The sequence below is a fragment of the Orbicella franksi genome, chromosome 4 (assembly GCF_964199315.1).
Source record: "Orbicella franksi chromosome 4, jaOrbFran1.1, whole genome shotgun sequence".
Classification (NCBI taxonomy): Eukaryota; Metazoa; Cnidaria; class Anthozoa; order Scleractinia; family Merulinidae; genus Orbicella; species Orbicella franksi.
In genome coordinates, this window is record NC_138148.1 from 24,994,801 (window position 1) to 25,274,800 (window position 280,000).

General features: G+C 38.8%; 24 protein-coding genes and 4 long non-coding RNA genes across 40 annotated transcripts in view; 15 read left to right on the forward strand and 13 right to left on the reverse strand.

Annotated features, from left to right (window-relative positions):
* The window catches only part of LOC145485024 (carbonic anhydrase 2-like), a 19,124-nt gene extending 15,255 nt beyond the window's left edge, over nucleotides 1–3,869 (forward strand). Inside the window, exons 5-7 of the mRNA XM_081463671.1 lie at nucleotides 1,783–1,869; nucleotides 3,247–3,402; nucleotides 3,762–3,869. Of these exons, the coding sequence (XP_081319797.1) occupies nucleotides 1,783–1,869; nucleotides 3,247–3,402; nucleotides 3,762–3,869 (351 nt within the window). The remainder of the gene's footprint in view (nucleotides 1–1,782; nucleotides 1,870–3,246; nucleotides 3,403–3,761) is intronic.
* Nucleotides 3,870–10,751: 6,882 nt separating this feature from the next.
* LOC145485013 (carbonic anhydrase 2-like) lies at nucleotides 10,752–18,230 on the forward strand. The gene is made up of 7 exons (XM_081463649.1): nucleotides 10,752–11,034; nucleotides 11,822–11,857; nucleotides 12,612–12,946; nucleotides 14,062–14,154; nucleotides 14,799–14,877; nucleotides 15,288–15,454; nucleotides 17,938–18,230. The coding sequence occupies exons 1-7, from the start codon at nucleotides 10,980–10,982 to the stop codon at nucleotides 18,043–18,045; spliced, it is 873 nt and encodes a 290-aa protein (XP_081319775.1). The 5' UTR covers nucleotides 10,752–10,979; the 3' UTR covers nucleotides 18,046–18,230.
* A 6,583-nt stretch (nucleotides 18,231–24,813) lies between these two features.
* LOC145485648 (carbonic anhydrase-like) lies at nucleotides 24,814–27,066 on the reverse strand (the record flags this gene model as incomplete). Its single annotated transcript, XM_081464285.1, has 3 exons — nucleotides 24,814–25,604; nucleotides 26,087–26,181; nucleotides 26,719–27,066. Coding segments are annotated over 3 exons (936 nt in total), but the record flags the coding sequence as incomplete, so codon positions are not given.
* An 11,888-nt stretch (nucleotides 27,067–38,954) lies between these two features.
* On the forward strand, nucleotides 38,955–44,418 carry LOC145484967 (uncharacterized). Its single transcript, XM_081463596.1, has 2 exons — nucleotides 38,955–39,963; nucleotides 42,004–44,418. The coding sequence occupies exon 2, from the start codon at nucleotides 42,048–42,050 to the stop codon at nucleotides 43,743–43,745; it is 1,698 nt and encodes a 565-aa protein (XP_081319722.1). The 5' UTR covers nucleotides 38,955–39,963; nucleotides 42,004–42,047; the 3' UTR covers nucleotides 43,746–44,418.
* A 151-nt stretch (nucleotides 44,419–44,569) lies between these two features.
* LOC145485058 (uncharacterized) lies at nucleotides 44,570–52,659 on the reverse strand. 2 transcript variants are annotated; one of them, XM_081463709.1, is made up of 4 exons: nucleotides 52,482–52,659; nucleotides 49,150–49,219; nucleotides 47,849–48,064; nucleotides 44,570–47,764 (listed from the first exon to the last, which is right to left on the reverse strand). In XM_081463709.1, the coding sequence occupies exons 2-4, from the start codon at nucleotides 49,217–49,219 to the stop codon at nucleotides 47,619–47,621; spliced, it is 432 nt and encodes a 143-aa protein (XP_081319835.1). In that variant the 5' UTR covers nucleotides 52,482–52,659; the 3' UTR covers nucleotides 44,570–47,618. The 2 variants fall into 2 exon arrangements, with proteins under 2 accessions (XP_081319835.1, XP_081319837.1); XM_081463711.1 differs by having other exon boundaries at nucleotides 51,889–52,659.
* Nucleotides 52,660–52,887: 228 nt separating this feature from the next.
* LOC145485027 (ras-related protein Rab-38-like) lies at nucleotides 52,888–61,620 on the forward strand. The gene is made up of 10 exons (XM_081463673.1): nucleotides 52,888–53,384; nucleotides 53,607–53,638; nucleotides 54,750–54,846; nucleotides 56,482–56,538; nucleotides 57,670–57,702; nucleotides 57,919–57,946; nucleotides 58,409–58,483; nucleotides 58,732–58,805; nucleotides 59,690–59,724; nucleotides 60,286–61,620. The coding sequence occupies exons 1-10, from the start codon at nucleotides 53,329–53,331 to the stop codon at nucleotides 60,510–60,512; spliced, it is 714 nt and encodes a 237-aa protein (XP_081319799.1). The 5' UTR covers nucleotides 52,888–53,328; the 3' UTR covers nucleotides 60,513–61,620.
* A 730-nt stretch (nucleotides 61,621–62,350) lies between these two features.
* LOC145485069 (mitochondrial import inner membrane translocase subunit Tim9-like) lies at nucleotides 62,351–70,163 on the reverse strand. Its single transcript, XM_081463721.1, has 3 exons — nucleotides 69,600–70,163; nucleotides 66,043–66,138; nucleotides 62,351–64,075 (listed from the first exon to the last, which is right to left on the reverse strand). The coding sequence occupies exons 1-3, from the start codon at nucleotides 69,648–69,650 to the stop codon at nucleotides 63,950–63,952; spliced, it is 273 nt and encodes a 90-aa protein (XP_081319847.1). The 5' UTR covers nucleotides 69,651–70,163; the 3' UTR covers nucleotides 62,351–63,949.
* A 286-nt stretch (nucleotides 70,164–70,449) lies between these two features.
* LOC145484953 (UV-stimulated scaffold protein A-like) lies at nucleotides 70,450–74,943 on the reverse strand. Of its 2 annotated transcripts, XM_081463574.1 has the most exons (3): nucleotides 73,525–74,943; nucleotides 71,932–72,357; nucleotides 70,450–71,089 (listed from the first exon to the last, which is right to left on the reverse strand). In XM_081463574.1, exons 1-3 carry the CDS (start codon nucleotides 74,840–74,842, stop codon nucleotides 71,007–71,009), a joined length of 1,827 nt encoding a protein of 608 aa, XP_081319700.1. In that variant the 5' UTR covers nucleotides 74,843–74,943; the 3' UTR covers nucleotides 70,450–71,006. The 2 variants fall into 2 exon arrangements, with proteins under 2 accessions (XP_081319700.1, XP_081319699.1); XM_081463573.1 differs by having other exon boundaries at nucleotides 71,007–72,357.
* Nucleotides 74,944–74,958: 15 nt separating this feature from the next.
* On the forward strand, nucleotides 74,959–112,489 carry LOC145484943 (uncharacterized). 2 transcript variants are annotated; one of them, XM_081463562.1, is made up of 30 exons: nucleotides 74,959–75,610; nucleotides 78,747–79,021; nucleotides 79,485–79,563; nucleotides 80,279–80,348; nucleotides 82,333–82,501; nucleotides 83,146–83,325; nucleotides 84,060–84,348; nucleotides 84,512–84,769; nucleotides 85,560–85,647; nucleotides 96,459–96,552; nucleotides 97,139–97,186; nucleotides 97,509–97,574; nucleotides 97,944–97,995; nucleotides 98,215–98,380; nucleotides 98,971–99,043; nucleotides 100,261–100,482; nucleotides 102,539–103,064; nucleotides 104,195–104,412; nucleotides 104,670–104,741; nucleotides 105,461–105,565; nucleotides 106,242–106,450; nucleotides 106,852–106,991; nucleotides 107,235–107,392; nucleotides 107,468–107,731; nucleotides 107,923–108,113; nucleotides 108,358–108,526; nucleotides 109,454–109,583; nucleotides 110,329–110,477; nucleotides 111,063–111,261; nucleotides 111,796–112,489. In XM_081463562.1, exons 1-30 carry the CDS (start codon nucleotides 75,046–75,048, stop codon nucleotides 112,407–112,409), a joined length of 5,838 nt encoding a protein of 1,945 aa, XP_081319688.1. In that variant the 5' UTR covers nucleotides 74,959–75,045; the 3' UTR covers nucleotides 112,410–112,489. The 2 variants fall into 2 exon arrangements, with proteins under 2 accessions (XP_081319688.1, XP_081319689.1); XM_081463563.1 differs by having other exon boundaries at nucleotides 107,471–107,731.
* On the forward strand, nucleotides 85,658–95,267 carry LOC145484958 (interferon regulatory factor 2-binding protein-like B). Its single transcript, XM_081463583.1, has one exon. The coding sequence runs from the start codon at nucleotides 91,379–91,381 to the stop codon at nucleotides 93,179–93,181; it is 1,803 nt and encodes a 600-aa protein (XP_081319709.1). The 5' UTR covers nucleotides 85,658–91,378; the 3' UTR covers nucleotides 93,182–95,267.
* A 78-nt stretch (nucleotides 112,490–112,567) lies between the features above and the next one.
* LOC145485062 (microtubule-associated protein 1 light chain 3 gamma-like) lies at nucleotides 112,568–123,854 on the forward strand. Its single transcript, XM_081463715.1, has 4 exons — nucleotides 112,568–114,247; nucleotides 114,356–114,411; nucleotides 114,543–114,649; nucleotides 120,768–123,854. The coding sequence occupies exons 1-4, from the start codon at nucleotides 114,193–114,195 to the stop codon at nucleotides 120,928–120,930; spliced, it is 381 nt and encodes a 126-aa protein (XP_081319841.1). The 5' UTR covers nucleotides 112,568–114,192; the 3' UTR covers nucleotides 120,931–123,854.
* A 92-nt stretch (nucleotides 123,855–123,946) lies between these two features.
* Nucleotides 123,947–130,796, forward strand: LOC145485016 (uncharacterized). The gene is made up of 8 exons (XM_081463663.1): nucleotides 123,947–125,259; nucleotides 126,022–126,201; nucleotides 126,473–126,601; nucleotides 127,108–127,174; nucleotides 127,632–127,684; nucleotides 128,005–128,077; nucleotides 128,460–128,509; nucleotides 130,114–130,796. Exons 1-8 carry the CDS (start codon nucleotides 125,094–125,096, stop codon nucleotides 130,224–130,226), a joined length of 831 nt encoding a protein of 276 aa, XP_081319789.1. The 5' UTR covers nucleotides 123,947–125,093; the 3' UTR covers nucleotides 130,227–130,796.
* A 127-nt stretch (nucleotides 130,797–130,923) lies between these two features.
* Nucleotides 130,924–144,516, reverse strand: LOC145484998 (annexin A13-like). 4 transcript variants are annotated; one of them, XM_081463637.1, is made up of 6 exons: nucleotides 144,457–144,516; nucleotides 135,204–135,380; nucleotides 134,907–135,105; nucleotides 132,888–133,202; nucleotides 132,504–132,598; nucleotides 130,924–132,077 (listed from the first exon to the last, which is right to left on the reverse strand). In XM_081463637.1, the coding sequence occupies exons 1-6, from the start codon at nucleotides 144,496–144,498 to the stop codon at nucleotides 131,922–131,924; spliced, it is 984 nt and encodes a 327-aa protein (XP_081319763.1). In that variant the 5' UTR covers nucleotides 144,499–144,516; the 3' UTR covers nucleotides 130,924–131,921. The 4 variants fall into 4 exon arrangements, with proteins under 4 accessions (XP_081319763.1, XP_081319762.1, XP_081319764.1 ...); XM_081463636.1 differs by lacking the exon at nucleotides 144,457–144,516 and adding an exon at nucleotides 143,095–143,288; XM_081463638.1 differs by lacking the exon at nucleotides 144,457–144,516 and adding an exon at nucleotides 136,512–136,603.
* A 2,349-nt stretch (nucleotides 144,517–146,865) lies between these two features.
* LOC145485061 (acidic phospholipase A2 E-like) lies at nucleotides 146,866–149,835 on the forward strand. The gene is made up of 3 exons (XM_081463714.1): nucleotides 146,866–146,937; nucleotides 148,080–148,231; nucleotides 149,242–149,835. The coding sequence occupies exons 1-3, from the start codon at nucleotides 146,866–146,868 to the stop codon at nucleotides 149,408–149,410; spliced, it is 393 nt and encodes a 130-aa protein (XP_081319840.1). The 3' UTR covers nucleotides 149,411–149,835.
* A 330-nt stretch (nucleotides 149,836–150,165) lies between these two features.
* On the forward strand, nucleotides 150,166–158,947 carry LOC145484959 (uncharacterized). Of its 2 annotated transcripts, none has more exons than XM_081463584.1 (2): nucleotides 150,166–151,504; nucleotides 151,537–158,947. In XM_081463584.1, exon 2 carries the CDS (start codon nucleotides 155,552–155,554, stop codon nucleotides 157,346–157,348), a length of 1,797 nt encoding a protein of 598 aa, XP_081319710.1. In that variant the 5' UTR covers nucleotides 150,166–151,504; nucleotides 151,537–155,551; the 3' UTR covers nucleotides 157,349–158,947. The 2 variants fall into 2 exon arrangements, with proteins under 2 accessions (XP_081319710.1, XP_081319711.1); XM_081463585.1 differs by having other exon boundaries at nucleotides 150,166–150,539; nucleotides 155,521–158,947.
* An 86-nt stretch (nucleotides 158,948–159,033) lies between these two features.
* LOC145484955 (XK-related protein 8-like) lies at nucleotides 159,034–163,549 on the reverse strand. Its single transcript, XM_081463575.1, has 2 exons — nucleotides 162,386–163,549; nucleotides 159,034–161,446 (listed from the first exon to the last, which is right to left on the reverse strand). Exons 1-2 carry the CDS (start codon nucleotides 163,402–163,404, stop codon nucleotides 160,564–160,566), a joined length of 1,902 nt encoding a protein of 633 aa, XP_081319701.1. The 5' UTR covers nucleotides 163,405–163,549; the 3' UTR covers nucleotides 159,034–160,563.
* Nucleotides 163,550–176,293: 12,744 nt separating this feature from the next.
* Nucleotides 176,294–178,626, forward strand: LOC145483769 (uncharacterized). Its single transcript, XM_081462308.1, has 2 exons — nucleotides 176,294–177,821; nucleotides 177,959–178,626. The coding sequence occupies exons 1-2, from the start codon at nucleotides 176,294–176,296 to the stop codon at nucleotides 178,609–178,611; spliced, it is 2,181 nt and encodes a 726-aa protein (XP_081318434.1). The 3' UTR covers nucleotides 178,612–178,626.
* Nucleotides 178,627–187,568: 8,942 nt separating this feature from the next.
* On the forward strand, nucleotides 187,569–204,023 carry LOC145484964 (meprin A subunit alpha-like). Of its 2 annotated transcripts, none has more exons than XM_081463589.1 (12): nucleotides 187,569–188,664; nucleotides 193,172–193,278; nucleotides 193,575–193,652; nucleotides 194,833–194,982; nucleotides 196,059–196,173; nucleotides 196,815–196,999; nucleotides 197,334–197,552; nucleotides 197,934–198,101; nucleotides 199,303–199,482; nucleotides 199,700–199,843; nucleotides 200,729–200,988; nucleotides 201,720–204,023. In XM_081463589.1, exons 2-12 carry the CDS (start codon nucleotides 193,179–193,181, stop codon nucleotides 201,825–201,827), a joined length of 1,707 nt encoding a protein of 568 aa, XP_081319715.1. In that variant the 5' UTR covers nucleotides 187,569–188,664; nucleotides 193,172–193,178; the 3' UTR covers nucleotides 201,828–204,023. The 2 variants fall into 2 exon arrangements, with proteins under 2 accessions (XP_081319715.1, XP_081319714.1); XM_081463588.1 differs by lacking the exon at nucleotides 187,569–188,664 and adding an exon at nucleotides 192,127–193,068.
* A 145-nt stretch (nucleotides 204,024–204,168) lies between these two features.
* Nucleotides 204,169–206,064, reverse strand: LOC145485073 (uncharacterized). Its single transcript, XR_014049137.1, has 2 exons — nucleotides 205,814–206,064; nucleotides 204,169–204,956 (listed from the first exon to the last, which is right to left on the reverse strand). It is a non-coding gene; the product is annotated as an uncharacterized LOC145485073 (long non-coding RNA).
* Nucleotides 206,065–211,197: 5,133 nt separating this feature from the next.
* On the reverse strand, nucleotides 211,198–221,342 carry LOC145485351 (uncharacterized). Its single transcript, XR_014049191.1, has 2 exons — nucleotides 220,694–221,342; nucleotides 211,198–211,922 (listed from the first exon to the last, which is right to left on the reverse strand). It is a non-coding gene; the product is annotated as an uncharacterized LOC145485351 (long non-coding RNA).
* A 1,834-nt stretch (nucleotides 221,343–223,176) lies between these two features.
* LOC145483771 (uncharacterized) lies at nucleotides 223,177–225,413 on the reverse strand. Its single transcript, XR_014048959.1, has 2 exons — nucleotides 225,037–225,413; nucleotides 223,177–223,828 (listed from the first exon to the last, which is right to left on the reverse strand). It is a non-coding gene; the product is annotated as an uncharacterized LOC145483771 (long non-coding RNA).
* An 843-nt stretch (nucleotides 225,414–226,256) lies between these two features.
* On the reverse strand, nucleotides 226,257–231,115 carry LOC145483770 (uncharacterized). Of its 2 annotated transcripts, XR_014048957.1 has the most exons (3): nucleotides 230,476–231,115; nucleotides 228,139–228,165; nucleotides 226,257–226,875 (listed from the first exon to the last, which is right to left on the reverse strand). It is a non-coding gene; the product is annotated as an uncharacterized LOC145483770 (long non-coding RNA). The 2 variants fall into 2 exon arrangements; XR_014048958.1 differs by lacking the exon at nucleotides 228,139–228,165.
* A 2,248-nt stretch (nucleotides 231,116–233,363) lies between these two features.
* On the reverse strand, nucleotides 233,364–237,019 carry LOC145484982 (XK-related protein 6-like). Of its 2 annotated transcripts, XM_081463614.1 has the most exons (4): nucleotides 236,667–237,019; nucleotides 235,303–235,774; nucleotides 234,858–235,008; nucleotides 233,364–234,643 (listed from the first exon to the last, which is right to left on the reverse strand). In XM_081463614.1, exons 2-4 carry the CDS (start codon nucleotides 235,764–235,766, stop codon nucleotides 233,924–233,926), a joined length of 1,335 nt encoding a protein of 444 aa, XP_081319740.1. In that variant the 5' UTR covers nucleotides 235,767–235,774; nucleotides 236,667–237,019; the 3' UTR covers nucleotides 233,364–233,923. The 2 variants fall into 2 exon arrangements, with proteins under 2 accessions (XP_081319740.1, XP_081319741.1); XM_081463615.1 differs by lacking the exon at nucleotides 236,667–237,019 and having other exon boundaries at nucleotides 235,303–236,560.
* A 4,857-nt stretch (nucleotides 237,020–241,876) lies between these two features.
* LOC145485054 (uncharacterized) lies at nucleotides 241,877–245,655 on the reverse strand. Its single transcript, XM_081463706.1, has 3 exons — nucleotides 245,082–245,655; nucleotides 243,306–243,623; nucleotides 241,877–242,826 (listed from the first exon to the last, which is right to left on the reverse strand). The coding sequence occupies exons 1-3, from the start codon at nucleotides 245,140–245,142 to the stop codon at nucleotides 242,747–242,749; spliced, it is 459 nt and encodes a 152-aa protein (XP_081319832.1). The 5' UTR covers nucleotides 245,143–245,655; the 3' UTR covers nucleotides 241,877–242,746.
* Nucleotides 245,656–246,074: 419 nt separating this feature from the next.
* Nucleotides 246,075–249,398, forward strand: LOC145484979 (XK-related protein 6-like). Its single transcript, XM_081463609.1, has 3 exons — nucleotides 246,075–246,735; nucleotides 247,372–247,522; nucleotides 248,048–249,398. Exons 1-3 carry the CDS (start codon nucleotides 246,287–246,289, stop codon nucleotides 248,840–248,842), a joined length of 1,395 nt encoding a protein of 464 aa, XP_081319735.1. The 5' UTR covers nucleotides 246,075–246,286; the 3' UTR covers nucleotides 248,843–249,398.
* A 1,445-nt stretch (nucleotides 249,399–250,843) lies between these two features.
* Nucleotides 250,844–257,058, forward strand: LOC145484980 (XK-related protein 6-like). Of its 2 annotated transcripts, none has more exons than XM_081463611.1 (4): nucleotides 250,844–252,897; nucleotides 253,491–253,995; nucleotides 254,154–254,304; nucleotides 254,450–257,058. In XM_081463611.1, exons 2-4 carry the CDS (start codon nucleotides 253,499–253,501, stop codon nucleotides 255,149–255,151), a joined length of 1,350 nt encoding a protein of 449 aa, XP_081319737.1. In that variant the 5' UTR covers nucleotides 250,844–252,897; nucleotides 253,491–253,498; the 3' UTR covers nucleotides 255,152–257,058. The 2 variants fall into 2 exon arrangements, with proteins under 2 accessions (XP_081319737.1, XP_081319736.1); XM_081463610.1 differs by having other exon boundaries at nucleotides 250,844–251,845.
* A 141-nt stretch (nucleotides 257,059–257,199) lies between these two features.
* Nucleotides 257,200–267,650, forward strand: LOC145484995 (malate dehydrogenase, cytoplasmic-like). The gene is made up of 8 exons (XM_081463632.1): nucleotides 257,200–257,276; nucleotides 260,800–260,898; nucleotides 263,432–263,528; nucleotides 264,652–264,827; nucleotides 265,272–265,394; nucleotides 265,995–266,174; nucleotides 266,999–267,112; nucleotides 267,249–267,650. The coding sequence occupies exons 1-8, from the start codon at nucleotides 257,274–257,276 to the stop codon at nucleotides 267,453–267,455; spliced, it is 999 nt and encodes a 332-aa protein (XP_081319758.1). The 5' UTR covers nucleotides 257,200–257,273; the 3' UTR covers nucleotides 267,456–267,650.
* Nucleotides 267,651–267,739: 89 nt separating this feature from the next.
* Nucleotides 267,740–278,744, reverse strand: LOC145485029 (small ribosomal subunit protein uS10m-like). Of its 2 annotated transcripts, XM_081463677.1 has the most exons (9): nucleotides 278,604–278,631; nucleotides 277,920–277,954; nucleotides 277,756–277,823; nucleotides 277,086–277,135; nucleotides 276,185–276,258; nucleotides 274,598–274,728; nucleotides 272,634–272,742; nucleotides 271,764–271,853; nucleotides 267,740–270,103 (listed from the first exon to the last, which is right to left on the reverse strand). In XM_081463677.1, the coding sequence occupies exons 2-9, from the start codon at nucleotides 277,920–277,922 to the stop codon at nucleotides 269,993–269,995; spliced, it is 636 nt and encodes a 211-aa protein (XP_081319803.1). In that variant the 5' UTR covers nucleotides 277,923–277,954; nucleotides 278,604–278,631; the 3' UTR covers nucleotides 267,740–269,992. The 2 variants fall into 2 exon arrangements, with proteins under 2 accessions (XP_081319803.1, XP_081319801.1); XM_081463675.1 differs by lacking the exon at nucleotides 277,920–277,954 and having other exon boundaries at nucleotides 278,604–278,744.
* Between the last annotated feature and the right edge of the window lie 1,256 nt (nucleotides 278,745–280,000).

The following is a 280,000-nucleotide window of genomic DNA, read 5'->3' on the forward strand; positions in this document are numbered from 1 at the left end:
TTCCTTTGAAAGATACTGCAGCAAAGTGATAGGAAACTCTTGTTCTCTCACAAAATTAACATATGCTTGAAGGCTAATCTTGACTGTACCGGTTTGTGCAGTTGTGGTGGAAATTACAACTAAAAGAACCTCTATTCAGCTAGTGTTTCTAAAAGCATGCTTAGGAAGGTTATAGCCAATGAAAGCTGTTTTTCAAAACGTTTCCTTCAGACCAAAAAGTTCAGCTAGTGTTGTGACATACCTGATCTATTTCGGCATATTTGAAAGTTTCAAACGCGAAATAGAAAAGGTGTTTCAAACACAGTAAGCAAGTAACTCAAGAAAATCATGTCAATCAAACCTATATAAATTGACTCTGTATCTCAGCTTCGATTTGATGCATAGTTCTCATGTTACGTTTTTGGCACATCCAAAACATACATTCAAGGTTTGAATTTCCTAGTCTAGATAATAGAATATACATTGCAAATGATAACGTTGGTACATAAAAAATCATCAAAATTTATCATCATCATTTCATTTCTTAATAAAACCTACATTTTACAGTTGGACTGGCCCGCGGATAGCTATGCTAGCCTAGGCGGGCCAGTCTATCGATAGTTACAAATGATTTATTATTATTATTATTATTATTATTACTTTTATTACTATTATTATTACTATGACAAATAGAGAAAACTGAAATAGAAAGTTAGAAAAAAGTAAATAAAATAAAAAGAAATAGTGGGAAAAGAATGTGATTTAATAGATAACATTTTGTTTGTTTGTTTGTTTGTTTGATTGTTGGTTGGTTGTTTCCTTTTTTACTACTGCTACTGGCATTTTAATTTGGAAATGATCCTGCGAACCTCAATGAAAGAATCTTCATCTTCGAGAACACTTGGTAGTTTGTTTTTAATTCTGAGTTTGAATGATTTCTTGGGTAATTTTAAAAATGGTGATGATTTCATCAGTGCGTATTGCTTTGCTGGTAATTAAACATAATGGTCACGTGACTATCACGTGACATAATTTAAGACTCAAAGGCAATGGTTAATTTGTTGTTGTATTAGAAAAGCAAGACACTAGGCATAGTAGTCCCAGAAGGCAAAAAAAATTGGTATTTTGCATCAGCCTCGTTTACATGTAAGGCCCTTGCATGCCATATTTTTGACATGCGCATTCCATGGTTCTGGAAGAAAATTTGGCATGGGTCCATATCAGGAAATATTTGTCTTATAGAGGTTAGTAACCCTACCAAGTTTGATGCTTTTATCAAAAAACGAACAATTTTGTCCCTTAACAGCTGGACTACAACTAAAGAACACCCTTACAATAAATTACTACTTAGAGTACATTTATCTTATTACTTACAGTAAGTTAACAGTATCCGACGACACATTTTTCATAAGGTGAAGAATGAGAGACACTGAGACGTTTAGCGGTTTCTTGTCTCTTTTTTGTAAGAGTTTCCAAATTCTGGGTATTTTTAAACTGTTTTTTGTATTCTGGTTATCGATTTCTGTCGCTTTGCATCAAAGAGGACGTGCGATGTAATCGTGACATGGGATAGTATATACATTGGCGACGGTCGTGATTACATAATCTAAAATGAATCTCTTTACTGGAGATTTGTAGGAGAATATTCAACGACCCGGAAAAACTAACGGCGTGTCTGATCTTGAACTGTACCATATACTACACGCCGAGGCGAGGCTAACCAGCTGCAATGAAAATTCTATAGATGTTAAGTGTTGAAATTCTCAGAAGCGAAATGATGCTTTATTTATCTCTTGAATAAAGGAGGAAAATGATGATGACAACAACTATTCGTTACGCAGACTGGCTAAGGCAATGCGGAGGATAAGGGACAAGGGTAAGGACAACATCGTTAATTATTATAGTTTAAAAGTATAAAGCCTGGTCCACAATAGCGACATAACGACGTAACGACAAAATGGAGCAGGAGGCACGTCTTTTTTAAAATCCCCTCATACTTTTGTCATACAATATAAGATAGCAGCAAACCGCTTCGGCAGGTGTTTGTTCATCTATCCGAGCCGTCAATATTTTGTACTCGGCAACAGTCAATTCTTGCTCAGTCGAAGCTATTCTGAAAATAGTGCTGGTGGTGAACTGGGTTCTACAATTTTTGCGCCGCTCTGACTGGTTCTTTGTTATGTTGTTACGTCGATGATGTTCACACTTGTTTCAACAGAAACATAGCGACATAAGGAAAAGATCAGCTTTTTCCCTATGTCGTTATGTCAGGATGTTCACATTGCCAACATAACGACATAAACCCCTTCTTATGTCGTTATGTCGTAATGTCGCTAGTGTGAACCAGGCCTAACAAAAGCCCTCATCCAAAGAGTAATCAAACTTTTGCATAATTAGAACTTTTAAAATATCGGATTCCTTGACGTGTATTAAACGACTATTTGCATGTAATACTGTTAACTACGAGTGACTATCTGTAGCATATGATCTGTAAAGACAAATCACATAGAACGCTAGGTTGGAGAAGGTGCGAGGAACTGCCATGAGTGTTTTTTCTTTGCTTGTGTCTCTCATAAAGGTTCCCATTTTCTCTTTTTCTGATTGTTTCATATTGGAGGAATGCACCCTCTCTTCTATCGACGTTAGCGAAAAAGTCTCTGAACTGCGAAAAGAACCAAAGCTGACCAAAATTCGAACCTCACAGGGGTCAGTCCCGACGATTTACGTCCTCAGATATATGTCGCAGCATAAATTAAAATCTCTCTAATAAATTTGATTTCTATCTGGCATTAGCACATTCCGAAAGAAAGCAAAATGAAAACCAAACTGGTTTAAAAAGAAAATGTACATCCAAAGGGTACATGTATCTGCTCTTTGAGTAACTGGGGTCGAAGGGCAGTGATGTATTTTTTGTTTTTTTCTTTCGTTTGCATTGCTAAACTGTAGGTCTGAAACGAAACGAGAATTCAATTCGAGTATTTATTTATCCCTTCCCATAACAGGGTTTCAGGAAAAAAAACTACTGTAAAGAGGATGTAGAACATTACGAATATGTCAGAGGGGGTCAGCATGGTATTTAAATCTATGGCCGTGGAGTTGAACTCGGGTCTGCCATGAAAACAACACTTGGTTGTGAAAACAACGTCGGTTTCATTGTTTCAAATAACAATTGTATAGTAAGCAGTTTTAGGTCCTTGGCAACGGACTCTACGACTTGGTGAGTACAGTTATATCCCAAAATACTGTCTTCCAGATCAACAATTTCAGGTGAATGGTTTGTCCTTGTTCGACTTGGTGGCTCAACTGAAAGATCTGTCAGGGAGTTCCTTTTACTCATACAAGGGATCTCTGACCACCCCTCCCTGTTACCAGTCGGTCAGTTGGATTGTGCTTGAGGAGGCAATTTCTGCTCATAAAAAAGAGGTGAACGATGTTTTATTTCAAAACAGTACTTCAAATATGAGTGCTAACATACAATAGGAAACGTTTTTGCCTGGTCTTAATGACATGCGCCTGTAAAAGGTGAACGTGGGCTGAATAAATCCATATTCCCAAATGGTTTAGAAAAGACTGGCCCTTTTGCAATATAAAAACTTTCCTTAGGCAAAAAGTTAAGGATTGTAAGTTTATGACATTGCAAAGTGCAGGGTGTAATCTACAGTCTGTGACTGAGTGAGGTATTAATTCTAAGTGTAATTTCAATTCCCCTTACAACCTCGTGGTATCCTATTGAGTCACTGCAGCTTGTGCTGTAGTGTTAACAGATTCCTGTTTTCTTTTAGTTGGACGCTATGAGAGGTCTCCGCAATCACGAGAAGCAACCCATGTGTGGCAACTTCAGGCCACCTAAGCCAATAAACGGACGTACAGTGTCAGAATTCTCTGGATAGGCTCGGCTGATCACAACCACTCGGGACTACATCGAAGTTGCTATAAATGTTATATAGTGGTAAACTGTTAGGGTATCATCGTGTAAAGCATGTAAAAGTTTAATTTAACACAGTGTGTAGTGAAATAAAAAACTAAAATGAGGTTGTTCATGACAAATTTACCAAGTAGATAGATAGATTACTAGTTTAATTCTTATAATTATCGTGCATAGTCAGCAAGTGCGGCAAAAAGAAGTTGAAACCTGGAAAAAGTTGCTTGCTGTTATCCTTTATTAACTGAAAAAAAGTGAACCCTGTCCATCACTACGGATCTGTGGATCACTGTGGGGAGCAGGGTTGGCGCAGTGGTGAGAGCGTTCGCCTTCCACCAATGTGGCCCGATGTGCGAATCCTGAACCCGGCAACATAAGTGGGTTGAGTTTGTCGTTGGTTCTCGCCTTGCTCCGAAGGATTTGCTCCGGGTTCTCCGGTTTTCCTTCCTCCACAAAAAAACAACTCTTCTAAACTCCAATTCGATCTGGAAACAGTGGACGAAGAGCGTCTATTCCTATTATTTGTTTATTTATTTATTTATTTATTGTATTCATTGACCTACTTGACATGCCTTGAATTTGTTTCGTGTAAAAAATAATCCAAGCTGTTAACACGATACTGTTGCTACAAGGGAAAAGACTTTCTAAAACTTTCGAAATTAATGATAAGTGAATTAATAATCGGGCTTTTACAGCGCAGTTTCAGTGTTTTCAAGAGAAGGAACATTAGACAGGAGTCATACTGAAGAAACATCGATTAATATTGAAACTAAAAAGCGGGAGAACAAATAGGTCGTTACGAAATCATATCAGTTAAATTTAATCAGAAATCTTTACACTTGCATTTACTTTTTGCTCTTTTTGACAATGATACATGAAAGGCAACCTGGGCAAAGAAATCAAGCAAAGACAAAACTACAGAATTAACAAATAGAGACCGAACTACCTTCCATAAAATAGTGAGGCCGCCGCCGTTCGCATTCTGGATAGCGTCGCTTCTGTTGTTCTTCTTGTTGAGGAACCTCCACGTGGTTATCGTCGTCATCATCGAATTCGCTTTACTGATCTTGTTGTTCTGAGGGAATCAGGCCATCATAGGAATTGAAATTGGAGATGTGGCGAATGGGTATCACTCCTCCCTCCTCTGCAGAGACTTGGGTTCCCTTTATGGAAATCTCGTGATAGGGGCTGGGTTTAAGCAAATGGAGAGCTTGTTACCCTTTTTTTGTTTCGCTTACACCATCCGGCCAACTACAAGAGTGGGTGTTTGTGAGCGACAGGTGCGATTAGCATACTCTTTATTCTTAGAATTCCTGGGTTGATCTAAATAGGCAGCTTTATTTCACGAGCTGAAGTTTTGACTTCCATATCAACATCACTGAATTCGCGGCTTTTTGCTAGGTGACATAAACGGATGTGAAAGTGACCCAGAGTCTCGTCTCGTTGTTTGGCTTGTCTAAACAGTTATGTTTCGAACATTACATAGTTTTTAGTCAGTTTGTTAACGGCGAGGTGTAAAATTCTTTGTATACCCTTGTGCCAGGTAGCGTGTCGAAAGCTTACAAAAATTGAAAGATTAAAATCTGGAGACTTGGGCTCGTGTATCAAACAAGACAATTGGAGTAAGAGAGCTCGATGGCGTGTGGGGTCTTCCATATTCATAGGTACGTTAAGAAGGCGAAGCTGTTTTATTCAGTCGTACCATCCATCTCTGGCTGAGCGAGGAGACACCTGTATGCGGATCAAAACGAGAGATTGCAACAAAATTGATGCCTCTAGCCATCCTCGTCGTCATTGTTGCATCTTTAGAGCTTTACTATAAGCTGATGTATCTTGTTTTTTATTCAACCGATATTTTCAAACGATTTTTACGTAAGTCCCTTCTCGAAGAGTGTCTATGGATGCCCCCTAGACCCATCTTCAAAATAAATTAAAAATAACAAAATTAAAATGTTTAGAGAAAGCTACATCAACCGTAATTGGTTTTCATGGAGGTCATCTTGCCAGATCAAGTGGGTCGAAAGGCAAAACAACATGGGTAAAATGTAGATGCGATAGTCCACAGAATCAGCAAACAACAACACCGGAATCACCAAACCTGGAGCTATACCGGGTTGTCCCCTGATATGAAGATAGAGAAAGTGCACGGGTTCTTAGAATCGTTCAAAATCCCTTGACAAAGCTCGTAGTTGAAACCACAACCTCACCAGCGAATCATCAACATTTTTGAGAAGGTTTCGTTGAAGCTCATAATTAGCTCTGCATTCGGGATGACCATGGAAACCATATGGAAACGAATTGAAGCTGATACGCTCTCCCAAGAGAGACAAACCGCGACTTGTCAGAGCAAGTCAGCCATTCGCAAGTCAGATAACATTTGACAACGACTTCGTTATCTTTCATATGCATAAGACTTACCTAGTACTGAATTACCCAGAATTTTTACACCTTTGCATGTTTGAACTCAGCAAGCTCTCGTGAATGACCTTTACAGCGAGATAAAGGCCCAACACTTCCCCAAGGGACAGTCGCTTCATAAAATGCCCCATAACGTTTTGTTTTATAGAACCTAAAATGTGCGACAACACGATCCCAAATGCGTTCTTTACCTATATAGATAGTTACATATATTCTTGTTATGTCGAAGGAAAAATAAGTGGCAGTACACCTGCTTATCGTTTTGTTGGATGCTACCAAACTTACGCACATTCGCTTTAATAGAAGTGCACCGACTACGATAAATAAATGGACAAACAAGAAAGTAGGTTGCAGTCGAACATAATTCTTGTCACAGTCTCTGTGAACATGCGTCATTTTCATGCATTACTTGATGAGCCGAAATATCCATGTCTAAAATAGAATAAAAACAACTCAATACTTTATTTAACGTGGAACATACACTTAGTTATATGGTTTAGTTAAAACAACTGCACCAGCTTCTTTACAGATATGTCACGAAATATTAAAAAAATGAACAAATAATAGAAAAATATTTAAACCTATTTACAGTTTGAAATAAAGGTATCACACAAATAAAATCAAAAAATCTCTCCTAACAATGCATTTCTTATACACTGCTTATAAATGTTTAACAGAATGCTAAGTAAAAATTATCTTCGGAGGTCTTTTGAAGAAATAAAACGTAGAATGTTAAAGAATGTTACTGAAATGACCTTTTTCAGTGTAATTTCTTATTCTTAACGAGAACGTCTTCAATCGGAAAAAACATTGCCTAGGGATGAACGTCTACACTTATATACTTCCTTCATGTCTCTTTACTTTTGCTGAACATCGACTTCAAACTAATAACCTCGCAAACTGATACAAGTTAAGTAGGTCATGTCAAGAGATTCAAACGAGTTTCTTATCGACACTTTATGCAGTCCTATGCAAGCACGGCTATTGCTCTGATATCTGTTTTCGATAAAGAAACCGAATTGAAACAGCTTGCTTTCAAGATTTACACAAAGGTTTTGTAATTTTAAAACAGGAATATCAACTCATTGAAAGTGTCATTTTCTTGCGGTATTTTCTAAGACACGAAGAAGAGTGTCAGTAAACATGATCCCTGAACGTCAGCCAATCAAATTATTCCGTACTGCTAAAGTTTGAACTAATCGAGTTTAAAACAAACAAATGGTGGTTATAAGCAAATGTTACCTGATTTTCAATCATTTTCAAGGGTAAGAGTTTCATAGGTAAGTGTCCCTTTATGATTGTTTTACGCGCTGAATATCGGACAATGTTTTCCACTGTAGTAGAGTACTTATAAGGTAGTGGCAAAATTATGTTGCACGTTACGAATCTGATGGCATTTGTTTATTCATTTATGTGATGGGTAACGAACAAGATAAATTGATGGACTGAAAGACGTCTTATTGCAACATTAATTTTGAACATTTAGAACTAAGCAAGAAAATCAGGCTTGACCCAAAATATACAAATTTTTGAAAGATGGATGCTTCAATTTTGCGCACAAAAATATTGACATGGGAGGGGTGTCCTAGAGCCATTACAACTCCAGTCCAGTATCTTGAAAATTCTTGTGGAATATTGGGTTAAGTGTGGTAGTGTCTAAGTAGAAGGGTTCTTTAACTGCATGATATCAGAGTTGTAGCTCGGGAAACCCTACATATTATTTGGGATAACGCTTAACAAAGATATAGTAGCCTCGTGCTCCACTCACAGGAGTGAAGAGGATGAGTGAGTGAGTTTACAAAGATAACATATCTATGAAAAAGCAAAGTTAGATAAGGCTTTTAGCAAGTTGAAAGGACAGAAAATTAGAACAGTAAGGGGAGCTGCACTTAATATCGGGCGTTCAGACACCTAGAGTGGTCTTGTACACCTTCCCTGTAGTTGGCACTTGGTGACAAGTACAGGAAAAGGCAAAAATAATGAAATAATATGCCGGCCGGGTTTATTGAGAAACTTTAAGTTAAGTTTCATCCTTTGTCATAATCAGATTTGGAGCAGCTGGTAGTAGTCAATGTAAAGAGACAAAGTCCTAAACGACTGATTTTTCTTCTTGGACAGTGAAAGGCCTTGGTCTACTTAACTTAAAAAAAACAGAACGAGATGGGAAAGAAACGTTTAGATGATTTACATCTTGGTTGGAGGGTTTGGAACTCCAACCTAGATACATTACTTAAAAATATCTCTGCTACATTATATTATCTCAGTTCTATGAACTTTACATTTCATTCTTTCACTATATAATCACTTCAGTTACAAAAAGAAAATAAAGGTTTGGAAAGCGTGAAATGATGTTTCGCACCTAAATATAGTAAACTCCAACGAGTAAAAAAATCCCCTCCACCGCTGGTTAAACATTCAAAATGAACTCACGGGAGATTGCCAATCACTTAATTGTTTCGTGACGAACATTTGTTTTCTTGGGATGTTTCACCTGGTAACGCAGACCTACCCTGAAATAACAAAGGATATGTGTGCAATAACTGTAAAGTCTTGCATATAACATCTGTCCAAACGAGGTCTTGTCTTTTAGAGCTGTTTCATTTAGAATCAAAACGATCTCACAGTTTAGATCTTCTATTGAACAACGGACCACTATTTCGCTCTTGTCAAACCTTACAAAAAGACAAACCCGTTGAAAAGGCTACTAAAGTTCTAAAAATACTATCAAATCAATGTAGTAAGTACTTGGTTTAAGTGGAAAAGAACACCGCAAAACACCAATGACCTCATGAAACCTAGACAAGGTGGAAAGTACTGAAAAAAAAATGTCGGAAGTAGTTAAAAATACTGCGATGAACAAAAAGAAAATGCATAAAGGACATGTGTCGGTTCTCGAGGAACTAAACTGATTGCTCAAATGATGAATACATTAGTTTTTGAACTGCAAGCGCTTTTTGTGTCAAGACTTTCATAGGACCATGTTTATGTTTTACGTGTGGGCGCATCAACTTGGTTTACTGCTTGCAACCTCTGTCAATAGTTGAATTTCGCAACTCTGGTCAACCTTCACATTTTACGACAGAGTTCAAAGTTCTTCTTCTATTCATCCCAAAAGGTTTTAATGCTCTCGTGTTAGTGTCACCACTTTTATCATATCGGTCTTTTCTTCAGCTCAGCCCTAACATAAATGGTCTGCACAGGTTGTACATCATTCGTTCATTCCACTGATGGAAGAATCTTCTGCTTCTTCCAATTAAGCGCCAAGGATGTTAATCGTCACTCATACGTTAGATGCATTGAGAGGTATGCTTTGGTGATAACATTTCATTGGCAAAGACCAATGCGATTCGGTGCCCTTTAACACCGGTATAAATTCTTTTTAACTAGTCTGAAGCATATTCTTTTATTTGAACAAAGGGTTTTTAAAGTTAACTACCAGTACGAGTGATCAGCCCGAAAACATCTCATAAATGGAACAGTTATGATTAGGTGAATGCGTAGGGAAGTAGTTCTTCCTGAAAAAAAGAAAAAACAAAACACAAGAACAAGAAAACAAAAACAAAAAACAAAACAAAACAAAAAAAAACAAAACAAAACAAAACAAAAGACCCAGTTTATCATACTCGAAGTAGGTTATTTCTTTGTTCAGTCGTTTGAGGAACGTTTTTTGTCTTCAGTCTTTCATCATATGGATATCCTTGATGGATATTCCTGCGATGCGATAGCAGTTTTAAAGGGGTGATTTTCTTCTCATGGACTAACATACAAGTAACCTTTAATCTAATTGATCCAGAAAGGTCGAGAAAGCAGCAGAATCACTAATAACTTCTGAAACAAGACAGCATTTTTAAATTTTATGACGGACACCCGTCATCTTCAGTGTAACAATAACTACACCTGTTTTAGATCCGTGTACCATACATTTACAGTCTTGTCTCCAGTCTTTTACCATATGGATATCCTTGATGGATATTCCTGCCGTGCGATAGCAGTTTTAAAGGGATGAATTTCCTCTCATGGACTAACATACAAGCAATCCTTTAATCTAATTGATCCCGAAAGGTCGAGAAAGCACCAGAATCACTAAGACAGCATTCTTAAATTTTATGACGGACACCTGTATCTTCAGTGTCGCAATAGTTACACCTGTTTTAGATCCGTGTAGCATACATTTCCAAAGATACGTTATATTTGCAATGCTGTATTGCGTAAAGTAAGTTGTAATAGTGACGGTCGTTTCGTTCGGCTAGATTTTGCTTCCCAGAATCTGAGGGAGTTTTGGTTGCATGGTACTTACTTGAAAAATTCGAAAATTCTCGAATTTTTCGGAAACTTGTCCCCGTTTTGAATGTTCTCTGCACAATGGTTAGCCCCCTTACAGGAAATGAAATACAACACAACTAAATGCTTACTTTTGTTCTAATAAGTTCATCATGAATAATTAAGTCTCGAGAGGTGAGGTAGCGTTTTATGAACGAGAGGGAGTTTCTTATCGTGGCCGCCTTCGCAGCGTGGCGTTTTTTTTCGGTAAGTCCGGGTAGAGGAGCCTTTTTTGTTGAAGGACCCATGGGTAAGGTATCTATGACTAATATTTTAAAATATTTATACACTTTTCTTATTGTAAAGATTATTTCGTTCTCCTTGTTTCATAGCGGAAAGTATGGTTCGAGTTGTAGTATTATTCGTCTTCGTCGTTGTGGCTTTTGCTTCTGAAGGTAGGATCCATTTAACCACGATTGTTCAATGGCATAATAAAAATACTAAGGCTGTTGGAATTACAATGTGAACAATTGAACAATTTTGAAGGAAAATCCAGCAGGTGCCACGGCTTTGAAACATTCTAAAGCGCACACTGATATATATGCAAAAAAATGACTACGCTTCAATCATTACCTCAACGGTGATTGAAACTATCGATTTTCTTTTCAAGCAGTGCTTTTCTGACCTGTTCTTCACTCGGACCCTCAGGGTCGTTGTATGCAGATTCGATTGTACAAATTCTGGTCAGAAGTAGTATGAATTCACATCTTTCGTTCCAGAGGACATCACTGAAAATTTTCCCACCAAAAGCCCGTTTCATACTTCCAGGGGTCTGTTATTAATTTGATCGAACGGTTCAAGTTAGAGGTCAAAAAGTACATATTTTCGAGCAGGAAAGCCCCGTTGAATTAGTTGACGAATCTAACCAATGAACTCATGTTTCTCCAAAGCCTCTTTTCCTTCGTGACAAGGCTCCAGTGACAGGTGGCTCATAGGTCACAGGATTATTCGTTAACTAGTGCCAGAAAATGCAAAATGCAATTTTTGGAATTTTGTCAAGAAAATAACGATGAGACCATTTAACGAAACTAGGTCGTTATCTTTTTCTTTTAACGGAAGCTGCTTACAGTACTGCTTACAGTGCTGACATCTCCATCTATTGTTATGCAATAAAACATTCCGTTCATTATGATCACAGAGAAGAGGCATTAACTGTGTTTCCCTTTCTCTCCCTCTTCTCAGGAACAAAGTGGAAATACGGAGAAACTGGAGCTACAGGTATTTGAATGTGTTCATAATATCAGTTTGCTTTGAGTTTGTAACTAATTTTTACAAGGCTGAAATGTTTGAAAGAGTCAAAAAAGTAAAAAAAAATTGATATCTCACTGAAGATGTATTTTAAAGCTTCTGCTACCATTGTTCAAAAATGGCCATATCAGGGTGATTTTGGATCGTATAACAAAGCCTTTTATAAGAGAAAATGCACCCGCTTTTCTTGATACGATCGAAATCGTTTTGTTTTTACTTTTTTACCTTTTTAAACACTTTCCTGTAAAAATGTGTATTTGAACGAATATATCAGTGTTGGGAAGGTTTGATTTACGCCCGTGATCTTTTGTAATCAATACATGCTTTAGGAATGAACAATAATTGCATCCCCCCCCCAGTACGGTTAAATTTTAATGTATTCCTCCCCTTTCTGTTTTTGTCTGCGTTCTGTTGGTGTTGATATTCTGTCGAAGTCTGAGTAACGAAATGTGAGCCATCGGGTGGGTTCGAACCCAGGCTTACGCGTCCATCAGACTGAATGGCAATTCCCCTCATCTCTTCTCCAGGGGCGACCGTATGACATCAACCTTGGGGATAAACGCCATCAGCGTAGATAAATATCTAAACTAAACGCAGAGATACTTTTAATAGTTTGAGTCTGTCAGTAGGCTGCACATACTCTTTCACCAACTGCTTATAAAAGCTATATAGTAATAATGAGGAGGACTGAAAGATTTGAACAACAAGGTTGGTGATTTTTCAGGCTACGGTCCAAAGGACTGGTACAAGGTATCAAAACACTGTAAAGGAAAAGCCCAGTCTCCCATAAATATTGATAGCAGCTCGGCAAAGAAGGATTCAAATCTCAAAGGACTGAGCTTTACTTGCGATAACAGATACGGATATGTCAGTGGAAAGATCGTCAACAATGGACACGCTCCAACACTGAATATCGACAAGACCAAAGGAACATGTCGACTTACTGGGGGTCCCTTGGGAAATAGCAAGTACAAGCTGCAACAGCTTCATTTTCATTTTGGTTGTAAAGACGGCGAGGGATCTGAACACACTGTGAACGGCAAAGCATCTTCCGGAGAGGTAACAATTGTACTGTAACACTTAAATGTTATTTCCAAGAGTCAGTCAGATATTACGGAAAATTTATGCATCAGTCAATTCCAGCAGTGCCCATCCCCCCCGGGCAACCGCGGGGCATTTGCTCACGTTGTCAGTCCCGGGGGTGGGGCATCTGCAATTTTATCGCGGCCCGGGGGCTGGGCATTTGCGTACCCCGGGGCGACCCCCGGGCATTTGACACACGTGTTTTCGAAAGTGCCATGGATGAGTTCATCGGGAAAGACGAGGCGTTTGTCGAACGATGACTTGTCCGTCAGGGACTAGAGAAACTTGTAGATGTTTTAAAGGTGTGTTTTCTCAATTTTAGATATTTCTTCATTACTTGTAAGGATATAAATATAAGCGACAAGGTGAACTATATTTTATTTATCACAAAACAATCACTGACCTGAACACGACTATTTTGCATTTCGCATTTAAAACCAGCCTAGCATTTTTTAAATTCATGAAAGTGGAGTTGAAATACTTAAGGTTTGCAAATTCAAATGATGCGATCCTCAAGACAGATCTTGCGAGCTTAAAATGCAATGCATGGTCATTTAAAATGTCTTGATTCTTCGCAGAAAAAGTAGCCTGCGAAAACAGGCACCTATCATCGCTCGCGGCTGGTGGCACGTCCGCCGCGATCCCAGCTATCCTTTAGCAAACTGTTTAAAACAAATATAAAGAAATAAATATAATCAGAATCAACTAACACGTACTGTTGTCCTTGAAGTCTTACAGTTGCATTAAAATACTGAACAATTGAACGTTTTATTCCCTGATTAATAAAAAAACTGCAGAGGTGTTGGAAGGCGACGATCCCGGGGGCGGGGCCTTTGCCCTCTTTCTTCGTCCCCATCCCGCGAAGAGATTAATACTGAATATTGAATCTGCTATCAATACACGTGAAAGAACGAGACAAAAAGAGTAGAAGATTTCTATCCGAGCTGTGTTTAGCAAATTTTGGCATCCTCCCTTGATTCTCTCAGCGCATTTTGGTGTCTAATATTCAGCCAGTCCATTTACTAACTTTATTTTTCCTTCACCTATCATACACTCTGACTTTTCTTGGTCTATATCTTTTTCTCTTGTAGCTTCATTTGGTGACCTATAACACAAAGTACCGCGATTTTGCTACTGCTGCTGATAAAACCGATGGCTTGTCTGTTATTGGTGTATTCCTTCAGGTATGAAAAACTAATCTGGTCCCAAAATTAGTTCATTATGATCAGTTTAGCACAACTAAGAAACTGAAAACAGATGGCAGCATAAAAACATCACCATTTCAAATTTGTGTGAAATACCCGACTAGCTTTGATTGAATAATTAAAAGTTATTTACTAAAGAAGGTATAACCAAGATAAGTTAACACTCACGGAACTAACATAAATTTACAGAGCGTAATATCTATAATTATCATATACACACGAGTGTTTTACTGGAAAATACATCACTCGTAAATTCATGCGAGACTACATCCATAATCTTACAAGTGAGAATATTGATGACGTCATTTCCCGCTTTCTAATGGTTGTTTCGTCAGAGTCAATTCGTCTACCATTTAATCAGAAGAAAATTACATGGTGGCTTGAGGATATGAACTTTATTTTCCCGAGTTAAAAACAATATTTTACTTACTCGCTGTTGGCTTCGTAAAGTATTGTTTTTACCACTTGAAAATAAAATTGATTTCTTCGCGCCACCATGTAATATACTCTCTATATACTTTGTTACTGCTAAGTGTATTAATCATGCGTCGATGCAGCACAACAGTTCCTCTCAGTACAAGACTTCTCGAGCGTAATAATGTTGTAATTATTTTTAAATGAAGGGGGGTGATGATGACGATGATGACAGCAGTTATTCGTTACGCATGTTGGCCATGTCAATGTGGAGGATAAGGAAGCCTGGTAAGAGTAAGATTTATCTGTTGTTTCTGATTGAGACAAACCCTCGGTCTTGAGAGCTTAAGACTTTGTGAGCACATTTATCCCTGTATAGAGATGCGTGAGATCTGCTCGAGTCTACGTTAAGCACAATCTTGTGAAAATTAATTGGATGGTTCAAACTTTAAAAGAGTGCATGGGCTCGTTAGCGCTTTGGTTATCCGGAAATTGTGCGGTTTTTGAAAGCCAGTATCTCCTTGAATATTACACCCAATGAGCTAAACTTTCACCATGTTCTAAATTCCCAAGCTCCCCAACTGTTTACAGTCAATTCGTGCAACCATCTTTACGCAAAGTCATATGCTAATGAGGGAAAATGTGAACAATGACGTTATTAAAGATCGCCGTTTACAGTCTGAGCTATTCTTTCACAGATGCTGACTTTCCGGCTATGGCGTATTTGTACAACTTGGTACCCAAACTGAAAGATCTGTCAGGAACATCCTTTTACTCGTACAAGGGATCTCTGACCACCCCTCCCTGCTACCAGTCAGTCAATTGGATTGTGCTCAAAAAGGCAATTTCTGCTGGTGAACGAGAGGTGATTTTTTTAATTATTGCAACACCATACTGGAGGGAAATGTATTTAATATAGGAGAATCTTTGTTTACAATATTTGCCTCATTACCATAAGCGATACAGTTTCTGATGGAGCTGCAAAGAGATTAATACTGAATATTGAAAGGGCACAGCACGATTAACTGTCCCAAGGAATTTGAGCGCGATGTATTGAATACTTTTTGTGCGACGCGGATTTAAAAGCTCAAAATTTTACAAAGAATGTATGAGCTCATTAGCGCTTTTGCCACACAGAAATTTTGATGTTTTCGAAAGCCAATTTCTCCTCGAATATTACACCCAAAGAGCCAGAAATTTCACCACTTACTACTAAGTTTCACAAGCTCTTTAAGTTTTTCTAGTAAAATCGTGTCTAGCGTAATACCTTCTATGCGCAAAGTCGTATGTTAATGGCGAAAAATGTAAACAATGACGTCAGCAAAGATTCGCCTATAGAAGAAATCTTTTAAGGTTATATCTGTTTCATCTCCATTTCGGTTGACTTGAAAAACATTTAAGCGTTTGCTTTAGCTCTTGAATAAACAAAAACAAAAGCAAGCCAAATAACCCTGTTCAAGCTACAGTTCCCAAAAAGATATCTTAATCGTGTTACCCTAACTAGGTCTTCACAGTAACCAAGTCACGAAACGTCTGAAAACCTGTGTGTACAACTTCTAATCTTTTCTCAATCTCAAGATCATATTCCAAAACACACGCCGCATCAAATCTTACCTTCCATGCAAAGATCGCTTGAACCGCTCACAGAGGTCCAAAGTCATCTATAAATCTGGTTAAGAGGACTGTGACGAATTTTACGTTGGCAAAACAAAACGAAGACTCCATGACAGAAAAACAGAACATTTCAAGGCCCTCGCTAAAAGTGACCATTCATCAGCTGATTATGAGAAAACCGCTGGTCACAACATCAAATGGGATCATTTTGACATTTTAGCGTCCGGCAAAACTGACTTTCATTGCAAAATTGAAGAGACTCTGTTCATTCAAGAGCTAGAGCCTTCCCTTAATGTCAATGTCAGTAGTGAGAAGTTGTTGCTTTATTAGCTGTTAATCCTCGTGATGTCTAGACAAGTTAACGTACTGCTGCAGATCGTTGTTCTCAGTCTAGGTTCCAGACCTCTCACTTTTACGATATAGATAGTTTTCACAAAATTGTAACGGTCACTTTTGGAAATGTATGTAGACTAGCATACGAAACGTTAAGTCCCGTATTAAAATGCGATGGAATATGAATGTTTATCACCACTGTTTGCGTTATATTCTTAAATATGAGTTGTATTGTACTGTGTCTCAACCATGCTAAAATGTAACCACTCTTATTATATGGCTAGCTCCGCGAGCAGGCAAGATGAATCAAATCCTGCGCTGTGATTGGCTACCCGAGCGGGCAAGATGGAGCTATCTTGCCCGCTCAGGACTACCTGCCGTGTCCCGCAAGAAAAATTTCCCCAAAAGCCATATAATAAATCCTTTATTGACCAAGCTTGTTCGTTCAAGATGGCTGGATATTGGCCTCGTTCTTTTTTTGCGAGTTTATGGACCTCGACTCCGTCTCGGTCCATAAACTCGCAAAAAATGAACTTGGCCAATATCCAGCCATCTTGACCTCACACTTGGTCAATAACCCATATTTATTATATGGCTAGCTCCGTGAGCGGGCAAGATGAAAGAAATCCTGCGCTGTGATTGGCTACCCGAGCGGGCAAGATGGTGCTATCTTGCCCGCTCGAGTCTACCCGCCGCTTCCCGCAGGAGAAATTTCCCCGAAGGCCATATAATAAATCCTTTATTGACCAAGCTTGTTCGTTCAAGATGGCTGGATATTGGCCTCGTTCTTTTTTTGCGAGTTTATGGACCTCGACTCCGTTTCGGTCCATAAACACGCAAAAAAAAAAAAAAGAACTTGACCAATATCCAGTCATGTTGACCTCACACTTGGTCAATAACCCATACTTATAAACCTAATACCCTTTGGTCATCATATAGGCGAATCTTTGCTGACGTCATTGTTTACATTTTTCCCATTAACATTCGACTTTGCGCATAGAAGGTATTACGCTAGACACGATTTTACTAGAAAAACTTAAAGAGCTTGTGAAACTTAGTAGTAAGTGGTGAAATTTCTGGCTCTTTGGGTGTAATATTCGAGGAGAAATTGGCTTTCGAAAACATCAAAATTTCTGTGTGGCAAAAGCGCTAATGAGCTCATACATTCTTTGTAAAATTTTGAGCTTTAAAAACCGCGTCGCACAAAAAGTATTCAATACATCGCGCTCAAATTCCTTGGGACAGTTAATCGTGCTGTGCCCTTTCAATATTCAATATTAATCTCTTTGTAGCTCCATCAGAAACTGTATCGCTTATGGTAATGAGGCAAATATTGTAAACAAAGATTCTCCTATTGAGCCACTGGAGCTTGTATGTTATTGCTATTCTTTCTCCTTTCAGCTGGGCGTTATGAGATATCTGCACAATCACGAGGAGCAGTCCATGTGTGACAACTTCAGGCCACCTCAGCCGCTAAATGGCCGTAAAGTCTCAAAATACTCTGGATAGCCGCACGTCTAGTCCGCACAGCTAATTGAGATTACATCAAAGGTGCTATAATTGCGATGTAGCGGTGAAATATAGGGGGATCATCGTGTGAAAAAGGTTTAAAAAGGGTTTAATTTAACGAGTTGTGTGGGAAATAAAATGACTTTGCTCCATGCCTTCGTCATTGTGTTCTGAATATAGTCTAACTGCAGCACACTGGGTCATTGATATAACGTGTCCGTTTACCTGCAACAAGGTTGCTGTTATCACTCCCACGGTGTACATTTGTTTCGAAATTAGAAGGAGGTAAGTTATGAGAGACAAATATTAGTTTTAAAATTCCCTTTGCACTGCTCAATATGTGATAATTTCTTCAAGTTTCGGATTTCGTTTTCTCCTTTCCTCGTTGAAAAAACGTTTTCTGCTTGAACCTACCATGGTTTAAGCAATTAAGAAAACTTAAAAGTGAAAAATATATTCTCAGTCAATTTATGCTATTAATTGCATTAAAAGCGATTAAAAAATAAAATTGATCTTATCAAACACTTTGTCCAAAAAACTGAATGTTCGGGAAGCTTCTGTTGCCTTCGTCAGAGATTAAAACACTGTTACTTTACATAATTTACAGTTCCTATTCCAGGGAAGCCGCTGAGGGTAAATAAACCTGTGGGAAATGGATATGTTCGTTAACGGAGTTATAGTCTTAGATAGAGTGTGGAGCCTCCGAGAAAAGGCGTTCTTAACTCTTAAAGAGCCAAATTTACTAAAAAAAATGCTGTTTTTTTGCCGTTAACTCGGTCATTTGGTTGCCACGACCCTGCATTGGCCTCAACTTTGATGAAAAAGCGATTTCTTACCGAGGAGCAAGGTTTTCCTGAGGATTAGGTACCAAAATTTACGATGTCTTACTTTTGAGGATGCGCATAAACCAAAAATTGTATTTTTTTTTTACTGGCCTGATCTAATGTTTTTCTCTTGGCCTTTTCCTTTCCTTTTTCTCGCCTCTTTTACTCTTGCTAACTTTTGCTCTTCATATCCTTAAGCTTTCTGCCAGCCGTAAAAAGTTCTGTGTTGATTATGGAAATGGAACCTTGATCGATTTAGGTGTAATGGGCTATTTTACCACCAATTATGCGCCAAAAACTGCTCACGTTTTTTTCAATTAGCTACGTCAGAATGCGATTGATATCCAAAACGGCCAGCTGTGCGGATAGATCTGTCTTAGGTCTATTATCTGCTAATCAAGAATAAGCACTTAATCACGATGACTTTCCCTCAGACCTTCAATGGTCGAGGGGAATGTTTCCCACGGGACCAGCCATTAAGTGTTTTGGTATACATCCCAACTCAAAAATAGAAAAAATGCGAAGAAATATCTCCACCTGTAAAAAGCTCATGGGGTCTTGCAATCCACTGGGAGAAAAATTTCAGTTCGTGAAGTACTAGCTAGTTTTCCTCGCTACTGTTTCGCGGGACTCGTCTTCCAATGCAATTTATGTCAGTCTGTCGTCAAGACTGAGCAGGATTTTCTCACAATGGATTGCACGACCGCCGTTAAAACTCATAACAGAATAGGAAAAACCCCTCTTATTCCAAAGAAGAATAAAGATGAAACGCTACTGGACAACTGGAGACCTATCTCGCTTTTGAATACTGACTATAAAATTGCTACTAGAGCAATAACCTCTAGAATGTTTAAAATACTACCGGGCATTATTCACAGTGACCAAACGGGTTATGTTAAAAAGTATTTTATCGGGCAGAATATTCGCTTGATTTTTAGCTCTTATTAACCGAGCAGGAGGTCTGTATGGGAGAATCTTGACCGAGGTCGTGAGTACAGACCGAACGCAGTGAGGTCTGTACACACGACCGAGGTCAAGATTCTCCCATACAGACCGACTTAGCTCGGTTAATAAGATGTTTATTATATGGCAAAGAAGAAAACTTTAATTCGTTTAATGTAACTGGTTTGCCAACATTTTGCTAGCGAACGGTGACGAGGTTAACTTAAACCTGCCGAAATTTGCTTGTCCTCTTTACTTCTTTTTTTGTCATCAGGCTTTTTGGCACTTCCATAAATGATTGAGAAGAAAATAAAAGAAAATGTTAAACATTTTAGTATTTTAGTTTGCTACTTTTTCAACGCAAAATGAAACCGGTCTACAGATGCCGGTCTAGATGGGAAAATCTAGAACGCGGTCAATATCGATTTCAGCCAATCAAATTCGTGAATTCGGTAGTTCCCAGTCCTTGTGAGACACAGCCATATAATAACAGATGTTATTGAACGTTGTTAAGACACGCAAGCGCTATTAGAAGCGACACATCGATAAAAGGTCTATCGCTTAACTCTAAAGAATTTAAATTATCGCAGTATGTTGATGACACTACTTGCCTGGTTGAAGATACTTCACCGGCCAGCAATCTATTTAGAAAGCTGGATTTGTTTAGACTGTGTTCGGGGCTCGAGCTGAATAGGTCCAAAACAGAGGCATTATGGTTACGTTCAAACAAGAACAGAACCGATACTCCCTTTGGTATTCGCTGGCCCAAGGATTATGTCAATGGACTTGGCATATGCTTTACAACAGACCAGAATATCTCTTACAGCAAAAACTTAGAATCAAGATTGCTTTCCTTAGAAAAATGTCTTAACGTGTGGTCTTCTAGAGACTTGACTCTGTATGGGAAAATCAACATAGTAAAATCTCTAGCACTCTCTAAATTGACCTTTGTCGCAGCCGTTCTTCCAATTCCCGAAGATTTTATAAAATTGTGGATTTTCTTTGGAGCCACAAAATTTCGAAGATTAAAAAGACAAGGATGACTAGTGAAAAAAAGGAGGGGGGATTAGGTATGCCGATTTTGATATAATTAACAAATCGCTTAAAGCAGCTTGGGTTAAACGACTATCCGCTCCTGAATGGGCTATGTGGAAATCACTGCCACTTGAGTATCTCAGAGACGGAGGAGAACTTATTTTCAACCGCAATTTCTCACTTAAAACTCTCCCGCATCTATCTGGTTTACCATTATTTTATAAATACGTGCTCAATGCGTGGCAGAGGATAGTAGCTCACACCCCCTTAAGCAAGAATGAGGTGGAAAATGAGGTTATTTGGAACAGTAAATTTGTTACAATTGCGGGAAAGTCAGTATTCTATCGATCGTGGTATGAGGCCGGAGCTAAATACGTAAGAGAGTTGTTAACTGAGGATAGAAATTTTATGACACCAACATACCTTCGGCATTAAAACACACTTTTCGCAGTATTTAGGGCTTTTAAACGCTATTTCCACGAGCTGGAAAAAGAAACTCAAGAATAGCTACGAGGAAAATAAAACTAACGACTGCGAAAATAAGATTATTGAAAAAGACGCTTAGACAAATACTGACAAAAACGGTTTTTGAGAAGCCCACCTCAGTGGGAAAGCTTGAAAAAGCAGGTTTTTCTGCGGATGAAATTTCACGTATTTACGAGCTTCCTTTCAAACTAACTCTCGACGTCAGAATGTCGGTTTTTCAATTTAAGATTAACCACAACATTCTGTACACAAAAAGTAACAGAGAACAACAAATGTTACCTTTGTAGTGGCAGTCAAACACTGACTCATCTTTTTGTTGAATGTGATTTTAGTAAAGTGTTTTGGATCGATTTTACTTCTTGGTGGAATTATAATTATAATTCGATATGTAGAGACGATTGCCTCTGGTCAATGTTTTCTAAACCTCAATTTCGGAGCGGATATTTACAATAGCAGCTTCTAGCAACTTCACCTCTGTCATCTAAACCGTTCCCAATACGTATTTTCCATTTATACAACTTTTTCATTTATACAATTTTCCATTTATACAACTTTTCCATTTGTAGCGCAACAATTGCAGCTAGACCTGGTAATGAAAAACGATACACGTGCCTAGAATATTGACTATACAGTGATTTGAGAGCTTTATCTACTGGTCAGCGGAATTACTCCAGAATGATTACAGATGATAGAAGGACATCATTTGCACATCTTTTGCATAATCTGCACCACCATTTAAACCCTCTAGATTGCAAAACATTGAAATTTTGCTGAATAAGATGAAAGTTGTCTTTTCTTAAGATTGGCTAGATTTCACTTAAGACGTGTATATATTAATTGACTTGTAACTTCCCCCTGAAAATAAAACTGTCTCGGAAGCGTTGCAAAAGGTATAATTTTATCCTGCTATAAAATGCATCTCATGGTGCAACGAAACCGCTACGCGCTTGAAGCCAAGATCAAGGGTGTTACTAACGGGTTATACTGTTGCTAAGGTAACCTATTATGCCGTAAAGAGTATCATTATCAGTTTTATTAATGGCCGGGCGTTTGTGTGATACCAATATTGTAGCATCACTTGATAAAGACTGGTAGTATTTATTCCTTCCCTTTGCCTTTACCAGACTTGTTATTGGCTGATTTCAAATAATTAACAATGACTGGACGGGGTTGAGCCAAATATCGTGATTTGTCAGTGGCGAGCAGATCCATTATTTGCCGAAGCCGATCTGTGAGACACTGACAAATCACGATATTTTGCGATAGCAAAGTTGAATAACTTTTTTATCATTCGATCACCAAGTTTGATATCATATTTAAATCACTCTCTGACGGGTTAGCGAAGCCATTTGCCATTTTTCATTCGAGCGTGGTGACAATTATGTATTAGCAGAATATTATTTGCATTTAGACGTTATTACAAATGTGCAGACCATTATTTGTAGGCATTTATTTGCAGCTCACGTTTTGGGCTCTTGGCCAATGAATAGGAAGGAAAAATGCATGGAATAATAATTTGAATTATCTAGTCACAAGAATTGATAAAATGGTCTCGCAAATTTATGGCCAGCCTCATACGGTACTCGCAAAGTATAACAGTCTTTTTTTCGGAAAGACTCATTCAAACCTCCTAAGAGTACTTACTCTATGTTTATTTAACAAATAAAGAAGCCTAAGCCGTGTATTACATCGTGATAAAAGACGACGGGTATTTGAGAACACGAGGGAAATGTAGAAAACGCGAGGCATGTAGCACTTTAGAGGTATTAAATTGCGTCAGTTTGTCGATCTGTGTGCTTTGTTGTTTTTACTCATGGCGTGTGAAATCTATATCACAAAGCAAATGACGGAGCCTAAGCCGTGTATTACACTGTGATAAAACACTCCGGACCGCAGGCGAGTGTTTCCTACATTTCTCGAGTGTTCTCAAATGGCCGGGGAGTTTTATCACAGTGTAATACACATTTTAGGCGTCTTCATTTGCTTTATAACACAGATTTTACAAGCCGCGAGTAGAAACAACAAAGCACACAGATCGACAAACTGACGCAATTTAATACCACTAAAGTGCTACATGCCTCGTCTTCAAAACTTTCTGCTGTTTCGTAGAGAACTCCATCAGGAATTTCTTGAAAGAAAATGTTTTTCGCCGTCTCTAACAAAAATGTTGACTAGAGGTAATGTGGAGAAAAACAATAAAACACGCTTTTTCTATGTTTTATACTCTGATAAAACATCGATTTTTGACCAATCAGAGCGCGCGCAGGGTCCCATCTATATTATATTAGTATAAATCTACTAGCGTTGTATCTGGAATGCCGTTCACTGATGGCTACGCTACTCACTATCTATTCTGTGATAGATAGTGAGTAGCGTAACAGTCTACCCTTGTTAACAAAATGAGGGCCGCTTTTGGCGTTTTCGAAGTGTCTGTAAAGAGGATTTAGATAAAGTTTGAACGACTAGTAGATTTATACTAAAACAATTAGATTATTCGCTCTCGATTTCTATGCTTGATAGTTGACTCGAGCTGCGTCCTCGTCAACTATCACGGTTTCGGTTTTGCAGTGGACGAATCTCCTGAACGTGGACGCACTAATAGACACTCAGCATGAGAGCATAGTGATTTTTTATAGTATGCTCAAGCTCGGGGAATTCGTCAACTAGAAAACCAATATGATTTTTGGAATCACTTGACATTTACTAAGAAACATCGAAAGGTTTCAATAAGAGTTTCCGTAGAAAATCTGTGAAAGTGTATGAGTGTGGGGCATTAATAAAAAATCTTTTGTTTCAGAGCTGTCTTGAGAACCGCCCAGGCGGATTTTGATGGAATTCACACAGGGCAATGTAAGAATGCTTCACTGGTAATGTTTGAAGCAAATCTGAGTACTGACACATATCAAAAATCTTGAGGGACATTAGACCGTAAGCAAATGATTTGCCAACCACCAGAGTGAATTTAGACAATGTTTATTAACAAGGTACATCTTTATTGTACAGTATTAAACAGTCGAACAGTCGAGATCTACAATTCAGGTGATTATATCGTGAAACAACAACAACAACAACAAAAAAACCCCAACAATTTACTTTATTATTGTTCCCAGTTACAAGATGAACGATAACCTACTCTTTCACAACAACTTGATACCATAACCCCCGTGAGTAAAATAATAACATTTCATTCCTTTTACATAATAGTTTTTTCTTAATTTTCCAGTACATTAAAACTCAGCAACTACAGTTATCCGGAGTATTCTGACACTGTACGACCGTTCAGGTCCTGAGTGGGCCTGAAGTTGTCACACATGGAGTGCTTCTCTGGGTTGTGAAGTTTTCTAAAAGCATCAAACTGAAAGCAGAATATGTCTTTTGTTAAAAGTAACCCTAATGATTTTGTGGTTTATTGATACTTAGTTATGAACATAGAACAAAATGAATTATAGAAAAGCGAGTGATAACAAAGTACGGGAACGAACTGACGAAAACAACAACAAAAGGTAATTTCAAAATGGGGTGAGCAGAAGCGTGAGGTCGGTTTGAAATTACGAGCACGATTACTCCCTGAATTGTACGACACGAGGTCCAATTACTAATTAATCATATCTATAACAAATTTCGGAGTTAAAAATGTCTTTTGGGAAATTTTTTAGAGAGAAAATGTCTGTAGCTCTTTTCATAAGTTTTGAAAACTGGAGGAATCATTGCAAAGGAAGCCATTAAAGCGCGCGTAATTAACGTGCGAATCACGTAGGTATCCAATAACAGATAGTCAGTTATAAACAGTTCAAATTGGATACCTGTAATTGGATACCCACCCGCGTGATCGCGCGCAGACTACGTAACAAATAGGCGCGCGGAGAACCAATCATGATAGAGAAGTTTGTTATAGATACGATTAAATGAGAAATCGGCTGCAATTGAACCGTTAGTAGAGAAATCGCGGAGAATTTGACTGATAATTTAGATCCAGACCCTCGTAATACATTACCATAAATAAAAGAATCCCTTACATCGTTTTGACAAGCAGGAATTGGGTCTTTTAGGACAATCCAATTGACTGACTGGTAACAGAAAGGGGTGGTAAGAGATCCCTTGTACGAGTAGAAAGATGTTCGTGACAGATCTTTCAGCTGAGGAACCAAGTCGAGCAAAGACAATCCCCGCACTGGAGTGTGTTTACCTGTAAGACAATATTTTTGGAAAATAACTGTATTCACTAAGAACATTTCCATTCTGCATGTTGATTCGTGATAACTGTTACTTGCTCTTAATTAATTGTCAGATAATGTCTATAAATAATAAGAAGATCACGGCATTGGGAGCAGTTCCATTCAGCTACACCAGAGGAATACACAGTTAATAAGTCATATACGTTTGTTTTGTTTTGTTTGTTTGTCAGGCAGAGTAGGCGGTAAGTCATGTAACACCCCATGTAACCAAGTCTCGTGTTCAAACCTTACCAGTCTGCTTTATATTATTCAGTTTGTGCCTGGGAAAGCCAAGATTTTCTTTTTGATTTTTCTGTTAAATGAAAACAAAACTTGATCATTAACGTTTTTGAAACAACTTTCTGATCAAGAGCAAGTGGTCAAAAAACAACTGGATTTGAATGAATGGAAATTAAAACTAACACATATCCTTGAACTGTGTTGGTATAAAAGAGATCAGGTTGAGGTAATCTTTCTTTTGTCCTTACGACTAATAAAAATAACAAGAAATATCATTTGAAAACAAACCTCATTCTACACACCTGGATGAATACGCCAATCACAGCGAGTCCATCATCTTCGCTTGCAGCAGCACCAAAATTGGGGTACTTCGTGTTATAAGTCACCAAATGAAGCTAAAAGGATTCAAACAGATATAAACAGCGTGGCGTCCAAACAGCAGATGAATAGTAGTCAAGGAAAAAGTTAAAAACTAAGCTATTATTCGTTATATTGGACATTTACGCTTTCTTCGAGACTATATGTGACAAATTATCCATAAGAACACAACATGAAAGCTAACAAGTTACTGTAAAAATAGGGTTCCAGCAAAATTTGAGATCCTTGCCACTTCGACAATGACACGTCATGATTTTGATTACTGTGCTACATAAAGGTTTGGTTTGGCTGAGGCAAGGTGGAATCCAAAAACCACACCTTGCAGTTTAACTGTTTCAGCATATTGAAGCTGTGATGTCACGTCACATTTCTGAGATAAACAGTTAATACAGTCACCCCTCATCGCTCTCGAGCGGTTAACTTCTCACAAAAGCCAAATAAGCTGAGAGAAATGAGGGCCGGCTAACCTCGCAGGCTACACTGATCGAAGTTCGAAAATAATAAATTCTTGGGTTGAATTCAGTGAATTAAAATTGCGATGAAAAATCTGATACCTCTCCTGAAGCTGGTTTGCCGTTCACAGTATGTTCAGATCCTCTGCTGTCTACGCAACCAAAATGAAAATGAAGCTGCTCTAGCCTATACACACTACTTCCCAAGGGTCCCCCGGTGAGTGTAGCAGTTCCTCCAGGTTTGTTGATTTTTAAGGTGGGAGCATGGCCATTGTTGCTTAGATCACCGCTGACCTTTCCGTCTGCTCTACCACAGGTAAACTGGAGTCCTTTCAGATCTGAGTTCTTCTTTACCGTGCTTGTTCGAATATTTATTGGAGACTGAGCGGTCTCGGCACAGTGTGGATAAACCTCTTTCCAGTCTTCTGGGCCATAAACTAACACGAAAAACGATCAACGTTAACAGGTTGACCTGTTATAAGTGCCCTTAATTAAATCTTGCCTAATGAGTCTCTTTGTTCTACCCATGCGATCTAAGCCATACCGATAACTAAATCGATAGCACGACCTCGCTTTTATTAGTAATACCACGACTTTACGAAAGCGCAAAATTAAGATCCAATAATGTTATCACAGCTAAAAAGAACTCTTTTCGATCTCTCAGAGCGATTCATTTATCTTCACTGAATCTTTGTTCTTGGCTACCACCTTGTTGTATACTGTCGCTTTAACTCCTTAATTTTTTACTAAGAAGGACATAAAATCAGAGGTACCGTACCAGTTTCCCCGTAATACCACGGCGGTCCTATAAAGATGGAGAGACAACACATGTTACTAAGGGACATTTCCTTTGTTGTACAAGCCTAAGTCCGGTTAAGGACTGATCAACAGCTTTTAACAAGAGCTTATCAAGGTACCTTGATAATCTCTTGCTTTTAATCAATTCTAGCCGTTATTTTATTTTTCTCTGTTGCTTGAAACGACATGGCAGTGACATTACGAAGGTTTAAATCCGACTACAGGCCTTGGGGGTCAATCACCCCAGTTTTTATCTCCAGTTTTCATCGCTGTCAAACCCTCAGTTGTTTTTTCGGCTTGTTCAGTCAATTCACAGTTACCAATTTGCACACCTGGTTGGAGAGAGGCAATGTGTAGAGTCAAGTGTCTTGCCTAACAACATAACATGATGACCCTGGTCAGGGCCGCCTGTCGATTCGAACTCAAACACACTAACCGCAAAACCATCGCCTCTCACGCATCCAAATGAGAACATTCAAAACAGCGGATTCTTGAATGGCGGGGTGTTAATCTGCCATTGCAGGTTACTCCCCACTTTTCCAGGTTGTTTTTACAAGTTCTACTGGTGCTCATTTTTACGCCTGGGCAGAGAAAAGTACTCAAGGGAAAAATTTGTTTGGCGTAAAAAAAACATATTGCAGACTTTGGCGATCAGGAATCAGACTTAGGAGTACTAGTCCTGAACCATGTCGGGTATGCATTATAAGCGCATGCTGAAGGACCGTCACGTAAAGAGCTCGTTTTTTCTATGTTATTCTCGAAGTTCTCTGACTTCTATGGCATAACTGTGGAGTTATAAGTTTCTCGTGACAGCACGACGAGCCAAATGTAAGACCCTGTGAATTAGATGGCTTGTTTCATTTGTGTCCTAAAACTCTTGTTAACAAACAAAAGCTGAAGGCATTGTGGCATTCGGTGGCATTGCAAATATTCCACAAAAACATAAATTACTGATCTCCTCTGTCTGGAGGTTGGCCTGTTCAAAGACTGAAAGACTTGAGAAAGTAAACATAACTGAACCAAAGAATACATAAAGCCGCAACGTCTTACCTTCAGAGGCCGATGCCACAACGATGACAGCAAACAATTTCACAACTCGAAACATCTTATTTCTAAGAAAAAACAAAATACAATAATAATAAAAAGAAAAAATGAAACACGAGGTAAAAAGAACAATTAACCAACCCGAAATAATCAAACCAAAATTAGTTTCAAACTGGTATTATCGTCGACTCGCCCATCAACAAAGTGAATAAGTAAAGTTCGCTGCTGATACCCACTGAGAAGTTCAAAACCAGTCTTAACGCTGGTAGTTAGACAGATAAGGCCGAGGGAACAGTGAGGCTTCCGCGAGAAGACAAGATCCTGGCATTAGGTTTCTTGCTTTAGTTTATTATGAATATTTAATCGCCAGTTGTGCTTTGATGCTGCTGAGACTAGTCAAAGTTCGAAGAGCGTAACGGCTTAAAGAAAATATGGACGAACGAAATTTTTTCGTCCCGGTGCGGCGTTGTCGGATGTTATCAAAAGTGTTCAGTGTACAACTTGTTGTCCAATTCCAATCTTTATTTCCTATTGGTAGGTTTCTTGCCCATTTCTTACCTTTTTAGGTTTAAAATAGCAAAAGTTGTCAGAGATTCACGTTAGCTGTTCGATAGATCATGTTTTCGGCCAGCATGTTTACTATTGAATCAAGAAAAAAAATAAACTTAAGGTGCCCTATAGTTTTATCCGAGATCGATAACTACCAATGCGTTGAAGAAATAGGTACCTGCACATGTGTCTAACCGTTACAACTGATAGCTAACTAACTCGAAATTAAAAATAAAAGTGGGAAAGGAATCTTTCCATGTAGACTGATATTTCATCAATTCCCCCTACTCCCTCCGCTGGGCCGAAAATGCTGTCATATCTTTGTAATCAAAGCGGTGAATGTTGAATGTGAATGTCAATAGCCTTGGTTGGATGATTAACAACAATGCGTGCATTCAGAAGTGATTCTAGATTTTCGTCGCTGTAGGTACGCTCTTCGCACTCGGGTTTTGAAGTCGCGGACATTTTCTCGCTTCGGCCTCAGCAGCTTGACTTGTAAACAAGTCTATATTCAATCAAAATGTAAAGCACATTTTGGTCACTAACTATTTTTGTGTCTCAAGTTCAATCATCAATTTCCTCTAGTCCCTTTCCTGCGGAATAGCCATCAGATCTTTACAGTCCTCGCCAGGAATTTTGAATGTGAATGTTACAAGCCTTGGCTGGTTGATTAATAAAAACTCGTGCATTGGGAATTTTTTTGACTGATATGATTCCAAGAAGACTATTTTTCAAGTTCTTCGTTGTTGTACGTAGGTACGCTCTTCGTCCTCAGATTTTGAACGTCGTTCCGATCTCGACCTTTTGAGCTCGACTTTTGGGAAAGCCTTCATTTCAGCTAATCGGAAATGTAAGGCATATTTTGGCCTCTAAATATTTCTGTCTCAAAGTACACTTTTTAAGGCACGAATCATAAATACACTTCCGCAAAAAAGAGGAAAAATATATAAACGAGGTAACTTGCATTTCCATTTTTTTCAGTTTATACATAAGGACGAAAACGACATATCTTAATCCACTTAATTTTTCAAATGGACTTTATCGAGCAGGGGAAGATGATGGATTCGCCTCTCCCTGGAAGTGTTCGTTCCTGTTATATGTGTGGTTCAGCGATATTAATCAAGAGAAAGACTGAGACTTTGAGTGTGGTTACGTAAACACAGAAACTGAACAGCAATGGTCTTGGAGTGGTTGTTTGTTTTCCGTACATTTTAACTGTTACCTAAGAAATGGCGCGCTTTTAAACTGATAGCTGAAAAATGGGCTGAAATCTTCACTGATAGCTGAGAAATAGGCAAAAATTTAAGAGCTTCAAACACCCCCATGCACGCCCATTGGTTGGCTAACAGCGCGTGGGTGGATGTTTTAATTCAATGAACTTTGTGGTTCGTGTAAACTTGCACTTCAACATGATAAAGACGAAATACAGCAAAATGTTTTGAGTTTTCCATAACCTTCTAAAGATGTTAATATATGGAAACAGTGTTAACTTGGTAGAAGATAAGCAAGATTGCAATCAGTAAAGGAAAAAGTACTATTAAGTAAGACGAATATAACGTAGAAACTTGAAATGACAACGATACGATATAGTTCAAACTGAAATCCAAGATGCATATGGTGGTCAGCCGTGTGGACCTGGTTGGGTCTCGTCAGCATGGTGTAGCAGGAAACAGTAAAGTACTTAGCACGGGCGCCACATGCACATGGTAATTAGCATTCAAAAGCTATCTTTATGTTAAAACTTATATTATAGTTATGTACCATTTGCACTGACGTAGACACAAGTGTTTGCTGAAACATCATTGTCGCGTTATGCAATATATCAAACACGAGAGACAGTGTTTCATCGGGATATCCAAACACCGAGAAGAGAGTTGAAAATACGATGCGGAGCGGAGTATTTTGGACGAAATTCGAAGTGTTTAGATAGCCGATGAAACACTGTCTCGAGTGTTTGATATGTCTTCTCAATCGCAACAAAAACTAAGCAGTAAACGGAGAAGTAAAATCGTCAAACTCGTCAAAACCTCCTTCACGGTTGTGATTTTCTCTGTTTTAGCTTGACGAATTATTAATGAATTTGAGAAGTTTAAAACGAAACGTTTTCGTATATTTTTTCATAACGAATCTATTAGATTCATTCATGACTACCAAGGAACTCCATTTGTTTTCAGAAAATGTCAAGGCCTTCGAAAAAAGTGTGAATATTTTTATTCTTATTTGGTGGCCGTGATTAAGGCGTCATCTAAAACTAGAGGAGAATGGAGCGAGCACAACAAATGCAGAATCAACGTTTATTTTCTTCTTGGAAAAGGACACTGCGAGCATAAGCTTCTGATGTGTCCCCCACGAAGATGAAATTAAAACTCTCCCGAACTTCGAAGTTGCTTGGATACTTCAGAAAAGATTTTGAACTCTCTCCTTCCGTTTTCGTGAACTTATCCTGCAAATAACGTTAGGAAATTGATGTCGCTCCTCCTAATACATCATGTTAGTCATCTCATTTATTTACTGATTTAGAAAAGAAAATCTTACACAGCACAATTAAACGTACCTGCATTTGGATAATTTTAAAATGAAACGCTAACATACACACATAAATACATATTGCGTAAAGCGTTGCGTCATACGTGAATGTCAGGACATTCCTTTAATTTGCACTTGTAGAAAATCATTGAAAACAAGCCAGATCGCGGTCATCGTAAACTCCAACATTTTCAAAACGGAGTGAGAGATGAAACTAATTTTTTTTTAGCAGACAGACTGTGCTTAATAATTTTGGTTATTTTTTATAAATTTTACCACGCAAGACAGATGATGAATCCACCCTCTTTCATATCCTTACTTCTTCAGTTACAGTGGCTATGATCGGCGAAGGAAGCTTCTAAAATATCCCTCAAGATTATATTAACACAATGGAATAACAACAGAGAATTCAGCGCATTTCAAGTCAGATATTCTTGACAATGAAAACGCCTACTGGTTAGCTTAATGATATAACAAGACAATTTTACGTGTGGTATTTAATTTAACAAGCCTTTTGTTTTGTCGACATTTGCATCTCAAGAAAGCGAGCGGTAAAGGCTGTAATGCCGAGGAGAAAAATTGAATGATCACTCCGTAGAGACGTGTCACTTTCAAAATATTGGAACATTTCCAGTGGTTAAACTGTGTTTTCTTTTTGTTCGTTTGTTCTGAATAAGATGTCACTGATGAGAATATTTATCATCGTCAATTAGTTAGTTTTCTGTTTGCTCTTGGTTTTTGTTCTACTTTTATAAACGTTTGATCCCCTCGGGGATGGGCGGGGGGGGGGTGGGGGGTGGGTAACTCCATATAAAAGGGTAGGGATTTCACAAGTTGAGGAATATGAAAGGGTCGGGAAATCTGTCATTTAGTTAAAAGGGCCTTTAATTAAAATATTTCGAATAGACGCACTTTATGGCTGTTTCATTCATTTATTAAGCGCTATATGGAAATGACAAGAAGATTTCCTTTTTGGCGATTTAAACATAATAGGATGTGAAAGGAGTGCCATTTTTCATTTAAAGGTATATCGGAAAGGGGTTCCTTTTTCTGTCAAAATGGTATACAAAATGGTAAGGGGTTGGACCTCGGAGCGGAGCCTCCCCGTATAAAACTTTGCAGAGTACCCCCCGGATTTTATCCGACAACGTAATTATCAAATCGTGCGCTAAGCTCCGGTACCTGGAGTTAGAAGGAAATTCCAAGTCATATGCTGAGTTCAAAGACCACTCGGGTGTAAAAGCTAATCAAGGTATAGAATCAAGGTTACTAAGCAACTCTACTTCTTTGAAGACGCCATAATGGGAATTTAATTTAATTATTTTACATTTGAATAATAAATGATCGAAAGACGGTGGACTTGTCCAGTAATTGTGAATAGTCGCACGCAAGAAAACGAATGTTGTCAATGTTGTTTTCAAAATTATTTGCGGGAATAAAGATCATCTTTTTTTTCACAGACCGCGTGAACTCCCGTTTTAAATAGCTCTGTATCTAAAAAACACACTCGAAAGGGTTTTATTTCGCAAGTGCTTCAGTTGCTAAGGTGCATTAAATTGCACCCTTTGTGTTAATCTATGTAGCCACCGGTTGGGTTTAGTGGGATCTCTCGCTGGGAGTCTGTTCGCAGGCTATAACCTATCACTCTAACAAATGGTTAACATACATTCAGCGGTCCCTTTTGCGGAGAAGACTTCCAAAAGGCGAGCGACAAGAACTTGTTTCCTACCTACGAATCACCAAAACTGTTTTGGGTCCTTCGAAAGTTTTGGGGTGTAAATATAACAACAGAATCTCACAGAGGGTGAATGAGTATGAGTGTCTCCCACAACGACCAAACGTGAAACATTGATTTTGTGTTTCAACAAAGTACAGTAAAACCCTACCTTACGGTCACCTCATTAATACGGACACCTCGCTATAACGGCTGTCTTTTTTGTCTCGGCGAAACGCCCATACGTTTTCTTCTATGAAAACCCCGTTAATACGGTACCCCGTTAACACGACCAGCGGTCACATTCTGAAATCCTAACATGTATTTATTCAACCTGCGTTTCCTAACTTTATTATTGCCTTTTCTGTCCGACTAGTTGGGTGATACTAAAACAATTAGACCCTTCGCTCTCAAGGGCCTTGGGTCAATAGCCCATTCGGCTTCGCCTCATGGGTCTAATTTGGCTACGGGTCTAATTGTTAAATATATACTGAACAGACGCACGGCAACATGGAAGCTGTTTGTTATCTCGATAGAAACACGGTACATGTTTTCTGTTTCTTAAATATACTGAATATACTGATTCAAGTTTCAAGTTTTTTTTTAAATTTATATCTACATTCCGGTGCTTATTAAAGAACAATTGTTTTAGAAGTGCAATTGTGATGTATCTGTTAAGAGGAGCTCAGATTTAGACAAGTCATGAAATTTAACATTTTCACGGCCTGTTGACTCCCGGAGATTTTTGTCAAAAACGCATATTTTGGACCGGAGATTTTGGACATTTTCAGCCTGGATATGAGCCAAATGAATTCGAGCCCCAATCTACTCAAAAAGGCATTTGGAACAGGACAACATGTATTTCCTTCCACTAGCATCGCGTTTTATGACATTTTTGCTCGGGCAGGCGTAGAAATCAGAATTTCGAGATTTTTGGGTGAGAAAGTGTCCTACTTCTTTAGGCTTTTCTTTTTTTTGGCCTTTCCTTTTTCTCCTTTCTTATCTTTTCGCTGCAGTGATTAACTTTTTACTGGGCTTGCTTCAAGTCCAAGAATTCCCGAAGCTTCCCGAGAAAACATCATCGAGAACATTTTTGTACATATTTCAGACTCCATTGACCCAATCATTCTGATCTGGGTATCATTGGAAAGATCTTTTCCTCCTGCAGAACTTGATAATACGTGATGCCAATTTTGGTCAAAGGCGATGACGTCAGAAGTGGAACAAAGACTCCTCACGGCCGTTTACTGCCGGCACAGGCGTCAGTGGGATAACGGGGTTCCACTGTACTGCAATTCACACCAAAAAGCAACGGCAAAAAAGAAGAATATTTTCAAATATCGCTTGTCAAACGAGAAAGCCTGGGCAGAATACTAACATTGAAGACCCGCATTGAGCATAAGTAAATTAGTTGAGCAAGCGATCCTTTGCTTTGTTCATCCATGCATTCCTTTTACTTGATTTTGAAATAATGTTTTCCTTCAAACTTAATCGTTTTCTAGTGTATATGAAGTTATCTAAACTCAAATGTTAAAGAAAAGCAGTAACCAGAAAAACAGAGCTTTAAAGAGTGAGTCATATGTCTTGAGTGACTTTGAATACAAACCAGCGGTAAATCGCATGAGTGTCCACCTATTGTCAAGTCTCACGCACTTCTTTTTTTACGGGAAAATGAAAGCATGAACAAAGGTAAATATTTAACGTTTTTAAAATGCTCCACACCTGAAAAATGGCTTTGACATAAAGTGCCAAGAAGTCTGCATTCCCCCGGCGTTTCCAAACACTCAGAACTTGATTTTGTTATTAAGTTTCAAAAAGTAAGTAGGATATGGGGAAAGTATTGAACTTAGGATAGTGGAAAACATAACGTTAGCCTTGATGTAGTTTTCTTTTAAGGTTTTTTTTTTTCTGCAACTTTTTTTTACAAATTTTTGTCGTTTGTCCGGGGCCAAGTGAGCTCCCTCTTTGAACAAACGTGCAAAGTTGTAAACGCATACGTCTATGCCTGTACCAATGAATTTAGCCACTCTGTCAACTGTGCGTACGAGAAATACATCCACAGAAAAAGCAAACGTGTGAAATAATATGCGTTAAAAAAAAACCTAAGAAATAATTATGTTTTTATGTCTACGAAAATATAGATATGAATTCCAGTGGCGAAGTTACCACTCGCGAGAATCGGGGGCACTGATGACCTTATAGCCTTGACATGAAAATCGAAATTTTTTCTCATTTTTCAATGCACTACATTTTAGGTTCAACGAAAACTCACGCAAACACAATCACCAACGTCATCTTCACTTTTTACTTCACTTGAGCAACAAATTTACTTTTACATTATTTTTGTTCAGTTTTCATTATCAAAAGCAAAATTTACATTAGCCTCCATCTTGAACTTGGCTGTTAAAGTGAGTACGTAATACAGCAGTCAGGCTCACTACAATGATAATCACTCCTGCGCATGCTCCACATATCAGCGCCACTTGTCTCTTTTTTGATTCGTCCTCATTTTGGTCAGCTTCTACACAAGAGCAACAAAACAAGACAAAAGCAAACGGAATGTTGGTTTGAGAGAGAGAGAAATATGACAAATGATGGCCAACAAAGTTAAACAGTCCTCTTTTTTTAGTGGCCTCGTTAATCTTTCCTAAAACAATTACTAACTGAAGGCTAATGAAATAAGAAAAAGTCGAGGTACATACAGAATTCCCCAGTTTTCACTGATATTGGCGCGAAAAATTGTCTTGTCTAATTGTAAATTCCAGAAATAAATATCAAGAATTGGAAAATCAGAGGCTACTTTTTTGGTTCGTCTTGCCGAGTGCAATTTACTTTGAAGGGGGGTACTGGAGGTGGGGGCGCAATTTATGGTTAGGTCACACTGAATGATATAAATTTTCCAATTTTACGCTTGTAAGGGCCTATTGCAGAGCATATAAGGAAGTGATGGATGACAAGTGGGTGGAAAAGAAAACGGCAACGACATCTAAAATTGTCAATAAGTATCACTATTTGAAAAGAAAAATAAAAACAGCACCGGAAAACAAACACTTGGTCGTGGTGACCGGATGACTTATGTTTTGGATGGTTTTACCAGTTTTTGGTTGTCTGTGTTTAGTTGTTGGGATACATTTGACAGGTATTTGTACAGTAAACCAATGGCATTGCCCAGGATGGCATAATTTTCTTTGTTTAAAAATATCCCGTTTAGGAGGTTTTTTTCATTGAAACCAACTACGGTCTACGGAGCAAAAAGCAAGCAGTCCCTGATGTATCTTGTCACGTGTTATGTCTAAGGTTTCGTTACATGTAGACAGTTACAGTGATGAACGGGAATCCATAGGGGATTCTTGTTGTAAAACTCAGTTGTAGTGTTCACAAGCAACACTGACCTTGTGTCGTGGTATTTGTAGTTGGTAGTACTTTGTTCGATGTGGAATGAATTACTGAGCTTGTTCCTGTGGGTTGAATTGTGTCGCTCGAATTGGTGTCATTCACACGTGACCATGATACAAAACTGTTTGCTGATTGCGAGAACTGAGAACTCACTGTCGGCGTTATGGTTGTTCCTTTAGACGACCCAAAGAGATGAAGTAAGTTTTGTTGTTAATTCATTGTGTCCTTACAAGAGTTCATTGAAATTTCCACTTCTAATAGCTATTACATGCACTCTAAAACACCCTTTTAGCGTTTCCTGGTCACACTGGCCAAGAGAAACTGACGAATGCCTTCACTGATCGTCCATGTGTGGCTACGGACTCGGCGCCAACTTCAGCTCTTTGGGCAGTAAGTCCTTTTTTAGGCTGAAAAATTTTACACAGCCGGTCGAAATGCCTGAAGCGTTCAGGAACATTTCTGTCGTCTTTGCCATAGGACTTTGTATAAGGTACTTTGTGAAAAAGGGGTAAGTTAACGTCGGTATCGGTGGTAACCATTTATATTAAGTGTCTTTCCCAAGTACACAACGCGCTGACCTCTGCGAAGGCTCGAATCCAGACCACCCGATCCAGAGTCCAGCTCGCTAAACCTTAGGCCACCTTGGTAAACTCGGCAAAACGTTTGTATTACAGGGTAAACAACACACAACAACATCTTTTGTTTTACTTTTCATGTTACAACTTGATTCAAATTAATTAAGAGTTATAATTATGTAAGAGTACTGGCAACGTGAAATAACCAGTGGGTTAAAACTGCCAGATTGCTAGTTTACAAGTTGATTATGCATAAAATGGTCGGACACACACCACACAACACACACAGACACACACCTATCTATAATCGTTGGATGTTGTCCTTCAGAAGCATTTTAAATGAAAATGGTAAAAATTCAACTGAGGCCTTCCACTACTGTAAAATGATATTAAAATCGTTTAAAAAAAATCCAAGCTTTCGCCGATCTACGGCATCATCGCGAATTCGGGGACCTTTTCTTCTAATAATTATTTTAACATATCTAGAGACTCTTTGTACTTTGACACTCGCTCATTAGATCATATCATTCATTTTTATTCATATTTGTATCTTATTATTTAGCTCATGCATTTTAGCCCCCCACATTCTTTCGCTTTTCACACGGTTTTACTTAACATCTGTATATAAGCCTTACGCGGAATATTTTTTCTTATCCCTGATGATGCCGTAGATCGGCGAAAGCTTGGATTCTTTTTAAACGATTTTAATGTCATTTTACAGAAGTGTAAGGCCTCAATTGAACTTTTACCATTTACACCTATCTATATTTAGATTACGCCTAAATCACCTATCACCTATATTTATACTTATAAATGTTGAGTTTTGCTATGTACCTGAAATCATTTTCCACCTTGTAAAAAATTGGGAAATTAAGATGACTGCATAAAAACTGCGTGTCTGGATTGAAAACGCCATTATCATCTAAACCAGGAGCTGCCCGGGTAGTTCGAACTTTGGACCTTGATTTCAGGACAAAAACAGCGAAGTTCGTTAGCAAATTAGTTGGATTATCGTTTCCCAAGTTTTCACTTATATTTATATTGATTCATTTTTTGAACATATTTTTCTAATTCATGCTTATTGCACGAGGTAATTGAAACGGTGTGCTCTCTTGTTGACTTTACAATTTCACAAAACAGCCCCTTACATCAGCTGTTGCTGCGATGTACAATTTATACAGTGAGTTCTGCGGATTTCGATCTTTCGATAATTGGAATGAAAAAGAGCTAGAGAAATATTTCAGTCCTCAAGCAGTTTACTTGTATATCGTAAGATTTCGTAATTTAAGTTGTTGTCCGTTGTTACAGCGTTTCTGATTAATTCAAAATGAAAATCGTAAGAAATTATATTCTTGATTTAATTTCAATTTATTGTAATTTAGCCAAACGCCTGCCAGCACTTTTCATGTAAATTGCCAATATTGTAAAGGAACCACCATGCTAAATATATTGCTCACCTTTCAAAACGACCGAGTTAAGTTTCCGCTGAACTAATTTTGCCTAGGCTTCTTCAGTATTTCATGGATTGTGTCTGTTTTAAATTTGCATTTGCGTTTCAGATAAGCTTTGGTAATTTTGTTGCATTATATAAAATTCTTTTCCATCAGTATAATTGTTTTGTGAATTTGCATATGTTACCACCTGGGTAAAAGACGAGTGACGTGTGCGGACGACGTTCACAAAATAATTTGTAATTCTCTATAATCAAAAGTTTATACGGTAATCAAAGGCCTACACAGAGTACGAGCAAAGACGCGAAAATAACGTGCCACGCTCAATATAACTTTCAAGAGTTGTCTTGTGAAAATGCCTCCTAACTGCTTGATTCAGAAGAAATCCAAAAGCACATTGGCACTCCCTGATTCTAAGTCCACACTTATTTTAAATTTAACTCTCGCAAAATTTTTATGCTACCCCCATTTAGCTCAATTTCTAGCCGCTGGTCGGAAAACAGGCTACTCTCATCAAGAGATGTAATTTGTGATAATTCCGAATCAGCATAAATTACTATTTTGCCGGCATGGAGCAGAGGTTTCGGGGCAGCTTCGGGGTGTGTAGTGGAATCAAAAAGACAAGTTACCGTTAGCAGGGTGAGACATTCCACGGTCAGCTTTCGCCGTGTACAGTTGTAAAGTTCATTTTCCATTTTCTCGGTTTTTCTTCGTTATGCACGAATGATACTTTCCGATTTTTTCATGATTCTTTAGTTCTGTCATTTAATTACTATATTTGTGTACACAATAATACAATTTGTATTGTATTACACTGCGTTTAATTAGGATACCCAAAACCCCAAGGGTGGCAACACTGCCTTGGTTGGAGGCATACGTCCCCCTATTTTTTTCCACCTGGTGGTTTTTAGGGATTTTCGTGTCCGGCTTTGGTGCACTTTGTTTTCACACTTCAGTCATAGTTTTCGAATCTTTGTAACATCTGCTGACATTGAATAAATGGCACGGTGGCTTGGCTGTCTAACGCGACCAATCTAATCACCATTTGTGTCCGGATTTATGTCCGGATGAGTAGTGGAGGCAAGATGGTTTTGTTTTATATACAATTTGCAATTGAGCCTGGGTGCCCTGTGGGTTGAAGAAAGCAAGTGAACGGTCGCTCAGCTAGGTACCAATCTCTCGCGACAAGATGGCGACGAGAGGTGCTTCTGATGAGGGCTATAGTTGAGGGCTACGATGCTATGTAGGCTTCACTTTCATTCTACCGTACTGGTTTTCATTGGAATCTTTTAAGGTATGGTGTCATGCAAGTTAAATTTTGTAGAAGAAGTATGTACAGAGTCGGAACTTGTTCACTTAGAGTTAGTATTATAAACTACTCCTATAAAGCTACCTATTCCAAATTTAAGCTTAACTTAAGCTAAAACTTATTTCTTAACAGGTGTTCCCTTTTTGAAATGAAAAGTTTTAGATACGTTTATCGCTGAAAAAATTAATATATTGTTGACAAATATGACCCTATCTTTGTACATCACATTTCAGAACGATGCCCTAAAATCAGAATTCTTTAAACCCTCCTCATGAGACGTAAAGGTGGTAAAGTGGACATTCTACCAACTATGTGAAAGGTCACGAAAAGAGTTACACTTTCTCGACGTCCTTTCCACTTAAAGTTAATCCCAGCACATAACACTTTTATCACCTACAACATGCCAAATTTTCAAGAGGAAATTTGCTCCTGAGCTGTTTATCCAATCAGAAACAATAATGTCAATTTTCATGTCAGTCAAAAAGACAAACAAACGTGCAATCGCAAATGAATTATTGCCAGGCCAACTGTGACTTAGCTTTCCAGGCTTTCATTTGACCTTGATTGGTAATTTAGAAACAAAAATTCATGGAAATGACCAAGCAGACTAAACGAGAGAACAAGTGTAAGACATTTTTCAAGGAAAATGTTCCCTAGTTTTTGGAAGCCTGAATCTACCTCATGCTGAGCTGTGACTATGTAATATACGAGGAGTGAAGGAATGAGTTACTATTAAAGAATTGAAATCGTGCTTAGCATGCTCATGTAGAGTTATGGATGCATGTGGGAAGTTTGGAGAGCGTGAGAGTTGCCTGAGGCACAGCTGAGAGCAACTCTAGCTTCTTGAGCTTGATATATGCACAGCTATAAGCATGAAGAAATTCTTTTATAACCTAGTGAAAACAACTTGGGGGCTAAGACATGTTTTGTTTGTGGTTGACTGCAGAGTTTTCACAATGCATGGTGAAGGAAAACAAAGGATCCTATTGCCTGGTGAAAAAACACACTACAATGAGTTGAGCAACAATTGAATGAAAACGTTTCATCTGGTTTCTAAAATTGTGGATGAAAAATTTGCTTCTTCAAATTAATTATAATGAAGATGTAGGCAAACAAAGTCAAAAATAGTCAATGAAAATAAAGACAAACAAAGTCAAAATACTCAAGTTTTAGTAAACATCTTAGCTAAGGCTTGAAGTAGTGTTTGAATTGTTCAGAATGAAATTCTCATCGCCAAAATTTTAACAAAAGGAACTCGCAGCTAAACTCCATGGAAATTTTGCAGCTAAAATGAAACTGCACACATCATGTTACTTACGCGTGGTCGTCGGTAAATAGAGATTTTTACCGTGATGTCTCAGTAGGAATTTGGTAGGACCAGCATGTGCGCTGTGTTATAACATTATTTTTCTCTCATAGCCTAGTGCAGTCCACTGTGAGAAAACATTTCCCCCCCCCCCCAGGGGATACATCTCTGCAGCGATACTGCAGGCCTACACTTCCATTAGCCTGAATGGCACTGTGGTTGGCCTGTATAATACTCAGGTTACTCTTGTTTTGGCCTTTCCAAGGATTTTGTTTGCATTGTTGTGGTGGTTTTCGCTCATTTATGGTGGTTTTGTCTCATTGTTCTGGGTGTTAGCACATGCTCAGATGCCATACAATAGACTACTTTGGTGTACTGGTCTTGCCCTTGCCTACAGAGGATTTTATTGAGAAATTGTCCTGATCTGTCTGCATTGCTACAACCTTTCTTCGGCTAATATAATTTCACCATTATAGTTTGCATGCTCAGTTGTTAGAGGTCATTTATTGTTTTCATCCGATAGGATTTATTTTAGAGGATATTAAACTATGTTAAACTCCTTTCCCCCAACAATTTTGGTATTCAGTGCTTTTGTAGGGTTTCTTTTAGCACTGTGCATGAGCGACTTGTCATAGAATTTCTCAGATTCTGAACTCACAGAAATATAAATTAACTGGCTTTCACTGATAACAATATTTAAGTTTTCCGTTTCTTTGCAGACTTTGCAGACATTCTGGCTAGTTTACAAGAGTGAACAATTAAAATGTTTACAGCCTATGGAATGAGGACTTTAACTTTGTCTACAAGCGCACGGTTTCTGCGAGTTTGTCCCTTCCTGTGTCAAAATTTTCCATCATATACTTTTAAAGAATTCAGCAAGTCATACAGCAACTCATGGCCAGGAGATGTGATTGCTAAACCAACAAAGAGAAGTAACAGCCTGCCTTATGTCAACGTTCCAGACTCCTTCTTGTCTACTAACTTAAAGTCATCACGCCCAACTAAAGTTAAAATGATAATTGAGAGGAAAATAATGTCCCTGAAAACAGTGAAAGAGCAACTGAAATTTTTTACGGAGGCTAAGTATGTGGCAGAGACTGTAAACAAGATTGCTATACTCTATAGCATCGCGAAGATCATAGAGGGAGATGAGGAACAGAAGGAAGTACTAAGACAACATAAAAGCACATACATGGAATTGCTGGACTCTATTTCAAAAGAAGTGTCCAAGTGTCTGCCTCAGAATGTGGCCACATTAATGTGGGCACTAGGAATAAATCAAGTGAAACATCCAAAGCTGTTTCACCTTTGCGAGAAGAAGATTCTGTCTCGGGGTACTTCAGTATTTGACAATAAAAATATCTGTCAGATTTTGAGTGGATGTGCAAGCTTTAACATGGCAAGAAGTGAAATATTTCCCAAGTTTCAAGAAGCTATTTTAAATGGAGAGGTGAAGATCTGTCATTTTGAAAATCACCAACTGTCTGGAATAATATTTTCATTTGCTAAAACAGAGAATGGTTCCATTAAACTGTTTGAGGCTTTCTTGGAAGAAATTCTGTCAAGAGACTTCACAATGATTAACAGTAATGCTTTAGCTGAATTTGTGTGGTCATTTGCAAAGAAAGCAGTGGAAGCAGACAAGTTGTTTGACAGAGTAGAAGAAGAGATTCCAAGACGAGCAACAGCTGACTTGAACAAAACTAGTTTTATTACTAAGGTACTTTGGGCATTTGGCAAGGCTGGAAAAGGAAGCAAGCAATTTTTTGACTATGTGGACAATGGTCTTGTCTCACTTGGTGTGGAGAGGTTTAACAATGTTGAGCTCTTAGACATCATTTGGTCTTTTGGAAAGAGGAGTTTTACAAAAGCCATGGTATTTGATGTTGTTAAGGAAGAGTTACTCAAACGTGGTGCCCATATGCTTCACACCCATGAACTTGTGATGATCCTACTTTCATTTTTTGCTGCCCAAAGGCATGACAACAAGTTAGTTACAGAAATTGAAACTGAGTTGTGTCTGAGGAATGGCAAGCAGATTGCGACTACTCAGTTATGTCAAGTTGCCTGGTCTCTTGGAAGGATGGGAAAAGCAAGCAGTCAACTGTTCGATGTAATTGAAGCAGAGGTATTTCAGCGTGGGTTACATAAATTTTCTAAGGAGGAAAAATTCTTACTTATGCGAGGATTTATTGAGGCCAGCAGAGGAAGTAAAAAGTTCTATGAATTTTTATTTTCTTCCATTTCAGAAAAAGATTTTTCTAGTTTTACTGCAAAAGACCTACTTGAATTTGCTTGGTGTTTCTCTGAGGCTGGTGTTCAACCAGGAACACTGTTTGACACCTTAGAAAAGGAAATCCTAAATAAGGAGAAAGAGTATTTCAGTCAGATACAGGTAATGTCCATTAAGAAAAGTTTTCTAAAAGTTGGAAAGGGAAGCAAGGAACTGTTTGAGCTGTAGGTACAGTGTGTAATCAAATGATCAAATTGGTGACCAAATGAAGCCTAGAGACTAGTTTAAAGTTAATTCCAGATCATTTAGTTTTTATCTGTAGGTTGAAGAGCTGTTATTACAGTTGAGTCTTGCGGTTAAATATTCTTTTGTTCAAAAAGTTATACAAACGAGGTGAAAGGGTCAATACGTATGATTTATTGACCAAGATGGCTGGATATTGGCCAAGTTCTTTTTTTGCGTGTTTATGGACCGAGATGGAGTCGAGGTCCATAAACTCGCAAAAAAAGAATGAGGCCAATATCCAGCCATCTTGACTGAACAATCTTGGTCAATAAAGGATGCATTATAGGGCTTTTGGGGAAATTTTTCTTGCGGGACACGGCGGGTAGTCCCAAGCGGGCAAGATAGCTCCATCTTGCCTGCTCGGGTAGCCAATCACAGCACAGGATTTGATTCATCTTGCCTGCTCATGGAGCTAGCCATATATAAATAAAAAGAAAAACTGACCCTTTTGCCTTGTTTGAATGTCAAACTGCTGATAACTGTAAAACCAACTAGTATCTTGTTCTTTGTAATTATTGTAGGTGAATTACAAATCTAAGCTCTTCTAGGAAACTGACGCGTGATTTAAGTCAACAATTTATTACCAAATATACATGGAACAGTTTTTGAAAAGTTTTTAAGATATCCAAGAAAGTTTTTTGATTGTATGGAGACTTATTTACTTAGTTTCTTTCCATTTCTGGGCTTTTAAATTTTGTTTCAATGATAACTTACATTAGATAATGTTTATTGACGTTTTACATAAGAGATTAAATACTAGCTAATATAACATTGTAGCACAGGGACAGTCACAGTCCACAACCCAATACAAAAGTGTTGAGAGGGTTGAGAGTTTTGGTCTGTCTGTCCCCTCCCCTATTCTCCTGTGTATTGTGTTCAAAGCTTACGGTAATCAGGTGAACTACCAAGAACTACTTTTCCCTTGGGTTTGGCTATAAAGGACATTGCTGCCCACACTTGTGGCAGTATTTTCTGCATGCTGAATATTTTAAGTTAAAACGAGCAGTACAAATATCGAGCCATAGTTAATAGAGGGAAATGGTTAGGAAACCTGGCAAAGTTCTTTGTTGTATGTTTTTGTTGGCTATTTTGGGGGTTGACCCTGCACAAAACCTGACAAAATTCAAAAGGTGGTTGTGTTTGCTCATACAACTAACCATTGTGATTACGTAATTCATGTATAGTCTGTGAGCATAAAACAAAAGCTGCGCAGTGTCAAGAACCTTCTAACATAAATCTCAACCGCTTTATTTGCTTCTTTGATGTTTACCAGGCTTCTTAACTATTTCCCTCTATTAACTATGATCGAGCCTTTCACATGTGGTTCAGAATGCAACCTTCCATTTACACGATATTAATGTGTGACCTTTATATGAAAGCTCTTCAGCACAGCATTTGCATGGCTGTGCTAATACGCCATTTTACATTTGAGTGCTCAGTTACCTTGCCTATGAATGTAAGCGAGGTAGGAGGTGATTTTGCTTTGATACAGACTTCTCTGCTTTTCTCATTGAAATACCAACTTAAAACAATTTGATTTACACAACAAAAGCAGTGAGGTCTGTATCAAAACTGGTCACCTGCAGCCTTGCTGCCATTCAAAGGCCAGGTCACTGAGCAGGAAACTGTAAAATGGTCAATTGTGCTGGACACCTATCAAACATTAGAGCAGTTTTCACTTCAGTGCACAGGGTAATAGAGTCCTAAAGTGTGATGTCACAAAAAAATAAATTTGAGAAATTATGGGATTTGGCACCATTTTCGAATAGAGCGTCCTTAAAAAAGGGTCTTTGCCAAAAATTACCTCTTAATTGTAATTCCCAACTGAAATATAAAGGACGAAAATTTGGTACTGCCCCATATAAATCTCTCTAATTTTGAGTCAGTTCTAAACTGAAGGAACTGAAACAAATTTTGAAGGGTTTGTATGGGATGCTATCAAACTTTGATCCCTTATATCTCTATCAGGAATTGCAATTCAGAGCTAATTTTTGGGATGAGGGCATCTTTTAGGATCCTCTATAAGAATATTATATCAAATCCCATAATTTCAAAAATTTTATTTTTGTGACGTCATCACTTTAGGACTTTATTGGCTTCTGCTTTCGTTTTATAATACTGCACTAAGCGATTGGTTTAAAACTTGCCCCACTTTGTCGTCCAATCAGAAGTAAATCCAAAACCAATCGTGACTCACTTGCACACGCTTTCCCGTGTTTTGCGTGGGATACATATATTTGCTTTGAGATTTGACTGGTTCACTGGATTGTCTGTGTAATTTGTGATTGCCTTGAGTTGAAAGCCTCTCCACTTCCACGTGGTGCTGTTTATTATGTTGTACAAGGAGGTTCTAACCTCCACTGAACTAATAAAAAAATGTTATTCCTTCTGTGACTCACGAGTTCTTCACTGACTGACTCGAGCAAGTGAGAAATTTGGTTTTGGTAAAACCCTGCTTGTAAGATGATGGTCTGACTCTCACTATTCTTTTATGTTTCGTTCAAGACGTTTCGGCTGGCGCTTGAGCCTTCATCAGTTGAAATATTAATGTTATAGTACCCGGGATTCAAAAAGCAGCACGTCGAATGCACGCTTAGAAACTCGTGCCATAGGAGATCTGTAGTCAGTACCTTGCTGCGCAGGGCACAGAACATCCCATCAACACAGAAAGGGAAACGCGAAGAAATGAAACGAGTCAAGGCTGTACTGCGAAATTATCCCTCATCCTTCATCAGTAGCTGCGAAGGATCGCTGTCGAAACTCCCTACCGATCTACCATCCAATGGTTTCGTGGTGCTAGCCTATTTGCAGGACATTTCGGAAAGGGTTAGTCGAATCTTGAGGCAACAACAAATCAAAGTCGCCTTCAAACCATTGAGAACAGTGAACAGAGTTTTTTTGTTCAAAAGAAGTTCTTAATAACCTTAATTGGTAATTGGAGCTCGAGTTGTACAATTCAGGGAGTAATAACTGGTTTTCAAACGCCTCGCGAAAACAGTCTCCTTTCAGGCATGAAACTGCACTAGTTCATTTTTGTTTCATTATGTAATCAAACATATTAGTTAGTAGTAGTACTTGTTTATATATTTACAATGTTTATTTTTCTCGAAGATATTAGTTCCTTAGCTACACTACAGGCCTAGTTACACTATAAATTCGAGACAAAATAAAGTCATTTACGTATGTATGTAATCAAGCGCGATTTTGAAATTACTCGCCTGATTGGTCCAAATACTATTGCACAGTTGGGTTCGCCCTGGGTATTTTGGCTCGACTGCTCAGTCTCGCCAAAATACGAACCCGGGCTTGACCAGTCTCGCCTGATATGCTGTCGAAGCGTACCTAATACATGCTATTGGGAATAATTGGTTAATAGCTATATTTCATCATAATTCTAATACATGCATACGGTGGGCTGTTGCAGCCTCTACTTGGGTTAGCAAACAAGCTGAACCTGTCGGTTTTTAAGGGAATATAACGTCTTGTTTCATGCTGTCGGCGTAAAATAAACTTCTTGGTAGCTTTCAGGGTAGGCTTGATTACCAGCCGCTGTAGGAACGTAAACAAGACTCGAGAGAGCAGTGGAAATCGAGCCTACCTTCAGGGCAGGACGATTGTCCTAGAGGATTTTTTTTGACAACAGAGCGCGCATGTGTGGCGCTTTGCGATTAACCGCGTACCGCGTGCGAAAATAGTTTAATAATGATTCGTTATAGCTCCGTCAGTTAGACGTGTCATCCTTCATTTTCTTCTGTCGTGTGTGTAACAAGTGGTAGGGCAATTAATGTATATTCTTATCAGCTTGTTTATTGTCCGTTATGTGTTTTTACTTCTTATGTGAGTCCATATGATGAGAGTTAGTCCCACGAGTAACACAAATCCACCCGTGCAACTTGCAGCGATGAGTGCAATCTTTTTCTTTTCTTCTGAGTCATCTTCAATATCGTCATCTTCATCATCTTCTGTTGTAATGGTGGAGAAGAAGCAAACGGTAAATAAACAAACTGCTGCTATTGCTAGAAAGTACCATGACGTATTTGACTTACTTGTTGTAGTTGGGGAGGTAGTTGGGGAGGTACTCGTTACGCTGCTGTGGAAACTGACAGTCACTGCTGATGAAGGATTTACAGAGGATGTTTGTTGTTGAATTAGTGAATAATTGGACGATACTGTCATAGACATATTGACGGTCGCTGTCTGATTGGGAACACTGGTTATCGTTTGTTGAATACTGGGGGATGGCGTCAATGAAATGGATTGTCCTGTTGAACAAACAAGTAAAAAGGAAAATAGTCAATTGGGAACTATCACTGTTATCTAACAGCTGTTTCGCTGAACTTCGAATCGAGAGGCCCAGGTTCGTGCACTGCCGGGGTCATCGCGTTGTGTTCTTGGGCAAGACAGTTTAATCTCACAGTGCCTGTATCAGCAGTGCTGCCGGTGTGTAAAGTGTCTTGCCCAAGACTGGGTGACCCAGGTTTATAAACCCGGCGATGGACAAGCATCCAGGGGGGAGTAGGAACACTCATAATCACTACATGTTCAGGAAACCGTACCGGAGATAAGGACCAGCCTGATGGGCCGCTAAGTTCAAACACAGACTCTGCCGACATAAGCGACTGAGATGTATGTGTATGTGAGAGGAAAGAAAGATAAATGAACACATGCAACCCAAATAAGAATAACAACTGGCAGGAGGTTAATAGTTCTGTCAATGTCTATGTCAATTTCAAGCCCACTCATTCTCCGGAACATTTGACGGACATAATTGACATTTGCCCCATGGGGCAGCTGGCGCATACAAAATCTCCGTGGGGAGGGGGGGGGGGGGTTCGTGAGAGAAAGCTAATTCCTGGAAACAAAAATACCATCCGTTTTTATTATGAAATTGTCAGGCAATAACGTACCTTGGAAGCCGGGATTTTTTATTAAACTGACCTTCTTGGCCCTTTTGTCTCAACCAAACACCAACACCATACTCGCTTTTTGCCTCGTTTTTCTCGTACATGGAAGACCAAAATGAATTTTTGGGGGAGGTGATGGGGCATAAGCTAGTTTTCAATGGGTTAAATTTCAGAAATAGAATTTACATCTGCGTTCTTTACGTAGGGTTAATCCTTTCGATGTTTAATACAGCAAGATTTCGTTCTTTTAAAAGTACCGATTTATAATTCTTTGCATTTGACTAAATTGTCAAATGCCCCGCCCCCGGGCAGCCTATTGCGAGCAAATGTCGGTTGGTAGGGATACCAGTTAATTAAATGCTGGGAAAAGAAGGTCATAAAAACATCATAAAATCAAAGTTGAACAATAAATCAACAAGCAAGAAACTTTGTGATTTACGAACCTGCTAGAAAACTAATACAAGCTGCTAGAATAATCTCAGTTGGATAAATGACCATTTTTAGTTGCATCATCTGTTAAACTAGAATAACATATGGCGTTAATAATGGCTTGAATATCTGCTTGGAACAAAATATGAGCTGCTGTCAGGCAGATTCACTGATTATCTAACCTCGTTTACCTTAACCACGACAAAATATCCATAAACAATGGTAAATCAACAAACAAACAAACAAGAAGCAATGCCGGCGATCTTTCCGACATAAGGAACTATCGCCGGATGTGACTCAGGGTAAGTTATGACTGTAGTGTGTACAAAAAGGAAGTCGGTCCCTTCCTCTTGAGGAGGCCTTACGTTCATTCAAGTAAATAAATATCTAGCATTAAGTAAAATTAAAGTTCTCTTGTGAGGTTCAAGCTCGACAACGTACTCATTAAAATAGTCTGTAAGAATATGAAATTTGAATAACATGTAGAAAGATTTCAGTTTCTGAAGAAGAAGACAAATGTGAAATAGATAAATAACAAATGAATTTAGGTGTCGATGTGTTAAGCACTGCTGTGCTAATTGGGAACAATGAAATAAGCGAACAATTATTGAAAATTGAACAGAAACTTGTTAAAAACCCGAACTGGTGGGAGACTGAGCAGTTGGCTAATCACTAATCAAATTGTGAGTGACAATTTCTATTCTAAGAGATGGATTTTATAGAAAGGTAGAAAATATCGTTCCGACTTTGAAACACAATTATCTTCATTACAAGATATCGGTGAACCTATGACTTCTACAAATAATTACCTTAAAATACTCAATTAGCAAAATTCATTTGTTCTCTAATCACTCTGTAGTGAAACGGGAACAAATCTTTTTCACGCTAGATATAATGAACGCAGACAACAATCAGGAATAGGCATCTCGTTCATTGATAGCTACACGGGCAAAGGACAGGAATAATCGCTTCACAAATCAGCGAGGACGCAAAGCTACTTACAAGCTCTCAAATATCTACAATAATAACTTATCTGAATATTACAGCAATATGCAGAGATAAAGGATAACAGTGACAGGAAAATTAACAGAATGATAGAGAGAGATACCGCAAGTAACCTTGAAACTGCAAAAAAACCTTATTCATGTATACCTGACAACAAATAATCACGCGCACTTCCGAAATAACTCACACGACAAATACCAGTGGAACACATCCGCGCTAATGAAGTGTGCATTCCTATTAAACGCGAGAAAATGCATTTCATCTTGCTTTGATCTACGCAATATTCCTCCTCCAAATCAAACCGATGTAACTTGATTTCCCTATCATAACCTCATTATATGTTCACGATAGTCATTACTGTTTTAGTTTTAGTTTACAAAAGCTTTTGCAACACTTTATGTCATGCAAATTAAGCTAGTTGTTGGTGTACAAAGAGTGAAGGAGTTAACACCAAACACAAATCCGTCATCCAGTGGCAGGGACGGGGGATTTGAAACCGGGACCTCCGGATTGCAAATCCAGCGCTCTAACTACTGGGCACGCCGCGTCCGCAGTAATAGAAAATGTAAGAGCTTTTTATCGGAACAGAACAGACAAAATCCCCGCAATAAGCGGTTGTCCATAGCGCGGGGTTCCCCTGTATTGCTCAGCAATAATGAACATGACGGAAACTGTCACGATTAAGCGCTAATTATATCCACTGAGGGGAATTGGTGAAACATCATCGGCATTTGATTGTTTTATGATGACTATATATTCCTTGTCAATTATATCCCGGAAGATTGAACGAGCTTTTTGGAGTAAAAGGACCATTCTACAAGTAGTTTATGCTTGCAAACATTAAAAATGTGCTATGTTCTCTTGGTATGATACGTAAGGGACAAAAGTCCACAAAACATTGGTAATAGATATGCGGTGGTGCCTCTCTAAGTTTTCAAGCTGGATGCCAACGGGCTGGTAAACAGTGATTAATACATACATCGTATCAATATTCCGTAAACTGATAATGCTTCAAAACTTGTAACAGTTCTCATTAACGGTTACGTAATCAGAACATCGATTCAATATTCATTTTACACGGTGTGACTTATCGCGTATTCAGCCGGTTTACGTTTTTTTGGCTCGAATTAAGATGAATATATAGTCATTCAGTTGTTAGATTTTTGTTGTTTTCAGTGACTGCGTGTTGCAAAGTGACACTCATGGCGGTCATCAATGCTTTGTTTTCATTGTCTTCAAAATCCACAAACTCTTGTGATAATCAGAGTTGCTGATATAAAAAAAACACAATATTGTTGGAGGATTACGCGTTGCCAGTGGACCGGACATTCTGTTAGATATTTGATTTAACTTCACCTTTAAGGAGAGGAACTCGCGGTTTGTATCATCTCTTCCCTGCTTATCTAGACCCATCTACAAGTTCTTGTCATTACCAGTTGCAAATTGCTGACTGAATCTTTCGTATAGTTTATTCCTGATTTAAAGTGACAATTTTCGCTGCAAATTTTCATGAGAAATGCAGTTCTGAAATTGTCCCAGCCTTAGCTTTTTGGCTCGGCACAAAATTCAGAACAAAAACGAGAATCGAATCTAGTGAAGGAGAATTAGCACATACGACGAATGACATTTAAAATATTTGTTCACAGTCCGCTTTTAGAACGACACCCACTTATAACACTTAAAGCATTAAGGTATAAAATGTCATCATTGTGGTGTGTTTGTTTGTCTAACAATTGAAGTGCACTTACCAATCTGTCTTCACGAAAAGCGATTGATTTGAGGAGCAAACGATGCGAGTTTGTTCCTGCAAACATACGACTCGATTATTCGTATTAAGAAGGCATAACAACTGGATTAATTTGCATAAAAGCCCAGCATCTGAATATTAATGTAATTTCTCAAAGACAAAAGTCTCTCAATCATGAAGGTTGAGACCCAGTCCTCACAACGCGGGGGAATTTAAAAACACAGCAATCACCGGTCATTTTGGATTTGTGTTTGAGGAAAACTCGATCAGGGCAATCACATGATTATCGTGACGCCTTCGTGTTCGAAAAGCTCCGTTTTCAAAAACGTTTCCCCCAGTTTGAAGAGCATTTTCGAAAAGCCTTGTTTTCGTGTCAGATTAGTGCGGACGGTAGGCCTAACCGCAGAAAAAAAGCTGCCTTTTCAAATTTCTCCGGCGTATTGTAGAGCTGCCTCAGCAAGAGAAGATGAGGTGAGATGTACTTGTACTGTTTTCAGCAGCTGTCAAAATAACTTGAGTGAATTTTCACCAGGGCCCCTATGGATACCAGCCTCGTTGCTGAATGGGCTACCCTGGGCAAATTAAGTTACTTACTTACTTCATACCCTAAGACAGGCCTCTTAGACTCAATCTTGACTTTAAAAATGCTCAAAGTGTCATATTGGAGATAAATTTAACAAACTGACGTCAGTTTTTTATTCGTCTGTCCTCTTATTGATGATAAATTGTGTCATAACATTGTCAAAGTGGCTGTGGAACCACGAGCCGCAGGCGAGTGGTTCCGCAGTAAACTTTGATTTTTGATTGGCTATTTAAAAAAGTCCATAAAATCTCATTGGTTAAAAAGTTGACAGTTTGACAGCTGAAAGTTGAACTTGAAAGCTTGCATAAATTAAAATTTTATCCGTCTGTACTCTTATTGATGATAAAAATGAGCCAATCAGCGCGCAAAAAATTAGACAGTTATTGTAAAAAACATTACGGAAAGGAGTATAGATTTGGGCTTAGTCCTCTTTCATGTTCGCGGGAAAATGGACAGGTCAGGGACTTGATTGATTGGGCAACCACGTTGTAAACGGTTGTATATGGGTCAAGTTCTGTTACTAGATCATTGACGTAGTTTACTGGTGTTTAGTTTATGTATTAAAAACGGAAAATAAACACAATTACTTTAGACAATGCAAGTCGTTGAACTATAAACATATGTGAATAACTCACACGAGAAGAACTTTTAATCAGTCCACTGTTTAATGGCAGTAAAGTAACCCACGAATATGCCGCTAATATGGGCATGATATGTGTCGTACCCTGCATACCCCTGTAATACCACTCCGGTCCACTCCGTTTCACTGACACTTACCATTGGGGGAGGGTTGGGTGGTCCATTTTTTTTTAACTAGAGACCAGACCCACCTCGTCCTAACCCGAAATAAAATATAGTATGGATGCCAGAGAACATCTGTACAAAGTGCTTGTTATTGGAGAATATGGTGTTGGTAAGTCTTTTTACGATCCTTTGTACTTTTATTGATCCCTCCTGATTGGTTGTGTACTTTTCTTTTGCCAGGGAAGGTAAGCAGGAAGAGTGGTCATTGAGTAACTTCCGTATGAGGTTTTATTCCTCCTTCACTTTCGGTATATTGGTCTTCAATGTTGGTTGTTTATATTTTGAGTGCAAACTCTTTTTTCTTTTTTTTTTGCCCTCGATATTTTATCGTCGAAGACGTCGATTATTCGGAGATACACTGAAGGTAAGTTGAGAAGAGGGCAAGTTTAATTGAACTGTTTGAGGCGATCACAAGTCTTAACTAAAACTCGTGACTTGAAAATACTTGATGTCACTTGATCGATGCTTGCTAGCCGGTTGACCTATATTGCTCACTTGATGCAAAGGAACAAACTTTTCATTGACACTGTTTTCATGAATCCAGTCATATGTATGTATTAAATTAATGAAGGAGACTAATTTTTTTTATAAATGTACAATTCACTAAATGCTTCTTTAATATTATTGTAGTTCAAAAAAGTGGGGCCTCGAAATGAAAAGTTACCTGCGGACAAAGATCTGATGCCTTTCTTCAGGCTCCAAATAAACAGGGTTGATTTTAGGCCAAGGGAAACAAAAATTCATTTCAAAATCAGAGAATTCAAAATAACCTTGTTCAAAGAAGCAGACAGTAAATGTCTAAACAGAAAAAAAAAGAGCAAATTATAGGGGAACCGAGGTTTGATTTCAAAATGAGCGGGAGGTCAACATAGCTGAGTTTGAATTAGTGGGGTCCATCTTCTTATCTTTTTGCGGTAAGCTTATATGTTGTGGCTCAATTTTTTTCCTGGTGTATGGTATTTTTTTATAATGTATATGAAACAAAGGAAAATACCTAATAATGATTTTAATACAATTTGCACTAACGATAATGCTTAATCTCAACATGTGTATGTACCGGTATGAGCTCATATGCTCCCTTTCATTAAGTCTAGTTCCCTTTCCCCACTCCCCTATGAACAGGTCACAAGGTACTATCTAGATGGCTTGAGGGCTTAAGTTTCTGCACATCTGCAGCCTTAATCTGAACATTGTGGACTTTAGGCAGATATGTGTTGCATATATTTGTCTTTACTGTTATTATTATTATTATTATTATTTATTATTATTATTATTATTATTATTATTATTATTATTTGTTAATACTTCACTAGCAGCCACACAGGCAGCTGTGGTCTTCCCTCTGTTTAGTCTCCTTCTGTTTCCTTGCTATCTTTCTTGTCTGTTCTAATGGTATATGATTCACTGCTAATTGGTCTCTGGTTACAGTATTTGTTTTATGGAGATTGGTTGTAAAAGTATGGCTTATATTGCAGGCTTCTTCTCACCGAATTACAAGCTCACTATAGGAGTTGATTTTGCTTTGAAAGTCATATACTGGGATGAAATGACAAAGATTAATCTACAGCTTTGGTATGTTGTTTTGATTTTCAGTGGGAATTAAGTAATCAGCATTGAACTAATGATCCTGGATACAAACAAACCAAACACTTTAAATACTCTAAATATCTTTTTATTCAGTTTAGAAAAATCTCTATAATTTTCTCCATTTGTGTGCATTGAATTTCCAAAATTTATCTACCAGTAGCTTTTATCAGTCGTTCATGACTGTGTCCCATTCAAAACTAAACTTAGCACTGAGGAAGGGCTAGGCCTGAAATGTCTGCTACAAACATCGTTTTTAATGAGTGTAACTAATGTACGAGCCTGTGAGCCAGAGCCGCGAGCTGGGAGCCTACTTTTGCGAGCCATTGTGTTTTTGTCTCTGATTTTTTTTTAAGTTTTTAATTTATTGTTCACGTTTTACTCACTAAATGCTACACTTGGCTGAAGAATTCTTTCTTGCGTGAAATTCCACTTAAGTAGTTTTTCTGTCTGTATCAAATTTAATTTCATTGACTAGATTTTGAAAGTCAGTTTATATTTTTCGTAAATTTTCGTATCAAAATGTTGATTATGTAAAATAGACTAATATCCAAATATAAACAGGGAAATGTTCAAGTGGGGTAAATTTTAGGTAATTATTGAGACGTAAGCTGTCAGCTTTTGTTCTGGTGCTGAGGTAGGAAGCAAAATCTTAAATTAAGATTTTAGTTTTTACGGAGTTTTTGCCCTCCAGTTGTCCGTTGTTTTGTCTCTCGGGAAAGCAGGCTTTTAATTGTTTTTTTTTTCAAAGTTTCCCGCTAAAATCAAAGGACTGGACGACCGTTTATTTGAAGCAATTTAAAAGTTTGGGGATAAACCCCTCCGCCCGGCCCAGTGAAAGCCAGTACAATTTACTGCACTGAAAAAAATCACAACTCCTTGCAAACTATTTAAAGATTAGCAAAAGTTTACATCATTTGCAGCTACTAAAATCTAGTAATTCAAAAGCAAGATAGGAAAAATGTCTGTCCTAAAAGATCTGCTTAATTGGTAGAAATTAAAAAAAAGAGAGAAAAACTCTCCGTCACCTCACTTGCCATGCTACAGTGCACCGACACATGAAGACCGCGGGTGTTTTCTTTTATGGCAAAGATTTCTGAAATTTCAGTCGGAAGTCAAATGGAAAGGTCCATTTCGGTGTCTTCCAACCGGAATATTTGGGATGACCTCTGGAGGTGGTCGACTTGTTGTGGTTGGACCAGTCCAATGGAATTTGCCGTTCCATTTTTGACAAACCTGTTCACTGCCCTGCTTCTCTTCACTTATGTAGGGAATTCGGAAAAGGAATAAAAAATGGTAAGATTGGGATTCCTCTTGGTTGGCCTGGTTTGATAAATTTTGATAAATTTTTCGATCTGATGTTTGGCGTTTGAAAGTGTACTGTAGGCTTGTATGTCATACCAACTTAGTACTTACTTAGAATATCAAGTGAAGGACTGGTGTAACTCTGTAGTGATAAGAAAAGAATATTGTGGTTAAAAATGGTATTGTAAATGTTCAATTTTGTTATCATTTTTCTGTGCTTACCACAACTTAATCAATTCTAGTTCTGACAAAAATTGATTAAATTAAGGAAACAAATTCTGCACCACTTAGTGCCTTGAATGTTGTTTATTTTTACAGGGATGTTGCTGGTCACGAGAGATTTGGTCACATGACAAGAGTTTATTACAAATATGCGTAAGGTTTTTTTCTTTGTTTGTTATAGATTTAAGGAGGAATTTAGTGCTGAAAAATGTTACTTATGAAAATTCCCTTTTAGGGGTGTAAAGCTGTATAGTTTACAGGTGAATGTTTCATAAGTGGAACATTGTAAATTAACATGATTATCTTTATTTTTTACATAATGTGTGGTTCCAGAAACTATGATCCATACCTCAGTTCTGCACTAGGAAAAATGTCACATAGAAACCCACTTTCTCCCTGAAAATCCCACTACACAATTATACAATGCAATGCAATGCATATATTAATTAACACTCCCCAGGCAGGGCTTTTCAAAGTATGGGCTGATCCCCTTTCCAACCATCAAAGTTTCCGAAACCCCAGAGTCTATATCTCAGATTTGACTGATAGAGTACAGCCTATATACAGCACTTTTTTTTTGATGATTTAATCTTTTTTAAGAATACCAAAAAATTCTAATATTTAGATTCCCTGGAGGGGGTTCTTGTTTATTTCAAGCACGTGTAAGACTTGGTCTTTCTTCCTTGATCAATTAAGTGTCTTATTCAACTGGGGCTTTAAAAGGCCTGGGGTGTTAAAAAGATTGGGAACCTTCAAAAAGTGGAGGGTGTCACTAGGGATGGGGACTCATAATTTGAGAGAGGGGGCTTAATGGAATTTACGGCCCAGTTCAGACGCCAAACTTTTCATGAGCCAAACTTAATTCAAATTTGGACCGACCCAAATTATCAATAGTACACCTGTTGATTCAGACGTTGAACTTAATTTGTCAAACTTTATTTAGTTTAAACCAAATCACATCGAAGTGTCAGCGATTTTCAGGCAAAGTGAAAACTACTCTTACAATAAGTTACAATAATTTATGCATTAGGTTCGGCACATGAGATGTTTGATGTCTGAATCAAAGCCGTTCCAAAGCCGAAATTCCCGGCTGAGCTAGAGCCTGGGCTGTTCCAAATTCAAATAGGTGTTCTTAACTGATTCAGACGCCGAACTTTTCATGTACTTAATTCAATGTATTTGGTTCGGCTCATGAAAAGCTCAGCATCTGAACTGGGCCTAACTCGCATTGTTATTAAAACCATTGTTATTTAAAAAAACACTCAAAATATTTACTTTTTGTAGAATTGCTGCTATCATTGTTTTTGATTTATCAAGGTAAGCAACATTTTTCTGTTCAGTTATTTAGTAATTATGTCATAATTTTCTTATCCAAGTATATTTCTTACTCAGTAGTCCAGTTTGTTCTAATAAAATAAACTTGATAATACAAAGTCTTTTTTTAAATTTCCAGAAGTTGTTGGGGGAATGTTTTGGGTGACAGGCAAAAATGGCAGCTGGTTGCAATGAATAACACTTTTTTCTTTTCAACAGACCAGCTACTTTTGAAGCAGTTTTAAAGGTATAAGTTTTCAACAAGTGTTGTTTTTTCTTTGTTATACAAGACATGCAAATTGATTCCTTGAGGTATAATAGGCCGTGAAAAAAATACAAATTTATTCTTGCACGTCCATGTGTATTCGAAGAAAACTTCCATTGTAAGAGAGCTCAGCAAAAAAGGCGAAAAGTTTGTAACTTCTCACATACAGGTTTTTTCTGTTTTTTTTTTTTTTGTTAAAATGCAGAAAATCAGGAAATTCAGTGCTCTATGAAAAGAAAAGAGGGGCGGTCACCAACCATTTAAGAGAGTAACAAAACTACAGGACTGTTGAAGTTTTAAACACAACCTGTACTTGATCCTTAACTTTAACTTTCTGTGTGCAGTAAGAATGCACAGAAACAATGGGCATGAAAAACTTTGAAACTTTGTTATGAGCAAGTGAAAATTTAATTGTTTTTTTTTTCCTCTTAAATTAACCACCAGTGGCATTGGGATGTGAATCAAAAAGTGATGCTTACCAATGAGAAGCCAATTCCTGTGCTTTTGCTGGCAAACAAAGTGAGGCATATATAGTGACAATCATTTTGTAATTTAATTGAATAGTACAGTACATTTTTGCATAACATATTAGTAGTCTTCTATTGTTGACTCAGATTGAATGTTGTCTAGATTTTGAAGTTGACCATTGTATTTATGATATGCTACCATCCAAAATGTATTAGTGGGGTTCCATGCACTTTTTCTTTTAGTTTATATGTTCAAGTCTCTGATAAATTGGCTTAATAAATTTGTGGCAATGTTTGCAGTGTGATCTGGAAGAGTATACATATGATGAGAACCAATTGAATCAGTTTTGCCAAGAACATGGATTTATAGGCTGGTAAGAATGTGAACCATATAATTATATAATTAGATTATTTGTTGCAATCACTGACACTGCAGATATCTCGTTAGTGCTGTATAACCAGTTATTTTCCTATAACCTTGTTAGATGTTTCTTTTAGAGAAGGGGAACATAGGGTGGGCGTAAAAAGGCATCTTGATATAGTTAAGTTATAATCCCCCTTGATAAACCTGGGTGCTTTTGGGGAAAACAATAACGAATATGTTTAAATAAATTTAAAAAAAAAGTTATAAAGATGGGCCAATTCTCTGTGCTGTGTCTTGTTCCTAAGTTATTTATGCCGAGATTTCATTTTGCAATTAAATTGTTACATAATAAAGTTTGAACAGGATGAAAAGTATCAGCTGTTCAAGAAATAATATTTGAAGAAGGCTACACTTAAGTATTTATTATTTACAGTTACAGGAGAGTAGCACAGCTCCCAGTGAGTTCAGTTGGTAGGGCACTTCACTGGTATCACAGGGTTTAAATTCCTTTCAAACCTGGTTGTTTTAAGGCTTTATTTTTGCAATGCACCAGTATTGCAGAAGTCATCGGTTTGATTCCTGTTGAAGCCTGATTTTGTCTTTCAGGCTTTTGTTTTGCAAAGTACTTAAGTTGCAAACATAACTGCAATGATTTTTCATCCAGCAAAATTTTACTGCTTCTTGCTGCAGAATACTGGACCTTAAACGCTGACCACACAAACCGCAAGGCTAAAGAGCAGACTTTTTTGTTACTTTTAAATTTTAAATAGTTCTCCAGCTGAAAGGTGAATACTTGGTTTAATTACTTCTAACCTGTGGGCAAATATCCCCTAAAGATTTCCCTTGCACTAGAATATCAGCCTTATCTTCTTCTGTTTAAATTGCACTATTTAGGTTCCCAACATCAGCTAAAGAAGACAAAAATATAGGCAAGTCATCTGAATTTATTGATACTAGACTATATAAACAATAGCCTACATTTGGTGTGAAAATATGTCGGGATATTTGACCCCGGGCATTATCTGGTCCGAGAAGTGAACATCTTCCCGAGGGAGAAGTTTAAGAAAACTGTGAGCTTGAAGGAGTGTAAAGGTTATGTCTAAGGACCATCATTTTTTTTAAAGTCAAATGGAGGCTGTTGTGTTTATTATCCTTCCAATTTTTTTGCCTCATGTAGGATCTTTTGAAATTGGGCAACATAACTCAGATATTCTTTAGTTTTAGCTGGGGAATATTCAGTCATGTGACACACTCAGACCAATCGCATGCAAGATAAAATATTTGATGGATTGTAATTACAAAATAATATAAATTAGTTGTCAGACTTGACAGATTTAATTGTCAGTCATCATTGTTTACTCTTAATGGTATCAGTGCCCAGCAGTATAAAAGGTCTTCGAGATCATCCATTTGGTAGACAATAATATCTGGAATTCCTGCCAACCTCTGGAAGAGTAGGCAATATTGTTGTTGTTGATATCTTGTTTCAGATGAATCAATGCGTCTGCTTGTGCAAGCCATCCTCAGTTTATCTGGTGAAAGTAAAAAGCCAGACCTGGACGACTGTATTGCTCTACAAGGTAGAGCGTTACAACCTTCACCTTTGACTTCATCTGCATCGGGTTATATGGTGGACTTTTCAAGCAAGTTTCAGACTGATGAAACTTATTCTCAAGCTGTACCTCAATCTAAACAAAACAAGTGTTGTCCTGGCTAGCTTATTTCATTGCAAGGCACCAGATGGAGGGCTACCATGTAAGTAATGGAGTGCATGGCAAGTACAAAGTACATGAGAGCTGAACTGTTGCTGACCCTTACCAATGTAAAATATTATTCAGCATGTTATGATAAATCCTCTGACATTCCCTGTCACCCACCTAAGCCCTCCCGTTTAGAGCAAATAATTTATTATCAAGCTTCCCCCCACTTCTCTTCTTTTTGTTCACAACCAAGACATGACTGCAGTACCAATGCATTTCTTTACTATATCATGCTCAGGCACAAATCCATATACAGTGCTTGCCAGCTTGGGAAATGTTACTTGTCTGCTAAAGGAGAACCCTTAGTTGCACTGAATATACCAGTACCACCTCCATGATCAAAGTGCTCTATAAAACAGATAGTGTTATAAAACTGTTAACTTCACCTACCTGCTTGAAGATATTAGAGAGCTTAAGCAAACCATGACAGCAACAGCAATGAGAACACCACCAAACAAAAGGTCTAATGAGTAGAACAATGGCTGTACACATACGTTATAAAACTTTGTACATTTCTTGGCCATCCTCTGCACAACAACGACATGAAAGTTCTGTTTTGGTGAATGCAAATGATGGTGGCTAAGTTTTGGTATTTTCATTTGCAATGGAACACTGGCATTATGTAATAGTTAGCCTGAGCAAGTTCTGAGACCAGTATGCATGCTGAACAGATCTAGACAATTATCAAACCCAGAGTAAACTATACATTCATTTTTTATTAGGCATTGTCCTTGGGGTCGCTGTTGTCATTGCTTCAGCTCTCTATTGTCATGTAAGGTGACACTGTTGTAAATTAAGGGCTTAGAGGAGAAGAATGTAGAGCATTGGTTCTGGTTATTCTATTGTCAAAAATTTAAATCTGATTCATAAGCAAAGAATTTTTATGATGTGAGGGAGGATTACTGCTGCTCCCCACTACTCCTGTAATCTAAATGATGTTATTGCCCTCTAGCCAGGCAAATTTGTTTCTCGAAGGGTGAACAATCAGCTTCTTATTATGGGTCATATTTTAGTTTCTAGTTAGAACAATACAATAACTATTTATGAACCATAAAGCATTTTTTTTATATAAAATCTGAGAATATGACATACATTTTCCACCTAAGATCTTTGTTTTTTTCCACGTAAGATCTTGAGGAAATTGTCTGTTTTGAATTGAACACGAGTTGACAAAAACAGGGGGGTTTCTAATCCTGCAAGCATCATGCTTTTTATTATAAAATGTGGTTCAACTTTTCCCACAGACAACCATCTATACATTTTCTTTATTCTATTTCATGGAAGTCATAAGTCATTCATACCTGTTAATGTCCATTAAAAATCACAACAGTGGAAACCACTTCACAGAGTTATTTCTGTACCTGGTATTAGGCTCCACAATGGTGATATACTTAGCCATTTTTGTTGTCGTCTTATTCTGCTTTAAGCCTGCTCTCACTGCCATACCCATCAGTGCCTAATCCTTACTGCTGTATGTTAGGTAGAAATTTTAATTTTTTCTAAATGTATTTGTGCAGGTGTTAAATTATGATTATTTTTATAGTTTTTATTACGTCAGTGTTTAGTCAGAAAAAATTGCTTTTTAATATATTTTATCCCTAGAATATTTTCAAAAATAACCTATACACAAAAATTAAGTTAAGCAGTAAAAATGTATAGTTTGTGTCTACATTCAATGATGAATAACAAATAAATTCATGACATTTTTAGACTATTCTGTTGTTCAACATGTCTCACAATGTAATTAAATAAAAACGTCCAGTGTGTAATATATCACAATGAAATGGACAAAATCTTTTCAAAAGTTGCCACTGGCAACAGCACTAACTTTATTTGATAGTAACTGATTATGGTGCTGCAGACTGTGTTATTACTTCAGTTCTAAACTTAGTCATTCCATATTTATATGATTCCTGGCCATCTGCATACTTGGGGACCCAGGGGCACTTAGAGAAGGCAAGCAAAAGTCACAGTGGTAGGGGAAAAAATCGGTGAAGGAATGTTGGAGAGAAAGCAAGGAACCCTTGGGAACAGTGTCTTACCACACCCATTTCAAACAGCTCTGTGAATGCTGGCTCCTGATTGGACAGAAAAAATATTGTTTTATTCTACCCAGTCGGTGGGCAGCAGGTCCACAGTCCATTTTGTGTGTACACCTGCAGTGTGTGCAGTGTGTGCGCTTTACCATCCTTCGGGCATCCAATTATTTTCACACAAAAACCAGTAAAGGTTTGTTTGATTGAAAACATGTGGTTCTTCTGACTAAGCAAGTTGAAAGACAACTGAGATGAAACTTTAGTTTGTTTCCTAATACAACACAGCTGGAAGACGTGATATTGATGATTCAACTGTTTTTCTTTTTTTCTTTTGGCTGCCATGATCATTGCTCTTTCATTTTGGGCATTAGATGAAAACAAAACTTGCAAAAGAAGCAAGACAAATATAAACAAAGTATATTTTGTATAGGCCTCGTATTAGAACACACAAAATTTACTGTAAACCTGCTGCATGCCAATAAGCAGAATTATTATACATTGTAGTCACCATCTGTCTTCTCATTGGCTAAAAGCCTACAGTTATTTCTGGGGAACAGCGCAACCTACAGATTATTCACTAGTCTGCTAGCAGATTAGTGAATAATCTGTAGGTTGTGTGTGCAATGCATGATTTCCAAGAGCAATGTCAAGTTCATGTAAGAACATGGCTTGTCAAAAATAAACTGTGTTCAGTGGGATAATGCATTGGTTGTTATTTTCTTTAAAACAATGTATAACAAAACAATTATGAGATTCACTTTTTGTGATAACCAAAATAATCAAGGTCTTGGTTAGTGTTATCAGCCTCAGCCTTCGGCTTCGGCTGATAACACTTACCTCAACCTTGATTATTCTGGATATCACAAAAACCTTATCCAATAATAATATTGTCTATAATACAGTGGATTATTTTCTGCCCCATCAGAAGCCAGTATTCTCAGAGCTGTTTGGAAGTGGTGCAGTTAGACTCCATCCCCAGGGGCTCCTTGTTTTCTCGCTTTCCTTTGCTAATTTTTCTCTACCGTTTCAACTTGTTCCCACTAACTGCCCCTGGGCTGGACCAGAGATTTAGATTAATGCACTTTCTGAGTGGCCCAGTATTCTGAAGTTGCCCCCAAATGTTTATGAAATAGCCAGGTCACAAACTGGCGTACTATCCTGGGCAGTGCATGCTACTGAGTTGTACAAAGTTTATCTGTTAAAAATCCAGTGGACCTTTCAGTGTCAATCAAAGTCCTACGATCAATCTCAACTGTATAAATCTTGACGTTCTTTGCAATGATTGTTCCAACTCATATAGCTTTAAAACATACATTGTACATATTTTTTGACAGTCTTGCTCATAGGATTTTTGAACATTATTTGGGAGGGTCTGGGGCACCAAGAATTCCCTCATTTTGCATAACTTGTACTTCTTGTATTCTTACTCCAACTCTCTGCATGACTTTTAAAAATTTCTCAGTACAATGGACAGCACAGTTATTCTGAAAAACAAAAAGGAGTAAATCTGAAATGGGCTACCATTTGACAAAATTAATTGCATTGATCATACACTGCAACCTCCTGGAATTAATCTCCCAATCTGCTGTCAATTTAGTGAAGACTTACAGCTGCTGTAGCATTTGGCAGACAGTTTGAACCAACTGTTTAGCCCAGTTGACATCAGCATAAGAGACAAAAAGAATTTTACTCCTAAACACAAACTTTAACAATTTGGTAGCAATTCCTTGCTCATCTATTCCTAAATCTGGGTAGAGAGAGGTACAGATGTACTATGAGAGTAGAGTATCCTGTTCAAAAATATGACACTATGATCTTGGCCAATGGTTAAACCCAGACCCCTGGATCTAGAGTCTAACAGATCAACCCTTAAAGGACCCTAGTTAGTCAATGCCATCAAAATTATATTGTTATTGCATGGTGAAGTGAAATCTTATTGTTTTACTGTAAGTTTTGTTCCTGAAAGTATGTTCAATTATCTTTAGTACTTTCACAGTGATTTTTGTTTTCGCATGTTTCAAATAAAATATAATAGCCAAACTCTTGACTGTAAACAAAAACAAACTTAGGTGTGGTTGACTAGGGCCCTCTAAGTTCTGGAATACAATATCACACTGAATAACAACAAACATTTTGTCACAAGAATTCCTATCCTCCCCATTGTTTTCTCTTAAATATCTGCTACTCCTCCAAGGACACCACAGCACTTCTCGGAGAGTAACAAAAGTGAGACTGCAAGTACTACATTAAAGGTTACTGGAAACACAACTTCTCAGCACATACACTTTCATCTTTTAATATCTCCATTCCTAATAAGCTGATGTTTAATACAAGAAACCTGTTAATGCCCAATCATTGGTGAACAAAGTGTTGTTATTGCTTCACTAATGATAGCAATAGTATAACCTGTTATAACCTGGACATGCAAAGTATGAGTGCTGAGACTCTTTGCATTGGTAATATATGAAGTATACTTAAAATTAAATTTTTAATCATTTATTTATTTTATTTATTTATTTTAAATCAATTAAGGTGGCTGAACACAGTTTTTGTGTGTGCTTTTGCTGATGCAATTCAGCACGTGCACAAGGATTAGAAAAAACAAATATGCTGTCAGTAGAGTGATCTAGCAATCATTTTATTTACTCAACACCCACACTATCTGTGCTATTTTTCTCTATATTTGAACGCAGTGTATTGATGGCTTTAGTCTTTTATTACAAAGATATATTAGAAAAGGTAATGATTCAAAGAACCCAGCAATTCTCAGCTTTTTCTTTGTTACCGAAAGAACCCAGTTAAATGCAGTGCATGTGCAGTTGCTCGAAAAATTGAGACCGATTGCTTTTGCAGAAACTTGCCAATTTCTAATGATCCAGTCGTTAGAATTTCAAGAAATTTGGCAAAAAAACAGTTCAGAAACCACGTGAATGATCTATCACAAAAAATCTGAATTTTGACATAGAGAATTTTTAATAAAGCAGAACATGCAGTTAACACGATTTACAGCGAATTACTGAAATCGTCTATGTCAAAATTTTATTAGAACAGTGTTGACAGAAGGGATTTAATGTCAATTCGTAGAGGGCAAATGATGAAAAAAATCTAACGACTGGATCTTTTTTAAATAAACAAAAACCATTTTTTAAGCCTTGTTTTTAACCAGCTCCATTGCCATGGCAACAGAACACACCCTAGCCAAAATGCGAGAATAAACCCTTCCGTGGTTAAACTTGACTCTTGCAAAAAATGGGCGCCAAAGCATAAATAGTTTAAAAGTAATGGTGAATTAGGCATAGGCACTTGAAAACTGTGTTCAGCCACCTCAAATGACTGCCTTCAGCAGGAGCCTAACAGGGCACTTTGCTATGAGTGTGCTTAATTTGGCCTTTCATTTCTGGTCTCAGTTGGCAAGGAATTAACAGAGCAGATAGTGTATAATAGATCTTACCTCATTAGTGGAAATCTTTCTGTTGGTAAAATCATGAATGCAGTCACTGAAGCATGTCTCTGTCAGCTTGTTATAATATTGTAGGAAGTTTTGAAACTACAGGTATGAAAAGCATATTGCAGGTTAGTAATCAAATTAACCCGGTGTTCCACTTAATGGAAGACATGGCAGCTTATTGGTTGTAAAACAAACTAAAAAAAACTGTGGTCTTGTACTGATTAAACTTTCCATAGACTGACCAGCAGCACACCTTTAGGCATGTAACATCATGGAGATACTTATTCAGATTTTTACAGTTGGTGTGATATCTCACGATTTTTACTGACTTAATTAAGTGTAGAATAGATACACTGACTTATGAAACTGCCTCCTAGCAGTGACTAAATACAGGAATGGACCCACATTTCAAATGTACTGGGAATCAGATGTAAATACAGTCACTGTGGAACCCCGTTAATACGGACACCAAGGGGACATGCCAAAATGTCCGTATTAACGGGGTGTCTGTATTAACCGGGGTCCTCGGAAAAAAGTCAGGGACACGTGTTTTATCGATACAAACACTAAGGCCGACACTTGTACGGCAACAGAACGTTTTAATTGTACTGTAAATTACAAATCATTAACTGTATCACTCTCAGTGAAATTTTGCCTTTGCAACCAGAGCTGGGAAATGGTGAGGACAAAAATACAGTCGCCATGCTAAAGGAAAGTCGAGTTATTGGCCACATTCCATATCACCTAGCAAACACCAAAAACCTCACTGGTATAGCCACCCATTTTATTTCGAAGCCTACTAATCGAGGATCAGTTGAAGTATGTGGAAAAGCAGTTAATCGGGGTGGAGGCCTTGGTATGGAAATGCCGTGTGTTTATAGTTTTGATGGTCCTAGGAAGCACGTGGATTTACTTGAACAGTTAATAGACGTTGGCAACAACCCAGCAATACGAACGGAGGCTGATGCTGTTAGTGGCAAGCATAAGACGTCAAAGAGGAAGAAGGCTACAAGCAAGGAGTGTAGCAAAAGACCAAGAAAGTGAAACTTTTGTGTAAGCATATCAGGCAGAAAACTTTATATGAGGACTGCAGACTGGGTAATGCACCGGAAGAAAGAACTGGTCAAATGCGTCATGCTATTTTGCCACTGTTTCATTTAGTAATAAAATTGTATTAACCCGCCGAAATCTGTCATCATTTGACCAGGGTACAAAATCTCTAATTAGCACATAATCATGACAATGACAATAGACAACGCACAGATACAAACAGTGTCCGTAAAGCGGGGTTGACGATGTATAAGAGTTTGTCGCTCGGGACACAGAAAAGTGTCCGTTGTCCGTATTAACGGGTGTCCGTAATAAGCGGATTAATTTTAGAAAAAATATACGAACTTTTCGTTGGGGAAAACGAAACTGTCCGTAATATCGGGGTGTCCATATTAGGCGGGTGTCCGTAGAGTGGGATTCCACTGTATTTACTAGGCTCTGTTTTGGTAGAGTCCAAAAGGCAACATAAGGTTGAAACATTGAAAAACAGCAATGTGGAGGCTGACAAAAAGAAAATGACATGACTTGTGTTGAAATTCTATCAGTGAGGTGAGGACTTCTAAAACTACAACATCTTTTGCTTGGAAATCTGTGGGGAAAAACGCAAAACAAGTGAGCGTGTGAGTATGACTGCGAGCACGGTCACCCCAAAACTCAGACCATGCAGACCATGCAGACTGAGTACTTTTTTTTCTAACACTTGACTCACTTTTTTTGCTTCTAGTGACAAAATAATGTTCAATATGTCCTAATGTTTGTTATTTATCCACAGGCGCCACAAACTCAACGTCTGACTGTTGATTCACACGTTTAATAGACTTTGTTTGGGAAATTCCCTTTATTGGTCCTACATATACTAAAATCAAGCATAAAAATAAACTTCCATACATTCTGGGCGCAAATTGCGGCAATTTTCGACGAGTTTGTGGTTTTATTTATTTTGTCCAATTTGTTGTTGTGTTGTTTTTTTTTGATTTTCTTAGTCTTCGTTCTCCTCTCAACTGGTTCATAAAACAAAGCAAGGATGGTGACTCTAAGTGACCTCGTCCCACAAATCGCTATTGCTTCACAAAGCACAGAATCGCCATTAGACTAGGAGTATTTTATTCCCTCTTTCACTTAGTTGAACGTGACTGTAAGTAAACCTTGCGGAAAAAAAATGCTCGCATGAAATTTGTTCCTCGAGGTTATGTGTCACGCATGATGGACTAAGCGAAAGAGGGACCACTCATAGTCTAAATCGCCATAAAAACACAACTGCCATAAGGACAGATAAATTAACCATAGCATCAACTCATCACGGCAACCATACTGCACTGAGAATTTCAAATGCTATTCGGTTTTCTGTGATCGATCTTTCCATGTGCTAGGCTTTTTTGGCATGATTGCAGTCACACTCCAACAGCCATTTGGAATTACACTTTGTACACCAAGAGTAGAAAATGCACATGTTACGTGTGACATTACATTACAAGTGAAGTTTATTTCTACATTTTAAAATAGCTTTACTTAAGCATATTTAGGACTAAAGGGAGTTTCCCTTGCAAAATCTATAACACATCAACAGTCACATACCACCGAGTTTGCACGGCCTGTGGATAACAAACACTCCGATATATGATTGAACAGAACCAAAAAAATATGTGTGTCAAAAGTAAATGCAAAAACAAGAATAAGAAAAAAAAAAGTACTCAGTCTGCACAGTCTGCATGGTCTGCATTTTGGGGTGACCACTGTGAGCGTGACATGTGAGTTGCCAGCTGTGAGTAGGGCTGACGTCGGAAGGCGAATGAAAAGAGCTCATTTTGCCTGTCTTCTAACGTCTGCACTACTTGTGGCTTGCGGCTTTGCATGTCATGCGCGCATGCTCATGACAGCTCACTTGTGTTGCGTTCTTCCCAATGAAATTTTGAGCAAAAGAGAGATTGCCCACAATCTACTGAATCCTTACAGGGACATGTATAACTAATTCAATAGGGCCTCATCAACTGCACTCCAGCGTGGCTTAATCTGGTTCGCTTAAAAAGCACTCCTAGTCTACACAGAACTCAGGTTGACCCTGGGGGTTGACCTAAGTTAACTAGTATAACTAGCACACTGGCTACTAGCCTAAATAGCAATGATTTTGTAATGGTAACACAAAGTATTCCTTAAATGCCCCTCCCTCTAAGCTGGCCCTGCACTGGTTTTGTGGTCTTAAGATTTGCTAACAACACAATCGACACAGGTTTGACTTAACCTATACGCTTATTACATCAGATTTTCCGTTTTTCTCTTTGATACAAATATTTTAAACGACCAGGTCCATTCCCACGTGTGTTTTCAGTCACATGTGATTGTGTTTTGTACCAAGAGAAGGTCCCTTAGCTTGGTTGTGGTCAGAAGGCAACCTGGATGCCCAGTTGATGATATTGTTAAGAAACGGAGAGCCTTTAAAATCCAGGAGAAAGTTACAATTATTGACGGGTTAAATACGTTTAACTTGTCGATAGAGGAAGACTGCAGTTTACCTGTTTCACTTCCATTTCTTGCTGTTGACTTGGAGATATTCCAGACTGCATGGTGAACAAATTCCTTGTGATTTACACCCTTAAGCTTCTTCTGTTCTCTCAACAATTCCAACAGTTACAGGTTACTCACCACGCTAAGAAAGGGTCTCAAAAATTCGCGAAGAAAAACTCGATCTCGCCTCACAGTTTCCACACATGCTGATCCGCCATATTGATTTGAGCGCGATATGGTTGATGGGGAATATGGTTTTTCTCGTTCACAGGCCCTGCCAGTTCAGACATGATCGTCAAGCCAAGGAAGAGTAGGCTTGCGTCAGGGTGAGGGTCCACCCCAGATCCAAATTGCCATCCAGCAGACAAAGTAAGAGAGGGGCCATCCCCTTTTTAATGCAACCCCTTTTAGCAACTGGAAATATTCAATACCCCCTCCTCTGTGAGCACCTCCAGTCCAGTTGCCTCCAGCACTACCTTTTAACTGTAGCAATGTCCCAGAGTATGACTGGGACATTTGATTTCTTTTCAGCCGAGAGATGGAAAAGGACAATACTTATTTTAGATAACTCAGAGAAGGTTAAGAAATTGTATTTCGTGGTCTGCTTACAACCCATACCCCAAACCTACTACACTGAGGGGTGAAAACAAACTTTCATTGCCACAACCTAGAACTGAAATTTTAACAAGATTGCTCGCCTACGGGGGCAGTAGACTATGGAACCTGTTAGATGACTCATTAATATGCAAGGAGTTTAACGAATTTAAAACATCAGTCAAAACTGTTTTAAATGAAATATCATTTGATTCCAAGCGACAACAACTTTTTCTTTTATTGTTAGCTTTTTAGAGTGTAATATTACACATTGTAAATAGGTTTTGTTGCTTTATTACTTTACTATCTTTGATGTCTTTGATGGAAATAGCATCTTTTCTATAGACACGGCCACATCAGCTGCTCTTACACACCATGTACGACAAAGTCATTTTAACATTAATTAATCTTTGTTAGATCTGTATTCAGTTGAACAGTCTTTATGTATTCATGTTTAGGACATGTATGGTAAAGCCTGTAAGGTCTGACACATAATTTTCTTAATATACATAGTCAAGCCTCCACTAGCAGCTACCTCTCTACAATGACCTCATATTTCATCCCAACAGACGGTCCATACATCCTCTTATTTTAACCTCTTTACAACAGCTATCTCTTCACAACAGCAATGGCCACTGAAACATGTCTCAACAGCAGAATAACCTCTTGACAATGGCCAGTAAATCAATGACTGTGTCTTTGGTCTCTGTTTCTGTCTTGTTGATATATTTTGATTGTGTTATGTATTTCTATGCCACAATAAGCATTTTTAAAACTAAAATGGTCGCAGCCCCTGAAAAAGCAGGTGTCATATTACACCCCTACCTCGCCATAATGGTCACCTCTCTACAACAGCTACTTTCCTCTGTCCCCAAGGTGGCTATTCTTGAGAGGTTCACTATAACTAACCGTAAAAAAAAACATTTACACTGAGTGATTGGGAAAAACAGTCTATATTTTACCTACAATCCCTAAAATTCTACCAGTGCTACCGGTAAGCCTGTGCAGGCATTCCACGGTATCAAGGTCACAAGAAGTATTGACATTTATTTCAAATTTGGTTGAGGTAAAACTCATCTTTGAATTTCTGATTAATCAAAGATAGTCTTCAAGTATGGTCTTACAAAAATAAAAAAAACCCTGCTAGTACCATGGATCACGTTACAATGCTTCTAACTTTCTTACTCAATAATAAATTATTTCTATCTACATAATACAGATATGTCCTTTGACAATACAAAAGTTATAAAATTGATCTGTATACCATGATCTTTTACTTCACATAGCTCTCTTAAAGTGCCTACTGTTTCAAGGAATAATTGAATTGATTTGCAAACTTTTCCCGACAACGCTTTGTAGCAATTTCATCCATTTGATCTGCAACACGTCGCATTGCTTTTTTATTCAATACAATTTTTCCTAGCCGATTTCTTGCTGTGTTTTTTTCCTTTTTAAGATCTGTCAGACCAGAGCTTTTGAACTCTTTGTTAACACTAGCTTTAGAGTGGCCTTTGCGCTTTCGTTTACTTTTCCCCCCCAAGTCCAAGCCAGTGGCTGCCTCAACCTCCAGCTGAATTTCCTTCCAGTCTGTTGAAGAGGAAGCTTGATTTTGTTCATCACTTGTCACTGTACTTGTGCTGCTTCCTTCTACCGCAACATTATTTAGAGGGGTGCCTGTTTCATCCCGTGGCACAATCTTCCCATGAAATGGACATTTTGCTCTATCCCGTCTTGGGCAAAGCTTACCACTTGGCAATGGTGCACTACATGACCATTTTACTGGCTGAAAACTACCAGCAAAAGTCACCATTCTTGTGGGTCTGGCGGCTTTCTCATCTCCTATGAGATATTCTCCTTCATGTTCTTTTGATGCCCAGTTGTTATCAAGATACATCTTCACCATCTTATGCACTTCAGCATTGGGATCTCCCCAGAAATACAGGTCCATATCAAATGGTACAACTGGTGCTTGCTCCAGTAGTTTCTGTCTCTTTTCATCTGTCATTGAATTGGTCTTTTCATTGGGAATGGAAGAACCGTCAGCATTTGACAGCTGGTCTTTCACATGAGAGAGGGCAGTTGCACGAGAAGTGGGGTCTCCCAGTTCTCGAGGGTCAGCACCAAACTGTTTCAGGAAGCTTTCTTCTTTATTGGGTACTTTGCAACTTGATTCTGTTTAAAGAGAAAAAATTGATTGTTTGGTACATGTATGTAAATCCAGGCAAAAACCTTTCACCGTGTACGAGAAGGACAACCCAGGGATTTTGCAAAAAGGGCGTATATCGCTTTTTGGGCTGATTTTCATTTTTGCAGGATTGAGCAAATTTTTGGCAGACTGACTTGTTTTGACATGAAAAGCATCATTGCATAATTGTTTTTGTTGATTTGTGCTTCATTTTCGAGAAATAACGTATGCAAAAAACTCAGTTTTTCAAGTGGCATCTTTTGGAGCAAATCCTTTAAAGGTGGATTTCCTCGTGACAGGAACTTAAACGATTACTTCTAGCAGCATCGACAGCATGGTTTTTTTAAATAGATGGTTTGATTTTTGAAAGAAGTAAAGAAATAGACCGCAAAAAAAAATTGGCCGACCTCGTATCGAACCAGTGTCATGACAAAAGAAACTTGAATTCGGTCCATTCAGTGCCTTATTCGCTTGCACTAACAAAGCAACAGTAAGAGATTAGTGTAATTACATGAATAATAAAACTTGTATCGGTTCGAACAACTAGCGGCAAATGCCATGCTTTGGTGACTTCATCGTTTAGCAAAACAAAAGGTCTCTTTTGTTTTTCGTTCAACAAAAGATCTCTAAAAGATGCCCTTGGAAAACTGAATTTTTGCATATGTTATTTCTCCAAAACGAAGCCCATCAACAAAAATAATTATTATGGAATGATGCTTTTCATGTCAAAACAAGTCAGTCTGCTAAAAATTAGCTTGATCCTGAAAAAATGAAAATTGGCCCAAAAAGTGATATACGCCCTTTTTGCATGAAACCCTTCAATTAAAAGCCTAACAAAACATCAAATATATGAACACAACAAAGATCCAGCCATTTGCTTATTGTGCTTGAAAATGAGAAGTTCTGTATTTGGTACTAAATTTTTCTCAACGTACTAACACAGTTTTGGGATCAGTGGTGTTTCAACTGGATCACTTGCATTCATGTTGAATCTTGCATGTAAACAAAGAAGATTGCTCACAGGCTTAAGGAATGCAACTTTTGGAACAGATGCCTTATGGGTCAAATATCTGATTATCAGGCTGCACATTGCTGGTGACTGGCCACTATTTTCAACCCTGCCAGTTGCAAGATCCATTTTTTTTTCTGTTTACCTGTGGATGACTGTTGGGCTCTTGGCAATGGTTCAAGACCATATTCTTCTTTGTCACTTGGAGGAATGACCAACTGAATCCCTTCTTTCTCTGGCACATCTTCAAAATCTTCAGTGTCATCATCTTCATCACTGCTGCTGTCTGCTTTTCCTTGCATGGAAACACTTTCCACTTTATCAACCAGTGGAGTTATTTTAAGCTCAAGGAATTTACTTTTCGATGCCTCTAAAGTTCTTTTGAGATCAATGAGTTGTTGAATTTTAAGTTGCATTCCTTCACCTTTACTTAACACTGAGAGCCACTTGTTTATCATAGGTAAATGTTTGTGAGTCAATTCTTTGTAAAACTCACGAACTGTCTTCAAGACAATGTTGTTGTCAATAGTTTCTTTAATTTCTGGCCCACTCTTGTCTAACCTGATAGTCAATTTGTATGACCTTGTTGCCAGGCCATGATTTGACAGGAGCTGCTCATTACCTTCATCTTTGACCTTTTCACAATCAACATCAGTCATCTGGCTGTCCATTTTATTCTCAACTACTTGTTTTTCACCAACATCTTCCGAGACTTCTCTTTTATCTTGACTTTTGGTCACATCTTCATGATTGGGCACTTGCTTAAGCTCTGAAGAGGAGCAGGCAGATTTCTCTCCACAGTGCACCTCATAATCATCAGGGTGAGGCAACAACAGCTTGAAACAATTCTCTATCTCAGTTGCACACAATTCCATTTCACTTATCATGTCGGACATGTCATTCTCCACCCGAATTATCTGTCCATTTATGATATTCCTCTTTCTTCTTTCCCTTTCCTCAGATTGGCGTCTTTCAGCTTGAGATCGAGCTGTATGTGAATTAAATTCAACATTTTTCACCCTTTTCAAATAATTGTACCCTAAATCTAGTTTCTTGTAGTGTGGCCCAAATTTACGATGCCAACTGTCAATAGCCTCTATGGCTTTTTCTTTGAGAACTTTCGCTGCAGATTTCGGTGGTGGCAGTGGCTGTTTATAATCAGTTTCCACTGTAAGCTCCAAGAAGATCTGAAAGTCGATTAGCAACATTTCTCTGAAGGTATGGGAACGAAGGAAGAGTTCATTGATGATCTGGAATGAAGAAAGCCTTATTTCTGCGTGATTCTTCTTGAGCTGTGTCAGAACCAAGTGGTATGCATGTTTGACGTACACATCTGATTTCTTACACATGGCCTTAAGTTTCTTCATAAGATCATTATTTAACGATGCATCACCGGAAGTAGTCAGGTTACCAACAATTTCGCCTAGTTGTTCAAGAAGCGATAGATCGGCAGCCGACTCCATCTTCGATCTTGAAGAGTGTTTACATTCAGCTGATGTCAGCAGTTTTAAGTCAGTGACCAAACTTGGTGACCACTCCTTCCTGTGCTGACCGCTGTGCTAGGAATTTCTTACTGCAGGCACAGAGGTTTCAAAAGTTTAAAAATGGCGGGGATTTGTGGTTTGTTTTCTCCTGGTGAAAACAAATATTTTGCGAGTTTTAGTGAATGAAGACCACGAGAAAATGGATATTTTTCCCTGGTGTGTTTAACGTTTTAAAGAGGCATTGGATGAAACAATTGGATGTGAACTGCAAGAAAGAGGCAGACTCAAGAGAAGAAGAAGATCAGTTCAATTCGTTTGTGTCAGACTTCGTGAACATGAAGCATTCGAAACAAATACTTTCAATAACTAGTGCTGCCGTCGATGCGCTATCTTGTGCAAGAGAAGTCCATAAGGATAAGAGAGCTGAATTTAGAGAAGGACTAGAACAAGCAATGCCGTCAGTTCCAAGAACACGAAAGGATGTCACGCAGCCAGTTTCATCACGCCACCAAAATCCTCTTTCGCCCTTGAATCAATCGTTGTCTTCTCCCACTGCAGATGACCGACTTTCTGACCAAGTAAAGAGAGAAGTGAAAGATGAATCATCTTCATCCCTTTTGGAACTTCCTTTCAATGGTACTCAGAGAGTAAGAGTACCTTCAAGACTGCTTCGTGAAATCAAGTCACCCCTGGAAAGGAGTTCTTCCTCAAGTGATTCCAACGAAGCCCCTGGAGTAATTAGGATAGGTAAGGTTAACCCTGAAAAAAGATTAATACCTGGATGTGGGTGGGTGGTACTACTTGAAATGTTCCGGCAAGTGACGGACAGAATCCACCAGCCAAGGGATGGTTGACCGGACTTTCTTAATGCACACTGACTTGCTGCCTGTTTTGACAGTTGGTGTCCAGGGTGCTTAATTAAAAAAACCCCAGCAAAATATGATAATTAAAATTTCCAAAAGCAGTGTTGCGAAAAGCACAATCGAAGGTGAGAAAGTCAATGGTGGTCTTAAGATGATCGATTTTGGCATAATGGAAATTGCCCTTAAAATCTCATGGATTCAAAGGATTCAACAAAACTCTGATGCAGGCTGGAAAGCTATGCCAGAACGCCTGCTTGGCGACCTTGGTAGCCTTGCCTTTTTATCTCACTGCCGTTATGATACAAATTTAATTCAGTTACACAACCTACCTCCTTTTTATCATTCTGTGCTGAAATACTGGCAAGACTTCACAGATTCAGAATGAAATAATTTGGAATGACAGTGACATATCAATAAACAGGAACACAATTTTCTTCAAACAGTGGTACCAAACTGGAATCATACACTTGCAAGACCTGCTTGATGTTGACTGCACCTTTCTATCCCTCCAAAACTTCCAACAAAAATTGCGGCTACATGTTCCCTTTACCACATATTATGGACTGATAAATTCTATCCCTGCTAGTTGGAGACGAAAACTCAAATTCACAGATTCCCCCAACCTTAATCAGATCAGTTTGTTAGATTCCCCAAACATGAAATAATTTCACTACTCGTTCTGCTTATGTGACCATCCTTGATCATTTCTTTCAACCACCCACATCTGAAACTAAAATCTTATGTTATGGCTTTTCTAAAGAAAGCTTCACAAATGTCTATGTGATGCCTTTCCTCATAATGCAGGAGGTTAAATTACAAAATAAATGCTCCAGCTCAAAATCATACACAACATACTCCCAACAAGACGTTCCTTGTTTCGAGCATGGTTGTCTGATTCCGATAGTTGTCGGGCATGTCAGACCGAACCTGAAACCCTTCCACACATGCTCTTTCAATGTAATATAATCTCTGCGTTTTGGATTGCTTTTCAACAGTGGTGGTGTGAAAGAACCCTACGAGTTTTCGAACTAAATGAGTGCAATGTAATTTATGGTTGGTACAATGATACTCAGTTCAAAGACGTTTTAAATTATGTCACACTCGTTGCCAAATACTTAATCTTTTGCTGTTTTCAAGACAATACCGCTGTAACTTTTGACAGATTCCCCCCTTTCTTAAATAATAAGATTGATACCCTTAGGCAAATTGCTCTTAAAAACAAACAGCTGGAAGAATTTAATAAGAAGTGGAAGAATTTCACCTAACCCGTTTTCTGTTTTGTTTTACTTGTTTCCGTTTGACGTCTACACTTTCATGTTGAATTTATATTTCTCTCATTCTCTTTTTCTTGTAATCGATACAATGTAAATTCAACACATATTATCCACGTAATTGTAACACACTTTTGTATCTTAGCTTTACACTTTGCTATTATATTGCTTTGCTGTATGTATAGGTGTGATCCTTTTTTTTTTCTTGTAAAACTGTTGTAACTATTTTGTGTGTTAATAAAGCATTTAAAAAAAAACAACAAAAAACAATATTGACAGTAGCTTGAAAAATGGCTGTTAAATTTTGTTGACAACAGCCACCAGAGATAAACCAGGACAATTTTACAAAATCGCTCATTTGAATTGGTTACTACAGTGATTGTAATCAATGTTATGATTGGTGGATTTAGCTGAGAGGATTTAAAATGATTGGCTTGTGTGACTGTCCAATTACAGAGGTTGGATTACAGCTAAATGTCCAATTGCAACTTTGCAGATTAGTAAATATATAGGGCAAAATACAGCAGTTAATCCACCAATCACATTTGAGGAAATTGGAATTGTTATGATAAATGAAAGGATGATCTGAAAGTGGATTTACCTTGACAGCCTTTGAATGAGAAAGTAATGAAGAATGGATCAATAATATTGGTTTCTGAATAGAGGGGAAGTCACCATCCAAGGGGTACTGGGTATTGCTTTTGTTAGATCCTGATTTAGGGTAATGGATGTCCTGTCAAGAAGTGAGGAAGAGGCAATCAAGATGATTCCTCACATTTGGATTGCGCATCCTTACTGTGCATAATTTATGGTGTCACCAGTGTGCGCTCGTGCATGTGCACATTGAAAACATGGTGGATTTGCCTTGATATTGAGTTCTGTCGATTGAAAAATGGCTACAGCTCACTAACGAGCTCAGGCACCCCAATATTTTTCCAGTCGTTTTAATCAACTAATCATTAGCTTTGCGTGAAAAAAGACTGATCTGATTTCTATGGCTGAAAATTGAAGAAATAAGGAAAATAGCAGCTGCGCTGTAGTCTTTTCTATTTTGCAGTTTGATAGCTGTGGCAAGCAATTTGGTTCCAATATTTTAACAAGGATTCAGCTGTCTGTCAAAATCAAACTTAAAAAGTTTACTTGTGTCCGACGCAAGTATTGACTGTAGTTTGAGGTGTGTTTTCATGAGTCTGGGCTCACAAAGATTTTACAATAACTTGGAATGTGTTCTTGTAATAAACATTAAATAGTGCCAAAATAGGACATTTTCAATGCCTCACTGCTCCTTAATGAGCATGGGCACCTTCCCTTTTTATTTTATAATTAAAGTTCTCATATGATGAATATTTAGTGGACAAAGTTTGAACTAAAATCTATGGACAGTTTTATTTCAGGGGAATTACCTTAATTAGCATTGCTTGTTTTATTACAAACTTTCAGCTATACTGTGATTCAACAATCTCACTGAACATGGTAAAGATAGGGGTGAGGTGACCAGAAAGAGACAAGTGGGGTGTTACCTAAAATGATACAGAGATCAGTTTTGATTTAAATATTGTTTTGGGACCAATCAACCTTGATTGCCAAACTAGTTTCTTATAACCCATTAAGAGTTCTGAGTGGAGACGGGACCAGTGAGAGTTTCAATTCTCATCATGATTACCCTTGCTAGTACTTGAGCCCAGATCATTTTTTATTGTTTTGATCTGTTACATTTGGTACAATTACTTGATGCTTGTTTTCATCCAGTTGATGAGCAAATGAGACCCACTCCAGTGAAAGTAATCAGGCATGTTAATGGTCCATCAGCATGGATGTTATCTCAGGCAGACGATCTAGTCCATAATGTTAAGCCTCCAGATCCTGTGAAGACTGTGGGAGAGCCTTCTGTAGGTGACACAGCAAGTGGAATGACATTACAAAGAACTGAAAAAAGTAGCTTAACTGGAAAACAAGTAACTGAAGACATAGGGTGGCATCTTGAAGATGATGCTCATGAAACAGAGCTTTATGAAAGAACTAAGGTACTTAGTTAGCTTTAGTTTGGTGGTTGTGTCTCTTACTGAGAAATGTACTTTTCATTTGTTTCAATTAAAACACAGCTGACCTGCTCTATGGTGACTATCCTTGGCACAAAATAAATTAGGTGATTAAATCGGATTCCTTGGACATCACCCAATAATTGCGAAAGTACATGGAATTGAATATTGTGCTGTACATCATTAAGGATTTGTCATCGGATGATACCCTAAAAAATTCTATTGCCAATTAAAGAGTACAGTGAGCTCAGTTTTTTACCACACTTTTGTAATATTCATAACATGATTACCAAGCTAAGTTTTAGAAAAATTCCATTACTTTTTCTTTTTTGATTAACAATGTCTGAACCAAAATATTCCCTCCATGTTGTGTAATGAAACGTTTCATTGCTGTCATGATACATTGCACTAAATTTTTGGAAAATGGGCTGTTTTTATTTCATTAAAGAATGCACCTATCAAGGGCTTGTACCAGGGACAGCCAAAGTATGGAGTCCCAGTTTTCAACCCAACAGGAGAAAACGGTGGTAGGCATGAATATTTAATGTGAAGTATGAATTGTAAAGTTGTTGGAATTATTGTGTGTGTAGAGTGTTAGAAAGCCATTTAATTCCCTCTCTCATAGGTAGAGTTTCAAAATTAATACATGTATAACTACTGTAAACACAATAGCCCTGAGAACCTTTTGGTTCTTGGTTATTGTTACTTCCAAGTGATTTGTCTTTTTTTTTTTACGATTGTTAGTTTGTAAGTTTTGTGTTCTTGTTTTATGGCTGAGTTTAAGGGTTGAGTTATCATTTTTAACTTGGAAAATAGTATTTTCCAAGTTGTAGGTATGAAGGGGCCTGTAGGTTTGAATACATTATTTTGTGGTGTTAGTTTAACTTTCAATTTGAAAAAAAAAAGATTTATCTCATATTAAGATTTTAATATGAGATAATTGTAACCAATTGTCATAACTTACTTACTTAGGCCCATTGCTCCAGGTGGAGCATAGGCCATCAACAACCCCTCACCAGTGAAGTCGAACTTGGGTTTTTCGTTCAGCTTCTTTCCAGTTGTATCCTATCAACTTCAGTTCCCCATCAGTGTCCCATCTCCAGCTGTTTCTGGGGCATCCCCTGTTTCTTGCTGGGAACCAGTTGTTACTGGTTACAAGTAAATAATTGCTGTTTGTAGCTGTTATACACTGAGTTGCAAAGAGCTATTTTGTACTCGTAATAAGATGGATTTTTTCCGTAGGTGATGTTAAAGTAAAACGTTTTGTTCTGAATGACAAAGAAAGGGCTTTAAAAGAACAGTTTTTGAAAAGGTACAAATTTGATACCACAGAGTCATCAAGAGTTGTTATACTCTAAATAAACTACCTGCCTATTATATTTACCGTTCCCAAATTCACAATTAGCCAAAGAGAAGCCGTGTCTACTGTATTGATATCCTGGGATATCAAGCCCCTGACCTGACATGGCTACAATATCACCCTCACTGGGCTAAATTTGGGCATGGTAAATGCCTAATCGTACCTTTTTGGTACACTTCAGGGGCACATCAGGCTCATTTGGTCTTGCAATGGGTATTATCAATCAAATACATCTTGCCAAAATGTGAACCATGGCTTGAACAAATTTGCCTAATATGCCGCTGAAGCGTACCAAAAAGGTACGATTAGGTATAAATTAAAAACTTAATGAGGATATGATATTTATTTATTGAGTATACTTCAATCAAAACTGTGGTGATTATACCTTGAACAGTCTGTTAAAGCTTCTGCCACATGGATGATTGTCTTTACATGACAAGCCCTGACCAGAATAAAATTGCATGTAAATTTTATTTACAGGACGAACACTTACACTACTTACAGTACTAATGTTATATTTACATTTACACTTACACTGTACTTGCTACTTACACTACTTATACTTACACTATTTATACATGCACTAGTTACAATACATATATTACATTGTGTTCTTTGGCAAGACAAATGGGTACAGATGAACTTAATGTTGGGGGTAACCCTGTGATGGACCAGCATCTCATCCAGGGGGAGTAGAAATACAGTACTCCTAGTTGCTTCATGCTACAGAAACTTGGATAAGCTTTCGCCTGATGGGCCACTTGCTTTGTATGCAGACTTAACCTACCTTTACCTTTATATGAAAAGAGGCAGACCTGTCAAAAAAATTCACTCCCTGAATGGCTGACTTGTAAAAGTTTGTTAAAGTTAGATTAAGTGGCTATGGTAAGGCATGTCATGTTATGAAAACCATTTCTGTCAGCAGAGCTTTCCTGCTTATGTAAGGTCTAATTTTGAACAGCCAGGAAGGAACAATGTTACCACAAATACAACAGATTAGACATATATTGATTGATGATTCTGGGGCAAGATTTGTAACTCTTGCAGTGTTTCTCTTTGCCCTGGTTTGTTTAATGTGTACCTGAGAAATTTGTTGGATAAATGTGGATAAATTTATTGGGTGGTAATCTGTTGATGATGTAACATCTCATCCAGAGAAGAGAAGAAACATGCCAACGCCATAATTTGCTGTAAGCTGGGACTGAGCATTGGCTATGTTATCCCTGCCGTCATGAGATCCCTTTGAGTGTTATATAGATAATAACCTCCAATGGTGCAAAAATATGCATGATTGGATATTTGTCCACGGACAATATCTGTTCCAAGAAGCAAACAGTTTTCCAAGAGCATAGCTCAAAGAAAACTGTGAGCTTTGAGGAACAGATAATGTCCAAGGACAAAACTTAATATCCGATTGTACTTTTTACAGTCCAATGGGGGCTATTGTATTTATCATCCTTCAATTATTTTTCACAACATGCGCAGTTTTGAAAATTGGGGAATATCACTTGGATGCGTTTAGACCAATGGTGCACAATCACAAATATTTGATGGATTACAAAAATTGGATATTCCCCAGTTTTAGTTGGGGCATATTCAGTCACGTGATGCATTTAGAGCAATTGTACACAAGCAAAAATATTTGTCATGATGGATTATAAGTAATGTTATAGTGGAAATTTTGATTAGAGTGGTTTTTATTTGAGTGTCGAAAGTAATTAGACAATTACTTTGGTTTTGGTTTTGTTTTACTTCGGTTTGAGATTGGCTGAGTAGTCTAATTGGTAAGTAATTGGTTTGATTTTGGTTTTACGACACTCACTTGAAAACCGCTCTATTGTTCAATTATTACTATTCCACTTAAATTTCAAGGGATTGTTTAAATAATAAGAATAAGAGAAAATAGACATGAGTGTTTTGTACATTTCACCAATAGACAAGATCAAAAAAGGCCAATAAAAAAACTGGTTCAGCCAACAGTAGTTTCTCCTATGGCTGAGGAAGAAAGAAAAATGCCAGGTGGAATAGATAGTGACAATCCTGTAGCCACCGCAGCAGCCATTGCTGCTGCAGCCGCATCAGCAGCAACTGGACCTTTCCTTCAGGTAAAAGGTCACAGTTCATAAAATTCTCGTATAATTTTGCAATTAATAGTTGTAATAAAGACAGTGAACCAATAACCAAGTAGGGAATCAGGTGTTGTAATAGTCTAGATCTCCATTCTTCTCAAATTAGTTCGTTAATACTCCATCAAGTAACCACTCAAAGGAAATCATAACCGTGACAATGTTTGAATTTCTGATCTTAGGAAGCACATATTTTTGACAAATTTCCCTGTTTCACCTTAGTTTTAGTTTTGATTGGGAAGATATAACAAACAATCAAGACAGTGCTTTACCACTTTACCAAACCCTACAGGGTTTGTCAAAAATACTCTGCTGTCTATCAAGTTACAGTCTCATCTTTTTAATGGATTTCTCTTCTTTTTGTAACTATTATTGTACATTTAATTTGTTTGACTGTATGATCATCTCATTTTGGGTTTTACTTGTTGTGGGTTAAAAATACAATGTTAAACTTTTTAGTGCACATTGTTGTGACCTGAATAAATTTGTACAATAATTGTTTCTAGTTTCAATTTCCAAATAATTTTGACGAGGAGTTTAATGTTTTATTTGTATATTGAAAATCTCAAAGTCAAGTTGTAGTGCAGTGAGTTGATAAAACTAATATCTGATATTTTTTGCAGCTGCAGCATTCCTTGGAGGCTCAGATTGCTGCCCTTGTCAGTAATCTGCAAGCTCTTCAACAGAATCATGACAGGCAACAGAAGATGCAGGACCAGGAGAAGGAGAGTAAACTACAACAACAGATTGAAGAAAGGTTGAAGAGGTTGGAAGATCTACAAACCAAGATGCTGGAAGCACAAGTATGTAAATTCATGTTGAGCTTGCCATTAAGAAGAGCTAGAAGATTAAAATGAGTTTAGATGGATGGGGTAGGGGGTTGACTGTAAGGTGTCTGTTGAGGTCTTGCTCAGTATTTTACCTTTTGGTAGCAGCAATATATTGTCTGAACAAGCTGCAACATGTCAGTTGTCTGGGGGGAAGTTGTCAGTCCCAGTTTATCAGTTTGTATGAGCCAGACTGATATCAGTACTGTCTACACAAGACTGAGACTCAAAATGCTTGAGTGACTCAGTACGTGAGACTTGCTGATGTGAAGGGGCACATGACAACTGAGTACTAGTTATTCCCAGAAAATAACTATTTAAGAGACTACATGAGAATTTTATGTCATCACTTTTGTGCACACATTTATGTCTGAGTATCGCTGTGATTACATACAAAACTTACCTCACTGAGTCTCCCTGAGGCTTAGCTCCTAGAATGAGCTGAGTTGATTTTTTGTGCTAGTGTGCTGTAAATGGGGCCAGCCCTATTTAGACCCTAAATGCCCTTGGCTGTGTTCTAATGGTGGCCATTCTTGGACTTTGTTTTGTTGAGTACAACAATACCACCTGCCTTTTGGGGGGGGGGGGGGGGGAATGGGTATTGAATGAAGTTTACAACAGCTGAAGTAAAACAAAATACACCCTTTATTTACTCTGGAGAATGTGTGCTGTTCTCTTCTAATAACAAGTTTTATTGTTTGTCCATTCAGTCGGCACCAGTCTCATTTCCCACTGGTTCCTACCAACCTTCGATAATGACACATCCAACCAACAGAGTGGATCCTGCTGGCATGCTGCCACACGGTGACATGAAAGGTGCTGCCTACCATCCTGTGCCTGCAGTGTCTTCTCACAATAACGCACCAGGGACAGTGTTGCGGGATGATTTAACTCAAGCAAAGTATACTGTACCTGGACACTATCAACCCCACACCACTCATGAAAGTCCACATGATCACAAAGATCTATTCTCTCATCCAGGAAGCATACCGGTCTTTGGTAAGTTAAGCATTTCTACCCAAGTTTCTTGGTGTTTTTAGTCTTGAAATTGATTTCTCTCCTTCTAATAATCACCCTGTTTCAGTGGTTGTATACTGCTGGTTCAAATACATCATGGCAGCTTTGTTTCGATTTTGTTTGTATTGTTTTTGATTTATTACAGAAAAACACAAAATGGTCAGAAACACTAGAACTCAAACTTCTCCTCAAGAATCTATTTCTTCAGAAGAGTCTCCGCTCCAGACTCCTCTCCCTCGCAAACGACCGCCCATTCCTATGTCCCGTTACGACTTGCCAAGGTCTCGTGCTAGGGGGCCTCGTTCTGATGCTGACCGGAGGGCGGAGAAGAAAGCCCGGGTACGATTTGAATCAGATATTGGTCCCAGATTGCCGTCTTACATGAAGGAAATGACACACAAAGGTAAGCTAGTTTCCTTAAACTGGACGCGATTAATAGCATGAAAAATGCGAAAAGCAAAATTCTAACCTAAAAGGGCAAGGTTCGGAAGTTTTCGGAAAAATGTTGTTGCTTCACATTTTAGCCACGTCACTTTGATAAAGTATTAATTAAAATAAATATTGTTTGATAGAACTGCTCTGTTTTATTTTAAAAATTAACGTTATAAAGGATTAAAAAAAGGAAAACCCAAAAGCAGTTTCGTTATGATACCAGATACATAAGACCCTGAGTTCACTTGTATTTCAGTTTCTAGTTCTAATCGATAAAGTCGATAAGTAACAATCTCTTAGGATAGTATGACCTACATTACCCTTGCACTTCAATGACACACAGAAACCTGAAGTTGTATATTTGTCAATAATATTATATGACTGATTTCGCAGTATTTACAAATGTGTCACGTAAAAGTACTATACACCGGCGGTGGCGGATCCAGACCTCTTTATGAGGTGGAGTCCCCTCAATTTTTTTCGGCCCACTGCGGCCCACCCCCTGCTCCTTGGGTCCCTCTCCTAAATCCTCCTCTAACTAGTAGAGGTTTCACATACTGATTAATGGTGATGTCCATAGCAACGCCTGGTTTCCATGGTTACAGTCAAAGAGGTGCTCGCAAAATGTAGTTAACGAACACTCTGGTTACTGGTAACCATGTAACCTTGACATCAGTGTTTTTTTGCTCCGTGACGTTTCGTGCCATTTTGATTGAACCAAAAATTAACCTTTTACTTAGACGTGTCTTTGTTTTCTCCAGGCCGAGGACTTGTGAAAGAGCTTGCGTCCCAGGACTCTGCGTTCAGACATGATGAGAAGGAGACGGAGCATCGTACACCTCCTGACAGGTAAATATTTTTCTGTGACGCCTGACTTGCAGGTGGGTACATGCAGTGAACAAGACCTGGTCGAGCAAGTCATTGTTAAAGAGCTTGGCTAGACTTGTTCGCGTATATAACGTACTCCATTATAACGTACTCCGTTATAACGTACTCCGTTATAACGTACTCCGTTATAACGTAGAAATAAGGCACATAACGATAATGTTCTTTGCTCTGTTTTGCTGTGTTTGTTCCAAATTTACGTGGATGTAATAAACAAATGCAGCCATTTCTTTACAAGAAAACTACGCAGACAGTCTTGGTTATCAGTATGAATGGTCCTTTTTGGTCAGTTCGTGTACTGTTAAACTTTGGGCAAAAGGTAAATGCTATGTAAGTTATAACATATCAAACATGAGAGACCGGTTAGGTCAAAAGTGTTTTGTTGTATAATCGGCCAGAGAGCCGATCTAGTCGTTTTTATCAGGGTTTCGTTGCACTCCACCAGGCCTGACAGGTGGATATATTAGCGTGTGATAGTCGACAGGTAGATAAATTAAAGTATAGTGCTTGAAATCGATATATTTTCGATTACAATCCATCACATACTTTCGCTCTCGATTGGTCCTAACGCGTCATGTGACTGGATATGCCCCAGTTGGGGAATTCTGTCTTCGAGTGATGCCCCCCAATTTTAGCTGTTGTTGAGAAGAATCTTTGAAGGATAATAAACACAACAGCATCCATTTGATTTTAATAATATGCTCGGATATTTGTCCTTGTCACAGTTTCTTGAGCTTCGTTCTCGGAAAACTGCTCACTGCAGATTATGTCTGCGTACAGATATCCGAGCATTTTTTCGCGCTAAATGGAAGCTAATGGAGGCTATCGTTTTTTTATAGAACAGTTCGGATTCTGCGTACGCCCTGATTTTCGAAAAGCTATGTTTAATCGGGGTATAAAGCAGAAAAAACATAGAAAAGGTCATCATTAAGCATATAAAGAAGTCATCTATAGTACTGTCTTAAAATGTTCTGTTTGTTTGAGGGCACTTTGAGAAATGTAGAAATTCATTTCTAGCGTGTTGTCAAACTGCTGTCGGTGTATGTGGGCCAGGGCTTGTCTATTTATAAATCAATACGTGATATGTAGATCGTTTGACGTGAAGATGGATAGTATTCAACTGAATATGGCAGACAGGGATTTATTTAACAATTATTCCACCAGCGCGCGTTGGATATGAGATGGTAGATAACCAATGAGTTGGCCATAATCATCTCATATCTGACAAACGCGAGTGGAATAATTGTTTTATTAGAAACGCTCCCAAAATATAGAAAACTAAACTAAACTAGGAATAAACACGCCCCAAAAAATCATGTGTACACTCAAGATATTTGTAGGGCGTGGTATAATGGCTCATAACCCATGATGGCTAAGCCAATGAAAACTCGAATTGCATGATCCAGTGATTCAGGTTTTGAAAATTAAGTCTATCGCATGATTCGTAGACATTTGATATCACTTTTAATAAAGGACGCATAAATTTATTTCCGTTTGTCGCTAGACTTGTAGATATTTTCAAACAATTTACCAAGATGGATTTTTGTGTAACACCTGACATCTGGATGGAATAGATTTTAAAAATTTACAACGACTTATTTCTGTAAAACACCTTTGGCAATTGGGTTCATTGAAAATAGAAATCATAAAGTGTTTTGGTTTTCTTCCTTGATGGAAACAATAAGATGTTAATGAGAGGACTGATTGTTTTTTGTTTTGACAAATCGGAATTCGTAAGCGGGAAACAAGTCTAAAGTGGCCAAAATCTCTCACGTATTCTTCCGAATCCCCATCCGCCCGTAACATAGTATTATTTTTGAAACCATCTATCACGTTTTATGTACGTCCGTCCACTCCTTTGTTTTAGTATTATTTCGCCTTGATAATATCTACTGAAATAGCGAAAATCTATTACGTCTGCATGTTCACGAGCCCCCTTGTTTTTATTATTTGTCTGAAATTACCATATCCGTCATCTGGTTTTATTAACGAAGACATGTAATCAAGGTATGTCAAGTTCGCATGCGTGGGATTTGATCGCTTTGTGTCCAGTTCCCGTTTCATATTTTTGTCAAACTTCCTTATTGCTGAAAGCAGAAGAACACGACCCGGAAACATTTAGTCATGTTTAACTTTATCAAACCACGTACAAAGCAAACGTGATCACTTAACTCGTGCGGAAGTTTTGCCGTTGCCGTGACTAAGCGAGGTGAAACGGCCAAATGTATACGGTGTTAGTTTTCATGCCATCCTGTTTTTTTATTCGGGGCACATTTCTCCTCGCGTTCTTTTTCTACTTTACTATACAGCACTTTAGGCTGAGCCTTTAGAACAATGAAATGGAATACAGCATATCTGTCTTCCGCTCGCCGTCTTTGCGTAATTGAGTTGTTTTGCCGTGAAGTCCACTCGGTGTTTGCATACCGTGTTTCCTCGAATAATAGCCGAGGGGGCGATTATTCTATTTTTCGCCTAAAAGAGTGGCGATTACTCTAGGGGCGGTAATCATTCAGCGATTATTCAGCGATTATTCAAGGAAACACGGTACTTGTATTCAGTATCGCACCGAATGCAGTTTTTCTTGTCGTTTTGTTAATCTTTGTACATAGCTCACAGTTGATACTACAGTTTGATCAAGGTAGCAGTTTACCCACAAATCTCGCCTACCTAGCGCTGATTCGTAAATTCCACGCATGGGCAATGTGCAATATCCGTCCAGACTCCCCCGGCTGGCGGCACTTGAGTGCGGCGCTCATGATAGATAGGAAGCGGTTAGACACTTGTGCCAAGTAAAATAAAACCGCACTGAAAAGATAAACGCCGTTAGAGTCATGATGGGCATGGCATCTTTTTCGGTGACGAATGATGCATGGAATCTTGTTTTTCGACGCAAGGCCAATTAAAGGTCAAAGCTGCGGTAAGAGCATTGCGTTGAAATCGATACAATCAGATATCTTTGTGTGTGTCATGTGTGTGTGTACGTGTTTGTGCGAGGCAGTTTGGAGGGGGGCAAAATACTTTATCATCGTATATAGTAACACGTTTTCGCCTTAAACGTGTTTGTCGCCGTTTGATGGTCTGGGATAAATTTTTTATACAAACGATTTTCCAACTCCGTTTGAGCTATGTGCGTGGCAATAAATCTACTGATACTTGATAACCGAGTTTTTTAGACGAGTAGAAAAGGGCCAGAAGACACGCCCCTTCCCTTATTATCTAGCACGCTCCGCCTTTAGGACAGATTGATAGTTGATATCGATTGTCGAACAGCACGTCCCCCCCGTCTTCATTCTCAAGAACGAAATAAATGACTGTGTATTAGCTATTGCCGCAGATAAAACCTGAGATCGACTGTTTAAAATGAAGAGACATGAGCGTTAGCTCTCGAAATGTCTCTAAAATTTGATTCCAAGACCGCCAGAAGCAAGCTTCAGAGCACGAGCCGCGAGGGGCCTGGTGTTTAACAGGATTATTTCCAGGCCATTGACGTTGAGTGATGTTCTCATGGTTACAACCTCGAGTTTTTGCTAAGTTTCATAAGAAGACACGTGATTATCGCAACAAAAGAGCTTGTATTATTTCCATAATAAACCTGGCGGCTTCCTTTCGGAGAGGGGATATTTACAGGTGGTTTGTGGTTTACCATCAAGGACGTATTGTTTTTAAAAACAAGTGATGTATTTCTTGAGATCCGTTTGTATGCTTTGCGCCACTTTGTGTGACTATTTTTTTTGTATCGGAAGTACAATGTCCGCTCATGTGGGAAACATAGCACATCATTGCATGCAACTTAAGTAATATTACGTTTCATGATAAAATACACGTCTCACGCCAACAGGGCGCGTTTGTGCGTAGCCTGCCACGGTTGTATAAAGACAGCCTGGGGGAACTTTTCGCTATATTTTGTGGGAAATTAGTTTTAAAACTGCTGTGTGTCAAAAAAGTAAATTATACTTTGTACTCTTTCCTAATTCCTTGTTGTTTACAGACTTTTGTCTGAAAACAGACAACCGGAATCTGCAAGGATTTCACGCATGCAAATAAAGGACAAACAACGTGGCTTGATTCAGCATTTTTTGATTTGCGCATGCCCACATTGTGTATTTGCTTGTTCAGTTGGGGCTGGGTTCAAACAAAGATCAGCGATAATACTGCTGATGACATGTTGTGCAATACTGTGAAGGATACAGTATTTTAATTTACTGTGACCGGCAAAGCTTTCGTAATTATCTTGAGTTTATACAAGTGAAAAAATCGTGGCAGACAATTGCGTTGGCGTTGTCAGCCTTGTTGACAAGAAACTCATTTGCGCCGTTGTTTCAGAGCTGAAACGCTTCCTTTTGAGAATTTGATCCGAATTTGCATATTCAAATTTCCTAAAATAAAGCGTAAACACGCCACAGATGATTCAAATTCTTCCCTGTGTTAGTGGATATTGGGCAATGTCTGCACTGGGATCAAATGACGCCATTTGACAATAGCATATTCATTACGAATGGGATTTGTTTCAAATGCAATTTACTGTATCCGGTACTGAGGCACTGAAGCATGGACGTCCGCATATTAATTTTGTGTTATTTTCCGGAAAGAAAGCTTATGTAAACTTACGCAAGGGCGGTGCGGTTTTGTTTTGTGTTCGTTCGTTTGCCTGGGGTTGGTAACCGTGGAAATGTTGACGTCACCAAACGACATTCTATACATTATTTACGTGCGTAAGTCCTTTTGTTTCGCGGAACACGTTGCAATAATACTTTCCTTGTTTCTTTTCTGCGTTGCTTGTCATTACGCTAGGTGTTCAGTGTTCAGAATAGTTAGTAAATTTAGGATTTTGCCCTTTTTCGGCTGAGTTAGCTTCCCTGCCAAGCCTATCCTGTGTGTAGGGTGATATTTTCCTCGTGAAATCGCGAAGGAAGTGGTGTGTTGATCATGTGATCATCATGCTAAGTGAGTAGACACGAAAATGAATATTCAATTTGTTGGCTACGTTTCTTAATAGAGATTGCATCATCGTTTTTGGTAGAAATATTCCAAGTCCTTCGATGGAATGACGTTTCAGAACGCTAAAATAAAGTATGGTCAGTTCTTTCCTCCACAAAGATTAGTTCTGGTGTGCTGCGTTGCGTAATTTATCAAACTTTATCCGCCCCGCCCTGTCAATTTATGTACTTCGTGATTCATCGACTGTTGTGACGTCACAGGAAGTGTGTGTGAGTTCACTCATTGTTTTGACGTATTGCCTTGGAGCGCGGTTCGGTCACTGATATGATAATTTCTCAACGAGCCTAAATTTAGACTTTTAGAGAGCTCATGGGGTGATCGAATTTCGCGTCACATATTTATTTGATGGCAATTGTTTGAACTCGTTCTTCGTTCCGTGGATTAGCGTTCTGGGCCTTTCTATTGGGAATTTTCCGATACGGTTCCCCGATTTCCTAGTAATCAAGGACGAGAGATTTTTATGAGCACACGTGCCTTGAATAACGTAATACGGCCACATCGATCGACCAAAGCCAACAGCGGTGACAGTATCAACATTTTACAGTGGTGTTGGTGATGAAGAAGGAACTGGAGATAATCAGACCAGAGAATTCATATTCCATGCTTGGGGAACAATAGCTTCAGATACTACTGAATAGCAATTTAACAAAACGCCTGCGAAATTTCAATTCCTCTGAACTCGAGCTGTTCGTCGAAAATGTCGACTCCTCGCTTCCATCGTCAGCACTGCTTCTTATGCGATCTTCCTCACTCTCCTTGGGCAATTTTGCAGGATTTTTCGGAACCTGTTTGCCGTGGTTGTTGTAACTACGAAGGCCCTGACCGAATTGAAGATGTTATACATTATTCTAGGATTTTAAGGCGAACATGGGAAAATAACGAGGCCAACAGGAGTCGAGGAGTAAAAACAGAGCGACTTAATTCGGCGGGATCGTCTGTATCTTCAACTCCTAGTCCGCCACCCGCTAACGGTACTAACTACCCGCCGCAATTTTCAGAGCAAAGAAAAGCCGCTGGTAAACTTCAGAATCCTCACAGAATTGGGGAGGAAGGAATGGAAAATTCACACGGGCACGGGAACGGCGAGGCTGTAAATGGACCGGGCTCGAAAGTAACTCGACCTCCAGGAAATATTGGTTCTCGCGAAATGGAAAGACGAGGCTCTGGTTTCAACATCGAAGACGCGAGGCATGCAAACGGAAATGCGTTACAAAGACTCCATCCACCCTTGACCCCGAATGGACCTCAACAAAATTTTGTAGTTGATGGCCCCCGGCCAGAACTTATACGGGAAACTCTGACCACCTTGAACAGGTCTTGTCCGTTTGATATCAGGTTCAAGAAAGATTATGCTTTCGTTGGCCGTGTGTTTGCTTTCGATGTCAGCTGTAAGCCTGGGATTGACTACGAACTTAAGATTTTCATCGAGTACCCCCGAGGATCTGGTTGTGTTTTTCAAAGTGCATCTGGAGTGGCGAAACAGATGTACACGGAGTCTTTGAAGGAAATGGCAAAGCCTCTTTCCTCTGGGTTCAAATACTTGGAATACGAAAAAGATCGTTCGAAAGGAGAGTGGCGATTGCTGGGAGATTTTCTTCCTGAACCCGTGCGTTTGTTCAAGGAAGCTGTTAATCCTGAATTTCTGGCCAAACCTCAACTAGATGCTGAATTTCCAGTCTTACCCAATGTGAATCTCAGCTTTAATCGGTCAGGCCCTGCTTATGGTCGAAAGCGTAAAGGTGCAATTGATTTGGAAGAATTTGAAGTTGCTGCTGGGAAGCGTGCAGGGGCCATGCATGGGCGCATGACACGCGATGACACCTTGCATAGTGTGTGGATGCCAAACCAATCAGCTGATGCTGTCAAATTAGCAGTTCATGTCCCAGGAGCACCACTGCCTCCAGGAACACCTGTCAGTTCCATACCATCTGCGTCAGTTCCACCAATGGTCTCACTTGCAGTATCCAAGGGTGCCTCTAGCTTGTCAGTCTCTGAACACGCCCGTGCTCAAGTTAAATCACCCATGGGCACCATGATGAACCGGTTTGAATTACCTCCCAGTTCAGTGCTTCGTGAAGACTCCAGAAATGGCCCAAATGCTCTTGTGGCTGGTTCACCTGGCGCCGAGCGACTATCACCACGACCACATCAATCACCACGACCCTTACCAAACTCTGGTGGAGCGAAAGGTGTGGATGCTCCAGGTGAAGGAGAAGTCAAAGGACGGGGCACCACTGTGAATATTTTAACATGCAGCCTTTGTCGTGACAAGTTGGAAGACACTCACTTTGTACAGTGCCCGTCAGTAGGTCACCACAAGTTCTGTTTCCCCTGTTCACGGGAGAGTATTAAAAAGCAGGGAGCAGGTTCAGAAGTCTTCTGTCCCAGTGGTGAGAGGTGCCCCTTACAAGGAAGCGATTTACCCTGGGCATTTATGCAAGGAGAAATTGCAACTATTCTTGGAACTGAGTATGCTGTAAAAAAGGAGAAAGAAACATAATTGAATGTTTTCATCAGACTGTAATAAAATATATATATTACAGGAAGCAAATTTAGTTTTGGTAAAAACAATGTCGTGGTGTGTATATGTTTTGGTACTTTCATTGCACATATTGTTCCAAATAGAAATTCCATCTGCATTCGTGACAATCTCCGTGTAGGAACATTAGGAACATTTTTTTGTGTTTGTTATTTTGTGCATCTTATGCTGTAGTAAATCGGTGTCAAGATTTAGAGCAAGGTGCTAGTGCAGCTGAAGGTAGGTAGTTTTTGACAACTAAGCTTCTATGAAATCACTCTACTATTGTATGTCTAAAAGAATGGTTTTGCCAAGTTCTTGAGAAGTTTTTTATGAGGCAACACATTTACTGTTGTCAGGGTGACATGAATTGATGCTACTTTAGTTTGGAATTGTGTGACTTGTGTAGTTCCATGTGCACTTCATCTTTCATTGTTACGTGCCAATTGTCAAGGCAATGGTGGCAAAATCTAGGGTTTTATAGTGTGTTTATTAGTAGCAAATTAAAAGTAAACAGTGCTGTAAATTACTGCAAAGCTAAACATTTTATTTTTACAAGATCAACTTTCAGTTGATTCTCTTGTACACTGTGTAGCTCCTCTGCAGTGAGTTATTGTGTAAATGTGGAAAATAGCTTTTGTTTATAAATATATGAAAGCTAAGAACTAGCTGTGGAACTTTCTTTTGAAAACTGAGGAACTTCATATTCTTTCCAGGAAATGAATACTAATTGTGAAAAAATTTCATGTCAATCTTGAAAATTAATGACTGAAAACTGTATATAACTAACATGTTAGTCTTGTCATTTACCATAGTTCAGTCATCTTTCTTAGTAAAGGGATGCTCAACATACTTTTCTTTTAAATGGATTGAAATCTTACAAATACAGTTGTATGATTAAGTGCTTTTTAATCCTTGTGTTAAGGTAGTGATGTGACATCAGATGTCATTAGGGATGCTGCCAAGTGCTGGCTACTGTATTTCACTGGCTGAAAGAAAAGCTAAATCTGTCCGAAATTTCACACAAAAACAAAGACTTGGTCAACTGTGGAACTGCGAAGGCCTGAATAGCCTGTTTGTTAATGAGCCGGCTGAGTGTTTCCTTTGCTACATCCCTGTGTCATTTTGGTGTGAAAATGATTTTGAATGTCAGATTGTGTTAACTGTTTGTCGTGAATTAAAGATGTGTCTGTCAGATGATGTTAGAGTTGGGTCGTTACTGAAATAATCTAAACTTAGTGTTAGACTGTCTTAATGGGCCAATTTTGATATTATATTAAACTTCTAGCTTGACTCCAAGGCTTGCAGAAATAAAACAAAAGAAAATAGTTATTCATCTCTTGGCCTCAATGAGATTTGTTTTGTTTATTTCCTCAAGCCTTGAAGCCAAGTTAGAATTTTAATACAGTATATTAAAAATGGCCTATTGTTCAATGTCAGTGTTGTTGTCCAACCAGTGATGCAGCAACAGCCATTTTACTTTTAGTGGCACTTCAGGCATGCACTGTGGAAGTCAAGTGTCTTGTTCAGACACACAACAACCCTGGCCAGGGTGATCTGAGTTCAGGGAGCTAACCATAGGGCCCTTGAAATTTGTGAGCAATATAGAGCTTTTGTCCAGCAGACCTGATGTTACATAAATAGTGAATTTGGAAAGCTGAATTTCCACTTCAAAATAGATTCAGATTTGGCATTTCACTTGTTTGAGACAACAATGGTGTTACATGTGAAATCCCAGGAGCAATGTTCCCAAATATTGTGTGGGTCCAAAAAATATTAATAGCCATTCCCATGGATGGTTCTTGGCTTGAATGTCCTCCCCTATTCCTATGGAAATTCCAGCTGAAACCAGCATTCACCTGAGAATTCCCATTAGTCTTCTTTCTGGTGGGTGCACAAAGAAGCATGTAAAACTGCACATTGCAAAGAAGTATTGACTTCATAATCACTTTGCACTGGTACTATGGAGCATGCCGCTTCGATTACAGTTGACCCTCTCCACAAATGCCACCTAGTGGGCAAATTACCAAAGTGGCTGTTATGGGGAGGTAATGTGACACCTGTTTTTTTTTTTTTTTTTCAAAAGAATGCTTATTTTAGCATGTATAAATCAAAATTTATCAATAAAACAAACACTTAACAGAAACGGAGACCAGTGACACACAGCATGGATCGAGTTGGGTGACCCTTAACAATAAAAGATGGGGTTTTGTATACACCATCTGTTTTGATCTTTTTCAAATGATCATGGAATGATCCCAACCAATACAGAAATCTGCAATCAATCAGGCTGCAAATTGGACACATTTCCTACTTTGTGGATTCCCTGACTATGACTGATCTGATTTACAACTTGTCAAACACTTACATTGACATATGGAACAGACTGGCTAAATTGCTTTGCTTGTTGTCATATAATTGGCAGGCATTTAGTAATTGTTTAGGTAAGAGTTAACTAAAAATCAATAGTCAATTAAAATGCATTTTAAATGCTCTCAAACAGCTGAGAAACAACACCATATTGACAGCATGTGGTGATAAATGCAGACCTGATGGGTCTTTGTTATCATTTTCTTTGATATCTATTTCAGCGATAATGTTCCTTAGTTATCCTTTGACAGTGCCGCTACCATTTTGACCAAGTGATCCGTGTCTAGACCACCAAGCTCTTATAACAAGGATTATAATTTGATAAATGGTTATAAGGAAGGATTGTGGGAGGCATTGTGGCGTTGTAGTTAGTGCACTGGATTCTGCATGGAGTGGTATGGGGTCATGTTCTAGTCGGGGTAATGATATTGTGCTGTGTTCTTGAACAAGACACTTTACCCTCACAGTGCCTCTCTCTACACTGGTGTGTAAATGCTTACTAAGGAATTTAATACCTGGGAATAACCCTGTGATGGACTAGCATTACATCCAGGAGGGATCCTATTTGCCTCATGCTTCTGAAATTGGAGATAAAAGCAGTTCTGAGGCTTAAATGCAGAGTTGTTTAACCTGAAAACTCCCAGTATGAAATGGAAAAGGGCTTTAAATACTGAGACAGTTACTGAAGAGTTACTATTAAGACTCGAGAGGATTGTCTAAATATTCATCAATAATGCCTGGGCTGTCATCATCTGCCTCATTACAATAGCGATTGACTTTCACAATGCCCACAAATTTGTGTGATCTTATTTGACTCTCCCAGGATTGAAGTTGCAAGCTATGATGTACAATGATTGAAAAGAATAATTTAGTGTTTTCTTTTTTCCAGTTTTAGCAATCCAGTTCTTCCATTGAGGTCAGAAACTGTAGCGCTATCAAATGATGTTGGAAAAATCAAAACTGAGTTAAGGGATATTCTTACTGTAAGTACCAAATAGTTGCTGTTCTTAGTAACGTAATACCATAATTTTTATAGCAAGATGTCAGCAAATTAAAGAAAGGTTTGCTAATTATTTTAACAGGCCTGCCAATTGCAGGGAACTTCCTGGATTGATCAACCATCCCCTGTTGATTGTGGTATTCTCATGTCATATTGGCTCAATTTGATGACTTCTCTTTTTTGGATGTGTTGCAATATTGATGTTTGTAGTTTTCCATCTCATTTTGAAAAATCTCCTGATTGCCATTTCCCTAAATGGGGATAATTCTAGGGAAAAAAAAACAAGCTAGCTTAAGAAGTGAAGGAAACATAACTGAAGGATATTGGTTCAACTATTAGTGTTAGTTCAGTGTCTAAAGTGTTTAGTAGTTTTTGTAATGAACCACCTCTCAAAACTACAATGAAAGGACTCTGACCGAACTGACTCAACATCCCAATAAATGTACTGCTCTTGAAAATGTGTGCTTATGGGCTGTTTTATTTAACATTTTAATAATAGACTTTAAGGTGTATCTGTTGCAAACTAAGTGTACAATGTTGTCAAAAATTTGTATCACTGATTGACATAGGAGACAGAGAGGCTTAAACAAGAGTTAGTTCAACATCAACTAGCAAAGGTAAGTAATTGTAACAATTGAGTGTTGACTATTGACTGATACCGTATGTCAACTGATGAGATGAGTTTACATATTTGTGGTTGTGTTGGGTTGGTATTGACTAAGCATCTGTTGGCCATTGTTTTGTAACCTATATAATTATACTTCTAAAATTTCAAGGACACTATAAACTGGGACTGAAGCACGTCTAGGCACCATGCATGGAGGATTCTTAAAAATAACATCTTGTCTAAATAATGCTCCACTTGTTGAAACCAAAATATGCTGTTAAGGGATCATTTTTTCCCTCTTGTTTTTTTTTTTTTTTTTCGTATTTTTATAGGATGATGTTCCTTCTCATTTGTTACCAACTAGACACACTGGCCCATCACCTCTAGATGAATATTTGGTATGTGTGTTAAGTAACTCATTACAATCAACAATTATTTCATTACTTATAATTTACACCATCGAAAAGCTGGGATTTAAGAAAAAACTTTGTTTAAAGATACAGTAGTGCCAATAGGTGTTACGTTAAACAAAATTATTATTATTGTGTTTAGATACTTACCTTTGTTCTGCAGTGCCTTTTATTTTAGTTATCTGGGTCTGCTCTTAACAAAAAATGGGCATCTTTACCTCAAAGAAGGCTGATTACACCAGGATGATGAATTTGTGAACTTGACACTTGTGAACTTGTCTATGGCTTGGGATAAACTTACTCTCTCAGGCCCTGCAGATAAATTCCACTAATCACTGAATCCTTTCTGTATCTTAGGAAACTACACGTGTATCACAACCAAGAAATCCAATGACACCAAGACCATCAGGTTTTTGGTTCTTTACTCTTTATGTACCTCCTAAGATGTGGCCTGCACATAATTTTTGTCACTAAATATTGCCATTTTTTTGAAGATTGTTTAGTATCGGAAAAAAGTTCATCCATCTTCCTGAATTATACTAGAGGGGCAGATGGAGTTAATCATTTTAATATTTCTTGTCCACCTGTTGCCAATATTATATTTAACTTTCTCATACTTTTTTCTCAGGTTTTTTGTCAACAAACTCAACACGTCACTTTGCTGATGCAGAGCGCATCCTTGAAGATGTTCAGCATCGGAGGCAAAATTTGGATAACAACTTGGATGCTGTGATAAGGCAAAGAGAAGAACAAGACTTATACAATCTGGTGGATAACATTCCAGTAACTAACAGGTAATAAGGAATTTGTCAAATGCTTGGCCTTGTTAAGTGCTCTGAGATGCATAACTGGCCCAAGAGAAACAACGTAAGGACAACTAGCTGAAACACAATTAAATTTCTAATGTACCATTTTTGTTTGGTAAATATTCATAGAGTTTGTCAATGTCGATGGCATAAATGGAATCAAGTGTAATCAAATTGAATAATGCAAATTATTTTAACACACGATAAAATCGGGACAATGCTATAAAGCTTAAGAGCTACACTGTATATACCTCAACAGTTAAAATGTGTAGTTTCAGAAAATATCATATTTCCCCCACAGAAGGGATTTTTTTCTAAAGGCCCCCCCCACCCAACTCCTCTAGAAATTCAATTTGAGCTTCATACATTTCTTTAAATTGTTTGGTCTTATAGATCTAGAACCCCACCCCCATGAAATTCGAATCCCTTCTATGGGAGGAGTATGAATATTTTCTGGGACTGTACAATTAAAGAAATTTTTATTCAATTGTGTTGTGCAGAAAACAACATACTCAATAAAATTATGTATATGATTATGCTAACCAGAGATGTTAACATATTTTGTGGCATCCTTACAGTGAGTTTGATGAAATGTTGAGAATAAAGAGGGAAGTGGACAAGAAAATAGGAGAGATCACTTCTACAGTGCAGGTGCGTTCATCTTTGTCGTGAGTATATACCTCTTACTAACAGAGTTTGAGGTCCGTACTGTAAGCTATGGACTGAGTTTTTTCCCCTTCGATTTATGGCCCAAGCGCGAGGATCCGTAACTTACAGTAGGGACCGAGAAGACGAGGTTGGTAAGATATTTATTATATCTCTACTGTGTCCCTGACGGGTTCAGAAATGTTTTGCATTCACACGGACTCGGAAATGCTTCAAATTTCTGATGCACCTCGAAAGCAAAACGAGTCAGTTTGAAACTGTTTTTAAGTCATTAGCACGCTTTATTACATAATTTAGAGTATAAGAAAGTTTTAAACTTTCACTTGCTGTAGACGTTAAGAACACTGAGCGATAAATCACGAAACACTTTGGCACGACAAAACCAACTTTAAACTTTAAATTGACCAATCACAGCACGCGTACAAACTGAGAGATATAATAAACATATATTACTCTCTTAAAATAAAATTATAGTTTTCTGTGTGGTTAGGTACAGTCATTTGCATTTTTTTTGTGATTTGTTTTCAGTCTGGAGCAAACAAACCAACAACTTATGTTACTTAAGACTTAAGACTTGCATCGAATATAATGTGATGTATTTTGCTGTCTCTCAATATCTGCAAATAAATACATCCATAACAGCATTGTGGTCCCTAGAAAATAAAAACTGGCTGGTTTTTTTTTTTCAATTGACTAGACTTATTGAACTACACAATTCCCAACAAAGAGTTAGGAACTTCTCGCATCTTAAGAGTGAAAAAAAAAAAAACCCCATAGGTCTTTATCAGTTAAAACCTTTTTATGGGCATGAATTTAAACCATTGTTTAAACTTTGTAATTGACTGTATCTAAATCATGTGCAGGAATTAGATTTAGCTGGGGCAGCAGAAACCCTTGGGCTGTTTGAGCTCATCAGGCAGAGTCTAAGACATTAAAAAATTATTGTCTTGAAAATTTCAAAGTGGTTTTTTTTTTAAGTTTTAGAATTTTTATAATGTCTTTAAAGTTTTAATGTCCTAGACATTGATGTGTGAATGAAGGTCAGCACAGAAAACAAATCAAATCCAAAATTGTTCTTGACTATTGGGTATGGTGCAGTATGTCCTTCTTTAATAATTTACATTTTGTGGTTGCAAAAATTGGCTAAATTACATCAGTGCCAGTTGTACGTAGAGGGAATGATTGTTATATTTTCTTATCAGAGGGAAATTGACCAGGAAGCCAAAGGTATTTCCCAACAAAATGAAGATACTAATGCTTTGAAGAAGCAAAAGTCTCAGCCAGTCAAGGCTACACCATATGCAGCCAGAAGAATTGAACCAAAAGGTACAACAAGACCTGGCTCTATTACGGGAAAGAAGGCTGTTAGCAAAACCACTGGCAAGGAAAATGTGCCAGAGAAGATGGCTGCTAAGAAAGGCAAGGTAAGCAAAAGATAAATTTACTTACTACCCATCATGCCAAGGGGCAAGAATTTTAGAAGAGACTGTATGCAAGATTTTTGGGTAAAGGTTAAGAACAGCTCCCTTAACATACAGTGTCAATATTGTCTGTTGGGCGATTGTGTGTCATCTGTTGGCTGACTGTTGGCCTTACAGTCAGTTGACAAATGCCTGACAGTTGAGTAACAATTATCCTAATTTTTTTAGTCGAAAGTGTTGGCTGACAATCAATAAACAGTACTGTCTATTTCAGTTTTCTGATATTTCACCTTTTTACCTTGGTTCAACTAAGCATAATTAATTCAATAAATTGATATTTAGTGCTTATTAACTGAGCAGGAGGTCTGTATAAGAGAATCTTGACCAAGGTTGTGAGTACAGACTGAACGCAGTGAGGTCTGTACACATGACCGAGGTCAAGATTCTTCCATACAGACCGACTAAGCTCGGTTAATAAGATGTTTATTATATGGCAAACAAGAACAATTTTTAAAAATCGTTTAATATAACTGGTTTGTACTAGCTGACATTTTGCTTGCGAACAGCGATGAGTCAAACTTAATTCTGCCAAAGTTTGCTCGTCCTCTGTGCTTTTTTTCTCATCAGGGTTTTTGGCACTTCCATAAATAAATAGTGTTAGAAGAAAGTAGTCAATATTTTTGCATTTTAGTTTTTTACTGCAAAATGTAACCAGTCTAGATGCCAGTCTAGATGCCGGTCTAGATGGGAAAATCTAGACTGCTTTCAATATCGATTTCAGCCAATCAAATTCGTGAATTCAGTAGTTCCCAGTCCTTGTGAGACACAGCCATATAATAATAACAATTCATAACTCATAAATGGTTTTATAGGTCTTTTTCTAGATTATAACATTTCAGAATGCACAACATCTGAACCTATACTGGTAGTTATTATGCCCCATATACAATAAATGAAACCTATAACTACTGTGCATTTTACTTGTGTTTCACCTGGTAAGATACGATTTGTTGTCATTATCAAGCCTTTATTCAGTTGTTTTTTGAGCATGATGACTGCATGATGTATACAATACATGAACTAACCATAAAGTGCTCTGCATTTATGTAATGCAATCCCAAATTAGTCACAGAAAAGAGAAAATTAGCAAGACAGGCTTCTGTGGAAATGATTCAGCAGCCAGGAGAGTTTTAAGAACTTTTAGAACACATTTTGGAAGGAGATAGCAGTTCTTTTTTCCTCCAAAGCTTATCAATTCTAGATCACCTTTAATATTTCTGACTGGTAATTCTTATTTTAAAAAATTTGTCCCAAAAAATATTGGGAGGGGAGGGGGGGAGGCATGGGCCCCCAGCCTCCCTACTCCTACAGCCATGCTACTTTACAACATTAATAGCTCAAGATTTCTATCATGTGATAGTTGATGAGGGCACAGCCTGAGTCAACTATTATGCATAGAAATCGAGAGTGAATAATCAAATTGCTTCAGTATAAATTTACAAGTGGTTCAAAACTACACGTAAATCCTCTTTACAGACACTTCATAAACGCAAAAGAAGCGACCACAATTTTGCTAACAACTGTGTGTTGCTAGGCTACTCACTATCTACAACAGAATACATAGTAAGTAGCATAGGCAATAAGAGAACAACATTGGTGATGGAATGCCAGTAGATAAGTTTAAGTTTAGGTCAGTGTTATTATTAGTAGACTATGAGCAGTTGCCAGGCACCTTTACCTCCGATTTTATGTGTGAGAGGACATTTTATAGTTATTGAAGATTATTAACAAAAACTTAAATGATTTATTTCCCTGTCTCTCTTTGCTCACTGTTTGCATTCTGCCATTATCTCACTTTCTTCTCATGCTATTGAAAATTGGGAAAAGAAACTGCTTGTAGTCTATATGTTGTAGCTCTGGTAATAGTAAGAGTAAAGTTTGGTGCAAAATACTTGTTAGAAATAGATTTAATCTTTTTAAAAAGCATAGGATAAAATGATGCTTGTTCTCATCAGAAAGAGATATTCAGCGTCTTAATCTTTCAAACTCCCTTTTGCAGTCTACAAGGACCCAAGCCCCTCCAAAACGTCCTACTACAGTGACTCCAGCACAGAAACAAGTGTACCTGTCAAGTGTGTATGGCCGCCAACCTTATCACCCACAGAGAACAACCTCCAAGGCACCGTACCTACATTACCAGTCTCCTGTCAACCCTAAGACAGCTGCTATCATGGCTGGGATTATGGCAGGTGACAGCAGGGTGACAGCAAAACCAGTTCTACAGGATCTGACAAGTGTACCGGAGAAAGAGGTTCCAGAACCAAGAAAGAAAAAGGCAGATGGTGTTAAACCAGAACTCAGTCCTTGTGTTCAACCAACCAAGCAGAAGGATGATACACAGTATTTTTTTCACCCCAGAGTTGATTTGTCACAAGTTACACCTTGGGAGGGAAAGGCAAGGGTTGCTGTACCATTGGAAGGCCAGCTGGTTCCTATGGCTATTCCCCTGGGTAAGCCTAAGACTGACCCTGCATTACGGCCCCCTATTGCTACACAAGATGTACAACGTACAATCCCAGTGGAAGGTAATTTCTTGGTTGATATGTGATGTTATCTACTTTGGTTTGTTGTAACATCTCTTATTATACACTTACATTCATCCTTGACAACAGAAAAAAAACTTCTATACTCATGTCTGAAGTAACTTTTAAGAGATTGATGGAGTAACTTTTGGCCAATTAGAGACCCTGAACCTGTTCTGAATGTCTCTCTCACAGGGTTAGGAAATGAACACAGCAAGAGGTGCATGTTTTCTTAGATTGGTTTCTGATCTAATTTGAAAATGTTAGACGTAATATTAAACTTAACTGTAACAGTAATATCTTAGTGTGCTGACTGCAGAATAAACAAATTTCACCATCGTCTGGGAGCTTTGTTATCATAATATTAGCTATGTAAGAGTACAGAGTACAGTACATGACCCGCCTAGATTAGCTTAGCTATCTGCGGGCATGTTACAATTGTAATTTTAATTTCATAACAAATAAAAATGTATGCAGTGAAAAAAAAAAAAAAATGTATACAGTTGGTTCTATGCCAACTAGCCTGCAAATGCAGACAGATTTTTGCCATTTGATTTTGGTGTCATGGAATAAGAACAAAAAACCTGTCCTTGTTTACATGTTAGTTTGAGCTGTCTCTTTCCTCTTGTAAGTAGATCCTTCAAGAGGTTTGTTTCTTGAAAAATATTTGTTATATAACCTGTCAAAAGCAGTGAGTTAAATTATGTGAAATTATACACTACATTTCCTCAAATAATAGCCCAGGGTGCTTAGTCTTTTTTTGCACCAAAAGGGGGAGATAGTTCGAGGAGATAGGGGTGGTTAAACAAGGGGGCGATTATTTCAAAAGTTGTTTCCCTAAATATTTTATGATAAAACACTGTCACAAAAGTGAAAACCTGCGCTTCTGTAAAATTTATATCCATTCAAGGAAGGTGATTAATTCAAACAATCCCACTAAAGGGGGGCGATTATTTGAGGGTGTGATTAATCAAGGGGCAGCATCATATCTTCAAAGTGATTGATTTACAGTACTGTTGATGGCATTTAAAGTGTGATAATTCAGCTTATTGATGAGATGAAAATGTGACATGACCAGTTTAAGATTAAGAAAATTTTTGTTTTATGTAATGTCTTGTTTTTCAAATCCAAAGATAAAGCAGAAAGCTCCTCAACAGACAGCACCATATCCACAGATACTTCTGAATCCCCATTACCAGACTCCACTCCTGTGAGGCCCAGTAAACCAACTCGGCCAAATGTGGCAGTGATTACGATGTATGACAAGGAACTGGGTGAGAACACAGCCCATCCGCATAAGCGACAGAAAAAATCCCCAGCCAAGAAAAAGCAAAGCGCTCTCTCTGTACAGGTAAGGACCAAAACGATTTGGATTAAAAAGGCTATGCAATGACCTGATGTGCATGTCATTTTCTCCAATCTTCAACATAAAAATTGTCTTGCAACATTTTCGTGACAAAAAGTGATGGTGAAATCCAACTTTGCCAAAAGTTCCATGCTATTCCGCTAATTAAAAAACAAGATTTTCAATACAAGGTAAAAAGCTTCGGTAAATAAGACATACAGATCTTATCAAGTAATGGTTTTATAATGTTATTCTCGTTGTAGGTATTACCAAAAGTGGATATCGATAGTTTTTCAGAATCTGGATCCTCCTCACCAAGTCTGCCTCATGTTTCTGTAAGTCAAATGGCTGGGTGTTTGTTATGGTGGTGCTAACAGGTCAACCAATAGCACAAAGTTCAATGTTTTTGTCAGTTTTTCCAAACTTCCAAAAGCTGTGACATAAACGACGTAATGGAGAAATAACTGCCACTTGTTAATGTAACATAATACCACCTTTACCCTGATTATTTGAAGCTTTTTCCCAGTGTAACAAAGACTTACTTTGAGCTTTGTCGAATGTAACCTAAACAGTTTAGTACTGCCAATGAAAAACTGGCTGAGAGGCTCGTATGTCGAAAAATAATTCATGAAAAGTGCATGTTCCAGTCCGGGGGAACTCTCGTATAAAAATGACAGGCATGCTCGTCGTACCGTTTAGGGCTTAAAAAAGCAGTTTTGGTACCTTGCAGGGTATTGAGCCGAAAAAATATGACAGGAGATAATGTGTTATGTAAGAATCGGTATCTCTTAGGGGAAAAAAAATTCAAGCCACGCCCAAAAGAATCAGAATTTCTGACGAGCACCCCCGTCCTTTTTAATATGAGAGTCCCCCAACGGGGGTTGGAAGGCTCGATTTCCGCCACTTTTTCGGGTCTTGTCCACGGGATGGAGGCCAAGCTCCCCTCCCGAATAGCGGCTGATAATCGACCTTGATGTTTTGGCTGTGTATGCATAATTTGTTAGTGAAGACAGTATTGAAATCGAAATTTGATTTGTTGTATATCTCGGTTCAGGATATTCCAGAGCCTCTTTCCCGTCCTGATGATTCTGAGTACCAGGAATTCAGGAATTTTTTAGCGGTGACAGAGTCTGGGACGCGTGAACAACGTGAAGAACAGGTCTGTTAGTCTTGTTCCACTTTGGTTTTTTGAAACCTTTGTCTTAGACGGTTTTCTGGCTAATAATTCAACTGGAGTAATGTTTGGTTTAGACATTTTCTCTTATGTAAAGCTAACAATCACCAGTCAGAAGTATTTTTGAATTGTGTTGATCCTGCGAGGTCGTCCTTTTAGTATTTTCTCGGGGCAGTTTCAGTAGTTAGAGGGTAGATTTTTGTTTCAGTGGAGTGCTTCGTTTTTGAGGTAAAGCGTTTTGAGGCAGCCTAATTCAATGTGATCTGTCATGTTGCAGAAACCAATGTTTTTCCCTTTTTAAATACTTTTATATATGCTTTTCAGAGTGTAAAATATGATACTTAAAACATTCCAAAGTGCAGATGTACGTTACTGGAACCTTTTTGTCCACTATAATTATTGTACAGTGTACCAAATGGTAGACCAATAAGGCGGATCCATTCTAAGTCAACTAAGTTCTGTAATTTTCCAAACATTGCTTTTGTAATAACCTAATTGCAATGAACACCACAAATTTGAAATTGCGCCTGTTAATTTCTTTCTGTTAACTCTAAAATGTCTGCGTTTGTAGAAGTTTTCATCGCAAGCAAAATGATTGTATTACTTTTAGTGAAAATGATCCATATCTCTTTGGTCTTGTGTTTAAACTGTATGTTCCCAGGCTTTAGATGATGCAGATGATGACTTTCACCGAATCCCAACCCCTCAGCACCCGCTGACATTAGAGGGGTTCACAGGAGTACAAGATCAACCGTACAATGGCCCCCCATTTCCTCCCGTTCATCCCCCAGATTCTGTGCAACTTGCAGGGGGGGTCCTGGAAGCTGACACTCGACAAGAGGAAGCTCTGCAAGAGAGAGCTATGGAATGGTAAGGTCATCACGGATTTGCTCAATTTGATTCATGTTCTAATTCTTTCCTATGCCATGTATTCCCAGCTGTTCAGAAGCGGGACCAATTCCTTTACATGACAAGCTAAATATGTTTACTTCGGTGGAAAAAAAAGACCTAGTAACGAATTTTTTTCAGTTATGCACAAACTCCACAACTTGGACCTTACGGAAAATGCGCTGTTGTTAGTCACTAGCTAGACCCACCTAGTACCTCTACCAGGAACCTTATTTGTTAACTTGTGCTCTTGTTCCTAACAGAGCTGTAACTATTAGTAAGTTGAATAATCCTTTATTCGGGGGCAGATGAAAAGTGAGAAACAACTCGCTCGGAAGATTGTTAATCAATCGAGTCACTGATTTGAACTTCTTTCTCGTTAGGATTGAGCAGGAACTGTTGGCACGGATTGTTAGTGAAATGAACCAGCCAGCGCCTGACCCTACCACTCTGATTAGGCCGCAGTCTACCCCTGACAGTAGCACTGTATCTGAGCCCGAAGATGAAGATGCTGATATGCTTGGTGAGTGTAGGAAAATCACACTAGCGGTCATTTTTCAGTCATGTCAATACCTCGGCCGCTGCTCGGTAGCTTTACAGCTTAATAAATGTTGAATTAAAGGCAAAGGAGTTTGATTTGAAAACTAAGAATAGCATAAAAACGTTCCTATTATTGCGGTCGTTCATGATAAAGTAGTGATCTTCTAAAAACAACGTCAAGTTCAATCGTTAACCGGGTGATTTGTTTTCTTACGTTTTGCTCTAGCTGCCACCATAGGTCTGGGTGGAATTCAACTCTTTATTGACGCGGGTTTACCTGTGGATCGAGAACTTGTTACCAACTTGATTCGAGAAGTAATAGCGGAAAATATTTCTACAATTCTTGGACATCCAAAACCAAGGGCCAGCTCCGCGCCTTCAAGAGTAAGTGGCGTGTTTTTCTTTGTGTTGTTTGATAGACTGTGAGGTGTTTAATCTCAGGTTACTATTTATTTCTAGCAGCCAGTCTTGGAGGAAGAACATCCTTCACGTACACCTTCCCCCAGGGGGACGCCATTGCCAACCCCCGTACCCACCCCTGAGTACACACCGCCAGAGTCGGAGGAAAGTGCTCATGAATCAGGAATACTAGCAACACCTGAACGCACTCCTACCCCGTCAGTAACAAGTGAAGAACTGACTCCGTCGGATACCAAAGAGGAAGAAAAAGTTTTTGAACCAATCAATGAAGAACTGCCTAAGGAAGAGCAGACAATTGACCAGGTTGGTTGGTTTTGTGGGCTATGTTCAGTGTTGGTAGTTCAGAGAGGACCCATCGAGTTAGCTTGAGTCGCATTCACGTTTTGTCAACAAATTTGTTATCTGCTTTTTAAGAAATTCGCGCTACAACGCAATAAGACCACAATACACACAGACTAACTAGCTGTTTTCTCATCTTATTGTAAATGTCTGAGGTAAGAACACCAGTATCTACTCCAGTCCCATCGCCGCCTGCTGCTCAGTCCCCCGCAGTCAGTATATCGACACCTGAGCCTTCATTCCGAGAGCCAGAGTTATCTCAAGATACGGTGGTGCCCACGCCTCCACCGTCTGTGGTTGTGAGGACCCCAACTCCGGAGCCTGAACCCGAGCCAGAGCTCAGCATGTAAGTTGTTAAAAAGTACAGCGTGAGCATGAGCTTATTAAAGTACCACCAGAATGTTTTAGACATCAGTTTATAGTGTTATCCTTGAAATTTTAATTCAACTGCAGCTAGACAAACCCAATTTTGAAATAGAATCGAGTCATAAACTAATGTCTTAATGCTTTAGTTGACTTTGATAATTACATGAGTTTAAGGCTTCGAGTTCGTGTAAACCAACATCCTATGTTACTGCTGCTTATTGTAGAGCTGAAGAACCGAGCCCACCCACGGAACCATCTGTCAGTCAGAAGGTACTGACTCCTCCTAAGCCCGCGCAACCTTCGATCAGCAGTCCTTCGAGCATATCATCCACCACACTGGGTACCACGACAATAACTACTGAGGAGGAGATGTCTGAGGGAGAAATGATACAGGTTACTGCTTTACCCTCTCATCCCCAGCTAGTTGAGATCTGCTTGAATCAGCTGGTCCCCAACTCCCTAGGTTACGTTTATTCAGAGAATAACACGGAATGTTTCATTTAACATTAATTTCACAGTTGTAAAAAAAAAAATTTGTAAAAAAGATGTGCTCTCATTCTGTATGATACATATTATATTATTACATCGTGTTCTTGGTGAATTCTTCAAATGCACCTTGTGTGAAAGCGACGAACGGTTAGGAATTACTCACCGTCAACTTCACCTTACCTTTTCATAGAAAATTTGGAGTTACAGTGGAATCTCGTTAATACGGTCACCAACGGGCCCTGAAAAATTGGCCGTATTAACGACTGGTCTAAATAGAGTGACGTCGTAACAGATGTATCACAATCGCACTTCTAAACAAATGTTCCTTAATAAGCACCCGGAATGCAGAATATAATTTAAAAAAAATTGAAACTTTAATCAGTGTATAAAATATGAACAATGGAAAGCTGAACATAACTGGTTTGAGTGGCCGTATAAATGGGGTAAAATTATAAAGGACTATACAGGTTGGGATTTCAGAAGGTGGCCCGTTGGTCGTATTAACGACGTGGCCGCATTAACGGGGTTTTCTTAGAAGATAATGTATGGGCGTTTCGCCGGGACAAGTGCCAGCCGTAATAACGAGGTGACCGTAAGGCAGGGTTGCACTGTGTTTGGTATAATTGCCAATTATCTGATAGTGAATAACTTGAATTACTGAACTTAGGCTGTTAAAAACTGTATTGACTGTGGGTCCCTGCTTGCAATTTAAAATAACGTATAAGGTTATATGTACAAGAATCAATTTTGATTTTGTTCACGACGCCCTTTGGTTTATAATGTATGTTTAGACGTAAGGAATAATTTTTTATTATTGTGGTTGATTTTCAGCCTTATGTACACGTTGGTATGTACAGTGAAGGAGAGTTTGCTGTGTCACCAACCATTGTTCAACTGGCTGCCCAAAGAAAATTACCTGTGAGTGGAGACTGGGACACAGCCATGTTAGGACAAGATGAAGGTAAAGATTTCCCCTTGATTACACCTTTCTCTTACATTACTGTTAGTTACTTCTTTGAATTAATAAGCTTAAGGATTGTGTGCAAGTAAGTGTCACTTTACAAAGTCCCAAACAGGCTTTGTACCTTCACAGTTTTTTTTTTTTCACTTGTCCTGCGGGAGTACAACAAAGGTAAAGCCTTTTCGTGTTGTTGACTCGTTTCAGTGCTATGCTCCCTCGCTTGGAAAAATTCCAGAATCCTGCACTCGGTCTATAGATGGCTGTTACTCACAGATTACATATTTGTGTTTCCGAGGCATGGATTCAATGTGTAATGACAACTTGCAAGCAAAGCCTGTATATGAATTAAATTCTCTCCTTGACTACACTACGAACAGTCGATTTTGTTTCTGAAATCCTCCGCACGATTGGACAAGTTAAAATTATGCAAATAAGAAAAGAAACGAGATCGCAGCTCGATCGTTCTTCTTTTTTCTTCGCATTCGTGTATTCGCTTCGCACGCTAGGGGAAGAAAGAGACTGCTCGAAATCTACGAGTACACTTTTTTATGACCAAATGCGCAACGTATCTTGCTAACATTTATCTTTGTATTACAAACTATGTTGACTTTTTGCTTGTCCAAGTGATCAAATCTTAAGTGAGTTGACAATCTACCTTCAATGTTATTGGGCTTTAGTTAAGCTCGCCTACGTTTCTGGAAATTATTATAACCAAGCATTAACCGAGAGCATTATGCGTCCCTAGATAGTCGTAACGAGCTCGTGAGAGTCGCTCTTAACGGTATCTTACAAGGTGGAGAAGGCAAACGCCGTAACAGCAGCAGTAGTGTTAGTGAGTCCATGTACCAGGTCAGCAGTGCTAGTACTCTGAGAGATACAGAGGACATCAGAGAGGTAACGTCGGGCAAACTTACTGCTTTATCTTCAATGTCAATGTTGTTCCTTGTTTTATAAACTGTCCCTTAAGATCATGAAGAGCTTTGCTCGGCTTAATAACGGTAGGCGTCAGATCTTACTTGATCTGTTTCAAATACCTCGTGGTTTACGTTAAAATTCCGAAAAGACCCTCCGGGTTACTTTGTTGGAATGTCTCTTAAGGTGATGGGCTTATGTTAGTTCTGAGGCAGGTTCATTATTTGAAGGAGTTAGGCGTACTGAAGGCTTGTCGTTCTCGAAACAAAGGGTGGCGGCGTGTGCAGTGCTGAGCTAAAATCGTGAGATGTATTAGGGGTTTTCAGTCTGAGAAAATGATTTTCTATTAGTTGTATTTCCTTGGGCCTATATTCGCGAGGTACTGGCTGGTGGCTTTTTGCGTATGACATGATCGGAATTTAACTGTGTTTACTGGGTTAAACACAAACATACGTAAGCTGGTGCTGTATGCTGGAAATAGAAACACTATGACTTCATTACTCAAACCCTCAAAAGGCTACGGACATCTTTTTGGCTGTGTTCTCAGACCCTCTTTCCCTTCTAAAGGATTCTATCACTGACGTTACACACAGTGAAGGAGAAGTTCCTGTGCAAGATCCAATGGCGGTTCTTTTGAACCGCATTCAAAATCACATGAGGTCAGCGGAGAACAGTATGGCCAGTGAAGGAGAGCTCTTAACAGAGCATCTGCGCACGCCCGACCTGAGCCAAGATAAACGTGGAAAAAGAAACTACGGTGAAACAGGTTAGTAACAAAGGAATTTAGTGCCAAGAACTGAAGCAGTTGGGCGAAAAAGATTTTGTTCAAAAACGAGTACCCCGTGAAAACCTGAAGCATTCCACTTCATTCTTAATCGTTCAGGGATTTTTTCCTTTGTTTATCTTAAATTATTATATGGCTAACTCCATGATCGGACGAGAGGAACCAAATCCTGCGCTGTGATTGGCTACCCGAGCGGGCAAGATGACGCTATCTTGCCCGCTGTTGTGTCCCGCAAAAAAAGCTTCCCCGAAAGCCATATAAGAAACTCTCTATTGATCAAGCTTGTTCGGTCAAGATGGTTGGATACTGGCCTCGTTCTGTTTTGGGAGTTAATGGACTCCGTCTCGGTCCATAAACACGCAAAAAATAAAACAGCTTGGACGATATCCGTCATCTTGACCTCACGCTTGATCAATAACCCATACTTATGACCACTTTATTAGGTATTTTCTACTTTCGATCCTTTTGAAAGCTCGTAACTGACAACCTGTACTTATTGCTGTCCTCTGTTGCTAGCTCCTGGGAACATTTCTCCCGGTGAAATAGTAGGGGAGCCCCCGGGTGTAATGAGAGAGCTTCACCCCGGGTCAGCTGACTTTACACTTGATGATGTTGCTGGGGATAAGGAGCAGATTCCCACAACAGCTGTACACGAAGTTGCACCGATGACTGCCGACGAAGGGCCGAGTCACGGCGATCGTTCTCTTCATGCGTCGGACTTGATTCCGGGAACAATCGGAACAGACACTGCTTCTCCGGCGCTTACACAACAGCAACGATCTAAGCCGAGGGTGATTCACGTTGAAGAACGAGAAAGTGAAGCATCAGGGTCACATTCACCAAAGACATATTCACTTGACGAGCGCAGGAGAGAGATCACTGCTCCTCCTGAAGATAACGATAAACAGGATCCAGTAGATGTTAGCGGGTTAGACTTGGCGAGTACGAGGAGTAGAGTTAGTGAAGCAGAAGCCAAAGAAATAGAACCACAACAACCCACTAAAATCCAAGTGACTTTACCTTCAGTTGATGATGTTCATGAAGAGAGCTCTCTAGCACGCGAACATCCTGTTTCTATTGAACAAGATACAATCGGCGATGTGTCATCCATTTCAGGGGGTGATTTCTGATTAGGAGAATAGTAATGATAGTTATGTGTAATAAAACTCATGAGTTATGTCATTAAAAATCTGTCGTAGATTTTTATTTTGGGTCTTCCCACTCTGTCATTTTAGCGAGCACGAGAAAAACAAAAGTTAATTGTTGCGTTAACAAACATTAGACCCCGCCCACACAACGCAGGAGAAATTTGAAATGGGCGTTTTCCCTGTGACAACACATCAAATGTTTTCCGTCCTGCTCCACACTACGTCAGATAAATTTGATAAGCAACAATAACCGGCCATGTTGGATTTGTGTTTGGGAAAGGCCTTGGCAGGGAAATCACATGATTATTGTCACGGAATCGTTTTTAAAAAGCACCATTTTCAAAATGTTTTCCGGCGTTTTCAAGCTCATCCTGTTTAAAGAGCGTTTTCGAAAAGACGTTTTCGTGCCAGATTTAATAGTGTGGACGGTAGGCCTAACCGTTGAAATAAAGCTGCGTTTTCAAATTTCTCCGACGTAATGTGGACAGGGCCTTCCTCTACTCTCCATGTGGCTCTGGGCGACGCTCTGGGCTGTACCAGAGGCTCATTATGTCACAGACATTATGTCTCATTTATGTCTCTATACACTCCTGGCTATACACATCAACGCCACCTCTTGCGGTAAACACTGTTTTCGTGTTCTTTGTTTCATCAGAATGACAACCAAAGCTCGTGGCAAAGTTGCCCGACGCTTACTTTCGAGCGCATTTTAAGAACTTGTTCGCGTCTCACAATTTTTTCAAAACAGAGGAAAAGAATAATAAGAACAAGGGACTTAGTGTCGGTGCTGACCAAACAATGCGGCATTTCCTTTTTGGGGTATTGCGGTATTTGACGATTGTTTTTTGCGGCAATGGGGTGTTCGGGGGCCCATAATGTCTCTTCCTCAAAAAATTTAACGAAGGGAATTCAAAACGGAAGCAAAATTATGGGAGGAAGAGCCTATATACGTTTCGTTACACTTCCTGTTTTGAGCTTCCTGTATTTCTGTGGCGGTCTTATTAGTCTAAAATAAACCAATGATACTTTCGGGAAGGAAACCAGCGCTTTTTTTAAAAATGTCTGACGAATCTTTCTTTCTTTAATCTTTAATCATTATTTATACACGGTAAAAACATCAGATAGAAAATGAATGAAGCCAAACAAATCTTGTTTGTCCAGCGCTTCCTTTTCCTTGTGCCAAGACCCCGACGGCTAGGAGGAACGGCGAAACGGATACTCCTACGTCATTACTGCGTGGTTGCAAAATTAGTTGATAGCTCGTGGATCAACTTACAACTGTCCTACATTCTCGTTCTCTATTCGTGTTGTTGCGTAGCAACGTAGGCAACGTAGCAACTGCGTGGATGAACACCATATCTTGGATTGAGACGTGATTGCAACGGAGAAGGATTTTTATTCGCACAAATTTAAAAACAAAAAATTAACCTTGGCGAATGTCGATGGTAACATCCGTTGGTTTTGTATGGTGTGATCAAACCTTGTGATCAACTCTAGCCTGCTTAGCGAAGGATCGACCAATAACTTGCGCGGTTTCCAAAGGCCCTGGGTTCGTCTACGTACGGGATTTCAATCTATCGAACCTCCTCATTGGTCAATTTCAGCGAGACTGCATTGCCGTAAAGTGCGATTGACCTTCGATTGACCCAGTTGCGAAATTGTCGGGACGCAAGAAATTTGAAGTTTCGTCATTGTGAAGATCGCTTTCCATTGTGCGGATCCGGAACTTTAAGTTCAAGTAAAGGTAGTTTGTTTTCGCCTGAAAATGGGTGATACCGATGCAAAATCCACAAAGCCATTTAAACAGCGGAAGAGTTTCGGTAAGCCATTTGATTTGTATGCAATCTCCATATGGTACCTTTGTTGTTGTTGTGGACGGCACCGTGCAAACGTTAAGCTTATGTGCGATCGTATTTTCCTTCATTCAGTCAGTCGTAGAGATGAAGTGGCAGGAATCAGAGCGAAGTTCCCATCCAAAATACCAGTAAGTGTGATTTAGCGACTATCTCGCCATTCTGACAATATTCGCTCTCATCTATCAAGCTTCGCTACTCTTTATTGAAGGTAAACAACTTTGTGGATTTCACTTGGTTTTAAAATGTGCTTGTGTTGCAGGTTATAGTCGAAAGATATCATAAAGAAAAAGATCTTCCGTTACTTGACAAAACGAAATTTCTCGTTCCTCAAGAGCTGACCATGAGCCAATTCGTTACTATAATTAGGTAAGTCGTTGAAAAACCATTGTTTGCCATTTTGTAACTCGCATAAGCATGAGCGGAACTTGTTCGATGTCTGCACGTTCTCGGGTTATGCGAACACTTCATCTCTAAAGTTGGCGCAAGTCAAAAGCTTTACAATCGATCGTAGATCGACAAATACATACGACACGAGAATACGTTCAGATATTATTTGTTTGATTTTAGCAATTATGTAACGTTAAATTAAAAATTGCATGCGTGGTGATGAAAAATCTTACAAGGACGCTTTGGCAAGTCGTGGAGTTGGTTGAACTAATAGTCTTATAAGGTCATGGAAACGATTCCTGTCAAGCGACCTTTGTTTTTTCTTTGCACGTGTAGTGTGTTTGTACAGATTTACGTGCAGAAACGCCATGCTGTGCCTTGATCACAACAAAACTACTCTCACTGCCATCTTGTTGTATTCAGTATCAGTGTGAAGCTTGTTTTTGTATATTTAAGCAAATCACGACATGAATAAATCTCATCTTTCTCTGTAAATGAGCTAACAATACAAAAGGCTAGTTTAAAAATAATTTGCTGGAGTTTGTTACTCCTCCATTTGATACTTGGGTAATTTTATATATCAATAGGCATTGTTCTCTTCTCTAGAACGTGAAACGGTTGATCACTGCCAAGAAATCTTGCACTAAACAAATTAAGGACACTTATTTTCCTTAGAATTCTTAAGGTTTGCCAGCCTAAACAGGCAATGTGTTTTGAATAAGCCTATTGATTCTCAAGTAATTGAATAACATCTCTTGAAATTTTGTCTGTGTAGTTATTTGTTTTACTTTTATGTTTCAACGTGTTGGCCAATTTTTCCTTAAATCTAGTTGTGCACGTATGACCTTTCATAAAACAACAAAAAGCAGGGTCAAAAAATTGGCTCATATGGAACCTTTGCATCTCATGTTCAAGATGTGTGCTAATCTGACCTCATCTGGTACATGGTTTAATAAAAGCTAAGTTTAGGTTTATGTTAAATTTGTAAAATGGTCTACTATATAGTTAACAACGTATGTATGTTAGTGAACTACTAGCATGAGATCTGTATTCAGGAAGCATTTGTCAGGTTCTCTTTTTACAAAGCAGTTGTTTAGCACAATGGTTCTTTTAATATTCTGCTGGTAAATTAATGTATCCAGGCTGTAATCCATTTTCAGCAAGGGCAAAAGATACTTACTTACATGTACATGATTATTCAGCTTGTTTTTATGAAAGTTAAACCCAAACTGTCTGCCAAATACGAAGGAGAATGATTTTTACTTAACAGCAAGCTGTTTCTTTTACACCATGTTTTGAAAAAGCAATTAACCAGATCTAGTTTGTGAGCAGTCCATCTTAGTCGTCCTTATTACAAAATTCCAACCTTTTCAGGAACGAGTCAGAGTTCTCTTTTCACATGTATCTTGGACTAGTGTTTGTCTAGATAAATGTTCTTTTGTTGTAAGATGGTGCCATTTTGAAGTATTGATCAAAATGTTTTGACTGCTGTAGCAGTAGCCTTCATCACACAATGTTTTGATAGTTTTTGTGTTGCTATTTTTAGCATATTGTTTTGCTGCTAAAAAGGGTTTCTTTCTTTTAATAATAGCCTGTATTCCAATGAATTCTCTTTCCAGAAAGTGATGATGTTGTAGAAGAGATAGTCAAGTAATTGACATAGAATGGACTTGCTAGAAAAGGAAATTTTAGGATCTCTTCTCTTTTGAACATATTGTTGAACATGTATGTTGAACATGTATGTAGAACATATCGAATCGAATTGGATTGGATTGGATTTTTCCATAGCATTTTCTATAGAATTCGTAGTTGCATTTGTGGAACATCTTTAGCTTAGTAGCCAGGCATTTTCCACGGAACTAGTTTCTAGGCTCTTTGCCTAAAGTAGATTGGAACGTCTGGAGGTTAAAAATTCGTCACAAATGAAATTAGCTTGTGAACAGGCTTCTGGCGAGTTGCTGGATGGAAAAATGAAAGGCTGTGTGCAAGAATGTCCCCTAGAATTTTTGGCTATTTTGAAAGTGCTCAAAAATAGCTGAATTTTGGCATGTGGGCTTTGTTTTACCTGAGAAACATTGCTCTGAACTTTTTTTTTGCTGGGGTGCTCTTCGTTCTCGAGAAATAACGTATGCAAAAAACTCAGTTTTCCAAGTGGCATCTTTTGGAGATCTTTTGTTGAACGAAAAGCAAAAGAGACCTTCTTATTATTTTGTTGAACAGCAAACAGGCAGACTGCTTATTAGTGTATTCCACTGAATTTTAGCTGTCTTAACCCAAAGGAAAATAGTATCTAGAGCAGAAATCTGGGAACAGATTGCTTACGTTGGTTATTGTGACATGAACACAACACGTGAATTGATCGAGCGTCAAACGAAGTACCATCGAACCAAAAAGAGATGTGCTGCATTAGAGCTCTGTCAACTAATATCTTAAGCATTGTTTTAAAGTACCTTGTATGCCTGCCTGGTGTTTGAGAGGGATGATAAAGCCTCGATAAACCCCTAAGTCATCAGCACGTTTTAAAGAATCAAAATGTGCTCTGAAACTTCGAAGGCAGCTGATGTACTGTAATCGTGTTATCGGCGTTCGAAGTCAGATCAAGCCAGGCAGCAAAGTCCAAGAGCAGTTCTTGCCCAAGAAAACTACCCTCTTGTGAGTTGTGGCTGATTTGCCAAGCATTGCTAGCGTCAAAGTTTGGAAAGCGAGAACTGGTTTTAGACTTATAAAATTTGTCTTGTATCGACTGCCATGTTTTCCTGCGCACAAGTTGTAAAGACCCCTCGTGGCATGCATTGTGATCACATTCTGCGGATGTTCCTCAAACTGGTATTTAGATTGTTTTGGCTTTTTTCATTTAAACATAATAATGGCCAACAAGTAGTGATCGATTGTAACATAGATCTGTGATCCAGGTTGCATTGATTTTATTTCATATTGGCATGATTTGTAATGTTTTGAACTTCTGGGATCAGCGGACATGCAGATGTATGGAGACCGGTACATTGCGCAGAAGAGTTAATTTGTTAATCTGTTTGCCCTATTTATAGAACGTTTTCATGTGAAGTCATCAAATTCTTAAATCCAAAACTAAACAGCCACAAGAGTTGTTATCCTCATCAGGCATAAGAGGTACATGTACCAATGCATTTTGAATTTGGAAGTTAGGCGGGGTGTGTGACATAAAGCTACGATCGCGTTTGTCCAAAAAAATATGTATTTATCTCGTGATTTTTAGCCATTTAAGACGTTGCTGTCTTTAGAAAAGTGCTTATTTAATGTTTATTTGTTCAGTGCAGATAATCATTGTCCCAGATAAGCAAAGTAAGTTCCAGATGTTAACACTATTTTCCGGCTGCCATATTTTACCTATTTAGACCTGAAATCAACATTTTTTAGCTTATACGTTGCGTGAAATTAACATTTTGCTGTTTTCTAAGTGAAATCAACATCCTTGGCATCATGCGTTAATGTGAAATTGACATTTTTACCTATTTAGACCTGAAATCAACATTTTTGAGTTTATACGTTGCATGAAATTAATATTTTGCTGTTTCTTAAGTGAAATCAACATCCTTTCGGTCATGGGTTAATGTGAAATCAACATTTAAACCTTTTTTGACCTAAAATCGACATTTTTGAGCTTAAACGTTGCATGAAATTGACATTTTACTGCTTTGTAAGAGAAATCAACATCCTTGCCGTCGCGTGTTAACATGAGTCAACATTTTAACCAATTTTGTCCTGAAATCAACAAATTTGAGCTTATATAAGTTGTGTGAAATTGACATTTTGCTGGTTTTTAAGTGAAATCAAAGTCCTTGCGGTCGTGGCGGGCTGATCCTTTGTTATAATAAACTGAGGTGAGACTTTGACTTATAACAAAGGCTTGGCTTGGCTATTATAACAAAGTATCGGCTCTGTTTATCATAACAAAGGCCCGGCTTTGTTTATTTGAAGGACTTGGTGGGAAAAGGGTGTTAGGTATTTTAATCAAAAGTGAACTTTGTCGAAAATGCTGCAAATTTCACATGCAGTTTTGTTCAGGTATGTTAAGCAATGTCCCGTAGCTTTCGCGCTAAAGTTTGGTTCGTTTTCGAGATATTACATATGTAATAAACCACTTGGTTTTTCCAACCTGTGTGCCTTTTTTGCATACGTTATTTCTCGAGAATGAAGAACAACCCAGCGAAAAAACTTCAGAGCAATGTTTCTCAGGTGAAACGAAGCCCACATGCCAAAATTCAGCTAGTTTTGAGCACTTTCAAAACTGGTCAAAAAATCCAGGGGATGTTCTTGCACGTGGCCTTTCAAATATGGTCGCCAAGAAGTGTCAATAAAATTTTTTCTTCACGGCGACGTTTTACAAGATGTTTCTTTGCGTGAAAATATTCCTACTCCTGAATGATCACAAGAGTCAAATTCCATGTGTAAATTTTAATTCCATTAAAGTATCGTGTAGTTTACAATTTAGTTGAAATGGAGTTTTCCTCATATAGATAGCTCTCTTAGTTTGGAGACTGAACATAACATTATTTTCTTCTTACATGCCATCAGTATGAAGCCTTCCAGAAGCCATGTATGAAGCAAGCAGCCATGTTGCTGAAATGAAAGCATGTGTTTTGTTCTGCCATGTGTCCACGGTATGGCTGGCAGTTTAACCACTGAAAACATGGCGGCGTTAAATGTTGATTATAGTGCTTGGATTTTAACAGCAATCTTATCTTCATTTTTGATCTAAATTATTTTCTGTGGAAGTTAAAAACTTCAAAGAGACAAGGGATAAGCTTCTTGCTTGAAACCAAACACAAAGTTCTTCAATTTAAAGCGAAACTAATTCCTTGAATGCCGATTCAAGATGCTAAGAGGCTAGTCACCATTAGGTGACTAGCGTCAAAATTCTGATTGCAAACACTCAATTTTCAGTCACATTGGCGACCAGCTGATCGCAATTTCGGACCCTGGTCAGTGAGGTAATTAGAACTGTCAAGAAGCTACATTTTCTGTACTTTCTGCAAACAGTTCTAATTGATCTACATGTAATTAAACAGCTGGGCTCGGTGTCATAATAATACAGTTGAAACTCTAGTAGTGAGCACCTCTTGTAAGCAACTGCCTCTCCTCAGCAACCAGTTTTCCAAAATACCAAAAGTTTCCAAGTCGAATCACTATATTTGAAACCTCTTGTAAGCAACCACCTCTTGCAAGTGACCGCCACCACTTTTAGAGCTAAAAGTTTGAATTTTCGTTTGTTTTTAACCACCTGTAAGCCACCACTTGACAGATAATTGAGCAAAAATTGGATAATAAGGTGTCGTAACATTATCGTTACTATTCCTGGCTAGTACAAGATACGGAAATTTCTCTATTGGAAGAACTGATTTTTTCCTCGAAATTGACTTTTACACGATGCAATAAAACATTGCATTGGCATTGGTGCGTTGGGTAAGACTCCGCAGTTACCATATTTTAATGAGGAAAAATTTTGACCCATTACATTGTAAGTTCTCGTAAGCAACCACCTCCCATAAGTGACCACCTCCCATAAGCAACCATGTAGGGTTGACATTTTGGGTGGTCGCTTACGGGAGGTTTGACATGTTCATGGAATATTTCAAACTTTGTCCCTCAGAGCCAATACTTGGAGAGCTTAAAACATATTTTACGAAACTGAAATTTAGCCTAAAGAAATTATGAGCACGTGATAGAGGCGTCAAACTCTGCAAAGTGACATGCAGATAACAGCAGAGAGTCAGGAAACCATGCCTGTGACCTCTAGCACAGCCAAATGGCTCCCCTCTACTTAAAATTCCTCCTCATAACAGAGCATAAAGTACCCTTCAGAATCACTTGTGAAATAACGAAAGGTTGGGAGACCGAAAATTAAAAGAGAACAGCAGATGATAAATTCATAAAAAATTTTGAATGTCAAGGACTTGTGGGTGATGTGTTACTTCCAGTAAACTGTTGTGTGTTTTTTCTTTTCAACAGAGAGCCTTTCAGGCAGTTTTTTTGTACAGTCTAGCAATTTCTTTGATTATGTCTATTCTCATTGCCTATCTTCTATGTGGTTTATACATGTATGAATATATTTTTTCAGGAATCGCATGTCATTATCATCAACACAAGCTTTCTACCTTATCGTGAACAACAAGAGTTTAGCAAGCATGTCAATGACAATGGCTGAAGTTTACAAGGAGGAGAAAGATGAAGATGGATTTCTTTACATGGTTTATGCTTCTCAAGAAATGTTTGGCTCATGACAAGCACAGAAATAACTTACAGTAGATGCACTCAGAAAGTTATAAATTATGTTGCATTCCATCTGCAACATCTTATCGCACTCTAATTACTGGAACAACGTACCTCAATATAGACGTCATCTATACGTGGTGCTCGAGTACCTGAATCCTAATTGTGTGACTGAGTTTGGACAGTGCATAGTATACACATTTCTTTTTACTGTTAGACCCAATATTTGAGGACACTGAATTTGCAACATATCTTGGGGAAAATGTTGATTAAATGATTTTTGCTATTACATTAGCCATTTTACTGAATGTCCTATAGTATGTAGTGCAGAGCTCTTTTCTTGTGTTGACAAAGCAGGGAAGGAACAAATGCAACCTGTGGGTATTTATGCTAAATTTATTTTGGCATCAGTGCTCAATTCTATTCAAGATTTTCAAAGAAATTACAAATGGAGTACCAAGCAACAGTTTCATTGTTTGCCTTACACAAATAACATTATAAAGTGATGAAAATTAGTTGTCTGAGGTACCCAGACAAAGCCACTGGTTATATATCCTTCATTCTAAAGCAGGTCATGTTTTTACATCTCCCCTGGTGTTGTTTTAACTGTTTTATCACCTAGGATTGAAGTAGTTATTCTCCCTATGGATTATCATATTGTCATTTTATTTGTTAGTGCTGAGAAGTTAGGAGTACATCTAGACAGTTAAATTATCCCTTAGCAGTACGTAGCTAGTTGATTATTTTTTTGTCAATTCTCATCACTTGTCTGCTTCACAGTGTACTAATGCAGTAATTACAGTGGAATCCTAATTTTTTAAAAACCACCCAAGAGAATGGGGATCAGTTCAAACAACTGAGTAGTTTTCTCCTACCTGTAATTATTTTGTAAAAGTTTGAAGTAAAGGTTTAAAAAATCAGGTTTCCACTGTAGAAATTGATGTCAATCAAATTTGGAGGAAAAAAAATCTGTTTGTAGACAGATGAAGGTACTAGCACCCTAGTATTTAATTTATTTTTATTTGCAGTGCAAAGTGCATATGAGCACTGAGTTAACAAGCAGTATATGTACATGTAGTGAGTGTGATTTGAGTTGCAGCATTATGCGAGCCAACCACGAGCCTAAGTCAACCTCGAGTCATGAGTCAACAGCGAGTCTATCACAAGTCAAGCTAGTTTTTTTTTCATTTTGTCCTGAAAAAAAAAATAGATTGTAGGAAAATAAAATATACGAATATGGATTGTCTTAGCAGTTAACTGACAGGGTATTTTACTAACAGGCTCACCTCGATCACAGCACTAAATGCCAATAAGAGGAAACCCTCTCGCACGCGCATGGCATGAATGTTAGCGCTCAACTTTTCTCTCAGTTAGTAGATAGTCAACAAGATTCATGTCACTCACTATTTGGATAAGACAGTCTTTCCTTGATAATTTGCAATGGACACAGCAAATAACATGACTTGCCATCATGTTTGCAATAGTTTGGGGGGGGGGGGGGGGCTGAGCACGAATAGACAATCTATATTCATGGATTTTATTTCCTACAGTCTATATTTTTTTCGGGACAAAATTAGAAAAAAAATTTTAAAAATTGGCTTGACTCCTGGTTGACTTGAGGTTGACTCAGGCTCGCGGTTGGCTCGTGTAACGCTACAACTCATGTAATTTATTTCCGAATGAGCAAAGATTTATTAGAGCTCAGTTAATCATTTGCTTTATCTTAAACAGCTTAAATCGAGTTATTTTAAGCCTTAAAAGCACAAAAGCAGATGTGTTTAGTTTTAGATCTTAATTCTGTGTAAGTGGGAAAAGTTTTATATACCATAGTTTGGTGAGCTGATATTAAGGGAGGGGTTTGGCTTCTCTGATTTCAAATAATGTAACCTTATTGGAGACTAACTGGCCATAGAATTAAGGAAAATGATCTTATTGTCAGCCATAAATTAATTAGTCTTTTTATCCATAGTGGCATTACAGGTTTTTATTTTGATGAGATGATGTTGCAGTCCAGAGATCCATCGGTCAGCTCCTAGGAATTATAGTGTCTTTTTTTAGTTGCCCTTTGCATGTGGAAAATTTGCGCTACAGTTGTGAATTTTCTATACGCAATTAAGTAAGTAGTAATGGAAGAGACTGAGAGAATCTCTATGAGTGCTTCATCAACAGTGTGGGATGTTTTTCCCTATAATCTGATACATTAATTGAGGTAGCTGGCAGGCAGTGAAAGTGAAAGGATGGAAAGAAACAATGTACTTTCTCAGGTGACACGTCATGTTGCTTTCAGGAAATGTGATAAGCAGCAAAATGTTCTGGACATTGTAGTACCAGTGAGAATTTTTTTTCAATTCTCCAATATGTTCGTTGTAGTAATAGTTAACTTATTATCATTGAATGGAATTGGACAGTTTTTATTTACACATAGAATTTCATGTAACAGGTGTATTGTTTTCATGAGGATATTCTTTTCAATTTTGCTGCTATAGAAATTTGGCCATAGTAAAATGTGCAATTTACATAAATATTTCAAAGCAAGGCTTGGTGGGAAAATTTTATCGTCTGATGGCATTATGCATTAGGGCTATTATATAATTTGTAGGGTAAACAGAAATCACCAATAGGCCCTTTGCACGGTACACATACTGGTGTGCAAGCTGAACAGTGGGACTTCCAGAACAATGCAACTCGTACCAGGCCACCTGGACCTGCCTTTGTTTTGGAAGTCCCACTGCGTAACTTGCTCACCAGCATGTGTGATTTTGTACCATGTGACCGGATCGTGCAAGGGGCCTATAAGTGTTATCTTCTCATGTTGAATTTGACAATCGACCAAATCTGGCTAGCTTGATTTTTTGGGGGGTTTTAATTTAGCTGCAAATTATTTAGTTGCCCATTATTCTAATTTGTGCTTAAAATAAACTTGTTTTGAGTACCAGTTTCTTTATTATTTGATCGTGTTCATAACGTGAGTTATTATATGCACTTTCCTGCCATCATGTAAAGTGATGCAAAATTCCATCTCGAACATGCAAACTAAAGGTTTACCATTCTAAATTTTATTGACCTACTGTGTATAGTGGCATAATGCAGCATACACTCTTCCTGGACTGAGGTAGAGTCTGCATTCAGGTTTAGTGACCCTTGAGTTAGGTGCTTAACTTCGGTTTCTGCGGTATGAAGAGACGAGGAATGTTCCCTCCCCCTTTGGACGGGACAGGGTTGTATGCTATCTCAGTGTTACCCCCATGCGGACATGCATTTCTTTCAACTTGGTGCGGAGAGGCACTGTGAGAGAAAAGTGTCTTGCCCAAGAACCTGGGTTTGACTGTAGAATGGAGTTGTTCAAAGGATGGGTAAGACTACAGATCATAAATCATTATCCAGTGAATAGCGTAGTTTGCTTCATCAACACTTATCAACTAGATAGTGATTTATCTGCAAGTGTCCTTTGAAGAGGACTAACTAAGGGCTATCATACCTTCCTTTCCTGGACAGAATACAAACCTCGTCTTCATTACACAAGAAACACTTTGCTCAGAGATTACCATTTTTATAATTGTGTATAATTTGGAAAGAAAATTTATATGCGACAGCAATTTTGGTGTCAAACTGAAAGTGCCGCAGGGGGAGGGGGTGGGGGGAGGGACTCCCATGTGAAAAAAACAGAAGTGCTTGTCATACCTTTCAGGGGTTAAAAACGCGGTTTGGTACCTTTTAGGGTGTTCATCTTAAAAAGGTTCACAGCGGGAACTTTTACGGTACCTTGTAGGGTATTGAACCGAAAAGATATGACACAAGATAATGTGCCGTTTTAGAAATGGTACCTCTTAGGAGTGAAAACAACTTCAAGCCTCATCCACAAAGCAGGATCTTGGTGCCTCTTAAGGGTTCTTTTAAAAATTTCCGACTAGCACCCCGTCCTTTTGTATTGGAGTCTCTGCCCCTCCCCCGCGCTGAAAATATTTTAATTCTATTTTTTCCAGTTCTTCTTTTTGTCCCATTGTTCATTCTCTTTCTTGTTCGCTCCAATCCCTCGCAATGCGTGACGCTGAATGGGAGTACAAGGGTCATTTGATTGTTTTCGTTGCTCAGCGAGAAATTATGTAAATATAGGCCATTGTTATCTTGTTGAAAACTCTTTTATTTCTCTCGGGGTTGGTGAGGTCGCTATGAAATGATTTTGGAACGTCGTGGAATGTCTAGATGTAAATGTGTGATGTATACAATTCTTGCAATCCTAATTGTACAAACATCTTCCGCTTTCGCGGGGAATTCGTTGAATTCACAGAGTCAAAATGCCATTAACCCGCGAAATTCAAGCACAGAGACTCCAACAGGAGGTAAGAGATTTTTGTATCTGTTTCCATACCTAAAGGATTTACAGACATTTGATGAAGACAAGACGTGTTAAACTAGTTTTTTGAGTGCATGCTTCAACAATTTTTTGTGTAGAATCTGCTCCGCATGTGGTTAAGTTTATTTGTTTCGCCTTCTTTTGTTTATGCTCTTAAGGTAATTAACGCATAGTTGAAAACCTCTCAAGCTGTCATGTATTTTCAATTTGTTATCCGATTGAAATTTCCGTCAGGTCAAAACTACTTGAAACCTTAAAGTTAAACGAAGTCAAACGATAGAACACTAGCTTCGAAATTTAAAGAAGAACTCCTAGAATCGAATAACCTAGTAAGCTTATTTTTTCTCTTTGCGGCATGCGCCCTGTATGTTTAACTTGACGTTAATTAACGGACCCTGCGTACTTAAGTGCTATGATCCGAAAATCTAAAGTGAACCATCGATACCCGTTAGAAAATGAAGAGGAAAAGAAAGGAAAAGAAAGTGGCCTGATGTTCTCCTGATCAAATAGTGTAAAATTAAGTTACAAGAATTAAAAGCATAGAAGTCTTCAAGCGTTTCAAGTAGAACGGATCTCAGCTTCGATTCTTTAACGATGGCTTCAATCATTAATGAAACATATCAGTTTTAAGCAAATAGAACATTGATTAGAAAATTTTATGTCATGCAACATTCCCCTATTTGTGTCTGACTTGTAAACCACTGTTTTTTCTTATAGTTTATGACTTGTTTTTTTTTTTTTTACATAGGTGAAACATGTGAGCTCAGTAACACAAATTCATTTGCTAAGTCACCATGTAGAATGCCCTGTGAGAAGGATGATGATTGTATCAATCATGGACGGCACACGTGCTGTCCAACTCTGCCAGGTAGCAGCTGTATAGGAGAATGTTTAAGAGACAATCTTAAATCTAATGGAGCGACAAAAAGTAAGTGCAGTAATTGGTATAGAAATGGACATTCGCAGCCCCTTCCTCCCATCTCCCCCTACCTACTTCTGCTTACTTTCCCAGGTAGGACTGTTAGGTTTTCCCTATTGTTTCCTAGTACCAGGGTTATGTTCACATGAAAGTCATGTTTGCTGTAGCAGCTTGTTGTAATATGTGGTTATACTCTTAAATAAATATACTTTAAATCAGTCATGACCCTCAGTAAAAAAGTTGATGGGATCCTGTTGATGTTTTCTTGTTTGTCTTCTAGCATGTATAGATGTTCGCAGAAGAAAACGTTACATTGTGGGGGAAACATTCATTAGAGGAGACAAGTGCTGTACATGCCTTGATGAAGGAATCAACTGTGTTTCAACAACTGTCAAGATCTGTTATCTAGGTTAGAATAAATCACAGAATTATAATGACATTTAATTGCCTAACTTGCAATTTGCATAAGCTGCACAATCCAGAACTGCATTCAGCCTTAAAAACAACTTAAGTACCTGAGTAGGAAATACCATTACTAAGACAAGCGTTACATGCAAGCCTTTGTAAGAAAGCAATAACAGTATTCTGTTCTGAAGCAAACACCCGCATATAAGTGGATTAAGAACATCATGCTGAAAGTTGGCCAATTAATAGCACCATATAATTGTATATAAGAGTATATTAGTAATAAGTATTTATTTATTTTTTATTTGAAATTAATTTTAGTGTAAGTAATAGAACCCTCTATTAATGTTAATAAACAATGTACAGTATTTCTGAAACAAATTTTAAGAACATTTTGAGAGCATATTTTCTCATGCTGATTTCTCACTAAGCACCCAATAAATAAGAACTTTCATCAGCCTGAACCCTGAAATCATAGCTTCATATATGTGGGTGTTAAATGTATTTCAGGTTGTTGGAAGAACTCAAAGTATTTTAGACATGGTGAATCAATATCATCAAGGTCCTGCTACAATTGGTGAGTGAGTATAGTGCCAATTAAATTCTTTGGTTGTATAAAGTTTAAAGGGAAAATAATCCATCAAATGATGAGTAAGCTTTCACTTAGCCTTTAGTAAGTTAATTAGGATTCAATTTCCTGTACAAAGTTGTACAGAGCTAATATTCAGCATAGGTGCTCAGAAAAATTGAGTTGTGCAGCAGGCATTGCAGTCATCATGGGGTCACTGGGCTAAAACTGTAGCTCTGTAGTAAATAGAGAACAAAATATAACAGCCAGCAACAAGATATATGAAAAGGGTTAAAGTAAGGGGTGGCAAATTATACTGGTCCTAGAAAATTACAGAACTCAGAAACATTTGATTCAGTCTAGAAATCGCCAAATCCCTTGTGATGAGTCACAAAATCTTGTTTTTAAAATTAAATTATTACTTTTCAACGCTCAAGTAAGAACTGCTCTGTTTGATTTTTAACAGCTCTTGTCACAATGGCTCAGTCACTTGCTCTTCTGATGTTAAATGTCTGCTAGGTAAGTAAAGAGTCCCATATCAACTGTTATCTCATGAAAAATTAATATTGTGCAGTCCAGGGAACATTCATACCTACCCTATGGAAGGTATCAGCTGAACTGTGGTGAACTGTTTTGTTTTGAAACATTTGTCATGCAAACAAGTTCTAGTCACATTTAATTGTGCCAATTGCCTTTTTAAAATTCAGAGTTGACATTTTTGTGGCTAAATCTGAGTTGTAAGTGCTTATGCTAGAAAATTGTTATTTAGACAAAGATAAATGCCTATTTAAATGACCAAACATGGATATTAAATACACACAAACCCGAAATTCAAACAGGGAAATGCAGTTATAGAGGGAAACTTTATGAAGAAGGAGCCTTATTTCACCTTCAGGGAGGATGCAAAGAATGGTAAGATTATGTCTAGTAACCCCATTACCCACTGATAAATTTCAGTACATAAAGGAATAAAGATCTGAACTTATATTGCATTGTGCCTATAATTATGTAGGCGACAAGATACAATAAACTTTCTGATGTTGTATTTAATTGGTTTTATTCTATACCATCCCCAGACTAAAACTACATAATTTCATAGGGTGCTGATTTTAAGTACTAAAAACCAGATAATTTTGGAAATATTCGACCTGATTTCGTTGAGAGCAATCTAAATGAGTACCTAATGATTTACTGGGCTTGGAGCTGTGCTTTGAAAACAAGTATTGCAATAAAAACTAGCTCCATTGAAAGTAATCTCCACTATTAATGATTGGTTTTGTTTCTAAATCTTTAGTGTTTGCCGCTCCGGCAGATGGAATTGTAATGCATTGACTTGCAATGCTGGTATGTGCAGACTTGTGGCAAATTGCATTTTTGATTAAGAGGCCTGTCTAAAGATGTTAAGAGGGAATCCACCAGAAGTTTGAGTAACTAATGGACAAAAACTTAGTACCAACATTATTTACATTGTATTGTAAACTTCTATGCGACTGTTTTAAATATCTTGAGTTCTCAAAAGAAATCATTTCTAACAACGAAAACAAATTTTGAAGTTTATATGAAACACTTGAAAGTACTGGTGAAATGACACTGATGATGAAATTTTACCTGAGTTTGCTCAATTTCTCTGAACTTTGAAATTTATTTCCTTGATTTGCCATAGGAAATTGTTTCTGGTGTTATTTCAGGCAACTATTTGTATCTTAAGCTTTTAGAAAATGCCAAAAAGGGCTGTAATATACTTACAATTATTCTGGTACAAGGGTTTTGTCCACTAAAAGTTGGAATTGCCCTATCGGATTTCGTCTTGAGGCTTTTGAAATAGCATTTAAGTGACTGCATGCAAGGGTTGCATTAATTTTCTCAGACTCTCATAGCGTAGTCCAGTCCACTGCGAGAAAACATGTCAAAACCTTTAATAAAAGACAGTGTTTATTTACCCTCTGGGGACATCCATATGAAAAGGTCGGGAAAGCTCGTCGGAAATTTGAATGAAGCCCCTAAAAGAGACCAATCTGGGCGTGGCTCAAGCTTTATTCGACCCATAAAAGATACCACTGAAAACGGAACAGGCCTAATTACCAGCCCAGTTCAGGAAAGTAACCCGCACTATACCGGATTCAAGAGACCAGCGGAAATCGAGCCTGAAAAAGGAATTAAGAGCATTTTTTGTTGTTGTTATTATTATTTTTTCGCGTGCACCCTAAACGATACTTTAACTGCCAAAATAGGGGCGTTTCGTGATAAGCACCCTAAGTACAAGTGAATATATGAAAGTTCATATATTTGAACTGCGGAGAATGATATGAAGATATGATTGATCATCGCAGTTATGCACACAACTTAAGCAGTTGTGAAATCAAAGCCTGAAAAAAATTCAGGCCTGAACGGGATTTGAACCCATGACCTCTGCGATACCGGTGCAGTGCTCTACCAACTGAGCTATCAAGCCAACTGGGAGCTGGCCACGTCGTGAGTCCGTAATATACCCGTAGAAGGTGAGGAACGTGGCCAGCTCCCGGTTGGCTTGATAGCTCAGCTGGTGGAGCACTGCACCGGTATCGCAGAGGTCATGGGTTCGAATCCCGTTCAGGCCTGAATTTTTTTCAGTCTTTAATTTCACAACTGCTTAAGTTGTGTGCACAACTGCGATGATCAATCATGGCTTCCGAACACCTTAAGTGAGACCAGATTGCTTGATTTATACACCAAAGCGAGGCGACGAGCATCCCTGACGTTTTCAGATGGGAGTCCCAGCCAGGATTCACCCGTCATCTCCTGGCATAAAATGGATTTTTTTTATGAATGTTTTAGTGCTATATGTCTGATTACAAAATTATTTTGAGTGAGGAATCAAACAGTGAGGTTGGAAATGTTACACAAAGTGACCTCTGTATGAAGCTCAACCCACAAGCTAACTGACCTAACCAGATTTTGTTTTATTGCAGCCAAGTCCAAGGCAGACATTCCGTCGCCTCATCATACAGCGCATTCACAAAATGGTTTTCTTTCTACTCTTTCGCTGTTCATGTACACACTTTTTATGTCTTTTTGCGGTTAGAGAGATTTGGTCTCTAAACGTGAGCCTATCTAGTCGAGGTATAACACTCTTGAATTAACTACCACGCTTTAGAAAACAAAACCAAAGAACATGAGCATGTGTGAAGTCAAGTTCTCTTTTTAATTCGTTTTCCCCATCTAATTTTCCTCCGACCTATTCTGAGATAGAATCTTAATTGAACGTTTTAAGAAGAATCAATTGTAATAAGTTATTTCGTGCTGATAGGAATGAATCTTGAAGTTTAACATATCTGAGTTATATATCTTCAGTTTTTGGTGATGAACCAATGGTATACGGTTATTGCCAAACAGTTATTTCAGTGTGCGTATTAACGTGTGTGAAGCGTAGCAAAGGATTAAAAGGGAATGAGAAAGAAAAAAGTTATACTCTTTCGAAACGAGTAGATTTTTGATTGCTTTTAACGTTAAGAGTGTTTTCAATTTTTTAGTACATAATCTTTTAGGAACGTTGACCCTGTTCTCTTGCGATAGGCGTGCCGGGTGTATTGTTCAGAGAGTCTGTTTATATATTTAATAACCTGTAAAATAAACGTATTAATATTCTAGAAAATGTTTGAATTAAACTTCGGTTTCTCGCGCGTAATTCATCAAGAGAATCGTGCATTCAACTAAATGTCTGAGCCCTACTTGCTCGTGATAACATTCTTAATCCATCTGTACCCCACCTCTATCCCACCCAAACACCCAACTGTCGTGTTAAAACTACATTTAAAGGAGGTTATTTTGTTATTGACATGGAAACAATTTATCCAGAGTTTGGTTAAGTTAGAAAGAAATGTTTATAGTCATAAAGATTGGAAAAAACCTAGATTTTCGGAGTTGTCGGTCCTGTTTTTGCGTCTCAGGTTAGTTCACGAGACTGAAAAGATTTCATGTGACATTTGTCGTTCTGGCATACTCCTGCTTTCATACTGAAAGGCCAAACAAAAAACCCCAAGAAGACGGTCCACTTAGAACTGTTGACGCTGACTACGCGTTCTTTCCTTTTAGAACGATCTCTAGTGTGCGGGAGATGAAAATCGGAAAGACAACTACACTTTGGAAGGAAATCAATACAAAATATGTTTATAAGTTAACTTTATTAAATCTATTTATCTATTTTTTCTCTTATACATAATCTTAATAATTGCACTCATACTTGGTGTCCAGTCACATATTGGTGGTTCATCTGAGCGACCTTTTATTTTTTTTCTCTCTATTTTCGTATAATTGTTATCTTGCATTCCTTTGCAAGAAACTTCCTCTGTCATATGCAGTGTCTGTCCACCAGTGCCAACTCGATCTCTGATTGCCCGCAGTCACAAAAACTTATTATCAGCTTAATTAGATAAAGAACAATGATGATCGAACACTTCATTCGAAGATAGCAGACATTGTTTTTATCATTACGCACTGAACGTCGACGAATTTTCTTCTGATACAAAATATACGGAGCTTTATACGGACATCCGTTATACAGACACTCGTCTATACTCTGTGAGGCAAGTAGCTCCGCGAAGATCGAGGATTTACTGAGGATTTCAGTCGAATTTGAAAAACTTATTAAGCTACCCTACGAGACAGGTCCTCTTCTATGATCATAGCTGGGCTAATCTCTGTAAACTTCACAGTGTTATTTAAAGTCGATGACTTTCTCGTATTCAATTCAAACCAACACGTGGTAGGTTCCCTGGAATCATCTCTTCTTTGCTGATTCGCTGTACTGACCACGCATCTCCAAAATCGCTTTTAGCAGTTTGGCGTAATCATAGCTGCATTGTTTGTCTATTGCGTCATGAAGCTGTCTTGAGAACAAACTTAGAAATTCTTTCTTGATGTAGTAAAGATCAATCTGCAAAGAAAGGAAATAGTAATAATCAGAGGTTTTTCGTCCGAGATTTTAGTAGCTCAGTTTGATGTTATGGCTCCTGGTATCATACGATCTAACGAAAGGAAAGACGTACAGAATTATTTAAATCCCACAATGGCAAGGGGCGATTGACAGGGAGCTAATTGTTGAAAACGGGAAACTTCGTTTTCACTAATTCCAAATTGGGTCAAAGATCCATGTTCATCCTTTTTGATCAGCACCAAGAGGATCGCGTGGTCCCTAGTCCCTGGGCACGAGGATAGTCAGGGGCATATCACATATATTATAGTAAGTCAAGAGAATCATATTCTCTTGCCTACGTGTAGTCGTACGGCTACACGAAGGCACATACTACGGTCAGTTCGGTTGTTGCTATTCAACATTTTTTAAACGATTGCTGGAACCTACCTCTGATCTGGAAACCATTATTCTCAGTATCTTTAGTTCATCTGCCTTCGCCATTTCCTTCGCAAAGTATCGAGGAGGGGTTTCTATTACCAAAACTGCAATGGTAAAACCATTCTATAATTAAATGCTCATAATAAAGAGTGAAATAAAATTAGATGAATAACTCCATCCTGTCTGTAAATGTCTGTTAACAATTGACAGCCTTTATCATTATTAAATTCCATCTTTTACATAATTAAAACTAACGCTCTCCCTATATCAGTTCTAGAAATTTCATGCTCTGAAACGCGCAGCATTCTGTTGTTGGTAGGATAATCTTAACCGGCCCCATGTTGATTGTAAGTGAGCATTGTTCGGGTACGATCCCGAGGACTTGTCACTTACCGCAATCTTTCAAGGTGTCTCGTGCTTGTTGTGATAACGATGAACATCTGTCTTCAATAAACTGAGCAATGTTGACTCGGTGCAGATCAAGAAAAGCAGCAAATGTTTCTCTTAATTGATTTCTTCCAAGTGGTTGACATAACAGGGACAGAATATCACCATCGTTGAACAGTTGTGTTGCTCTTTCTTTTGCTGCCATTTTATCAGCTCTTTTCTTGGCAGATGACCGATCCACATTTAGCAGAGAAACCAAAATGCGTCTGACATCCTCGTCCTCTACTTTGGATAATTCATTTTCCAGTGTCTTGCCATACTCTGTAAATATGAATTTCAAAAACATGTAACTATATATAGAGAAACAAGAGTAGTCTGTTCCCGGCTTCTTTATGCCATTCCCTAGCTACAATACAATATATTTTCATAATTCTCCCAAATGGGTTTTTCAGAATTAATTTACATCGAGTAAAAAGGAAATAGAATAAATTCAAAATGTCTAACTACATTCCTATTAAAAGGCACGTAATGGATGACTGACCGAATGCAGGACGAATGTATTGGATTAACTGTCTTATGCTTTATCCTGTCTTGATGGAGATAATTTCATATTCCCTATGGTCGCTCCACGGACGTTTATTCTTTTGCTTCAAGTTGACGTGGGTCACGTGGACAGACTATATTCCCTAGCAACCACGGATTACTTGTAAATTGTTACCAAACACCGCTACCTAGAGTTGTTTATGACAAAGAAAACCTTTTCAATCATTTTACGAGAATTGAAATGCGTGGCTGTGGAGTCGATACATTATATAATCTCTCTTGGAATAATTCTACCAATATTTTTGACCTATTTTATCTCCAGGTAAGTTCAGGTCAGAAGAAAAGACGAACTGGGATATCGGGAAAAATCCTCGGGAGGGGTGTCCCATATAAAAAGGACCGGGGTGTTCGTCGCACCTTTTTGGGGTTAAAAAAAACGGGTTTGGTTCTTAGGGTGTTCAGTACTCAGTAAAGACAGAACAGGGCGAATAAAGGCAAAACAAGCAATAACGCCGTTTGAAACCGCCGTTTTCTACGTTTCTGGATGGATTTTGTATTAATTAACAATTATTCACCGAGGTGGAGGTGAATAGGGGTGGATATTTACCGAGCCGGGAAGCGGCGAGGTAAATATCCTTCACTTTCACCGACACTGAGGTGAGTAATCGTTTTAGTATATACCACACAAGCGGAATAATTAGCGGACCAAACCGTTATTTTATGTGTGACAAGCGGTCAGAAATTTTCACATCTCTCGCGCCGGCTGTTCGGAGGTGAACAGTACTTGCTAATCGAGTTAACCAATCAGAGCGCGCGAAAAGCGCTATTCACTTGTGTGGTATATACTAATTCCTGTTATTTCTTGACTTTTAAGAAAAAAGTGAAATCCAAGATGGCGGATCCAGGATGTCGGTCAGATGAAGTCATTAACAAAAATGGTAGAGGGCTATCTAATCTATGTAAATTTATTTCTTTGTGCCTTAACAGAACGAAAAACCAGAGAAGGGGTACCGTGTACTATGGTAGGGGTATGAATTGGGTTAATTCGCTCTTAAAGACGGTTTCAATTAGCTCTCTGTACGACATTGTAAGCTGCTGAACTATCTGAACTGGAACTTGGGAAGTGCTCAGATCAGCGACGAGGACGCCATTCTGAGATCCAGCTCACTACCGAGCCGTATGTGCGAGGCCTAAGACCAAGAAACATCACACCGACTTAGGCGGCCCGGAGACAACAGTAACAGAAGGTTTAGAAACAGAACAAGTAATTAAACAGACGTATATTCAAAACGAGATTACGCCATTTCGTGAAGGCCAGAAAAGCCAGATTATGCTAGCAGTACTAAATTTAGATAAAAGCTAAAAATTATGCTCGGTTTGCTAAATTATTCCAAAAATTATGCTAGCACAATCGACAAAAGCCTAGTGGAAATATAGGTAGTGTTTTTTGCTATCAATAGACCTGTGCATTGCTTCACTTACCAGCGAAATACTCGTCTTTCATATCCATCAAGCTGTCATTTCTACTTGATATAATGATAGACACAATCGAGTTGAAATTCTGGTCCTCAAACGCCTTATGTAATGACTTGACGTCATATGTGACTGGTGAATACAGCAAAACTGTTACCACTTCTTTGGCCGTTCCACTAAACTCTGACTCCATTACAGTGGTTAAATCCTGTCAAAAGAAAAAAAAATAAAAGCCTTTCTTTCTTTTCACTGCCTGCCTTCCGTTCCTTTCAAGCTGCCTGCTTTTGTTCTAACAGTTTATCATACCTCATGGAATCGCTCTGTATACGCCTGTAGCAATCTTTTTCTCTGCCTGTTGGTGAATTTGGCCAGAATTCTGACAATGCAGACCCCATCAGAGCCCTGTCCTCGCACGGCATCATGCAGGTGATCAGCTTCCTTGTCCCAGTTAGGAGGATGCAATCTGTTGGAGTCCAGGCCGCCCTGCATTCCGTTTAGAAGAACAGCATTGTTTCAATACACCGTAAAGGAATTGATGCATAAAGTTAAACGGCTGCATTGATTAGTGCTTTAAAAATCTAACACTTAGCCTTCGCAGGTTTAGATGTGATGCTCTTTTTGCCTTTTTTAAAGAGCAAATCTTAAAGGATTTTAAAAGGCAGATCTGAAACGTTTTTCTGAACTGAACCAGTTTCCCCCAAGATCGACTGAGCAAGGACTCAAATGTTATTGTCAAATGTTCTTGTCAACTTCCAGGTTAATAGCTTCGTATTAATAGAGAACACTAGTCTATCTTCAATAAGGATAAATTAGATAGATATAATTATAATAATGCTATAAGCAAGATGAAAATAAAGACAATACAGTCTATATAACAATAACGGTATACTGTTTAAAACATGTAACAAAGGCGAAAGACATCATTGCATTGTCGACTGCTTGCTCTTCAGTAAAGCATTGCTTTAGGTTTATAATTGTGATATTATAACTGATTGTGTGATTCCACATGGTCAGTTTCTAGTTCATCTTATTCAGTCGTTTATCTGTGATTTCACTCTTATGTCAACGTATCAGCTGAAGACACAATTTCAATTGATCTGCATATAGCTTAACGTCTTGCTAAGTAGTGCAAATCGAAATTTTAGGATCATTTGATCGTTACAAACGAAATACCTCATCGAACTCCTGAAACTGACATGGAGATTTACTTTAGGGAGGGGGTGAGTAATTAAGCATCTGTGAGAAAACAGATCTCGTGTTTTTAGCTACAAATTTCAGCATAAATGATGAAACGACCAATGGCCACCGAAAGTAAGGCAGGCATTCTGTTACGCTGCTCACTTGTAAACCAGAACTGACAAGTCCGATGTCACTGGTGATGCAAATACAGATAAAGACGCGAGGTTGAGCTTTAGTTTTTGTAGACATTATTACGCTCACGCCACGTTATCAAAAACATTATACAAGTTATTCACGCCCCCAAAGTTGAGACGAGGATCGTTGCACTCATATATGCAATTCTGATACGACTCATATCAACACTGAGTAATTTGTGGTCGGTAATTTCAAGAATGTTCTGTGTGATGTGGAAAAGTAAAGATGACTTACTTGTACCTTGCATAAGTCTTTTGTAGACACTGTACAGCCCATTGCTGCTGTGGTTCACTGTATAACAGACTTAGAACAACCAGAATACAAGGAACAGAAATGGTTCCATTTCAGTGACTTCTCGTGACGAAAAACGTTCCGCATACATAATGTAAATCAGCATATATATAGAGTAACTTGCTTGCGTCAGTGTGGTATACTTAGGGACCGTTCATTTTTTATGAGGTAGGGGGGGCTGGTGGGATTTGGGGGGGGCCATGCGAAAAAAAATGGCTTTCGAGGGGGGGCCATCCCAAAAAAATAAGGGGAAAAGGGGGGGTCACCTGAAATATTTTAGTAAAACTTTAAAATGGCATCATGTTTGAATATCAAAAAAATTGCTGTAGAATAAACATAGAAGGCAGGATACAAATTTATTACAAACTTCCTTCTGCTTTAAAAAAACGTTTGGCGACAAAAAGCATTTGTAGCTACTGAAAAGAAGTATTTAACAATGTTATTTTCGAATGCAACTTTCACTGGCACTCATCTTCATCTCCGCTGTCGTCGAGTTCTTCGTCGCCGCTTGTGCTGCTATGGGAGTCTCTTTCACCAATGCTGCAAGAAGCAGCAATGCTTTCCGTCAGAGTGTACTCTTCAGGGTACGTGAAGGTGTAAACATAATCTCTGACCTCCCGCTCAAGGTTGGTGGTGATTCTGCTTCTTGTAACATTGGTGAAATAATTCCCTTCCAAGAGCTGTGCGATGTATGGCCCATCTCTTCTAAATATCGACGTGGCAACATCCTCAACTTTAAGACACTCTTCCGGGACGGCCGTTCTAGGAGGGTACACAAGGCATTGTGGAAGATCATTTCCTAACGGGTTTCCAACACAGATTCCATAAACTCGTTAGACGTTGTTTTCAGTCCGCTTCCTCTTTCTTTCATTTGACTTTCTGCGGTTTTCTTTTTTCCTTCTCCTTTTGTTGATGTGCTGTTTCAGTATGCCCTTGAATATGCTGTTATAATTGCTCTTCTTATTTTCTAGTGCTTCCATGTCCTGCGTGACCTTCGTCAACTTAGCTTCTGTACATTTGATCTGTTTTACATTAAAACTGTGGGCAAATTCTCCACCCTGCTTTAAAGCAAGCCCATTGGACTGAAAGAGTGTGGAATCGTGTTCCTTTACATCTTTCAATATGACATTCAACTTTTCCACCATTGCTCTGTGCTCTTTGATGGAGAAGTTCAGTTTTCTTCCATCACTGGGCTTCAACTGGTACCCTTGCATGGAAAACTCACTCGCCCTTTCTGAACAGCCATCCGCACTTAGAAAGATTGCTTCTTTTGCTTGTAAGATGTCAAACTGCCTGGATCGTTCAGCTGTAAACCTTTTCTTAAACGACTCGTCGCTTTCGCCATTATTGCCCATTTTGGAATGAGCCTCTTTCATGATGCTCATGTACTAATGCGCTCTTTCCCCGATTGGATTAACAATATAAAGAAGAAAGAGCATGGAAGTGGCAGGCTGGTTTTATCTGACCCAGAGAGCGTTGCTCTATTTGCAGATAAGTTTATTGTCAAATCGAAGTTTGTGGTGGATTATCTTCAGCATCTTGAAGTGCTGGAATTTAAAAGGAAAAAGAGAGCAGAAGAAAAGGCAAAGTTAAGTAGGGAGGAGGATTATTCTTGGACTGAGTTGTGCGAAGATCTAACCGAGCTTAAAAAGCTACGTGTTCCAGAACTAAACAAGTACTCAAACCACCACGGGCTGAAGCAGCATTTGAAAAGCAGCAAGAGTGAGAAAGTAAAGGCAATTGTAAGACATTCATGCTTGCAGCAGAAGAGTCCTCTTAGAGCTGGCCAACCAACACTGAGAAATGCCAGGACATCGACACAAAATGACCACACGGCAAGTGCTGACAGCAGTGAAAGGGATGAAAGTGACAATGATGAGTATGACAGTGATGCCATTGACTCTGGGGGAGACGATGATTCAAGTGACGTCATTCTTGCATTCATCAATTCAGATGAGGAAGATGCCAATGAGAGGCCAAATGCCACATGCTCAGGGCGAGCCACAACTAGGGGATCCGAAATTGACTTCTCTTTCTTTTGATTTGTTTTTTAAACAACAGCTCTCTGTCGTATAGAGATTGTAAATATTGTCTTCATAGTGAGCACAATAACGTGAAGTAGGGGGATAATAGAGAAATATTTAAAAAGTTGAAATCTAAATATTGTTTGTTCAATTTTTTTTTTTGGGGGGGGGTCATCCCAAAAAATGACCGCTATAAGGGGGGGCCATGTGAAAAAATTGGTAAGCTGAGGGGGGGTCATGCGATTTTTAAATGGCGCTTCCCAAATCCCACCAGCCCCCCCTCCCTCATAAAAAATGAACGGTCCCTTAGTGTCGTTCAGTGTCACTGGTGCAGTTCTTGATGTAAACTCATTTCCTTTCGCGCTTCAAAATGCAAAGTTTCCACAATTTCTTATTATAATTTAACGGTTTCAATACTGCCATTTTCCTGAACTGTTGTGCTAAAGATTTGAAGGAATATTGATTTTGAACTGCTTTTGTCGTTTCTAGATTTAGATATCCACCTGCTGATCAGTCTTTTAAAGGGTAAATATTTCCGGCCAACATGACGTCAACTTTCAAAGGGTGAATAATGGTTTCATGGTTTCAGGTAAACAAACTTAATTAATCAAGCGACAGTTTCTCCGCCTGACGAACAAAAGCCCCAACCCAATTACTGACAGAGCTTTACTTGGGAGCGGCCTATTATGCTCGCTGGTTTTTCCGCCACAACCTAAGTTCGTTCCATTACCAACTGTTCTAAAAATAAAATCACTCGTGGAACCAGCCAGGCTAGAGTGAGTTCCCAGATTCTCTTTCAACGAAATATCTGCAGTATGTGGACAAGGAAGTCAGATTTCGGAATACGATGTAGCCAGAGGTAGTTTGGTTCCAAGATTTCAAAAGTCAGTTCACTAACAAGCAGTAACATACAGGCGTCAGAAAGATGTGTCCGTACATCTGCATTTTGTGGGATGTAGGCACCTCACTGAATATCTGATCTAGAAACACAAGCAGCAATGCCTAGTACCGTTCACAAGCTCAATATACCAGCTCACTTTTCCACAAACTTTTTACTAGATTTCCTCAGTCTCCACCAGTCGGATTAAGGTTACAGTATACCTTCAGGGGTGTCTCGCGCGCAAGCGATGTAGCGCGTGCAGTTTAAGCTGTAGATACCTAAACCCCTATATCAAATTAAAGCTTATGGGGCTGGCTATCAAACTATACCAAGAATTTTGAAAGAAAATGAATTGTCGAATTTTTCACGACCACTAAATGCGAGCGCCCGAATCACCTTTCGAAAGCTACAAGTCAAAGCGAATTTCGTTTTTCGGCAATTTAATTTTTTCTTCGGTTTCAGGGCCCAAAGCGCTTAAAAAACGTGTCTGCGTTTTGGCATATTCGATTGCAGTAAAAAGTTACAGAACATTTTCGAAACAGGATTAAAAAAATGTGGAGTGATCGTACAAAAATCGCTCTCGAAGAAAAAGTATTTCGAAATTAACAATTCTCAGACACGCTTTTGTAGTTTATATGTTAAACTAGCCACTGTCCAAATTTAAGAGCAATTGAACAAATTCCCTTTGAGTTATAACTCTTTAAAGTGTCTGCTTCAAGTGAAAAAATTTATTCGAGAAAACAGCGCTAAGAAAAATTTTCTGCTTCGCAAACAAACTCCGCCCACAAACGCCTTCAACTGGGTTCTTAGATAACTAAGCCAATCAGTGCAGGGAAAGTTTACTACCGTTAACCTCCTGGTGAAATTTACGCGCGAATCTCTAAAAAACTCTTGTGTTTCGCAATGCGCTCAAGGAACCGAAGGCAGAGAGAGAATTTTTCTGTAGCTCGGTTTTTCTTGAAGCTGGTCTGGCAACATAGAGAAGACTAAAAAGGATACGAACGCTAGAGTGGCTGAGCGAAGGAAACAAACAAAAGAAAGCGCGGAGAGCAACTGTGTGTGGGCAACTGTGCATGGATAATATTTCAAATGGTCTCAATGAGTCCGACGATTCGTCGACATCGGACTCATCAGAAGAGTCTCTGTCAGCATCCCTGTTATTGCTGTCAAGTTCCGAAATTTTTACAGAACCTTTCTTTTCTCTTACCACGAATATTTGCCCGCCTTATACGATAACTATAGCTTCATCCGCGTGGCGAACTTTCGCTTCTTCACTCATTGATGTATTTTCATTCGTTCTTCGCTGTTTTCGCTTTTTCAAACTGGTCCATGGTTTAAACGTGGTCTATGTTTACTTATAACTTAATAGAGACACGCCTAATACCAAAGATGCTGGGTAGTCAGAACAACAATGCTGATCAACTGAGTAGTCAATTCGTGACATCCATATAGGTAATTCCCGCGAAAATCGTCTCGGTTGATTGCATACACGCTATAGGGCTGTCAATCAAGAGGTAAACTTTTACTTCCGGTGAAAACCGCGTAAAACCACCATTTCTCCGCCAATATTTAGCCTTTTTCAAAATTTTTTTTTCAGAAATTAGAGATTATTCTTCGACCACTATTTTGACCCAAAAATCCAAATTTGAAGAAAATTGCCGACCCGAAGGTATACTGTAACCTTAATGTAAGATTGACATCAGTTATCGTTGAACGTTGCTATAAAGTACTATATTTGAAATCGAAATTATTATGACCGCAATAAGCAGAAAACTTTGAAATCAGAAAAACTTAATTTACTTTTAACTTAGTTCATCTAGAAAATCCAACAAAGACATCTTTTAGCAAACAGATATACAAAATGTTGTAGGTTTTCAGCCCCGGCGGGATGGATCAAATCTAGAAAACATTGAAGCCTTTATGGACCGAGTGAGAACTGCTTTGATGAACTGAATTACTTTGAAAGAATGTAAAAATATGCTAGAACTTATCTTTCGACGCCGAGAAAGTTTTGTCTCTCGCAGACAGTGAGTTTTATTCGTGAAATCTGACTCACATTATGTTTTACTGGGGAATATTTGAGTGAATAACAGACTTCGATACATAAGCAATAACTACCGAGAATTTACTCTGCTCCGTCTGAAGAAAATGTACTGAAAAAATTATTTCTAAATATTAATCTATTAAAATAATGATAACTAAAATTAAAATAATAATACCAAATAATAAATATAACTCATTAAGGTGGCCGAACACAGTTTTCGCGCGCGCTTTTGCTGATGCAATTCAGCGCGCGCACAAGGATTGGGAAAACAAATATGCCGTCAATAGAGCGATCCAGCGATCATTTTATTTACTCAACACCCGCACTATCTGTGCTATTTTTCTCTATATTTGAACGCAGTGTATTGATGGCTTTAGTCTTTTGTTACAAAGATATATTAGAAAAGGTAATGATGCAAAGAACCCAGTAATTCTCAGCTTTTTCTTTGTTACCGAAAGAACCCAGTTAAATGCAGCGCATGCGCAGTTGCTTGAAAAATTGAGACCGATTGCTTTTGCAGAAACTTGCCGATTTCTAACGATCCAGTCGTTAGAATTTCAAGAAATTTGGCAAAAAAATAGTTCAGAAACCACGTGAATGATCTATTACAAAAAATCTGAATTTTGACATAGAGAATTTTAAATAATTCAGAATATGCAGTGAAAACGATTTACGGCGAATTACGAAAATCGTCTATGTCAAAATTTTATTAGAACAGTGTTGACAGAAGGGATTTAATGTCAATTCGTAGTGGGCAAATAATGAAAAAAATCTAAGGACTGGATTTTCTTTAAATAAACAAAAACTATTTTTTAAGCCTTGTTTTTGACCAGCCCCGTTGCCATGGCAACAGCACACACCTTAGCCAAAATGCGGGAATAAACCCTTCTGAGGTTAACCTTGCAAAAAATGGGCGCCAAAGCATAAATAGTTTAAAAGTGATGCTGAAGTAGGCATAGGCACTTAAAAACTGTGTTCGGCCACCTTAAAATAAGTTAGGTAAGATCGCAAAAAAGTGTTTCAAGACATGTTTAGTAACACTTTGTTATTCTGTATCTGGGCTTTAAATATTAATTAAAATTGTCCCAGAACTACAATAATGCAATCTTGTTATCTTGCCGAGTTAATGCTGTATCTTGTCGAAACTGAATTTTGATTTTATTATTTTACACCTGGATGTATTTTAGTTAAAAGCCGAAACTTGCAGTTGCTACTGGCAAAACCGGAATTGGGGTCGTTATTTTATAAGTGAGAATTTGTAACTACGATCAGCTCATGTGCAATATATAGTGGTTGCCATGAATAATAGAGAAATGAATTGAAAGAAGTGAAAAGAGAGATCGGAACATTTAAAACTGCCGATAAAAGCAGTACTAATTAGCCAGTTGTGAATGGTGTTGGTTTTTAAAATCATAGTATTATATAGAGGAGGCAAACTTGGGTATATAATTTTTTTCATACGTGCCACAAATGTTACAGATGCCCCTGAAGCGGAGACGACCACTGCTGAGTCAAGAGCCTAGCTGTAGTTGAGTAATTTAGAGTGTTATTTGTTATAATATAAAAATACGGGAGGTGACTTACGTGTGGTTGGTATGTGTTGTGTGTAGAAACTGTGCAACCCATTTCCAGTGAAGTTTATTGCTATCTGACAGGATCTGACCGACCTAGCAACCACAATGCAACTGATGCTCACATTAGTCAGTTCCGCTTTCACGAGTTCTCGCGTGACAGAAAATGTTTAGAATATGTAATGTAAATGTATAAACAAAGGTGTGCTTGCGTCACTTAAGATTAATTACGACTTGATTTTATTCTATAACTGTCAAGAGGGTTTTCAGGAGGTGTAGTTCTCTTTGTAAACTAATTTCCTTTTGTGTTTATACAATTAAGATTCTTAATTTAAAGGTTTTATAAATACTATAACTTCTTTACTAAACTTGGCAGGGGTATTTGTCAGTGATTGGAGATAGATCTTCGCTCGCTTGTTGTTTACGTGATAGAAATTTTACGCGACAATAGACGGTTCCTCGGTCCACAGAACAAAAGCTGGAACACAATACTCGACGGAGGTCTATTTGGGAGCGGCCGCCATGCTGGCTGTTTTTTCCGCCGCAGCCTAAGTTCGTTACATTACTAAATACTCTAAAAATAAATCTCTCTGGGAACCTGAACTGCTGTGTGTGGTTTGCAGTTCTCTTCTGAAAATGTTGCGTTATTTAATTTAGAAAACAGCAAATTTTATTCCATAAAAAAGGTCGGCAAGGTGATCGAGATCGTCAAAGGAATGCTCTCAGCAGAAGTTTGATTTCATTATGACTGTTTACCATTTTTATAATAAGAGTTCTAAAATTATGAGTACAGCGTACTTCTAGTTACTGGGTTGACCAAAGGGGAATCACTAGCTCTTTGTTAGCGCTCTTTCTGTATACTGGGCTCAAAAAATCTCCATAATTAGTGAAAGGACTTTACAAAGTGACTCTTTGTCGTCGCAGATTGGAGGAAAAGATGGATAGATAGAACGGTGTTTCAGTTGGCCGATAATATGCGAGGCCGAACGAAACGGTCATGAACCAAGATTTTTGAAACTATCCCAACTGAGACAGCAATGAAGTCGTCTTACTACGTATTTGACTACTTGCGCTGTGATTAGTCAATAGAAACGCTAAACCTATGATTTCTTGTACGGTAATCACGGTTCCCATTAAATGGTAGCACTAAGTTGGGGGACCTGTGCACTAACTATTAGGCCATCCCGTTTTCCCGGAATCTGAAATCAATATTTAATCTAGTCGTAAGACGTCGAGTCTCGTGTCACAGCCTTTGGTATGACCAGTAGAAGAATGAACTAAAAAAGCTGGCACAGCACAGATTCAAAGACATTGAAAGTCTGCCACCTGACAAAGACGGTAAAGACATTCATATTAAATATGAATGAAGACTTACGCGAGTCTTGCATTTGTCGTTTGTAGACACTGTACAACCCATTGTTCACCATGTTCAGTCATCGAACTGGCCAAGGCAACTGAAACAAACTGCCGACACGTGCGAAGCTGTGACAGTCTAACCATGACGTCACTGTACGTCATAAGCTAAAATTAAGTTCCTTATTTAGTATCGTTCGTTGTTAGTACCTTTGTTTTATTTCTTTCGTGGTCAGTGCAACAAAAAAGTCCACTTGATGGATATTGGAACAAAACCTGCCAAAACAATAACTGCTGGAGTGATATCTTGGAGGGGCTAGTGAAGTTATGAATACAGTACTTTCCATTAATTCGTTCGACACATTCATTACGATTCAAAAACGTGACAAGGAATGTAACTACGCAAAACGACACTCGAACATCATAGAGTTCGGTGAAAATCACAAAACTATTACACCTTCGATTCCTGCAAGAAACCAGACATTTCACCTTTTCACTGTTTTCAGCAACCAATTTTAGAATGAGGCACGCTGCGTGGGAATGTACAAGCAACCTATATTTATAGCTGTCTGCTCAAAAGAGGGAAGACTTGTTTGTTTAGGAAGGAAGCCTTCTCGAGATTAAAACGAATCAAAACAGGATAAAGGCGAAGTGAGCAATAATTAGCTTGACGTTCCAACAAACCTCTCAAAGCAAGAGAAATGGGAACAAAGGGTAATGTAGACACGGTACAAAATGTCAAGTCATGCTTGCAGAACTGAATAAAAACATTATTTTTGAGATCAAACTAGACTGTCTTGACGGTAAAATAAAATAAGCAAATTTGATGCTCAGCGGGGATAGTTTACACACAGTTCCCTTGTTATTTCTTTAGATGCTTCACGTGTGTCAGTTTTAGTTAGCTACTTACAACAATTCGAAATTCGGGGTAACATAGCCATCTGACGATATTCCCTTGATGGCTGAATTGCAGATGAGAAGCTTCTTTTCTTATCACACAACTAACGTAATTCTTAGGGCCAATAACTAAAATCAGCCAATCAGATTACTCTACTGGCGGTCCAATATTTTCCAAGTATTGGACCGAGTACTGTCCTGAATGATCGCTGAGCTGACCTCGCGTTTGATCTTTATCAATGAAGACCTCGGGTTGGTTCAGTAACCCCAGAACGGCTTTCACGCTAAAAAATAAACTGTCTTTAGACCACTTCCACGGTGAGAAAACTTAAAATCTGTTGCAACAAATACACAAACAAACAAACAAACAAACAAGTAAACCAGGTAGAATATTTGTTCAAAACATCAGCTTTACTAAGTCGCTACGGTGGTTAATTTTAAGCTGATAGGTAGCTAAGTATAAAATTTGCTGAAGAATTTCGTTGAACCGGAATAAGCAATTTTCCTGCACTCGTGAGACAGCTGACAGGAACACAACAGGAACTGTATCTATCGACATCTGAGTAATCTAAGATGCCTTATCAAACAACGCGACCGGCAAGATCAAACGTGAAGGAAAATTAAAGAACGCAGTCAAACAATAATTAATTATTAGAACTGGACGTTTTTAACAAAGGCGTGCATTCATCAGTTTTCATAGATCCATTTTTGGCGAGGAATACTCAAAATTTTCTGAATTGGTTAGTCAGTCACTCAAAAAAAAAAATAGTCGTGAAGTCAGCAGTGTATTGCGAAAGTTATTAGACAAGTTAAATAATTTTCAAATGTTCGAAAATATCAGAATGAAATGAAAAATAGCAACTCCTGAACTAGCATCTTTTTTCTTTGGATGACAGTAAGTTGATCTAAGTTATTCAAGGCTGGCTTCAAATAAACGCTTGGGCGTTTATCTTTTATTAAAAAAAATAAATCTAATGGAGCTGGTGGTTAATCAAAAAAATAGGGTTCTTATGCAGCAGAATTATTTTACCATGCTCTATATTTATCTCACACAGCCCAATCATTACCGATACGTTTTTCAACCGCTGTTTTTGTCGGCTCTGTGGCGTCTCTGTTTGTTCATGGACGTCAGTTAGGCGGAACAGATAAAACAAAATGACCTATGATTCTCAATCTCAAGCAAAATGAGCAATACAAGTTGTTGAGGGATTCACATTTCAGAAATGTCGTCATCTGGATATGTAGTGAGGTACTGGATCTTGGATTATTAAGGAGAGTAACTGCTGAATAAGCTGGCGCTGTGACTTCAGGTGTTCTACACAAAACGTTTTTCAAAGGCTGTTTATTGCAAATATGGATTAATCGCGATGCAAATATCACGGGAAAATATCCTTTGATATTAAAATTACCATTCAACTATGAATAACAAGCTTGCTACAGCTGGGTCAGTTTTAAAGCAGATGTTTCTACGTGAAAAGACAGAGATATAAACTGACGAGTAGCTAAAACAATCAATCATCACTTTAGTTTCATCATGAAAGCCTCTGCAGTTATGACGTGTTTTTCGATGGTTCTCATCTCAGCTGTATTTTGCTACTCTCCAGAGGTAATGTCTTCATTGTTAAAAGTATTTAACTGAAATCTCGCATTCTTCGTTCTATTAATTAATTTGCGGCCTTGTCCTCGTGCAAAAGGGAATAACCATACTATTATCTTTGTTTAGAAGTCATTGTTTAGCTGTAGCGTGTTGTTTGGTGCTTTCAGTTCTCGAGGACAGAACACGATTGTCGTCTATGTTAATAGACAAAGAAACAGTTTTTCTCTCGCTATGATACAAATTCTGATTTTTACATCAGGAGGTTTGACTGACTGTTCAGAACAAAAAATGTTCAAATTACAATTCTGTCTTATTTTGTAGAGAAAGTCAAACTGGCCTACATCCTTTATTCGAAAGAGTGCCGCACTTTTTACCGCATTTTTTGACGTTTTGATGCGATGCATATTCGAGGTTGGCGCTTTTTTAAAAACCCATTGGGTGTTTTTCTTTTATTAGAATATCAAACAGTCGTGCCTTTTTTTGGGTAGCGTGCAGTGTTCTGGCGGAAGCTTTGGAGCGAGTGTTAAAATCGTGATTGGAGAGAGATGCAATTTTTGACACCTTAGCGACATTATTTGAATCCTCGCTCAGAGCGGATGCTGACAGTAATTTTCCAGGCTCACATGCCCCGGGGTCTGTAGGCACGCGGACTACGCGGACTACGCGGACTACGCGGACGACGATCAATGCTTCCAGCACTTTGCAGCGAAAACAACGGCCGAGTGTTCCAAAAATGGTAGCAGAACTGTCCCTAGAGTCACAAGAACATCACGTGCCACACACCTCAGTCTCGGTCTGGCTCGTCTAGTCAGTCTAAACGAGGAGAAGGCGGTGGGGGGACGGGGGGGGGGGGGAGGGGGGTTATGGATAGGGTCAGTGGATAGACAGGACAAAAGACCAGAATGTCATTTTCAATCCTAGGACACTCCTACCTTAATCTCATCTTAGACTTCCTCACTTGTATTTGCATCGAAAATTTTACATTGTAGGGAAACCAGTTTGCAAGTTTGTTTCACATGCAACTGACCAGGGTTAAATAATGGCGGATGAGATTAAAACTATCTTTGGACAATGGACTTATGTTAAGCTTTCTGCCTATTAAATAATGTATTCTTAAATATTATTTACGAAAATTTATCTGAAATTTGCAGTTGGAGAAAAGAATTTGGCAGCCTGCAAGCTGGTTTGAACCTCTAATTAAATGTAAGACTGGCAACAAACATTCCTTGGGGAGTTACGGCTGCTACTGTGGACCAGCATTCGATAAACAATTCAAGAAGACTCCTGTGGATGATTTGGACAGGTGACTACCAAAGTTGTTTTATACCGTGTGCCACTAAATTTTTGCGGGTTCTAATTTTTGAGATTTCTGCGCTTTTTTTCCACGATCTGCCAAAAAAAATTCGCGTTACAAAAAGAAAAATTTCCTCAAAAATTTACTCCACTGGCCAAATTGTACATGCAAACATGACAAGTAGAATTTTATTGCTACCACTTATTTAGAACGTCCCTTCCGTTGAGGTTAAAAAAAACAGAAACGATGAAATAAGAGACGAAACGCACTGAACTAGAAAAATGTTTGACAGGAAAAGATCGTCTGAAGGTACTCGATTGAGGAAAGCATCTACAATTCTACACAAGAGCACGATGTAACTGTGATAGAGTGACACTGATTACTGGATTACTGTGTTTTACGTCTCTACATGTTGTTTTACTTGTCAATTGCGCAATTGCACGTAGTTTAATTAAAAACATACGAAAGTGTTGTAATTTCAATGGTCTCCAATTAAACTCGACTTCCCGAAAATCGCAAACATTAGTAACCTGCGAGGACCAGAAAAGCCAGTCTTTTACAATCGCAAAAATCATCAGTTCACGCAAAAATAATTTTTTTTTTTTGCAGATTCGCAAAAATAAACTCCCGCAAAGATTTAGTGCCTCACGGTACATGAGGATTTTACGTCAAAATATTTTGTTTTGACATACATATAAATCAATGAATAGATTTATCATCAATTTTCTCGAGAGACCCGGAAACTTTTCGGGCCCGCAAAAGCCATTTTTAGTTAATCTGGTGTATATACCTGAAACTTCTTGTATGAAGGGAACTTCCAGTCATATTAAGAATATTGGCATGTTCCCTATTTAATTTTGTTTTACTTTTCAGTTGATGTATTTCGAAGGGCTCAGTACAGTATGGAAAAAAGTATAAAACAATTGACTAGGATTTTAGTGAGTAACACTGTTATGTATCTGTGATGATGAAGTTGTTCTGTTAGTGAAGTGAAAGCTTGATTTGTCCTCTGATTTCAGATGCTGTTTACAACACAAAAAATGCTTGGAGAAATATACAACTGAGGGCGAAGACAGCCTTTGCTCTCCAACACATTTGAGAGATTGTGAATGGAATGCAATAAACTGCATGTATGCTCTTGATATCAATAAGATTTTACATGACGGACGGAACAACCTAAGCTGTTAGTGATGAAAACTCTGTAATTATTAAAGCTTCCAAGCAATAACAGAATACGAAATGTTGACGCTGTTTGAGTGAGGTCCAATTTGGGGGTTTTCGGGGGTTCTAGGTGAAAAGTAACGGGATATTTGGAGGGAAAATCAATGGGTTATGGGAGATTTGGTTCAGATAAAACGAAATATTCACTAGCGGAATCATTAATTTTTGCAATTGTAATTAGCGGGATAAGGAATATTTCGGCCAAAAATTAACGGGATGCGAGATACTCGCCATCTTACTTTGCTTTGGCAGTCTATCTACCTCTGGTCTTCCTTTTATCTGTATGCCATGCTTCCTTTCAACCCTTGCTTAATTTCTGACATTCATGTTTCCTCACAAAGCATCTCGGTAAAGATTTATTTTCTTTTTCTGAGATGTCACACTATGCAGCAGTTGCAGCAGTCATTACTTGTGCTGTCACGCAACTCTTCGCAACGCGACGCTTCGGTGAAGAGAAACGTTACGTGACGACCAAAGTAACGGCCGGAAGACTATCGCACTCATAATCCCTAACACAAAGGTGTTATATATCTTATAAATTGACCGACGATTGGCATAAGAAAAATCAGGGACGTAGCCAGGATTTTTCAAAGGTGTGTGGGGGGGGGGGGGGGATCACACTGTATCAAAGTGAGGGTACTCACCAGATTGTCACGTCATTTTCGCCACCTGTTGTAGGTTGTTTGCTTAAAAAAAGGCTCACAAAAAGGGCGGGGGGGGGGCGTCACGAGCACCTCAGGACCCCCTCTAGCTACGCCCGTGAAAATCTTGTTTTAAAAACGAAATAATATATTTTGCTAGGCCAGGCCCTCCAGGCTCGGGGTGTGTAAAACAAAGAGATGCAAACCAGTGGTTTAATTAGTTTTGGTACAGGAGTCTACATGCGAACTTGAATTTTCTAGAGAGTACAATATTCCCGGAAAGACGAGGGAGAGACGGAAATCTGGGAACAAGTCTCATTCTTAGGCTCCACTCTTCCCAAGTTACATTTCACCAATACCAAAATGGCGCTTGCGAGTGCTTGTACATGAGGTTTTCCACTTATTTGACAATGTGGCTGTTCATTTTAAAATGCACTGACCTATCAGAATTACAGGTACGCTGTATTTCCTTTTAGTAGTGATCTATTTTTGTTATTTGTTTGAAGCAATGCTTAATCTTGCGGCCCGTACATTATTTCGTGATCAAGTCGCATTTTATGGATGTTTGTATTCTAGGAGCATTAACTTATGCTAAAACTGGAGATTAGCCAATATGCCAAAACTGAGACTTATTTGATGTTAGCCTGAAATTTGCTGGAGTTACACTTGATACACAAAAGTCCAAGTCAGAGACATTGTTATCAAGTGCTCTTGGTAGCTACATGTAGACATAAGGTGGTATTTCTTGTATTAATTTGTAGTTTTTGGGGCAGATACATGTACTGTGTGTCACTTTCCTCACTCAGATACAATAAGGGCCTTCACCCATAAAATGGTGAAATGTTGGGGGTGGGGGTGGGGGTGGCTTCCAACCAACATTCTATGACAAAGAACATTAAACAAATGTAGTTGACCATTGTGGAAGGAGGAGAGAAGAATTTGGCTTACATGAGTATGAGTTTGCCTCTCTATTTAGGCACTGAATGTGGTGTAGCTATGTCAAGAGACTTTTTATTGCCTTTCACTAGTACAATGATTTATTGAAGGCTTTTGTGCAAAAAGGGCATACATAGCTTTTTGGGCCGATTTTATCTTTTGCAGGATTGAGCTAATTTTTGGCAGACTGACTTGTTTTGACATGAAAAGCATCGTTGCATAATTGTTTTTGTTGATTTGCACTTCGTTTTTGAGAAATAACCTATGCAAAAAAACTCAGTTTTCCAAGCGGCATCTTTTGGAGCGAATCCTTCGAAGGAGGATTTCGAGGTGACGTGAACTTCAATGGTTACTTTTAGCAGCCTCGACAGCACTTTTTTTTAAAATAGATGTTTTCATTTTTAGTGCAGAGTGCACTATTGGGATGGTTATGGGAGCTGCTTGCCGCTAAGGAACTAAGGTGCTATGGCGCTATGGCCCTATGGTGCTATGGCCTTATGACGCTATGGCGCTAAGGTGTAAACTTTAATGTTTGTTTAATTAATTAATTTCAATTAATTAATTAGTCTAGAGGCAAGGAAGTAGTGGGGGAAGGGTGGGAAAGGTACATGTGTACTCTACGTAAAACATGTTCCATCGCCGTCACTTAGCTTTGAAGATCACAAAGCTATATATTTGTCTCAGGTAACCCCTTGCTCTCCTTGTGGTACCATTCTCCTTAGAACAAAACTAATTTGCCCTAAACGCATGCGTAGATTAGTTAGCGTTTGTGGCTTCTATATTAGGTGAAGGATATATTGCATACGGAATCACACACAAATGTTGAGTGGTTTTCCTTATGGTAGAGCTCAACATGTAAGACACATGCGTTCTAGCATCGTTAGTGTTATACACTATCTTTCCACGCAGTATTTTATATGTCATGTCATGTGACCAAGGACGGCAGCTATTTTTCAGGTAGCGCCAATTGTCCCTTTTTATTGCAAAAGTGAAACGTTACTGTGGCTGCGTAGCTTTTAGAATTACACACAGGTCAGTTCAACAAATATCATCTGCTGTTTTCAATCTACAATAGTGTGCTTGTCAGGGTTCAAATGCATTGCTTCTCCTTAGCAGCTTGTTTATTTCTTGCCTTAATTGTGTCTGTAAGAGAGACCAAAAAGTTCCCAAGTTAGTGGCTTTAATACTCCCCAAATTGTAAATTTGTAACAAAAGAAACCAGGAAAATACTCAAATATTGCTGCAGACACAGTGGCACCTAATGAAAGCGCAAATTAATTTAATCAGTCTTTGAGTAGACTCATTCATATGGGCGAAGTAGCGCTGTTTATCTTAAATACTTTTCCTTGAAATGCTTCTCAGCCATCAATATCGTTGTGTGTTAATTTTGAATTGTCTTATTGTTAACAACAAAGGTGGCAACAGAAAAAGAAAGTGGTATTTTGTGACTATCTGATAATTAAATTAGTTCTTGTTCATCAGTAAAAATTTGCATTTTTAGTAAAACAACATCGTTTCTGTTCTGTTTCTTCATCACTACATCAGATATTTAACTTTCTTTCATTTATCTCCAAAAAACAAGGACATCTTCCGTATGTTTTGGAGAAAACAAGGGTTTCATATTACATGCCTTTGCGAGGAAAACAAAAGTATCAAGTTACAAAGTTGGCGCGAAGAGCTTAATTGCCACGTTTGCTGCTTCAGCGTAGTATTGAATTTAAAATGAACGAAAATCAATGTAAAACACCAGTAGTAATTAATTTGTGCGTGATTTTTGGACCTTGAACGAAAATACAACCTTGAAACATACACACTGCAAAGGGGAAAAGCCGTAGCAGACTACCAAGGTAGACACAAACCGGAAGTGAACCGAGCAGGGGTGAGTACTTATGGGACTACTGTACCAGAGCTATCAATTGTGCTCTGCGCTATCTGAGATTGTCTCACTAGTTGAAAGAAGTAGAGAAATAGACTGGAAAAAAAAAATTGACCCACCTTGTATTGAACCGGTGTCATGACAAAACAAACTCGAATCCAGCCCATTAAGTGCCTTATTTGCTTGCGCTAACAAAGCAACAGAAAGAGAATAGCGTAATTACATTAATAATAAAACTAGCAGCAAATGCCACGCTTTGGTGACTTCATAGTTTAGCAAAATAAAAGCTTTCTTTTGTTTTTCATTCAACAAAAGATCTCCAAAAGATACCCTTGGAAAACTGAGTTTTTTGCATATGTTATTTCTTGAAAACGAAGCACAAATCAACAAAAACAATTACGCAACGATTCATGTCAAAACAAGTCAGTCTGCCAAAAATTAGCTCAATCCTGCAAAGGATAAAAATTGGCCCAAAAAGCTATGTACGCCCTTTTTGCAGGAAAGCCTTCAATTAGTGCAGGCAATCAGTGAATGTGAGGTCGTTATTCCACGATTTCCACTTATTTTCTGAAAAATTCTATTTTTTATTGAGGCACTGTATTGTGGAATCTTGTTTCAGATTATTTAAATGACTCTTGTAGCTTCAGGCAATTTCATAAAAAGGTGAAATCTGATTCCACATTTAGGGAAATCAGATTTACCAGACTATCCGCATAGTCAGTAGTGAAGAAGATGTGCGATTTTGAATTTTGAATTATAATTATTATTATAATTGTAGTTATTGTATAATTATTAAATTATATTTTGTATTGTATTGGTTTTACTTTCATGTCTGATATTTATGTATTTGATATTATTTTATCCACTTTCACATGTAGGTTATGTAGGTACTAATTAGTTACACACGACTCCTCAAGCACGTAATGTTTTTAATCTCATTGTGTTTAAATAAAGAATCTTACTTACTTAATCACTCTACAAGTGATATTTTTGAAATTCTTGCAAAATTTCACAAGCCTTTTGGTGAGTGCAATTTAGAAGAATTTTCATGTATAGCGAGTAGTGTAAATCTTTAATCTCCCAAGCCTTCATATAATTACACATTGATTATGTGACTGAGCAAATTACAAACTCCTGTGCATGTTAATTTACACTGCATTGCAAATCAAATGAAGTGTAGTTTTCGCAGTAATACGATCAATTAATTAATATGCATTATTGGAAAGGTGAAGGCGCTGTGGCTTCATGGTTAGTGTGCTCGACTCTGGATTAAACAGTCCGGGTTTGAACCCTGGCCAGGACATTGTGTTTTGTTCTTGGACAAGACACTTTACTCTTACAGTGCCTCTATCCAACCAGGTGTTCAAATGGGTACCAAATAATTGAATGCTTGGAGTAACCCTGTGATGGCCTAGCATCGCAACTAGGGGGGAGTAGAAATATTCTTAGTCACTTCATGCTACAGAAATTGGGATAAGCTCTGTTCCGATGGGCCACTTGGCTCATGTGCAGACTTTGCCTGTTATTGAAAGGGCGAGTAAAATCTGGCCAGGGCAAGTATGTTTTCTCACATACTTGCCTAGAAAATAGAATGATATGAATCCCTGAAAAAAAAAAGATGCAGTTGGGTATGATTTGAGGCCAAACTGATGATACCAATTGTATAAGATTGCATCATCCCTCAATATAAAAAAACCCACTTATTTCACACAACATTTTAATGCTAGGCTGTGGCAGATATCTCGAGTTTCTCTCTCTTCTTGTATCAGAAAATTATTTTGCTCAGTTACCTGTGACAAGTTTTTTCATATTTTCCAAAAAAATGTGCATGATGTCACCATTTTGGCTTCAATCGTACCCCTCTACTAGACTTCTATTTTCTCTCCAACTTTCAGTGAACTATTTTGTCCTTATATTATGAAACACTATAGATACAGATAAAAGGGAGAAATGAATAGTTTTTTTACGTGACTAGTAACAGTGTGAATTTGAAACATTATGCAGTATTTTACTGTTTTATATTTTGCTCACCCTAACAACTGGTGAAATGTATAGTTATCTGTATTTAGCTCTTATTAACCAAGCAGGAGGTCGGTATGGGAGAATCTTGACTGAGGTTGGGAGTACAGACCGAACGCAGTGAGGTCTGTACACACAACCAAGGTCAAGATTCTCACATACAGATTGACTAAGCTCAGTTAATAAGATGTTAATTATATGGCAAACAAGAAAAAATTACTTCATTTAATGTAACTGGTTTGTAATAGCTGACATTTTGCTTGCGAACGGCGATGAGCTGAACTTAATTCTGCCAAACTCGTCCTCTTTACTTTTTTTCCTGATCAGGCTTCGCACTTCCATAATATGGATATTTTCCGGAACTAATATTTTGGAAGAAAATAGTCAATATTTTTGTATTTAGTTTGCAACTTTTTTACGGCAAAATGTAATTGGTCAAGTGCCGGTCTAGATGGGAAAATCTAGACCGTGGTCAATATCGATTTCAGCCGATCAAATTCATGAATTCGGTAGTTTCCAGTCCTTCTGAGCACAGCCATATAATAAGAATGTTATTTACCTTTGATACATGATTTATGAGAATGTTTACCTGTCTTGTTCTTCAGGTAATCTAACAAAGGATGCAGATAGGCCACTATGTACACCAATAAAGCTTATATACTGATGACTTGCAGTTCAAGAACCCTGTCGCTGTTTACAAGATGTCATATTCCAAGAGTGTTTCTCAGTCACAGTAGCATTTTATTATCTTCACAGCTTGAAAGAAAGCCCAGAAACAGCAGTTGTGTTATTGAATCACGACTAGCGCTTGGGACCACATTGTTGAAAGGGAAAGCTGGAAGCTCTTTTCCATTGATGCAAAAGGCATATTACAAAACTAAAGCAGAAGTCCCAGTGCCTTTTCAAGTTCAACTGAACAAAAAAATTATATCACTTAAAACAGTCCAAGATCAGCTTAGTCTGTATGACTCTGAATCTTTCATGAATGTTGTGAACAGGGTTTCACTCCTTTTCAACATTGCCAGGATTGTGGCAAGAGATAAAAGGCAACTACATTTGTTTAGGAAAATTAAGAGTGAATCACATGCCTTGAGTGGTAGCTATATTCGTCTGCTGGATTCACTTTCTGCAGATATTTCTCGGTGCTCCCCGAGATGCCTTGCAAATATGATGTGGTCCTTAGGCAAAATAGAGGAGAAGAGTCATTGCCTGCTTCAGATTTGTGAAGAAACCATCTTGTCATGTGATTTGATTTCTTTCACACAGCCTGATATCTTTCAGATTGTGAAAGGATGTAGTCTGCTTGGCATTCAAGGGAATAAAATATTTCTAAAACTGGAAGAAGCCATTTTAAATGGAGAGATTGCAATATCTGACTTCAAAGATCGTGATTTGACCTTGGTTGTTATGTCATTTGCCAAAAATGACAGCGGTGGTGAAACCTTGTTTAACCATTTCCAGTCAGAAATTTTAGCCAGAGATCTCACTGCATATGAAAGCCGCCAATTGGCTGGATTTGTTTGGTCATTTGCTAAACGAACATTGAGCTGCTCAAGTGATCTTTTTGATCAGATCGAGAGTGAAGTCCTGCGACGAGGGACAAAGACTGTGCAGAATGTACCTACATTGATGTTGCTTTGGTCATTTGCCAAAATGGGTTTGGGAAGTGAAAGGCTATTCAGTGCATTTGATAGCAACCTTGTTGCAAGAGGATTGCAGGCATTTGCTACCACGGGCGTGGTTCAATTGGTATGGTCTTTTGCAAAGAGAGGACTTAAAGACGCAGGTTTGTATGCTGTGGTGGAGAATGAGGTATTAGCGCGTGGCATGTCAGTGTTCCAAGATTACCAGTTGGTGGTTTTGCTGTGGTCATTTACAAAGGCAGAGAAATTTGACACAGAGTTAGTCAGAAGTATATCACATGAATTTCTGCAACGAGATGTCAAACAGCTCAGAGGCGACCACTTAAGTCAATTGGCTTGGACTCTGGGGCGTGCAGGAATAAAAATCCCTGAGCTCTTTGACTCCATTGGACAAGTCGTTAAGAATTGTCCACCGGACATGACTTCAAGTCAATTGATTGCATTGATAAGAGGATTTGTTGAAGCCAAAGAGGGAAGCAGTGAGCTGTTTGATTACCTCAGACTTGCTTTATTGAAAGACATCAAAGCTTTAAGTGCTGATAACATTTGTGAGGTATTGTGGTGCTTTTCTGAATGCAAATCTCCAAGCAACAGACCAGATGTTTTCAGTACCATAGCAAAGGAAATTCTTTGTCGAGGGATTGCAAGCTTCAACACAGTCCAGCTTGCGAAGATAAAACAATGTTTCCTTGCAGTGAAAGAAGGATCTGACTGTAGTGAGCAACTGCTAGAAATGTTGCAAAATGTTGACATTGACGATAAAGATGCTCAAGAAGAGAATACCAGCTAAGCAAATGTTATGGTATTGTCAATTTATTCAAATTTACTTTTGGTTTATAACAGCAATGACAATAATGATTTATTGCAATGTACTGCATAATGTGCCATGTAAGTTCATTTTGAGGCAGACCAAATTTGAATACAAAAAATATTCTGTTACAATGAATTTGAATGAAAAAGCAAAAAATATGGGAAAACAAAAAAAGTGAAATTTGAGCCTTTTCAGAAACTTGTTCACTATTAGGGAAACAACTTTAATGCTGGGCATGTGTCTGTACAAAAGTTGTGGAAACCTACTGCAGAGACAAAAATGTGTGTGATTGTACTGATTACACCCGCTTTCAGTGTTACATACATATTGACTTTCTTTTGACATGCCATCTCTTGACATGCTATGTGATCTGGCTTAGGTAAAAAATGTAAGCACAACTGACTTCTTTATGGTTGAACTTGACTTTAAGTCATGAACGATGGATTTACTTGACATCAAACTAAGGCTAGGAGTATCAAGAAAACATTCTGTGAGAGATAAATTGACTGTTTTGAATGTTTACATCTTTCAAATATTAACTGAGCAGTAGCTGCCCAATTCTACTGGAAGTCACCATTGAGAGCCAATTAACTAGACTAATCAGTTGAATTATTCCGTAAATCACGAAGCATGCAAAGTCCACAATCTTCTTCGTTCATTTGAGGTCAGTAATTATCATTTAGTAGTCATTTGTTCTGCTAAGAACAAAATGGTCTTTCAGCTGTTTACACAGCACGTTGAAAGATGGCATGTCAAAAGATAGTCGAAAGATGTTGCCTATGGACGTAACACTGAAAGCAGGTGTAAGGCATGATATTTTTAATTGTATAGTTGTTGAAAGAAATGAGGGACACTATTACAGTGATTTTGTGGCATATTTGGTCAAGCAGTGCTAACATTAATCCAGTTACTCTACATTGGTCACTCAACTCGTGACAGACAGGCTTATTTTATTAATTCAAACGGGTTCCCTGAGGTTACCCCTGTTAATTCAGGGTGTTAACTCTCAGGATGACTCTCTTTCTCCCTTTTCTCTAAATGTCTACTGGGCCCTAAATGATTGGTACAGGTCATTTAGGAATTCAAGTGCAGTAGACCTTTTGCTGATACAGCAGCCATTTTGATGTCTATTGATTGGAGGATGCTGAGGGGGCAAATAAGTAGGTATTTGCCCCCTAAGTATCCCATAATAGCTATTTGAAACAATAGAATTAAAAATGGATGTTGTATTGGTAAAATGGTCCATTAAGAATTTACAATGTGAGTGATGTTTGAAAATTTTGACAGTATGATCACTCATTTATTTTGCACCTGGGAAAACTACTGGAAAATCTACATGCCTGTTTTGATTTGCACTGTTGCACAAAATTAAAATTAATGATGAACTTGCCTGCTCTGAGCCAATCACAATGAAGTTATTTTGATCAATTATATAATGAGGACCTTTCTGTACACCTCTATTGATATCTTAATTGAATCATGTGTACTTTGTTTGCCTTTTCATTTTGTATTGTTATCAGCCCCTCTAATTGTAATTATGTATTGGAAGATTTGGCTAATAAAGGTGTTTAAAAACCACTTTTCTTTCCAGTGAAACAGTGCAAAGATCACCGAGTAACACGGTGCGCTGCAAGATATAGCTATACTCTGCCGGCGTCTGCAGAATATATTTTCGAAGAGTTCACAAGGGTATGCAAGGGTTTACAAGGGTGTACAAGGGTTTACAGGGGCTTACAGGGGTATACAAGGGTTTACAGGGGCAAACAAGGGATTTCAGGGGTGTACAAGGGTTCACATGGGCTTTTAGGGGTGTACAAGGGTTTACAGGGGCTTATAGGGGTGTACAAGGGTTTACAGGGGCTTATAGGGGTGTGCAAGGGTTTACAGGGGCTTATAGGGACATGCAAGGGTTTACAGGGGGTTATAGGGGTGTACAAGGGTTTACAGGGGCTTATAGGGGTATACAAGGGTTTACAGGGGTATACAAGAGTGTTCACCTTACCTTACAAGGGTTTCACAATAGTTTACATGGGTGCACATACTAGTTATGCAACACTTTCTCGTTGTATACCATGGAATGTTCCACGAGTCGTTATTTGTATAAAGGCGTGTGCATACCAAGTGACTCATGGGATATTTAATGGTACTATGTTGCGAGGTGTTTCATAACCATTTTATACCATGTCATTGTAAATACCGTGGTCAACACAGTCAATGCAACATACGTGCAGCACACAAATGGAAGGTTGTGTGTAATACCGTCGAATACACAAGGCTTCCCCGTATTCTGAATAGCTGTATTTTCCATGGCATGGCATAGAAGGTTATACTGGGGTTTACAGGGGGTATTCAAGGGTAAGATGGTGACCGTGGAGGCTTAACATGAATTGTACGTCGATATATATATTTTGGATAAATTTGCGTCTCACGAATTTTTTTGGTGTTGCTGTAAACCCTGAGCTCGATTTCCAGCCGTGTTGGACGCGGGCTCACAAAATGCCTGGCAATCAAGCCTATGTAAGCCCTACATAAATCTGCGCCCGAATTACATGCACTAAAAGACACAGACAACTCTATGTTGAGGTCTGAGTGAAGTTAATTTCTACATAAATAGTCTGATTTTAGCATGTTCAGGGCTAAAATGAATTAATTCTTCATACAAATCCTTCGTTGCGTAATGTCTAAGAACAGTGAAACCGAGCTTGGTCGCCTGTGAACGAATTAACTGACCAATTGTGTGACCAGTTGGTACTTTCTATACACGTATAAATCATAAGGCTGTATAGACAGTAAGTAGAGATGTTTATTATTTCAACTCAGCCTCCGTGACCCAGATTGCGTGTACTTTCTCGCCGTGGTTTGTTTATCAGACCACCAATTGTTATTCAGTCACTTAATTTACAAACTGTTGTAATAACTAGGTCAGCAATGCGTACAGAGAGCTAGACAATCATCTATTTTCACCTATGGGACATCTTGATAACATAAGCCAAATTTTTCAAGTTTGTCATCCATAATCTGTTTTAATATTTCTCATCTGCAGGTATCCATTATTATTTTAGATTCGCTACAATTTGGAAGCGATTCTGAACGTCCGAACAACGACACTGCATAAACTATCGCAGCAGAACTCCTTTAAAGTTGTTTTTTGGCTGCGAATACTCAGTGAGCGCAGCCTTGATTTGTTGCTATATTTAAATCCAGAGTTCAAAGATTTGCTCTTGATTTTCGTCTGCCCTTTCGTTAGGATCTCTATCCGCAAGCTCAGACTTTAAAGGAGCAGACAAAGAGAAGCGAGCTTCCTTAAATCGAGGATGTAAAAACCTGTAGTAAATACTCATCATGATTAGGCCAAAGGAGAAGAACAAATAAATGACAATAAATCCTGCCATCTCTACTCTAAGCGGTAAAAGTCTCGTTTCGTTCGTGAACCAGAGAAGCGAAAAAATCAAAATTTCTATGAAAGTCAATATGTAGTATTTCACTGCCCAGCTTATCGTTCGCACACCTTCTAAGCAAAAGAAACAAAACAGATGAATATAAGACATTAAAGCACGTACAAAATGCTGCTGCCATTTGTGCCCTGGAAAGAAATAAACCTCATGACGGCTGAGAAACGCGAGGACTATGAAAAAATGAATCAATAGAGCTAGGAAGAACCAGAGTTTGAATTCTGTTGCGAAGAAAACGAGAGCAAGAATTCGAGAAATAATCATGAAAGCACGCCATAACCACATTGAGAGGTAACCATACCAGCGCAACTGGCCTTTATGACGTTTCGAGTCACGAAGGCAGCTTATATAGTTGACAACCGCTCTGGAATAGGAAATAAACGAAAAGCAGATTGACAGCATGGTCCATAAGTCTTGGATGTTTGTTGCCTGTAATGTATCAACGTAACGGCGTGACACAAGGACATAAAGTTGTAAAACAAGCTGGGGTGCATCTTCAGTTAAGGCTAAGATCATCTGCAGTAATGCTGCATCAAGATTCATGGCTACCAATAACTTGTGATCAACAACGCGGTCGTCTTTCTTCCGTTTTATTCTGTACGATTTGACGAGAATTCTCCAGTTCCTGTAAAAACGAAAAATCAGGGGATTCAGCAAGAAAATTAACAACGAAAACAGTCCAGGTGTACCATTCGTCAAAAGGTCACGCAACGCTTCTTGAAAGAGGCGTTGTGTGACGATAGTTTGAAATAGTTTGGTCCTGTTTTTTCCTCTCCTTTTCGAGTTATTCGCAATTTAACTGCTTATTTTGACTTTTTTCATCTGATTCCAATGCGTTAAGTTCCGTGGGTTCGAGTACAATTACTCTTCGTGCAAAAGTCCACTATTTTCTTTCACGCTGAAAACGTGAAAGGAAGTACGCAGGCTAGAGACAATAGGAAGCTTAAGCAAACGATGACCGCAACGGCAACGAGAACACCACCAAACAAAAGATTTAAAGAGTGGAACAATGGCTCTGCACGTAAGTTATAAATCCTTGTCATTTCTTTGCCGTCCTCTGCACAACAACAACGTGAAATGACTAAGTTCTGCGTATTTTAGAGAACACGAACGACGGGGGCAGCTAATTTTTCGAAGTTAAAATATAAATTCATTTTTTTTTAACCAGGCGTTGTCCTCGGGGCCGTCATTGCTTTTAAAAGCTCTCTAATACGACACAACCATCTCCTTTTCATGTCTCGCTAAGCGGTCACGCATCGCTTCTGAGAAGAAGCGTTGTGTGACGACTGGAGTTTTTGGCAATTCTCAGTCGATTAAAGGGGGCGGGATGTTGTAAAATAGTCTGTTCTTAGTTTTTCCCCTTTTCCCGCTGTACAGATTTATTGCTTATGTTGATTTTACGGAATCATGTGTGTCCGATATTTGTGGTCAACGCGCAATTTTGCGTGACGAGCTATATGGACTGTTATGTTGTACTTGCTCAAACGGAATATTATTATCACGTGCTTTGTAAGTGAAAACAAGTAATGCATGTGCTACTGTTAGTCTTTATAGCAACACTCACCTCTCTACAAGCCCCACTAGAAAAAAATGCGTTATTGCAACAGTTCTCCAGCCACTCTTCGGCCGTCTTCCGACCTGCTCATCATCTTCTTTGTACCAGAAGAAAGAGAAAAGATTTGTGACCACTGACGGCAGCAATACAAACATGACTGTGAAACTCGCCCACCAGTTGCTGCCTGCAGTGTAATGGTCCGCTGCAACCTTCAGGTCAGTGCCAATGTCGGCGAGAAAAGCTCCGATCGCCACAACAGAGAAAAATACGCCGAGCCATGTTGCGTTACCTCGCTTTCTCCACAGTTCGGAGAAATCCTTGTCCATTTTACGTGGCCTCATTTTTAAATTACCCATTACTAAATAAACAGCTTGTTTAAAGCGCTCTCGTGGTGGCAAATGTCTGAGCTTACTCGTATGGCTGGTATATTTTGTGCGTCCTTTGCTTAAGAATTTGATTTCGTCTTCCGGTAACGCTTCTGTCACGGTTTCATTGGTAGTAACTACAATCGGTCGCTCGCTTGGGAGGGTTTGCTGAGTCACAGCGACACTGTAGCCATAATAATGCTTGTAATTGCGTAAGGATAAATTTTTGCTGTTTAGATGTCCATAACCGTTCGTGGCAGGTTTCGTGTTTAATTCCTCGTCGTCTAATTCGAGACAGACTTGTTCCACAGCTTTTACTTCTTCCTTCTTGACGCGAACATAAAACCGTGCTGGATTGACGTAAGTTGTGCTTCCACGGCTTGAAGAGAGAAAGCTTTCCACTGACCAGTTTCGATCTACTCTTCTTCCGTCGACGTTATCTCTAATCGAGTCGGAATCCGCTGAAACAGTTGTTAGAGTTTGTACAACTTTACGAAGTAGAAGAACCTCTTCCTCGGTTAACTCTGCCACTCGGTCACCTTCTGTTGTCGAACCGCTTGTAGAATGAGTCGAAAGTTGTCTTCTCAGAGCTCGTACAGTCTGCTTCTGTTTATCATCTAAATTTAGTCTAGATCGCGATAGTTTTGGATGTTGTTCATCCATTTATGAACACCAATTGCCCACGATTAATTTCGCGAACAAATTGCTTCGCTGGTAAGGAATCGCACGTCACTCGTACACCGGAAGAAATAATTTATGCGTGCACGCATGGCAAGCATCTGAACATCAGTACAGCAAGGAAATGGCAATTTCGTTTTACGGTATTAACTTTCAAGAGTTTAAACCAAATCTTTTCTCGTTCAATATTGAGAAGTTTGTGAGACCCCTTGTTTGTTCTGTACATAAACAGCTTGCAGGGCAATAACATGCTGCTGACCAACTATAGAACTGTGTTTGTTTATCTCGGGAAATGAGTGGTTCGAAATGTAAAAATATTTAAAACCTTAACACAATGTTAATGCGGCAGCGTGTGAATTAATTTTAATGCTATTTACTAGCGTTATAGTTATTGATGAAAAGTGCCAGCCGCACAGAAGTCTGATGAGAGCGGTGTTTTACTTAGAGAAATTTCATTTCATCGGAGGAATTTAAAAACGTCAGCTTTGGACAGAAAAAAAAATTTGAAAACGGAGCATGAACATGAACTCGTTACATGACGTCATTCACATAATAGCAAGTATGAAATAAAAACTTCATATGAATCGTATAAATGTGAGACAGACTACGAGCTGCGAGCTACGATTATTACTTATCATTTGCCTGAATAATTACAAAACAAGCCTAAATGAACGAGTCTGTATTGTCTATTTGCACAGCAGTGCAAATTAAAAATTAGCCATAACTTTGCATGCTTTCAGTCAATCAAGTATTTTTTTTTTCAGTGTACACGTGATAAGGGCAAGAACGGAAAACTGGTGAAGCTGTATTTTTTCCTGAATGCACGGCGCAGGGCTCAGTTAAGGTTGATTTCTATATAATCGCTGCGATCGCCACAATCGCTGCAAAGAGGGTTCCAATTCAGAGTGATCGTTGAGTGACTCTCCAGCGATTGTAGCGATCGTGGTGACGACGATTTGCTGAGGTATCTCGCGATCGGCTGTCGCAATCCCATCCCCGGGAGGAATCCCATATTAAAAGGTCCAGGATGTTCGTTTTCTCGCTTTGGGGTATAAATCAAGGATTCTGGTGTCACTTAAGGTCCGGCAATACGGGCAAAACTTTTCTTCGACTTGTCTCGCAACATTGTTGCATTGCAAGTTGAAACACATTGTTGCGCGTATTACCAGGTTTGTGACTAACTTGTCTCGCAGCAAGATAGGCCAGCGAAGTGAAAAGCACACATTTCAAAAGCAGCGTTGGTTTTGATCGAAGAGAAGAGGGTACACTGAACATGCAGCCAAACTACAGCTTTCTGTTCGTACTAAAAGTCGAACACATTTCGTGAAGACATGTCTGCAAGGTTTGCCATTAACACTGACTTCAAACTTCAAATACACAACTTATCCGCTGCGGTCCACAGTAAACTGTCTCAACACTCAAAAGTCCGAAATATTGCACAACACTCGAAAGAAAGCACGAAAATGGAGATGACTTTATTAGCCTCTGAAGAATTTTTGGGGGGGGCGCGGCGGGGGGGGGGGGAAGGAGGCAAATTGGTGTCCACAGGAAGATACATACAGGAAAACTCGATTTTCCTCCATTACCCGATTAGAACTGCGTTCTGTCGAACGCAATGATGGAGTCTAAATAGGTCATTTCCGAGTTACCTTGCGCCTCTGTCTGTTTCAAAACGAATCTTCGTGCAAAACCTTTGATATGAGTTTAATTTGTATAAAGGCGGAACATATTTCCTTATGAATGGTTTCTCACGAAGACTCGTTTTGACACAGAGGCAAAATTCAACCCGGAAATGGCCTGTTCAGTTAGATTCCATCTACTAGCGCGAGTTCCTTTCCTGAAGAGCAACTGGTAATCAAGCTTATTCCGTTTTAAGTGGTATCTTTTAGGGGTCAAATAAAGCTCGAGTCATGCTCAGATTGATCTCCTCGTGATCCGGTCTTGCTGAGAACTGAATAATAGGCTCCTGTAAACTGCAAATATCTTACTGATTGTTACAGATTACATGTAATGTCTCAGTGGCAGTCAATATGACTTATACTCTAATCACCCTGAAACGATTATAAAATATTTTGTAACTAATCTTAATAAACACAAACACAGCATCAGGGGTGGGCATCTCGTTTATTGATGCAGGATACAGCGAGCGTTACATCATCATAAAGAAAACACAGCAGTGAATAAACAGAAAATTAAAAAGCAAAGTTGAAAGAGATGCCTTCGAGTGGCTCTTGCATAACTTACAAATTCTTAAATAGCCTACTAACCCCTTAGGGATTCACGCCTAAAATACTTCTACAGTTAACACGAACCATACATAGTGAACATACTCCAGTGTAATTAGCGAAACGTTACAAAATATATTTATACTCTAATCACCCTGAAACGATTATAAAATATTTTGTAACTAATCTTAATAAACACAAACACAGCATCAGGGGCGGGCATCTCGTTTATTGATGCCCGCTTTCGAAAATAAAGAAAGAGAACAAAGGAATCTAAGTGTGCAAACTTCTAGACACTGAAAGTAAAGATTCTAACCTATCGTAATATAGCTGTGGCTAGTCGTCCTTGGCTCGATCAGTCTTCTATCTGCCGTGTGTAGATTGCTGATGCCTGCTCCTTAGCGGCCCATGTTCTTAAGCTATGTAGATCAGTTAAACAAGTGTATAAGATATCCTAGTTCCGCAAACGCATGCCAAGTCTAGAACTTTATTTTAATACAAATTTTTTGAGAGCAAAATATGCTACATCTCTGAAGAAAATAAATTCATAAAATTAAAACTAAAAATTTCATATAATAAACATCTGTTTTGCTCTTACATATATAAATCTTGACAAATGCATCGCAAAAACTAACGTTACAGCAACGAAGGCTAGCTAACTCGTTGCCGCGGAGAAAAGCCCACTAGGCAGTCACGCAAATTGCGGCTAAGCGAAGATTAGCAGGATTAGCCTTGGCGCCCGCAAACCTATTATATATCCTCAAGATCATCTCGGGAGTAACAGCGCCCCCCTTTTTATGGAAACAAGTTTTGCAAGCTCAATTTTAGCCGCCTCGAGAAAACTTCTATCACAAGTCAAATCACAAGTCGGAAAGCCATACCGATGGTGTGCCCAATTTATGCCATAACAGGCAGAACCAAGTGTGGAGTAGAGGGAACTCTGCTGCAGCAAAATACTCCAAATAAGGAGCAAAAGACGTCTCATCAGACGGCAAACAAGCGACTTCCTCAAAGCGCGAAGACCATTCTCTAAATGTTTGAAAGTCACTTGAATAACGCTCTGTTGTTGAAGGGGCCTTTGCTTTACAGGCACGTAAGGGAAGACCTTCCGCTGACTTGCGAAGTCGTCTGGATCTCTTGAGTGGGCAACCTTTGAAGTAAACACACATCCACTTTGTAGACTTGAAAGATAAGAAAAGAAATGTGAGAACAATTAGAGAAAAAAAAAAAAAAAAATGCAACAACACGCAGATCAGAACATAAGGAAGGCCCAGAGGCCTAAATCTTGCATTCAGCACACTATATACTGGCAGTCCTGCACAAAAATGGCATGGCTCAACGGCCTAAAACAGTGTAATCACCTAAGATCAACCCGTGATAAACGGGCAGTCCCGCACAAAAATGGCATGGCCCAAAGGTCTAAAACAGTGTAATCACCTAAGATCAACACATGATAAACGGGCAGTCCCGCACAAAGATGACATGGTCCAACGGCCTAAAACAGTGTAATCACCTAAGATCAACACATGATAAACGGGCAGTCCCGCACAAAAATGACATGGCCCAATGGCCTAAAACAGTGCAATCACCTAAGATCAACACATGATAAACGGGCAGTCCCGCACAAAGGTGACATGGCCCAACGGCCTAAAACAGCGTAATCGTGACCGCGCGGCATGACTTCTCCATAGACAGATTTTACTGGACACTGGACAGTACAGCACCGACAAGCAACTAAAATTCTCCGAGTCAAAAGGGAACTGTTATTTGCCCCATGGAGATAAACACCTTTACCGTTCTCAACGAAGAGAAAATCAACAACAAAAGATGTAAAACCCCACCTACGTTCCACCAAAAAGGCCAAAAGGGAGCTGAAAGGCCAATAAAGAGTAACCAGTTCTATTGACAAAAACATATGTGGCGGATGACATTTTCAACTAACGAAACAGGTGGCATCAGCCAACAGGTTTCTCCTGCCCAACTAAATGCTAGAGAATCTTCGAATAGAAACTGGGAAAAACTTGAATTTTTTTTTTTTTTAACTGGAAAAGTAATCAATTGAACAGGGACCCCGATAAGAGGTTACTTCATGAAAATAGCTATCTTTAACTGACCAGTCATCAATCGACGATCTTGCATAAGTAATCAGCTTTCTCGTTAAATGAACGAGGTATCAACTCAGCCTCGATTTTGATATTACTTTCTTTGGCGGTATCAAATATATCACCCGCGAATTGAAGCGAACACAGTTTCATACTACCAGAATCGACGATCAAAGGTACAGTTTGGTTGTCAGTAAACCACTTAACAGAGCACCCTGAAAGAAGATGTGCAAATTTTTCAAAGCAAAACAAACACAGTGGAGTTCTCTCCACGTGGTACTCGATCTGGTATCTACATAGAATCTCAGTTTTTGTGCGAAAACAGGCAATGTTACCAATGGCAATAAAAGCAGCCAATCCAATAGCGCCAACATCCGAGCATACAATACAAGATAGTCTGCGAGCAACGTCTGCAAAACACTGGAATTGAGATACGAAAACATTATTCTTCCAGAACTCCAACTGTATGGAAACTGACAACGGGTTAACAACAGCAGGAGCACACGCGCACTCGACCACTGAACCTATGGCCAGAAGATCAGAAATAGCCTGCTCGACAAATCACTACACTGGACTGGATGGCTGAGTGATTATTAGAAAACTGAGCTGAGGGTGGAATGTAAATAAAGAGAATCTAATACCCATCAAAAATAGTATCGCGAATAAAGCAAGAAGCACCTATATGATTTAAAAAATCTACATTAACCATAAGGTTGCCTTTAACTTAAATATAATGCGTTCTGTCCTGATAATCAGTCTTTTATTCATTCATTCAGTCATCAGGGCTAGTACAATTGTTAACCCTCGGACTAACACCCCCATCGTGGCACAAGGGGGATGAAACTCTCTCCTTGGGTTTTCGTTCTATTAAGGTACAGGAAGCCCTGAGCTTGCTCTATAAAATAATGACATATTTTTTGGTTGTGACGTCGCATGACGTCATTTGACCCACCATCTTGGATAATACTATTTTCTTAAAAAGTCAAAAAATAATCTAGAATGCTTATGAAGCCAGAATGCTTATGAAATGTACAATTTAGTGAAATTCAGCAAAATGATGAACAAAGCTGGAAAAAAAAATACAGAAGTATGTCGAAAAAGTTGATTTTTGTCCAAACCTATACGAAGTTTGCGGTTGCCTTGACAAAGTTAAAAGTAATGGACACAATTGACATAACCAAAATTTACGCGAACGATGAATGAACAGCTAAGGAAATTTTTCAGCCCCTTAGAGTAAATTGTCTTTTCAACACTTCCAAAAAACCTTGAATCACATGGTTCAACAAAATCATCAATAAGTTCAACCGGGTCTCCCAATCATTTGATTAAATTGAAAATATTATATACTCATCTTATCCCATTCTCTTCAATGCAGCTTGGTATTTGCCATAAGTATGTATTTTTACTGCTTGGAGGGGCTGCAGCGGCTCCTCTAAAACGGCTTGGGCAGGAAGATGGATTTGCTCAGTGGCTTCTTTGGCCGCATCTGAAACACTTGTCTGCTAGTTGAGGCTGACGTCCACGAAAGGACTGCATGCGAAAAAAACAAAAAGGCTGATTAGAAGAAAAATAATTGCCAGTGGACAGGCCATGAGTGGATGGAGCTTCACTGGATGTAGAGCGGGTAGCTGTAGAGTTGGCCAGCTAGACGCATTTTTCCGCTTTTTCTCCCGGATCTTAGCTAGCGTTCACATTTCGGCTGATCAGAGCTTTTTCTCTTCCTCTGAATCTTCGGCGAGTTCGTCGATTCGTACTTGCACTGCTGCCCAAACAGCGGGGTTCTTGTCCGCGGAACGAAATAACTTGACTGCTGAAAGGTTTCCTTTGAGATGGTCCTGCTGGTCCCGTCTGTTGCATCCAGCAGAGAGTTGCTGAACTCGTATTGTACTTGAGTTAAAAGAACTCGAAGCCTTGGATACCGTTTTTAGCCTCTACAGTTGAGACTGAGTGGCAGCTTGTTTCTCGTCGAGACCGCGTTTAAATGCAGCGAACTTCTGATCAAACTTAACGTCCAAAAGACGAGGAAACAATGTTCGTGAAGCAGTCTCATGAAAAAGATCTCCCTCAGTGAAGGATTGCGCGATCGAAGCGGGAACGCTCGCTCGTTCAGTATCCGGCGACATAACAGCAAAGTTGAAAGAGATGCCTTCGAGTGGCTCTTGCATAACTTACAAATTCTTAAATAGCCTACTAGCCCCTTAGGGATTCACGCCTAAAATACTTCTACAGTTAACACGAACCATACATAGTGAACATACTCCAGTGTAATTAGCGAAACGTTACAAAATATATGTAGTAGATGATTCCTGGTAGATTCCTGCCAGCTAGTCCGGCTATAGCTACTTGTCTTGAGTGAAACATGATATCAGTTGTGATGTAGATTACTCTTCCTGCAATGTTTTCAGCTGACTCAGCAGCTTTATAACTCGGGTGTGAGTTGCTTCTTGTTGCTGCGCAGCGAAGCGAAACAGTATACTAATCTGATCATGCGCGGCAGTTGTATAGCGTTGCTCCGTCTCGTTTTCATGTCTCACCAGACACGAAAACGAGATTCTACGAGGTTCCACCATCACAACGGTTGAGCAAACTCGTTCCCAGGGTCTGTTATCTTCCCTCTTCCTCTCTCGCTCCTGGAGGGCGGGAAGATGAGAGACCCTGGGAACGAGGTTGAAGGTTGAGTTACAGCTGTGGTGTTGTCAATTTCTCTTCAAATATCCCTCCCATGAAAGTTCTAAAGACTGCTTTGTTTTCTAAACTCAAGACAAATTCTGCAGTCGAGAATGGGTACTATTATGCAAGAATGTTTTGTGGTGCTGGGCTACCTAACTCCCACAGCAGGCTCAAGTGAGTCAGTTGAGTACCGAAGATGTGCCGAAGTTTGGTCTTCAATTAGAACTAAGTTGAACCGCTCTTTGCTGTTGGTGACACGAAATTCCCATAGCCAAGAAGTTTTCAAAGTCATTTTTTTTTTTAGGGAAATGGACTGGTCATGGGAGATTGGACGTTTTAATCAGTACAGAAGAATGAATCTGTTGAAAAATTCATGATATATTCAGTCAGCAAAAATATGCTAGCACAATATTTGATCCAAACTGGCCTATTTCCCCACAAAACATTATCACGTACCCCTCAAATTGAACTAATTGTTCTCCACACTCTTACGCGGGATTCACTTTCTGTTAGAAATTTCTAGATAATATATTTAGCCTGTGAGCACTTTCTCACGCGTTGCGTCACAAGCACCCGTAGCTTCGAGAGGCGAGTCGGAGAACGCTCGCCGACTCGTTTCCTGCGATTTTACTATTGCTCGTTCCGCAACGAAACCATGGTAGTCCGGCCCAGTAACTTGGAAGAAGACCAAAGGGTTGTAAAGTTGCCAATATTTCATAGCCGTGTGTAGAGACATCTACTGCCTTTACTTCACACGGAAATAGTGAAACAAACAAGACAGGTAGGTATAGGTAGACTTCGAGTAGTCCCTATTTCGTCTAGTCCATGGAAACGTGGCCGTAAGTAAACCGCGAGGAAAAAAGTGCCCGCGCGGCCATTTTTGCTTGCGGTTTTCTTTCGCGTCACGCACGACGGACTAGGCGAAAGAGGGACTACATACATACATACATACATTACAATCTTTCGCTTAAAGTCCTCAAAAGTAGAAGTTCTAAGCGAGTCAGGAAGAGAGTTTAGCAACTAAATATGAAAAGAAATGCAGGTCGAAAGTTGTTTTTGGATCAGGAAGAGACAATATAATTACCGCGTAAACTATAGGTTGTAGAACGTCTTATAAAGCTTTTATCTTGCCACACTTTAATTACTCTTCGTCCGTATGGCATTTTTGTGGTGCGCGTTATGCTGAAAAGTGGACATTCTTAACAAGTGCATTATTGGATTCATACTTAAACTCGGTTTAAACATCGCATTTTACATGCACCGAATCTAATTGCTGAATTAACTGCATGTAAAATGCGATGTTTGAATCAGTTAAATGCAACATATTTCAATTATATGCGAGTTCAGTCGAATATTCGACTGATCCAGGCGAATATACGACTGAAGTTCGACAGTTGATTTAAACGCCGCATTTTACATGTGCCGAATCTAATTCATAAATTATGTTAAATTATATTTTACCCATAACTCCACAGTTTTGTGCTGCATGACATGCGCGCAACAAGCTGAAGGGAATTTTTGGCGGCAGTTGCAGCAGGAGATCGATGTATCATCTCGAAGGAAGGCTGTTGAATACGCCAGTATGTGTGGTTCTTGCTTCGCTCCGATCGTGTAATGTAGTTATGCAAAACCAATTAAGCTTAAGTTTCGGCCTTCAAGAAAAAAAACCGCTTTGTGCTACATGACATGCGGAGTAGGAAAGTAATATGGTGACTGTTGAGTATAATAGTGTGTGCGGTGGTTCTTACTTCTGTTCAGCAAAGTTATGTAGAATATGGAGAACGAAGTCTGTGAACTTGAATTTGATCAAGAGAGTGAAACAAAAATCAGCGTTTAAGAGGTAATGCACTGCCATCAGCATTATAAATCGCCCCATTCTATTTGCTCGAACGGTGTTTGAAAGGTATGAATGATCTTAAGGCAAAGTGTGCTCCTTATCATTGTCAGCCGCATTCAGGTGGGAAACTTGGAGCGGTGTCAGCTGGGAATGAACACGTCGCTCGCGCTCAGCAAGTTTATTTGGCAAAAGAAATCCGACGTTTAAATTTAATTAGCCGAACTTATTCATTCGAGTCGACTAAAATTAGTATTTGATTCGGCGCATGTAAAATGCGACGTTTAAACCTATGGGGCGCCGTTTGTAAATTTATTATTTAGACCGAATTTATGCCATTTTCCCCTTATTTATAAATAATTGGAAATGCCACAAAATTTGTTTATAAATAAGACACAAGAACTTGTCCGTTGATATGTAAATAATTATTTTAGGTACGTTCTGACTTATAAATAGTCTTTTACCATAGACTTATTATATATAAATAATAAACTAAACAACTTCAATTATTTATAAATCAGGTCATCTCTAAAATAGTTATTTACATATCATTAAGTTTGTAAATCCCATTATTTATAAATAAATTACTTCGCCGGGGGTGTAAATTCATTATTTAGAAATAATAAATTTCACCTCACCGAGTGTAAATTTATTATTTAGAAATAATGAACTTCACTGAGTGTGTAAATCCATTATTTAGAAATAATGAATTTCTTCTCGCCAAGTGTTAATTTATTATTTATAAATAACGAACTTCATTGAGTGTGTAAATTCATCATTTAGAAATAATGAAGTTTCATTTCGCCGGCTGTAAATTTATTATTTAGAAATAATGAATTTAACCATGTGTGTAAATTCATTATTTAGAAATTCATTATTTAGAAATAATGAACTTCACTGAGTTTGTAAATTCATTATTTAGAAATAATGAAAGTATGAATGGCAGACCCAGCGTCTCTTGCCCGATCGATTTCGGAGGCTGTTTCTCGCGCTATAAGTGAGACAGTCAATGCTACCCTTGCTTAAGTAGGTAACGGCGGCGGTATGTAGCCTGAAATTCAGCACTGGCGGATCTGGGGGAGGGGCTCGAGGAGCCCGTTCTCCCCCCCCCCCCATTCCCCGCCTCAGCTATCTATTATGGAGTTCTTATTCACTCAGCAATTCGGCAGCTCACACTGCAACAGGAACAACTACTCAAAGGCCGAGGTAACAGGTAAATTTTAAGAAAAGAAACTGCTGCATGAAGAAAATAAAAATCGCTTGGCGTGTTAAGTGAAAGGTCTAATTTCTATTGAAATTCAATAATGGTTTAAACGTAAATGAATTTAGCTTTCCACGTGTACGATCTTTGGACTTGCCTGGAATAGACATGCCCAGCCGTGACTTGATCAAGCCAAACAAAGTGTGTCACACAGCTATCCGTCCAAAGGTCACAAAGGTCACAAAGAATTTAACCTGCGAGCAAACTCACGTTTGAATCAAACGCGCGAGTGACGAAGAGGAATAGCGATCGGCGGGAAAGAGGCGCCAAGAAGTGACTTTCTCCTCTCGCGACTTCGCCCGTCGATTTCTCGCTCTCAGCTACGCCGAGCGCGTTTGTGCTCCAACGTGAGCCTGTTCGCAGGCTACAAAGAATTATCTAAGCATGTAAATACATTATTCGATTTCCCGATTTTAAAAGTTCTGCATTTTCTTCATGCAGCAATTTCTTGGCTTAAAATTTACCTGTTACCTCGGCCTTTGAGTAGTTGTTGTCGTTGTCGTTGTCGTTGTTCCTGTTGCAGTGTGAGCTGCCGAATTGTTGAGTGGATAAGAACTACGTAATAGATATTTGAAGCGTGATTCTCGCTTAAACACAATTAACCAAAATAAGGGGGGGGGGGGAACCTCCCCTAGATCCGCCACTGCTGAATTTCAGGCTACATACCTACCTGAATAACTGTCTTATAACGCGAGAAACAGCCTCTGAAATCGATCGGGCAAGAGACGCTGGGTCAGCCATTCATACTTTCATTCTTTCTAAATAACGAATTCACATACTCAGTGAAGTTCATTATTTCTAAGTAATAAATTTACACTCAGCGAGATGAAACTTCATTATTTCTAGATAATGAGTTTCTAAATAACGAGTTTACACACTCAATGAAGTTCATATTTATAAATAATAAATTTACATTCGGCGAGGTGAAATTCATTATTTCTAAATAATGAATTTACGCACTCAGTGAAGTTCATTATTTCTAAATAATGAATTTACACACTCAGTGAAGTTCATTATTTCTAAATAATAAATTTACACTGGGCGAGGAGAAATTCATTATTTCTAAATAATGGATTTACACACTCAGTGAAGTTCATTATTTCTAAATAATAAATTTACACTCGGTGAGGTGAAATTTATTATTTCTAAATAATGAATTTACACTCCCGGCGAAGTAATTTATTAAAGCTTTAAAGTCAATCGTTAAAGCGCAGTTATGGAGCGTGACGCTATTTACGTACAGTCACTAGCTTACTGTTGTTAAACGTAACGCAATAGAACTGTTACGCGTTAGAACATTATAGAAGTCTTTCTTGTCTAGTTTAAACAATATTCACAATAGCCTTTCACGTATACATGTTGCAACAACGTCCGGTTTAACTATATCATGCTTTTTGTATGGCTAGTCTTTTAAATAGCCCCATTCTTGTTTCGTTCAAGGCCGCATGGACTCTGTACGTTTCATGGTACACGATTTTATATTGGTTTAAACCTAGACATCAGTCTACCTATAAAACAGGCTTAGCTTGGACTTTAGCATCATTCGCTCGTTATATCACTACTGTAACTTTTAGTTAGCCCTCGAAATTGTAACTATGGCTCGTCCTCGTGGCGCTCCGAAACCTCAGGCTCGCAACCGTCGTCCACGTCGCCCGAAAAGCGGAGAACGCCTCGCTTCACTTACCTCAGAAGTTCTTCGTCTTCGCCTTCAGGCACTTAACCTTCCTATTACCGGGAGCAAGGCTCAACTGGTTAAACGCCTACAAAACGCCTCCCAGCCAACGCAAAGACCTTCGGCCGTGGGAAGAAAGCCGGCTGGCCGCGTCCAAAAGGGCAAGGGCAAGGGCAAAACGCGTTTAGCACGGCCAGCTGTTGAACAGCCCGATCCAGTCGCTGAAGTCACCGACGATTCTTCCTCCGTGAGTTCAGAGGACGACTTTGAAATGCCACTGGACTTGGACCCTGTCGAACAATCCGTCATACTGGACGGTCACGCACAGGCCATGGAACAACAGCAAATGCCGTTTACGGCTGGGCAGTTGGCTGCTATCCAACGGACCGTACAGCAATCCGTCGCCGAGGCCTTACATAATCATCGCTCTCAGGCCGTTCCCGACACCGCCCAGTCTTTTCATTCCTTTCCGTCTTCTTCATCTGGTCCGCAACAGCGAAGACCTGGCGCAGCCACGCCACTCGGCTTCCAAAGGGCTTTGGAAAAAAAGCACTGAGGAAAAAATTTTGCGGGGTGAGTACATTGAATTTGCCTTGTTACTCCCCGACTCGCTTTCTCGACCCCAGGTCCCAGAGCTCCAGCTCCGTTTTGATGACTCCAGCTCAGCCCCCTCCTCTCGGATGACCATGGTCCGTAAACGTAAGCCAATCATAGACACTTTTCACAAGTGGTTAGACGCTTACACAACCTACATGTTAGTTCTGGTCACAGCCTATCCTCGCCGTTCCCTGGAACTTTTAAAGTATCAGCAAACGATCAGCTGTGCGGCTTCCAAATTTAAGGGTCTGTCCTGGCTGACCTACGACGAACAATTTCGCCGCCGGGCCGCCAGTGATTTAACTATCAATTGGGGCCAGGTTGACCTCGAACTTTGGACTGTGACGTTCTCGGGCTTAGCTAAACCGCACTGTATTGTCTGCTCCAGTCCTTACCACAGCCACAGCGACTGCCCGAGTGCCGACCCTCCCCGCCAGCAATCCAGGACTGGGCCCGTGTGTTTCAGATTCAACCGCGCACTTGGGTGTACCTCCAGTTCCTGCCAGTTCCCACATGTCTGCCGACGCTGCCACTCCCCCAGCCACTCCATCCTCAGCTGCCCAAGAAGTTCCACTAGGAAGGACCAGAGTAGCCAGCGGTATCAGAGCCCAAGCACTGGCGAACGCAGCAAGAGATAAGGTCCACCTTCAGGCTAGGAACAAGTCACCACCTGTATCCACCCCAATTGACGTTAATGTTTTAGAAAGGGAATTATCCCAGCACCCTAACCGTAATTTTGTAAATAATTTAATTAGTGGTTTACGCTATGGCACGCATGTCGGCCATACCGGTCCTGAAAAATCCCGGGTGTCCCGCAATCTCGTTTCCGCGACTCAACACCCTAAAGTTGTCTCTACAAATCTTGCTAAGGAGATTAATCTTGGGCGGGTAGCAGGACCTTTCAATGACCCTCCCCTTCCTAACCTCCAGTGTCACCCCGTGGGTGTGGTTCCTAAGAAACATTCCACGGAATGGCGTACCATCTACCATCTCTCATATCCCGAGGGCGACAGTATTAATGATTATATCCCTAAGGACCCCTATTCCCTCCAATATGTTCGGGTAGATGATGCAATAAGCATCATTAAGTCCCTGGGTCGGGGCTCTTTCATGGCAAAAACAGATCTTAAATCAGCCTTTCGCCTGATCCCTGTCCATCCTGGTAATTGGCAACTGCTAGGCATTTACTGGCAGAATCAATACTATGTCGATCTCTATCTCCCCTTTGGGCTCCGCAGTGCCCCGTACCTCTTCAATCAATTATCTGATGCCCTGGAATGGATCCTGAAAAACAATTATAACCTGGGGAACGTCATTCACATTTTAGACGACTTCTTTATCGCCGAGGCATCCCGCTTGCAATGCTTGTCCAGTTTCAGCACCTTACTACGCCTTTTCATGTCGGTTCGTGCCCCTGTAGTCACGTCAAAGACCCTGGGCCCCTCCCAAGTACTGGAATTCATGAGTATTGAGCTCGATAGTACTCGTATGGAGGCCCGTCTTCCCGAGGACAAACTTCTTCGCACCCGGGCACTCTTAGATTCTTTTACGGGTCGCCGTTCAGTGCGTTTGATTGAACTCCAATCACTTATAGGTACCCTGCAGTTCGCATGTAAAGCAGTCGTTCCAGGGAGGACTTTCCTGCAACGTATGATTGACCTTACCAAGGGCGTACCCAACCGTTTCCATCACATCCGTCTTAACAAGGAATTTTTCAAGGACCTTAATATGTGGAAAGCCTTCCTTGCCGGGTGGAATGGGCTTTCCTTTTTCCTCGACTCTACCGTCACCCCGTCTCCGGACATGAGTTTGTATACCGACGCTTCGGGTACTATTGGTTTTGGGGGATATTTTAATGGGAAATGGTTTCAGGGTAGGTGGCCTCCCCATATGCAACTTAACAAAGACCGGGACATAAGCATCGAATGGCAGGAACTCTTCCCCATAGTTGTAGCTTGTGCTCTATGGTTTCCCCATTTTTCCGGGAAACATATCCAGTTCTGGTGCGATAACGAATCAGTGGTCGCCATCTTGAACTCGGGTAGCTCAAGAGCTCCCCGTATTATGGACCTCCTGCGGTTTCTTGTCCTTATATCTATGAAACATAACTTCTTTGTCAGGGCCCCCCATGTTCCGGGAATCTCCAATGAGATTGCTGACGCTCTCTCACGCTTTCAGGTATCTCGTTTCCGGGCAGCTGCTCCAACAGCCGAGCGAACCCCTTACACCATCCCGCCTTCGCTCATGACCCTCTAAAAGAAGAAGTTACGAAGTACGCAAACTGGGGCCTGGCCTGGACTACTAATCGTACGTACGCTTCTGGGGAAAAGCAATTTATCCAATTTTGTCTCATGAACAGGCTCATCTCTAGCGATGGGGATATCCTTCCAGCCTCGGAGGGCACCTTAATATATTTTTCCACTTACCTGGCTAGAAAAGTTAAGCATAGCACCATAAAACTTTACTTGGCCGCGGTACGCAATCTTCACATTTCGTGTGGGTATGGCGACCCCCTCCTGGGTAAACTCTTACTAAAAAAGGTCCTTAGGGGCATTCTCCGCTACCAGGGTCATACCCGTGTTCTAAGGCAACCTGTTACCCCGAGGGTTTTATTAACCATACGCCCCATTTTGCTCTCCTGGTTGGGTGAGCGGGACTTTTCTATGATTTGGGCTGCCTTCACACTAGCATTCCTTTGTTTTCTTCGCTGCAGCGAATTTACATATCAAGGGGTATCTAAGTTTCGCCCTCAATTTGACCTATCGGCCGATTGTGTGGTATTTCATCCCTCTCTGGCCAGCCCGCGGCAGATGTCAATCATTCTTAAATAATTTAAGAAGTAATTTATTTATAAATAATGGGATTTACAAACTTTATGATATGTAAAAAACTATTTTAGACATGACCTGATATATAAATAATTGAAGTTGTTTAGTTTATTATTTATATACATTAACTCTATGGTAAAAGATTATTTATAAATCAGAAGGTACCTAAAATAATTATTTACATATCAACGGACAAGTTCTTGAGTCTTATTTATAAACAAATTTTGTAACATTTCCAATTATTTATAAATAAGGGGGAAATGGCATAAATTCGGTCTAAATAATAAATTTACAAACGGCGCCCCATAACCGAGTGTAAATTTATTATTTATAAATAATGAACTTCACTGAGTGTGTAAATTTATTATTTATAAATAATGAACTTCACTGAGTGTGTAAATTCATTATTTAGAAATAATGAATTTCTCCTCGCCGAGTGTAAATTTATTGTTTATAAATAATGAACTTCATTGAGTGTGTAAATTCATTATTTAGAAATAATGAAGTTTCATTTCGCCGACTGTAAATTTATTATTTAGAAATAATGAATTTAACCGTGTGTGTAAATTCATTATTTAGAAATTCATTATTTAGAAATAATGAAGTTTCATCTCGCCGACTGTAAATTTATTATTTAGAAATAATGAATTTAACCGTGTGCGTAAATTCATTATTTAGAAATTAATTATTTAGAAATAATGAAGTTTCATCTCGCCGAATGTAAATTTATTACTTAACCGAGCTGGAGGTCTGTATGGGAGAATCTTGACCGAGGTCGTGAGTACAGACCGAACGCAGTGAGGTCTGTACACACGACCGAGGTCAAGATTCTCCCATACAGACCGACTTAGCTCGGTTAATAAGATGTTTATTATATGGCAAAGAAGAAAACTTTAATTCGTTTAATGTAGATGGTTTGCCGACAGTTTGCTTGCGAACGGCGATGAGCTTAACTTAAACCTGCCGAAATTTGCTCGTTCTCTTTACTTGTTTGTTTTGTCATCAGGCTTTTTGGCAGTGCCATAAATGATTGAGAAGAAAATAAAAGAAAATGGTGAACATTTTTGTATTTTAGTTTGCTACTTTGTCAACGCAAAATGAAACCGTTCTAGTTAGATGCCGGTCTAGATGGGAAAATCTAGACCGCGGTCAATATCGATTTCAGCCAATAATATTCGTGAATTCGGTAGTTCCTAGTGTTTGTGAGACGCAGCCATATAATAATTAGAAATAATGAACTTCACTGAGTATGTAAATTGATTATTTAGAAATAATAAAAGTATGAATGACTGACCCAGCGTCTCTTGCCCGATCGATTTCGGAGGCTTTTTCTCGCGCTATAAGTGAGACAGTTAATGCTGCCCTTGCTCAGGTACGTATGCAGCCTGAAATTCAGCAGTGGCGGATTTTGGTTAATTGAGTTTAAGCGAGAATCACGCTTCAAATATCTATTATGTAGTTCTTATTCACTCAACAATTCGGCAGCTCACACTGCAACAGGAACAACGACAACGACAACAACTACTCAAAGGCCGAGGTAACAGGTAAATTTTAAGCCAAGAAATTGCTGCATGAAGAAAATGCAGAACTTTTAAAATCGGGAAATCGAATAATGTCTTTACATGTTTAGATAATTCTTTGTAGCCTGTGAACAGGCTCACGTTGGAGCACAAACGCGCTCGGCGTAGCTGAGAGCGAGAAATCGACGGGCGAAGCCGCGAGAGGAGAAAGTCACTTTCTTGGCGCCTCTTTCCCGCCGATCGCTATTCCTCTTCGTCACTCGCGTGTTTGATTCAAACGTGAGCCCGCTCGCAGGTTAAATTCTTTGTGACCTTTGTGACCTTTGGACGGATAGCTGTGTGACACACTTTGTTTGGCTTGATCAAGTCACGGCTGGACATGTCTATTCCAGGCAAGTCCAAAGATCGTACACGTGGAAAGCTAAATTCATTTACGTTTAAACCATTATTGAATTTCAATAGAAATCAGACCTTTCACTTAACACGCCAAGCGATTTTTATTTTCTTCATGCAGCAGTTTCTTTTCTTAAAATTTACCTGTTACCTCGGCCTTTGAATAGTTGTTCCTGTTGCAGTGTGAGCTGCCGAATTGCTGAGTGAATAAGAACTCCATAATAGAGAGTTGAGGCGGGGGGTTGGGGGGGGGGGGGGAGAACGGGCTTCCGGGGCCCCTACCCCAGATCCGCCAGTGCTGAATTTCAGGCTACATACCGCCGCCGTTACCTACTTGAGCAAGGGTAGCATTAACTGTCTCACTTATAGCGCGAGAAACAGCCTCCGAAATCGATCGGGCAAGAGACGCTGGGTCAGCCATTCATACTTTCATTATTTCTAAATAATGAATTTACAAACTCAGTGAAGTTCATTATTTCTAAGTAACAAATTTACACTCGGCGAGATGAAACTTCATTATTTCTAAATAATGAATTTCTAAATAATGAATTTCTAAATAATGAATTTACACACATGGTTAAATTCATTATTTCTAAATAATAAATTTACAGTCGGTGAAATGAAACTTCATTATTTCTAAATAATGAATTTACACACTCAATGAAGTTCATTATTTATAAATAATAAGTTAACACTTGGCGAGGAGAAATTCATTATTTCTAAATAATGAATTTACACACTCAGTGAAGTTCATTATTTATAAATAATAAATTTACACTCGGCGAGGTGAAATTTATTATTTCTAAATAATGAATTTACACTCCCGGTGAAGTAATTTATTTATAAATAATGGGATTTACAAACCTAATGATATGTAAATAACTATTTTAGAGATGACCTGATATATAAATAATTGAAGTTGTTTAGTTTATTATTTATATATAATAAGTCTATGGTAAAAGATTATTTATAACTCAGAACGTACCTAAAATAATTATTTATATATCAACGGACAAGTTCTTGTGTCTTATTTATAAACAAATTTTGTGGCATTTCCAATTATTTATAAATAAGGGGAAAATGGTATAAATTCGGTCTAAATAATAAATTTACAAACGGCGCCCCATATAAACCGGGCCTTAAGGACTATAACTCGCCATATGGTGATCTACATGATAAAATTAATTTAAAACCATTGTATATTAGACGCCTTCAAAATTTTCTAGTTATACTATATAAGAGTCTCTATATAAGCGTCCACCATTTCGAACTACTTTAAGAATAGAACTACGGACGGAGCTTTTGTTTTGGTAAAATGGTGCCCTGGCCTCAACGAATGTACACCCTATGCCCGGCCTATGGTAACATTACGTGACTGCGCCGTGCCGCACCAACGGCTGCTTTGTAATGGCGGCAGATTTTCGGCGCCTGCGACGAAGAAGTTATTTTTGTTTTGGGTTGAAGTTAGTGACAATACACCGTCGGGCATGTAAAACACGAACCTTGTGTTTTGTAAATAGTGTTTTTGTGATGGGATAAATTACTTCGGCTTAACGAAAATGAGCAAGACAAATGGCGCCATCTTAACATTTGTAAAGATGTGTCTATTGAACTTCAACTCAATTAAAGCAATCAGCGATGAATACGAATACCGCGGAAGTTCTATAATTACAGACGAGATGCACTGCCGGTGTGCTTTTTATCGTGTATATATAATGTGGCCAGAATCCAGTGTTGTGACCAGGGAGCTTGGCGCTTTTGTTCGAAATAAAAAGAGAAGCCTGCGGATAACTAATTTGTCAAAAACGTATGTTTGGCTAAAGAGCCATGATATGGCTATTGATTTCAAGCGCGTTGCTTTGTTATGCCTGCATGCTTAACTGTTTACATTGTGCTGAAAATTTGTTTATCACTTGTACTTAATTAAGCTATTTGTTCTTGATTCTTTGCACATCGTGAAAACGATTTCACAATTGAAACAAAACATTCAAAAGAACCACCATGTTATCTAATGAATTGAGTAAACACCACAAGCTTGGGCAGGCAACAGGCGAAACAGTCTGTCCATGAATAAATAGAACTGACTGGTTCGGCTAAGAGAAGTTTCCTGTCCTGGACCTTGCTGCTGTTTCAAGCGGGGACACTAAAGCGAATCGCAACTAAGGAGCGCAGAGCAATATTCATTGATCAGATAATCTGAGTAAGGTGGGTTTGTCAATCTGTGTTATTTTTCTGAGTGCTATATTTTCTGTGAGCTTCGTCTTCGATGTGATTCACCAGGGGTACCCAACGACCGTTTTCTCTCGAATGCTTTTAAACGCTGTTTTAGGCTATCTGGAGTACTTTTAAAGCTCTGTAGGTTAATTTTAGGTTGCGCTAAAAAAATCTTATCTGTTCGGTTATTCTAGGGGAACTTGAGTATTCTCGAATTTATTAGGGCTTTTTTGTCCATTTCCCGAGAACATCAGGTCTTATCGCCTTTCCGAAAATGATAGCTGACCTTTTTTCGGTACCCAAAACGACATTTTTAACAATCCGAAAACAACAGACATTAAATTTCTCATATCACGAAAGTTCGAGGTGAGAATTCTCTTAAGAAAATCAGAGGGGATTAAAGGCCTTCCGAACAGATAATTTACCGAAACGATCCGTTGGGTGCCCCTGATTCATGGCTACACGTACGCACGTGGATTCTTCGGATCACTGTCACAACTTTTGAAAGTATTGTAGAACTGATATAAGATTGGTGGTAAGATCGAAAGGGTAGATGCCATCAGTCAAGGGTTTATCGTGAACGCATCATCCTTCCATCATCCATCAGATTGTTAATATATTAAATTTCCGATTAATCTGTCACTCGCAAAATTATTCATGTTCGTATGAATTTGAAATGCATTGCGGCAAACTTTTCAAGGACCCCGATAATAATAATTTAAAGCAGGAGCCATAATCGATTATGGCTCCTGTTTAAAGTTGTGTAATAATATTATAATAGTATTTTTTTTGTGTGCTGATAAATAATTGTTTAGGCCGAAAGGCTGACTAACTACACGTATCCGGATATTTTTGAAAACGGACTGTTTTCTCCGTTTGAGCCTTCCGTCCACTTGTTAACGCGGACGGAAGATCGGATTTTTTTTCGAAAACGTCATCGTGTGTTCAGACAAAAGCGGAGGGCTTCGAATACAATGACGTCAAATATCGAGTCCAGTTTATCCCTGTCCACTCTCTCCCTCGTGAAAAATCAACTTGGCGGACTGCAACTTGTGTCGTTGCCGCTTGGATTTCTTTCAAGCCAAAAAGCATGCATACAGTTGCATTTTACGTTATTAAATTTTCAAGCTATTTTTTTGAGGAAGCGACTGAACATAATAAGTATGATTTGCGTGTTATTGTCAAGAGCAAGGTCTGTAAAATATGTTCCAAGATTTGAGAGGAGATCGACGCACGAATAAGGTAAGAGAAAACTCGACAGTGAACATCGTACAAAAATTGCGCCAGTACTGCTTGCGGGCTCATATTACTAGAAACGCCCGTGTTCTATGAGGCAGACGTAACTGATCAATGATCAATGATACAATGAGCAATCGATGAGGAACTGATCAACTGATTTTCATCAGTGGGTAATCGATGAATAATCGATGACCAGAGCGTTTGTGGTTTTTCGATTGTTCATTGGTGTCTCTGATTATGTATCGATGCTATCGAATTCTCATCGATTTCATATTGATTACTTATTGAATACTCATCAATTGCACATTATTATGCATATCATTACGCTGTTATAGTTCAACTCAACATATTACAACATTGTTGCTCACAACACACGTTTGGCCGCCTTACGGTGGCAAGTTGAATGATGGTACTCATTCGCCAGTAAAACGATGTTGCACGAACGTGGTCGTTGCGTTATTTTGGCTAGGCCTCAACAGAAAATGAACGGTGCCTTAATAGATCGCGCTTACCGGGAGACGGAGTGGCTTATATTTAAATCGATTCCACGGTAACTGTATCTGTGACTTCTAGCCTGTAGACAAACTCTCTTGGAGTACTGCCGAGAGCGATTAAGCGCTTGCCTCTGGATAAGATAGTTAATCCCCGATATGGGGCTTATTCCGTAAGAAAAATCCCCTTAAGTTATTTTGAGGAAAGCTTTTCCACAAATATCACGAAAAATCGCCTAAATATCTTTCTGGAATTTCTAAATATCACAAACATCTCGAAAAAACCCCCTAAATATCTCTTTATATCTTTGTTTTAAAATAAACCGATTTTGAATCAATTAAGCCAAAATGTTCAACAAATGTTTTTGCAGTAGAAGAAGGGATAGAGAAAGAAAATTCATGTCCGTCGGTGTTACCAGCATCCGCCATTTTAAAAAGTTACTGGCTAGTGCTTTTCGTGATATGAAATAAGTGGAAAACCGCTTAAGTGGTTTGTTTCTTCTCTTGACAGAACTGAGTATTGTCAAATTCAAGGAAATAGCGAAGAACACTCAGGGCTCAGCAAAAAAGCTATGAAAAGTTCTAATTGTTAAATATCCCTAAATTTTCTTAGCTCTTAACATTCTCTAAATATCTCGGAAACTTCTAAATATCCAAAAAAATATCCGGATATTTTTGGAAAGGCCTATTTTGAGACTTCGCGCGGTGGAAAAAATTTCAGTGCGTGCTGCGTGGGTATTTTCGAAGAGGATTAAATCCGAATAGTGCTTCTTTGACTGTCCACTTGAGCAACAGCTGAACTTTAGTTTATACTTTTAGTGAAAATATATTTCATAAACATATCCAGGCGGAAAGAATAAACCGGATGCTGAGATTTTGAAAATAATATTAGTTTGTGTGTTAAAAATTTGTAAATAGAATACATGTTTTTAACTAAAACCGTACAAAATTCTTTCTTTCTCTAAACGGTAAAATTAGCCAAGAAGCAACAAAAACACCACCAGCCGTTTGTTCAATGCTATTTGAATTTATGTGTGCCATATGATCAGGCTTTAGTATCTGCAGTCTGTCTCTAAAGTTACTTCAACGCCATCCGCATAATCCACTTTGTATTGCTGTAATCCAAGAATATTCGCAAGAATGATCGGCAGAAAAATAAGAATATTCAGCCTGGGCCGGAAAAGCAATATTCGTATATCAAAAAGAGTGTATCAAAGGATTGATTTTTTGATACCCTCTTGGAATCTCCGAAACCGAACCTCGAGTGATTTCACGCACTTGAGTGTCTTTGCGGGGTATAATCTCTTATCCCTTATCCTCTCTTGTCCCCACTGCAATCAATTGAGAAATCACAAAATTCCTGTTCTGGCTTTGTACAAGTTACATCTGCATGATCTTTGTTACTATATATCTCACAGCCCAATCCTTTGTTAGGTGGAGGCGTAGGATGGTGGTGATAGGGAGAGTGAATCTGGAGTTTAAGTTATTTTATTTTATTTTATTTTTTTTAATTTTATTAATTTTATTGCAATACACTTACATTACTTGGACATTACTCACAATCTACAGCTACATACAATACAATGTAAACAATACCTACACAATACTACAGCTACTAACAAGCACTAACATTACTTACAAATCTTACAAAAAGAAACATCCGACGAGAAAAAGGGGAGAAAAACGTAATATGGCTTCGGCGAGAGAAACAGGAATAAAAAAATAGTGAGAGGCTTCGGGGCGACAAGCACTCTAAATCCTTCCCTGTTCTTTTTACCCATTTCCAGGTTCGTGTGCTTCCTAACTAACCTAACGCCTGGACCAGGCTATTTTAGGAGCCCACTGACCTTGATGCTGGTGGGCCCCTGGCTAGTAGTAGAGGTACACTCTCTCCAACTCTCTTCCAGTAGAGGATTGGTTGTTGATAGCATGTCGATGTTAGGAGCTGTTAGGGTCATGTTAGGATATTCCCTAGATTTGGTCTGGTTATAACTGTTGATATTAGGTTATGCATTTACCATAAAAATGAACACGGGAGGTTTTTAGGTCAGTAGGGCCTGACGGCAACTTACATATTATATCTAGATGACTTGAGAACTTCGTTTGGTAATAACAGATGGAAAACAAGAATAGTTATTGTGATAGAGGTCACCAAGGCTAGACTGTCGACTACAACACCTTATCTAATTAGTGATAGCAATTTGCCTAAGGAAATAGTTTTTATAGTTACGATTTGGTTTTGCATGAGTGATCGAAAAATGAAAAGGAGTGCTTTGTGAAACTATAAACCACGGTGACGATCATATGGCCGAAAGTGAATAGGTCTTGCTGCACTGTTAGTCAAATAAAATTTTCTAAACTCAACTCAATGTCAGCACATAATTGTGAATTTATTTATTTTTGCCGGCGTCATTGTAAGAATAAACGTAAATGGTAAATATCTCCATTTATAGAAAATGTGGTGAAAGATGCTATGTCTTCGGAAAAACCCGATGGCACCTTGCTGACGTTAACAACCCCATCATGTTCCATAAATATATCAAAGTTAATTACAGTGTGTAGGGGTTCGTAGGATTATCTCTCTGGACAGGCCGCCACATGGATCGCCGCAGCTGAGAAGTCTTTGTGTCTTTTGTGGTAGAAAAGAATGGAATTTTTATAGTACTCGTGTGTAGCTCTCAAGACACCTTCTTGTATTTCCTGTTTCTCAAGGAAGCTCTGTAAAACACAGACGAATAGTCACGAAACATTCACAGCTGTGTCAATATCAATGGATTGTTAACAATCTTTCAATGTTCGTAAACTTCAACTTTGTGGTAAGCAAAGAATTAGCACAGAAATTCTATTACACAAAGAGTATTCTTGAATTACGTTCTAATCGTACGTTAGAAGTCAAGGTCACGGAGCGTTAAGTCTCCTTCGCAACCCGGACGCATGTCGGCTTGTCGCTAATCTTTTGTCACTTAACAGCGTTCCATGTCGCCACTCCACAGGCGCTGCGAGTGACCTTTGTTTGTATAAACATCCCCATTATTTCTCCAAATTGTTTTTCCATCTGCACGGTCCAGCTAAATTTAGACAAAGGAATCTAGAGTTAGACAATAGCCAAAAATAACGTCACAGGAGTTGGGAATAACTTAAGCCGACTTCTATCGATTCGTTTTTCAACAGCATTTTATTATCCGACACAGGTGAGTTTAAGATCAATCCGCACCGCTTATATAGCAAATGTGGCCGGCAGCAATCGTCTTGAATTGCTAAGCTGTGAAACGGATTATAGACTAAAATACATCCGTTTATCTCGAGAAAATCTGATTCAATTATCAGGTTATCCTATTGTGGGACAAGGGGCAGAGCTTGCGATCGGCTGGTCTCGTGTTCATGTAGACCTGTAGAAAGTGCTGAAAGGGTGAAATTTTCACCTTCTAAAATAAACAGAGGAAAAACTTAGAGAATCACGCACGCGAAAAATGCGACAGAATGGTAAAAATTCGAATCATTTAGCCCTTAAAATTATCGTCCTTGGATAAATATGGTACCTAAATTATACCTAAATAAACAAACTGGTGGGCTGAGCCAGTTCAGGAAGAACGTTCGACGTGACCCGAGCTGGCTCTTAATCTGATTTATTCTGATCTATCTTTTGTCTCTTTGTAAAACGGAGCTGAAAATTAAACCTTTTAAAATTGACCTTTTATTACAGAGGCAGCGAAAGAACGTGCCCATTATAATTTCGTTTATATCTTTTGTTTGTCATTGAGTCTAACTGTGCAACAATTATTCATGTTCTAATGTGGATCCCTTGCTCGATTTGATGATTTTTGGCTTGTTTTGAGTAGAGAAGTTAATTTATCACATATTAATGCGCGTTCAGCTGCAAAGCAAGATGTACAATTTTCTAGTACTTGTGGTTGGCTGGTTTTATTGATCGATAACATACTTTTCGCTTCCCTGCTGTGCCCCACCTTCAGAATTTCAAACTAAAGCCGAGCAATTGGTATGAACAACGGTAGTGACGTAAACAGAAAAACCGCTATTATTGTTTTCCGTTTTCTGTGTTGAAGTGCGTATCTTGAAGAGCGATATTGCATTTGGGTTAAAGCACTCAAATACGTCACTTGTTTTTAAAACTCTGGAACATCCAGCATTTAGTTGCATCTCTCGGTGGAAGAAGGAGTAAGTGTATCGGCCTGCTATCGGTGAGTACAGTATATCATGGCAGCGGCGAGAAAACACGTCCTCGCTTCCTTTTAGTTTATGCAATGATGTGTTTATAAACAGCTTCTTCTTGATCAAATGTAATGAAAATGTGGAAAATCTTTTTATTTCAAAACCGCTCCCTGGGTAATACATTTGTACATTTTACCGTCACGGTAGTCAAAGCAATAGCTTCGTCATTCTCTAACAATAACTTGCCTATTTATAAACTTTGTACTCATAAGTCCTTTCATAAAACTGTATTAAAATGAATCAGCCAAACGGAATAAGTACATTTTATATTCTTGGTAAAACTTAAAATGAGTTTATATCGACCGGTTATGTAAAAGTAACGCAACGCGATCAGGATAATTCGGGATGTTTTCTATTGTTATCTGAAACAGCGGGATGTCAACATTGCTTTTGAGAGGTCTTTGTTTTGTAGCTTCATCAAGGTGAGTCCATGTTGTTTCGTGTCACGGAAGGACAGGTTCCAAATTGTTTGCTCAATTAGTACAGTTTTCCTAGAAGAAAACTCTTGCCTGGTTGGGTGTTTTGTAATGTTCTTGTGTTCGTAATCAATTTGCTAAACGGAAGCCAACAAAGAATTTCAATACTGTATGCCGCTAAAATTTTCGTGTTTTGAAACAAGAGGCTTTTCCGGTTGTATGTTGGCGAAATTTCCTGTTACGATAACACTTGACCAAAGGAACAAGCAGTCACTTCAATGGAAATTACTTGAAAACTGAACTCAGAAGGAGGGGGTGAAAAATACTTGCTGGGTTATTGTTTAAAGTTTACCTTTTTGTGACATCTATTGTTCGCTCATATTAATTCATATCTTTAACTTTGCATAACCTCTGCGGAATTACTAACCACACCACACTTATCCACGTCAGTTTGTTCATTGATCATATGTACATCAACATTCAAGCATTTGTGAGTGGACCAAAAATTTTTGGATCATATCTATTTCACCAAAAACTGAATTTAATATACTCATTCCCAGAGAGTGTAGTCACGTAAATCTCAGCTTAAAATTTGAAAACGTGATTTCCTGTTTTAGTTGGCGGCTTAAGCGTCCGGTCGATAAGACAAGTACAAATAACTAATGCCCACTGAGTCAACCAATATGTTATTTTGATATCCAGGTTATCTCTGTCCGTCTCCTACACACGGAGATGCTGCCATTATTGTGGTTTCTTATCAAGACCTGTTTGCAATTAAAGCATTATCATGGGATGCTGGGTTTACAGAAAAATGTCCAGAAATTACAGTAATTTTTTTTCCCGAAAACTTCTAAGAGAGATGCGGTTTTTAAGTTACAAGAGCCACGCGGCTTTCAATAACAGAGCGAGATCTCTAAGGTCGAATGACACTGGCGATGAGTTTGGCAGGCAAGCAGACGCGTTTTTGGCGGGAAACATTTTGGCGCGAAATCTCGAAACGACGACAGAAGTGAGCTTTTCACACTTTTGCTGAAAACGCATAAAGTTTAGATGGTCTTAAAAGCGGGTTTCAATTTCGTGTCTTTAATACTGGAAGCAAGTTATAATATATCCTTGGCATTAATCAGAACCTACTTGAAAATTTGTGACGTTTTTTATGGAAGCGCAAACCAAATTACGTGATGCTTGATCAGGTCATGTTCCGGTTCTCGAAACAGTCCTTCCTAATGGACGTTTATTTCGTTGATGATGTCGTTTTAAAAAAGATTATTCACATTTAGGCAAATTGCTTATTTTGCGAACGGAAAAGCTCGGCTGTTTTGTAGTTATTTAAGATTCTGATCAATCGTGCCCGCAAGGGATTTATTAATGTTCAAGATAAGTGCTGCGAGCTAGGGGAGCAAATATTGCTGGAATGAGTACGAACCAGAAGTGGCACTTTTTGATCTGTTCATTACACCGAGCTCTTACAACTGATGGGGCATTTGTGACTCGATTGATGGCTTATTAGTGTACAATTAAAAAATTCTTTACTTCTACTCTAGGTTACGTAATCAAATGCAAGGACTGGTGGATGTGGAGCCCTCTGATTTCCATTGACTCTTTGTTCCCAAAAATTTATTCTATAAATTTAGACACAGTAAAACCGCAAATGTGAGGCCACTTAGAGCTTTTTGACAACTACAAGGGGAAGTTATTTTTACTGTATTGAAGATAGATATGCACGTGTCAATTCACATTCAGCGGTATTTATTTTAGTTAGATGCAGGATTAACGATCTCAGTTTAATTCATTTTTATTGAGGCAGCTAACAGTTGAAAGCCTTCTTGATATTTCAATATTGTCAAACTCCCTCTGTCATCATCAACAGGGGTCATATTGAAATAGTTATCATAGGGGAACATGTTTTCTTATCAGAAATCAGCAAAAAAAAAAAAAAAGAACATTGAGTGCACACAATGAACCTACTAAAGGGAAATACTGATAAACTGAACAATTTAGTCAGATGTCAATACTTTTACTTCAGTTCATTAATTCACCAATATATCAAAGGTTTCCTGAGGCCTTAATAATTCGATGGGCTTACAGTATAATATTTAGCGGTACACCGTTTGTTTAATCAGTTATATTGGATTTCTTTGAACGGCGCATCGTTATCATGCTTCACTATATGATCCTTTTCTGACTCAAGGAAAATCCAACGTTTTGTCTTTTTGTATCACACCATGTACTACTGAGATCATTTTGTTCTAAATTACGCAGTGAAATGTGAATGTATGGTAATTGTTGGCTACATTCGAATCAATCAGTCCAGTAAGCCATTAGGGTGACACATTGGGCACTTAAATGTGGAATGCATTGCGGTATTGCCCGTGTGGTCGTTTAAGTGTTTCTCTGAAAGGGCTTAAAGACTTAATGACTCATACGGATGATCATGGTGCTCCCTGTGTGTATAAATGTGGTTATATCGTGTTTATTTCTCTACCAACTGATATCGCAGGGCTAATGGATTGAAAATCTGATCATCATCCGTCCAGCTACATTAACGCTTATCCCAATCGTCCGCATGGACCCAATACTACTCAGATAACAACTTAATGTTGAGCTCTCCTCATGCAGTTCACTTTCATTTTGTGCGGTAGCGCAAACCCTTCAAAGACCTCGAGTGGGTCAATATTGGCGAAGTGAATCACATCGCTTTCAGTTCAACAATATTAATCAATGTCAATTCAGCTGACCGCCCATTTTATACCCTCCTCCAAGACCTTTGATTTTTTTTGTTTTAAAATTTTCATGTCATGGTCACTGAGTATAAATAGCACTATTTTTATCTTGGGAGTGGTTGCATAGGTTGCTTGCATTAGGAATATTTCATTCGATATTTAGATGGTATTCATTACTAAACTAACTTGTCGTTTGATATTTTCGGAGTATTTCGGTGAAAACGTGACCTTCAAAACTACTTGGTCACGTCTAAATAATTATGTAACGTGTCTTAACAAAATATACACCTGTTTGATCTATGAAGTTTTGACGGAGTGTATTGTTCTTTGTTTGTGAACACTTGTGCACAAAATTTGGGAAACTATAAAACTAAAATTCTGTGTTCATCTGCAAGGTTTGAAAACTTCAAAAAAAGAGAATTTTCTAGTCACATCTTAAGGTCACCAAGTAGGTCATGCATTGCTGCATATTTAACACGACGCGATAACTTTGCAGGATGGCTTCTATACGTGAATTGAGAAGAATGGTGTGGTTTCTTTCACAATTGATTTACAAATGTCGCGATAATGAGATTGGTCACCTCAGATGAATATATCCTCGATGAGCGGTGTCTTGTGTCAGTTTTCAAACTTAAGGGTAAATAAATACAGAGAACAGTCTTATACGAGAGAGGTAATTGATATGTTGTAAACGTATCCTTCGTCAAAATACTTTTTCTCATACAAACACATGCGTTAACGATAGTACTGTACTTTCTAGCTAGTTTTCAGCTTAAAAATAATTTATCAAATGGAAAATCTGAAAGTACCTTCCGGAAGTTTTCAAATGCGTTTTTTAAAGTACACCGTCAATGGCGAAAAGTTCGAAAGATTGGTGTGGACAATTTGTTCAGCAAGGAATGCCCACGTGCTGGGAGTTAAAGAGTTAAATACTGGGTAGATAATTTTAGACATGTCAGAAAGTTTGGAAGTTTGCCGCTATTGATAATAACATATTCACGTGACCCCGGGAGAGAGGAAGTATGATGACGTATCATGTAAGCAATAATGATGATTGAATGACAAGCAGGGTTTAAAGGAATCTCATGTAGATCAGCACGCTGTGTGCATTGCACTCAATAGAGTGCAGAAAACGCACTGGTTAACACTACGATTGTCTTTTCACAAGAGACACAGAACGTTTTGCCCCTTCCAGTGACGAGGAACTTCATATTTTATTTCCTCCTCTGCCTTAGTAAGGATATGAGTGCCATGTTTTACGTTTTTATGTTTTACGTTTTTATGTTTTACGGTCATTTGGTCTGCGTGGGTTTCTAACATGACTTTTATTTTTGTAGATAAGCAATGGCTCCTTGGACATATTTGCTGCTACAAGCAGCGACGCTAGTTATCAACGGAAACCGTTTCTCGTATTCAAGTCCCCTGAACGCTAACAGGTTTTCAGGTAATGCAGATTGATTGGGATTGTGTTGTATTTTACTCTAGAGTTACTCGCTGTGCCAGTGTTTGTTTTGGAACAGTTCCTAATGCAGCATGTGCTTGGCTTAACTGACTGGCAGATCACGATTTAAGTTATGTCGGGCTGATGAGCTGCTAGAGGTATTGTTCCCAGTCAACGGCGGGCAAAGGCAAAACTGACTTGAAAATGATACTTCTGTTGATCGGCTTTTAAGATAACGAGAAGATTGATGTTTTTTAAGAGGTCATGATTGTACTAAATTCGAGTTGTTCTGTTATTAGAGAGTTCCTCAATATCTCAACCAGAAGACGATGGTCTGGATTTCACTGTAATGGACTGGATTAGCGCGGCTAACAAACGTAAGTATTATCTTCGTCTTATTGCCTAGTAGCTTAAAAGAATACTTGACGTGCGATTATCTCTTCCTGCAACGAAATCAAATACTTATGGAAAACACAATTGTCCGGAAGGTCGCTCCAAAAACGTCAAAGCAAAAATGCCATTATTAGAAAATGAAGGTGTCTTATCTTTTGAGTTATGACTTTCCTAGGCTCTAGGGGCGTTATATCATTTCGGTCATCCAGCATTGTATCTTAACCCCAGCGGAAGTCTTTGGTGAAGCTATTTGGTAAGAAAGGCGCCAAATAATTCCTGCAGTTAAAGATCAAGCAAAAGGGTTTTTTTTTTTCTGAAGACCCTATGTCACTTTGTTGTACATTCAGCCACCATTGTACCCACAGAGATTTACGGAAGGAAGTACGCCTGAGCCTGAACTCAAACAAAAACCCACGTACATCCAGTTCATGCTAAGTCGTTTGTCGTGTGCATCACGCGACCTTTAAATGTGTAGAATCTTCGTGATCCATATCACGAATATCCGCAGAGCAGAATCATGCACGAGCCAATGACATTTGGTGTCAGCGGACCAAAACCGCTAACACTTCAAATCAAATAAAGGTACGCAATTTATATTTAGCTTCAACTGCTAACAGATCAGATACTCTCTTAAAAGTTCTCCAGGTTTGGAATAAAGTCAAACAACTAATAATACTAAGCTTCTCACATTGTTGAGGGTCGAACGATCAACCAATCTAAGAATTTGTAAGAATGATCGCCATGCAAAGTTGATTTTTAACCTGTTATATAACATCTGGGGTTGTAAGAATGGTTACGCAGAATCTGACCTTTTTAAACTGAACTGTAGCTGAGGTAAAGACCAACCGGTAAAATCTCATGAACAAATAATCAATTAGGAGATTTCGAGCAAAAGATGATGATATAGAGAAAAAGGTAAGGAACTACCAATTGAAGCTCCTTTAGCAGTGAGTCCGCTCGTAAACCAAGATGCTATTTTTATGGACCAAGGAAAAGGAACAACCAACCACAATTCCCGTTACAATGAGTCCATTTGGACTGCTATTGCGCAGAACAGTAGAGGAACAGTTAAATGTGGAAACAGCCAATCATAGCTGTTGTAAGAATAACTCCCGCTGGGTCTTCGTTCGTTCGACGTTGATAGTAAGATATCTTTGTTTTCAGCTTATAACATTGGACATGAAGGAGATATAGCTCTAACCGAGAGGGACTGGAACGTGTATGAGAAAACGCGCTTCAGGCGAAACGCTGTTCGACAGAGAAAGAAGATCTGGCCCAACCGAGTCATACCTTACGAAATCGGGGAGGGACTAGGTACGTTTTGTTTCCACCTTTAAAAATATCGTGATCTATTTTTTATAACCGGTAAATTATAATATTTAAAAAATAAACCATCTTATCCATACTAAAAGAGCGAACGTGATTCACCTTTTGGATGATACTGCACTTTGTACCCTGGATGACCTAAGCCAACCGGTGACAGGTATTCCACATCAGGTCATATTCACCACACTGGCCCAGGAGTCGTGCTGGATACTACTTATTTCTTCAAGTGAAATCCTTTTACTTGGATATAAAAACACCACTTGGTGCGATAATCTCTCTGCGTGCTAAGTGTGCTTAAATTCACAAATCCTGTTTGGTTTTACTGTGTAGTCATTTAAATAATCCATATTATATTCCATCACTTGGATTCTCGACTGACAGCCAGGGAACTCTTAACTCGTTAAAAATGATCAGTTGGACAGGTTTTTCGGGCCCATCATCTGATCGTAGGGGCGGATCCAGGATTTTTCTTAGGATGGGTGCACCACCAAGGAATGGCGTAACTGACTGGTGCGGTACACAAATTTTAAAAGCGAATACGAGGAAGAAGTCTTCATCACAGGGAGGGGGAGAGGGGTGCGGAGTCCACGCACCCTTCCCCAAGATCCGCCCCTGATCGGGAATATCGCATAACTTGTTTGTGAACTAAATGAATTCTAACATGAGTTGCATCAAAGTAATGACTTCTTCCCAAGAGTCTAGTGGACGATGAAGGGGGAAAGAGTTAATCCCCCATAAAGGCCAAGATAATCCCTCTAAGCTATTCTTAGATCATTTCGGGGCCGGCTTCACAAATCCAGGGGATCTAGAAACATGCGATCCTGTTACACGACTTTTATACTCATGTTGACAGCCCAAACAGCTTTATGGCACGCGCATTATCATCCTCCGAGAAAACATCCACGCAACACGTGTCGTACCATTATCCGCGGGAGAACTGGGTACCTAGCTGGAAAATAACTTCACTGGAATAAAGTCCTTGAGAATAAGGCCCATATGGGGTAAAAACTCTTTTCCCTTCATCTGTCTTGTTTCTTTCCTAATGGCGCTGTGTTTCATTTAAGACTCGTACAAGAAAAACATCCTGGCGGCCATAGAGGAGTTTCACAAACATACTTGTCTTACTTTTAAAGAGAAGCAAAACGAGAGGAATTGGATTAAGTTTAGCAAAGAAAATGGGTGAGTAAAGTGCTTTCACTTTCCACTGTTGCTGCGAGGTAAACCACCTCAACCAGTACGGCTTAGAATAAGTAAGTGTCAAACAATGAAGTGTTTTACTGAGCCTAATGCCAGGTTAGTATATTAAACTGTTGGTCGCGAGCTCCTGGATTCGAACCCGGCGTACCCGGGCCGTTTTGTCATTTTTGACACTTAACTCGCATAAGAAGTTCTCTCGATCCCGGAGCATACATGGACAAAGAAACATTTAAAGGGTTTTCATTTTGAAAGGTTTTCTAATAAAATGTAGTTAAACCTCACTACAACGGCTATACTGGGGGCAGAATTTACTGGCTGTTGTAGGGAATGTTCCGTTAGAGTCAAATGATAAACAGACAGGTGACCATCATAAAGAAAAGGCAGTTAGTGGATGTACCTAGTAACTAGTACCGTCCTGTGATATGTCACAGACAATGTTTTGTTTTATATCATGGGTTTTATTTTTCGAAACTAATCAGGAGAAGCAAGAGAGGGTGAATGACAGTTAATTCCCTATCAGTAGGTCTTGTTTCCAAGTTAATCTCTCTCAAGGCGTTCATCCCCTTTGGGAAAAAATCAATTTATCACTTCCCTTGACTCTTCCCTTTTTGTTGTTGTTGCAGCTGTTGGTCTTTTATTGGCCGGCTGTACTCGCGCAAAGGAGCTCAGGATCTCTCGCTGGGTGAAAAATGTAACAATAAAGGCATAATTATGCATGAACTAATGCATGCAGTTGGATTTTGGCACGAGCAGTCACGACCTGACCGAGATCAGTATGTAGAAATCATCTGGGAAAACATTAAGAAGGGTAAGTATTTCAGTTGCATCACCCAGCTACTGAGTGAAAATACATGGGTATATCTTGGCGTTGCGAAAACTATTGTTGGTTCGCAACTGTGCAGTAGAGGGGGTTTTAATCTTTACCTTACGTCATTTGTTGATCCCACCATTTGCAACAACAAGAAGCCTTTCCTTGCTGCTAACAGTAGATATGCCGTAGTTACTGTATTCAGTCGTTTGTCATATCCACGCGAAGGGACTGGGATAACAGTATTATTTAGTCGTTTTTTCGATGTTAGACGTCACACCTGGTAGGAGAAATAAAGAAAACTAAAAAGTTTCTATTTTTGTGTGTGCCATAGGAATGGAAGGCCAATTCAACAAGTACAAACATTCCAAAGTAGATAGCATGGACTTTGATTACGACTACAGCAGCCTGATGCATTATGGGAAGCGGACGTTTTCCAAAAATGGCAAGCCTACGATCCGTGCACTGAACAGCCCTTATATGTCCCTGGGACGATCAGTGGGCTTCAGTGATCTGGATATCAAGAAAATGAACGCACTGTATGACTGCAAAAGTAAGTGCTGGAACTTTGTTGTCTGACAACCACAGGCTGGTTTTGTACCATGCAATGGAAAATACAACCAATCAAAATACAGGAAAGCCGTTGTATATTCGACGATATTGTATTTGAACAGGGTGTGGCTGTTCCTTGCACCAAATAAACGTCGTCATAGCGATATGGCTGTAATACCAGTTTTACTGTAGCTTCGTTTTGGCTTCCTTTTATCTTTCGAGCTAAACCACCACACATTCCAGTAACAACATGTCTTATGTGTATTTTTTTTTATATCCTTAACGAAACAAGAGCTTCAAAGGGGACAAGAACTTTCGGCTGCTTGTTCTCTTCCTTATTTGTATTCTTTTGTTTCTCAACTGAACTGGCAATTTTTTATAGATGAGCACAAAGTTGGATGGAGCGAATGGTCAGCGTACACCCCTTGCAACAGCAGGTGTATGAAGTACCGGCAGCGAGTTTGCTTCTCGTCCCGCTCGCACTGTCCTGGGGCCGACTCTCACGGAATCCAAACCGACCGAAGAAAATGCACGGATGAAGAGTGTTACGGTAAGTTACACAGCACTTAAACCCAGAAACTCAGCTTGTTTATAGTCGAGCTTCAGAAGTGTTTAATTTTAAAGTGACATTTGTCGTAGTGTTGAAAAGGAGGCGTCGTCAGCGGAAACTTCGCCCTTTTATTATTTTTTCATTGTCATTGATGAATCACCATTCAAATTTGGCTGAGAAACAAATTCCGTCAGGCACACGCCTATTAATTACACTTCAGAAGTGTGTTTAGAATAAGTTGTGTAGTATGATTGCATACCTCACTTTCTCAAAAATATGTCGACAAACCAGGTTTTCGGAACATAATGGACGTCGTTATCAGGCTAAACCGAGATTACTTTATCTTGACTTGGTTGGTTTAGTATATCTATCTGACGGTCAGGGTTTTTTTTGTGTCGCCAACGCCTGATCCAAGGTTACTTCTGCTGGTGGAATTTACGAGTTCAAAATACGAAGTACGCGAGATACGGCAAACTGTCTGCCACAAGAGCAATGGGTGTTCACTTGGTTTTTGTTATTCAACAGGAAATTGAACTGAATTCCTGAATGAACAGGAAATTGAAATTGAACTAACGTTCAAGCATGTTTAACAAATTTAATTTCCTGTTAACATGAAGAGGCAAACCCACTGCTGACATCACGAGATGTTGACAGTAAACGCGTAGCTCACAAATACCTACACGTTTTTCATTTATTGACCAGCATAACACGACGCACTTGATAAAATGCTTCTTTTGGATTATCATATCTAATATGTCTCCCTGCCTTGGCCCAAAAAGTGGTCAATATCTCGTAAAAATGAACTTTGCCTGGGCCTAACGTAAATTTACTCCGAGGTACACTCAGGCGATCTATGCGCTGGGCTTGGCAAACCTTTAGTCTGCATGTTCGTGTTTAGAGTTTAAACATCACACCTGGGTGATTTGAGATACTGTGAGAGTAAAATAAACTGTACAAGAACCCCACAAACCAATGCTAGAAATTGAATTGCAGACTTCCGTATCCACTGTAACATTAGGCCAGCGCAGTTCTTACATATCATTAAACAAACGATATAAATCGCGGTAAATCGTCTCTTTGTTGCTAACTGACTTATCGCAGATAAAATCCTTTTTGAAAACACCTCTTCTGTGACCTTCTAAAGGTTTCCCTACCGACAACAGAGAACTTGCAACGTAATATTTCGTCCCTATAATTTCAGCGCCCGTCAATGGGAACTGGGGACGGTGGACTGAATGGAATGCCTGTGACAAACCATGTGGTTACGGCAAACGAAAGAGGACGAGATCATGCAATGACCCAGCGCCAAAATATGACGGAAAGAACTGTCTGGGAGCTGACACACAGTATCGGATGTGTAATATGGTGGCCTGTCCTGATAGTAAGTGAACCTTCTAAGTTATGCCTTCGTATTTTGTCTTGACGGATCTTCCTATTCCTTTACCATAGTAGTTTTAGTATTACCATTTGAGGGTTTTTATACCTCAGCAAGCTCTAAATTTGTGTTCCTTCTTGTTTGGAGATCACCCTCCAATTCAGTCTGTGCTTTAATTCATCAGTCACTTCATAGCTAACAGATATTTTGACTTTTTCCCCAGACTTACTTGATTGTAATTTCGATCAGGATTACTGTAACTGGACAAACGCTTGGAGTAGCTCACCATCTTTTAAATGGTATCGCCACAGGGGTCCTACCCCAAGTAGAAACACGGGACCAAGCGCTGATCATGGAAAAAACAATGGTAAGTTTGAACCTGGTGTCCTGTGGTCATAGTTCTGTCCGATGATTTGCAATGCAAACTATCACTTGATTGGTTGTCGCTCAGGTACACGCGAAAGAACCGCGATAACTTACTGATCAAGTATTAAAATCTCATCAAATAGCTTGAGATTCGACCAGAGAATTTCCATATTGATGACTTATTAGGTTACATTTTTAGGAACTATATCGCCTTTGTTGTGTTTTATGCAACAAAAACACCCCTGCATAAGGGGTCTGTTCCCGCAGTACAAGCGCGGGCTGTGATAATCGCACTGTCAAACCGACACCGTCATACGATAGCCCAGTTTTTCTTCGTGACTAACGTAGATAAAGAAAGATTCAATTTGCTTTAGTCTGTTACCTTGAACACTCCATGCAACTTGGGAGTTATGTGCCTAATTTCAAGCTGTTTTGCAAAAATATGTCGATACTCGGTGAGCAAGATTTCGGACGCAGGATATTGGCATCAAATAGGCCATTTTCGATGTCTTATAATTCCAACTTAGCTCCGAGGATTGGGGGGATAAAACGCAAAAAATCGCCTCAAGGATCAGAGAAGAATAATTAATCTCCTTTGTTTTGTTTCCCCAGACCTCGTAGCCAAGTTAAAACTATGGCATATTGAACTTTGACAGGAACAAAAATATATGATGGTTTTTAGTCCTTTTAAAGTTCTGTGCGTGTATTTTCAACGTGGTGTCTAGGCAGAAACGTGGCCCGACTAAATACCCTTCCTGTAGCCACATGGCGTCAGTACAGAGTTCCAGCCTGCTGAATGCTGATTGGATAATTAATTAAAATTTTACATCCACCGGTCGTGTGCAAAGACAGACCTTTAAATGTTCTCTCTGCATTTTTTCGCCAGGATATTACCTTTACCTGGAGTCCTCATATCCTGCGAGGCCTGAGTACAAGTCGCAGTTAATGAGCCACTCTTTTGACCCAACGGAGGAGCGGTGCCTAACTTGGTGGTACAATATGCACGGCAGGACCGTGGGCTCGCTTACCGTCTACCTCATAAACAGCCGTTTGGGGACTAAGACGAATTTGTGGTCAAAATCAGGAGAACAGGGAAAGGACTGGAAACAAGGCTTTGCTTCATTTCATTCTGAATCGCAATATAGGGTAAGCAAATGACAACCATAAGTTGTTTCTATACTCCGTATGAAGTTGGACGTGGTTGCCATGCATTTGTGTGAGAAGTCTGTCCGCTCCCTTTAAAAAAAGGTTAAGTATTGGGAAGTGGATATTACATTACTTGGAAAAAATTTAGTCTGTTAAAATGTCGGATGTTTTATTCCAGACGTCGGACACTTTTTGTCTCATTTCAGACAAATTTTCGAACAAACACGAACACAAATGAAAGAGGGCAAGAGCATGCTATGACCCAGCGCCAAAATACGACGGGAAAAACTGTCACAAACACGATTTAAACTTAAACAAATTCTGTGAAAATGATAGTTTAACTGCACCCTCAAGGATTTAGATAAACACAGACGAGAGAATAACACAGATTTTATCAAGTCGTTTTTCTATCTCAAGCAGTGTCTTAGAGCTTTGGAGCTACTTAAAATTTTTATACTGTACTTTTATTTCCGTTGGTTTTCCTCCCTCCAGAAAAACCAACATCCCAATTCTACCTCGATATAGGAGGTGCACGAAGCCAACTGGGTCTAATGTCGCTCCCTCTTAAAATGTTGAAATTATTTTTCATTTTGTGTCCATTCTTGGCGCACCACACCATTTTCATAAATACCATCATAAAAAGCAGGGCAAAATATCTTGGGGATCAGTATTTAAAGCCTTGAAGTGAGAAGCTTGCTAACTGATCCTCAAATTTCGTTTCTTTATTTCAGATCGTGTTTGAGGGATCACGGGGTCGAGGCTACACAGGGGATATAGCTTTGGATGACGTACAATTCAGGGAAGGCTCTTGTGAACACAATGGCTTTGTAACGTTCTAGGCTTAAGACTCACTAGGATTTCAAAATTGTTGAGCGAGCATTACGTCACACTATTTTGGGCGATTCTGTGTTAGACAACCTCAAAAGGAACCAAAGATAAAAAAGATTGATATTGGAGGAAAATATGAGAGAAACTGTGGCAAGCCACAGGCGAATGTGGATAGAACTGAAAGGTTGAAAGGTTGGAACAAATTGTAAAAGTCGACATACTGTCCTTATTATTTCACAGCAAGTTGGCTCTAATGTGAGCCATTAGCTGTATGTGTATCTCTAACATTACTTTTTCACTCGCTCGGTTTTGATGAGAAGCAGTGTAGGAACAAACTCGTTCCCAGGGTCTCTCATCTTTCCGCCCTCTTCTCTGAGTCACCCTGGGAGGGCGGGAAGATAAGAGACCCTGGGAACGAGGTTGATGTGGGAAATGTCATTGAATAGAACTGTTGTTATTTCTTTGACGAAAAGATGTCCTTACAAAGGACTTTATTCATTCACATATTGGATTTTTCGCGTTTTTCTCTCATTGTATATTACGTTTTGTACATTGCACATAAACAGTTCAACTTTTTACATGACTCAGCCATTTGATGGATTCCTAACTAATAGAATTTTTTGTAAAAATAGTAATTGGCAAATACTGGGATTTATTAATATATAGACATTTCTATAAACCTGAAACATTCTCCTGTTAATGTTGATTTTGTTAACATTTAAAACCAGTCATAGACGTTCGCTACTATACTTTCAAGTATTCGTTGGCGGATAGCTTGCTGTGGTAAATTTCAAATTTTATCACATTGCGAAACCAATTATTTTGCCGTTTAGCGCCATATAACAATTACATACTCCTCCTTTTTACATGTAGAATAAATCTTGGGCTTCATTAAGAAATTTCTTTGAGAAAGATACTATTCAAACAATTCCATAGCTAGAAGACGTTATTATATAGTTAATTAAAAAGGGATCACGTGGTATGAAATAACAACCCCTACAACTGACTCAACAACAGAAAATAGTTTTGTGAAAGGATCACGATTGCCGTTGTAGATACTCGTCTATACCTTTTTCATCTTTTATTTGCAATTGCAAAACTACTGTTTAACCGATTTATTTTCTAAAATGGAAGATTTTTTAACTAATGAATATTTATAAACTTTATTTATCGCAGAATTTATGTAAACAATTATTTATGTGCTTTATTAAACGCTGTTTTTGAAAAAAGAAAACCCATTGACTGTGAGCGTACACATTGAGGATTTATGGAGTGTGTGGCTGACCGTTATTAACTACTTCATGTTACAGTGCCGGTTGCCGTAAAGATCGAAAGTAAACAAGCTCATTTCTAATGTAAAGTCTGTAAAGTTTCCTAACTTGTTCCATTTCCATGACAACTTGGCTCCTCGTTTCGGAAGCTGTCGAGGGCTTGCTGAGGGCTTATTACTGAGTTAGTGACTCACTTGAGTCAGAGAAGTTATTACTGATTTAGATTCCTACAGTTATCGCTTCCCTTGTTACATTAAAAAGGAGTGAGCTATCACTGCTATGTCTCGAGAAAACTATAACGTGACAGATTAAAAGGCTACTACCCTGGCTTGCCCGGCATGTTTAAAACAGCTTGTTTCACGCCTGAAAACTTTGAACACGTGAAAAAAAAAAAAAAAAATAGAGAGTTATTGACCGATATACAGTGCAACCCCGCATTACAGCCATCCTGTTAATACGCCCAGCTCGTTATTACGGCCATTTTATTCTGGCCCAAACAAAAGCTCAGTCATTCATTTTCTTATCTAATGAACCCCTTTAATACGTTCGCCCCGTTAATTAATACGGCCAGATTTTTGTTGCCCATGGGTGACCGGATCAACAAGGTTTCACTGAACTCGCAATGTATAGAAAGGTTTAGACTGTTTAACAAGCCAAGTTGGCTTTACGAAGCAAGCGCGTACTCCAGGTTCCATAGAATGAAGTGTCCAGGAATATTATTACCCTCCCCTACCTCACATGGATTGCTGTTCGACGTCGCCGTTATTTGGATCGTCACGCAATCAATTCGAAAAGGATTACGTGACGACCCAACATTGCGGGTACCACAGGTAACCCAGTTATTTTTTTAGTACCATTGTATTCCTCGCGAAATGGAGTCACTGTGAATTCAGTGCCCTGCCCAAGAATGCAGTACAATGTAGTAAAATGATTTCTCGGAGTCCCACTCACTAAATAACAACCTTCGAGCAAAGTACGAGTAGCGATCAATAGTGAAAACAACTCCGTGTAACAGGGCAAAAAAGTGGCGCGATCAGATGCAGTTTATCAGTTGAACACAAATATACAATCTCATATGTTTCGCGCCCCAATTCGATGCCGAGATTTTGATACTGCTGGAACCAGACGGTTTATTTCCCAAAGTAGCAAGCGCCCTAGTATTGTAAACGATCGTCGCGCCGATTGTGCTGCTCGGTTTACTTCGTGCAAGTCTACGAATCTCGCAATTTTTCACAGTGTTAAGAGGCTTGTTACCTGAGCCGCGCTTACATGACTTGCTCCACAAAAGCCAACATATAGTTGGTATTTTTATTTTTTATTACAACTTTCTGACACGGGTGGTCAAGATCTTACCAAATCTGTAGACTAGAGGAAGGACATATCAAGTCAACTAACCGATATTTACAATTGGCAATATCGTAACAAGGATTTACAAAGGTTGAGACAGCTGCCTTTAAAATATACGAGTTTACATTTGTTTGTGCAGTAGTAGTAATTTACAATGAATCAAGTGTATCATAGATTTGTCAAGCCTCCAGGCCAAAGTGTTTTGTCAGCGGTAATCGCATGCCCTTGTCTAACTGAAAGGAAGTTCCTGAAGTTTCTAATTTGTGACAGCTCAAAACAACAAACAAGACGAAAACGAAAGAGAAAGTCGACCTAACCACAGCGAGGATTAACATAAGACAAAGTCATTTCTGGTCTTCTGAGTCTGTCAAGTTCAACATTCAAATAACTGAACAGAGTTATTTTTGGTCTTTTGAGTGTGTGAAGTATCCTCGCTGTTACTTTTGTGTCCCTTGCCAGAGGACTCTGAGGCTGGAAATGGCATCCTCTTTCGATCTACAATGGCATGGGTATGTTTGCCTCCTGATAAGGGGGAAAAAGAAAAGGAAACTGATAACAGATTCTACTGGTCAGGGGTGTTCAAAGCTTCAGTTGTGTTATTCGCGCATTGGGTTAGATGACTGTTTGTATGGACGCTGCCGGCATAGAACTACAAGGGACGTCGTTAAGTGCCATGGAAACATTTGTATGTAAAATATCAATACAGACGACCATTATAACCTCTCTTCCCCTCTAAGTTCTCACTGCTCTCCGAATTTGCATCCTCTTTACTCTTTTCTGTACATTCCGTATTTATTCTTTTGTGTAGAAACCTCTGATAGCTTTGATTCACCCAGCCTAGCCTTATACAATCGCCACTATGTTTACAAGCCATTCACAGTCCTTCTTGTATGCAAGGAACGCTAACGACTCAGTTCTTAGAAACATTTAGTAAAACGATCTCAGCGACGAAAGTCGACGGTGCATGACCAAAAAGAAAACATACAATAATTCCGAGTATTCTGTTGATCAAACTGAGTCGGCACAACATAAATTTTAGCAAGGCACAACATACATACATTTTAGCAAGGCTGATTTACTACACGATAGAGTCCATACTGATAGCTAAGATGCAACCCTGGACAATTGTTTGGACCTGGTTGGGTCTCGTCAACACCGTGTAGCAGCAAAGCATAAAGCAATCAGCTCGAAGGCTAAACGGAGGCTAATACTGAATGCACACGGTTTGCAGATTCAACCATGCAGCAGTTGCCATTCCATGCATATGTACGCTTTTTTCTGATCACTGCTATTGATTTGAGATTTCTAGCGACTGATTTGTCCTACAGCCTCGGTTACAGCAAAATGATTAAGCGCTATATTTAGATATCGATTCTTACCTTCGGATTCCTTCCAAACTAATTTATGAAAGTTTGATGTATCTGTATTCTTACTCTTTTCTTTATGATCCATAATCAATCGCTTGGGTCCTCAGTCATCTGTGATACCGTCAATTCAACAATTCTTGATGCGTTTTGTCGCTACGGAGCGGTTAGCTGTAGTTGTAAATACCCAATTTCTAGGAAATTGATCGAATAAGTGCGCAAAATACAGGTATTGTTTAAAGTATTCTGTTAAACGCAGGAAGTCATAGTAACCATGACAACGACATACAATTGGTATATCGTTTTTCAGCTTCTTAGAAATTTACACCATGCGCTTGCGTACTTTCAGATTCTTTTACCTCGTTCTAGCGACCACAGGCCATGCCCGCAAAGCCTGCCCCTCAATTCGCTGTATGTAAGGATGGTTTGATTTCCCGGGAAGAAAGATGTGGCCGTCGTCTTTGTGCCTCCGCAGTTCAAATCACTACTGTGCCATATCAATTCCGATTATCGATTAATGATTTCATTTATTTCCACGCCATCGAAAAAAAAAAAAAAAAAAATTGTTTCGATGTCGTGGGACGCAGTAAGAAATCGCGAACATTCTGTGAAACAAAGGAAATCGGTTGCATTACCGGTTCAGGGAAAATTAAGCAAAGGTTACTTGTCACCCGCAGTCGATTTATCAGTTACATACTTTAGGGTGTTTAGTTTAACTCTAACAGAATAACCAATAACATTATTTTCATGTTTCATCTTGCTTTATTATGACTTAGAGCCCTGTCGCATGCGTTCCAGAAACAGGCAAGGATATTCTGTTCTGGACAAAGGTATATAATTTAACGTTAAGTTGGTGTCTTAGAAATGTACGCCATGTGTTTCCAAACTTTTAGAATTCTTCTGGGCATCGCTTTTATTATGAAGCCTGGTCCTGACTGCCGGAATAGGGCGGGGAATTAACAGGTCAACCGGAGCCTCAGCGGATAGTTTTTAGAAGGGAATGGTTATGAAGCCCTGCAAACATCAAAGGGGTAAACAAAGATGCCAAGATTTATGCTGGAAGGTCGACGACCGTACACGATCTTTTGTTTTGCACTCATACACTTTGCATGAATTACGCAACCAAAACGTTTCTATTGGTTAATTCCTCGGTGCGAAGTAAACAACTATTGTGTTTTGTGCACGGTCAAGGCTAAAAAAGCCAACAAAAACCTACAACAAAGAAATTTGTCGGGTTTCATAACCATTCCTCTCTATTAACTATGCTCAGCGTAATAACAAAAAAACTGGAGAGTGCCTGGAATCAACTGGCCACTATATTGGGACGAGCCTGCCGGGGGCGGGGGGGGGAGGGGTATTTTTTTGGATTCCGTTTTTGGTTTCAGCTGTTTTGCAAAAGGTTGTCGTAATAAGCGTAATAACATTCTCGTTCCCAGACATTTTAAAACAAGTAGGACTGGGAACGAGAATGGCGTAATAAGCGACAAGCGTTTAACAGCGCGTCACCCAAGACTTAAATTCATATTAAAACTAATTTGTTTCTTTTTAAACCTGTTTTACTCAAAGAAAAAGACAATAATATGTACGCTTAAAGTATGAACCAATTCTCTCATAACACGACGACAACAACTTGGGCCCTAGGAAATGTTTTATTAATTTGTGATTGACTACCAAGTTCTCACAATGCACGGTTACTAGGATCCTAACACCCCACAATCAGTTGAGCAACAGTGAACGAAAACGCTTAAGCTGGTTTCTAAAATTAGCAACGAAAGATTCCTTTATTTAAATAAAGTTTATGTCTATTTCTAATTATAATGAAAATGTAGGCAAACAAAGTTAATAAATTATTATTTTATTATTATTATACTCAATGATGATCTAGACAAACAAAGTCAAAATACTCAAGTTTAAGTAGAAGGCTCGAACTAGGGTTTGGATTGCTCAGAATAATCTTCACATTGCCGAAACAAAAGGAACTTGCGCTAAATTCGACGGAAACTTTGTAGCTAAATTGAAACTGCACACGTCATGTTATATATGTACGGTCGTGCGTATATTTAAGCAATAAAGCACTTTTTCCGTGTTTACATAGCCTCATCTAAACACGAGGAGGGTTGGGAGAATTAGAAACACTTATGCAAACCCTCGACTACGTCCCGGGTTTGCATAACTTTGGAGAACTCTTTTTATTTGTCAAAAGCTGATGATGTTGAGGACGTCATTCGCCCCTGCGAAAAAAAAACTTTCTGGAGGAGTGGGGTGGGGGGTTGGGTGTGGAGGGCTAAATGTGAACTACTAAAAAATATCGATTTTTTTCGCTCGGACACAGGGGACCAAGACAAATCAGTATGCGTTCTCGTTACTCTCGAACACAAATATCACCAACAACAGCACTTTTGTCCGATATTATTTTGAGTTAAGCCTGATACATTTAATTTCTATTTTATCATTTAATAAGAGAGGGGGATGGGCCGGTACTAGCTATCAAATCCCACCAGCGGTCCCTAACTATAAATTAGAACAGCTGCTGGTTTTCACGGTCAAAAATAAAATCGTAACTATTCAATAGATAAAATCAAGATAAATGATTGCCAAAATTTACGTCTGTGGGGTTTTTCATTTGAATGTTATTCGGAGAAGTGTTTCAAGCAAATTTGTAGAGTTTTGTACTGGGGACGTCATGTTGGTGCCCCTCAGCTAAGCTCAGAGGAGCACCAACATCGCGACATTGCTTGTTTTATTCGTAGCTTAATTCTGTAATTTTTTGTTGTAGATTTCTAGTGTTTTAAAGTTATTTGTAATTTAATTGAGGACCGCAGGTTTATTAGTGCTGCGCACTATTTAGCGTAACCCCCTTGAAATGAATTGTAAAGTGACAGAAACATCTGAAATTGAGTTTTGCTATTGAAACGAAACTTTTTTACTCCAGAGAACCCGCCAAACATTGAAATTAACACTTCTTCTAGATCAAGAACTGTTCAGTTAGCAAAACCTTTTAAAGTGCCACTTAAACAAAAACAAACAGCAACAGGCTCTCTTGAAGTTTCATTTCGATTTTTCGTCAATAAAACATCCAAACTTTGCTTTATAAAACTAAATATCTAAATTCCAAAACCACACACGGAAAGTAGTTGAAAGAGATCAAGAGAGAGATCAAGAGTACAGCCATCGATACCATCAATGGCTAGATTATTTGCATATTTCGTTAGTTGTCAAGTTTCGGAATTCGATTTTCTTATAGGAACACTGTCACCATTTTTAGCATGGCTTTGGAAATCTCAAAAACGTATATCGATCATTGGAAGCTGAGCAATAATAGTTTTATTTTTTAGAGCAGCGCCCGACAAATCATTAAAACCCTTTAGGAAGTGAGGATGGCTAACGATGGCGAGGATGGAAACAGATTGTAATATGGATTTTTGAAAAAGCGCCAGGATGTCAGTTTTTCAAAGGTTCACGTTTGGCTGGGAAATCGTTGAAAATTTGCAAAAATGTTGCTGCAGTGTGGACTTTCTTCAAGAAATTACTTTTAATCATTTAGTTAGCGCTAATTAAGTTCTTGCTACAAACATTTATGGACCATTTCGTGAATTTATATCAGTTTTAAGCAAATATACCGTGACAGTGTCCCTTTAAGCATCTCAATATTTTCGTTAGATTTTAAAATTCTTTCAGACTTTTGAATGTAGCAACTTCCAAACGAGGCAATGATATAAACAACGGAAATTAATTTAGCGGTCATTACGCGTGCATGAATTCTTAATTTGAAATTTTATTCTGACCTGGTTAGAGTGTAAGAAATGTATTTTGCACAAAAATTATATATATGTAACAAATCCAATAACCCGCAAAATATAAATCCTCTTAAAAAACATAATCTATTGTCTATACAAAGTGGGGCAAACTGATTGGTTGCTATACGTAGCAAAGAATTGTGATTGGTTCAGGGACATCACGCCACTGTCCCACTTGAATCGAGCGTCGCTTGTCGTGGAATAGAAAACTTGCAGCGAAAGTAGAAATTAAATGACCAAATAGACGGATCACCAATATCTCGCACACGATATCTCCACTGGGATTCAACTGAATGTTGTCAAATGTTCAAGATTGGTAAATGACACAATTATCTAGGCCGCAAACCTCTAAAATTTATGAAATGTTGTGCAATTTATGAAATGTTTTACAGTTAATATAGTTAATGTTAGTAAATTATTATATGGCAGCGTCTCACAAGGACTGGGAACTACCGAATTCACGAATTTGATTGGCTGAAATCGATATTGAAAACGGTCTAGATTTTCCCATCTAGACCGGCATCTAGACCGGTAATGTTTTGCGGTGAGAAATTTGCAAAGTAAAATACAAAAATATTGACTATTTTCTTTTAACAACATTTATTTATGGAAGTGCCAAAAAGGCTGATGAGAAAAATTAAAAAGTATAAAGAGGACGAACAAACTTTGGCAAGGGGCGGGTCTATGGCTCGGTTCACGAAAGGAAAAAATTGAGGATCACGGATCACGGATCACGGATATAAAAATTTCGCTTTCCCGAAACACACTCAAAAAAGCAAGTAAGACACTTTTTTAATAACCTGTTCTTACACTAGAAAGAGTGTTCGAAGAAAGAAAAATTGTGGAAGGCTAAGTCAAGTCTTCATATTGTCTAAGTTACTCTCGATAGCCGACTCTAACCATTCGGAGGACCTGCGTCTCAAACATCGCGTAGAACAGAGTGGTGAAATCACAAGTATCGGTGAATAATTCAAGTTCTTCACGGGTCACGCAAAACCTTCAGGTCACGGATCACGAAGAATAATTTCCTGAATTCACGTTTCACGGAAAATAGAATAAGCTAACGGCACGCATAACGAGAATCCCCCTGTACGAACCTCTAAGCAAAATGCCAGCTAGTACAAACCAGGATACATTAACAAATTAAACTGTTCTTGTTTGCCATATAATAAACATCTTATTAACCGAGCAGGAGATCTGTATGGGAGAATCTTGACCTCGGTCGTGTGTACAAACCTCACTTTGTTCGGTGTGTACTCACGACCTCGGTCAAGATTCTCCCATACAGACCTCCTGCTCGGTTAATAAGAGCTGAATTTTTCCCATTTTCAAGAGAAAACCCCTTCAAAACACTGTTTTCTGAAGTTTGCCCCCTGGACAACTTGCTTATGGACAGGATGAAATTAATTCCGTGCTTCTCGAACCATTGAATAGTACGTTATCGTGAGAATGCGGAAAACCACTTTTTAACACTTAGGGGCTAGTTATTCATTAACTAATGCGGCATGTGACCTGGAAAAGACCATATTTTGAAGTCAGAGTGCGAAGTTCTTTAACATGGTACCAAAGCTGTCCCACAGAGTTGTTTTACATAAAAAAAATGAAAACAATTTTAAGGCATAAGACCCCCTTAAGATATATTAGAACAATACCGTATTCAGGATTTCAAAATTGCCGAGTTTACATTTATTTTTACTAGAAGCATTAATTACTATATAACAATGTAAGATGGATTTCTCAAAACTCCAGTTCAAAAATTCAGTGATGGCACTGCACTCAACTCTGAGGGATTTGAGGCCTAGTCCACACTAGCGACATAACGAAATGAGAAGGACGTTATAACGCTATTGTTTGCAGTGTGAACATTCTGACATAATGACAACATAACAGCACGAACATAACGACATAAGGAAAAAACTCTGATATTTTCGATATGTCGATGTTCATATTACTGACATAAGTGATTATGTCGTTACGTCGTTATGTCATTATGTCGCTAGCGTGATAGGCCTAACAGAACAGCAAACTTTTGAGATCCCTTGCAGCTTTACTCTTGTTTATGACGGCTCATGATCTCTGTGCACTAACCAAACGGTTTCTAGTTTCTAGTTGACTAACGTAAGTGGTTTAAGTGATGTTCCTGAAGATTGAAATTTACGTCAGCTCGGCAAACTAACGAACTCGACCAAAAGGAGAGAGATAATACATCCACAGCAGTGATTAAAATAGGACACAGTTGCTTTCACTTTGCTTGCCATGGGACTCTGAGGGTTGAAATGGCATCCTCCCTCTGACCGCTCTATCGCAGTTCACTTTGAGTTCATCTCCTAAGCAAAGGGAAAAGAGGAATTAAAACTGACAGATTTCAGTTATCAGGGACGTTCAAAACTTTAAGAGTTGTGTCATTCGTGCGTTGAGATAGATACATTTTGTACTGCTTTAACACTGGCATACAGACAAGATACACCGCACTTCAGATGCTAGGATGCCATGCGAACATCTAAAATATTATTACTAACCTTAATCACTCGTCTTTCCCCTTTTACATTTGTCACTGCCTCGGCGGGGGGGGGGGGGGGAGGGGGTGGGAGGGGTGGAGACGCCCATATGAAAAGGTCAGGTTGCTTGTCGGAAAATTTGAATTAAACCCCTAAAGGAGACCAATCTGGGCGTGGTTCAAGCAGTTTTATCTGACCCCTAAAAGATACCACTTACAACGGAGTAGGCTTGATTACCAGCCGCTGTTCAGGAAAGGAGCCCGCGCTGTTAGACCGAACTCGAGAGACCACAGGCAGCCCAAGCTCACCTCAAGCTCACCTCAAGCTTATCTTTTTTTGTCTTTTTTTTTGTTACTTTTATGCGAGCGTTCAGCGAAACGTGACATATATAGCCGACATATATTATTACATAACGACCCACTTTGAATACGCGAAACGAGACTCTCGCCTTGTAGCATATGGAGGTGTTATGTTTTTGCCATTACCCGTTCTCAATTTTGTTTGTTGCCCCTTTCCTTTCTTTTTTTCTCGGCCCTTTTACTCTGGCGACCTTTTGCGTTGCACGTTCTTTCTGGCTGCCGTGAAAAGTTGGATGTTAATTACAGGCGAAGCCTAGAAATGGACCTTGATCAATCATAGGCATAGTGGACCATTTTACTACCGCTTCTGCACCAAAACTGGTAACGTTGTTTTTCGATTTGCGACGTCGGAATGTCGTCGATATCTAAACTTGACCATCGTAGGCAAAGGCTTAGCCTAGTTCTACTGTCTGCTTATCAAGAATATCTGATGACATTTAAATTGGTCACGTCTAATTGATGATTTCTAATCAATCAATTACGATTAACCGGGTTTCTGAAAAATCGTGTGTGGCCGCTATTTTCGGCAGTTCATTGAACTTAAACCGGGTTAACAGTTACCATGGAATTTAACAGAAGAACAATAGATTTTTTAACCGAGTCAGGTTGATTTTAAACTACTTTTCTGCGTGGTCTAACCCAGGTTAGTGGTCTCCTATCTGTGCCGTGCATTGGCTTTTTCGTGAAATCGGTGTCAGTCATCACGGTCTGTGTGTGAGATGTTGTTCACTGTGGCACAAACAAGGCATAATCTTGGATGGGGTCTAAAAGTACTCACGAGTGACCACGAGTGACCACGAGTGAGATTACATCAAAAAATGTCAGTGATGTTATTATGACGTCATCAAGAAGTCACTGTGAGGTCATATCATTAAATAATGACCTTACCACCACACTGAGGCTATTTACTGGTGTAGTAATCAAAGATTAGAACAGTGGCCGTGCTTCACAATTCGATTTTTTTTCCTTTTCAAATATTAGCTGCTTTTTTACTTGTGCAAGGGAAGAAAAATTCGCCCGATTTTACTAAAAACTGCGCGCGGACTTTGCACGCTTTGTTTGATCGAATAACAGATAAAACATTCTGGCCGGAAAATACGGCCTTTTGGCAACCTACAAAACTAGGTGGTAAATCTCGTACAGACTGGACTAGGATTGCGTTACACCGCGTAAACGTAACTAGTGATCACTAGTGTAACTAGAACACGTTCGATAATTTTTAGCGACGACCCAAGATAAAGGAGGTGTCTCCTCTATGTCCTTCCCTTCCTCCGGAGTCCCCGGAGATGTTTAAAATCGTGGTATGTGGACTATACATTTCAGATTGCATGCCATAAAATGAAAGGGAAACCCGAAATTTGAAAATAGATTGAAAACAAGTTGAAACAAAAATTTTGCGAGTTGCAGCTAGGCAAATGGCCACGATTTGTTGTCAGAAAACTAACCTAACCCCGAATTGCACAGCTTAACAAAACGCCGTGATTTGTGGTCAGAATGGTTTATTCGACGTTCCAAGGTCAACATTTTTCAATCGTGAAAACAATAGGTAAACTCGCGCAATTTAAACAAATACAAACGCAGGGTAAAAATGTTTGGCGACGCGCTGTCTGGTGGGTCGGCTGGCCGAAATCGCGAAACTTAATTTTCTCAAGAAATATTTACTATAAGTTTTGGCGTTCTGAAATTGAACGTTCACTTGCGGAAACAAATCTTAAAGAAACGCTTTTACTGGAAGTTTATAGTTCCCTACAAAGCTTAAAGTTTGACAAGTTTCATTCATTCATTATTAGTTCAACCTCACGTACAGATCGTTATCTGTTATTCGATCAACCAAAACTGGCAAAGTCCGCGAGTGAAGTTTTGAGCCTTTACACTACGTTTAATAAGATCGCTCGGATTTTCTCACCTTTCACAACTGAAAAAAGATCACAAAAGAAGCATGAAAGAACAGAAGGTCAACAGCCAATATTTGGAAAGAAAAAAAAAATCGAATTGTGAACTCACAGGCAGTGCTCTCAACACTATTAAATAGCTTAAGTGTGGTCACTGGTCAGGTCATTATTTGATGAAATGACCTCACAATGACTTCTTAATGACGTCATGATAATTTTATGACTTTATCTTAACCGTGGTCACTCGTGGTCACTCGTGGTCACTCGTGGTCACTCGTGGTCACTCGTGGTCACTCGTGGTCACTCGTGGTCACTCGTGGTCACTCGTGGTCACTCGTGGTCACTCGGGGTCACTCGTGGTCACTCGTGGTCACTCGTGGTCACTCGTGGTCACTCGTGGTCACTCGTGGTCATTCGTGGTCACTCGTGGTCACTCGTAAGTACTTTTTGACCCTATCATAATCTTGTACTGAACATGGTGAGTGGTAACAAGAGTTCGAAACAGTTGTATTACTAGAGCGGATTTCTAGGTTTTTCCTAATATGTGCCGTCTAGCTATACCATATCAGTCAAGTTTGCAAGGAACCTTCCCGCCTGAACCATGGCCTGAACAGGTAGCGCTCATTCACCTTAGAAGAAGAAATTTTAATCGACCTCCGCAAAGAACACAAGAATACGTTTAACGGAAGGGGCAGTTCGTCAAAATGGCAAGAAATGCAGGTGAATGAATGAATTCGTGAACAATGTTAGTGAAGTGCATTTTCCAAACGTAACAGCTGTGGACCGAGAGCATTTCCCAGTTCTTAGATGCCATAATCCACGCTTCCCTATCGGGCGTGTACTAAAACCCGAAACAACGAAACGAAACCACCGAAACGAGCGAAAAAAAACCACCGAAACGAGACGACCGAAACGACCGAAACGAGTAAAATAATAAGTAAATAAATGAAAAAGTTAAAAAAAAAAGACAGCCTTGATCTCTGGCACGTCACTATGGCAGCCTGATCTCGTACCCAGATCCACATGTGTGACATCGTTACATCTCAAACCTGAAAGATGGATGAGCGCAAGGGTGTCGACGACGACCACGAAGACATCGAGAAAAAGGTGAGTATTTTTCAAATTTTGAATGGCATTCTCGCTAAAACAAGAAATGTAATTTCAAAGAAAGGTTTCCTGGTCGTATCGTGGATTCCTAGGCGGTGGCGAACCGACAACGCCGAGCCCAGGATGTACGGAAACACAATCTCAAGAGTATCCGTGAAGAGCTGAGCGCCTAATAAGAAATTACTTTGAGAAGTGGAGGAGTCACGAAAGCCTGACGTTAATATGATTAAAGCCTGTCAAGTCGCCCTCGTTTTTCTTTAGAGATATATATTAAAGAAAGTCCTGGTTTGCACGAAGAATGCTGCAAAGTCATTCTCGAAAAGACCATTCGATTCGCCACCGTGTAAGAATCCACGATACGACAAGAAAACCTATCTTTGAAATTAGATTTCTTTTTTTAGCTAGAATACCATTCCGAATGTGAGAATACCCACCTTTTTCTCGATGTCTTCCAGCTGGACACGCTTGCGCTCATCCACCTTTCAGGTTTGTGATGTCACGATGTCACACATGTGGCTTAAGAGCGGGATCTGGGTACGAGATCCGGCTGCCATAGTAACGTGCTGGAGATCAAGGCTTTTTTTAAAACTTTTTTTATTTATTTACTTACTATTTTACTCGTTTCGGTAGTTTGGCTTGTTCCGGTGGTTTCGTTTCGGTGGTTTCGTTTCGTTGTTTCGGGTTTTAGTACATGCCTCTCTATCGATATATAAAGATGCTCGGAAGCAAGTGTTTCTTTTTGTCATAAATGGAAGAATATATACGTAAAGTTCTTAGTGATAGGACTCGATGTTCATTCGGGGATGCTCTCTATAAAAGCCCGGGTATAAAAGTCATGCATGGTAGGATTCCTGGTGATTTCCTCAAAACATCGCTGATTTTTCAGATAGAGTCAAATTCGAGGACGATTCATTCGACGGCGATGGAAAATACTCCGACGTCTACACAAAATCAACATCGTGTTTGAAATAATTGCCTTGGAAATTCGTGTATAGTGCGCATGAGCAGGAAGACAGACGGCCTTAGCCCATTCTCGTCCCCAGAGCCTCCGTTTCTTTTGGCCACGTGGTCGGAGAAATTTTAAGACATTTTAAGACGAGTAGCACTGGGGACGAGAATGGCCTTAACCGTGAATGTAAAGAAACTGAAGGACACGAAAACAAAAACAAAAAGAATCAAGAAAATAAAAGACCGTGGTTCTCAAAGTTGGTCGTTTTGTTGAGTTATCCTTGTCACGACGTCAATAATTGTGTTAATTTCTTCACAGTTTGCTCACAGATTAAATAGACTTCATCGTGATATGCTCTTAGTTTAATTATTTAAATCAGGAGCCCGTATTTTCAGGAAGAAAAAATCGGGGATCCAGATGGGGTCCAAAAGGGGGTCCAGATTGAGGAGTCTACGTTTTGTACCGACCCGCCAGGACCCGCTATGGACACATTCGAAGCCCGAGTGAAATGCTGGACGAAAAAAATTGACCCTAACCAGGGGAAGGGAGCACACAGTTCTCTAGGCGATTTTTTAAAATCAAATTTGGTCTTATAACTGTCCACGAGACTTTTCGGTAACAAAGAAGTTATAATATTATTTGAAATAAGTTTTCTGCTTGAGGGTGCCAACAGATCGTGTTTAAACAGTGGAGCAAAGTACATTGCGCGTTGAGAACTGAGCGCTCCATTTCCCTGGTCAGCGTCAACTTGTTCACCTGGCATTCCGCTCGGGCTTCGAATGTGTCCATGTCCTCAGTTCGGATGGCTAGCTGGCTTCGATTCAGAGCTTTGTAGCGTGCGCTATGGGGATGTATTTGGAATGGAATTTAACTGAAAGGGAGTGCTTTACCCTCCACTATTTTTCTGCGTAGGAATTGGGGCGGCTGGCATGCTTTCAATGGTTTTTTTCCGCTTCGAGCGGAATCCGGAATTGAGTGGACAGCCTTTACTTCTTCTTAGAAGTGGAAAAGCAAAAATCCATAACTCGCTTAAAAAGCTTCGGATCGAGCTGAGAAGCGAGATGACAATAGAAAAGGCAAAAAGGCTTCGGGGTAGGTCAACTGTAATGCCCAAATACCACAATTTGAGCTATTATATCGATTACCGTTTTTCCCTATACAAACCTTTATAAATTCAAACTGATGTAACACAACACCTCCATATGCTGCAAGGCGAGAGTCATGTTTGGCGTACTCAAACCCGGTCGCTTTGTATATGTTGGCCGTATATGTCACGTTTCGCTGAACGTTTGCATAAAAGTAAAAAAAAGAAAAAAGGATAAAAAAAAAAGTAAAATAAATCCTCCCATCGTGAGCTTGGTAGGACATGGTAGAGTCGAAACTGAAAGCCAAGATGGAACCTTGGACCGCTGTTTGGACCTGTTGCCGGTAGCGATTTCCGTTAGTTCACTGAACTAGTAGTAATCAAAGATTAGAGCAGTGCGTTCACGTGCGTACTTTGCATGTTTGGTCTACTTTGGTGGCGTTCGAATGGTTCAATAGAAAACTAAGGGCCTCTTCATATGAGCCCAGTAACCGGGCTGGCTTGGTTACCGGGACCAATTTTGTGGTTTGCTCATATGGGAAACTTCAGCCCGGTCGACCGGGATGAAATCCAAGAAAAACAACCAAAATGGTGGAACATAAACTTGCATTGTTCGCGACTGTCGTAGCTTTGTGGACTCTTGTAACTTTACTAATGAAACTAATTCACATACTCCTAAAATGGAAATACATTCAAGAAAAAGATTATGCCATTTTGGCCGCCATGTTGCGAGAGCGAAGCTATTTTGTCATAAAAGTTTCGTCCCGGTTACCCGGGCTGGGGTGTTCATATGGAAAAATTTTTATCCCGGTTTCCGAGATCTCGGTAGCAAAAGTCGGGCTGGCCCGTCTACCGAAATCTCGGTAGCCGGGCCAGCCCGTCTACTCATATGAACACATCAACGATTTTATGAACGAAAGGGTGGTGAGGCGAGATCTCGGAAACCGAGCCAGCCCGGTTGACCGGGCTCATATGAAGGGGCCCTAAGTTTGATCAAATAACAGATACCGATCTGCACGCGAAGTTGAAGCCTGAGGTAATGCACCTGTCACTGCAAACCCCCACCCCGGGGAAACATGGGGCATTAGCCACAGAGCAATACCAAACAAGGATAATGCCCTACATACAGGGGACATATTTTTGGGTCTACTCCCTACCAAAATGTGGATAATCCCCCACCTACAGGGGACAAAAAAACTCCTTGTCCAAACCTGCAGTATTACTTTCAGAAGTATGATTGACATTTATTTTTGAATACTTTCAACACATTTGCACATGGAACAAGTGCCAAATTTTCTAGCTTCATTCGGGACACATCACCATAAAAGGACAAAAAGTAGTCCATTATGTCTTCAACTTTTCAGGCAGGAAATGCACAGCCATTCTCCTTCTTGGCACATTCTTTATATCAATCCCTGCACACGAAAAATGGTACCACTTCACACTGCAATGCAAACTGTCACATCTTATCAAGTTTTCCTCAAGATTTGGCCGTCCTTAGGGACAAAGAATGTCATCTCCTAAATCATGATCTGATTCTATAAAATGGATTGGGAAACAAAGCACTTAAATCCCATTTGTTAAATCCCTAGAAACAAAAAGAATCGATGGGCATTCACAACAAAGAAATTCTGCAAATTCTCTGTACCTTTCGTTCGTCCATCGCTGAAGAAGACAGCACGTTTCCAATATGGCGGCAAACTGTCTTGTTACCAGGCTCTCGTTCCAGACCCATTTCCAACCGGGTTATTAAAGTGTCCTTACTCCTTCTCGCTCGGACAAGACAACGGACTAAAATGTACTAATCCCTACCCCATAGGGCAAAGCAATGGTCAAAATGTACTATTCCCCCACCTCTCTGGGAAGGCAACGCAAAAAAATGAATTAATCCCCCACCCCCTTGGGCAAGGCAAAGAGTCAAAGACCCCCAAAAGCCCCATGATTCCCCGGGGTTGCGGGGGAGGGGGGTTTACAGTGACAGGTGCATAAAATATTTTCAGGAAAGGCATTTGAATTATTGGCGACACTTAGAATTCAATTTCAGATCGCCAACACTTGTAACAAATATTTCTTGAGAAAATAAAGTTTTGACCAGCGACCCTGGAAGACAGCGCGTCGCCAAAGGTTTTGTAAATTTTGTGTTTGTATTTTGATCGAATTTACTTGTTTTCACAAATGAAAAAAGGCGAATTAACCATTTTGACCTCAAAACACACAGAAAGTTTCAGTGTTTTCTGACAACCAATTATGGCCACCACGAATTTTCTGAGCTGCAAATCGGAAATTTATTTTCTGGCCACAGATCTGAGGGTCATCATGGCCATTTGCCGAGCTACACAAAAGATTTGTTTTCTTACCACAACCTATTAAATGGCCATTTACCAACGCCGAACTACAACGCATTCTTTCCTGATGACGCAGGCTGGAGGGACCAAATCAGCGAACAAATTCGTCCCAAAAATTCTCGATGCAAACTGGATTAGCACTGCGTTACACTACGTGAACATCATTTGATGCAGTCGCCAACGGGTTTTACAGCGTTGATTTGAGACAAAAAGTCAACCGAACGTAACATCTTATCACTATGACTATGACACTGTAAGATTGTGTTCATAAATGTGTAACTTCGTTTCTCGTGTTACGCATGACAAAGTTACAGTTCACTTTCCGCTGTATCCTGATCTGTTTTGCAGTGTATAGAAATATAAATCAATGTATGTTTGCTTAGATGCTCAGTTAATCTTCCAGTTTCAGTCCAAGGTTCTTTGTAGGAAGTTATGACACAGGGTGGATTTGTCCGTTGCTTTTGTTTGGCTTAACTGTAACAGAATAACAAACAAGCCCTTTCACGTTTCGTCTTGAGGATCCTTGAGTATAACCCTTGCATTCATCGGACAGACAGTTTTTTACTTGCCTTTTCCCACCTGGGCTCCATTACCAGGCGCTATTCGGAAAAGAAGCGACTGGAGAGAGCGGCGGAAATCAAGGATATTTCCACCGTTCTTCCAAGGCACACAATATCAAACTATTTTAGAGGCAAGAAGAGTAACCACGTAATAACCATTATTTTAAGTATTACGTAGTCACTGACCATTGTATTCACAACCCTTGGTACTGATTACTGCAACGTATTTCTGAGAGCGTTCTTCAGTAATTCAATGAACGATTTGTCCTGCAGTAGAATAAGTAAGAATGTTCTCGATTCTTACCTTCCAAGGTCTTTAAGTTCTTCATAGTTTCATCTGGTTTGGCACTTGCCTTTGATGTATCTGTATTCTTACTCTTTTCTTCTTTATCATCCATGATCAGTCTCTCGGGCTCTTTCAATCTGTGATACCGCTATTTCAACAGCTTTGTCTCCGCTCAGTTGCGGTAACTACAGTTGTTTATGTACCGTGGAAGAATGGCGACCTTCTCAGAAAAGATTAATCTCTAGGCTAATTGATTGATTGAGTGTACGAAAAACAGGAAGTACTGTTCAGCCAAGGATTCTGTTAAATGCAGGAAGTCATAGTAATCATGACAACAACCTCCAGTTTGAGGAGCGTTTTCGAAAAGCTCCGTTTTCTATGGCCCCGTCTGGCCCCGTCCACACTACGCCGGAGGAATTTAAAAACGCAGCTTTATTTCAACGGTAAGGCCTACCGTCCACACTAATCCGTCACGAAAACGGAGCTTTTCGAAAACGCTCTTCACATGCACCGGAGGAATTTGAAACGCCGGCTTTTCGTTTTCGTTTGTACAGAAATAGTTTGAAAACGGAGCGTCTCGAAAACGATAACCTCGCGATAATCATGTGATTTCCCTCCCCGAGTTTTTTTCAAATCGAAATCCAAACTGATGACCGGTAATGGTTGCGTTTTTAAGTTCCTCCGGCGTAGAGTGAATGGAAAACATCTAATGCGTTAATAACAATAACAATAACAATAACAATAACAATAACAATAACAATAACAATAACAATAACAATAACAATAACAATAACAATAACAATAACAATAACAATAACAATAACAATAACAATAACAATAACAATAACAATAACAATAACAATAACAATAACAATAACAGTAACACTAACAGTAACAGTAACAGTAACAGTAACAGTAACAGTAACAGTAGCAATAGCAATAGCAATAGCAATAGCAATAGCAATAACAACAACAACAACAACAATAGCAATAACAGTAACAGTAACAGTAACAGTAACAGTAACAGTAACAATAACAATAACAATAACAATAATAATAATTATAATAATAATAATAATAATAATAATAATCAGCTTAATTTATTGAAGGTTGCACACAACAATAATAACTGAAAGACCAGTGGCCCTCATATAAATATTTGCAGAATAAAAAAGATGACAAGTAAAAATTAAAAATATAGAAACTGATCCTCAAATATGCGTTTCGTTTTCACATTCCTCCGGCATAGAGTGGAGGGGGTGTAGTTAACGTTTGTTAGTTTCTTAGAAATTTACGCCAGGATTCTTCCACACTTTCAAAATTCTTATGCACTGGCAAGGGACAATCCGTCTCGTAGCACTGGTCAATTGCCCCCGGTCTCCTTCGCCATGGACGAGGCGGAGAATTTATGTGTCATAACAGCGTGGATTCACGGAGAAACGGAAATTTGACACTTGTTATCACTTGCAGGGCATTTTAGCGAAGATTTAAGTTTCAACCGGACGTTCAGCGTAGTCATAGGAAACTGAAGAGAAACCTGAACGCAGCGATGATAGCGAAACGTTCCGTCCCTGGGCATTGACAAGAGCTTTTGTTTTTTATCATCATATTTATAAGCCAAGCAAAACCAAAATTGAATTATTCGTCAAAGCTATGATAACAAAAACAGCGTCACACTTTCCTATTTTTAAACAGTGAACGTAGTAGACTTCCTGCATAGCAATGCATTCTGTATAATTTGCTACTTTAGAAACTGTGACAAAATAACAAAATTTGAATTACGTTTATTGTGTAAATCGACCCTAAACAGTGGGGCCGTGGTGGCGAGGGTGTTTAACGACGAATGTGTCCCCGATGACCGGCGAAAATGTCCAACTGTAACTTTACGTAAATATTAAATTCCACGCCCTGTCCAGGGGATCGAGGGTGGGGGGGGGGGGGAGGGGGGGATATTGAGCAGTGCATTATTCCAATATGCGGCAAGCAAGTTGTAATTCATTGTATATAAGGATGACTTGATTGCCCGACAAGAAATAGTATGACGGCCTCTGAATGCTGTTTATGTGCCCCCACACTTTAAAACCACTGCTGTATTATTCCACTCCAGTGCCAAAGAAAAGCTCACAAGAGGATTGGCATTTATTAGAAAGTCTCGTGAGGTATTTCTCATTCACCGAGGAAACATACTAGAGCCAATGAGGAAAACTCGATCAGGCAAATTGCATGCATGATTATCGTAACGCCATCGTTTTCAAAAAGCTCCGTTTTCGAAATGTTTTCCGTCCACACGAAAACGAAAAGGTGTTTTCAAATTCCTCAAATTCCGTTTTCCTGACGGATTAGTGTGGACCGCAGGTCTAACCGTAGAAATAAAGCTGTGTTTTCAAACTTCTCTGGCGTATTGTGAACGCTGCCTTAGATCGCTTTTGCCACAGTTAAGAACTTGTTAACAGCCGCGCCTACATCAATTGCTACACAATATAATAACCAAATTATAGTTTTTATTTTATTTGTTATTACAACTTTCCGTCATAGATGGTCAAAGATCTTTCCAAATCTGCAAATTTGAGGATGTGTTATATATTCAAACGACTATAAATTACAACAACATAGTAAGGAAGAATTTCTGAAGATCAAAGCAACTGCGATCAAAATTGGCGAGTTTACATTTCATTTTTCCAGCAAGAAGCATTTTAAAATTCACTAAGAACGATGTATCATGTGCTTGTCCAGCCTCCTGTCCAAGGTGCTTTGTCAGCAGTGACTTCGCATAGCTTAACTTTAGCAAAATAGCAAACATTTAAGATCTCTTTCAGTTTTTGTCGTTTTTTCATGACGGCTCATGATCTCTGTCCACCACAACTGATATTTGGGGGCGGAAAGCCCTTCTAGTGCCTATTTAGCAAACCTAAGTGCTTTTAATACTTGAAGTTCCTAAAAATCGGAATTCATTTCAACCTAAATTACTAAACGAAACAAAATTAAAAGAGAGGAAAATAACCACAGCGTCGGGACGCAGTCATTTCCAGTTTGTCTTCTGGGCTTGAAAGTTACTTGAGGTATTGCTTTTGGGGTTGCTGCCAGAAGACGGCGGCGGTGGAAATGGCATCCTGCCTCGCCTCACTTTTTCACGTTGAAAAAAAGGTTTGCCGTCTGAGGAAAGAGAAAAAGAAAAGAAAACCTTAATCAGAGCAGATTTAATCTGATAAGGAATGAAGCTGTTTGTATCGCTTGGTATAATTACAAGGGACATCAAACGACAGTCGTTAAGTGCCATGAGAACATTTACATGTAAAATATTATCACTATAATCCTTGTAGCCCTCTTCAGTTTCCCTCTTATTTGTCACTGTTCTCTGAAGTAACATTGTGTTTACTCTTCTGTATTGATAGCTTTGTTTCACTGAATAATCACTGGATGGTCCTTTATACAATCGTTCACTGTTTACAATCCACTTTCATTCGTTCCGGAGTTAAATATAGCACATTTGATATATTCAATTGAGGCATTAGTAAGACTTTCCAAAGAAACGAAAGTCGAGTGCACGGCCGAGAAAGGAAGTATATATTAACGACCAATATCAGAGGGTAATTCAGAGTATTCTTTTGAACAAACTAGTATGGGAATAACATATAATGCCATACATCTTTCTTTTTTTCTTAGAAAAGTCAATTTTTTGAGCAGGTTCCACCAAGACTACTTTTGTTCGCCAATTTCCGTCATTTCACTGAACAAAGTTTGATACAATCACCAACGGGCGAAGAGTTAGTTGATTTGTAACAAAAAGTTGCTGAACCAGACCTTGGACCGAAAGCAACATTGAATCATAGCATAACACCGCGTACAACATGAGTTTTCCGATTAAATAACACGAGGAAAAATAATGAATTTATATCTGCGTTCCTCTGACTCGTTACATAACAAACAATGACATTTCACTGTAAACCTCTCGTGATCTGTTTTATAGTAATCCGAAAATACAAAAGTATACTGATTTGCAGCGAAAGCCTATATAACGATAAAACGTTTTTTATGACCTTAATTAAGTTGCTTAACTCTCTAGACCTGTTTCAAGGTTCTTTGTCAACAGTTATCACACACAGTGGATTTGTCCGCTGCTTGAGTCAGCCGTTAAATTCTAACTGAATAAAACAAGATTCCTTTCACGTTTCGTCTCAGCGTTCTACGATGACTCAAGTAACAGTGATTTGTCAAGTAAAAAAAGTTTAACACAATCGCTGTTGTATCCAGAGTTGCTATGCCATGGACGCTTTGAACCGATCACTGCTTTTTTATTGATATTTCTGAGAATTTTCAAGACTTTCAATGATCAAGACTCATAATTAAATATCGATTCTTACCTTCGAATTCCTTGTCCTCTAATTTGTCAGTTTTCGTTGATGTATCTGTATTCTTACTCTTTTCTTCACCTTCCATAATCAATCTCTCGGGCTCTGAGTAATTTGTGACACCGTTAATTCAACAGCTCTTGATGCTATCGCAGCACTCGCCGCTTTGTTTCCGCTCAGTTGAGGTAGCTGCGGTTATATATGTACCGTGCAGAACTGCGACTTTCCCAGAAACTAATCTCTTGAATAATTGATTAATTCATTGAGTATGAAAAACAGGATGTGCTGTTCAGTCAAGGATTCTGTGAAACGAAGTAAGTCAACATACAATGGTATTATATAATTAACGTTTGTTGGTTTCTTAGAAATGTATACTTCCGGTGGGGGGGGGGGGGCACTGCCATATGTGGGCTATATAGGTATGTGCCGCTGTGAAGGGTATGGTTTTCAAGCAGTTTACTCTAGGATAGGGTATATAAATCAGAGCATTTGGGTCTAGAATAGGGTATCATTTTCCACAAAACTGACTGGTTGGTTGAAGATTTTATCTAGAGTAAGGAAACCAGGGATTGCCACTCAAAAATATAAGGCAAGTTTACACTTATGCAAATCAGCCTCAACAGTGTCGATAAATGGGAGGATTTTGGGAGTTTACTCTAGTATAGATTAGCAAAATTCAGCTGAACTAGCTCTGGTATAGGCTAAGGGTTCCAGGGTCCCAGCGGCACATCCCCATCCAGAAATTCCCAAAGTACCCCCCCCCCCCCCGGGGGTGTATACCCCACGAGCTTCCGCACTTTTCGGAATTCTTCTGGGCAGCGTTGTTAGTGTGAAGCCGTTATTTTTACAAACAGCACGTCATGCCCGCAAGTTTTTTGCCCTTGAATTCGTCTCGGTACATAGGGATAGCTAGATTCCCTGACGAGAAAGGAAGTGACAGGCTTCTGAATCCTGTTCTCGTGCTCACACGCTTTCAAATTCGCAGTGTCGTATCATACTCGATTATCGGTAATTGATCATTGGTAAGTGATTTCCACGCCAGTAACAAAGAACAATAAGCCGGAAACTTGGCTTCTCTTTTAGTTATCGGTGTGTTTGGACTCGTTATAAAAAACGATTAGCGAGACATGACAGAAGTCAAAAAAAAAAAAAAAAAAAAAAAAAAAAAAAAAAACCCACTAGTTTTATCGTTTGTTGTTAAACCTGTTTTAGGTATTTTAATGTAAGTAATTATGTAGCTTTTTTCCTCTACGGTTATTTTGTATGTTATTCTGTATGTGAACAAATAAAAATTTAAAAAAAAAAGAAGAGAGACATGACAGAAGCCACGGATATTCTGTAAAAGACAGTCTGTTAAAGTTCAATAGGAGATTAAGTATTTACTTTTTACATTTCCATATGCCTGAGTTTTAGTTTTCTAAGTGCGGGGCTCTTTGTCAGGAGTGATCACATGCAATTGATTTATCAGTCGCATCCTTTAGCGTGTTAAGTTCATCTCTAACGGCCTAATAACAAATGACATTCACTTTACGCTTCTTGTTTTTAAGGTAATATAATGGCCTAGGGTGCTGCTACGTGCGCCCTGAAACAACTTCCTACTCGCCTATCTATCACCATCCAGGGCGCGCAATACACATTCCTGCTTATCAAGAGATTACAAGTGTAGTGGCAGTTACAATTGCTGTCAGACTAACGTCAGGAAACTTTATCGAAGACGTGTATAACCAGAGCAGCACAGCAGTGATTAAATTACGACGCAATCACTGTCTTTTCTTCGAGTGTTTCCATATTTGCCTTTATCCCTGTCAGATGGTTGTGTGGGGTGAAATTTCATCCTTTCTCGACTCACTCCTGGCAAAAGGAAAAGAAACATTCTGAAAAAACCGCAAGTGTCATTAAAAATGGAAAAAAACTCCTTGGTTTCCATTTAAAGGAGAAGGTCAGTCCAAAAAGCTTACTTTTTTGTCTTCGCCTATAGCAAACAAAACATTCAGCTTTTCCGTCCACTCACCGAAGTTTCAGCCTCTGAAGTGCCCGTTATCCAGAAGAAATTCGTCTCGAAAGAAGCGACTTCAAAGGCCGCTATTTTGAAACTGTTTTGGCAGTCAGTCCGTGTTTAAGTGACGTCATTCCCTCCGACTCGAAATTGGCGGGAAGGAAAAAAACCTGCAACTGACTTTGCATCCTTCACAAGGTCAGCAAAATGTATTTTTTCCAAACGAAAATCTTCAATGCTATCGTTTCGGAGTTTGGAGCATGTTTGGCTCAAAATAATATGGCTCAAGAACAGCCATAACCCAGAGTGGTAGTTAAAAGGCTTGTCGGAAGCTATTTGAACAAAATCTCTTGGACGGAATGACGTCACGAAACGCGGCCTGGCTGCTGAGTACTATTCAAAATGGCGGCAACGATGTCGAATTTTTGACTTTTTGAAGACGAATTTCATAAGGAAAACCTGCACTTCAGACGCTGAAACTTCGGTTAGTGGCTAAACGTAGTGCAAGGGTTTTATTAGCGTTGACAAAAAAAAAAAAGAAAAAATTATACCCTTTTTGGAGTGACCTTCTCCTTTAAGATGTAATTCATTTAAGAAATAGAAAACATGTACTGTGTGTCTATCGAGTTATTGAAACACGAGTGGAAATTTGGGAGAACGAGAAATGCTGTGGGAACACGAGTCGACAGGCGAGTGTTTCCACAGCACCCTTGGACCTTGAAGGGTAGCAGATAGCAGGCCCCGGTTACTTTTTAGCTTTCGACGCTGGTGTACTCAGTCGTAAATCGTTTACTAAATATTTTATTTTGTTCGGCAAACTAGTAACAGAAAACAAAAGACAAATACTAGAAATGGTGAACGCTCTTCGCGTGGAAAGGGTGACACTATTGGTCTAATTCGCTTTTTTCGTGTGCCGCAGTAAGGTATAACTTGAAAGTGAATTTTTATTCTCTGGTTTGCGATTTCTATTTTGGATGAGAAAGAGCCTCACTCTATTATCCCTTACCAGGGATTTATTCCGACGCTTATGAGCTCAAAAAATAAAATATTGGTCACATTTAATTGATGATTACTGACTAGATATCGTGGTTTTTTTTTGAAGCAAAATTTTTACTTACCTATCGTAATTATGAATCCATCACTTCCTGAAAAAATACGACAAATGTAAAGTTTTGTTCTACAGCAAAAAAAAAATGTCACTACAACTGATCATTATATTCTTTAAAATGTTTCCGGGGGAGGTAGGGATCGTGAGCAGCATTTTCCCAAGCCAGCCAGTAGTGCAAATCCAGTGTCAATCAAACCGTTCCCAAGAAAGGTGCTTGGGTGCTACTGCGCACACTCAGTTGCCCCGTACCGCTGTCATTCGACCAAGTCCTCTTTGATTCAGAGCCATTTTGAGGGGACCATATCTGCTTTTTTTCAGTAAGCGCGGCTTTAGTAAGATTGTCGTAAGGCGGACGAGTGAAATATTGATACTAGTTATTCGTTGCAGTACTGCGTTACAGTGAAATGGATACTGGCAGGATCACCAAAAAAACAAAACAACAGCAACGTCAAAACATAACTTCGATACACATTTTGGCATTATTCTGAAATAACTTCAGTAACTAAGCAGTGTTTCACTGTAGGTCCATTTGTAGCCTGCAAGCAGGCTCACGCTGTGGAGCACAAGCCCGCACGAAATTGAGCCGCGAGACGAGAAAGTGAGCCTGCCCTGATCTCAGCAAATTTTTCATTTCCACTCCGAGAACCGCAGAAAAAATAAGGCAATTAATTTTTCCTGGAAGTATGAACTTTGGCAGCTCAGATTTCTCGGAAAAATTGTAATCTTTCCCATAACAGCATGCAAAGCGATATCCGTTGTTGATAAAGTTTTGCCGTAGAAAAACCGTCAAAGTTAATGTTTAGCAAGGACACACACTTGATTCCAAGTGATTTTGCTTTGTCAGTTTGGTCTTTGACGATGCTAGTATACGGGCAAACGCCTTTGTGTTGTTTCGTTGCCTGCTCGGCAATCACATACGTTTGTAACATTTATAACTCTTCCCTTATGCAGTCGGCAACACAGCAAGTATGTCTTGATTTATTAACATACTTTCAACCGCTATTTTCTTCTCCCTGTTTAGTCTGAAATTTAACCAGAAATAGACTGGAACTTTGTTAAAACATCAGTAATACGCACACCCAACTCTTCCTCTGACTCTAAATGTGGACGACTTAATGTTTATTGTGAGAGTATCGGTAAATTACCGACTCCATGGGGATCTAATCGCTCCTCATCAAACATAATAGACTGACAGATTTCTCGCCTTTCCCACTTTTTGACCAATGGTATTTCACTTCACTCAGGTGACGCAAAAAAATTACAGAGATCAAGGCAGGCTCACTTTCTTGGCGCCTCTTCACCAGTAGGCCTAGACAGATTCTGCTCGGCAACTTTTGGGCAACTTTTACGATTTTGAGCAGCTTTTTCGATTCTAAGCAACTTTTCGGAGAGTGAGCAACTTAGCAGCATCTTTTCTGAAAGCTAACATATTTTTGGCATATTTTCACTATTTCGAAATCACATTCATAAGTAATTGATATTTTATGACGTTTTCTTTGGAAATTCAAGAGAATTTCACTAGAAAATCTCTTGCGTTTTTGTCGGTATCCTGTGTTGATAGATTCCAAATATGGATATGCCGGATGTGACTCCATTTCCAGAATGGGTATCCTGTGTTAATATTCCAAATATGGTACAACTAGCTCGAAATGGAGGACTGCAAGGCGCTTTCTTCTGACAATGAAGAATCCGATGAAGAACAGCATCAAAGAGATCCAATCCAGGCTACGATTGAAAATGGTGCACAGCTTTCGAAGCCTGAAAGGGCTTCCATCGCCCGAAAGCGGGGTTGCCAGAGAAAGCACTAGGATGAGTTCAGAGCCGAGTTATTGCTTGGTCTTCAAGAAACTGTAACTGAAGTGAAACTACTCGTTTTGTTGTCGTACAGAAACAGAGCCGGCTTGCTGCTCTTCGATTTCAGCAAGCACCCAAAAAAATTTTTGGAGCAACTTTTGAGCAACTTTTGGGGATATTTTTGAGCAACTTTTTAACATTTTTTTGAGCAGAATCTGTCTAGGCCTATTCACTGGACTCCTTCCCGCTGGATCGCTTTGCTCTTCGCCGCTCGTGCGTGTGACTCATTTGTGAGACTACTCGCAGGCTAGTCCATTTGCTGTTGTTCAACTTATTAGTCTAGATTACCGTCAGCCGCTTTTTCGGGAAAGGAGCCAGCGCTCACTTGGACCCGATTGTGCGGCGGAAATCGAGCATTTTAAAATGCGTTTTTGCGATTTATTCGAAAACAAACAAAAGAATTTGCTTTATGTCAGTTTCGTTTCGGTGCCATAGACAATATTTCAGGTTGTTCAACATGGAATGTACAATGTCTTACCATTGTTAACCTTACCTTTTTCAATGTCTAAGTCGTCAGTGATGTCTGAATTAGCGTCGTCTTCTCTGTCTTCTCTCTTTGTTGTATGTTCCATTGCAATCCCTTTGGACAGCAATTTTACTCAACAGTTTTCGATTTCAACCTGTGCTGTTTTTGCTTCCTCTCATTTCTTTGCAGAGCTCATAAACAAACAAACAATGAAACAACCATAAAAGGATGCAAGCTTGACCGGACCGGTCGAGTGGACATAAGAAAGTTCTTTATATTATACTGTAACATGATGACCACGAGACGTCTGTTGATTGATGACAAGCTTCTAAGAAAGGTCAAGTGTGTCGCATCACATACAGTGAAACCTGTATTAAGCGGACACCCATGGGACCCTCACTTGGGCCACTTGTGTCCGCTTGATACAGGGTTAATAGTGGTTCCTTAGAGGAAGTGAAGTGCTGCCCCGTGTGGAAAGATAGTGGGGGTGAGACGTGAAGATATCACATAGTGTTGGAGATCGTTGGAAAAATATAGTGAATTAATGTCGTAGAAAAAAGCAAGTTTGAAATTGAATTCTATTGTATTTTTTATTTAAGCCTTGTTTTCTTTCTTAAGGTATGAGTTTCTACAGCTTCGCCCTCGCTTATTTTTCAAAGGATTAGTATCTAGCAGACCCAAATGGAGAAGGGTAATATTTAAATCGAACGATATATTTTTACTGGTACATTTGATTTTTTTTTTTTACTCTTTGTAGATTTGTACTACTTACAATAAATTCTGATAAAAAAAAAATTGACAATACTATAATTCTTCTTCTTCTGATAAACAGCTATCGAAACGTGATAGATATTTTAGTTGAAACAATCATGTAACATGAATAGTAACAAACTGTATATTGACAGAAAATAACATTGTAGACGTCTACTACTTGCAATTAATGCTGACGAAATAATTATTATTCTTTTTAAACTGCTATCAAAACGTGATAGACATTTGGTTTTTTCAAAAACGGTAAGTTACTCAGTAGCTTGTCATGTCAGGTGTAAATTTAAGTATTATCATTCCGTTTGTTTGCCTCGGTAGGTAATTTGCTTGTTTCATTCGCCTCGTTGGGCAAATTAGAATTCAGTTTGTTCGCTTCGCAGGGCAATTCACTTGTTTTATTCGTCTAGTTTGGCAAATTAGAATTCAGTTTGTTCACCTCGCTGGGCAATTCACTTGTATTCGCCTCGTTGGGCAAATTATAATTCAGTCTACATACCTCGCTGGGCAATACTCATGGAACAACAGCGCGCGGTGAGACTCATGAAAGAATATCGTCTTCCCCTCAGTTCATCAGTAAAGCATTCGCTACCCTCAGGAATATTTCCCCAAATACTTAAATTTAAACCTGACATGACCACCTACTGAGTAACTTACCGTTTTAGTAAAAAGCTTCCTTTTGCATCAAGAGATGACAAATGTACAACTGAAGGCACTCAACGAACGCGACGAATGTACAAGGTACGAACGACCAAATTTTCGCAGACGTTCTACGCAGTGGGGCCTGGGAACTGCTAACAAACAGATAACCCAGGCTGCCCTATGCTCATAGCACAATATCCAGTCAGTCAATGCATCAATCTGGAATAATCTACTTAGCTTTAAAACGATATCACTGAACAATGTTAAAGGAGTCCGAGCTAAGCTTTCAGAAGTAAAAAGCCCTTGAAGTGTCCGCTTATTACAGGTTTTGTGCAACAAAATGGCTTAATATTGGTGTCCACGTCCGACTAACCAAGGTGTCCGCTGAATGCAGGTTTATTTTACAGTAAATGTAGGAAGAGAATTTTGGGACACAAGCTGGTGTCCACTTAATAGAGGGTGTCCGCGTAATATGGGGTCCGCTTAATACGGATTTCACTGTAACTCTGAATAATCAGCCGAATCATCTGCTAACTATCTCCACTCTAACTGTTTGTAAGCTCATCACTTATTGACCTAAACGTCTTTAGTGATTCTCATTTTGTATGTGAATAACATAATAGTATTATTTGGGAAGGATTCTTCTTGTTTTTCTTCACAGAAATACAAGCGAAAAACGACGAAAAGTTTTCATGGACTTTTTTATTTTACTTAACTTTCCAGTGCAAAGTTCTTTGTCAGTAGCCGAATCACACATGCTGCTGAATTTTTCAGCTAATCTTCAATTTAACCTATTGAACAAAAAACAGATTCTTTCACGTTTCGTCTTGTTCTATAATGAGCATAATGACTTATGACCCTACCTGAGCTGTGTCACACAATCAGTTTTCCACTTGTCTTTTTCCTTCTCAAAGCGTGTCATATACACCATATACACTATACTACTTATCAGAATTTTGTCACGAGTTCTTATTAAGAGAAGGTTTACTCTACGAAATTTGATAACAGTTGAGATTTCTTTTAGACTTATAGTACTGGTATATTACTGAAGTTCTTGTGGAACGTTTTGAGCGAAGAAGAAAAGGCACAAAATGACCAAAGCAACCCAGTTATGATTCAAGACAGTATAACACATTCACTATTTCTACCTCCGTCAAACTTGAAGTCTGAGAGTCAGACTAGAAGTCAAATTGATAAGCCCTATACAGAACTAAGTTAATTTTGTTGAAAGTTCACTGGGTCTCGGTAAAACCATAACTTGTAAAACATAACCTGTAAAATGTGGACACGCCCATAACACGGACAACAGGCACTAAATAACACAGTGGTAGATAGCAACATTTATATAAACTCTACTTCTTTATTCATGAAATCACATAGCAAACATTTCCTGTTTGTTTACATATTTTACCTTATATTAAATATAGTCAAGTTAGTAGTTTCTCCACTAAATTATGCAGTGTCTTTTTCTTTTTCTCTGTTTTTTTTTTAATTGACCTAATCTATTTACATGTAGGTTATTCTTCATGAAAAAAGTCAAACTATTTGCGTTTGGCCAATTTCTGAAAAACACCACTTATGATCAGAACTCATTTGAAATGACGTTATACTAAGAGACGATGAAGATGACAGCAAGGGTAAGAGAGATAATCCCCCAGTTTGAGGGGTTAACTAATCGCATCAACTCGTAAGTCTTCTTTTAGATCACGCCCGGTTTTGGAAATCTCAAGGGAGGCTAGGAAATAGCCAATCCAGTGACGCAGATTTTTCTCGCGTGACATGCCGTGGCAGCTCCACCCAAACTTACCTCCACCACGTTAATACCCATGCAACGCGGGTGACAACATTATCCACGTAAAAAGTGAGTACCATGTCTAAAGATAACTTGAGAGGGATTACCTTGATCTTAAAGTTTGCATGGAGGATTAAATCTTTCACCCTTCATCTTCTCTCACTGATACCTATAACCTCTGTAGTAAGGACACCTCTCTAAGGACACTCTGGTCTGGCTCGTCCGTGTCAATATTCGAGAGGATCGACTTCAGATGTTGTTGTCTAGGATTGAACTTTAAACCCTACTTTTAAGCTGCATTATATTTAACGAGAGGGTGTTTTGTTGCGCATCCGCTGTGTCAGTTCTTATCGTGTTCGTACAAACTCTTGCATGTAAGGACGGATGAAACACGCCGTAATAAAGCAACACCGATACAAGACCAAGCAGAAACGCGCCCCACTCAGTTATTAGTATGATCATCTTGAACACCTTATCAAAATCACTGAGGAAATACCACAACAGAACCATGATGGAGTCCTCAATGAAAGTCACCAGGTAATATGGAATTCCCCAATTTCGTGTACGCTCGCCCTCCAAAGGGAAAAAACAAAACACGTTGATGCAAATAAAGGCACATCTAAGCAATATATCTCTTAATGATCCTTCTTCGAAGTAATTATCTGGCTGTCCGCGCAACAGAAAGTATGAAAACAACAAATGGATACCAACGACTACAAAAACAAAGTGCTGGAAATTAGAAGCAAACAGAACTAAAGCCAGTATCCTGGAAACAAGCATAAATAAGCGCCAAGAGAAATGGAAGACAGAAGCCAAGCTAAAAAGCTCCAACAGCTGGCTTTGTTCATTTCCGAGGCGAAGGAATCTACAAAAACTTAATAAACTGAAAGCGAACAGAGCCAAAGACTTAATGATGTTTATTGCCACAAACAAGTCGGCGAATGACGTCCAATCCATGGTACCTTTCTGAAGAAGAAGGTACAGCTGAAGAGCGACCTAGAACAAAAGAAGACAAAATAACAACATATTAGAACGCTTAGTTAGGAACCGTAGTAACTTAAAGCAAAGTAATTCCCCTTCACTTCTAGTCTGTTCATAAACTTGACTTTCTATATTCCCTTAAGACCGTCGCAGACTATGAAAAACCGAAATATTTATGGACAGGCAACCTCAGTCCTCGACGATACCGGTGATCACAACAGACACGTACCTGGGGCGCCTCTTCAGTAAACGCTTCCACGACACCCAGTGTACTCAAGTCTTGCAGCTGAGAGATATACAGGCGATACAACTGCGTATTATCTGGATCAGTGGTTTGGATTCCTCGTATCAAACGCACGGTCCTAAATATCTGGAAGCACCTACAAGATTAATTGTGCCAAGTAAATGCCCCATCAATAGACACTGCGCTTCACCAAACAAGGGCGGAATCCAGGGGCTATACCACAACTTCGTTATGCGTTAATAAACCATTATGTCACTCTTTTAATAACTCTAGTGCAATTATATGGTAATTCTTTTTTAAAGAAAACTAAACCATTATATTAAGGTTATAATCAATGAATATATATTTTTTGGATTTTGACTTTTCAGGTTCATGAAAGTGGTCCTTTAATTTAGTTATTTAAAAATCAAAAATTATTTTTGTACCGTACCTTATAAGACGACCACAAAAAATAAAATGGAACGCATAGAACCAGGGTTTAACTTCTAAGTCGTTTCTCCCGAGCCACTCTGTTTTTCCTTCATCTTTTTGATCGTCAAGGAAAAATATGGCTGACAGGACATCAGTTATAATCAATGAGAACACAATCACAGTCAGTGTGTAGGCAGCCCATTTGTAATCTCCTCTGCTGTAATGTGTTGCTGCGATCTCACAATCCATACCAACATCGGCAACAAATAACAGAGCAGTAACAAATGGGAAGAGCAGAGAAAATCGACTGCACTTTGCTCTCTCATTCCAGAAGTTAGCATCGTCATCTTCTTCTGTAATGTCTGGTCGATCATTAGCGATGTTTTTGTAGAGACGCCGACATGGCCAACAGCAACTGGTGATTACCTTGCAAAGGTTACACTTTTCATCTTCACGGTTACTTTCACTCTCTGCGACAGCCATTGTGTTATCTGTGTATACAAATATGAGGCAGGGATACTTAGGAACAGTAAGCCGGCAAACCTCCACAAATCTCTGTTTAATCTATATTTGTTGTGTGAAAATAAAGTAACTCCCTCCATAGTATTGTGGTCGGCGTTAGATGAGTTGTGTGACAGAAAGACTAATATAGATAAACTAGTAGATGATAACATTGATTTCCTCTGGAACCTGCAGCATTAAAAGGACCGGCAAGTTTCAAACGGGAATCGAATTTGTTTACTTGCTCATTTAAACGAAACGAAGTGAATTATCTCAAACTGGAAACATTGCGTGAGTTCAACTTCGCAGGCAAGCTGGCCGTTGTCAGCGATTATCGGCGATGAAAATACTTTATGTGAACATCATCTGCGGACGCAACGTACTCAGCTCCAGTAAGACGATTCGATCCATTTTACAGGTGGAATGGTTGAAAATTGCACCAATTCGATTTGCATTTCGTGCCGATCATACGATGTGACGTTCTAATTAGTATAAATCTACTAGCGTTCTATCACGAATGCCGTCCTCTGATTGGCTACGCTACTCACGTTCTATTCTGTGATACATAGCGAGTAGCGTAGCAGCGCGCGCAGGGGTCCGCTTGTTTGTGTTTCCGAAGTGTCTTTGAAGAGGATTTAGATGAAAGTTTTGAACGACTAGTAGATTTATACCAAATCAATTAGATTATTCGCTCTCGATTTCTATGCGTGATAGTGACAACTATCACGCGATAGAAATCTCGAGCTCATAATCTAATTGCATTGTTATATACCTTACTGCTGTCTGCGCCGCGCCATTTGACAAATTGTTAAATTAAATTTCGAAACTTTACAAGCCTATAGTAAAAGAATTAAAACAAATTTCAATTCAGTGGTTACATACCTTGTATTTATACGACCTTCAATCAGGCCTCGTGACGATTTTATTTCCAGCTGCGGGGCGCAGATTTATATTTATCGTTTATCGGATTGAAGTGCGAAAGAGTCACGAGACATGTCCTCCAATAAGACCGGAAGTGGTTTGTTCCGGTCTTACTGTGAATTTGCGGAAGTCAACGCCTTGTCCTACTTTTCAGTTTCGCATCAAAATAGGAAGTCATATTTAAGGTATGACATCATTTCTGTTTGATATTAATCTGCACAAAAAGGTCCGTAGTCCTGTAACAGCAAAATTAATCTTCGCCAGATCAATCTTACTTACAGGTAAAAGTGGTTGTTGTTATTAGTCCCGGGAGGGGAGGGGACGGGGTACTCCTTATGTTCGGCTCTAAAGGGTAGGGTTTTTCAGCAGTTTTGGTCATAAATAGGGTATCGATTTTGTCCATTTTGTTCGTAAATAGGGAATGTTTTTGCACTCTAGTCTTGATATGGGTATGTTTTTAAGGAGAAGCTACCTTTTCATCATTATTGATCAACAAAAGCCCTTCACAATTATGTTAATGGCAATTTAGCATTGGTGTGAACTTGATTTAAGGGTCTGGTCATAAATAGGGTATCGAATTTTTTTTGTCAGGTCATAAAGGGTGGAGAAAAATGCCTTCGGTCATAAATAGGGTAAGAGTTTTGGTAAGAGGGCTGCACACCCCAACCAAATTTTCTGGGAGTCCCCCCATCCCCGGCTTATTGGTACACACCCTGATATGCCCCTCAAGCGTACCAAAGAGGTAAGATTACCGTATATACTAGATTAAGCCCTGTCTCCAATTAAACGCTTCCCTTGATTAAGCGCCACCTGTGAGAATACAAATAGTAAAGGACGCCACCCTTGAACAAGCGCTACACTTAAGGGGGTATGGTACCCTAAAATATGGCGATGTTCATGAAAAATTCAATTTCTTGGAAATACAAGACTTAAGACCCTTGAGGACTTGTCAAAAACATTTTGAAACGATCTTGCCGAATTTCCTTCCAGATGAGTGTGAAACTTAAGGAAAGTACACAGTGGTATAAGTTTTTTCACGTGGCAACGGCCATAGCAACGACTGTTTACTATAAGAACGTGACCAAAAATATAGATTATGTTTAACTTATATGAACGAAACTATTTAGAACTCGACTGGTATAATTATTTGTGAAAAGCTTTTCCTCGAATTGCCATCACAGGCTCATTCATTTCCCTTATGACAAGGAATATTTCCCACAACTGCGGTAACTTTTTACAAAATGGAACAACCATTGCACCCCTTCCCCCGAGATCCAATCTGCACCCCCCCCCCACTATTTGTGGCTCGTTAAATGCTTAATACTTCGTGTAAGAAACTTAAAGTGCATTTTTCTCAAAAGTTTACTTTTATACCGACTGACTTCGCGCCAACATTTCTACTTTGCAAGGTTTTTAAGTAGAATTTCTGAAACTTGGGCTCATCAAAGACCAATAGTGTCATGATGATATAAACCAAAAAAATCGTAACATTTTAAGGTCTGTCACGTGACATGAGATGATTTGTCCACTGGGTGTAGTAAAAAATAAGGTTATTTCCAAATAAAGCTGTAAAAAGCACTGAAAATAAGAGTTAACTGTCAAAACTTAGGTTCATATCACAGAACAAAACAGAAACTTACATGATATGCTTATTTGACAATCAATTCTTGTTTTGTAAAAGAGCAGGAAGTGTTTGCGTCAATACTATAAAACACTCTTCAAAAGGCTGTGGCTGGTTTCCATAGCAACCATTTTGAGTAAAACTCTAGAAATTTAATTTCTCTTCTTGAGTGCAGTAGCACACAATTGATCTTTCTTCACCATATTTAAACAAACTTTTTGGTCCATATTGAGGGTACCATGCCACCTTAAGCTAAACTGGTTTCGGAAATTTATTTTGCTGGATCACCCATGATATTTTTCTACTCGAAGTGGCTGTGTTTTGTTGTTAACATTTGCTGGTTATCATTTATAAATGTCACCCTCAAATAAGCACTGTAACTGGAACGCTAAGAATTTTAAGAGCGCCGAAGCGCTCAATCGAATAAATACGGTAGGTCTTCACCTATCGTATTTAAAGGTTGTACTTAATTCTTTAAATGTACTGCTCGTTTTCACTAGAACATAAGCACAAGCACAAGCATAAGCATAAGCACAAGTGAAAACAGCCGCGACATAAACATAAGCATAAGCAGAAACATAAGAAGAACAAACCCACTTATTTGTCTTGAGCAGTTTTCACCAGTAACACGCTCGACATAAACATAAGCATAAGCACAAGAAAAACGGAACTGTTCGTTTTTCTTGTGCTTATGCTTATGCTTATGTCGAGCGTGTTACTAGTGAAAACTGCACAAGACAAATAAGTGGGTTCGTTCCTCTTATGTTTCTGCTTATGCTTATGTTTATGTCACGGCTGTTTTCACTTGTGCTTATGCTTATGCTTGTGCTTGTGCTTATGCTCTAGTGAAAACCAGCCTTTAGGTTTGATATCAAGGATGTTCTTTTTGGGATTTTAGATACAGATAATAAAAGCATTCTCGTCAACTACATCCTTCTTGAAAGTAAATATTTCATTTACCGCTGTAAGTTAAATAAGGGCTCTTTATGTTTGAGACTGTTAGTCGACAAATTAAAAAAACGTTTCAAACCAAATGTTTTGGCGCGAAAAAAACCAAAAAAAAACCAACCCCCCCCCAAAAAAAAACCCCATCCATTTCCGCGATAAAAAATGGAAACCTTTACTCCCATTAATACACCAGTAGCTGTTATCCAAACCTCGTTTTTCTAAGGTTCCCTTAATTACTCTTTATTTTAAGTTTAAAGGGCATGTAAACCCAAAAATACAAGTTTTTCTTATTCGACGCAAACAGCAACGTAGAAAACGAATTTGGCATTTATTTTGCTCGTTTGGGTTTCGTTAAGGAGAAAAACAGCTTTTACGAGAAAAAATCCACTTCCGGTGAAAACAATAGCCATCTGTTGTGAGGTAAGCGGTGGAACACAAACATTGCGGAATAGGGATTCCATATGAGAATTCTATGGCGGATCGGGAAAGTGGGAGTAGCTCGGAGGATCTTTTATCGGATGACAGCGATTCAAATTTGGTGAATTTGTATGATAGTGATGTAGAAAATTCAGTTGTAGCTGTGGAACAATCTGGGCCTCCTCCGTATCAATCTGAGCCACGAAGGGTCCGACAAAACGATCAACAAGAAGCCAGCCCAGAACCAGATGACAACAACTCAGACCGTCTTGGAAACACAGACTGGTGTTTAATCATTTTGCAATTAAATTACTTTTATAGCAGATGAACATCAATTGAAGCCGGCGCATAGTCAGATTAGTACGCTAATAGAAGCTCACCATATTTTGTTGTTGTCTTTTTTCCCGACCTTTCTTGGGTGCATTAAATGGTGCGAGTGTCAAGTATGTCAGCCAATGCCGACTGCTCACGAAAGTGTTTGCTGCGCTGAAATCGGACAAGTCTGGCAAAAAGTAGAAAATCAGAGGCCAGAAATACAAATGAAATGTATTACCTAGCATCGAGGATTTCAGTTGACCTGTCTTGATGTTTGGGTGCTTGAAACTGCTTATTACGCATTCAGGCAGCAGCACGGCACAGATAATCACACAGGAAACGAGTAAGTTTACTTTTATTTTAACTATCGCGGTTCAATTGTCAGATTTACCTCTGCCGTAACTGGTTTTATTTTAGTACAACACTAGTGTAGATAGTTATTTCTCTGTATTTTTCGTGTAGGAGATTTCGATACATTGCCTATCGGCAGCTTGTTCGTTGGTGCTGGGGTTATCTTGGTAAACATGTCCGAGTTGCGCTGCCATCTTGTGCTGTAGACAAGATCCGAAGCACCTTTCCAGCCGATTTTGGCACCACGTATACTGGGTTGAAGCCACCAACCCAGTGAGGGATAAGGAGGTGATTGCTAATTTACATCATAATTATTGAAAATATGTTACAGCAATGGCAGCAATGGGCTTAATATATACAAAGGCACAAACGTGGTTTGCCGTAATTACCTTTCTAGTTACTCAATGATGTGTAAGCGTGACCCATACTGTTCTACTGCTGTTTCTTTGCAGGGTTTCTCAAAAGAAGCAGAGATTATCTGTGTTGCGAAGAATAGCAGACAAAGTGGTTTACCCTATTAACGTCAAGCTTTTGAAGAGCTCTACTTCTTCTAGGCCTTTTATCGGCACTGTCAGCCATTTCCGGTTGTTTGCTGCCTTCATTTTGGATAGGCCGCTTTCGTTTGTCGCAAGAATTTGTTGCTGCTGGAGACTGTATCGTCGGTACAGCACCAGAAAGTAAAGGACTTTGCTTTCTCAGCCCCATTTCTACCATGAAACTTTTTTCGTAACAATCCGGAGAAAAATGAATGTTGCAAATAACCGAATGCTCCGTCGGCTCTACGAAATCGGCCCTTTTCGCTAGGCTCGATTTGCGCCTTGAACAAATTTTACCCACTGCCGCCTCAAATTAGCGTCTTTTGGAAACTTATGCATAGTATGGCCTGTTTTGTTCGAATTACTGCAAAACTAAACAAACATGTGCTTATTTCACAACGTGTTCAAGAAAGACCTTTGACTTCCCGTAACTTAAGGTCCACCCGTGACGTCATTTGCTAGATTGCGCAATTCAAGATGGCGGATGTTTAGAGCTTTGAAGCGATTTTTCAACGTAAAAACGGGCTAAAGTGAACAAAAGATCTACAGATTTGGCAGATGTCATGTATGTAGTAAACGACTATGTGGTCCCCAAAATAGCATTTTTGGGGTTTACATGCCCTTTAAGTTGAATAAGTTATGTAATCCTTGTAGTGTTGTGCAGTGTAGTTTTTTTTTCTTTGTAGTTTGTAATTAAGGTAATTATTGTAAATTTTGTAATGTTTATAAGTATCGATTTATGTGTTCTTGTACTAAACCTGTAAAAGAAAATAAATAAATAAAATACACACAAGAAAAGGTCTTCACCTAACCAACTTCAGCCTTAACAGATCAGTGGGTTATAGTTATTGCAGCAGGATATCAGGACAGTAGACAAGGCCTCTGACTGGCTAATTGCAAATATCTTCTCTCATGTACTTGGTCAGTATCATTGGTCTCCTAATCTTTAATTCTTGGTGTAGATTCTATGTGGGAGGGGAGGGGGAGGGGGAGAGGAGTGGTGGCCTCATGGTTAGAGCGCTCGACTCCGGATAGAGCAGTCTGTGTTCTAGCCCTGGCTGGGAACATTGTGTTGTGTTCTTGGGCAAGACACTTTACACTCACAGTGCCTCCTTCCCAGGTGTACAGATCGGTACCGGATAATTAATGCTGGGGATAACCCTGCGATGGACTAGCATCCCATCAAGGGGGGAGTAGAAATACTCCTAGTCGCTTCATGCTACAGAGACTGGGATAAACTCTGGCCTGATGGGCCACTCGGCTCATAAGCAGACTTAACCATATATGCTAAAATTATTCTTAGGTAACAATTTCTGAAACTCTTATTTCACCGAAAACTCCTGACACACCAGGACACTGGATTAGTTGCAGCTCTGAAGATACTTCATGTGTAGTCATTATTTTTCAATCCCATTCTTTCAAATTTAACCTGGTTACATTTGAAAGGAACTGTCTGTAAAGTTCATGGACTAACCACCACAGTCTTGTTTAAATAAGCATTACTTTTTTATTAAGGGTCACATGACATAGTCTTACCAGTCAGAGCATTGTAAGTTCATTTTTCTTTTATATCCTAACATCATAAATCTTAAGATTTTCGGTTCCAATACTGATCTAAAATTGCATTGTTCACACTTATTGTTTGATTTACTGCATGATACTACAAATAAATGACTTCATAAATATATTATATTTTAATAAATACTTTTAAAAAATGTTTTTGAAATATAATTGCTTGTCACCAGGCACCCATATATCTTCATTTGTTCTCCACGCATGCCTGCCTGTTTTGTCCTCAGACGCGACAACAGTAACTTGATCTCATCAGTGACTGTTCCAGTTCCAGAAATGAATCAGTTTAGACGGCAAAATGCTTTTTTTTGTGTTGACTCTGAATTACTTTGCAACTTTGAATTGTTGTCTTCAGATAGCTCTGAAATGGAAAATGCAATCCAGTTACAAGGTGTTCTAGACCTTTTGAAGAGGGAGGCTTAATACAGAAGCAGGAACTTATTTCAAAAAATCACAAATAATTTGTCTCTTTAAGTAAGGTGGATCAAGGAGTTAAATTTCTGCCAAGAGCTTATCACAAAAGCAGGTTTATGGAGCTTTACAAAACTTTTACTGCATAAAAATGAGAAAATGAAATCAAAAATGAAATTTTCACAGTTTACTGCAGAGAGTAACATAATTTTTCTGATTTTACTCAGACTATAGCATAAATTCCGGCCCTATCCCCCACTCGGGGGCAATGAACTAAGCATAACATAAATAAAAAATGAATTGGGAAGCTGAGTAAGAGTATCATTTATGAAAACTGTCCAGTCACTCCTGTATCCATTATACCCTGAGACTTTTCACAGTTATTTGTTCAGAGTAATGGTTGATATTGTTAAATCAGTTTTCCATTACCTTGGTGATTTGCCTTTTTGGTACTTGTTTGAGGTTTATGATGCAAATGTTCACATGAACTGCTATAGTGATTGTTTGAACATGACTTTGCTGGTGCTGATGAGCAGTCTGAGCTACTATGAAAATTCATGCGACGTCGTGGTGCCTTATTAGTCACTCCATCATCAGTGTCATGGTTGCCACCAGATTCATCATTAACTTCAAAGTTTTTTATATCCTTATCTGTGTAGTCTGAGCCATTACTGTCTTTTGATGGTGCTTGATATGTAGGCCATGACGTTGTTTTCACAATGATCTCATCATCTGAATCGTCAGATTCTGAAGGGGAGAAAAAAAAATGAATTAGGCACTGTTGCAGTAAATCTGCACATTTTCACTTTGTTTGGGCAACCTGTGAAAGCAGATAATAGATTTTATCTGTAAAATGATGCTTAGTGGAGTGGAACAGTGGGTAAAAATTGAAAATTATTTGCATTTGATTTAACAAGTCTCTTTGTGTATGAGAAGATGGACTGATAATTTTTGTTGGTCTTTTGTTTTATGTTTATATAGCCACGTGTTACCCCGGGGGAGGTACTTTGGGAATTTCTGGGTGGGCATATGCCGCTGGGACCCTGGAACCCTTAGCCTATACCAGAGCTAGTTCAGCCGAATTTTGCTACCCTATACTAGAGTAAACTCCCCAAATCCTCCATCTATCGATACTGTTGAGGCTGATTTGCATAAATTTAAACTTGCTGATTTGATTTTTTTATATTTTTGAGTGGCAATTACTGGTTTCCTTAGTCTAGATAAAATCTTCAACCAAATAGTCAGTTTTGTGAAAAATGATACCCTATTTTAGACCCAAATGCTCTGATTTATATACCCTATCCTAGAGTAAACTGCTTGAAAACCATACCCTTCACAGCAGCACATACCTATATAGCCCATATATGGCAGTGCCCCCCCTGGGCGTATTACCTACACTCCACTCACATCTGCTCACTCATTCGCAGGTCTCTAACAATATTTGATAAGTTCATCAAATGAGCGTAGCAGTCTTTTCCGTTTCCTTTCAGGCAAGCGGAAGTCGCGCGAGGGCACGGGGACAGAGGTAACAAAAAATAAGTGGCAAGGGGGAGGGGCACCCCCCACCCTCTTCCCCCCTTTCCTAACTTCTTGCTCTCGCGCCATGCGTTCGCGCGACTTCCCCTTGGCTCTCGCTTTCTCCCGCTAAGAGGAAACGGAAAAGACTGCTATGCAGGCTATCTGACCTACGTACTAAACGGCTCTTGCTTACCAACCTGCACGTGAAGTTTTATAAGCCCTTTAAGAAATCGCTTTTCTCCCTGTCGATTGTAACACCTCCACCAGACTTAAGCCGTGATCAGTCTTCAGTTGTGTTTAAAAGTTTCCAAGTATCAAGTCACAGGCCAAACCTTACTCTATAAGCTTATTTTTCGCTGCTGGCAATACAGCAAAGAAGAGGAAAGCTTTATAGCTTGTCTAGGCTAAATTTCCATGGTGTTCTCGAGTCAGGTCTTCCTTTTGGGAAGAGCGAGAGGGCGTTTGATATACGATCTAAACTAGCAAGACCTCTGCAAGCAAATGAATTTAATCGCAAAGGACGAATGGATATTAATTAAACCAACAGACATCAGTAAATATTGTTCTTGTAAGTGAATCGCATTTTTTTTAGTACTCTGTTGTATTCATGGCTATACTATTGACTGTTGTAATTCCATAGAAATATTTATATCATGAACTAAGCAACACCTTCGTGGATTGTCTTACCTTTTGATGCAGTTTCGATTCTACCGGATTTGTCGCTGTATTCCATCGCTGTTTCTGACATTATTAGTTTACTCTTCTTATCTCTTTCCTTCTCTTCGCCTTCCGTGGACTCCGTGCAGCTTACAGAAGTTGAAATCTACAAGTGCTCCGAAATGCGAAACACATGTTATAATATACTGGCGTGACCGTCACGCTTATCGGCTTCCTGTAAAAACCGGATGTGTTCCACCTGATGACGTCACTTGTTCCCTCCTAATGACTTATCGCAACATTTTTAGACAACTTTTCAGCTAGTACTTCCTGTTAATGTTTTCAATTTCTACTTTCTCTTTTTAGACTTCGTGATGGTTTAGTTTGTCTTACCTTAAAGGAGCTCAGTCAAGGTTTCGCATATTGAAAAGTTTAGCCTCAATTTTTCAAATTCGTCGTTTGTAATCCGTGTCAATCTTCTCCATCCTTAGCCATCCTTGTTCCTTATGGTTTATCATTATCTCTTTGGTGTTTTTCTATCTTATTAAACTGTTATTTTCAGGTTTACTATCATTTAAGGGTAATTTTGTATGTGGCCAAAATAACTCAAAATACCGTGACTGAGCTCCTTTAATAATTTAAGAGATCCGTGCAAGTCAAATCATTCAAAAGATGTGCTGCATTGCAATCATACCATTAAAAAAGGGTTACAACATCGCATGAAATCTCTTCAGTTTTTGGTTTATCAAACTTCGAAGGAACAGTTTGATTCACTTAAACATTAAACCCCGGCTGAGTGACATCTTTAATGCCTTTAAACATGGTAAAGCATGCTTCATTTCTGAAATAAATCCCATCACGGACTCGTGATCGGCTAGAAAGTAAGAACTATGAAGCTGTCAGATTGATTGACAGTAGGGACAGGGTTTCAACATAGTCTTGGTCCATAGTCCATGCATTTTATTGGTGACTTTTTTTGTCACACACGCAACAATCTGATGAGTTTGTACAGGCTGTACATGCACGAACCATAAATATTTCTGTATTGACAAATCTTTTTTTTTTTTCAAAAAAAAGAAAATAAGGAAAGTTGAGTGCCGGGCGGATCCTATAAATTTTGGTGAGCCCGATTTGGCGAATACTGCAAAATATTTTTGCTAGTTTGCGGGCAAGTCGATCTTTTGTTATTTCAACTGCTCTTCAGTGATGGCGTTCGGTACACCACAACAATCAGGATGAATGGGACAGAGCCTTCACCGCGTGACTTTCAATGCCCGTGCCGATACTTCTTCTGCGTCCCTTGTTGCAGTCGGTTGTCGGAGTGGATTACAGATACACGTCCAGATATACCTCCTAAAGACCCTGAAACAAGGATTTGGTACGAACGAGGGAAATGTTCTCGCTTCGACCTCCTGTTTCCATTTTTAACCGCTTTAGTGTTGTTACTGGATTCTGCGATGGATTTAAGGGTGGCGGTGGTTCACTATCAACGTGGGGATTACACCTGGAGTGTATTGACACTCGGATTTGCGTTTGTTTCTCTTGTTTCAATCGAAATATTGTCTGCAAACTGGTACCTTGAGGACCAAAGGAGTTATAAGCGGGAAATCTTGAAGAAGAATGGGCTGGAGATCAAATACTGGCATTATATTTGCCATTTCTTTCTTTGTGGAAGTCTTTTAAGGTAAGGTCTTATCATGGATGAGTGTTTACAGTGTATGGCCAACACTCAATCGTATTTTACGAGAAGTTATATTCTGAAAACAGTGCCTTAAGGTGTTTTTGTAAAACGAAACTCTGCATGGGATAATGTTCCATCGTCACATGACAGACAGAACAGCTTACGTAGCTTGTTGCATGCATAGCCTTTTAACGTCCGTCACGCAACATGGGGAAAGATTGCGTAATGAGTTAAATCAACTCTATGTGCCTCCCTCCACCCTCCAAAATGCCTCTATGTCGAGCCTAAAACATGTCGAAATAATAATAATTATAATAAAAATATTAGCGTTGTTGGGTTGGAGTCAAAAATCATAATGCTACCATACTATGGGGCATAGCTAGTGGAGCCTAGCCAGAGTTTGGCAAAGGTGAAGGCCCACATAACTGGTCCTTATTTGAGACGAGATTTAGGGGAGTTCTCTGGGAAAGGTTTATAAATATATACTTTTAAAATTATCCTGCAACATTTCGGTATTATTTAGCTCGAGATCTAGCCAATTACAATATACAATTATAGTTGAATGACTTGCCGTGAATAACTGAATGTCGTGAGAGACGTCTGACAAAATATGGGTTTCTTTTTCCTTTTCTGTTCTAGATACTGTCAGATTTTCAGAACCGTACGTCTGATACGAAGAATCAAACAACCGTCGCCAGATGATAAAGACCGCTATCGCTTGTACATAGCTCAACTTCAAGACTCCAGTACTCTTGGTGTCTTAGAGGCATTTATGGAGGAAGCTCCACAAGTAAGTGGTTCCCACTAATATCACAAAAAAAATCCTGTCAGTGGTTAACCCGTGCCTCTGGCCAGAGTTAAATATTAGCAATAGTCTTCTGGCTACGCCTCGTTAACTATTCACCCATTGACGAGAACGATGGACGAGTGAAATGTTTAAAGGTCGTGACAAATTCGACAACTCATTTTGTTTCAAAATTCTTGGTATAGTGTGATAGCCAGCTCTATAAGCTTTAATTTGATGTGGGGGTTTAGGTATCTACGGTTTAAACCGGACGCTCTACGAAATGCGCCTGCAGGAAATCATAGTAGTTGTATTCATCATCTTGGACAGGATGTTTGTTTTCATGAAAACAGCTACCATGATTCCTGCTGGCGCGTTTCATAGAGGGAATTGACCATTCGGTTGTTATAAGGTGGGAATAATGGTAAGCAATTTCAATCTACTTTTATCATTAGCTATGCTCAAAATACTTAAAATGTCTGTACTACATATGCTTATTGAGCTAACCATAAGTTATTTCCTTTCCAACAGGTCGCCTTACAACTCTATATTCTATTACAGCGCGGTACTTTGGACTTGACCTCGTTTGAAGATCTGATTGTAGCTCTCAGCATTCCAAAGTCGCTGGCTCTTTTTGCCTTTAACCTGCTCATTTACGCAAGGTACATCCGGGTGGCTGACACAGAAAGTCACCAGCTAAACTGGTGCAGTGTTGGTTCCCTGTTGTATTTCATATGGCGACTGTTCATGCTCACATCAAGGATACTGGCGCTGGCTGTGTTTGCTTCACATTTCACTCGTTTTGTTTTCGTAATTGTTGGAATTCACTTAGCTGCCTCCTATGTCTTGCTGTGGAGACAGGAATGCGAGTATTTTGAAGGCGAGCCAATCAAGCAGAAAGTCTTCAGATTCGCCATTGCATATGTCCATATATTCTGCTTTTTCCCACTGGAGGGCAAAAACACTCGTAAATGGGGATATCCTTTTTACATTCTGACTCTCATTGAAAATAGTGTTATGGTTCTGCTTTGGAACTTTCTTACCAGTTACGGTCTGAAGTTTAGGATAGCAATGCTAACAACAGAATGGGCAACATTTGCAATCGGGATAATCTCCTTGGCTCTGTTTTACCGCCGTTTTCATCCATCTCTAAACACGGATGAGACGAGACCAGATGACGTAGATTTAGGCCGTCATACAAGAGTGAAATCTCTTTACAAGAGAGCACGCTGGGAACTAAATAGCAATAGAAACGGTACGGCAGCTACCAGCGTGACAACAATAGCCGTGACTACGATTAGCTCTTGCAATGCAACTAACGTATAATTATGACGAAATATTACCGCTGCAATGCCCAGTTTCCTCTAAAAGACGGGCCTGCGGGGAATCATGGCAGCTGTACTTAACCTTTTCGTCTTGAACTTGTTTTGCTGAATTCAGTTACCATGAATCCCTTATGCGTGTCTCATAACGGGAACTGGGCATTGATTGTGGTGATGTCCAATTATAACAAACGTTCAGAAATTTAAAATTAACGTGTTGAGCCAATCAACCCCATGACGCCAGGTTAAAGCGCGGGAAAACGCGCGTGGCCATCCTCGGTTGGGTTTTCATCTTGATTGGCGCAGCAAAACGAAATGACAACAGAACCAAAAGTTAATGTATACTTAACGTGTTGAGTCTATCAACGCTCATGACGCCAGGTTCAAGCAACGGAAAACGCGCGTGGCCATCATCGGTTGGGTTTTCATCTTGAGTGGTACAACAAGACGAAATGACAACAAAACCAAAAGCAAAAGCGAATCCGCAAAAAAAAGACAACAAAAGTCAAAGCAAAAGCAAAAACGAAACGTAAATCTAAACGTGAACGTAAAGAGAAAAATGAATTGAAGGCAAAAGTAGCGAATGCAAAAAAAAAGAACTGAAAGCAAAAAACAAAAACAAAAAACCAGATAGAATCAAATAAACAAATAATTACTTTCTAACATAAATCCAGCTGAAAGTATTTGCCCTGAAGACTGTCAAACGAGTGCAGTTTACGGCTTCACAAAGGTGTGCTGTAGAGCTGTAGAAATATTTCTGGACATACTTGTTGATGTTGATGTCATAAAACTAAGAAAATAGCTTCATGCTCATTCACTGTTTCTATATTATACATTTATATTCCATGCCAGGAATATTATAGATGCTTTACATAGGTGCGTCTAAATCACAATATTTGTTTTTTTTTTTTTGTTAGACAGACGAAAAAGCCTTCAAGATGGTTTAATTCTGTTATGAAGCTCTCAGTGGTGACGTTAGCACCAAATGAATCTGTAGAGAAATCACGAGTCGTTGAGTTTTATCTACACATTCGTCGTACTCTTGCCATTTTCGTGCGTGCTTTACAATAGGACAGAGCACGGTTAAGACTTTCGTTTGTTACCGTACAATATCATTTAAGGTTTTTGAGCTTAAACACGGCAAGTTAGCAATTTTTCTTGTCAACCAAGATAATGTAAACCCGACATTTCGAAAGGTACACTCCAAGCTCGTGACTAACTGTTCTTTGATTTACTGAGGAGAACCCGTGAATGTCTGTTTAGAGTGTTAACTATTCTTAGCGGAAGCCAATAAAGTTCAATAGAGAAATCAATTTTAATTTCAGGCTTGTCTGTTTTGAGTTGTGAAGGATTCCAAGGTAAATTACAATAGCCCCTACAAACAAATGGAGTGAACAACAAAAACACGAAAGAAAAACAGAACAACAAACAAACAAAAGAAACAAAAGAATAAAAGCAAACAATTAAGGCAACAGCAACGACAACGTGAACACAGTAAAGAACCAAGTTGTGTAGGGCATGCGCTGTGTTGCCAGTGATGTAAATGGTTCCAAACGTTAATAGCTTCCAATTGTATTTTTTTTTCTGCCTCCAGGTTGCTTTATTTTCCGGTGATTTCACGGAATTGTATTTTTGTACTATCTTGATTGAACGACCAAGTTAGTTCACGTGGCCAATAGCAAAAATCAACAAATCTGATTGGTTCATTACAGTTCTAATGTTCTCTAAGCATTGGACCCGATACTGTCCCGAATAAATCCGGACTCAGGATCACTTGGAAGATTTCCTCGGTTTATGGTTTACGTTTCTGAAAGAAGTTGCTTTCACAATTTCCTTTTCTCTTTCTTTCCAATTCTCTTTTCTCTCTGTTTTGTTTACAGTCAAACTAGAAGTAAAGCGTACCCCTCAAGATTACATTAATGAATTGCATTGATTATTTGAATATTGAACCCGCTGGTCGTTTCGAGACTGAATGCAATAATGAATTGATTATTGGAAACTGTTGAACCCACTAGTCGTTCCAAGAATGCGGCTAATGGGTTAAAATCAATTTAATATTGATTTTTGATTTTTGAAATGTCTAGCGAGTTCAATATTCAAATAATCGATTCATTATTGCAGTCTTGATACGACTAGCGGGTTCAATATTCAAATAATCAATTCATTATTTAATCTTGAGGGGAACGCTTCACTTGGTTTGATTGTAACGTCAGACGTGAGTATATATATGCCTAGTCGGCTCCAATCAGAATTGAGCGCACGAACTTTGCGATGCTTTTCCAGTCCGTGATCGTGGCTTTTTTCCTAAAGTTTTTTTTTTCGTCTAATAAATCTCTTATGAACCTAGCTTATTCCGGACCGTACCGAGAAAATATCCTCCCCCGGTCATTTTTGTACGGACCTGGCTGCGTTCGGTCCTCAGGGCGACTTAACGCAGTACGGCCCTCGTGCGTGCGTGGTTAATAAGATATGCTAGTATGTTAATATGCAACTGGAAAGGGTTGCGCGACAACTTTTAACAATTTTCCCCAGCTCTGAAAGTGAAAACAAAAAGCACTGAAAAGTCAGCCGAGGTTTCCCAATACATACTTTCTTTACCTTTGTTTTGATTTTATTTTTGCATCCTTAGGTAGGGATCTCAAGGAAAAGGGTTTTGCCTGCTATTGGCGGAAGAATTTTAACATATGTCATACACACATTGCATATTTTGGACTGTGACTGAGATAATGACAACTGATAACCTTTTTGCTCATTTTTGACATTCATTTAGGAACCGAAAAGATTTCTTAACTAAATTATGACTTCCCGTTTTGATGCGAAACTGAAAAGAAGGACAAGGCGTTGACTTCCGCAAATTCACAGCAAGACCGGAACAACCCACTTCCGGTCTTATATCTCTTATTATTCACATATTTCGTGACTCGTTTGCATTTCAATCTTGCCTCGCGAATGGAAATGAAATCGTCGCGAGGCCTCAGTGAAGCTTCGAAGGTCACATAAATGCAAGGTATGTAACCGATGATAAGAACAACCACATTTGTTTTGATTCGTAGACTGTATGCCCGCAGACTTTCGAAATTTTTAAATTCAAACATGGCGACTGCCTCGGAGACGCTAGTTACGGTTTTTTACGGGGAAATTTCCGTCTGCGACGCAGGCTAACGCAGACAGCAGTTCGGAAAAACACATACTCAGACAATCACATCGCAGACGACGCAACTTCGATCGACGTCATTTCAAATTGTGAAATAAGGCTACCGCTGCACACCAGTGTTGGTAGTGTTTCTAAGATTTCCAAAATCAATTCCTTTATTGCTGCACACAGTTCCAATGTCACGCACTGTTTGCTGCTTAATAACTGGAATTCAAACCGTTATATGCCGCTATTAAAGCAAGTAAGTAAAAGGACTTCCGATGTGAAGCTTTCCTGTCGTGTCACAGATCCCAGAAGAGATCAAATGTCTTGACTTCAATTTGAACAAATACAAGCAGCTATAAGCTCTACAGTTCTCCTTGCGTCACACAATATACGTCCGCCGCAGACCGCCAAAGTAACGTAACTTGTGTGCCTGCAAGTCGAGTGCTTGTCAGTTAAATTTATAGGCCTTTACTTTTTCTTGGCGACTCCCTTAATATCTAAAGAAATATTATATATGAAAGTCTTCCTGGAAATTGAAATTTGCCTCCGAAACATCGGAGAAACGAGAAAACGTCGCCATTGTGTGGACGACCTCCAGGCACTGCGGGCATTGCACATGATTGACTGATAGTGTACGATGGCACAGCCAATCGAATTCCAGAATTTACATAAGTAGTATACTTGTAGAATCCTACTAATAACTTTTAGTATACACCATGTGTACCACACAAGTGAATAGTGCTTTCCGCGCATTCTGATTGGCTAGCTCGGAGGCAGGAATAACTGAGCAAACGGAGAAAAACAAAATGGCATCCCGTTTCGCTTCGGCTAACGAGGAGCAAATTTTGTCCATAAACGAGGCAGCTGTTCGGAAAAATACAAAATTAGATGGCAAAAATTTGGTTAAACCCTGATTAATGGTAAGTTGTCAAATATATCCAAACTCAAATTTGAAAGCCTAAAAAGGTACAATGCCTTGTTTACATGAACTGTCGAGCACTATATAGTATAAACAATGAAACATTTACTGTTTTGCAGCATGGTTTCAACACCACTTGTAAAATGTAGACGATCATTAGATCCACGAACGTTGGAAATCTCTCGTTTCACTTCGTTTTACTTCTTTTGATCACCTGACTTATCATGTGACTTTGTGTGCGCGAAAGAGCATCTCGCGGCGAGATTTTCATTATTTTCTGATGTACATTTGTTGCTCTATTGTTAGAAATAAAGCATATTTTCAATCGGCTGATTATTCAGCTTGTGTGGTATATAATAAAACAATTATTTACCTCAGTGTCGGTGAAAGTGGTGGATATTTACATCGGCGCTTGGCGGCTCGGTAAATATCCACCATTATTCACCTCCGCTTCGGTGAATAAACACTGAATTGTTAAATATAGTGCGCTTTTCATTAACTCAAAATCGTCCATGCGAAACGATAACGTTCATTGTTCGAAACGATAACGTTCAGTGTTCCTGGCTCATATTTGTATACATGTTCTATACACAGCTAACACAATGGCTGTCGCAGACGTCCCTGATCATCAGGATGGTAAAATAAATGAAAGTGAAAGTGAACATGAAGATGAAAAGTGTAACCTTTGCAATGTAATCACCAGTTGCTGTAGGCCATGTCGGCGTCTTATCAAAAACATCGCTGATGATCGACCAGACATTACAGAAGGAGATGAGGTCGCTAGATTCTGGAATGAGAGAGCAAAGTGCAGTCGATTTTCTCTGCTTTTCCCATCTGTCACGGCTCTGTTATTTGTTGCCGATGTTGGTATGGATTGTGAGATAGCAGCAACACATTACAGCAGAGGAGATTATAAATGGGCTGCCTACACACTGACTGTGATTGTGTTCTCATTGATTATAACTGATGCCCTGTCAGCCATATTTTTCCTTGACGATCAAAAAGACCAAGGAAAAACAGAGTGGCTCGGGAGAAACGACTTAGAAGTTAAACCCTGGTTCTATGCGTTCCATTTTATTTGTTGTGGTCGTCTTATAAGGTAAGGTACATAACAAAATGCGTTTTAATCAAATAACGAAATTAAAGGGGCGCTCTGATCATGACCCTAATAAAGGACATTGATTGAAATCTAAATATTATGATGACGCGCGATGTCGACTGACACGAGATTTACTCGGCATAATATTAATCTTGTAGGTGCTTCCAGATCTTTAGGACCGTGCGTTTTATACGAAAAATCCAAAGCCGTGATCCACGTAATACGGAGCTGTATCGCCTGTATATCTCTCAGCTGCAAGACTCGAGTACATTGGGTGTCGTGGAAGCGTTTACTGAAGAGGCGCCCCAGGTACGCACCAACAGTGGTCAGTGGTTATCGTCTATAAACAGATCTAGAGCAACGTGAAGGGAAATTACTTTGCTTTTAGTTACTATAGTTCCTAACTTAGCGTTTTTTAAATATGTTGTTGTTTTTTTGTTTTCTTTTGTTCTAGGTCGCTCTTCAGCTGTACGTTCTTTTTCAGAAAGGTACCATGGATTGGACGTCATTCGCCGACTTGTTTGTGGCAATAAACATCATTAAGTCTTTGGCTCTGTTCGCTTTCAGTTTATTAAGTTTTTGTAGATTCCTTCGCCTCGGAAATGAACAAAGCCAGCTGTTGGAGCTTTTTAGCTTGGCCTCTGTCTTCCATTTCTCTTGGCGCTTATTTATGCTTGTTTCCAGGATACTGGCTTTAGTTCTGTTTGCTTCTAATTTCCAGCACTTTGTTTTTGTAGTCGTTGGTATCCATTTGTTGTTTTCATACTTTCTGTTGCGCGGACAGCCAGATAATTACTTCGAAGAAGGATCATTAAGAGATATATTGCTTAGATGTGCCTTTATTTGCATCAACGTGTTTTGTTTTTTCCCTTTGGCGGGCAAGCGTACACGAAATTGGGGAATTCCATATTACCTGGTGACTTTCATTGAGAACTCCATTATGATTCTGTTGTGGTATTTCCTCAGTGATTTTGATAAAGTGTTCAAGATGATCATGCTAATAACTGAGTGGAGTGCGTTTGTGCTTGGTCTTGTATCGGTGTTGCTTTATTACGGTGTTTTTCATCCGTCATTAAAAGTTCGTAAGAACAAGGAAATAGCTGACGTAGCGGATGCACAGAACATTTCATTAATGCAGTTTGAAAGTGGTGTTTAGCGTTGAAACAACACTTCATATAGACAGTATTCTCAAGGTATTCTCCATCAAGTTATTTTAGATATGACACCCAGTTCTTCGCGGATATTTTTTTTTGTGGAGGATGAAAGTGCGTGTAAAGCCGCACAGGCGAATCGCGCGCCTCGTCACAGGATTGGTTATTTCTTGACCCTCCTGGGAATTCCAAAACCGGTAGTGACCTAAAAATAACTTGGGAGGGAAAACTTGAAAAGGAGGACTGTATGGGGGATTCACTCTATGACCCCTCATCTTCTCTTGGTAAGACGCAATTTGAAATGAGCTCTGATCATAGATGATAAAAAATTGACTTTATGCAGCAAATTTCTTAAAAGCAAATAGCTAGTTTGACTATTTTTTGTTAAGGTAAACCAACCTGTAAATAGAGTAAAAAGCAGAGTAAAAGATAAACTGAAGATAGCAGAGTTTATTTGAGAAACGTCTGAGATGCACATGTTCAAGACAAATCATTTAAGGTAAAAATGAGTTAAAAACACTTTAAAGCAGATACAAGAAATGTTTGCTTTGTGATTTCTTGGATAAAGAGACAGAGTTTATATAAATGTTGATATTTGACACTGAGTTACAGTGTCTGTTGATCGTGTTATGGGCGTGTCCCCATTTTTAATACAGGTTAATTTGGTATTTAATCGAAACCTAGTGAACTTGCTGACGTAATATATCAAACAAGAGATACACTGTTTCATCAGGATATCCAAACACCGAGAAGAGAGTTGAAAATAAGACGCGCAGCGGAGTATTTTTTGACGAAATTCGAGGTGTTTAGATTGCAGACGAAACACTGTCTCGAGTGTTTGATATATCCTCTCAATCGAAACAAAAACTAAGCAGTAAACGCTTTATATTTTGTACTGGTGCCAGTAACATTATTATCAAAACCGACTTATTGGTTGTACACTCTTTTTTATAAGAATATTGTTTTTCCGGCTTCTTATTTTTCTGCGGATTTTAGGCTGCAATTATTCTTGTTAATATTCTTAGATTATAGCGTATGACATTTCTGTTTTCGAATGTATTTGGTGTCTGGATGGTGTTAAGGTAATGTTGGAGCCAGCCTGCAAGCATGAAAGCCTGATATCACATACATAACTTCTTGCACATGTATTATCAGCATCGAAAATACGGCTAATGCTGTTTTTGTTGCGTTTTGGCTACTTTTGCCGTTTAGAGAAATGAAGAATTTTATACGGTTTAGTTAAAAACGTATAACTGTTTTGTATTTACAAATTTTTAACACACAAAATTATATTCTTTTCAAAATTTCAGCCTCGGGTTTATTCTTAAAATATTCTTACAATTTCGCAAATTTGAGCCTCGATATTCTTATAAAATATATTGTTATAAAAAAGAAAAAGTGTATTTGTGACCTTAATTCCGTGTGCGAAGAAGTATCTATTCTGGCTCATGCCACACTTTGTGCAGCGTGTGTGTTTTGCATTAAAATGAATATGGGTATGTCTAACATCGGGGGAAGGGTGCAATGTCTTGAAAAGAGAGAGAGGTCTGGTGCTTGAAGAATTTTCGGTCAGGCCTTCTTCCTACCTTCTTTTATAAAGTTGCTTTCCTTGATTGCGCCACTCTTCGAGGCCATCTTGACTAAATTTGGGATAAATTATTGTAACATTTACGCCACAACCATTTCTGAGTTTTCATCAAAAGCATCTGTATTCGAAACTTGAAACTGTTTGCCTTTCTAAAGAATACATGCAGCTTCTTGCGTGATCTGTGAGCACCGGGCGAAGCCGTGATACCGCGCACACACACACTCGAGCGGGTTCAACGCGCACCGCTCTGACAGCCAGGCTTAAGAGTATAAGGGTCCAAACCACATGCAGTGCATTAGTAAATTTGAGCGGTCAAACAATCACCTGTGGGAAGTCCGGGAAGTGAGAAACCATGCTTTCTGTTGTGCGTGACTTTCATGTGACTCGACCGTGACAAGTCACGCCACAATACCCAGGACTCCACAAGTTCGTCTCCAGTTCCCACATATCGTTTCACTCGGCTAGTGCAGTTTTCGTGTAGCGTGGCACGTTTTGTTCCAAGTTGCTTTGCATTTCTCTCGGACTTCAACTCCAGCAAAATGGTGAGTAGTTAGTCACTGAAGTTTGTTTTCCAAAAATTGTACCTGAAAATTCAGCTCAAAGGAGTTTTAGTTTGTGCAGGACGTAAACGTGACTTGGCATATTTTGGCAATCGGCGGTCTGTCGCGTTCAATTCGGGAATTCTGGGCAAATATCACTTGGCTTAATCGTTATTCCTGTTCGAAAAAATTGTTCAAGTAATATCAACGCACAGAGGAAAAGTCTTCTCAACGAGACACTTCTGTATTCATTCCGTTTTGGTTTCTGTCACGGGTAAAATTTATGATCAGGCACATCATATCAAACTGGCTTGGCCAGTCACTTTAAAAAACACGCCCAATATGAGCTAACTTACCTGCATAACTTACACAACTTAACTTAAGTTCAGCCCGCCAGTTTACGTGTGTATGCTTTATGTAGTAACGATTGAAAGGATATGATTTAAGATTCGTCTAGTATTGAGGCTGGGCACAAGAATGGACAGTTATGTACAGTCAGGAATTTGGAACCAGTTCGTGCATTTCCTCAACTTCCCTGACATCAGGAGGTCAGATGAGATCTCGTCCACTCCATACGTACAGGAATTTTTCATTGGCTTAAATTTATGGCTATTTATATCTGCATCTATGTAGAAATAAGAGCAGTGGAAGTGCATTGAAACCTGAAACCCTGCGTTAATTAAGAAATAGAAATTTCTATCAAGTTTTAGTATAAATCTACCAGCGATCTATCATGACTGTCGTTCTCTGATTGGCTACACTGCTCACTATCTATTTAAACAATAGAGTGTTTCTGTCGAGGAACTATCGGCTGATAGTTGCGCCGCGGAAATTTGATGTTCTTAAAACAAATATTTACCCGAGAAGCGAAGCTTCGAGGGCAAATATGCTAGTTTTAAGAACATCAAATTTCCAAGGGGCAACTATCAGACCAATAGCTCCGAGACATAAACACTCTATTGTCTTTATTGTTCACCACTAAATTTTCTTCCGTGTGCCAGTTCAAAAATCATATTGAATTATTTTCAACTTTTTTAGATGAAAGCTGTGAAAGCCAAACGTAAAATTTGAGAAAGAAAACAAAAAAAACCTTCTCATTATAAATTCAATTGTTTATTTTCTATAAGCCTGCTTGTTGACATAAATATTTTCACAGATGAGTACTATCCATCCGGGTATTTTCCTCGGACGGGCACTATGGGCTGATAGTGTCTCTCCGCGGACGAACACTAATGCGTCACATGATCAGTTTAAACCAATAAGAATCGGAGAAAATTTAGTGGTGAACTATAATCTGTGATAGATAGTGAATAGCATAACAGTGTGCGGTTTTTAACAAAATGACGGTCGCTTCTTTGGGGTTTTGAAGAGCATTTAGATAAAGTTTTGAAAAACTGGTAGATTTATACTAAAACAATTATTAGATTATTTGCTCTCAGTTTCTATTTGGGATAGCTGACTCGGGCTGCGCCCTCATCAACCATCATGCGATAGAAATCTCAAGCTCATAATCTAATTGTTGAATAGAAACACAATTTTTAACCAATCAGTGTGCATATTTTCTCAAGGCTGTTTTTGAAAGCATCCTAAACTTCCAAAAGTAATGACTCCCTGAAAGTAGTGAGCCCCTGAAAGTGATATAAAAAAATGTGGCCTCTAATAAATGCCGAAAGTAGCCTCTCCAAAAGAACCAAGCCCATCCCCGATCATCCCTGCCCCTTGCCCCCGAAAATAGTGAGACCAAGGTTCAATAGTATATTTACTTTTCTAGTCAATAGTCAGGTCAAAGTTTTGTATGGTAATTTAATTTAAGTCACTCTTTAACAAGGGAAGATATTTCTTATGCTATAAAGTGTCGTGAAATGTCAATTTGTGCTTCATCAGTTACTGTAACAGTTCGTTCAAGCAATGTCCATTGCTGAGGCTAGAAAAGAATTTGAAAAATGTATACATGTACAAATTAAAAGACCGCTTGTTCTAGATATCTTTCAACACACTAAAAAACTCTTGAAACAGTTTTAAGAGTTTTTTTTACAGTGTGTCGAAAGAATTTCTAGGATGAGATGTCCTTTAATTCGTACATACGTTTCAGTTAATGTTGTGTTGATGTTAAAATAAAACCTGTAGAATTTTCATCAAGTAACAGGAATGAAATATAGGAGACTTTGATTCAAAATAGTATCATTTTCAACATGAGTGTATTAAAAGGAACATTTGTTCAAAGTTAAATTGAAAACTTGGCCAGTGCAGTGAGATATTGTTACAGCAAACTAACCGCAATGTGTCATGAAGTACAAACAGTTTATGGTGGTATCTAACTAGCTTTCCTGCCGACCACTGACAACATGGTGTAGACATGAAGAGCCCAACCATGTGCCACCAATATAGATTTAAACTGGAAGAAGAGCCCAGTCGTACCAACCTTATATAATTTTTTTTGCTCCCCTAAAGTAATGACCCCCTGAAAGAAACAAGCCTCAAAGGCTGTGAATTCTGAAAGTAATGAGCAGGGGTCTCAATAATTAAGGGGCCGGGTACTGGGCAAATTAACTGGCGGTGAGGACAAGTTTGCCCAGCTATGTTTGACCACCTAGAAGAATGTTTTTCGCATAAAGAATTTCAGATCAGATAGTTTTGCCAACCTGTGAAAACAAGCCCTCCTGCTGAAAATGTTAATGAATCCCCTAAACGAGGGTCATTAAGTAAGTTTACGTTATGCTAATACTCTACCCTTCCATACTTGTATGTCAACTCTCCAGATTATCCAGGAGTCTCCTGGATACTGACCAGATTTCCTGGTCTCCTGTGCATGTCACTAAATTTCTGTGATACAAAGGGGAGCATGTAAAGTAAGTTTTTTTTATTTTGGTTGATTTTAGGCTTCTTCCAGGAAAAAGTTGGAATATTTGATGCTTTTTTGTGGTTGTATCAGCAAGCTTTACTTTAGACAATGTCTTTTTTTGGGTCAGGAAGTTAAAATTATCGATCTCCCAGTTTTTGGTTTTTTTTAGGTTGGCATCTCTGCAATTCATTATTTAAAGGTCTGAGGGCTTGTCCAGCTTGTCCAGAAACTTTTGTCCATACTGCCTTCTTTGTGGGCAGCATGATGGCTTGGTGAAATCCAATCAATATTAGTACAAATCTACTGGCTTTCTAACAAGAATACCGTTTTCTGATTGTCTACGCTACTCACTATCTATTCTGTGATAGATGATGAGTAGCATAGCAGTGTGTCCTTGTTAACAACAACAACAACTTTATTGTACTCAACATAGAAATTAGAGTTAGATGAACAAAAATCAGTTAACAATTTTGTTGACAAAATGATGGCCACTTCTTGGCATTTTTGAAGTGCCTGTTAAGAGGATTTAGGTAAAGTTTTGAGCGACTAGAAGATTTATACTGTGCCCTCCTCAACTATGATAGAAATCTTGGGCTCATAATCTAATTGTTTAATAGACTTGAAGAGGATCTATTACTCTTTGGTCAATTTGCTCCCTGATCATTTTGTTGCTGTATTTTGTAGGGAGAACCATTGCGTATTTGTATCACTGGTGCTGCTGGGCAGATTGCATACTCACTTCTGTATTCTATTTGCAAAGGAGATGTGTTTGGAACCAATCAGGTACAAGCATATCATATTTACACAACTTTTTTTATGTCGTGTTTTTTGTTCAAATTACTGGCCATTAACAAAGAGAAGCAAAAGTAATTTGTTTCTAAACAGAGTGGATGGGTCTGATTTTTCAACCCAAAAACCAGTGATTAGAAGTAAATGCAATAATTATATACAAGAATTCTCCCCCATTCAAGAGAATGTTTCACTGATCAGTGACATGTAGCTCCACACTGATTTGTGTTGCTTTGTTTGGAAGTTTTGTGTGTACATGACAACCAACCCAGACACTAAGCCAAATCATAATGTATATTGTACTGTTACAATTCAATTCAAGGATGCTTGTAATTTAGGCTTGTAATTTCGGGTAGAGAAGAACGCAGATGTCAGTAAAGTTCAATACAGTATAAATCAATGTGTGATCAAGAGCTCAAATTGCAATGTTTCAGTAAGCATCTGACATGGTCTTATGTTTATCTTTGGACTATACAATGGTCTACCACTAGAGTTGAAAATCACAGGGAAATGAAGAGAAAGAAAAATTAGTTCAAAATGCCAGAAAGTTTGCAATGACTAAGTTTGAATCAGCAAATGGTAAATGAATGAAGAAATAGCAAGTTCAGATCGAAGTAGTATGTAACAAAATTAAGTAACTTATTAAGTAGTGTAGTAGTGTGTGGTAGTGTAATATACAATGTAGGTGTGGAGTCAAGTAGTATGTAATGTAAGTAAGTTATTTTATAGTGTGTGTGTAAAGGTTTCTGTTTTTAAATGTAATGAAATGATTGTAATGTAATTAAAATAAAATAATTAAAAAAGGCTCAGATCCAAGGAAAAATAGGTCTAAGTCACAAAATTGATCATAACCATCAACCAAGTTTGATTTAGTGGGCTTCAACTTGCTGTCAACTAAGACTAATTCAGTACATTATTAATAAGTGAGATTACAGTTACATTTCATGAATTTGTGTATCCTGATCACCCAGACGACTTAATGTAGCTTTACATGATATCTTTAACACCATTTGAGAGATCCTTGAGTATGGATCCAAAATATTATGTAGCTCAAACAAATATCAATGTACAATAAAGTAATCATGTAAAGCTACGTAGTCATCTGGGTGATCAGATTTTACTCTACTTACATTACATTCATTTCATTACATTTAAAAAACAGAAACCTTTACACACATACTATAAAATAACTTACTTACATTACATACTACTTGACTCCACACCTACATTGTATATTACACTAACACACACTACTACACTACTTAGTAAGTTACTTAATTATGTTACATACTACTTGGATCTGAACTTGCTATTTCTTCAATCATATACTATTTGCTGATTCAAACTTAGTCATTACAAACTTTCTGGCATTTTGAACTAATTTTTCTTTCTCTTCATTTCCCTGTGATTTTCAACTCCACTGGTAGAGCATTGTAGAGTCCAAAGATAAACATAAGACCATGTCAGATGCTTACTGAAATGTTGCAATTTGAGCTTTTGATCACATATTGATTTATACTGTATTGAACTTTACTGACATCTATGTTCTTCTCTAGCCTTAATTACAAGCCTAAATTACAAGCATCCTCGAATTGAATGGTAACAGTACAATATATGATTTGCCTTAAACGTCAAAGTTTTTTCTTTGTGTTGCTTCAACTAAAAGCTGGCTGGGTGTAAGGCATACAAAGCCATTCCCTTATGTTACTTATGTGTTATCATTTTAGATCCTGCCAGCATTTCGGGAGAGGCTCGACATTATTATTTTGTGTTTTAAATTATGATGATGATGATTGTACTAATAATATCATTGTTAGGTATTACTAACAAATGGATGTTGTTTTACTGACAATAAAAAAAAACTGTATATCTTTATTTAAAATTCAAAAAATGTTGCTTAGGTTAAGCCTTGTTATATATCTAACCGAATTCGCAAAAACACACCCGCATTGACTCAAAGACAGTCCCAGCGGCCAGAAGTCCTCTGACCACCCCCCTGGCTAGGGGATTGGCCCCTCACGTATGCACATGGCATGGACCACTCTAGCAGGGTGCCATGTCGACACAGCAGCCTCAAACAAGGTCAAACAACTGAGTAAAATACCCAGAAACACAGTCAATATCAAGCTTATTTAACACTGAAAACTCAAGGTCTAGCTAGTTTGGGGTGTCAGTACAAGACACCCTCCCCTCCCCCCTGCTTTTGACAGCTGGCCGCTAGCAAGCCACCAGCAGATAGGCCAGTCATTGGGCCATGTGCCCAGCCTGGCCTTAATGGAGCCCCCCTGGGTTTAATGTCGCTGGCTTAGCCTGGATTTGGGCAAAGAAAACCTAGTGGGCATGTTTTTGTGAATTCGCTCAGATATACATGTAATTGTCTGAGAGCACAATTCACCACATTTTTGCAGTTACCAGCAAATGCAATGAGAATCAGCTACATCTTATGTGAGTTCACCACTAGCACTACTCACCGTTAATGTCATAAAATTGTTGTTGGATTTATTTAATAAAATCTTTCTGATGGCAGCCATTGACCCTGCTGTTGCTGGATATCCAGCCCATGATGAGTGTGTTGGAAGGTGTCGTGATGGAATTGCAGGACTGTGCCTTTCCTTTGTTACAAGGTACGTGTACAGTAACTTAATTAATGGGCAAGAGCTACATAGGAAAAAAAAAACAGGCTTGGTGCAAATGAAACAATTTCATTTGATTGTTCACAGGATTATGTTATCTAGCATATGGTGAAAGTGGCAGTTGTATTCCATATGGGTGTTGGAGGTTCTCTGACCTGTTATTTGTAATGTCACAATAATGGTCTTGTTTCTTTGTCTGATTTTAAGATAGTACATGGTTACAGGCTCAATAGTTGGATCAAGCATTGTTTATTTTGTGGGGGTCACTTTCTGGAATTTGCCATTAATAGCATGCCATCTGACAGGGTGTGGAAAAAAAACCCAAATTATGCAGAAATTTTCTGGGGGAAAATGTGGAAAATTGTGTCAATTATGTGGAAAACACACTGGATTATGTGCAAATTTCAGTGATTATCAAAATTGATAATAAACCATTTGTAATGTACTGAGTAAGAGTGAAACGAAAAGCACTTTAAAGTCTTACCCACAATCTAAGCTCTTTAATTGAATAAACTTATTAAACATCATGCTCGCCAACTTGGACATATGCTCGATCTGTTTCTAGTATTTGTTGACAGGTATTTCTTCATTTAACACAAGTTTTTCGTAAAATTTTGTGTGAAGAATTCGTTGTTACTGTTTTGGAACATCCGTAACTTAGTAACCAGGCATTACATTGGACAGTGAAAAACTAGTTTCCAGGCTCTCGCCTAAAGTTGGTTGGAACGCATGGAGGTTAAAATTTTGTCATGAAGAAATGGCATATTTTTGTCGCTGTTTTAGGAGAAAAACTACTTCAACTTCACAATTTTTGCTTGTGGGGATGTTAAACAGCTGTTTTATGGCTAATATGAAACACTTTTTCTGTTTTATATGGAGGATGTGGATGTTAGCAAATTATGTGGATCTGCACTACCCCATCCTGTCAAATGCCCTGTAATAGTGACATGTTGTTATTTGCATATTTTAACATTATTAAAAGAATTGCATGGCACTTTGTACATAATAGGAAATTATTGAAAACTTTGAGCTGGTAGCAGGGGTTATGAGGCAGTGGTTGATCAGTAGTCAAGATAATACATACTGTAACAGTTACTCTGTGTTTATTTGTTAGAGATAATCTCAACTGCTGATCCAAAGGTGGCATTTTCCAATATTGATGTAGCCATATTGGTTGGTGCCATGCCACGAAAGGAAGGAATGGAAAGAAAAGATCTTCTGAAGGCCAATGCCAAGATCTTTGTTTCACAGGGGAAGGCCTTGGAGGAAGCGGCAAAAAAAACTGTCAAGGTATGATGCATGCCAAAACATATGGATTATAAAATCACTGCCTTAATTTACGATTCTTGGCATACTTAGGATGGTATTTAGGGCCATAGCCAGAAAATAATTATGACTGAGGCAATGTCCCTAAAAAGATTATGGCTGAGGCACATTCACGGTTAAATTCTCTTCCTATAGGAATGTGGCAGCTTTTTTGCTTTTCTCCTTCAAAAAAGAAACTACAGAAATGAGAAAAAAAAAAATGACTGAGGCAAGTGCCTTGGTTTGCCTCATACTGGCTACAACCTTAACAATCACCAGATACAGTAAATAAGGTTGTTAAAAATTGATATGCAATCAAGCCGTTATTAGGTAGGGCTACACAGACATGAAGCAAGTAAAGTACATAATTTTTGGCAGAGACAGCTTTAATATTACAGATTGCGCTTGCTGACTGTTTGAATGTTGCAGGTGTTGGTCGTTGGCAATCCAGCAAACACAAACTGCATGGTTGCACAAATGAATGCACCTTCCATACCAGCTAAGAACTTCTCTTGTTTGACTAGATTGGATATGAACAGAGCCAAGGCACAGGTAAACAATAATCTCTTTTATAACATTGACAAGGAGGAGAGAAATGTTTAAATATACAAATCTAATCTTTTGTTGTGGTTTTTAATTCTCCAAAGTCCTTTTTGTTTGAAACTGACTCTCATGGGAGTCCTGTATTTATATCTGTTGATTGCTGTTATTTTGCACCTTGAGTACATATGATGTGGCAGTAATTTAGGAGGAGCAGTTGTTCATCAGGAGGTCAGTTCTGAGAAAATGTGGCAGCATCCAGCAATTTTTCTTCATGCCATGAGACCTACGGTGTGTTATTTGCTGCATTCTTCACACTGGAGTTCTCCAATCCTTTCTACTAATGAATGCAACCGTTGCTTTTATTGCCTGGCCTACAGTACTTCAGGCTGAAAAGCTGTTGTGTGAACAAGAAAACACAAGGGGGAATTCAAATGGTGAATCAGAGCGTGTGATAGACCGTAAGACTGATATCTTTCTATAAACCTGAGACTTGCAAAACAATGAAAAAGCAATTTAGGCTGCAAGTCTGTGGAATTTGATTCAAATTCTGCAAGAGACATATCTTTTAAAGGGCTGTTCTCTGACAGTTGTCCTTGCTGGTTAATGCAGATTGCTAGCAGACTTGGCATTCGAGTTCAAGACGTGAAGAATGTCATCATTTGGGGAAACCACTCCTCCACTCAGTACCCTGATGTCAACCATGGCACCGTTCCCTCTGCAGATGGGTCAGCCGTGCCTATCAGGCAGGCTGTCAAAGATGACAATTGGTTAAATGGAGATTTTGTTAGGGTACGTCACTGTTCAGCAACATGCAGCATAGTCTCGAGATTAGTGGTTATTCTAGTATTAAGTGGCTATGTATTTAGTTCTTTTCTTTCACATACAGTGGTGTTCACTTGGATGTCAAAAGTAATTAGCATTCGCTTTGGTTCTGTACTACTATGCTGCATGAGAATTTTGTGACTGGCTGGTTCACACACTGAGGTTTCCCAGCAGTTCACGCCAGTTAGATATGATTTATTTGCAGTTTAGATTGGTTCAGTGGATTGTCTATGTCTGTTATGATTGGCTAGACTGAAGTTAGTTGGGTTTTGATTTTTCGACTCTCAATTCTCTTATGAACAGTCCATCGTCAAGCAGATGAGAATTTAAAACGAGCGCTTCCGAACGGAAAGTGCGAAGTAAGCAGGTTTCGCTTAACAGCAGCGATACGGCTAACATCTATAATGCTGCATAATAATAAATAGAATAAAGACATAAAGGCATAAAGATCGTGTTCATGAAAAATACTGTCTTGGATATGTCAGTAAGCGTTCTCCAAAAGTCAACTTGCTGGTATATTGCTATCCAAATGCGTGTTGTTGTCCATCGTTGAGATCGCAAAAGTGTATATAAATAACTCCAAAACAATTCCTCTGAAGAGAACACTAATTTAATTAAAAAAAATAACGCAAAGCAAATACGCGCGCTGATTGGAAACGATATTAGATTATGAGCTCGAGATTTCTATCGCATGCGCGCCCTCGTCAACTATCACGCATAGAGATCGAAACAAGTTCAACCTACATTAGTTTTATGTTACTGATAAGTGTTCCATTTTTTTTTTGCTGTAGACTGTTCAAAAGCGTGGTGCTGCCATCATTGCAGCTCGTAAGTTATCCAGTGCCATGTCTGCAGCTAAAGCTATTTGTGACCACATGAGAGACTGGTGGTTTGGTACTCCTGAGGTAAGATATCAAAGGTTCTCCTTATAATTTTATGGTGCTTTACAATGTACTGAGGTTATTTCAACATAGTTTGATATAATATGAGAAACTGCTTAATTGTAATCGCATTACTTATTTCATCTGTCTTTGTCTACAGGGTTCGTATGTGTCCATGGGTGTCTGTACCGATGGTTCCTATGGTATCCCAGAAGGCATTGTGTACTCGTACCCAGTGACTATTGCAGACCAGGAATGGAAAATAGTACAGGGCCTGCCCATTGATGACTTCTCGCGTGAGAAAATGGATGCTACAGCCAAAGAGCTTTTGCAGGAGAAGGAGAGTTGCCAGTCATTCCTTGAATGACTAGCGTCATCAAGGCTTTGAATGTCAGTCAGATCACACAATGTGTAGTACTGCAGTGTGGGTCAGAGTGGAACTTTTTACAATAGTGTAAGAAACACTGCTTGTCTGTATGAGGGGTTTGTGTGTGTGTGGTAGCTTTTTTTTGATTTATTTTATTGCAGTAAAATGTAATTAAAGCCAAGGCAAGTCATAACATTAACGTCGTGGTACTGATTTGATAACCTGCAAATGCAGGAGGTACTCCATATAGGTCATCATGAATATGTAGCCTTGTTCAAAGATCTTGCCAGGAGAAAAAAAAACAAGAAAGGGGTATTTTTGAGGGTTTGAGGGAGGCTGTTCCATTTTACTGCTATTCTAGCAATGACGCAAAATTATTACCCCTTTTGAATTTCTAACTTCAAGCTTTCCTTTTCAAGGTTAATGCGTTTCTTTTAATGTTGATAGACTCGCTCGAACCATGATCAATGATCCACACTGCATAAAGTTGTAACGGAAAGTGAAAGTCAACAAGAAGTACTTTCTTTCTCTGGTGTTTTTTTTTTTAAGATTGCAATTGAGGATTGTTATTTGCAACATTGTAACTTTACGGGTGAATTAGTCCCCCACCCTCCTACTTTTTGGTAGATTATGATTTCCTGTTAAAATCGCTGTTGTGCCCTGCAACGTTTTGAGTCTGCCCTTCCCCCTTCCCCAGACTAAAAATAACATTCTGCCTTCCGTATACAAACAACCTTATGGTTGGTATTATTAAAGACAGAAAAGTTATTTTACCGTGATGGCAAAAATGGAGGAGACAAAGACATCGTTATGGTTTGAGTGGAGTCAATCAATTCGTGGAAAGAAACTAGTCCTGATGAACGGCCTGGATAATTTTTTCAAGCATCTTGCTGATGATCAATTCATGATGAATTGGAAAATGCAGCCTCTTTGAGGTATTCTGATTACTCAACCGTGGAAACTCCGCTTTTCCGCCCAGCCAGGTCAGTGGGGGCGTGGTAAAAATCCAAGAAATCTCTCCTACCAGCCACTCCTATTTCCTACAACTGAGAAAATGAAAACTGTTTTGCAGCCCAGCTTAAGGGTAGGGGTTGGGGGAGGAGCAGGGAGGGTAGTGTGGCTGCTTGTCATTAAGTGGCACATAAGCAACATATGCAGACGCAGTAAGGTGTTGCTAATTGACGCCTTTTGTCAGGACATTTTCCTAGCAAAGGTTGCAGGTTATCAACACCTTGCTGCGTCTGCATATGTTGCTCTGATGCTTGTTTCGTGTGGAGACTTTTGCATGAAAAAGTCGGCAAAGTGTTTATTTGGAAACTTTTGCTTCTAACTTAGCCTCTGCACTGACGGGCCAAAACTGTACCAGTGCTAGGTTAAATGGCTTTGGAAGCGCAGTCATGATCATACTGAAGAGGCAAAGGTGACCGGTATTGAAAAATAGGATTTTTCACTACACGCATCAAAAAGGGGTTCGTTTAACCTAAAGGATGAAGCAATTAGTTTGCCTTCAGAAATAGCCAAAACCGTCAAAAGAATATTTTTCAACCACACACCTTGATCAAGATAATGAAATCATTACAATAACTAAATACCTGTTTGAATTGTTTGGTGGGGAAAGGAGGCAAAGTAGCACTGATTGAAAAGTTTATTGACGGGCCCACACGTACACATACTCGCCAACGCGTACATGTAGTTTAGCGATTGGGTCCTATTTAACAGTCTTCGAAAGTTTGCTCTGACAAGCATGTGTTCAAACGATTTCTCTCTCTTGAATGTTATAATAGGCGTTTTGTAAATCATCTTCAGCAATGGCTGATTTTGGATAAGACTCCATTTTTTGAGTACTTATGTTTCAACTTGTTTCCGTTGTTTTGGGGCCGTTTTGGGGCCGTTTCAAGGCGATTTCAGTGAGTTTTATTTTTACTGAACGGCCCCAAAACGCCACGGGAACACAACCAGCCCACAGAAGAGTCCAAAGTAAGTCGTTTATATTGGATTGCTTTTCCATATTTCGAATTGTTATGAAACATCGTTACACTCCCATTCTAACTGTTATATTTCCACAGTGTTACGCGACTGAATGTAAGTTATTATAATGTTGACGGATCCCAAGGAGCTTGCGAGACCTGTGGCTGTCGTCGCTTTTTGCCCACCACTAAACTCGCACTAATATCGCGTTACAGGTCTCAGTCCTCGTCACGTCACTGACATCTCTATTAGACCATTCCGTGTTTAAAGCAAACTCAGTTGGTACCGAAGGTTTATCAGTTCAGAATCACCCAAAATATTATGTCCAGAACAGTAAATAAAAGGTTTGAGGTCACGGAAACAGTTCATTTTGTCAATTTATCCCACTTTTCTTCTTCCAATTATCTTTCGAGACTTTCCGTCTCTTCGACCATTATTTCAGAATCACCTCAGTTAAGATGTAGTCTGGGTTATCTGTTACTTAAGCCTAAGAGCTCGGGTTAGAATCAGAGGATATTGCATGGCAAGTTCTCTTTAGGGTTCTTTTATAATCCTTTGTGTATGCTACTTCATTTGTCTTCCTGATTCTTTCTCTTCCACGCTTCAATCTTTTCTCTTTCTAGCCTTTCTTGTTCTAGAAGTCTTGGATCAGGAGGTGCAACAAAATCTTGCCACTTTTTCTGTTGATAAAAAGCCAGACGCTATTTGCAACCATGAAATTCTTAGGTATAGTACTAACATAACTACTATTGTTACTCTGACCTGTAAAACAACGCCAAAATGCGCAGATACATGTAATAACTCCTTGATTCCTGTTCAGAATTTACTCCCGTTTCACTTTTCTACGATCTTGTTTTGTCGGTCTTTAAATTTTCAAGTGCAGGTTGCCAGTATCTGTCAAGTCGCTGCGACCACTAGACATTTTTCAACAAGGATTTACGAGCATTTGTGCTCAGACCAGAATTCTCAAGTTAGCAAACTTTACCAAACAAACTTTAACAAACAAACTTTTATTTGCCCAAGCTCAAACCCATGACCTCCTGTTATAGTCGACTGGCTGAACAACTAGTGGCAGAATGGAGCCCTGGGGCCCGTTTCTCGAAGGTCCCGAAAGTTTTCGCACCCGGAAAGCCATAGCAAAATCTCAAACCTTATGATTACAGAGCTGTTTTATTCACGTATTCTTAATATGATCAGAAGTTGTCTTCTTGCATACAAGAAGTTTCAGGCGTACACACCTTTCTGTTTTAGATACAGATGAACGGAAAATGGCTTTCCGGGCCTGAGGAGTTTCCGGGCTTTCGAGAAACGGGCCCCTGGATAGAGAGCTTGAAACTGTGACTTTTTAGTAGACCAGAACCTTACAACTTGACACTTTCTCCAAAAACAGTGAGGGTCATGTTTTTGAGATGTCTAAAAGGTAAGTGTGTATTTGTTATAAACACCTTGTTCTCCCACACATTCTTATCTTGTGTTCATGTACTAGGTGTTAATCAGAATAAAACAATACGAAAAAAATAGAAAAGATGATTCAATCCGATTTCAATTATTTGCGAGGTTTGCCAGTTGATACTAATATAAACTACATAACAATTATCATATAGTGCCCTGAAAGTCAGTGCTTTTTAATTCTCTGCCAACAAAAATTCAAAATTTTAGCATTTTTAGCATATACCTGTATTTCCCTAGCTTTTTATTAAATATACAGTCGACTCCTGATAACTCGAACCTTCAAGGGAAATTGAAAAAGGTTCGACTTATAGGGAGTTGAGAACAAATGACCGGAAAAAGGAATACAACGGTGTTTTTAAAATGTTTTTCCATTCATGCAGTGTACACTTTAATCAAATTTAATTACAGAATAGAGAAGTCCAGTGAAAATAAAACCATACATCTCTAAATTACTGTATAAATCGGAACGTAGCGTAATGTGAAAAATATAACAAAGGAAAGCAACAGGGAGAAGCCCAGGAACAGTGAACGGTGCAGGTTTTTTTAGAGAGAACAATGGAGGGCTGCTGGTACTGGCTACTGGTACAAAGCTCTCATGCTCATGGTTCGAGTTACAGAGGGTAAAATTATATAGAAAATGACCTGAAGGGAAACAAAAATTGCTTCGAGTTAACGCGAGAATCGAGTTATCGGGAGTGGACTGTAAATTCGATTTTTTACCTATGTATATTTGCAATTTTTATGATTGTAATATTTATTACCAGGGCCCCTCTGGTTGCCAGCCGCAACGCTGAATGGGCCACCCGGCTAAACAAAGTTTTACTTTACTTTACTTTTCTTTACTTTAAGTGTAAAAGAAATTCAAACGAGTTGGAAATCTTTCCTTACCAGCTCCATGTGCAGTGATACACCTGGAGGGATGTTATCTTGTAAATACTGAATGAAGATATCTGACTTCTCTGCTGGAAGCTGTGCAACCTGTGTACAGGAATACAATGTAAACACCAAGGATACTGAACACAAGTTATGCCAACAAATCCTTCACACGGGCTATCAATTTTTCCACAACTCTCATAACAATCATGTTTTTCTGCGTTGTAAGTAGTGAAAGGTAAATACTTAAATGCAAATGACATATTGTCGGCCTTTGTGTGAATCTGACGAGGTATTGTCCTCATTTTAAGTACCTGGAATAATACCTTTTTACAGAGAGGAGGGTGACTGTGTAACGATTTATTCTCTTTGTATAGCTTTGTGTAATTTGATTCCTGGCCTATTCCCCCAGGAGAACAAAATTCATTCTCCTGGGGGGATAGGAGACGATGCAATGTAGGAGTTGATATCATGACGAGGCATACATGAACACCATGACTACAACTATGTTTTAGACATATAAAAATATGGGACAGAGTCTCAGTCCATAAACCCGCATTCAAAAAGAACAAAGCCGATATCCAGCCATCTTGACCGTACAAGCTTGGTCAATAAAGGATTTGTAATATGGCTTTTGGGGGAATTTTTCTGGTGGGACACAGTGGGTAGTCCCAAGCGGGCAACATAGCGCCATCTTGTCTGTTCGGGTAGCCAATCACGGCACAGGATTTGGTTAACTTTGCCTGCTCATGGAGCTAAGTCATATAATAAAATAAATTATTGTCCATGACATTAATTAATGGTGGTAGTTAATGAGATTTTATTACGGGCAACACGTGTATATAATATGTATTGCGGTATTCTGAAATTTCCTGTGACACTGACCTGTATCATCCGACCATGTTTCTTAAAATGGTATGTCACATTGCCTTTTTTGTAGCTGTCTGGAGGGAAGGCCAGTGTTTGACTGAAGTTCTCTGTTACAAGGTTGAATCTTAAAAGATTACATGTACAATCAGTACCTTATTCTTAATTCTTACTAATTTTCACATGTACTTTATTTCCTGAAAATTCAGGAGCTGTATTTTGCATGTATTAATTTTCAAAATTTCCAGGAAAAACCTGCTCACAAGGAAATCTAGTTTTGCAGTTTTGCTATAGCTTCACTGCAAGGAGCATACAAATGGAAAATTTGATGACTGTACTAATAACCTTTTGACAGATTTACAAGGTGAAGATAACAGTGATTTGAATCGGAGGAAATGTGCTCGGTACCCTAAAGTTGTGTTTTCCACCTGACAGCTCAATTGTTTTCTTTCAAATTTCATGATTTTTTTCCTGCAGAAGCTTAAGTGGTTTTGTTTGGTAAAATGAAGTTACTGTTTTGTATTTCCTACCAATGTACCTCCCCAGTTTGAGACCAGTTTTATTTATTTTCCTTTGTCTTGTGCTCACTGTTATGTAATATATCAAACACAAAAGACCGTGTTTGACCACATTTCCAAACACTGAGAAGAGAGTGGAAAATACGACGCGCAGCGAAGTATTTTTGACGAACTTCAAGGTGTTTGGAAATGTGGTCAAACACGGTCTTGAGTGTTTGATGTATCTTCTGAATCGAAACTAAAACTAAGGAGAAAACGGAGAAATAAAATCGTAAAAATCTATACTAATTAAGATCAGATATCCAAACACCATCACGGTCATGATTTCCTTTGTTGAAACTTGATGAATTGTTAATGAGTTTGAGAAATCTGCATGTAGCTTCAAACTATGTATCAATATTATTTTAAACCAAATGTGAATTTACACCACAACTCAATATTATTGCATTGAAACAACAAATTTGGTAGAACTGCAATTCTCAAGGTCTAAAGGCAACAAAAACTGCTCAAGGTAAAAAGCTGCATCATGAAATTATATTCCACAAACATTTCTGATGGTAGCAACGAAAGGGCAGTAGTTAGCTCACAACCCATAAGAAACGTGTGATTACCATGGACACATTTTTTGTGAATTTTTTTTTATTATTACTTAAAAGGGGCTCTTCATAAATCTAATAAAGAAAAGGACAAGTGATCTTACACTGTACAAATGCTAAATCCTCTTGCTAACACAGAACATGCAATACCCTCATAGGATAATCATCACAAAAATGCAATTAAGAGTATGATAGCCAAGCCTAAAAGTTGGGCTCCTAATTGCAATAAGTTAACCATAAAAAAAAAAAAATTTCTCTTGGATCAGCTGGAGGAGTGCAACTCTTGATCTCATGTCAAATTCTCCTTTTTTGTACAAGGAAGTGAAAGGTGATTTTCTAGGAGAATCTTGCAGTCTATCAGATGTCACTTAGGGTCTTTTTCCATGTACCCCATCAATTGTGAGCATATATATATATTGTTGTTCAGCATGTGGTTTCACTATTTTTTTTCCAGTTTCCAAGATTGTAAAATTACATTACATATGCAATATATTAGGAACTTTCCAATCATCTCAATAAGAGATGATTGTGCAAGCCAGGGGTCAAATTGTGCGCTGAAATATTGCCTCTGCATGTACATGTACTCCCTCCTTTTCCCCCACAGTAATATCCTGGCTTGAGTCTGCGATCCAATTGAACAGACAGACGGACGTACAGCCAGTCACTTGACAACCAAATGTTTTAGATCAATGGGTTACCAAATTTTGTTAGGTATGAGGCTCCGCTTGCGCGCCATAGGTGCACAGGAGCTCCACTTTTAAATAAGTAAATAAACACAAATGTCTAGTCTTCATGGTTCAAGAGAGAGTAGCAAACTACAGTAAACCTTATACATTATTAAGCAATACTTAATAACAAGTGAACATACTTCTTGTTAACTTGTAGTTTCATCATCTTGCATGCACTGATTACAAACTGACAGTAATGATCCAGAACACCATCATCCAAACCTTCTAGCTTGATCAGCAAATTGGAATATGCCAGGGGACTTTCCTGCGACTGTCAAGACAATAAATTAAGCATTGTTGAAATATTAATAATAACAAATGATTCAAAGTAATTATAACTAAAAGTCCATTTAAACAAAGACCATAAAATCCCATTTTTTTTCCTGCTCTTCCCCTTGCGCACGACTTGCGCTTCACGCTCGCCTTTCTTTTTCCCCTCCCTTTTTTGCCTCCCTTTTGCTTCTGTTCACCTAAAATACACAAAAAGATTATGCCTGTTCTGCAGGCTACGTTAAAGCCCCCTGGTTATAACCCCCCCCCCCCTCTGAATATAAGCCCTTCTATTTGCTAACAAAGATATTATCCTGGATATAAGCCCCTCCTGGATATATGCCCATCTAATGTAAAAGTGTATTCCTTTTACATTTCTTTACAAACAACAAAATTTTTAATAATTGAAAGTTATAGGCTAACAGGGTAATAGGGCAATAATAGAGTTATAGGGTAGTAGGGTAATAGTTCTAAATGCAATGGTATGTTAACTTTAATTCGTTTCTAAGATACATTTTATCTCATCATTCCAAAACATTTTTTTTTTTTTGCTTATATGCCCCCCCCCCCCCCCTCCCCTGCATATGAGCCCTCTCCAAAAACCCCTTAATGAAGTTATATAAGCCAAGGCTTTAACTTGGGATTTTAGAGTAAAAAATAAAGAAGCCATACTTTTACACTGTCAAGAATGAGAAATGAGAAAAACTTTGAATTGAGTGACACACAAGTGAAAAAGTGACACAAGTTTCAACATTTCTTGACTGTTCCCAACAACTAGATTGTTGTCGAGGAAAAGGTCGTTGCTATTCATTGTGGTACATGCAATGATAAAGTGTATTATCATTTGTCTCATGATGTAGTCACTTGAGATATAGATCGCAATCTACATCTCAAGTGACTACATCGTGAGACAAATGATGATACACTTTATTATTTTAACTAGATTGTTTCTTTTTTGACAAACAATGTAACATATGGCTGTGGCTTCATTACTTACTTCACGATATAAGTTAAATTTGGAAAAAAGTAGTTCAGCATGGACAGTTTGTCCCAGAGAAACCAGAATTCAAAGGATAATCTCTACCTCTAGAGTATGGAGTACATTAACACTCAACTATGTCTCCTTGGTGTCCGTATTAAATCAGTTCAACAGCAATATGATAAAACATGATTTTCAACCAATCAGAGAAAGAGTGGAATGTAGTCTACAGTATACTGTCAGTAACAGTATAAAACAAATGTAAATGTGCAGATAAATATTTTGAAAATTGTATTGTTTTTGTTCCTGCGAGGTTGCAGCAGATTGTGGTTGATATCTACAGGGTAGGTTTTTACATTATTTCAAGCACCAAAACTCAGTCTTATTAACAAGAAGGTTGTAATAAAGATATCATTCTAAATAAATAAAGATATCATTCTAAATAAACTGATAAAATTAAAGAATTAATTGTAACTACCTCAGTTTCTGTTTTTGTTGCAAACTTACACCTGTTCCCTTTCATCTGTGGTAGAAGTGATCTGAATGGTGAATCTAACAATAAAATACAGATGTCACAGATAAGTGTACTTCACATGTACATGTACAACTGTAGTTCAAAATTTAAGGAAAAGAGAAAAAACTTTAAAGGCAACCTCCCACAGCAAATTGATGTCAACCTATCACAAATGAATTCTAAATTCCAGTTCTTTTTTAACAAGTGGAATAAAATTTTAAATCCAAGAGAAATTGTATGCGAATATTGCCTATACAGTTTGTATTCTATTTTAAATTCCCCACATATTGCTATAAGTTTGAGCATCTGTCAGGGTTTTTGGTTGCAACTATTGTCAAGAATCAAAGTTCTTTTGTAAGGAACTATCACAGCAACCAAAACACATCATAGTTAGTCAAAATGATATTGAACTGAAATATGTTATTTTTGTATATGTTTTTCTCCGTACTTTTGTTGCCCATTGTGGCAGACCATTCCATTAGCTCGTCTAACATGTCTTTGAAGGCAACACTTGAGCCACATCACAACAAAAGTAGGTTCTGAAACTATGGAATTTGATTCAGCAGCTCAGAGTTCACATGCCAAAATTTAACTTTAAAGGGTTATTAATGCCTTGTACATGCCAGTAGCCACGTTCATGCCAAAAGATTTGTTGGGAGTCTTTTCCCTCAGTTTATATACATGTATATCATTTTAAATTAAGAGCCTTTAAGGCTGACTTTCACATCTGCAACATATAACAACCCACAGTTGTCATGTTTTTCAATATACATGACATTTAACATGCAATTATATTGAAGACAGTCACTTTATATGACTATAAAATGAGTATGTGCTAACTCTGATTGTCATGCCTTCTGCGTACCTGATTTAAGCCAATATGCCAATGGATGGCTTGTACAGGAAAGTGTTAACCTATAATCATGACAAAATAGCTATTCAGTGAAACACAGTCAAACATTAGTAATGCATGTACCAAAGACATAATTTTAAGTGTCTATATGATGTGAGGAGTGAGATTATTAAGATGTAATGGGTGTGGTGTGAAAGAGAACAGTTTAAAGATAAACAGTAAGAGTTAAAAGCCAGAGATGAGGAAGGGTTATGGATAAGGGATGACTTGACAAGGATGGATTCAACTGATAAGACAATTTTTTAGCCCAGTGTTACATAATGTTCCATTGGGATCAACCATTTTAATCGCAACCAGTTTGGGTTGATATCCTTTACATTTCTCAATAGAACACTTTTCCAACCATTTTCGGTTGAAACACCGTAACTCCTGAAAATGGTCCTTACGCGAGCTACAATCATGCTGTATGATCACATAAATGCTTTTTCAACCATTTAAACCTGGTTTGAGGCCTGTTGAAAATGTTCATGAACCAAACTAACTGAAAACAGTTTTTCCTAATAGAACACGAAAAAGCCCAACAGTTGATCCACATAAAACACAACCTTAATATTCTTGCAACCACTCCAAGGTTTGGCAGGTTTTATCAGTTCTAAGAGACAAATTCTTACTCCTAACTCACCTGGAAACAGAACCAATATGGTGACTTGTAAAAATACCCCTGAATACACATCTTGCAACTAAATTCATCTGTAGGCAAAAGTTAAATAATTTATAACATTTAATGTAGTTAAGTGTTACTCAAAAAAAATTAATATCCCTCATTCCCTTGAAATAATACATTACCATGTTTTCTTGTTCCAGAAAACCCCTGGGAGATCCTCATAAATAAAGAAACAATTTCTTAACAAAATAATGATATCCAAAGAAAAGTAATGTCTGTATTTTAAAATGGGTTCTGGGGTAAACCATACAGACTATCTATGGGACGTCCTGCAATAAATGGTGGGACCTGGCATTACTTATTTGACTTTAGGTCCATCTTGAAAAACAAACTAAACATATTTCTGATTGATTGACTTTGGTTCTATTAAGAAACTTTTGTTTGTCATGTAGCTTCTGATTAACTTTCTAGTGCAATGTTGTACACACATTGCGTGCTGATATCAGATAAGTACACCATGTACAAGTGTAAGTCAACAAGATTGATACATAAAAAGCAAAAGAAATTAAAGTAGCAAGCTTATGCCCACATATAAGCAATTCTTCAGGAACTGCTTCAACGATCAAGCCATTCGACAGCCTTCTCCACAGACGGTTTTTCCGGTATTTTAATAAGCTTATGCATTTCTACAGAGATTGATGAAGGTTTTGCGAAACGACGAATTTGTTGGCTTAGAATTTTTAGACACTATCTACAAGGGGCAGAACGATCAACATTGCCTGGCAAATATGGAAAATTAAAGAAATTATTTCGATCATTATAACAACTGAAATTCAGACATAATTCAGCAGATTTCGATAACTCACCTTGAACTGCTGACAGTTTGAACACCGCAAGACAATCATTGAAGCCGCCATATTTACTGCTTAGCAACCGTGCCGCTTTTTTGGCGGTATTCCTGCTGCTCTTTCGTGATGTGAGCGTGGGCTCATTCCCCAAGCCGAGTCAGTGGCCTAGCCTGAGAAGTTTTCCCTGGAAAAAAACACATTTGAACAATTATCCTTGACGTCCAGGGATAATTCTGAGGTGAAACTAAAAAGAGCATTGATTATAAGAATAGTGAAGTGAGATATAACTAATTATCAATACGTCAATACGGACAGTAGCTAGTTAACAACAAAACCGTGTCTTAATAAGAAATAACACGCAAACTGCGGTGAATTCTTATGAAGCTACGATGGCCAAAGAAAAAGAGTATTTAAGACCGTGTGTTCTGTCGCACTTTGTAATAATCATCGCACTTTGTAATACCTGTCGCACTTTGTAATAACACTTGTCACACTTTGTAATAAAATAGCTGTCACACTTTGTAATAACAAGTTGTCGCACTTTGTAATAAATTAAGCTGTCGCACTTTGTAATAACAAGTTGTCACACTTTGTAATAAACTTTCAAATTTCCTTTGAATAGGATATTTGGTAGAAATTATATGACTTAACTAATCCCCCAAGGCACAAATACGTTCTTCCTTGATATTTTGCTCTGCATACTAAACTGACCGGACGAAAATGAAACTCGTTCTCCCCCACGCTTCTCGCAATTGTTATTTTGGAGATAACACAGCTTGCTTAGCAACGATGGAATGCAATAAGTGAACAGAGGGCAAATAACTCCTGGTAAAAATAAAAAGATACGCGAGAGGGTTGAGTCCAAGGGTTAGTAAGGGAGATGGAGATTTCAAGTGACTTGCCACATGTTCTATATGAGGTAATTTTTGGGGGAGTAGTCACAGGATTTAAAATAGTTGCTACAATCATGGCTAAAAGTCGGGATACCTTGAACACCATTACAAGACAAATACCAAAATTCTTTTTGCTCTTTTTATTTCACCTTGTCGCGATTTCATGAAGTTACTTTATTCTTTTTTTAAATGACAACTGCATGTACTAAAAAGTGTGTTCATCCGTTTGCCTAAATAATAATGTACAGATTCGTTTTCGGTTTTCGGTTCTACTCGAACGGCATCCCACGACATCTCATGGTCGCCACGTTGGCGACTCATTTTTCAAGCCTGGTCACCAGAGGCAAAATTTTAGTCGCCATGGCGCCTAAACTGGTCGTAACTTGGAGGGTTAATATTTATAAGAACAATAATAATAATAATAATAATAATAATAATAATAATAATAATAATAATAAAGCTAAACAAATTATAATAAAGTTAATTAGTACATGGACAGTGAACATATGAACAACTCCACCA

Coding starts and splice junctions, on each gene's coding strand:
- LOC145485013 (XM_081463649.1), top strand. CDS start 10,980: ATGGTTCGAGTTGTAGTATTATTCGTCTTCGTCGTTGTGGCTTTTGCT. Junction 14,155..14,798: donor TTATTGGTGTATTCCTTCAG/GTATGAAAAACT, acceptor TTTTAAATGAAG/GGGGGTGATGATGACGATGA. Junction 14,878..15,287: donor GTGGAGGATAAGGAAGCCTG/GTAAGAGTAAGA, acceptor ATTCTTTCACAG/ATGCTGACTTTCCGGCTATG.
- LOC145484967 (XM_081463596.1), top strand. CDS start 42,048: ATGTTTACAGCCTATGGAATGAGGACTTTAACTTTGTCTACAAGCGCA.
- LOC145485058 (XM_081463711.1), bottom strand. CDS start 51,954: ATGTTTGCAGGAACAAACTCGCATCGTTTGCTCCTCAAATCAATCGCT. Junction 49,220..51,888: donor CTTTTCGTGAAGACAGATTG/GTAAGTGCACTT, acceptor CTAGTTTAACAG/ATGATGCAACTAAAAATGGT. Junction 48,065..49,149: donor TTGTATTAGTTTTCTAGCAG/GTTCGTAAATCA, acceptor TTTGTTCAACAG/GACAATCCATTTCATTGACG.
- LOC145485027 (XM_081463673.1), top strand. CDS start 53,329: ATGGATGCCAGAGAACATCTGTACAAAGTGCTTGTTATTGGAGAATAT. Junction 53,385..53,606: donor ATTGGAGAATATGGTGTTGG/TAAGTCTTTTTA, acceptor TATTTTATCGTC/GAAGACGTCGATTATTCGGA. Junction 59,725..60,285: donor TAAAGAAGACAAAAATATAG/GCAAGTCATCTG, acceptor ATCTTGTTTCAG/ATGAATCAATGCGTCTGCTT.
- LOC145485069 (XM_081463721.1), bottom strand. CDS start 69,650: ATGCAGTCTGGAATATCTCCAAGTCAACAGCAAGAAATGGAAGTGAAA. Junction 66,139..69,599: donor AAGAAATGGAAGTGAAACAG/GTAAACTGCAGT, acceptor TCATACCTGTAG/TTTCAAAACTTCCTACAATA. Junction 64,076..66,042: donor GAAAGATTTCCACTAATGAG/GTAAGATCTATT, acceptor TTTGTTTTTCAG/AATAACTGTGCTGTCCATTG.
- LOC145484953 (XM_081463573.1), bottom strand. CDS start 74,842: ATGGAGTCGGCTGCCGATCTATCGCTTCTTGAACAACTAGGCGAAATT. Junction 72,358..73,524: donor AGCCCAACAGTCATCCACAG/GTAAACAGAAAA, acceptor CTCTTTAAACAG/AATCAAGTTGCAAAGTACCC.
- LOC145484943 (XM_081463562.1), top strand. CDS start 75,046: ATGAAGACCACGAGAAAATGGATATTTTTCCCTGGTGTGTTTAACGTT. Junction 84,770..85,559: donor GAAGGAAATGACACACAAAG/GTAAGCTAGTTT, acceptor TGTTTTCTCCAG/GCCGAGGACTTGTGAAAGAG. Junction 105,566..106,241: donor GTGAACAACGTGAAGAACAG/GTCTGTTAGTCT, acceptor GTATGTTCCCAG/GCTTTAGATGATGCAGATGA.
- LOC145484958 (XM_081463583.1), top strand. CDS start 91,379: ATGTCGACTCCTCGCTTCCATCGTCAGCACTGCTTCTTATGCGATCTT.
- LOC145485062 (XM_081463715.1), top strand. CDS start 114,193: ATGGGTGATACCGATGCAAAATCCACAAAGCCATTTAAACAGCGGAAG. Junction 114,248..114,355: donor TAAACAGCGGAAGAGTTTCG/GTAAGCCATTTG, acceptor TCCTTCATTCAG/TCAGTCGTAGAGATGAAGTG. Junction 114,412..114,542: donor AGTTCCCATCCAAAATACCA/GTAAGTGTGATT, acceptor CTTGTGTTGCAG/GTTATAGTCGAAAGATATCA.
- LOC145485016 (XM_081463663.1), top strand. CDS start 125,094: ATGATTTTGGAACGTCGTGGAATGTCTAGATGTAAATGTGTGATGTAT. Junction 127,175..127,631: donor TCAAGGTCCTGCTACAATTG/GTGAGTGAGTAT, acceptor GATTTTTAACAG/CTCTTGTCACAATGGCTCAG. Junction 128,510..130,113: donor TGCATTGACTTGCAATGCTG/GTATGTGCAGAC, acceptor GTTTTATTGCAG/CCAAGTCCAAGGCAGACATT.
- LOC145484998 (XM_081463637.1), bottom strand. CDS start 144,498: ATGGGTTGTACAGTGTCTACAAACGACAAATGCAAGACTCGC. Junction 133,203..134,906: donor GAAAGACGAGTATTTCGCTG/GTAAGTGAAGCA, acceptor TCATATTTACAG/AGTATGGCAAGACACTGGAA. Junction 132,599..132,887: donor AGACACCTTGAAAGATTGCG/GTAAGTGACAAG, acceptor TTACCATTGCAG/TTTTGGTAATAGAAACCCCT.
- LOC145485061 (XM_081463714.1), top strand. CDS start 146,866: ATGAAAGCCTCTGCAGTTATGACGTGTTTTTCGATGGTTCTCATCTCA. Junction 146,938..148,079: donor TATTTTGCTACTCTCCAGAG/GTAATGTCTTCA, acceptor TGAAATTTGCAG/TTGGAGAAAAGAATTTGGCA. Junction 148,232..149,241: donor CCTGTGGATGATTTGGACAG/GTGACTACCAAA, acceptor CTCTGATTTCAG/ATGCTGTTTACAACACAAAA.
- LOC145484959 (XM_081463584.1), top strand. CDS start 155,552: ATGTACACCAATAAAGCTTATATACTGATGACTTGCAGTTCAAGAACC.
- LOC145484955 (XM_081463575.1), bottom strand. CDS start 163,404: ATGGATGAACAACATCCAAAACTATCGCGATCTAGACTAAATTTAGAT. Junction 161,447..162,385: donor CTAGTGGGGCTTGTAGAGAG/GTGAGTGTTGCT, acceptor TCGTTTTTACAG/GAACTGGAGAATTCTCGTCA.
- LOC145483769 (XM_081462308.1), top strand. CDS start 176,294: ATGTCTGCCGACGCTGCCACTCCCCCAGCCACTCCATCCTCAGCTGCC. Junction 177,822..177,958: donor GGTCGCCATCTTGAACTCGG/GTAGCTCAAGAG, acceptor TCACGCTTTCAG/GTATCTCGTTTCCGGGCAGC.
- LOC145484964 (XM_081463589.1), top strand. CDS start 193,179: ATGGCTCCTTGGACATATTTGCTGCTACAAGCAGCGACGCTAGTTATC. Junction 198,102..199,302: donor CACGGATGAAGAGTGTTACG/GTAAGTTACACA, acceptor CTATAATTTCAG/CGCCCGTCAATGGGAACTGG. Junction 200,989..201,719: donor ATTCTGAATCGCAATATAGG/GTAAGCAAATGA, acceptor TCTTTATTTCAG/ATCGTGTTTGAGGGATCACG.
- LOC145484982 (XM_081463614.1), bottom strand. CDS start 235,766: ATGGCTGTCGCAGAGAGTGAAAGTAACCGTGAAGATGAAAAGTGTAAC. Junction 235,009..235,302: donor TTTTGTGGTCGTCTTATAAG/GTACGGTACAAA, acceptor TTAATCTTGTAG/GTGCTTCCAGATATTTAGGA. Junction 234,644..234,857: donor TTACTGAAGAGGCGCCCCAG/GTACGTGTCTGT, acceptor CTTTTGTTCTAG/GTCGCTCTTCAGCTGTACCT.
- LOC145485054 (XM_081463706.1), bottom strand. CDS start 245,142: ATGTCAGAAACAGCGATGGAATACAGCGACAAATCCGGTAGAATCGAA. Junction 243,624..245,081: donor AATCGAAACTGCATCAAAAG/GTAAGACAATCC, acceptor TCTCCCCTTCAG/AATCTGACGATTCAGATGAT. Junction 242,827..243,305: donor CAAAAAGGCAAATCACCAAG/GTAATGGAAAAC, acceptor TTTCCATTTCAG/AGCTATCTGAAGACAACAAT.
- LOC145484979 (XM_081463609.1), top strand. CDS start 246,287: ATGAATGGGACAGAGCCTTCACCGCGTGACTTTCAATGCCCGTGCCGA. Junction 246,736..247,371: donor CTTTGTGGAAGTCTTTTAAG/GTAAGGTCTTAT, acceptor TTTCTGTTCTAG/ATACTGTCAGATTTTCAGAA. Junction 247,523..248,047: donor TTATGGAGGAAGCTCCACAA/GTAAGTGGTTCC, acceptor CCTTTCCAACAG/GTCGCCTTACAACTCTATAT.
- LOC145484980 (XM_081463610.1), top strand. Junction 253,996..254,153: donor TGTTGTGGTCGTCTTATAAG/GTAAGGTACATA, acceptor TTAATCTTGTAG/GTGCTTCCAGATCTTTAGGA. Junction 254,305..254,449: donor TTACTGAAGAGGCGCCCCAG/GTACGCACCAAC, acceptor CTTTTGTTCTAG/GTCGCTCTTCAGCTGTACGT.
- LOC145484995 (XM_081463632.1), top strand. Junction 260,899..263,431: donor ATGTGTTTGGAACCAATCAG/GTACAAGCATAT, acceptor TTCTGATGGCAG/CCATTGACCCTGCTGTTGCT. Junction 263,529..264,651: donor TGCCTTTCCTTTGTTACAAG/GTACGTGTACAG, acceptor TTTATTTGTTAG/AGATAATCTCAACTGCTGAT.
- LOC145485029 (XM_081463675.1), bottom strand. CDS start 278,654: ATGGCGGCTTCAATGATTGTCTTGCGGTGTTCAAACTGTCAGCAGTTC. Junction 277,824..278,603: donor CAAACTGTCAGCAGTTCAAG/GTGAGTTATCGA, acceptor TTTTGCCTACAG/ATGAATTTAGTTGCAAGATG. Junction 271,854..272,633: donor AACATGGTCGGATGATACAG/GTCAGTGTCACA, acceptor TCCTGTACACAG/GTTGCACAGCTTCCAGCAGA.